Genomic DNA, 253,914 nt, shown 5'->3' on the forward strand with positions numbered 1-253,914 from the left:
GGTCAAGGCCTTCAGGGCACGTCCCCTGCTAGTGGGGAGAGGAGAAAAAAAATCTACCTAAGAGAACAGTTTTGGAGGTTCAGTGGAAGGACAGGTTGGAAGGACCTTGGCTTTTATTGTGGAAGGCCCAGAGATGGCACATTTGTGTTTCTCAACCAACAGAAAGTCAAAGGGACCCATGTCTTACCTGAAGGAGCCGAGGTGAGAGCAGATCCCTGAGACTCCTAACCAGAGCTCCTGTTAATTTTTTTTTTATCTCTAGTTTCTGTTTATTGGCAGAACAGCCTTGGGCAAACCTCTTCCCCTCTCAAGGACTCAGTTCCAGATCTGTAAAGTCTGGGTAAGTTGAATTATCTTTAAAGTAAGCAGCAGTGAGCTTTCTAATATCGCAACTAACAATACCAAGTTTAGGGGCGCCTGGGGGGCTCAGTCGGTTAAGGGTCTCACTTCGGCTCAGATCATGATCTCATGGTTTGTGGGTTTGGGCCCCGCATCGGGCTCTGCACTGGTGGTGTGGAGCCTGCTTGGGATTCTGTCTCCCTTTCCCTCTACCCCTCCCCCACTTGTGCTTGCTCGCGCGCGCTCTCTCTCTCTCTCTCTCTCTCAAAATAAATAAACTTAAAACAAAAATAATGCCAGGCTAAATACTGTATTAAATATGGGGGCATTGGTGACAGACAGTGATATCTACCCTGGACAAAGTGAGAAGTGGAAGGGTCAAGGCCCCGAGCGTAGATCATATGGTGCAGACCAGTGAGGGGCTGGAGACCTGGGCTATGCTGGCGGACATTGAGGTTCCTGGTTGAGGCCCTGAGTGAGGACTAGAAGAAGGCGGCTTGGTGTTGGGCAAAGGGGCTTTGGATCCATAGTCCTGGGTTTTCATCCTATGGTCGTTTACCTGTGTGAGCTCAGACAAGTTAGGGTACTGAACTACTTCAGACCTCGGTTTCCTTATCTGTAAAATGGAGCAGATGATGCCCATTATTCTACAGATTTCTAGAACGTTCATTCAAAGTGATTGCTCCAACCCCACTGGACAAGCTTTTGAGGAGACAGGGTCTCCCTTATTTCTATATCCCTGGTAACCAACTAGCCTAGCTCGTTTGGGCAGCTAGTTTGGAACGGGGGCTTATTTGCCAAATGGGACAGTAGCATCATGGAATTAGTGTGGGGGTTAAATATGTGACAGATGTTAAATTCTCACCACGACACCTATTACATGGCAGGTTCTCTGTAAAAAAACAAATATATAAATTCCTTCCCTTCTCTGTGCTACTACTGGCCAAGGGGCCCAGAGATTCTCGATCTGACAGTTGTCAAACAGTTTAACAACTGAATTCATCATAGATGCTCGATAAATGTTTGCTGGACAGAAGGCAAGATGTGCGTGGTGGGGAAGACCCAGGCCCTGTTTGGGACTTCTTGGTGGAAGTCCGGGGTCCTCATGAATGAGTCGATGTTTCAGAGGGAAGGGGCAGACTTTTCCTTTAGTCATTTGACTGACTGAGCCCCTGCAATGTGCCAGGCATGGTCTTAGCGGTGGGAAGTCCTTGCCTGCATAAAACTTACATCCTGGTGGGAAGCAGACAAGGATAATGCTATAAGGGAAAATAAAGAGGACCGGGGGACGAGAGTGACGAGGCACTGTGTTAGGTAGTGTGGCCAGGAAAGCTTCCATGCAGAGGGGGCATTTGGGCAGATACCTGACAGACTGGGCTGAGGGAACAGCAGGTAGAAAGGTCCTGAGACAGGAGTCGCAGGGCCAATGAGGAGGCCGGTGTGGCTGGCATGGGGTCCGTGAGGGGAAGAGAAAGATGGGATGAAGTCAGAGAGGTCACGGGGGTGGGGCCCACAGCCTTGTAAGTCCTTTCACCACAGAGTGAGATGGGAGCCAGTGGGGGGAGCTCCAGCAGAGCGCTGCAACTTGACTTTGGTTTCCGGTGCCTCTGTGAAGATTCTGGTCGCCAAACTGTAAGGGCTGGGAGGCTCCCCTCACTTGGAACATCATGAGTGGCTGGAAGGAAGAAGAGAGCAGGAGAAGTGAGAGAGGAAGCTAGTGCCCACTGGGCAGCCACAGACCCCAGGGCAGGGAAGCGTGGGAGGAGTGGATCCTAGGGCAAGAGAGGCTGCTGGGCTGGCAGCGGGAGGGCCTGGGGCTTCTCTTTGCCCATGGACCCAGTTAGCTGGCGCTATGATCTGGGGAGAAGTGGGAGGGAGGGGCGGTGTGGGGTTCTGGTTGGGATAGTAGGGCACCCGGCTGGAAGACTGACACCCTCTAGGAGGAAAGGGGACGAGAGGTGTGGAGAGCTCTGTGTCCGGCTTTAGCGTCCTCCTCTACTCCGGCAGAGCATGGCTTCTCCCCACACCTCCCGGGCAGGTCCTCACTGCTCTTGGGTACCTGACCTTGCTGTTACTGGTGGAGTTTCTTATCAAGGGAAGAGTTCAGGTGACCTTGAATGCAGCGTTCGCCCCCCCTACGCTTCTTAGTAAAAGAAGGGGTTTAACTAGATGGTCTCCAACCAAGCCCCTTCTAGCATTTCTATTAATGGATGGAATCAGACACTACATCTCTCCCACCTCCTTACTGCCATGTGGTTTCAGGTTTCTGCCATGCCCTCTATCTTTCCTTTTCTCTCCAGGGCTGCCATGTGTGGTGGTGGAGGGTGTTCACTGCACAAGGACACCCAGCCAAGGGAGTAAGTAGAGGCTTAGACCTGCCCATGCCCTGCTTAACAAGCCATGTGCCCTGTCTGGCTCAGGGTTTCATTTATCCAGAGTAAAGAACACATTTTTCTAGTCTGTCCCTGTCCCACGCAGAGTCCTTCCTCTGCTCTTCTGTGTCCCTGTTCTCCGACCATCACCAGTCTCCACCAGGGCAAATCTGAGGGCGGCATTTACACGAAGTGTACTGAGAGGGTGGACAGCAGCTGCCTCCCCTGTGAGGAACTCTGCCTCCTAAACCCCGTGGTGCTTTTCCTCTCCTTATCAATGCTGCGAGTTGCCTCTCGAAATTGCTCTGCCGTCATTAACACCGCGGATTAGGTCAGACGAGCGTGTGTGTGCAGTCTTAGATGGCAAAGGCAAAGCGCTGATGCTGATTATTCTAGATCTTCTGGGCATGGCCCATTCCGTGCTCACAGTTCTTAATCAGAGGGACGCGCGTTGGTTACGTGGCCGGGTGGGCCAGGGCCATGGCTGGTTCTGATGTGGCTGCCAGGCCCAGACAACACGTCTGCAGCACCTGCCGGCCTGCTGACATCGCAAGTGACCTCAGTAGAAGAAATGGCCCATCGGATGGCATGCCTGCTGGCTGCTTTTGAACCATCAGCAATTCATTTGAGCAAGGACTATGAGCATTTTGCCCTGGGCCTGAACACCAAGTTTTCTGTTCTGGGGCTCACTCTGTTGGCCATGTGGCTGAGGGGTATCTTCCAGACCACCACTCCTGAAGTGCTCCCTTCTGAAAAGCTTCTGGAGGAGGAGGAGGAGACCAAGACCGTGGCCTTGCATCATGGCCCCCCACCTCCTGGCCTCCTGTTCTACCTCCACCACCTTCACCCTAGGCTCCAGCCACACCGCGGTCTCCCTCCGGCCCTTGATCACGCTGGTTCCCTGCCAGGAGTGCCTGCTTAGCCTTGTCCTGCAGGCAGAAGCTCGTCATCTGTGGCAGCTGCTGTCCCGGCGATGCCCTGACCTTTACCACTTCAGTATGTTCCAGCCCCACATCCGGATGCCAGCACCTGCATTTCTTTGCCTGGAGCTTTCTCTGGCCTCTGGAACCTGCATGTGCCACTCTGTGCTGGGCAGGCCAGAAGTGCCAGGGAATTCCCCCTCTCCCCCCAAACAGGAACCCCCAGCCACTGACAAAAGTTGGTGTATACACACCCCTGCTCTCTCACCCCTGCAGCGGGCTAATTCCAAGGCGTATTCTGCCAGAGCTTTTCAGTGCGAATGAGCCCTAGCTGCCCAGTGATAACCGGCTTGAGAAACCACCCAGGATTGCCCACTTACCTGTCTTACTTCCGCGCTCCCCACAGCGTTTTCCTTCGTCTCCCAAATAAACTACTCACATTCAAATCTTTCTCTCTGGGTCTGCTTCTAGAGGAACCAAACAGACATCATCTTCAATGCCCTTCTCAAGATCACCTCCTTTTTGCAGTTTCCCCTGACCCTCCCTTGTTTCCACTTTTGAGGCAAAACTGTTGGCCATTCTTTGCTTTTAAAATGTTTATTTTTGGGGGGGGGGGGTGCCTGGGTGGCTCAGTCAGTTGAGCGTCTGACTTCAGCTCAGGTCATGATCTCGCGGTCTGTGAGTTCGAGCCCCACCTCAGTCTCTGTGCTGACAGCTCAGAGCCTGGAGCCTGCTTCGGATTCTGTGTCTCCCTCTTTCTCTGCCCCTCCCCTGCTCATGCTCTGTCTCTCTCTCTCTCTCTCTCTCTCTCTCTCTGTCAAAAATAAATAAATATTTTTTTAATGTTTATTTATTTTTGAGAGAGAGAGAAAGAGAGAGAGTGCGCACAAATGGGAGGGGCGGGGGGGGGGGTGGAGACACAGAATCTGTAGCAGGCTCCCATCTGTCAGCACAGGAACTGTGAGATCATGACCTGAGCCGAAGTCAGACGCTCAACCACTCAACGGCTTGAGCCATCCAGGCACTCCTGGCTACTCTTCTCTTCCAAGGGCCTTTATACCTACCTCAGCAGCATTCCTCAAGTCTCACTGTGGTTTGTCTGTACCATCTGTCTGCATGTCCTGGGGCCCCTATTAACCTGAGGATTCTGTGGGGACAAAGTCTTTTCTTTTCTTTTCTTTTTTTTAGTTTATTTATTTTTGAGAGAGAGTGTAGGAAGGGGCAGAGAGAGAGAATCCCAAGCCAGCTCTGCGCTGTCAGCACAGAGCCCCATGCAGGGCTTGATCTCACAAACCGTGAGATCATGACCTGAGCCAAGACCTGAGAGTCGAATGTTCAATAAACTGAACCGCGCAGGCGCCCCAGGGGGCGAATTCTGTAAACCTAGGACAGCATCTGGCACAGAACAGGTACCCAGTACAACTTTTTTGCTAAAGACCCAGCAGTGGAAATGCAATGACTAAGAGGGAATGGAAAGAAACAGACAGGTCCAGAATGTTTCTAGAAAGAGGTCCTGGGACTGTTATCGCAGATGCTGTCACATTACAAGGTAACATGGTAGAACCTTTAGTCTTACTACTTACCTGCTGAACAACCTGCAGTGGCTCCCTTTGTTGCCCTCCCGAACAGGGCCTAATTTCATAGATGGTTTTTGAGACCATCATCTGGCCCTACATCTGGCCTCCCTAAGAGGTAGTCAAACTTTGGTCCCAACAATCGGAGTTCAAATTTTCACTCTGCCAGTTCCCCCCTGGGTGTTCATGGGCAAGTTACTTAGCCTCTCTGGCCACTAGCTTCTTTATTTATTACATGTGGACAGGAATGCCACAACACCTATAATTATTTTGAGAATTTAAAATCATGTATGGTCCTTGTGAGATATACTAAAACCACAATTGTACACTTTAAAATGGTGAGTTTTATGGTATGGGTATAATATTTCAAAAAAAAAAAAAAAAAAAAGAATCATGGTGTCTTGCCCAGGGTAGGCTCTTTGAAAATAGAATGGTGGTTATCAAGAAGTTTCCCAAATGGCCCCAGCAGTGCGCCAGTCACACAGTAGGTACTCAGCAAATACTGGTGGAATGAATGGATAATGGTCCACAAGTAGGTTTGCAGCACTGTCTGGGAGAGGTATGGGGGGGATGGGAGGGTGGTGGGCAGAGAAATTTCAAGCCCAGTATTGCATCTCTCAGGAAAGGAGGCTGGGATTATTCTCTGGGGAGGTAGGGCTAAGAGTCAATCCAGGAGTGGGGCCCTCAGACCCGTGTGCCCCACTGCCATGGGAGTCCCAGCGCCTCTGCCCCTTGGTGTCAGTCCCAGGTGGCAGAAGGAGTCCAGCCGACCTGACCTGTGGGTAAACGAAAACACTTAACCTAGGCCAAGGAATGTGTTCTTATACTCATCTTTGACTTTGGCTGTATCTGATGTTCTGGGAATCGACTTCAAACAATCTCTGGACTAGCCAGTTAAGGCCCAACGGCATGCCCCCAGAGGGCGTGACTTTTCTGCGTCCAGCCTTCTTGGCCTCCCCCAGCCCTTCCCCCCCCCCCCCCGCCGCCCGCAGGGTATCCGGTGGTGGGCGTAGAAAAGTGGGCTCCATCTCTGCAAAGCTTGGACAGAGGCTGAGGAGGGCCTGCGGGGGATTTTCCGGAGTCTCAGTGCAGCAATCTATGCGGGCAGCCCTAGGGAGATGCCACAGCTCACAGCCCTGGCGACCCCTGGTCTGGAAGGGCCAGGCTGAGGCAGGGTGGGGCCCGTCCAGCCTTGAAGACATGAAGGGGTTGGTTCAGGAGGGGTGCCGCCTGAGAGGTGCCTCAACTGTCCCCACTCTCCCAGGACAGGGATCAGAACCCTGCACACAGCAGGCGCCTACTCAGCGCTGGCTGGATAGGAGCCCAGGGAGCCCCGGCCACCCTCGCAGTCTGGTGGAGGAAGCTTCTAGACCCCAGGGGCTGGCTCAGCTACGTGGTCACGACGGGCCGGGGATGGGGAGGGCGCTGGCGTGTGGCTTAGGTGGCTGACTCGGTGTGGCCAGAGGAGGATGGGGGAGCGCCCAAGCACCGACCCTGCCTGGTCCTAACGACCCTCCTTAGGAAACCCAGGAGGCCCCTCCGGGCACCGGGGTCGCCCCCACACACCTCCGCAAGAGATGTGATGCTGTTTATAGACTGACGCCCGGCCCCCGGTGGGGCGCACCCTCAGCAGAGAGCTCCCCCAGCCTTTTGCGGGAGGATGTCTCTTTTGCGCACGTCACTCCCACCCAGCCCAGCGTAGACCCTTCTCAAACAGACGCCCGGCGGTTCACAAAACCCTCTCCCTCTTCCAGTAGGAAACCCCTGAGGGGGGAGGGGGTGGGCGCAGAAGGAGACGCACACGGCCCCGACCGTCTCTGGCTCACCCCCCACGCCCCCCCCCCAGGCTGCCAGCATCTGGAGCCGCGTCCCCACGCTCGCCACGCGCGCACACACGCACACACACAGACTCACGCTCGCACGGACACACTCACACCCGCGCGCAGACCCCGCCCGCGGCCCCGCCCCGGCCCCTGCGGGCGCCCCCTCCGGCGCGCGCGGACCCGGCACGCAGCCCGCCCCGGCCGGCGGGAGGCGGCGGCTTCGGGCAGATTTGATTTTCCCGCAGCCCGGGCGCCCCGAAGCCCCAGCCGGAGCCGAGGAGGTGGCGCGCGCAGCCGGGTCCCCGGCCCCGCTGCCTCCCGCTCCGAGACCCAGCGAGGGGCGGCGCAGCCCAGGCGCTCCCGGCGTCCGGCCACCCCCGCGCCCGAGCCGGCCCCCCACGCCCCTCTCCCTCTCCCTCACCCCTTCTGTTCCCCACCCGAAGCCGCACGCTCCTCTCCCCAAACCCCTCTCCACGACTCCGCGCGTGCCTCCCGGTGCCCTCTCCCCGCGCCCCTCCGCCTCTCTCCGCTGCACCCCAGCTCCCTGGGCACCTCGCCCCTCTCCGCTGCCCCCGCCCCGGCCTCCTCGTCGCGTCACTTGCACCCCCTCCTCTACCCGCGGCCCCCGCTCCCTCCGCCCCCCTTCCCTCTCTCACTTCCCACGCCCCCTCTTCGCGCTCCTCTCTCCTCCCTTTGCCGCCCAGCGCCGGCTCCGGAGTTGGGGGAGAGCCCAGGGTTTCAGTCGCTTTGGAGGAGGCGTGAATCGCGCAGGGATTGACTAATTTGGGGTGGGGGGCGCGGTAGGCGATGGAGCAGCCTGAGGACATGGCGTCGCTGAGCGAGTTCGACTCCTTGGCGGGCAGCATCCCGGCCACCAAGGTGGAGATCACCGTGTCCTGCAGGTGAGCCGCCCGCTGGCCGGGTCCCCCTGCCCCGCCCCTGGACCCGGAGCCCCGCGGCTCCTGCCGCGCGGACCCTCTACCCTCGCGCGCCCCCTTTCAGAGTGTCCTTGCCTCCAGGATGCCCCCCCGTGCCTGTCCAGCAGGAGCCCCTGCCCAGCCACGGGTGATGACCGCGGAATGGGGGGAAGCCAGGCTTGGGGTCCTATCTCGGAAAGTTTGCACTCCAGGCTGTTGCTGAGAAGAGATGTGAAGACACAGGAACAGGGGTCCGGGCGCCCCAAGCAGGAGAGGGAGGTAATGAAAGGCTATCCCGGGGTCTTGGCACAGGTTATTGCCGATCAACTCTTGCCCAAATGATGAAGTGAGTGATTTTGCCCCATCCTCCCCAGGAATACCCAGCCTCCGCCTTCTCTGTTCTTCTTTTCTCTCTTCTCTCTGCTCCTTTGCCCCAATATCCTCCTCTCCACCCCACCCACCCACTACCCTAGACCCCAGGGTTTGAAGCTTTTCTTCATCTCCAACAACAGAACCGGCGGAAAAGGATCAGATTGATTCATTCAATCAATGGATAACTGAGCTATGGATAACTGATAACAACTTAAAGTGGCACCATTAAAATAAACAATAACTTAGGTACACAGAATCTTAAGCCAAAGGACTAGGACAGCGAGTGTGGAATTTTAGAGTCCAGCAGGGGAGGGGAGGTGTGTTTTTATGGGCTACCACCCCCAAATCCTCAGTCATGTCACACAGACTTTGGGGGTAACTTCTCCATCAGAGAGCTGGGTCTCTCCCAGTTTCTCCCAAGGAAGAGGCTGCCCCAGGCAGTATGAGGCACCAGTGGAGAAGGGGGATTCTTCTCTAATGCAGTCATCATCCTATGGCTGGCCTAGGGTCACTGCCTGGCTGGGCTGTGAGGGGTACTGTGGCCCCGGGCATAGCCCACCTTGACATTCCCCTGGATTTGCTGTTCCTCCGATCCTAGATGATGCTACCCAATAGCATTTCCGCGGTCCTGGCTGTGCCCTTGTTCCAAATCACCCACTCCGTTTTCATCCAGGCCCCTCTCTGGTCAGACCCTTCACTCACCCTCGTGGCCTCTCAACTCTCATTTCCACAGTTGTGGCCCTGGGGGCCCTGTAGCCAGACAGAGAGCTGGGCTGAGGTGCGGGAAGGGGAGGGACTGGGATTTGAGGGTGTGTAGGAGGGAGGGCCGGTGAGGTGGAGCATAGCCCCTCCCTCCCATGCCAGGCCCTTCCTGGGTCTCCTGTGATAACACCCACATGTCTCCCCCGTGGTCCCGCACATCGCTGTCAGAATTCTCTCCTGACGCCATTTGCATCTTGCCATCGCTCTGCTGGGAGATTCCTGATGGCCCATTAGCTCCAGTCTCACCTCCTCAGCCATCAATAGTTGCCACAGCCTGCCTTTCCTTCCCTGTGGAGCACACATCCCTGCGCCTGACGCTCCCTCCCAGCTTGTCAGGCTTGTGTCAGAGCTGTCTCCAGATCCTTGTCACCACCGGGCTCTGAGCAGCCTATTCCCCATCCTGAATTCACCCCTCTTTCATCTCTGCCAGTTCATGTCCCCCCATCCTGAAAAGCCTGTTCTCATGCCCCCCACTTGCAGCCCTCCTTTTCATCCATGAGACACCCAGTCCGAATCACAGTCTTCTGTGTCCCCTGGGTCCTGGGTACTCAGCCTGGCCCAGGGGTCACTCACATACCGAGCACTCCACCTCTGAAGCCATCTCAGGCGTGTAGGCTCCACCCCTCCTCCCCCAAAGCAACTGTCTGAGCATTTGAGGACGGGGATCCCCACCCTGGCTCAGACCTATGAACCCTCTACTCCAGTGGAGAGGAGAGGAGGCAGAGGGCACGTGGCACTGTGGCTCTGGAGTCAGACACCTTGAAACCGACTCAGCTCCACCCTTTGGGGCATGCTTTCCGCCTCCATCACCCCCGTTGGTCAAGTACAAACAACGAAACCTGTATTGGAGAAATCTTATTTGCTGAGGTAGCACCTCTGCTTAGAGGAGTGGTTGGCATGCATGTTGCACATACGAAACAAACGCGGTTGGAAGAATTACGGGAGTAGAGGATGGGGAGGCACCCAGCACCTACTTTGCACTTGCTTGGCACATAGTCGGTGCTCAATAAGTAGGTACGATGATTACTGTAAGGCAGCAGCACTTGGCCCCTCCTGTTTGCTCTTGGAAAGCGGAGGGGTCCAAAGGACTCAAGGTTTTTGCCTAAGAAATACCCGGGGATCCCCCTGAGTTCCTGGGGGATGTGATTTGGGATCGGCCCTGGCATCTCAAGGGATGTGATCCATCAGCCCGACTCAGGCCCTGCTCCTGGTCTGAAAGCCACCCAGAGGGTGGGGCCTGGTGTCGGTAGGAAGGATGAGGAGGCAGGAGTCACCTGGAACAGAGGGGAGGCCAAAAACCAGTCTGGGTGGGCTTGGAATTGTAAATCCATCTTTCCCTCCAGCAGGTCCAAATATCTAGGTTCTAGAAGAAGGAGAGAGAGAAGGGAAAAGGGGAGGTGGGAGAAGAGGAGCAGAGGGAGGAGGGAGAGCTGCACAGAATGGCTTTCTCCAGCATATTCAAGACTCCATAAGTCTTCCTCCCCAGTATCCCGTGGTCGGCACTGACTGGGTCCCAGGAGAGGAGGTTAAGGGATGGCCTGCGCTGAGCATCTAGGTGACCCCTTCTGGTGGGCAGGGACAGGAAGGCAGGCAGAGGGGTTGGTGGGGTGAGAACTTCAGGGGGCTTTTAGAATGGGCAGCTCAGGTTGAGGGGCCTGGTATTTCAGGGAACTGGAAACTAGCATCCCTGGGATCCAGTTCCCTTCCGGCTCCGCCCTGCTCCCTAGGAAGGTCCCAGCCAACCCTGCAGCCCCAGGAGCTCTCTGCTCTTGCCTGGGAAAGACCTGATGCCCTGCCACGCCTCTCCTAGGGCACTGCTAGCTGAGCAGAGCTGCCCGGTCCAGGGGCACATCTGACCCCCTGCACAAGACCACCGTGGAGGCCTAGCCAAGCCTCCACTGAAGGCACATGACACTGTGGGATGGACGTACTTGGGTCTCTCCGCTTTGGGTAGCGTATCCCTTGGGCTGGTCTATGGTCTACGCGCAAACACTTGTTTTCACTGACTTTAGTAAACTCAGGTTCAAATATTATAAAGCTTCTGGTCATTTGGCTCAATGGTTAGGAACAGGAACCGTGGGATCTGTCTGCCTGGGTTCAAATCCCAGCTCTATCCTTGTGACGTTGCGTAAACTACTTAACCTGTGCCTCTGTTTTCTCATCTGTAAAAGGTGTGCACTGATTGTTATCACAGTTGTGAGGGTGAGGTGGATCAGTCCATGAATAGTAGTTGATTTGCCTAGTATTTGACACATGAGAGTAAATAAACATTTGCCTTTCTAGTTGGATCCCAGGGTTTGTGTGGGTCCTGGAGATCTGATCCATGGAGAGATTTTTATTCACCCCTCCCCGCCTCAGCTTTACTGAGATAGATTTGACATACTGTGTACATTTAGAGATTCTGAAGGGTTGTTTTGGGGATAAGTAGAGTAGATGGTTTGTGGGACCAGATACCGGAAGACGTCGTAGAAAACGCGAGCCGCAAGCTTCTCCTTCCTCTGATGGTCTGTTGCAGACCTTTCCTGACGATTAGCCTCCCTGCAGACCCATTCCAAACTCAGCTATCTCATGTCCCATTCCCCAGGATCCTCACTATTTTTCAGGTCTCTCTGTGCAGGGATCCGGACCAGTGTGTGAGAAAGAGCGATTTGCATTTTTTATGTAACAGGAAACCTTTGCACTTCCACAGGGTCCTGCGGGAAGAAGGAATGCACAGTTTCACATGGTGGGGCTCTTGGCGCCCATAGGGAAGACAAGGAGGGGAGAGTCCAGAAGGCAGACAGTTTGCTTGGCCAGGCTGGAATCTCTCAAGCAGCGGCCGGGCCCCTGCCAGTGGGCGGGGTTGGAGGGCAGTTGCTGTCTCTGCCCCGAAGATGTTTTCTGCTGTCTGTTCAAGTTGGCGTTTTGCTGCCGAGCCCTGAGAGGCAGCCTAGCTCAGGAGCTGTGCCCCGGACCTCTCTCGGAAGGGGTGTGAATGGGCTCTGAATGCTTTCTTCTGACAGGCGCTGGGAGGGCAGCTCTGGGGAAGGAGGAGCCTGGGGGCAACGTGGCAGCTGTCAAGGCCAGTGTTAGGAAGAAGATTACTCCCAGGCGCTTGGTAGTGGAGCCAGGGGAATGAGTGGGAATTACTGAGTGCTTACTACGTGCTAGGCACTTCACATCTGTATTAGGCTGAACCGTATGCAGTGGTCTGTATTCAGCTGTTTTCGATCGACTCAAGCAGCCATTTGGTTCAAACTAAGATCATGATGTTAATTTTCGGTGGCTGCATGACGACTTACCGCGCGCCCCGTGGCTTACGACAACAGCCGTTTATTTTCTGGCAGTTTCTGTAGGTCAGAAGCTTAGGCATATAGCGCACCTGGCCCCTCTGCCCAGGGCCTCGCCACGCTGAAATCAAGGTGTCTGCAGGGGCTATGATCTCATCTGAGGCTCGGGGCCTGAGCCAAGCTCATTTAGATGGTTGGCAGAATCCCGTTCCTCGAAGCTGTGGGATTAAAGTCCTGTTTTCTTGCTGGCTGATGGATCAGGAGGGTTCTCAGCTCCTGGAGGCCGCCCTCAGGTCCTAGCTGTGTGGACCTGTCACAACATGGCGGGTCCCTTCTTGGGAGTCAGCGGGAAGGTCTGTTCCCCAGTCGGCCATGACAGAGTCTTATGTAAAGTAGCAGTGATCACCGGCATGAGTGTCGTCATATTTCCAGGTCCCACCCACACTCAAGGGGAGGGGATTATGCAGGCTTGTTCACCAGGGGGCAGGACTCTTGGGGACCATCTTCGATTTCTGCCATCCACAATTACTGCATCTTTTTAACCTTGCAACAACCCTATAAGGTACGTGGAAGTAGTTTCCCTTTTTGCCGATTAGGAAATCTAGAGCTCAGAGAGGTTAAGGGACCTGCCCAAAAGGTTTCAGTTAGCACATTTTGGAGAATGGGATCCAAATCCAGTTTCCTCAGACTTCAGAGCCTTGAGGGCTTCTTGAGGTTGGGGATTGGGGTCTCCATGAGGGTCATCGTAGGGGCCTGGGTGCCAACCACAGTAGATGTCACCAAGGAGTACGTGCTCTCTCTCCAAGGATGGGAAAGGCCTTCCTTACTCTAGAATGGCTCTGGCTCTGGGAGGCAAACCCAGAACGGGAGGAATCTCTAGGGAGCAGAGACCACAGAGAGTCATGGGATGGCAGTGAGCTTTCCATGGCATCCAGACCATATGGTGGTAGCTCCCATTCCTCCTCTCCCAGCCCACAGTTCTTGCTTGGACCCAAGGCCATTGCTGGAGATGACTTACCATGGGGAAGAGAGGGTGGGAGGAGGTAAGGGGAATAAGGCTGGAAAGCTTTGGGGCACAGAGGAGTCAGGTTCAGCTAGGAATGTTTCAGCTATAGATAACAGAAAATCTGGTAGTGGCTCAAACCCCAAATATATATATTTTTTGTCAGATCACAGTGAGTCTGGAGGTAGGTTATCTCAGTGCACGTTTGTCAGCTCACTTTGCTACCAAGAACCCAGCTATCTTTCTACTCTGCTGCCATCCAAATGGTGGACCTCCTTGTTACAAAATGGCTGCACCTGTTCCAGGCATCACACCCACATCCAAAGATAGGAAGCAAGGCATGGGGCCAAAGGCCTCTGTTTCACAAGTTCTTTTATCTGAAAAGCACAATCCTTCCCCAAATCTCACCAGACTTCCCCTTCTATTTCAGTGGCTAAAGCTAGGTCTCACGTCCTCCTCTAGAGGACTAGCATATTAGTTAGCATGGGCTGCCATAACCAAATACTATAGACTGGGTGGTTTAAACAACAGAAATTTATTTCCCACCATTGAGGATGTTAGTCTGAGATCAGCATAGTTGGGTTCTGGGGAGGACTCTCTTCCTGACTTCAGATGGCCACCTTCTCACTGTGTTCTCACGTGGCAGAGAAAGAGAGAGCAAGCTCTCTGGTATCTTTTCTCATAAGGACACTAATGCCATCACGAGCGCCCCACCCCCATAACCCTAATTACCATCCGAAGGCCAATCTCCAAATACCATCACATTGAGGATTAGTGTTTCAATATATACATTTTAGGAGGTACACAATTCAGTTGATAGCAACAAGGGATAAGAATCTACCTTCTAGGATTTCGGGTGTTTCTATCAGATACCTCAACCATTGTGGATTCTGTTAGCAGGAAGAGAGTGAGGAATGCTTGCTGGGTGGACAGCCATGACCTCTGCCACAGGAGGCTTTCCAAGTGATCCATATGTTACCTGAGCTCCCTGGGGGTACTTGGAGTTTGGTGTCTCTGAGGACTAGCTCCTTAGATTTTCCTGCAGTCAGTGGACAGCCTGTGTTAGGTGACTGGGGACTGATTCTCCAAGCACAGCTTGGCCAGACCCCTGACTATCTCTGTTCTTGACAGTTTCCTGGGCAAGAAAAAAAAAAAAACAAAAAACAAAAAAAAACACCCTGAAAACTTAGTGTGATAAGTTGGCAAACATTCCTGGGCAAAACATTGCAAGATGGCTCCGTCCTCTAATACTGCTCACTTCTGGTGGCCCAGCATAGTGCCTGCAGGTCCCAATAGGAGAGCTTTATGCCTTTGGATCTTGAAGAATCCTGGGCAGGACACTGAAAGTCAATGCGGTTCCTGGCTTACCCTCTCCACAATCTCAAGCCGGCTCAGTTAAGTTCTCTAGCCTCAGTCTTTCCATCTGTTAAATGGGGAGAAATATTGGTCCTGTCCACGTTCTATAAGATTGTTATAAAGACAAACGAGATTATATTTGTGAAGTTCCGTGTAAACTGGGATGTACTGGGCCGCCTGGGTGGCGCAGTCGGTTAAGCGTCCGACTTCAGCCAGGTCACGATCTCGCGGTCCGGGAGTTCGAGCCCCGCGTCAGGCTCTGGGCTGATGGCTCAGAGCCTGGAGCCTGTTTCCGATTCTGTGTCTCCCTCTCTCTCTGCCCCTCCCCCGTTCATGCTCTGTCTCTCTCTGTCCCAAAAATAAATAAACGTTGAAAAAAAAAATTAAAAAAAAAATAAACTGGGATGTACTAAATAAAATTAATAATGGTAATAGGTACCAATAACTGAACACTACTGAAACATTCATTTGTTCAACAATTGGTACTGATCCTCATTTGCTATTGAGTCTGAGTAGTTTTTATTTATTTTATTTTGAGAGAGAGAGAGAGAGGCCAGGGGGAGGGGCAGAGAGAGGGGGGAGAGAAAGAATCCCAAGCAAGCTCCGTGCTGTCAGCACAGAGCCCGATGCAGGGCTCGTGTCCACAAACCATGAGATCACGACCTGACCCAAAACCAGGAGTCAGACACTTAACCGACTGAGCCACCCAGGTACCTCGAGTCTTGAGTTTGAAGTGCTGAGGATATAGTGGTGAACAAGATAGACAAACTCTCTTGTTGAACTCACAGTGATCTGTGTGTGGGGGGGTGGGGAGGGGGATTATAACAAATATATACATTTTTTTATTAAGCCAGTAATGTCTGATAGAGATAGGTGTTCTGCAAATAAGTCTGTGGTTGTTGGGGACGCTACAGACAGGATGAGCGGGTAACATCGAGCTGAGAGCCAAAGGATGAGAAAGCCAACTGGGGAAGGAACCGTAGGGAAGGTGATTCAGAGGGGTAGAACGGCAAGTGCAAAGGCCAGGTGGCAGAAGAGACCTTGGTATGCTCTCAAAACTGCAGAGAGGCCAGTGTAGCTGGAGCGGTGTGGGAGATGGGGAGGGAAGAAAGCCGAGCTTAGAGGGGAAATGGGGGATGTGGGTCATGGCCTTGTGACCAGCTCGAAGGGGTTGGGTATTTTAACAGCACCTGGGGGGTGTCGGGTGGTTAACCGGGAGTAATGTGATCTGATACATTTTCTAAAAAAACTTTTCTCTGGTTGCTGTGACGACGGGGGCAGGGACTGAAGCACACTGCTAGGCAGGAAGCTACTGCCACATCCGAGCGAGCGAGCGAGAGACAATGCTGATGGTGGTGTGGGGTTTGGAGTGTGTTTTTGAAGTAGAAACCTTTAAGACGACGAATAGGACCGGAGGGGGCATAAGGGAGCGAGGAGTCAACGTGCTTCCTGCCTTCCTATTTTAAGCTATTGGTTTCACAACTGCAGAAGGCAGGTATGTGACCCCATACGCAGATGAGGAAACTGAGGGTCAGTAGCTTGTCCAGAGTCACAGAATTACCACGTGGCCGTGTGGAGATTCCAGCGTGGATGCCTCTGAGGCCAGAACTCAGGCTCTCTTCCTTTGGCCACACAGCATGGGAGGGACAATTATTGCAGTAATTAATAATAGTCATAATAATAATGCAAATAGCCCCAGGAAGGAGAGCTCTTTAAGCCGTGTGCAAATTGCTTTTTAGACCTTGGTGAGGTGGCTTGGCAGGGAAACAGTGCACGCGGGTGAGGAGCGGGATCTCAAAGGGGGAGATGGGCAAGTGCCAAGGGCTGGGTGCCAACGTCCCTTTCTTCCCCAGCTCCCTCCTCTTCTTTTCTTGGATTCCTTCTGTGTGTGTGGACGGAGAGCAGGGCAGGAGGAGACAGAAAGCCCTCCAGTTCTCTCCAGCCATTCCTTTGGAAGCAGCCCTGCTGAGAGCCAGGGCAGGACACAGGGGAGAGTAAGAAGGGGAGGGGGCACTGCTGGCCAGGATGGGGTTTGGGGTGGCCCTGGGTTTGGAAATGCAGACACTCCCCGTGGCACCTGTAGCTGGGTTTGGGCGTCAGACTTCAAGCTCAGCGTGTTCCCTGGCAAGTTGGGTGACACTGGGCACCTCTCTCATCCCCGGCACCCTGGCCTCTAGAAGGAGGCCACGTCCACTTCCTGGCATTTGATACGGAGGGTGAATAGGGTGTCATAGGTTAAGCACTCGGAGCAGACTGTCTCTGTGATTAATGTCTGCCAGCTCCCACCCTCTTCGCCTGCCTGGGGTATGGGCCAGATGTTTGGGGTCGAATTGCTCCGCAGAGAAATGGGGTGTTGCTGGGAGGCTCTTCGGGGCCAGGGATCTCTGTGGATCTTCTCGAGATTCCTGTTTCTCCCCGATGGTGGCTCATGTGTCCCCAGTCTGCTCTCCGTTAAGGAAGGCCGTGCAGCCGTATTGGGCAGTGGTGAGCATGCAGGGGCTCAAAGTCCTGCTGCAGCCCATTTAGGGGGGCAGAGCATGAGGCGTCCCTAGAGATCCTACTTCATTCTCCACAGGCCTTTAGCGAGCACCCATTGAATTCCAGGCACCGAATTGCAGCTTACTACAACGTTAGACACTCTTCTAACTGTTCTGCATCTGTGAGCTCTGTTAATTCTCAGAAAATCCCAAGGAGAGAGGGACTCTTGTTATCCCCACTTTACAGATGGGGATACTGAGGCACAGGGAGGTTAAGTGAGGTCATCCACCTAGTAAAGGGCAGAACTGAGTTTTGGACTGAGCAGTGAAGCTCCACATCTGCTCTCTGTGCTCCCCACCTCTTGCCAGACATTGGAAGGATGCTTAGGGAGAGTTGCTGGGGAAAAGATGAACCAAGTTTTTGTAACTCTTTTAGCCTCAGGAACCTCTTTGGGAATCTGATGACAGCTCTCCAAAAAGAACGCATCCAAATGTACCAATATGCCATGTTTTCCTTCCAGTTTCAGGGGGTCCGTGGGGACTCCTGGTCCAGGAAAAGCTGAGGGTGAGTGCTCTTAATGTGTTTCCCACTATGCTGTAGCTGGAGTCATTGCTCAGAGCATCTATACAGCATTTATGGGCTTCGCTTAGAGACAACGAGGGATGTGTGATGGTCAGTTTACCCAGCAACTCAGCTCAAGAGCAAATGTGTCTCCCTCTCAGACTGGGGCTCCCTGAGGGCAGGGCTGTGTCTCCCCCTCAGATTGGGGCTCCCTGAGACAGGGCTGTGTCTCCCCTCAGACTTGGACTCCCTAAGGCAAGGCTATGTCTCCCCATCAGACTGGGGTTCCTGAGAACAAGGCTGTGTCTCCCTCCCCTCAGACTGGGACCTCCTGAGGGCAGGTTGTATTTCCCCTCCTTGGCCTGGGGCGCTCTGAGGGCAGGACTATGTCTCCCCCCTCAGACTGGGGCTCCCCAAAGGCAGGGCTGTGTCTCCCCCCTCAAATTGGAGCTCCCCGAAGGCAGGACTATGTCTCCCCCCCCCCTCAAACTGGGGCTCCCTTAAGGCAGGGCTGTGTCTCCCCCCTCAGACTGGGTATCCCTGAGGACAGGGCTGTATCTCCTCCTCTCTCTGACTGGAGAGTCCCAGCCTATACTCCCTACTGTTTTAAGTCTCACAGATGGGAGGGTGGTACCCTCAGGCTCCCTTCTTTGGCACCAGGTAAGAGGTCCTATTTCCGCCTTCAGTGCTCTCTCCCTTTGCTGGGGCTTTGGAGACTTCTGACCTCACCACTCAGTGCATAGTTGTTTTTTCTGGCTGCCACCGAATCGAAAACGATTCCTTGGGGGAGAGGAGGGAGGAAAGGGGCCCTGGGCTCCTTCCCCAGCCTTGACTTCAGGAACAAAAGAAGCTAAGCTCCAGGCTGCTGTGCGGGCAGCTGAAGGGTTTTATGCTGTTTTGGGGAAAAAAACACCTTTTGCCTGTTGGAAAGAATTTCTCTTTGAGCTCTCCCAAGACGGAAGGTGGAGAAAAAGCACTTATGGTCTGGTGTGGCCGAGCCCTGTGGTCGGGGCCCTGCTTCAGGCCAGACCTGGTCTCCTTCCACCCTGCTTCTCACCGGCTGTGTCTGTGGGCAAGTCAGTCGCTGTCCCTCAGCCTGCGAGTCCTCGGTGCCTCGGGGTGAGGGTCACGTGACAGCTTTCAAGCACTGTGTCTGTGTACAGGGTTGCGGTGGGGGAAGCTGAGGCCCTAAAGACCCCAGTGTCCCAGCATGCAGTGTTTGGACTGCTGCCATCAGAAACATGGTGTGTGGGTGTGGGTGTGTGTGGTGGGGAAGATAGTTGAAACATGACTTCCAGGAGCCCATCCAGACCAGCAGAAACCGGGCTCTGGGCCTAGGGCCCAAGAATCTGCCTTTTTACAAGAGGGGGCAGGGGTGAGTCCCAGGAAGTGAGAGGCTCATGGCTCGTGTGGGGAAGCCACCATTTCAAGGCCATGAGAGTTGGCTCAGCGGGCCCTGAGGCTTCTGTTAGGACAGGCCCTTGGGGTCAGGTACAGATAGGGGCAATTGTGGATGATGTAAGGGATCAGAGAGGGGTGTAGGGTGCAGGGACTTAGGTAAAGGGGCAGAGGGGCCTTAAGCTGAGTGGGAGGGAAGGTGGGGAGGCCAAGAAGGGGCCTGAGGCTGGGGTGAGTGGGGCTGCTGTTAGCCAGTAGGAGATTCAACACATACAATGGGGTGCTGGGAGTATATGTGTTGGGGGTGGGCTTCCTTGGTCAGGTGAGGGTGGAGGTGGCTCGTGTCGCCCATCCTGTGTCTCTCTTTTTCGCCAAATGAACCTGAACACCCGCCAGGAGATTGGCCGCTCTGTTCAGCCCTGAGCCAATGATGACTGACCCTCTGAGCAGCCTCACTAGGCCCAGGTGCTCCAGAGCAGTCCTGAGGGAGGAACCAGTTTAGCCCTCCTTTATAAGTGGAGACATTGAGACACAAGGAAGGCAAGAAACTTGTCCAGAGCTGGAATGTGAACCCCGCTTGTCTGCCTGCCGCCCACGCACTTAACCACTAGGCCGTACAGTTAAAAGAGAGTCTAGGGGCCGGTCCTGACTGAGCAGACGCCATGCGGGTGGGGAGACAAGAGCCTTACCCATGTGGCCATTCCTCTTGGTCTTCCTTCATCCAAATTTGCCAGCACCCTGCTCTGAGTCACATGCTGGGCTGGTCTGCAGCAGAGGTGGGGTCCCTAGCATGGAGGAGCACCCAGCCAGTGTGGGAGATAGATGTGTCCCTCATTTTGCAGCCCAGGGTGTGCTGAGTATATGGGGCCCTACAAGTCAGGGGCTGCACACTACAGGCCCAAGAGAGCTCTGGGGAGGGGAGAGGAGATGGTTGTTGGTCAGTGCCTGTTCAGGGAAGGCAAAATCAAGGACAGATAGGAATTGGACAAGGGTTTTTGTCATCCTCGGGTGTCCGGGTCAGGCTAACCCAAGCCCCAGGGCTCCGTGAGAGTCCAGAGGTTACAGGGCAGGGAGCCACTAAAGCTACATGACTGGTTCTATTTCTCAGTCTAGGTGGGAACATGGGCAGAGCCACCTCTGTCTCTGTCTCTGTGTCCTTCCTTTTCTGTCTCTATCTCTCTGTATCTTTTTGTCTCTCTCTGTCTCTCCGTCTCTGTCTGTCTGTCACACACGCATGCACACACACACGCGCGCTGAAATCGAGCATCTTACTAGTCTAGATGTGACAAAACCTGAGTTCCAGACCCAAGTTTGGAGGAGACCCAGACCTTAGAGAAATGAGATGCCCTTTCTCAGAGTCTCATATTCCTGATTTATAAAGGAATTGGAAAAGGTGACCTCAGGTCTCTTCTAGCTTGAACATTCTAAGGTTTTGTGCAATTATAGAATTTCATTATGGAATTCAAAGATAAATTCCAGCACTCTCTTTAATAAAGTCCTGCCCCCCCCCCCCCACAACCCTCTTTATCACTCCTCACCATGCCTCATGTTCTGCCCACTGTAGAGTCTCATCTTTGGTGTGAAGGCATTTTGCCCTTTGCTGAAATCAAGATAGACCCTTCTGCCCCCAAACCTAGCACACTGCAGGAGGAGGTGGTCAGCCCACGTTGGTGTGGATGCATGTACTTAAAAGTGATGTCTTACCTGTACTCCCCCTGCCCCCTTCAGGGCTGCCTTTCATCATTTCATCTGGTGCTCACTGCGGTGGGCTGGGAGGTTTATCAGATGATGTCCAAAGTGACAGCTGTCCCGGAGCAGATCTGGTGCAGGAGTGGTGGAGACCAGCAGAGGGGGTGTGGGTGTGGGTGGGTGTTTGCAGCGGCCTTTAGGGAAGAGGCCCCTGAATGAAGGCTGGAACAGAGGGTGGGGATCTGGGGATCCCTCTCTCAAGGGCATCTCTGGGAGTCTTGGGGATTCATGAGCGTGATCTGGGGCCTCCCCAACAGCAGGGGTGCCATGTGCTGGCACCTGGTTGCCACTGCATCTGTCCATTCATCAGCTGGACTTTGGCTCCCACCTCCCACCTTTGGCATTGACTGTGGGGTCAAATTGCCCAGATAGACTGCCACTCCTGATGGCTTTGGTGACAGTGACCCAGGGTAAGGCCTTCTTCTAGATCTTTCTGGCTCTACCACTGCCTATTCCCTGCCGCTCCTTGGGTTTCATTCTCCCCTCCTAGGAGAAGACGGAACAGATGACCCAGAGGGCTCCATATTCTGACAGTTGGATTTGGGGGTCAGGAAGCCACACGGACCGGTGTCTATGGTTTCTCCTTTCTGAGAAAGGAGTTCATGGAAGGAGTGGAGGGACAGGGTGAGAAGACCCCTGGGGACATCTGGAAGGGAGGTGGGACAAGGCTAAGATGGCTGGCAAGGCCAGAGTTTACTTTATTTATTTTATAATGTTTTATTTATCGTCGAGACAGTGCAAGTGGGGGAGGGGTGGCGAGAGGGGGACAGAAGATCTGAGGCAGGCTTTGTGCTGACAGCAACGAGCCCGATGTGGGGCTTGAACTCAGGAATCACGAGATCATGACCTGAGCTGAAGTCAGACGTTCAACCGACTGAGCCACCCAGGCGCCCCGGGCAGGCTTACTTTAGGGTAGTGTAGGAAGGAACAGTAGCTTGCAGAGGCAGGAGGGCTCACAGAAGTCTTCCAGGGGTGGGGGTGGGGGCCCTTACACGAGTCAACAAGGTCTTTGATGAGGAGGTCGCCCACTGGGCTTCTGGGACTCGGTCCCCACTGCAGACTTGGGAGCACTCCTGGGATCTGCCTGGCATTGGGGGGTGGGGAGAGCAAAGAAGAACTGGGTATTTACCCCCAAGTCCTGCCCATCATTGGTTGAGGGCTGACCTGGGGAGCATACACTTCCTGGTAATTTGCAGCTGGCTTGCCAGAGAAGGCCCTTGGGAGAGAAGCAGATGCCGGAGGAAACCGTGGGTGTGTACAGGAGCTAGAAGGGCTGAGGAGATAGGGTAAGGCATCAGCAATCTTCAGGACTGGTTCTATTGTCTCCATTGTACAGGTGAGGAAACAGAGGCTCAGAGAAGCCGAGTCACATCCCAGCCAGAAACTGAGTTTCCAGTGGGCTGTGTTGCTTCCTGACAGCAGCAGGTCACTATAGAGTGAGGGACACAGATGTTCAGGACATACCCTTGCCTGATCCTTCTGTGCCTCCGCTTCCGCATCTGTCCAATGGGATGATGCCTACCCGGTACTGACCTCGCAGGGCAGCCGTGTGAATTGGGAGCGAATTTACAGGACACTTAGCATCCATCACTGGGGTTCAAGAGCGTGTGATAGCACGGAAGCGGGGCAGGAGGGGCTCGCCACCCGTTCAGGACCTCTCGGTCCCCAGATGTGTCCATCGTCCTGCTGTAGTGCCTTCAAGTCTGATTATCAGGGCCATGTGTTAGCTTCCGGGGACCCTGTTCAAATGAGTCTGTATCCCATGGCGCCAAGTATCATTAATCTATCGGCATAGATGAGAGGGTTGAATAAACTGGCTGTAACTAGAGCCCTCAGAGAATGGGACACAAGGTGGCTAAGTTTTGTTTGCTGGATTTTACTTTATTTATTTATTTGAGGTAGGTGACAGGAGAATTTCTGGAACAGGCTAAGACATTGGGCAGAGTGAGGTTTGGCTCAAGAGTGAGGTCCTGCGGGATCCAGGGTACCCAGAGTGTGTGTGGCTGGTTGGGGTGGGAGGTGGGGAGCCCCGCTCCTTAGGAAGCTGAGCTGAGGGACCTCCAGGGCCCGCCCGCCCTATGCCGGTTTTAATGAGCACCTAATGATCTTGTCCTGAAGGAGCCGTCTTCTCTTCCGGTTTTGCCTGCAGCGGGCCTGAGGCAGCCTCTGCGTCTCACATCGGCCTGAATCCCCTGAGAGCCTCCTCTCTGGCTGTGCTAACTCTTCTTCTCTCCCCGCTCTTTCAGGAACCTTTTGGACAAAGACATGTTTTCCAAGTCCGATCCACGTAAGTCCTGCTCTGACCATAATAACAGTAACAACAACAGCAACGACATTCCGACCGATTGCGGCGGCCGACCCTGGAGCCCTTCCTGCGTGTTATGTGCCAGGCACCACTCCGGGTGCATCCAGGCTGTTTAGTGTTTTACTGATACTGTCTGGAGGAGAGCTGGAGAGTCTGACCCTTCCCAGCCTGCAGGAACTGGTGAAGATTCCACACGACCAAGGGGGTTGGCAGGGATCGGGGTGTCTGAGGCCAGGAGTTCTTGGTCCCAGGGAGACCGGTATATTTTAGAGCCCCAACTGGCTGTGGTCTGGGGCGGGGAGGGGTGGGGATGAGCGCTGATTTTGCAGTCCAGGGAGCTAGCCCTGAGCAATGCCAGTCAACTGTATGATCTCAGACAGGTCATTGGCCGCCTCTGAGCCGCAGCGTGCCCATCAGTGAGGTGGGGCTGGTGATGGTACAAGGCCTCATGAGACTGCCTTGGGGTCTGAAAGGATGCAGATGTCCTCTCCCGTCTCTGCGACTCAGTCCTCCATGTGCCCTCCATCACGTTCTGGCCTAACCTCCTCCAAAAGGGTGCCTCTCCCAGACATGCTTATGTTCTAGGCCCCTTCTCCAAGCTGACCACCCCCACCCCGGCTCCAGACGTAAACGGTGCGACCCAGGTCAGAGTCTCCTGAGATGCCTCCCCCTCCAGAGCTGTCCCCATCTGGGGCCCCCACCTTCCTCTTGGCCTGGGGTCTTAACCCTGTTTTTCTCCTTTCCCCACAGTATGTGTCATGTATACTCAAGGGATGGAGAACAAGCAGTGGCGGGAGGTAGGTGGCCCCTTCCCCACCCTGGAAACATCGCCTGGCCCTCATTATGTGTCTGTTTGTCTAACTCTGGAGACATCCCACCTGATGTGTTTGGGAGCGCAGCATCTGAGCCCCTGGGAAGGATAGCAAGGCTTGAAGAGCATGGAGTTTTGTCCCTGCTATGGCAAGAAGAAACATGGTGGAGGGAAAAGTTCCTGCCCTCTGTGTGCCAGTCTGAGGGGGAGACAGCCCTGCCCTCAGGGAGCCCCAGTCTGAGGGGGGAGACATAGCCCTGCCCTCAGGGAGCCCCAGTCTGAGGGGGGAGATGCAGCCCTGCCCTCAGGGAGGCCCAGTCTGAGGGGGGAGACGCAGCCCTGCCCTCAGGGAGCCCCAGTCTGAGGGGGGAGACGCAGCCCTGCCCTCAGGGAGCCCCAGTCTGAGGGGGGAGATGCAGCCCTGTCCTCAGGGAGCCCCAGTCTGAGGGGGAGACAGAGGGAATCCAGGCCCAATAAGAAAGAAAGATCTCGTGTGGTGGCCTAAGACATGGACATAGCAGCTGGCGCCATGTCTCATCTACACCAGCCTTCCCTTGGTTTCTGACCAATGTGATCATTCAGTTAGGTGATGCCCTTGCTTGGAAACCTTCAGTGACTCTTCTCTGCTTTGAATCAAGTCCGAACTCTTTAGTCTGCCTTCCAAGCTCTGCCAAGAACCTGGGGAGTCCCTCCTGGACGACAGGGCCAGCGTGAGATTAGCCAGTAAAAGCCTCAGTAACTCAGACTTGATTAACAAACCTCCTTCCTTGTCGAGTTGGCCGGAGCGTCACCTGCCCTGCTTCCTACCCCTGCCCCCGTGTGGGGCAGGAGCAAGTGGCCGAAGGGGGTGAATTTTATCCATAAAATGTGTGGGAAGTATTTCCACAGGGGCTGGGCTAAACTTTACCTTTTTCGCCCTCTCTGAGACCCTAAGCCAATTACAGTGTAAACCAGATTGCTTGGGGGAACGTTTAGCCTACTTAAGTGAACTAATTACTTTTGAGGCCTTTTGGCCGAGCTTCACAGAAAGCAGCAATGTGTTAATGTCGTAGTGATTCATTCAGGAAAAGTCTGGACGGGCCTCTTCCTGAGGGCACTGCCCTGCTAGCGATTAATTACATTCAGTAATTGAGACTTGTCTCCATTTGGGTCAGGGTCCCTGACTGTCCACCTTGTAGCGTTATCCCCTCACCCTCAGGTGGAGCAGAGGAAAGGTGGGAGGCCTTGGTGTCAGGTACCCCTGTGCTTTGTTCCTGGCTCCAGCCCTTTCTGGAGGCGGGATCTGGAGCAAGTTGCTTACCCTTTCTGTGCCTCAGTTTCTACATCTGTAATATGGGGATAACACCTACCTGGTAAGCCTGTGGTGAGAGCGGGTGAAACAAGATGGGGATGTAATGTGCCTGGTGGGCAGTCATTGCTCAGTAAATACCCTTGTATGGCATCATCCAGAGCGTTCAGGGCCACCCGGTCCCTCCCCAGTCGGTTAATATTTGCAACGGTAAGCATTTATGTGTCCCAGGCAACCTATCAGGTGCAGCGGGGAAAGAGGGAGATAGTCAAAAAAATAGAGCCTCACCAAAAGCTGGAACTATGGAGTTTGCAGCCTGGAAGGGGAGATTCACATGTGTGAATAATCCCAACAGAGGAAACGGTGACAGAAAAAAGTATCAGTGGGAATAAAGTGGGAGTTCAGAGGAGAGAGAGAGTTACAGCCAGGACACCATGTTTAGCTACAGCACTTTTTTTTTTTTTTAAAGATTTATTTATTTTTTGAGAGAGACAGCACAAATGGGGAAGGGGCAGAGAGAGAGAGATGGACAGAAGATCCGAAGTGGGCTCCGTGCTGATAGCACAGAGCCTGATGCAGGGCTCAAACTCATGAACTGCGAGATCATGACCTGGGCGGAAGTTGGATGCTCAGCTGACTGAGCCACCCAGGCGCCCCTAGCGAAAGCACTTTGATGGCTCATTGGACTTTCATTTATTTATTTATTTAAAAAAATTATTTAAACGTTTGTTTATTTTTGAGAGAGTGCGAGCGGGGGAGGGGCAGAGAGCGAGGGAGACACAGAATCGGAAGCGGACTCCAAGCGCTGAGCTGTCAGCACAGAGCCTGATGTGGGGCTCAAACCCACGAACCGCGAGATCATGACCTGAGCCGAAGTCGGACGCCCAACCAGCTGAGCCACCCAGATTCCCCTAGCTAAAGCACTTTGCTAGCTCATTGGACTTTTAAAAATCCAGTGTGACTAAGCACAAGCCATCAGGCTAAGGGGTGCATGCCATAGAGCAGAGGAGAACATGGGTCAGAAGGAACTTCCAGATCATCCGCTCCACCCCCTCATTCTATAGAGAGGGGCAGGCCTGGCCTCAGGTGGTGGAGGCAGGGCGCTAGGCCCCAGTGCGGTGGGAGCACCCACCTGGAGGAGCAGGGTTTCACTCAAGCTGGGGGACACGGCACAAGGGCCCAGCAGCAAAGATGGTGGTAGAAGGGAAGGCACAGCGGGAGGCCGGAATGAGCAGGTCAGTCCAGGTCCTGGGCAGCTGGAGGAGCTAATAAGGGGCTGTTTATAAAGGAGTCCTCGGGGTTTAGGGAAACCAGCGAGGGGTGACGAATCATGAGGCTGGCAACAGCAGAAAGCTGTTACTACTAAAGGCCTGAGGAGGTGAGGGGACGCAGAACCCCAGGGGGACTTCCTAGGAGGAGTGGGGGCCCCGGGCAACCTCACTCTCTTTCCACCCTCTGCTCTCCTGCCAGTGCCTCCCCGCCCCGGCCCCCGGTATCACCCCACTGGAAGACCTAGGGTAGGGGACTGTTGACGCAGTCCACACAGGTCTGCCTCCCGGGCACAGAGCAGGGTGGCCAAGAGAGTGGATCCAGAGGGGCAAAGGGAGACAGTCCAGAATGGACAGCGAGCAGATGAGCGAGGCTGGCAAAGTACAGGAAGAGGCGACTCAGGGAGCTCATGGCGGTCAGGCTGGGGACAGCTGGGGTCACGGGGTCAGAATGTCAGAGCAGGAGGGCCCCTAGAGATCAAGGAGGCCGCCCCGTGGACAGTCAACGCCATACCCAGCCTTCAGGGGTGATGGCGGCAGAGTTCAGCCAGCTGGGTACCCCAGGACACAGGCTTCAAGCTATTGCTGGAGAAGGGGAGACATACTCAGACATATTGAGGCCCTATTTCTTTGCCTAATTCTCTCTGTGACCCACAGAGGAAAGTATCAGGAATGGGAAGTTTAAAGAAACATCCAGATCTATCTCTGGAGCTGCCCCCAGGATGGCAGACTGCTTTTGTTCATAACAGGAACCGATTCCCACCTGTTGGTTCACTGTAAAACGTCTGTTAGTGGAACCTTGGCCGAGAGGTAATCATCCAGTGACCGGGAGGAGTCAAGCGCAGGCACAGCAGTCTCTCCAGGCAGGGTCCAGACCCCAGGTTCCCACAAGGCTGCGGAAGGAGGAAAGCTGTGCTCTCAGCCCCTGGCTGCCGGGTTGCAGCTGATCCTAACCGTTTGGGTCATTTTAATGCCTTCTGAGAAAGCTCCATCTTCCAGAACCTAAATCTGTCAATGCATTTTATGAAAATTGACTCCAGATGTAATTTTAGCTGAGGAAATTGAGCACTACTTGCATCAGAGTTTGCCAGGGCCTTCTGGCTGTCCCAGGGAAGGCAGGATGACCAGGTAGGAAGGGTCCCAGAAACATTCTCACCGGGAGCAGGGACGTCATAGGGAGCGCCTCTTAGTTCCCCATTTAAAACGTGTGTGAGCAGGTGATCCCTGCCCCTCACTTGCCAGGCAGCTGTCCTGGCCAAGGGCCCCTTGGAGAGGAGGAGATGGTATTATAGAATCTTAGGGTGTCCCGCTGATCGAACCACACCGCCTGTGGGGCATGAGCTCTGGCGGCCACACCCACACATCCCTGCCAGAGCGCTATTTTTGAGCAACCTCAGTTCCTGGAACATTTCACACTGGCTGGGAATGACAGTTCATCTCTAAATGTCAACAAGCATGTGTGGATACCTACTGTGTGCCAGGGTAGATTGCTGGGGACACAAAGGGGCACGAGACAACTCTGTCTACAACCAGAGAAGCTCATTTTCTTATTTTTTTTTTTAACGTTTATTTATTTTTGAGACAGAGAGAGACAGAGCATGAACGGGGGAGGGTCAGAGAGAGAGGGAGACACAGAATCTGAAGCAGGCTCCAGGCTCTGAGCTGTCAGCACAGAGCCCGACGCAGGGCTCGAACTCACGGACCGTGAGATCATGACCTGAGCCGAAGTCGGATGCTTAACCGACTGAGCCACCCAGGCGCCCCTCTTAATTGTCTTATTTTTTTATTTTTCTTAACGTTTTTTATTCAGTTTTGAGAGACAGAGAGAGACAGAACACTAGCGGGGGAGGGACAGAGAGAGAGGGAGACACAGAATCCGAAGCAGGCTCCAGGCTCTGAGCGGTCAGCACAGAGCCTGACGTGGGGCTTGAACCCACAAACCGTGAGATCATGACCTGAACTGAAGTCAGATGCTCAACTGAATGAGCTACCCAGGCGCCCCTCTTAATTTTTTTTTTAATGTTTATTTCTGAGACAGAGAGAGACAGAGCATGAGTGGGGGAGGGGCAGAGAGAGAGAGGGAGACACAGAATCCAAAGCAGTCTCCAGGCTCCAAGCTGTCAGCACAGACCCCCGACATGGGGCTCGAACTCACAAACCGTGAGATCATGACCTGAGCCGAAGTCGGTCGCTCAACGGACTGAGCCACCCAGGCGCCCCTAGAAGCTCATTTTTGATTCAGGAAGGTATAGCGATAATGACAGTAACAGCAATAAGAATGCTAACAGCAAACACATCTATAACAGTGCTGCACGGGGCACGGTTCTAAGTAGTTAGCAACTAAATCCTCACAACAACCCCATGCAGAAGGTATTATTACTATTATTATTATTGGCCCATTTCACAGAGGAGGAAACTGAAGCACAGAGGTTAAATGCGAAAGTAACTTCTAGAACATGACGTGGTAAAAACTATAATAGTTATATATAAAGGGCAGAATTCCACTCATCCCAAATTCGACCCTCCTTAGGTGCACACAATAAGTTGATTTTCTCTTGCACGTGCTCTTTCTCTCAATATTTGAGGACAGCTCAATATTTTGGGCAGATTTAGAATGTGACTATTTCTATCCGTACTTCCTCTTTCTATCACTGTCTCATGTCCCTTTTCCAGTCTGGCCACACTCCCTGGAACACGTGTCCATTCATCAGTATTCTTCCCAGAGTGGGTGTCCTGCTGCACCCACTTAACTTATCTAGTCCAGAGCATCATGGGTGTGCTCCCTCCTCACTGGGGCTTGAACTAGACGGTCATGCTCCTGCTTCAGGTCCCTGATTCTGTGTCTGTTTCTGAGGGTCGTACATCTGTCGTGCCGTCTAGTATTTCACCAGCCTTTCTGGCCGGTGTTTCTGACTGATTTCATCTTGAGTGTGGGGCTTTTGTGTCTTTTTCACACGAACTGCTCTCCAGACAGGATTCCCCCGGCTCAGACTTCGCGATTGAATTTTTGAACCTCAGTGTGAGAGTTTACATTTATCTTCATTTATTCCGTAGATTTGTCATTTGATAGGTTCAGTCTGTTGTATGGCTGTGAAGATCATGTTGAATTACGATCGTGCATTCAGCATCTTGATTTGGTCAAGATCAAGGTCCTGGGTTGGCTGCCATTGCTGTCCACACGAACGATACGGGGTTGAACGGGATAGAGCGTTGTGGTCCTCCCCTGGAGACCTTTTCCCAGATTGACTTCGTTTCTCTAGTTGCTTTTTGAGGTAGGCTGTTCAGCCACCAAGGATCTGCATAATCTGGTTATAATCCATCCCGTGTTTATAGATCTGTTTTCTAAGTGCTTCGTGAATAACAGTCCAGTGCCTGGTCAGACGAGGCTCTGAACTTGACGTCTGGAACCCTGCATTCCCATCTCCGCTCTGAGATTTCTGACTATGTGACCTGGGCGAGATCTTTATCTTCTTAGTCTCAGCTTACTCATCTGTCAAATGGGGCCAGGAGTCTTTCTTCGAAGGACCAGCTAACATCACACTTGTGCAGATGCCTCGAAATATCAACTGCAGTGTGCCATTGCCCAACTTGAGCGCCCAGGCACTCTGTCATAGTGGAAACAGCTATATTTGGAGACCCTGTGGGCTAAGTCCCCTCCTCAGCCTAGAACCCCAGGACCCAGTTGGCTCCACGGAGTGAGGGCTTCCAGGAAGAGAAGGGCTTATAGGGAAACATCTCAACCTTGTATGGGAAGGGTCCTTCATCAGGAGGGGCTCTTCCAGGAAAGGGTGGACCCAGGGGTGCCTTCATCATGGTGTCGAGCCCAGACAGCATTGCAGCATCCTACACTGGCAACTCTCTGCCCCGCTGATGCCTTTGTTCCCTTGGTGTTTGTCCGGGGGTGTCTCCTCTTAGTCTGCCCACAAAACCCTGATTCTCTAAGTGGTGGCCTGTCTGGCTCCTGCCCCCTTGCACAGCCCCATGATCTTCTCTGGCTCTGGCCTTGAAGGTCATCCCCTTGCTCACCCCTGACAGCCAGCACTTTTTCTCTCCCCTTTAGCTCCTTCTGAACAGAAAGGGGCTTTTTTTCCTGGTTCCAATGGCTCTTAAAATCACAGTTCAGGAATTCACCTGTTTCCCAAGCCTCTGAAACAAAACATTAACCTTTTTTTTTTTTAACATAGTGTTTTTTTTAAGTTTATGTATTTATTTTGAGAGAGAGAGAGAGAGAGAGTGCCAGGGAGGGGCAGGGAGAGAGGAGGAGGAGAGAGAGAGAGAGAGAGAGAGAGAGAGAGAGAGAATCCCAAGCAGTCTCTGCACTGTCAGCACAGAGCCCGATGTGGGGCTCGAACTCACGAACTGTGAGATCATGACCTGAGCCGAAATCAGGAATCGGATGCCACCAACTGAGCCACCCGGGTGCCCCAAAGCATCATCAACTTCTTAGCCTGGAGTTAGAGCCTCTCCCACTCGGACTACCCTAAAAAATGGCTGTAAGAGAGGAACTGCCACCGAGGGAGCCCCTGCCGTGTGCTCTGCTGGCTCACCTCTAATGCTGCAACCACCCGTGAGGAGATCCTATCGGCCCACGTCCCTGATGGGAAACTGAGGCTGGAAAAGTTGAAGTGGCTCGTGCAAGGCCACTCTGTTAATCGGTGCAGGGTTGGGATTCAAATGTGCTGTGAAGCCACCTAACCCCGGATATCTGTCCACAGCTGTCAGGCCTTTGGGGCAGGTGCCAGCAGCCTCCCACAGTCAGAGGTGGGTGCAGGCACAGCTCTGCTTCCACACAACCTCGACACCGGAGCCTACGCAACCATGAAAGCAGGACTCAGGCTGATTTCTGCCACATGCACCAGCATGCTAAGGGGAACCATATGGATTTGCAGTTTGAAAATCTGAAAAGAAAAAAAAAAAAAAGTTGGCAATTTCATATAGTCTAATGGTTACGTGAGACTCTAATCTAATATTAGCATGCGGCCCCCTGTTCACCTGCTTGTCCTTATAAGCTCAGTGAGGTACCAGGACCTGCTTTTGCCTGAAAGGTTCACTGGAGGCAGGCGGAGAGGCGACGCTCCAGCACTGGTGAGGGTCGGGCTGCCTCAGCTGGCAGGAGAGCCCGGAGGGTGTCAGAAGCCCAGGCCCACCCCCAAGGCATGAGGTCCCGGCCATGTTCCTACAAGCGCTTATGAGCGCTTGTGCGGCACTGCAAACCATTCATGTCTCTCTCCACACCTTCCCGTTGGCTCTGAAAAATCACTGCCAACTTCCCTGTGTTAATAGGGTCCTCTGGTGCCTGGGAGATCCTGTATCTGAGGAGAGGCCTCCTAGTTAGGGCTTCTCAAATGTAACCTCCACTCCTGGGATGGATGAAACGCACTCAAAAAAATAATTTCACGGGCACCTGGGTGGCTCAGTCAGTTAAGCATCTGGCTTTGGCTCAGGCCATGATCTCATGGTTCGTGAGTTCGAGCCCCGCGTCGGGCTCTCTGCTGTCAGCACAGAGCCTGCTTGGGATCCTCTGTCCACCTGTCTCTGTCCCTCCTCTGCTCGCTTTCTCTCTCACTCTCTCTCAAAATAAATAAATTAATTTAAAAACTTAAAAAAAAAAATTTAGGGGCGCCTGGATGGCTCAGCCAGTTAAGCGTCCAACTCTTGGTTTTGGCTCAGGTCATAATCTCGTGGTCGTGAGATCCAGCCCCACGTTGGGCTCTGGGCTGGGCACAGAGCCTGTTTAATAAGTCTCTCTCCTTCTCCCTCTCCCCTCCCCTGCTTGGGGAGCACTCTCCCACAAAAAATAATAATAATTTTAAATAACATATTATTGACAGGAGAACAAAAGCCAAGCTGTTTGACTCCAAGCTTTTCCCACCCTACCTCACAGCATGTTACCCGCCTTCTTCCATAGCTCCGTCCCTCCTCTTGCATCCAGACATTCAGAGCACCCTCCCCACCCACCCCCACCCCCAGTCTGGCATACTTCCTACCCTCCTGCTGTTCCTCCAAAGGAAATCCTCCAGCCACGCCCATGCATGCCTTTATGCAGCTCTGGTCCACCTTTGGCTCTCTCTGAGCTCCCCAGGCACCCCTATCCCAGTAGCCAAGATTGCACCCCAACAACTCTGATTGTTTAAAGTACTCAAAGAATCAGCCAAGATGTATGGAAAATCTGCTATGTAACAGCAGGCCTCCTTTAAGAAGTGCCTGGCGTGTGCCCAGCATCACATCTTATACTTGTCCTTAATCCTTATAATGACTCTGCAGGCAGGTACAGATTATCTCCAGACTTCAAAGAGGTGACAGAACTTAGCCCAGGTGACGTGGCTAGGAAACCAGGGCGCTCTCCCTGCGGAACCACAGAGGAAGATGGTGTCATGGGCAGTTCTTGGGTTTGTGTCAGGACCTTGGTACTTAGAGCTGTGTGGCCTTGTACTAGACGCTTATTCTCTTTGGGCCTCAGTTTTCTTAACTGTGAGATGGACAATTTCCTCGTTGGATTATCTAAGGATTAGAGAGAACATAAAATAAGCTGGAGGAGTCACATGGGCCCTTGGTCAAAGGTAGCTCTTGTTAGAGTATCACTGATGGGCTCTGGGTGTCAGGCAATGTACCAGGCAGTTTAGGTGCTTTATCTCAGGTAACCCATTCTATAGATAGCAGTGGGGAGGCCAAGAGAAGGGAAATAACTTGAGTAAGGGACTGTGATACCATCCAGGGCGCAAAGCAGTAGCTAGCTGTGAGGTTCCTGCCCTCAGAGACCGTTTACGGAGCTGGGGAGACCAGACAGACGTGGAAGGACTTAAAAGCCTTGTGTTCTTCATCTCGATGGGAGCATTGGAGCAGATCCTCTCAGAGGCCCCAAGTTCCAGACCACAACTAGGCCAGGATCCACCCAAGTAGTTTGGACGTGAGTTCTCAGTGCTTCACAGCAGGGAGAGATCCAGGAGGGCTGGGAAGGCTTCTAGGTGGAGGTGGCACCAGACCTGGGACTTGAAAGATAGTGGGAAGAAGAAAGAGCATTCCAGGAAGGGGGTTTGCCTTTAGCAAAGCCTGGTGGTGGGAATGTCCCGTGTGTTTGTGAACTAGCCTCGGTCTGGCTGTGGCCCAGGCTGTGTTAGAGAGAGGTGAGAGATGAGCTGAGGAAGGGAGGGCAGTGCCCCATTGGGAGCCTTGTTGGGAGTACAAGGTCTGATCGGTTTCCAAAGAGTCAGCAGTCAGTGAACAACCATTTATTGATTGAGCACCTACTATATGCCACACACTGGTCCAGGCACATGGTGGAGAAGAAGACAGGCAGAGTCCTTACTCTGGAGAGGCTTAGTGTAATCAGCAAAGAAACTGGACAATTTCAGGTATTGATTGATAAGTGCTGTGAAAAAGATAAAACAGCATAATGAGAGAGTGACCAGGGAGGAGGGGACTGCTTTTGTTAGGGGGCCAAGGGAGTCCTTTCTGGTGACTTGAATCGAGTGCTAAGTGTTGCCATGCATAAGTCTGGGAGGGGGTGTTCTAGGTAGGGGGTACAGCAGGTGCAAAGGCCCTGAGGTAGGAACAAACTCACTGCACTCAAAGGACAAAAAGAAGGCCATTATAGTTTGAGTGCTGTGAACAATGAAGACAGTGGGCGGTATGGTTGCAGAGGTCTACAGGGGCAAGTCCTATAGGGCTTTATAGGCCATGTAGGAGTTCAGACACTGCTCTGAGTGTGAGGGGAAGCTCTTTGAGGGTTTTGAGCAGGATAGTGATGCAGCCCCATTTATGTTTCAGAAAGACCGCTCTGGCCACTGTGTGCAGAGCAGATTGTGGGGGAAAGGACAGAAACAGGAAGACAGTTTTCAGTCTTGTGGAGTACAGGGATGAGACGGGAGTGGGCAAGGGCAGTGGGGATCCAGTTTGTCCGATGGTCAAGAGTTTAAATGTAAAATGAAATGACCCTTTGCCACCATGCTGTGAGCCCAATTTGGGATGTCTGATGACCAGCGTAGGACCTGGTCCCAGTCACACGACATAGACCTTTATCAAAAGATTTAAAGTAATGAATGGTCATTATTACTGCTAAGCCCTAAAGCAGGAGACAAGCCTCTCCAGGAGCTGGACTCCAAGGCAAGCATGGGGTTGGCTTTCTGGACTCTCCCGTTTTTTGCTTTGTTTTTGTTTTGTTTTAATGTTTTTATTTATTTTTTAGTGCAAGCAAGGGAGGGGCAGAGAGAGAGGGAGACAGAGGATCTGTCTGCACTGACAGCAGAGAGCCCAATGTGGGGCTTGAACTCACGAACCATGAGATCATGACCTGAGCCAAAGTTGGACACTTAACTGAATGAGTCACCCAGGTGCCCCTGGACTCATTTTTGCAGAGAGGAGTCTGCCTCTGCAAAGAAAGGTCCCTCTTGAGCCTCAGGTCCCGTGGGCAACCTTTAATTTCCTTTGCTCCTGTCATGCAGCTGAATTTTCAGGGCCCTCACTTGCCATCAGCGGGAGCAGGCGGTCTGGGGCGAAAGCCTGCCTTTGGGGACTAAATGGGTCATGGGCACTGCTCACTGTCTCAGGGTTAGGGCTTTAGAACCTGCTTTGGCACAGCAAGGTACTGTCACAATGTCCCTTAAAATCCTGATTCTGTCACTTCCCTGAAAGTCTCTGAGCTTTAGTTTTTTCCATCAGTAAATGGGATCCTGATGCCTGCTCGTTGGGCTGTGGTGTGGACGTAATGACTGAATCGCTCATCACAGTCCCTGGCTGTGCTCAATACTTGTAAATATTATTATGCAATACTGTCAGACAAAGCTGGGTGGAGGGTCTGCCCCCTGTCCTGCTGCTCCCTCAGTAGGAGGTCGAATGACATTCCTGTGGCCTGTGCGGTTTCTACATCAGCAGCACCCCGTTATCCCCCTTGGCCCTCAGCACACCCCAGATGAGGGGGCAGAGGCACAGAGGGGTCCCCGTTTCGCCCAGTGACTCAGCCAGAGAGCGGTGGAGCTTAGGTGTGAGGTGGTCTTCTGAGTCCTCCCATCTGTCCAGGCCTCTGTCAGAGTGGGCTTTTCGAACTTCAGGGTTTGATGTGAATTTGTGCCTGGCTCCTGCCTCCCCTTCCCCTGCTCAGCCAGAGACGTTTTGTTAGTTCCGTGTAATACGGTAGACAGGAGCCCAAGATTTCACTGGAAGAGAGTTTGCTTTCTAACTCTGGGGGTTGCTAAACCCCGAGGTTCTAGTCCGGATCTTTTGGCGGCCGAGAAACCTATTTACTCTTCAGTGTCAGTGTCCCGGTGCATTTTACAGTTGTGGCGGAACTGTTGAGAGTGTGGGCTCCGAAGTCAGGGTGACTGGGTCCAAATCCGGGCCACCACCTTCCCAGCTGGGGCTCTTAGGCAAGTGCCTCGGTGCACAAGCCTACTGTGAGGATGAAAGGAGCTAATTCATGTAAAGCGCCTGGCAAGAGAAAATGCTCAATAACGGCTCCTTAGAAGTCCTGAAGGGAGGAACCCCTGCTTCACCTGGAGGAAAGAACCACTGATGGTATCATTTTAGACACCCTGATGCCATTTGGCAGGAGCTATAGGGTGCTCTAGGGGACAGGTGCCTTTAGGGCGGGGCTTGCTCAGGGCCCTCCCCCCACAGGCTGCTGCCAGACCCAGGGCTTCCTGCCCAGGCAAGACCAGGGCGCAGGCTGGTGGAGAGTGTTTTGCCAGCAGCTTGGCAGCTAGGCTCATTGGTAAAAGGGCCATTCCCTCCAGGAACTGGGACTTTTTAACAGATTATCTGGAACAGTGGCTAATTAGGAACTAAGCCTTTTGTCAGGAAGTCTTTCATTATGAGCTTGGCCGATGCTGGTGTCTGGGGCCAGAGAGGGAAACTTCTCCGTCCAGGCCTGGGCAACGGGGAAGGCCTTTGGAGCCTCGGGTCTCCTCACTCACCTCTGCCCTTCCACACCCAGAGGCCTTAACAGAACAGGAAGTGATCTGGAAGGCCATCAGGCCACAGAAGTTTCACTCTGTAGTTTAGGCAAGCTCCTTCCTCTCTTGGGGCCTGGTTTTCCTCAAGAGGGTGGCCACAGAATCCTGGACTCCTCCAGTGAGGGAACCTCAGAGAGCTTTCCAGACTGAAGATGATGTGGGCCTGGCATGGAACCAGGTCCTTTGTGCTCCTGCTGGAAACCCAGGCCCTCCTTCCTCGTGCCCAGACCTCAGGCCATTCTTTTCTCCAGCCCCGGGCACCCGCTCGGGCCCCATTCCCAGCACCGAGCACACCCCTTTTTCCGATTTCTATTTGAGTCAGAGAGCTTTCTGGCCTCTAATTTTAATCCCGGTGAACATGATTCATGAGGGGCCGGGGCTGGGCTCTGCCACAGGGCTTTTAGAATCCCCAATTAAGGAGCCATCAATTATATATGAAAATTATAGGGGAGCTCCGACTGGGAAAGGGTGGGCAGCTTCAAGGTGGAGAGCCGTCTGTCAGCTCTGGCCTCCTTCTGTCCCGGCCAGCACAGCCACTGGGGGCTTTGCAGCTGGGGGGAGGTCTCTGGAGCTCCATCCAGCTGTAATTTGTAAAAAGGCAAGGGCTGCTTAAATCCGGAGCTGTGAAGATTGTTCAGGCTTGCAGAACCACCCACTCATTACTGAGGCAGGGGACCGCGGTAAACACCATGGGACACAGTGGCTCCATCACTCCTGGGAGCCCTGGTCCTCCCTCTCCACCGCTGGGTGCCTCTGGGAGGTCCTTCTGGCCTCCTGGAGCCCCGTTCTCTCATCTGTAAAATGGGGGTGACAATCATAATGTCTCCATGGGGTCACTGGTGGGGGGGGAGTTAAATGAGATCACGGAAGTGATCTGAAGATGAGGAGTCACGATACAAAGCAAGAGGAGGAGGAGGATTTGATGGGAGGAAGACCTGAGAGAAACCTGAGAGAGGAGGCGTTGACAGGCTTCTGGGAGGACAGGGCACTGCTCCAGGCTGGAGCTGACCTGACCTGGGCTCTGGTCACAGCCTTTTGCCTCATTAGCTGTGTGACCTCTGTCAGAGCACACCGCCCGCTTCTCTGCCTGTCTTTTCTCATTGGTTGAGAGGATTTGGTTCCTTCCAGCTCTAAAATCTTCAGCTTCCAGGTCAACTTGTTTATCAGCAAATGTTTATGGAAATCATAGGAGGGACCAGGAGTATGTGGGTGGGGGGTGGAGTGTAGTCTGTGGGAGTTGGAAGTGTGGGTAGGAAGTGAGAAGAAGGATAGGTCGGGGACACTCACCTGGGCCATGTGGCCTAGAGCCCCCCAACCCACAGGAAGAGTCAACAAGGTGGAAGAGAGAGCAAGCATCAAAGGAGTCGAGAGGTTCTGCTGAAGGTAGGAAAATAACAGGAGCAAAGGCTGGATAGGACACAGTCCAAGCCCCATTCACAGTATTAACCTCTTATTGGTTAGTGACTATATCAATTCCTTATTGATTTGGAGCACAGACTGCCGGGGTTCGAATCCTGTGTCTTCTACCCACCAGTTGTATGACCTTGGGCATCTGTAAGATGGAGATAATAGTAAGGGAGACAAAATGTGGAAAACACCTAGCGCCTGACTGACTTTAGGGCTACGTGAGGGTTATTGTCAGTACTGAAGGTCAACTGTGCAGCAGACCTTCTAGGTAAGGCTTCATGCACATTCCTTTCTGTCCTTCCCTTGGAGAAGGAATGAGTTGCTGTCTTAGCAGTGGGGAAATGCACCCTCTGAGGGGCAATTCTAGGTAGTCTCCTGTAAATAATAAGAAGCAGAAGTCTGGCCAGTGGGGGTCCTAAACCCATGGCCTGGCTACCTCTGTACGCCACCGTGGCTCCATAGCCCTGGCCCCCAGTGCCCCCAACCATGGGCATTTGCGGGGGGTTGCAGGTGGTTTGTGAGGGAGGAGGGGACCAGACTTTAGAAATCTAGAAGCAACAGAGAAAAGAGCCTCTTCCCAGGCTGCCTTGCTTTGTACCTCCTAGCTTGGTAGTCCGTGTGTCTGAGCAGGGTTAGCGAGGGTCAAGAACTCTCCTCCCCTCCCCACCCTCACTAAGCAGCCTCCTAGCCCAAGGGGTCCTTCTGCCTTGCCTTCCCAGCCAGCGGCAGGAGAGCGAATTTTCTTCTCCAGGCTCGGGTCTCTAAGCAAACCTTCCTCGTTCTACTGCCTTTTTTTTCTAGCAAAGGCCTTGGCATTTAAGTTTGTGGGATGCCCCCGGGGAGGCCAGAGCCTAGAACTTAACAGAGTAGCTGCTGGGTAAGAGCAAAGGGGCAGCCCTGCATTTCTCCCTCAGCCTTGCCCGCGTGTGGAACATGTCTGGAGAGAAACCGCTCAGAGCCCGGGCCTCTCAGGCATGGAAGGTGAGGAGGCAGTGTTAGCAGTTAGGGCTGGCAACAGCTCAGAGAAGAGGCTGAGTTCGGAGACTCGGGAGGTGCACACTTCCTGGGTGACTGGGCCAGGCTTTGGGATTTAGGAAGGACCAGAGTGTGGAATCACTAATTTACAGAGCTCATTTTATGTCCCAGGCTGCCTTTCTAAGTACATAACATAAACCAAATCGTGTAAGCCTCCGACAGCCCTACAATGTGCGGCTAAGTTGTCATTTTGCAGAAGAGTAAACCAAAACACAGTGGGGCAAAGGGATTTCTTCTAGGTCACACAGCCACTGAGGAGCAAAGCCAGATTTGGACCCAGGAAGCCTGGCTCCAGACTCTGTTCTATTTACTTCGCTTATTTGCTGCCTCACTTCCTGCCATGTGTGGGAAACCCTAAGATCTGTCTTCAAAGGTAGAATCAGAGGTTCTTAAAGCTTTCTGAAGACATGCTTTCCCTTTAGGAAACTAATGAAAACCACAGCTCCTCTACCCAGAAAACGCAGACATGTACAGACAGACATTTGCTTTCAATTTCAGGGCGTCACAAACCCACTTAGAGCTGACTAAAAGCCTCAAACTGTGTCTCTAATCTGGTAGGTGTTCTTCCCCACCTGGGCCTCATTCTGGCAACTGTGCGGTTGGGGCCAGGATGGCCACTTTCTGCCAAGTGGAGGAGGCTGGGGGTGGCAGCCCTGATCCCCGAGAGTTCCCACGGGGGTCCTTAGGTGGGACCGCAGTGCTGAGACCCTGCATCCCAGAAGGCTGTCATCCCAGCTGCATGGGTGGGAGTCGCGTCCTTTGTTGGTGACATGAGTGTTAACACAGTGTTTCAGCAGAAGGAGTGGGGTGGGGACTTGGTTTATGTTCAGTTGAGTTGGAAATTGTATGTGTATGAAGGTGTTTGTGAGAGAGAAACTAGATCAGTCAGGGCAGCAGCAGGAGAGAGAGTTTACTCGGTTCGTTGAACTCAAGAGAGAGAGGTAATGGGTTTCTTTCAAAGGTATGGGTGAGGTTGAGGAAACCCATAAGGGTAGGGCAGCACCCAGGGCCCAGCCACAGCAGAGAGCTGTTCTCACCGCAGGCTTGAGGGGTAGTGAGAGGAGATTGAGAGGCAGAGCATGGTTGGGGGGGCGGGGGGGGTGAGGTGGGGAGCAGCCCCTCCCAGAACCGTGGTGCGGAGGCTGGGCCAGAGTGGGAAGAAATAACCCCATGTCTGTCTCCACCTATGTCCCATCTGCTAGGGCCTCCCATTGGCCAAACCCAACTGGAATCCACAGGGCAAGGGAACCCGGGCAATGGGCTTCAAAAGGGAAAGGATCCCCAGGAGTGTAGAGCAGGACAGAGAAGGAGCTGGGTGGGGTGGGGTGGGGTGGGGTGGGGTGGGGGCAGCAGAGAATAAGCCGCCAAATCAGTCCACGCCTAACTGCCAGCCCTATGCCCCCCTGGAGGTCAGGAGGCCCAGGTCTTGACAGAAGATCACTCCCTCCTGGCCTCATAGCTGGCTGTAGAACGAAAAGACCTTACTTGCCTGACCGGGGTTCCCAATCCCAGCCTTGCAGTGGCCCTTGCAGTTTGCTGGGACAGCTGCCCACCCGCCCCCGTAACTCTCAACTTCTGTGTGTAGCAGAGCCCCGGGGAGCCATTTAATTTAGTTCTCAAAGAAGGTTTAAGTCTGCCTTCCCTTTGAGGGTCTCACTGGAACTGATGATATGTAATTAATGCTGCTTAATTGATATTCTTGGGGCTTAGTCATAGAGGTTTTAGGAGCCCTCGGGAGCATCTTTTGTGGCATGTCAGGAGCTTTTCCCGCTGGGTTTTGTTGCCAGGGACAAGAAGTGAGCTTTTCAGAGGGCGAATACCCTAATTTCCAGGTTTCTTACTTGTTTGTACTTTCTCTTTCTTTCTCCCTTACTGGGAGACTGTTCCAGGCTTTGGGGCCCACGGAGGTCCCCCTCACCTTTCTTTCAGATCGCTCAGCCCCTTCCCCAGTTTCACACCGTGCCCTACCCAGTCCACACTTGCCCTTGTCTCATCGGGAACAGTTCTGCAAGACCCTCTGCGTGAGAATCACTTGGTAAAACCAAGATTTCGAGGTTTGCCTTCAGCTTTGTTCATCAGAGAAATCCCACGTCCACTGGTGTTTGGGGGCCTGTGCCCCAGGTTGTGAGCAATGTGAGATACTGCCTGCCATCTGCAGAGCCTGGAGTGTGGACAGAGGAGTTCAGAATGGACCGAGGGAGGGGCAGGGAGGTGGAAGAGTGTTCAGGGCTGGGTTGGCTCTGATTATGGTTGGCGAGGGGTTAACCCGTTCTCCCCTTCTCCCCCAAGCAGGATTTGCCATATGTCATTCAGACTGTATGCTTTGGGGCACCTGGGTGGCTTAGTCAGTTAAGCGTCCGACTTGGGTTCACGGTTCGTGGGTTCAAGCCCCATATCGGCCTCTGTGCTGACAGCTTGGAGCCTGGAGCCTGCTTTGGATTCTGTGTCTCCCTCTTTCTCTGCCCCTCCCCCACGCTTGCTCGCACTGTCTCTCTCTCTCTCTCTCTCTCTCTCTCTCTCTCTCTTTGTCTCTCTCTCTCAAAAATGAATAAACATTTTTAAAAAGTTAAAAAAAAAAAAAGACTATATGCTTTCATGTGGTTCCCACTGCTCGGTGCTAATACCTCATCTGTCCAAGTCCCTTGTGGCTTGGAAACAGTAATTCTGTGTGGAAGGAAATACAACCAAATTGAATTTTTTTTAAACATCAGTTAGGTTGTTTCCTAGCGTCATTAATAGGTGTGTAAATTGGGCCTGACGGAGACCTGGTTGCTTCTTGGATGTTCAAAACCCAAGTTTTCCCTTTATTCCCCCCTTTGTTATTAGCCAAAGTAATGAAGGCTATAAAACATCTTTAGTAAATCCCTGGGTTGTAGATTTCACAGTTGTTTGTGACTGGCATATGTTAATTACCCCTGTGAGCTGGAAATTCATCACTGCCCAGCCTGGCTCTCTTGCCCCCTCTCCTGTGCTAGGAAATCTCGGGGGTCCTTGGAGTCCTGCTCCAAGTCCTGTTTCCAGGGGAACTCCATTTTCTTCTCTGGCAGAGATCACTCTCTAGGGAATTCCCCTCGAGTGAAGCTTCAAGTGCCATTTTAAAAGCAGCGCTGTCATCTTCCCTAATGGGTGTTTTCCTTGCATCTCTGCGGAGAGTCGGGTGAGGCGAGAGACCGCACCAACGCTTGTGCCTTCTGGACTGGGGTTCGTCTAAAATTCAGCCAGAGGGATTTTTTTTTTTTTTTTTTTTACCTTGTTTGGGAGAGCAGTACATTGAGGAGGTGGCAGAGCCCTTTCTGAAAGGAGGATTCTCTCACACCTGGGTGTGAGAGAAATTTTCCTTTTGTCTGAAGACTAGAGGTATTAACAATTAGAAAGAGCACAAGAGGAAAATGTGGGGGCTTTGAGCTTTTTAAAAAAGCTCCTGTTAAAGGATACATTTTTTTAAAAGGTAAAAGCATGACTCCCATGCAAATATAAAATGAACACATGGTAAAGATTTATTTAACTTGTTAATTAAATGAGGGAACCAGTAAGATGTTACAACTGGTTCAGATGACTCAAACAACACACATACTGTTGACCCTGAACAACACGAGTTTGAACTTTGCTGATCCACTTATATGCAAATTTTTTCCAATAAATACAGCATAGTACTATAAATGTATTTTCTTTTCCTTATGACTTTCTTTTTTTTTGTTAAAATTTTTTTTAACGTTTATTTATTTTTGAGACAGAGAGAGACAGAACATGAATGGGGGAGGGTCAGAGAGAGGGAGACACAGAATCTGAAACAGGCTCCAGGCTCTGAGCTGTCAGCACAGAGCCCGATGCAGGGCTCGAACTCACGGACCGCGAGATCATGACCTGAGCCGAAGTCGGCCGCTTAACCGACTGAGCCACCCAGGCGCCCCTCCTTATGACTTTCTTAATAACATTTTTTTCCTCTAGCTTGCTTTATTGTAAGAATACAGTGTGTAATATATATAACATAACAAAATATGTGTTAATCAACTCTTTTTTGTTATCAGTAAGGCTTCTGGTCAATAGTAGGCTATTAAGTTTTGGGGGAGTCAAAAGTTATATGTGGATTTTTGACTGTGTGTGGAGGTCAGCTCCCCTAACTCCGTTGTTCAAGGGTCAGCTATATCCAGGCAATCAGGAATGCTGAAATTAATTTATAAACAGATGCAAAATTGGTCAGTATCCACAGGATAATAATCAAATAATTATATTCCACTGAAAAAAAATTATTTACATTTCTACACGTAAGAATCATTTGTAAAAGAAAAAAAAAAACCAAGCAGGGGTATGGGTGGCTCAGTCAGTTAAGCATCCAACTATTTTTTTTCTTTTCAAATTTTTATTTAAGTTCTAGTTAGTTAACATACAGTGCAATATTGGTTTAAGGAGTAGCATTCAGTGATTTATCACTTACAACACCCAGCACTCCTCACAAATGCCCTCCTTACTACCCATTACCCATATAAATTTTTTTTTAACGTTTTATTTATTTTTGAGACAGGGAGAGACAGCATGAACAGGGGAGGGTCAGAGAGAGGGAGACACAGAATCTGAAACAGGCTCCAGGCTCTGAGCTGTCAGCACAGAGCCCGACGCGGGGCTCGAGCTCACGGACCGCGAGATCATGACCTGAGCCGAAGTCGGCTGCTTAACCGACTGAGCCACCCAGGCGTCCCCCCCTCATTACCCATATAGCCCATCCCCCACTCACCTCCCTCCATCAATCCTTAGTTTGTTCTCTATCTTCGGGAGTCTCTCATGGTTTGTTTCCCTTTCTCTTTTCCCCCCTCCCATATGTTCATCTGTTTTGTTTCTTAAATTCCACATAGTAGTGAAATCATATGGTATTTGTCTTTCTCTGACTAATTTCGCTTAGCATAATACCCACTAGCTCCATCCACGTGGCTGCAAATGGCAAGATTTCATCCTTTTTGATGAATAATATTCCGTCATACATACACATATATACATATATATGCTTTCCTTATCTATTGGTAGATAGATATTCCATCCTTTATCTATGATATATGTGTGTGTATATATATATATATACACGTATACACACACACACACACATACATACCATACCTTCTTTGTCTATTCATCAGTCAGTGGACATTTGGGCTCTATCCCTAGTTTGGCTATTGTTGATATTGTTGCTATAAACATTGGGGTGCATGTACCCCTTCAAATCTGTTTTTCTTTTTATATCCTTTGGATAAATACTTAGTGGTGAAGTTGCTGGATGGTAGGGTAGTTCTATTTTTAACTTTTTGAGGAACCTCCATACTGTTGTCTCGAGTGGCCACACCAGTTTGCATTCCTGCCAAAAATGCAAGACGGTTCCTCTTTCTCTGCATCCTCGCCAACACCTGTTGTTTCTTGTGTTGTTAATATTAGTCATTCTGACTGATATGAGGTGGTATCTCCTAGTGGTTTTAGTTTGTATTTCCCTGATAATGAGTGATGTCGAACATCTTTTCATGTGTCTGTTTGCCATCTGGATGTCTTGGTTTTGGAAAAGTGTCTATTCATGTCTTCTGCCTATTTCTTAACTGGATTATTTGTTTTTTGGGTGTTGACTTTGATAGATTCCTTATAGATTTTGGATACTAACCCTTTATCAGCTATGTCATTTGCAAATATCTTCTCCTATTCTGTAGGCTGCCCCTTAGTTTTGTTGATTATTTCCTTTACTGTGCAGAAGTTTTTTTTATCTTGATGAGGTCCCAGTAGTTCATTTTTGCTTCTGTTTCCTTTGCCCCCGGAGACGTGTCTAGGAAGAAGTTGCTCCAGCCGAGGTCAAGGAGGTCGTTACCTGTGTTCTTCTGTAGGATTTTGATGGTTTCCTGTCATTTAGGTCTTTCATTCATTTTGAATTTATTTTTGTGTCTGGTGTAAGAAAGTGGTCCGGTCTCATTCTTTGGCATGTCGCTGTCCAGTTTTCCCAACACCATTTGTTGAAGAGACTCTCATTTTTCCATCAGATATTCTTTCTTGCTTTGTCAAAGATTAGTCGACCATAGAGTTGTGGGAAGCGTCCAACTCTTGATCTCAGCTCAGGTCTTGATCTCAGGGTCATGAGTTCATGGGCTTCACTCTGGGCTAGAAGCCTACTTGAAAAAGAAAAAAAAGAATCCTTTGCACTCTGCTTCCTTCCTGCAGTTTACAGAGTTGTGAAATAGCTCAACAATAATGAAAGGTGCACATCTCTATGAAGTCCGATACCTGGACTAGTATGTGAAGCAGGACACCCAGTAATCTGCTTTTTTGTAGATTTCACTATCCTTCACACCTCCATGGTGCTTCTGGTGTGCAGGCAGGGGACTGTCGTAGACGTTTGTATGTAGCTCTGTTAGCGCTGTTGTCACACTGTGTTGTAGTTGTCCCACCTGTGATAGAGAAGTCCTTAAGTGAAGGGTTCATGCTCCCTTAGTAGCTCAGCACCCAGCACACTGTCCAGCCTATGAAAACTGTCCGGCTTAAAAACCGTTGAGTCAGTAATTGACTTAGATGATACCCCCAAGAAGTAAGGAGACTGGAGCTTTGAAAAGCTCCGATCAAGTCCCACAATTAGCTTGTGATAAGGTTGGGACTGAAACCCGCTCATCCATTCCCTCACTCAACCTTCCTTCCTTCAACAATTCCTGAGTACCTACTGTGTACCAGTCGCTGGGAGCAGTTATGAGTCTTTGCCCTCCCGAGGGACTTTATGTGTAGCACAATGTGGCTTAGAGAGCATGGGATGGAATGCCTAGCTTGTGACTTGACCTCAGCGATGACTAGTTGTGAAACCCTGGACAAATGGCTTAGCTTTTCTGTGCTTGTGTTTTCCCATCTATAAAATGGGGAAGCCTACCATAAAAGGACTAAATAAGGTAAAACGGTGCAAAATATTTAACTCAGTTCCTGGGGCTATTAATCATCTGCGACTATGAGCCTGTGACTGTGTTAGACAATGTCAGGTCCTGGGCTGAAAGATGAGGAGAGCTTGGATCCTCCGCTGTTCGAGAAGCCCAATCTAGTAGGGTGGAAACGGCCTCAGTAGATCATTATCAGGGGACATGGTAAGTGCAGCAAGAGGGGTGTGAGGGGAATTATGGGAGCACAGGGGAGGGCTGGGGAGTTGGAGAACAGGACTTCCTGGGAGCTGAGTCTTCAAGCATTGGGAATGTTCCCACTTAGTGGACCCACTAGGTGGCTGCTGTGGAAGTTGAGGTAAGAAAATGGTAAGCCCAGACCAAGGCCACAACAGAGGAAACGAAGACAGAGGGATAGGAGAGAGACTTAGCAGGTGGACTTGACAGGGAATGAGGGCAAGAAGGTTCCAAATCTAGTGCTGTCAGCTGAACCCACACTGCCTTAGATGGGGGTTCTCTTTGCAGCTTTCTAACTTAATTCAGGGCAGAAGTGAGTGCTGGGGTAGATCCTACATAACTGGGCCTTGCCCACCTCATAGGACAGGGGCCTAGGTAGGTACTGGCATTATTCTGGATTGCAGAGCCCCATTAAGGAGGACTGGTATTCAGGATTAATTTTTCATTTTGGCAATTACTACCCAATTTGAAAAAACATGTTTATGTATTCAGAAATATTAGCGACTGGGGCACCTGGGTAGCTCAGACGGTTAAGTGTCCGACTTCGGCTCAGGTCGTGATCTCACGGTTCGTGAGTTCGAGCCCTAAGTCAGGCTTTGTGCTGACAGCTCAGAGCCTGGAGCCTGCTTCAGATTCTGTGTCTCCCTCTCTCTCTGCTCATCCCCCACCCTCACTCTGTCTCTCGCTCTCAAAAATAAACATTAAAAATTAAAAAAAAAAAAAGAAATATTAGCAACTTATTTAAAATATCTATTGTGCACCTGTCTGTCTTGTTCACTTTGTGGAATATCCTGCCTTCCCTTCAGGAAGGATATAGTACAGTGCTTTTATGCTTTATCTTTTAGTCCCGCGTCGCTTTTGTGAAACAAAATCTCACCAGAAATGTCCAGTGTGTTGAACAGACGTAAGAATGAGCTGTTTTAATGGAACAGATGACCTGGAACTATGTCCACACTGCCTTCCTCCATTCTGCAGGGAGACTCCAAGGAGCTCAGGGCCCTGTGTACAAAGGTCTAGCCCAGTGGTTGTCAAAGGGAGGTCCCCGCACCAGCAGTACAGTTTGAGAGATGCAAAGTCTCAGGCCTCACCCTAAATCTATTGAATCAAAACCTCTGGGAGTGAGACCTACAATCCATCCTTTAACAAACCCTCCAAGTGATCTGATGCCCAGAAATGGGAGTGACTTGCCTTATGTCATTTGGGGAGTTCAGGGGGATTCAATTGTTGAGTGACTAATGTGTGTAAAGTTGTAGAGTATATGCTGTAGGGGATACCAAGAGTTACATCAACGCATTAGTTATCTGTTGCCGTGTAACAAATTAGCCCAGAGTTTCACAACTTCAATAACAGGGTCATGAATCTGGGTGCAGCTTTGTGGGTTCCTTTACCTCAGGGTCTCTCACAAGGCTACAGTCAAGGTGTAGGCCAGGGCCTCGGTCATCTCAAGATTCTGCTGGGGCAGGGTCCACTTCTAAGTTCACTCAGTCGCTGTTGGTAAGATTCAGATCCTTACAGGTGGGTTGGCTGACAGCCTGGTTCCTCACTGGCTGTTGGCCTAAGGTTGCCCTCAATTCCTTGCCACATGGGCCTCTCCAAAGGGCAGCTGGCTTCCTCAAAGTGAGCAAGAGAGCGAGAGAGGGGGTGCCCAAGACAGAAGTCATAGTTGTTTGTAACATTTTGGGAGTGGCTTGTGCTCCGTTCTGTTCATGAAATGAGTCATGAAGTCTAGCCCACCCTGAAGAGGCGGGGATTATACAAGGGCAGGAGGTGGGGGATCTTCCAAGATACCACCATCCCTTCTTCTGCCCTTTCGTTTACAATTGTGGCATCAGATACGTACACGCCTAACTGTGGAAATCAGTCAGAGAAGGACCGTGGTCATAGGGGTGAGCACAAGTTCAGTGGTGGTTCAGAGAAAAGTAAAAGTCTCTGAGAGGAAGAATCAGGAAGGCTTCTTGGAGGACACAGCATTATCAAAGGACCTTGAAGAAATGGAGGATATGCCTCTGGCCCAAAGGGGAAGGCCAGGTGGAGGACAGAGCATAGGCAAAGGCAGTGAGGTGGGGAAGTGAAGGGCCCGCTCAGGTGTCCAGGTATCAAAACCTTACAACTTGGGTGGAGCCTGGATAGAGGTAGGGAGAAGAAAGCTGACAGTGGAGATTGGACCCATAGGGTGGATGGTTTCCATTGTTAGAGATGGAAGAGGTCTCACCCTTGCTGGGGGGTGGGGATGGGGGCCATGAGGTGGGATAGGCATGGCTTCCATTACTGCTGGGGCCAAGACTGAGGGGCTCTGAGCTCAGTGCTCTCCCCTGCCCCACCAGCCTGGCCCTGAGGTCCATGCCCCGTTTTCTCTTGCAGTTCGGACGCACTGAAGTCATTGACAACACACTCAATCCTGACTTTGTGCGCAAATTCATCGTGGATTACTTCTTTGAGGAGAAGCAGAACCTCCGTTTTGACTTGTAAGTGGAAGATGGTGCTGAGGCTGGGGCTTGGGGAGGAACCACCGAAGGGAGGTGGGACTGTAGGACAGGGGTTGGTAGTAGCTCCCCTTACCAGAGAAGGGGAGGGGCCAATGATAGTAGAGGGAGCTCAGGGTTGGCCTGGAATAAAAGTGACGATTAGCTGAAGTCTAGCCCCGCCTCCATCAGGAGATGGAAAAGAGGTGAGGAGAGAGAACAGAGGCTCCCCACCGTTTGTCTCAGCTACGCGGGGGACCCTGAACAAGCCCTGACTCTAGGGGCCAGTTGAGGAAAGCTCTCGGGGGCAAGCTCTAAATCCACCTCCAGGGAGCCTTTTTCTCCGCAGCTGCCAGGGCGGTCCCCATTGACTACTCCCTCTGTCAGAGCTTGTTTGAGGAGAGGGTACCCCCCAGTCTCCCCTCCTGCAGAGGTAACCTGGCTGATGGGGCTCAGAGCATGTGCATGTGTCTCGCAAAGGAGCCGAGTGCCCCTCTGCTGAGGTTAAAGATGATGACAGGAGGAACATTGTTTTGTTGTTTTTCCAAGGCGTGGGGTGGTTAGAAAGGACCATGTGGCAGAGAATTGTGGACAAGGTGGACAGAAAGGGGGTTGGGGGCTTGAAGGAGCAAAGGAAAAAAAATACAGTGGAAGGAAATGACTTTTCAGGGACTGATGGAGGGCTTGCAGCCCATTGTCGAGAAGTCACCATTTGGGGACATTTTGGAGAGAGAAGGTGCTCAGGGTAGGGGGAGAATGAGAACGAGTGCCCTCAGCAGAAGGCATCTGGGCCTGGATGGCCTGGTGACTGGAGAAGAGGGCTGCAGGTATGGCTCCGGATAAAGGGAGGTACCCAGCTGCAGGGGAGAGGTGAAGGTGTTGAGTGCATCCCTCGTTCTTGAGTGACAAGACCCAAGGTCAGGCTGGGCCCCCCTGAGCAAGGTGACGCAGTCGGGGAAGGTCAAAGGCCAGGTCCTGAGCTCGTTTCAAGGGCAGCCGAGCCTCAGCTGGGAAGATGGGGGAACAGGCAGCGAAGGGCAAGGTGGCCCAGCCACCTGTGAACCAGCCAGGGCTGCAGAGCAAGTTTGTTTTCCTTTTTCAGTCTTTAAGGAGGTATGACGTGTATATAAGGGTCCATTCCGTGATGCACTTTTAGATGTTCACACTCATGTAACCACCACCCAGATCAAGAGACAGAACACGTCCAGCACCCCACGGGGCTCCCACGTGTGCCTCCCAGCCATTACTCCCAGGGGTAACCACTGTGTCAGAGACTGGTTTTTGGAGTACAGGGGTCCTGGCTTGGCTCAGGGGCCCCAGCAGTTCTGGGCAGGATGCCCCAGCTATCTTCACCATCTCTGTGTGTCCCATGCAGATACGACGTCGACTCGAAGAGCCCTGATTTATCCAAACACGTGAGTTTTGCCAGCGACTGCCCAGAGATTCTGAACATCTCTTAAATGCCAAGGTCTGGGTCGGCCTCGGACTTCACCGTGACACTGTGTGTCTGATGCTGCCACCTGTCATTTCAGAGCCCTCGTACTTCTAGGGATGGGGTGATGGAGGAGGTGGGGTGGCTGTGGGCAGGGTGGGCGACACTGTTTTTTTTCTGCTCCCCGGGTATGCAGGATTTTCTGGGCCAAGCCTTCTGCACCCTCGGAGAGATTGTGGGGTCCCCTGGGAGCCGCCTGGAGAAGCCCCTCACGTAAGTGTAAAGGGGTGGGGGGCCTGCCTGGGTTGCTTCCCCAGCGATGGGCCAACTTTCCAACCTCCCTTGGCTCAGGGTAGGGGCAAAGCAGTCAGCCAGTCATGCAGGCTGAGGAGGAGTAAGGAGACCAGGTTTGGGGGGCTCTGAAGTTTTTGGAATTTGGGGCCCCAGAGTGAGGTATGTGTCTGTCCCTCCCAGCCCCCAACTGCCTGGGTCTAATTCCCATTTGTCATTCGGGTCAGTTTCCTCCCTCCTGTCACCCAGCCCACCTTTGGAGAGGCGTGCCCTCTGCGGGGATTGAGGAGGACCTCAGCGGGAGATGGCTGGGGAGGCCAGCCATGAGGGCAGGCAGGATCCTGGAGACGATGGGTTGGTGAAGGAGGGGCACCCGTTTCCCCCACTGAAGGTTTCAAATGCTTCATTCTCCCCAGTGAGACCCACGCACAGCTCCCCTTCACTGGGCATCTCCTCTGGGCCAGACCATGATCAGCTTCTCTGATCTCACAAGATTCACTCAGCAGGTCTCCCCATTTCACAGTTCACACACTGAGGCTCAAAGAAGTGGAGCAGTGGTCCTCACACGGTGGCAGGCTTATCGTCAGGAGGGCTTGTTAAAGCACAGATTGCTGGGCTCCACCCCCCACCCCCACCCCCAGGTTCCCATCGAGCAAGTCTGGGGTGGAGCCTGAGAATTTACATCTCTAACACATTCCGGGGGGGGGGGGGGGGGGGATGCTGATGGTGCTCGGAGACCACACTTTGAGAACCCCTGAGGGGCGGTCGCCCAGGACTTCACAACAGGGCTTGGGAGGAAGACCTCTCCTTCCTCTGGCCCATGGCTTTTGGTCCTGTTTTGACGTTTGATCCAGAATAGAAACCTGTCTCCAAGAATTCCGATGCCAAGTTCTGTGGCCTCTCAGGACGAGGGTACTTGGCTCATGGCATGCTCTCTCTTCCTCTCTCTCCACAGGATAGGAGCATTCAGCCTGAATTCCAGGACAGGCAAACCCATGCCAGCTGTGTCCAATGGGTAGGTCAGCAGACATCTTTGGTCCTGGAGTCCTCAGACATCCAGCCAGCTCTGCAGAGGGAACCTCAGAGTCCAGGCCCAGTCCCTGCTCCCACCACCGTGCACGCAGCCCCGGCCAAGGGGAGAGAGGAGCCTGGGTCCCTCCTGCAGGATGTGGGTGCTTTGGGCCACTCTGCAGCCAGCCCCTCCCCCATCCAGACCTGAGCTCCAGCATCCCCAGGCCCAGTGGCCCATGGGACTTCAGGGAGTAGGGTGGGGATCAGAGGTAGGGGCTGCTTCCAGTGGCCACCAGGGACTGGACACATTCTCTTCCTCTCTCCCTGGCCTGGTTTCTTCGGCCTCTCACCTCTTGCCCTTCTCCCCTTCCTCTTTCCCTGCCTTCTCTTTATCTCCTTACTCCACTTCCCCTCCATGCTCCCACTGCTGGATGTCTGCCTCTTCATGGAGAAGATCCTCACTTTTTCTATTTGCTCACCAGCTGTGGTGGGCCAGCCCCATTCCCCTGGCCTCCACCCTGACCATCCGCTTTTGGCCGGCTTCCTGCAACTGTGTGCAACAAAGACCCTCCCTCCCCACTCTTTGCCTGTCCCCTCTCCTGGTTGGAGGGAAGGTCCTCACCTGAGGGTGTTGGGGGGCAGGATAGGGGATATCTGCCTGCGGGAGCAGCCTTGGAGGTGCCTCAGACACCTGAGCATTTTGGCCCAGTCAGCAGAGCTCCATTGGCCTTGCTGAGAGCTCCCAGGAGCTGGGGTCCCAGCAGCTGCACCGGCCACCAGAGCAGCTGGGTATGGGACAGGGGTTCTAGGGGGCCCAGGGTGCTCACGGCCCAGGAAGGGTGTGGATGCTAATTTACCAGGAGAGTATGGAAGCAGCAGTTGGAGAGGGAACAGGAGTCAGGGAGAAGAGCAGAGAGGGAGGGCCAGAAAGGCAGAGAGAGAGAAAGGAAGGCCAAGCAGGTGGGAGTGGGTTGGGTCTGGAGGGGAGGGAAGGGAAGGTGGGAAATAGGAGAGGGGCCCAGAGGCAGAGGGAGAAACACTGGCGGAAGAGGCTGGTGTGAGGACTCTGTCTCCCTGGGCAGACACATATCAGTCCCGGGGAGGGCCAGACCGGGGCTGGGGAGGTGCTTTGGGGGCACTCCCCACGTCTAGGGGGACAGGCTGGCAGGCCCTGCCACCCATCTGTGATGGGAGCCTCCAGATGTGGCCCCTGCTCTGCTCACCTGATTTGGAGAGCTCTGGGCTGTCCCCACCTCTGGGGCCAGCTCCCCTGCTCCTCTCTACTTGAGAGCCCCTCCCTCCGAAAGCTGGCAGTGGGGAGAGTTCCATCAGTGGTTCTCAAAGTGGGTTCTGCCGACAGCGTGCTGCTGCTCCCGAGGCTGGCCTGAGGGGTGGGGCCGGATTTTCTCAGCTTTGCAACTTTGTAAAGGAAAGGGGGCAGGGAGGGAAATGATACGCACTGTGTGTGCATGTTGGTCATAATGGAGGCTACAAACACACTCATTTTTAGGGGCTAGGAAACGGAGGCTCAGAGAGGTGCAGGCATGAGTCCAAAGTCACACAGCTGCTGGACAACGTAACATTTTTTTCTCCCTCCCAGTGGCCCCTGGCTACACCGGGGGCCCCCACCCCCAGGTTCATCCCAAACACTGGAGTGGGATGGGCTGGTGCCTGGGGGAGGGGACCTTCCTGACCTAGGGAAGAGGTGGTACAGGTCCCCTGGGTGAAGGCCCACCCTGGGAACTCGCCCTCCCGGAAGGGATTCTTCGGGTGGGCCGACTTCAGGTCCTGGTTGCCCCCCTCACTGAGTTGCTGCATGAATGGCCAGGAGCTCTCTTCTCTGGAGAGACCCCAGCCGAGGAGTTCAAGGGGAGGTAGCCGTGGGAGAGAGCCTGGACAAGCTGTCCTAAGAGCATTCCAGCCCTTCTGCTTAACTCCCCCTTGCTGCTCTCCCTCCCATGATAAATCGGAGTGGCTCAGAGCTGAAATGTCCCGGGACTCTGGGGGTCAGCTGGGTGCAGGGTGGGGTGGCTGGCCCACGAGGTCTTTTGCCCACAGAAGTGGTCTTTGGATGGAAAGTTTGAGAACCACTGGTCTGGAAGCCTCCGGGTGAGTCTGGATGCTTTTCCACTTCTAGGACTTTCATTGCAGACACTACCCTTGGTGGGGCTCTGGGCTCTCGGGGAGCAGGGGGCGGGGCAGCTCCAGGTCTGGGGGCCTGGCCCAGGAAGCAGTGCACTAGGCCACACTGCCACATGGATTTCAGGAGACTCTGTCTCCCCAGGGGCTTTGGGCAGGTCTGCTGGGGTGGGGGGGAGGAGGGAGGGTGAGGAGGGCTGATTCGGGGAGTGTTCAGGCTTGTGTGTCTGTCTTTGTCTGGCTCTCCATTCTTTCATCTTCTCCTCTCCCAGTGGTGTCCCAGGGAAGAAATGTGGCACCATCATCCTGTCCGCTGAGGAGCTGAGCAACTGTAGGGTGAGTGGCAGAGGGGCTCCAGGATGGGACCTGGTGGGGGCACGGGTGGAGCAGTGACAGAAGGTAGGCTGCTCTCCCTGTGACCCCCGGGGCCACGCGTGTCTTTGGAAGGTATCCGGGGGAAGGCAGGGCTCCTCAGTTTGACCTGGCGGTCACAGAATTCTGTAACATCAGAGCTAGCCCGTGAGCTGTGAGATCGTGACCTGAGCCAAAACCAAGAGTCGGACGCTTAACCGACTGAACCACCCAGGCGCCCCGGTGCCTTCTCCTTTATAGCGGAGCGCACTGAGGCCCAGAGGGGGAAGGAACTCGTCCACAGTTAGCAGCAGAGCCAGACTGGCCCTGGCCCCTGCCCTCCACGCCGGGGCTCCTCCATTCCCCGTCATGGTCACCTCTCACATGTCTTTGAACCAAGACTGCTTTGGCTCCAGGACTGGCAGAGAGGGGCTTTTTCCGTCGTGGAGCCTGGGGGCTTGGCATGTCGTTGTCATATTGCGCTTTTAGCTCTGGAGTAGGGTGACGCCCTGCACGGGGTCGAGGGGGTGAGGGTGTGTGGTTGGGGTGTGTGTGTTGCGAAGCTAGAGTCTGCCATCGCAGGCGGCCCTTGGTTTTGCTCCTTCTGTGGGACCGTGGAGAAGCAGGAGGTGGGGACAGCTGAAGGGGTAGCTGAGCACACCAACAAGGGGCTCAGGGGACTCGATGGCTAAAAATAATGGCGAAACAGAGTGATGATGATAGTTATTACTTGTCAGGGGAGGGGCATTTTTGCCTAAGTTATCACTGCTCCTGACAACAATCCGAAGAGGTGGGTACTGTTCTTGTTCCCAATTTACAAATGAAGAAATTGAGGCTCAGGGAAACGGAGTCATCTGTTCAAGGACAGGAAATGGTAGAGTCAAGGTTCTAACCCAGGTTAACCTGATTCTAAAACCTGGGCTCGTTCCCAGGCTTGCATGCCTCTTAGGTTCATTAGAAGCCACAGGTGGGAATGGGGGTGGGTCCCGGGGAGAGAAGAAAGAGGTGGCGACGGAGTGTGAACACAGGACCAAGCCTAGGGTAACCTGGGAACCCGAGTTCACATAGGGCTCAGGTTAGAGGGTGTGGGAGGGAGGGGGACAAACAGGATTTTCTGACCTTCCTGGGAAATCAGTGCAACTATGATATTTGTTAGCTGTAAATATTTGCCTTTTTAGAAAATAAGTTGAGCAATTAAGAAGCTGTATGTTAATTCACTTAACAATGGCAACATAAATAACAACTTTTCTGAAAAATAACTACCTTTTCCAAAAGGAGAGTCATTTAGTGAGAAGAGCGGCCTTGTTTTGCATTTTTGTAAATATCTTGAATGTCAGGCTGAACAGAAGAGAGTTAGAGTCTCATATTTGCTTCTGCAGTCAATCTGTTGTGTATCACTGCTAGGTAAATTCTAGAAAACTCCATGTCTTATTAGCATTTTTATGAAAAGAGTTTTGGGTCCTGGACCACCTCCTGAGGGTTCCTGGTCCATTCTTTGAGACTGCTGCTGTGGGGGTGTAAATTGTTAGCCAAGATTAATTGAGCAATTATACTGAGCCACACCCTGTGCTAAGTGGTTTACATGTATCGACTTCTGAATGTGTATTAGTGTGATGTGCGATGCGATGTAATACTGTAAGTAGTGTGATGTATTACATAATATCTGCTGTATTACAGTTTTTCTTTTCCAGAGAGGTTAAATGACCTGCCCAGGGTCACAGAGCCACTGGGTAGGAGAGATTGGAACCCAGGCAGTCTGGTTCTAGAGCCAGGGTCTTTAAACACCAGGCTGTGGGCTTCCAAACTCTGCTTTCAGGGGCCTCCCGTTGGAGAATAAGACACAGAAATGATAGGCCAGGGCAGTGTAGTGATGACCAAATCGACTTCTAGGCCACTGCTCGTTCTGGCTCGTCTAAGCGTCTGTTAACCTCAGTGGGTCTGGAGGAATTTAGCAGCAGGACCACACCCCCTCTGGTGTACCGCCCCAGCAGAGGGCCTGGTGTGCGGTGGCCAGTCCTGCAGGATCGATCAGGAGGAATCTGTAACCGAATAAAAGCGCAGACCAAATGTTTAGCAGCGGACCTCGATGAAAACTACAAATGTGTATGCTGACCATCCGGAAGTCACCGGCGTTCAGGCAAGGGAGAGAGAACACAGCCGACATTACAGGAGAGCTGTCGAAGCTCCTCGAGCCTCAGCTTCTCCATCTGTATGTCGGGGCTGATAGAGGTGTCTCGAGGATTAAAGGGGCTCATGGAGGCGCCTCTGCCTAACCGGTGCCTGGGAAGGATGGAATCTGAATTCCTTGAAGCCTAAATTCCGTTTGCCACCAAGCCTCCAGCTCAGCTGGTGATTTCCTCCCTAGCTTATAATTAAATAAGGTAATACGAGTGAAAGTGCTTTGGAAATTCTAAAGCCCTAGACAATGCTGGGTGCTGTCATTGGTCTAGTGTTCCGGGATTGGCAAACAATCTGCCTTTGAGTATCCATTAGGCGCCTCCCTGTTCCTTGCTCCTTCCCCACCTTCCCTCCAGGGGTGGCCACAGTTTCCTTGATTTAAGCTGTTCCCAAGGCAAGGAGGTGGGGGGTGGGTTCCCTCCCTTCCTCTTGAGATTGTCAGCTCCTTTTCTTTCGGGGCATCTTTGGCTGAGTTTTGTCTTTCCCTAGAATACTTACAAGGAAAAGAGACTAATTCCCAGCATCTGGCTGAATGAAAATAATTACATCTGAGCTGCTTTGCTTCTGTGGCTCCAGCTCGGCATTCAGTAGGAGGATCAAAGGAAGAGGGTGGAGTCTGAGAGGTTTTTTTTTTTTTCCAACCAGAGCAGGGCTTTCTGCTCAAGTGAATGTGTTCTGCTAAGTAGTCGGATGGTGTGGACGGGTGGGGAGTAGCAAAGGACTCCAGTGGGTCACCAGCGTGCTTTGATAGGTTACGGAAAAGCTTTCCTTATCTAGAATTTAAACAAGAAAGTTGCAACAATTGGAATTTGATCCCAAATACTATTCAGTCATACTGGATGTTGACAACGATGAGCTTAAGCTCCTGAAGGGCCTCTGAATCACCAAAGATTTAATTATGTTCAGCAGTAAAACTATTATTATTCTGTGTAATACTGACCAACATTTGCATAGCCCTCACAATTGACCAAGATCCTCATGATTATAGTCTATTTGGTCCTCACCACAGGGCTGGGAGGTGGGTAGGAGTGAGTGCCTCCAGTTCACAGGTGCAGAGAGGTTGAAGTGACAGCTTAAGATTGCTAGGCGGAGAGGGGTTCCTGGGTGGCTCAGTCGGTTAAGCGTCCGACTTAGGTTCAGGTCATGATCTCACCACTTGTGAGTTCGAGTTCCGCGTCAGGTTCTGTGCTGACAGCTCAGAGCCTGGAGCTTGCTTTTAGATTCAGTCTCCCTCTCTGCCTGTCCCTGGCTCGCACTCTGTCTCTCAAAAATAAATAAACATTGAAAAGTTTTTTTTTTTAAAAAAAGATTGCTCGGCTGCGGACCCCTAGTCCTCAGGGAGTATTTCCCTCATCCACAGTGCAGCCATGAGCTTTGTGGTACATGAAACAGGGGTGGGCTTTGTGATCTTTGTGGAGCCAGTAGCTTTCAGCAGGCATGGTGAGTGGCTGGGCTTCTAAAGAGAGCTGGGGGGGTGTTGTGGACGCACAGGTTGGACAGCTCCTGGCCCTCCCCTTCCCAGATCCTCAGCTACCCTTACGCCTGCCAGACACCCAGACCTGCTTTGCCATGGAGGCTGGAGGTCCTGGCCAGATAGCACGTCTTCACTGCCTCCCTGTCAGGTTCCTGTACACACTGGAGAGAGTGTGGCTCCCCTCTCACAAGCCTGGGGAGTCAAAGCTTCTCACTGCAGCTGCCCCACGAGGTCCCCCACCCCTTAGGTATCACTAGCCCGCTCACGTGTTCATTCATTTTTTTCAGCAAACATGCTTTGGCTCAGTCCTTGCCACCACCCCAGAGTTTCCAGTTTAGTGCGAGAGACAGAAATGTCAACCAGCAATCACAGTACAGCAGTAGTCCTTAATTCATCAGACCCATTGCCTCTTTTTTATTTAAAAAAAAAAAAATTTTTTTTAACGTTTATTTATTTTTGAGACAGGGAGAGACAGCATGAACAGGGGAGGGTCAGAGAGAGAGGGAGACACAGAGTCTGAAACAGGCTCCAGGCTCTGAGCTGTCAGCACAGAGCCTGACACGGGGCTTGAACTCACAGACTGCGAGATCATGACCTGAGCCGAAGTCGGACGCCCAACCGACTGAGCCACCCAGGCGCCCCCCCCCCCATTGCCTCTTTTTTAATAGAAAGCATTTTACAGCACTCTTTACTATCCTGAAGAAAAATCCACGGATAATACCATATAATATGCCAAAATACACACAGGTGAAGGAATAAGCCTTACAGCTACCTTGAAGAAGATGGCAAGGAGAGCAGCTTGTGCAAAGGCCCTGGGGCAAGGAGACAGTGATGAGTGATGTCAGAGAGGTGAGGGTGTAGGTAGGAGTGGGTGGGAAGTGGGGCGGGGGGGGGGGAGGACCTTGTAGCAGAGCCCTTTAGCAGTTTTGAATCTTGATAAAGTCAGAACTCTCACTGTTCTGAGGACAGATACCAGGGAGAGCCCAGTGTCTCCATGTGGGAGCCTAGGGGAGAGTCCTGGGAGGAGGGAAGAGAGATAAGAAGAAGGAGGTTAGGTGAAGTGGGGGGAAGTGGTGAAGCTTTTCTGAGACTCAGAAGTATGCAGGTTGGTATTTAGGAAAGATGCATGTTATGGGTAGCACGGATATAAGTGTCCTGCAGTCTCCAGGTTCCACGCTGTGAGCACGGAGCCCAACGTGGAGCTCAAACCCATGAACCATGAGATCATGACCTGAGCTGAAGTTGGAGGCTTAACCCACTGAGCCACCCAGGCACCCCTTTTATAATTAGTAGAATATGGTATTCAGATTTATTTTCCCATATCAGTAGATATTTTTTGAAAACATGGATTTAATAGCTATATATTGTTCCTCTATTATATGGATGAGCCATAATTTATTAAATCTATTCTCTTCTAGGAAAAAATGTAATTAATACTGCCCTGAACATCCTCCTAGCCAAATAATCCCATTTTTCTTTTGAGCTTTTGTTGATGGATTTTGGTTAGTATCCCAGGCACATAGTCTCCATGAGTGGGAGGGAAAACAGTCAATCTGGGGTTTTCAGCTTCTGAATGACCAAATCAACAGATGTACAACTGATTAGATTGTTTGGGAAGTCAGCTATTAAGCCAGCAGAGAAAAAACAGCTTGACCCCCATGTGGTTGTTACAGTCAACGTGTAAAGACAGACCCAATCTCTTAGACCAACGTCTACACCCACCATCTATATTCCAATCAATTCTAGCCTATGTGGTCTTCGCGGACATCCCAGAACACCTGTGCCCTGGGGCCCTGCTTCTGTAGTCTTATATCGGCAGCCTGGGGTTCCGGGCCCTTCTGTGAATGTGGAAGCCCTCTCAGAGGTCACTGCGCACAGAATGACTCTTGACTCTGAGTTGTGTTCCCTCCTGCTGGAGTGCTGAATTTCAGAGTTGCAGCTAATGATTCGTTTTCCTTTTAATTGATGTCTTCTCTTTTTTGGACTAAAAAAGACAATGTACAAGTTCCAGGAAATTTGTAAAACCCAGCCAACTTTGAGGAGAAAACAATAAATATCACCATGGTTCCACCATCCATTTAAAAGTACTTTTTTTGGGGGGGGGGGCACCTGGGTGACTCAATCAGTTAAGCATTCGACTCTTGATTTCAGCTCAGTCATGATCTTAGTTCGTGGGATCAAGCCCCACATCAGGCTCTGGGCTGACAGTGCAGAACCTGCTTGGGATTCTCTCTCTCCCTCTCCCTCTTCCCCTTCCCCACTCACACACACTCTCTCAAAATAAATAAATAAGTAAACTTTTAAAAAAACTATAAAACTACTTTTTAGGGTGTAGTATGTGAGCAAAGTGGCTAAGAACTTGGGCTTTGGATCTAGACCAAATGCCACTGCTTACTAGCTGTGTGACTGTGGGTAAGTTACTTGACTTTTCTGTGCCTCCGTTTATTCATTTGTAAAATGGCTTTATTTAAATCGTTGGTGTTTTATTATGGATTTTTGCACTGATGCTGATTTTTAAAGGTGTCACATTATATCTTTATTTTGATTACTGAGATTCGGGGCGCCTTTTAAATTTTGTACTCGCCTTACTCTCTTGTTCTGATCCTGGAGCATGCCAGCAAGACCCGGTTTTCTTTTCTCCTCTCCAGGGTGTTGCTACCCTCTCCCAGCCTTCAGCCCACCTGCTGACCTCTGGGCCTGACCTCTGACCTGCAAGGCCTCTTTGGGTCCGAGGGCTAGTGCTAGAGTGGGCCAGGCCACCTTGGAGAGAAAGGCTGTTTGCTGTAGTCTCCCAAGCAGCCTGATTAACATGCAGAAAGATGCAAATTGAGGCAATCCTGCTGTTTTAGAAGAACTTAATATGTTTTTTAAAAAGATAGGGCGAAAAGGCAGAAATTGCAGGAAATTATATATTGCAGGAGTTGTTTATCTTCTGCACAGTTGATTCCAGAGATGCTTCTGGTTTGGGAACAGCATTTCTTGTGCTCAGAGAGCCCCACCCTCCAGCTGAAGCTATCAAACAGAGGGACCTCTGACCATGGCCGGAATTCGTTGCTTCCTACTCCTGCTGGCTCAGTCCCAACTGTTGCCACTTCCCAGCCTCTTCCTGGGGTCCATTCACTAACCCACATTTAAGGGGAGCAGTCAAAGCCTTGTTCATATGATATGACTGTTGACATAACTCAGAGCCGCCTTCCGAAGTAGGGTCCCCAGACCAGGACAGTTCCTTGTCTCCAGGACTCCCTGGGGCAGGCTCACCCGTGAGGGAAGAAGCTTGCTTTCGTTACAGCCTAGAAATCTCACTGAAGGTCTGTTGTATCCCTGTGGATTCGACAATGGCACAGCAGTACCCATAATCTTAATGGGCTTTTGGTGATTGTTTCTGGGTCTAGATTGTGTTAGGGATGGCAGGGCAGGTTGAGCGACAAAATAAGCTGCCAGCAAAACCTGTATTTGCCATCAGCGGGGGAATGAAGTGTGGCTGCTGGAAGCTTTTTCCAGTTAGCTGATTTTTAGAGCCAGTCCTTTCCTTTCCTTTCCTTTCCTTTCCTTTCCTTTCCTTTCCTTTCCTTTCCTTTCCTTTCCTTTCCTTTCCTTTCCTTTCCTTTCCTTTCCTTTCCTTTCCTTTCCTTTCCTTTCCTTTCCTTTCCTTTCCTTTCCTTTCCTTTCCTTTCCTTTCCTTTCCTTTCCTTTCCTTTCCTTTCCTTTCCTTTCCTTTCCTTTCCTTTCCTTTCCTTTCCTTTCCTTTCCTTTCCTTTCCTTTCCTTTCCTTTCCTTTCCTTTCCTTTCCTTTCCTTTCCTTTCCTTTCCTTTCCTTTCCTTTCCTTTCCTTTCCTTTCCTTTCCTTTCCTTTCCTTTCCTTTCCTTTCCTTTCCTTTCCGTTCTTTTCTTTAATTTTAACTAGTTTTCACGGAGGAGGCCTTTCTAAAATGGATTTCACACTTTTCTGAGTCCTCAAACTGAGGCTACAGAACACAAATTCAACTTATCTTGATGATTTGGGGGGGGGGTCATCATTTGGAATCTCAGTTATTAATCTTTGGAGCCAGACTGTTGTGTTCCAATCCCAACTTCTCCTGTTAGTAGCTGTGTGGCTTCCGGCGAGGGTGTTAACCTCTCTGGGCCTCAGTTTCCTCATCTTTAAAATGGGACTGATAATGGCATCTACCTCATTGGGGCGGTTGAGAGGATTCAACGAATTAAAATGAATTAGTCACCGTAAAAACAGTGCTTGGCACGCCCACCTGAGGTCGACCCATGTGGTATTGCCATTTTCGTAGGTAGGCAGTTTCATAGGGTCTGGCCCAGTGGGGGATGGCATTCCACAAGTGTTGGCCCCTGTTCTTGCAGCTGCTCCGTGCTAGGCACTGTGGGCTGGTATTTGACATATGCCATTTGCCTCAGTCTTCCTGACAGGCTCACAGGGGGCGTGATTACTCTGTTTTTCCAGAGGAGAACACCAAGGCTTAGGTTAAGTTGCTTGTCAGAAGCTGCTGAGCTGATAGGTCGCAGAAGTGGTTTCCAGCCAGGTGGCCTTGACTCCCCTGTACTATTCTGTGTCAGGTGTTGTGCCGGGGCCAGGGGCCCTCCCAGGGGAGCACTGAATGGTCCTGGAAGTTACGATAATTAAGTTCTGCATTGATTTTGTCCTCATATTCCTGCCCCCCTTCCTGATCTTGCAGGGCCTTGAAGGTTCTCCTAGGAAGCAAAAGGAAGAGCTCTTTCTCCTGGATTTTTTGGTTTTGGCTGTTGCCAGTATATGTGTGTATTTTAGAGTCAACCGGGGCAGGTTGCTGTGTGTGGCTTGCCTGTGTTCATTCAGGTGCAGGTGTCCTATAGGTGACCTCTGATTGTGTGGAATCACATCTGGAGATACGACTAAACCGTATCCCGGGGAAGCTGGTGGAGGGGTTTTGGATTCCCAGACTGTCCCCTGGGTGCCAGCCTTCCCCACTGCCACCCCTGTCCCAGTGCGCTCCCTGTAGCATTCACACGGAAGCCTAAATTGCCCTGCATTAAAGGACGGTGTAGTCATCCTGTCCAGCATGTCACTTTACAGATGGGGAAACTGAGGCTTAGACACCAGAACTATGGGCGCCTTGCTGGGCTGTCTCCACTCTGTCCTCAGCAGAATCTGAGAGGTCAGTGTTTTCTTCTTCTTCTTTTTTTTTTTTTTTTTTAATTTATTTACTTAGAGAGAGTGAGAGTGTGCTAGCTGGGGAGGGGCAGAGAGAGGGAGAGAGAGAGCATCCCAAGCAGGCTCCACACTGCCAGTGCAGAGCCCGATGTAGGGCTGGAACTCATGAGCCATGAGATCGTGACCTGAGCTGAAATCTAGAGTCAGAAGCTTAACCGACTGAGCCACCCAGGTGCCCCAAGAGGTCAGTATTTTCTGATGCCACTGCCTGCTGCCTCCGTGGGGAGGAGCCAGCGCTGGCTTCATGGGCCTATGATCTGTGCAGTCACACAGGGCCTAAGTTCGGTTTAATGCCCTGCTGTCACATTTTCCCTTTCCACTGGGCCCCACAGATTATATAGCCAGTGCTGGGAGAAGCCCACCTGGTCCTAAGCCGCCTCCTTTTTCTAGGCCATGGGATAGAACTCCCCAGGGAGGCATTTAAAATGCTTCCTCTGGGGCGCCTGGGTGGCGCAGTCGGTTAAGCGTCCGACTTCAGCCAGGTCACGATCTTGCGGTCCGTGAGTTCGAGCCCCGCGTCGGGCTCTGGGCTGATGGCTCAGAGCCTGGAGCCTGTTTCCGATTCTGTGTCTCCCTCTCTCTCTGCCCCTCCCCCATTCATGCTCTGTCTCTCTCTGTCCCAAAAATACGTAAACGTTGAAAAAAATAAAAATAAAAAAAAATAAAATAAAATGCTTCCTCCATCCAGCATGGGGTGGGATTGAAACTTTCTCCTACAGTGACTATAGGGGACAGACTTAGAAGGCTAGAGATCTTTTTGGGAGGCTGAGAGGGAATGCCCTGAAGTCTATATGCCTCGGTTACCCTCTGTGTGACTGTGGGCCTATGACAGCCTTTAAAAGCCTCAGTGTCCTCATCTGTAACATGGGGAGAATAGTGGAGTTACTTCATATGGTCTTTATGAGGATTCAGTACAATAACGTATGTAAAGAGAAGGCTTAACACAGTGACTTGCGTACAGTAAGTGCTCAATAAGTCAGCCATTCTCTTATTCCAGGTCTGAAGTCCTAGGTTTCTCTGGAGGCTCTAGGATTCCTGGGGGTGCTAGGCCTTGCAAGCCCCCAGTCCAGCTCTTTCTTCCTCTCGGGTCAGTCTTGAAGAGGGACACGATGAAAGCCGTCCTTACCCATGCACCTCTGTGCTCTGGCTGCTGTGTGCCTCAGCACTGGCCCTCCTCAGAGCCTCCCTTTAGTGGGTACTTCCGTCCCAGATTAACCAGAGGCCAGCCCCTCCCTGCCCCTTCCCCCAACCCCGACCCCAGAGTCCAAAGAAACCAGGGAAGAGGGCCTCACAGCTGGAACGCGCTCCCTCTCAGCGGAGTGGTATGCCGGAAGAGGCCTGACTTTGCAGCCAGTTCATACGTGCTGAATTACACTCTGCTGGTTGCCAGCTGGTGATCTTGGGCAGGTCAGCTTCTTCTGCCCCAGCTTCCTCATTTATAAAAAAGCAACAGAGGATTACTTCTCGGGCTAAAGTGATAAGGAACTCAGTAACTTGGCTACACGTATGGTATCTAATAAATGTTTGTTGAATGAATGAATCAGTGAGTGAGTGAGTGAGTGAACAGATGCTCTGTGTTTGCTGTTGTCAGCTGTCCTTGAAGGGAGGCATTTGGGGTGGGGTGGGGCAGGGACAGAGGCCACATATGTTGTGTGTGCAAGGAGGGCAAGTGTCCAAATAGCCCTAAGAGCTTACACGTACATGGCATCTAGTGTGCACCGTATCCTGTTTTCAGCAGTACACTCGTATTAACTCACTTCAGCCTCACAGCAAGCCTATGAGGTAGGCATTGCCAGTACCCTATTTTACAGATGAGGAACTGAGTGCAGAGAGGGTGATTAACTTGCCCTAGGTCACACAGCTAGAAAGGGTTGGAACTGAAGCAGGAGGTCTGGCTCCAGTGACCGTATTCTTTTTATTTTTTTTTCAACGTTTATTTATTTTTTGGGGGACAGAGAGAGACAGAGGATGAATGGGGGAGGGGCAGAGAGAGAGGGAGACACAGAATCGGAAACAGGCTCCAGGCTCTGAGCCATCAGCCCAGAGCCTGACGCGGGGCTCGAACTCACGGACCGCGAGATGGTGACCTGGCTGAAGTCAGACGCTCAACCGACTGCGCCACCCAGGCGCCCCTCCAGTGACCATATTCTTAACCATTATACCACCACCTTCTCCCTACCAAACCTTTTGACCACGCCCTTCAAACTTGCGGGAGGTTGCCTTTTCAGCTCTGCTACCATTTTGGTCCTCGCGGGGCTGTGGGGCTGAGCTCAAGAGACCCTCTTCCCCACTGAGAGGAAGGGGGCAGCGTGAGAGTTAGGTGACTTCCCCACAGGCCCTAGCCCTTGAGGGCAGGCCAGGCCCAAAGGACTAGAAGACAAAGCTCCGAGCTCTGGCCAGTTGGCAGGAGATTTGTCGGGATGCAGAGATTTCAGGTTGAAGAGGCCACAGGGGGATGGGTGGAGAGAAGGACATGGGGGCATTTCTGCCCAGTGCCCTGTCAGCCACGGCAGACTGAGGGGCTTGGGGTCACGTGAGGGGAGGGATCCAGCGGTCCTCAGCAGGGCCTGGATACCTTCTTTGTGCTCTTGGGCTGAGTATTGGGTCAGCCAGGGCCATGAACGACCCGGGGAGTCAGAAACCCAGGGCTCTGCCTGGTGAACTTGGGGGAGTCGCTCCCTGCTCTGAGCCTTAGACTCCTCGGCTGTAAAATGGGCCATATCTACCTTCGAGAGTTGGGTGGACCTCTCCTGGGTTAGTGGGTGTGAAAGCAGTGCCTCATCTGGGCTGTCCTCCAGGAGCCACACAGGGTGTGAGAGAATGAGGCAGTGTGGACAGAGTGAGGGCTTCGAGGTTGGCAGACCAAGTTCAGAGTAGTCTTGAGGCTGGCCGTTTCACCTCTCTGAGCCCCGTGGTAAAATAGTAATAAAGCGACGTGCGCGTTAACATGGACGTGCCTGCTCCTCTGCTGAGTGCTTTGCAATTTGGCCCTCACGACGGTGCTTTGAGGTCTGTACTGCCGTCAGCCCTGTGTTACAGAGGGGAAGCTGAGGCTCTGAGAGCTTGCCTCCCTTGTTTGAGGGCACACAGCTAGAAAGTGGCAGAGCCAGAATTCAGACCGGGGCAGCTGGCTCCAGAATGCACCTGCTTCACACACCACCCCCCCCCCCCCGGCTGCTCCATTAGACCTGCCCGGTGGGGTTTGAGGATGAAATGAGACCGTCCAAAGTGTTAGCCCAGGGCCTGGCCCTTGGTTGGTGCAGGGCAAATGTAACATGCTGTCCTTTCTAACCAGCCTGGTGCTCAAATCCTCCTATTTTCCAGGGCCCTGGGGCTGTGTTTCCACAGGGATTGGGGCACCTTCCAGCCTACTCCTGCCTCACACCCCTGTTCTCTCTCCCTCTCACCAGGATGTAGCCACCATGCAGTTCTGTGCCAACAAGCTGGACAAGAAAGATTTCTTTGGGAAGTCCGACCCCTTCTTGGTGTTTTACAGAAGCAACGAGGATGGAACGTAAGCTCTCTAACAGCACTTCACCCCCTTTTGGGAATCAGGGATGGAGGGGTGTGGTGACCCGCCAGGCAAGAGGGCTTGGGCCCGCCTCTTCCCAGGGCTGCCCTGGGGCTCCTGCTCAGGGTGGAAGTCTGGGGCTCCTGGGTGGTGCCCTGACACGTGGTAGGGACTGGTGTGTGTGTAGGGGTAAGGGGTGGGGACAGCTTCCAGGCCAGCAGTGCCCTCCTGAGGGGCTCAGCAATGGTGGGTGGTAGGTACGTTGGAGGGGAGGCGAGCGGGCAAAAACAGGGCTAAGCTGGGAATAAGGAGCTCCTGTAACAACCCCTTCTTCTTCCACACAGATCAGTGCCTATCTCTAGCCCACCCCGTCTCCACCCGCAGCCGTCTTGACACCCCACTACCACCTGTGCCCCCCACCCAATTACCAGACGCTCAGCCTGGCAAATCTGAACCCTTTTACCTGCCCAGCCCCACACCTTGCCACAGGCTTCATTCAAAACCTCACACGTCTTCAAAGCCCCCCTTTCCTCCTCTCCTCTCCCTAATCTAGAAGCCACCCACAATATGACAGAAACACACACAACACACTGGCAAATGTAGGTCAGCCATGCACACAGATGCACAGATTCTAGGTTGAGGGTCTGGGGACCTCGGTGCCCCCCACCAACTCGCTGTGTGACCTGGGGCAAGTTATGCCCCCTCTCTGGGCCTATATTCTCATCAGTAAAATGAACCAGTTGGATTGGGAGGTCTCCATGGTCTCTTTAAGCAGTCCAGCTCTGGGAGGCTGTGGCCACTCACAGCTGGGATTCTGCAGAACCAGGAAGCGATGGGGCCAGGGAGGTTAATTAGAGAAACGCTGCTGGAGAAGGGGAACTTGGAAGCAGGTTTGAAAGGAGGGGAAGAAAATGGGTCCTTGGGGGAGGAGCAGGGAAGAATAATAGGGTAGGGAAAATGCAAGTACGTGCAAAGCAGGTTATGCTCTGAGCAGGGGACAGAGAGGCATCCACCAAGTTCCCCTAGATTCTGAAACTCTGGGTGTGTGTGTGCGCGCGCGCGCGCGCATGCGCGCGCTGGGGGGGCAGGGAGTAGCAGGAGGAGGTGTGTTTCAGTTCGAGGGGAAAACTGATTTTAAAACCTGAAGGAACAAAACAAGGGAAATTAGGTGTGATCATTTGCATAACAAAAGGAGTCTTTGTCTCACCGAAGGACTCCCAGCAGGATTTCTTTAAATAATTCTTGTTGACTTTGACTTGACTTGAGGGAGGGAGGAAAAGGGCCCAGTGATGCTCTGGGCGCCCACGGAAAGAAAATGTCCCCACAGGTCCCCTCCAGAGAGGCGATGCCTGGCCAGGCCGGGTCTGTCTCTGAGGTGAAGGCCAGCCGGCCGGGAGAGAGGGATTTTGGTTTGGGAGCAGGAGAGGGGTGTGTTGCAAAGTGTTTGCCAGTGATTGTTCTAGAAGAGGCTGTGTAGGATGGGTGGGGAGGGGGCAGGGAAGAGGGAGAGACTCGTGACTGACACCGCGAACAGGTGGGAGGTGCTGAGCGCAGGCGAGCCTTGCTGTGGAAATGCAGGGAGGAAGCGGGGAGGGGAGGACCTCGCTAGGCAGGACTCGGGTGGCCACTGACAGCAGAGCCCCCCTCCTCCCCAGTAGTGGAGCTGTGGGGAACCCAGAGTGTTAAAGATGGCAAAGGAGCTGGTCAGATGGGGGAGGCGATGGGAGTTTATCTGGGGGCGACTTTTGCTCGAAGCATGGGGGCTGGAGCTGTCTTGGAGGGGACGCTCAGGGCAGCTCAGGAAACCCACCCAGAAGCCCCTGAAGGGTGGGCCAGCCTGCGGGCACAGGTTGAGGCTGAACTGGTGCAAGCCGGGTTTGAGGAGAGAGGAGTAGAAGACGGCCCCAGTTAGGAAGAGGACAGGAGGAAGGTCAGTGAGGGACCCCAGGGGAAGGAGGCACCCACAGAGCACCCCCTGTGCTCTGGCCCTGTGCAGCCTGTCCTGCCTCGTTCAGTCCCAGTCTCTCCTCTGGGATCAAGAACGTGATGGAGAGCCGGGCTGTGCCAGCCCGCCTGCTGTGTAACTTTAGGCAAGTCTCTTAACCCACGGAACTTTCTGGGAGGGTGGATATGTTCTGTGTCTGGCTATCCAGTACAGTCTCCAGCAGCTACATGTAGCTGTTGAGTATGTCAAACGGGGCTAGTGTGACTGAGGAACTGGGTTTTTAATTGAACGGAGGTTAATTTAAAGGTCAATAGCCCCATGGGGCTACCACGTTGGACTGTGCAACTATAACGTCCACAGCTCAGTTTCTCAGTATGCGCAGTGGGGATAATCATAACACCTCCCTCACAGGGTTACTTTGAGGACCAAATGAGTTAATGTAACTAGGACAGGGCCTGGCAGTGGTAGCTACTGTTTTCTCCCCATTTTACAATGAAGGGGAAGCTCAGAGAGACAAAGTCACTTGCCCTGGGCTGCACAGCTGGTTGAAGTGGCCCTGAGACTGGAGCCTCGCCTGTCTGGCCCCGTGGCTCCTGCTCTCCCACACCACGTCCTGAGTGTATGCCTATCTGTCAGAGCGAATGGAGTTGAGTCATGACAGGATGGCAGGGACCGTGGCCACACCGAGACCTGGCCCTCCGGGGCAAGTGCAGCGGGGAGTCGAGGGGTCTGTGGATTTGGTGGTGAGGGGCCCCGGGGGACCTTAGAGAAAGCGGTTTCAGACAAGAGTCTGAAGCAGAAAACAGGACTACACAGGGCTCAGGGAGAAGCATGTAGGGAGGAAATCGGGCTCATGCTCAGAAGACTGGGGCAAGAAACTGGCTGGCAGGGGATAGGAGACAGAGAAGTCAGCGGGTCCAGAAAGATGGAGGGGCTGGGAGGCTCCACAGCAGGGCAGCAGGCCGGTGTCACTGCTCCAGGTAGGAGGCCTCTGGAGCCCGGCCAGGGCTTCTGCACCCTGGAACCTCCCTCCCTTCACCGCCCAGCTGCTGCACCTGATTCTCCCCCAACCCTTTCCTCTTCCTGCCTTACCTCCCTGCCCCAGCTTGGGCAGCCACGGTCCCTCCTGTCCCCGTCGCTCCTGTTCCTGTCCTCGTCACCAGCTCCGGGGTGTGTGGGGAGGTCTCCCACATGTATCTCTACTCTCCAGTGGGCGGGCGAGAAGGAGCAGAGAAACGCTGAGCCGCGGTGACAGGAATGACATTTTGACTTGAAAATTGCCAGAGAAGAAATGGCACAGGCTGTGTGGGCATGGGTGGGGCCCAGGCACTTTCCGGGGTGACCTTTCCAGGCTGGGAGGGGGCTGGAGTGGATGCTGGGAGGTGTCAGGGGGACAGCCTCTGCCCCCAGCTCCACCCTGGCTCCTGGCTGCCCCTCCAGGTGGTGGGGCAGGCTTCTGGGATAGGGCCAGCAGGCGTGGCATGGGGAGTGGGCAGGGATGCTGGATTGGAGCCCAGCGGGATAAGCCAATTCAACACTTTTAGTTTGCAAAGCAGGCAGGCTCATGGATTCAGACTGGAAGAGCCTAAAGTGTCTTAGAGATTGTCTAAGCCAGGGGCCTTACTTTCACTGCCTTGAATGCCAGTGAAATCTGTGGAAACTCTCCTCTGAGACATACAGATATTCGTTAGTTCGTTCCAAAAAAAATATTTAGTGAACACTTACTAAGTGCCAGGCACTGTTCTGAGCCCTGGAGATACACCAGTGATCAAAGAAGACAAAACGCTTGCCTTTACAGGACTTACATTTTCGTGATAGACCGTACAATAAATAAGGAGATACACAGACTATGTCAAATGTCAAACAGTAACAAGTGAAAAAGAAAAAAAAAAAGCATGGAAGGGGTCTAGGGGATGTCGGAGTCAGGGGACCAGGAGCTGTCAATTTGATATATGGTGCTCAGGGCAAGTGCTCGTGTCAGAGGGGTGACATTTGAGTAAAGACCTAAAGGAAGTGAGGAGGCAAGCCATGAACATGGAGATCTGGGACAGTGTTCCAGGAGGGGGACAGCAAGCAGATGAGAGTCACCCACCCAATTTCCCCCAATTCCAAGGGTTCACAAACCCTGAAATCCCATCCACAGGTCCTTCCATGGGTCTCAGATGAAGAACGGCTGATAGCAGCCAACTCCCTGAGTTCACAGGGGAGGGTTCTGCTAGCTCAAAGTCACACAGGGTGGGGGGAGGGGGGAGGAAGGGCAGAACCCATATCTCCTGATGCTCTGCACCTGCTCCCTCAAACATCACCAAGAGGGGCACCTGGGTGGCTCAGTGGGTTAAGCATCTGACTCACGATCTCAGCTCAGGTCTTGATCTCAGGATCGTGAGGTCAAGCCCCACTTTGGGCTCTGTACTGGACATAAATCCTACCTAAACAACCAAACCAAAAAACATCACCAAGAACTGGCCATTTAGTTGGGGGGCCTGGGGGGCTCAGTTGGTTAAGTGTCAGACTTCGGCTCAGGTCATGATTTCGCAGTTCGTGAGTTGTAGCCCCCCCGTCGGACTCTGTGCTGACAGCTCGGAGCCTGTGGAACCCGCTTCAGAGTCTGTGTCTCCCTTTCTCTGTGCCCCTCCCCAGCCCATACTCGCGCACTCTCTCTCTCGAAAGTAAAAGAAACGTTAGAAAGAATAAAATAAAAAAAGAAAGAAGTGGCCATCTAGTTCCTGGCTGGATGCTGCTAGTGACAGGTGGCTCATCACCTCATGCAGCTGTAGTTTCCACTGTGTGGCATCCGCAGAGCCTCTTGGGTTGTGGCCCCTCTGTTGACCTGGATTCTGCCTCCCTCGATTCGGGCCTGACACCTTCCCTCTCTTCTTCACCAGCTTCACCATCTGCCACAAGACCGAGGTCATGAAGAACACCCTAAACCCAGTCTGGCAAACTTTCTCCATTCCTGTGAGAGCACTCTGCAACGGGGACTATGACCGGTGAGATGAGAAAATGTCCCTCCCCAGCGCAGGTGCACGTGCAGGCTGCCCAGGCAGTATGGGCGGAGCCTCCTGGAGCTGCTGCACTGTCGCTGCCTCTCACCTCCCTGGGCAGTGTCTGCCTTTATCTCCTCCCAGGCCTCCCTCCCCACCCTCCCCCACCGCTGTCTGCCCTCCCCTCCCCCGCATTGGTGAAGACCTCCCCAGGCTGGGGGATTGGGATTCCCCAGGGGAGCCCTTGTGGGTGTTGGGGGTCCTGGCCTGGAGCTCTGCAGCCTGTGTCTCCATGATTTCCAGTGGAGGGGCAAGTGGGAGCAGGTTGGGGCTCTAGATGCAGGCTGAGGTGGCCGGGGCCCCCACCAGCCCCAACTCCTTGCAGATGGAATCTGGGGAATCAGCATCCCAAGATAAATGGGGGGTGGGGGGTGGGGCGGAGTACGGAGAACTCGTGAAACTTTTTTGATGTGACAGCTTACTCTTATGACACGTCCACTATCGCCATCACCCGTTAGAGTGTAGACTGTTGGGCGTAGGTCCCGGGTACCCGGCTTCTAATCCTGGCTCTGTGACTTAAAAGCCCTGGCACCCTGGGCAAACTTTGACCTGTCTGAGCTTCAGTTTCCTTATCTGTAAAATGGGTTTTAAATAGCTACCTACCTGCCTTAAAGGGCTGCTCAGAAGCCCCACAAGCAGGCTCTGGTGTGCATAAAATACCAAACCTGGCATTTTGTCCACAAGCGTTTATAGACTTCCTACCAGGCACCAGGCACTGTGCGCTAGATGCTGGGAAATCCGCAGGGAACAAAACACATAGTCTTCACCCTTTGCCCAACCTTGTGGAGTTTACATTCTCGCGGGGGAGGCAGACATTAATCCAATAATCACACAGAGAAACATGTAATTACAAACTGTGGTAAGTGCCGGGGAGTGGGGGGGGGGGGGGGGTGTAGAAGCTGGAAGCTGGAAGGTGGTATCGGTCTGTGTTAAGTCACGAGAACCCAGCCTGGTTTCCTGGTGATTGCTGTTGCTGGGGGATGAGCTGGCAGGGGGTTCACAGGCAGGGCTGCCTGGGCAGCCTTGAGGAGGCCGGGCCTCTGCTGGCCACTTCGACAGGAATACTGGGGTGTCAGATACCTTCGGGGCATCCTGGCCGATGGCATTGGCGTGGGCTCTCTGGGACCCTGCTCGCAGTGGCTTCCGACTGGGTATGTGTGGTGGGATGGAGAGTGAATGACAAGGTGGATGGCCTTCAGACACCCCTGTCTTCCTCCAGGAAGCCCTCAAGATTGCCTTGCTAGGTTGCTGATCCAGGAGATGAAGTGGCTCCTTTTCCTGCCTCTTTGTTGGGAACAGAACAGCCACAATCTCTCCAAAGGCTGTCACTGAGCACCTCCAGCGGCAGTCACAGAGGCTGGCTCCACTACGCCAGCCGCTGTGTGGCACTCAGGGGAATATAAATGTAGCCACGTTTCCATCTTGAGGGAACTTGAAGTCTGACCACAGGGAGTTCAGATGTGTGCACATCTGCATTTTAGGTAGCTAAATAATTGTGCAAAGTAAGACTGGAGACAAAAATAGGCATTCCAGCCAAATGAACCCCTGGTATGTGTCTGACCGGGTCCTGAGGCTTCTGGGGTGCTGGGGGCTGGGAGGACGGTCTGGTTGGAGCAGCAGGGTGAAAAGGAGGCTTGGGGAAGGCTGGGAGGAGCTGGGGGTATTGGTTCCTGGAAGAATGGTTGAGATGACAGGAAAAGGGAGGGGAAATTCAAGGCTGAGGGATGGCAGAGCCTGGCAGGTCAAGTTGCACAGGGTGGGAGGAATTGAGATCTCTGGCTCCTCTGCCCAGAGGCTGTTGGGGGTCCAGCTGACCCCCCACAGCCCTGCACGCTCAGAACCCAACCTCGTCGGGGACAGTGAGGAGGGCAGCCGGGCTCAGAGGCCTGGGGTCACTGTGCAGCCACTGGAGGAGGTGAGGGTGTGGTGGAGGGTGCAGATGGTGGGGAACACCCCCACAGGCCCCCATTTCCCCCTCCCAGGCTGAGCCCCAGACCAGTCTCCCTGCAGAATGGCCAGGCAGCTGGGTCCTTCTCCACAGCCAGGAACAGATTGACCGTGAAGTGAAATGACTGATGGTAGTGCTAATGGAGGGGCCAGGCATGTCACGCTGGCCTGGAAAACGAGCAGGCCTGTCTGCTGCTGTGCTCCAGGGTGACCTATGTGCCCAACAGCCACTTGGGAGGTGCAAATGTCTGGGAGGCCCTCTCAGGGGAGGAAGGGGAGGGGTTTGTGCAAGAAAACAAAGCCACTTTTCCTCTTCCGTCTGAGGTGCCTCTTGAAGCCTCACAAGAACACATTCAACTTGATCTAACAGCCTTGTTTTCCAAGCCAGCCAGCACTGGGCACCAGGTTGCGTGCCGTGGGCATTCTGAGCGTCAGACCCAAGTCTCCCTGTTAGGTTGCTCCCAGGCCAGAATGGGAGGCAGACAGGTAATAATAATAATAATAATAATAATAATAATAATAGCAGCAAAGGCTCCTGTAGCACCTCCGTGGTAATTTATGTCTATGAACTAATTTAATTCTCCCAACGATTAGTATTTCCCCTGAAAAAGGTGCTCATACTATCCACCTTTTACAGGTAAAGGAACGGAGGCCAGAGAGGTGAAGTAGCTTCCCCGGTGTCTTACTGCCAGTCGGTGGTGGAATTAGGGTTTGGAACCAGGCAGGCTGGCTAGAGAATCCGTGTTCTTGACCTTCAGTCTGCTGCCAGGTGGCTGAGACGGGTGTGAGCGGGGTACGTTTGGAGGAGGGCTCGCCCAGGGCCTTGGGGCAGATCTGCTTTGAGCCTGGAGGTGGAAGAAAGACTCAAAAGCCTTGACATCTGCCCAGATCAGGGGGTGAAAGGGAAGTCAAGGTCATTAGTGTTTGGAGCTGGGGTCAAGAGACCGAAATGGAAGTGTGACAGGGAGCCAGGGTGAGGGGCTGTGGGACAGGCACAGCGATGCTCTGCCAAGGGGACAGGGGGGACAGAGAGCTGGCAGAGGTGGGGTGCCCAAGCCTCCGTACAGGTTGGAAGCAGGAGAGAGAAGTGGAGATGGTCAGAGAGCTAGCAGGGTACGCGGGGAGGGCGGCTGTGAGCAGGGCGCTGAGAGGGGAGAATCCAAACAGGAGTTATCAACTCCTATCATGAAAAAGAGGCCAGGAGGATGAGAACCAGGGATCTGTGAGAAAGGATTGTTTTCCTGCCACGATGGGAGTCGGGGGTGGGGGGTGGAAATGAGTTAAGATTGCTGAGTCTTTCAGACATGGGCCAAATTGTGTCCTAGTTGGTTTGAATGCATTCTCTTATTTTGTGCATTTAAATCGCACTAGTAACCCAGAAGTTGGGTACTAGTGACATGCCCATTTCACAGATGGGGAAACGGAGGCCTGGGGCTTCTGAATCTTGCCAAAACAAGGAGAAGGGACATTTCTCTTCTCCACAGGTCGCCTCTGGCTTGGCCCTCCGGTTTGGGGTCCCCCTGCCTTTGCTGTGTCTCCGGGCCAAACCCACGCCAGCCAGCTGAGCACAGTTGGAATCAGGGGAGCTGGCCTCCAGATCAGAGCAAGTCCAGCCCTCCAGTGGAGTGAAGTGGGTGATGACAAGAAGCACTTCCCCTGGCTTTCCTGAAGCCCCCCTTCTCTCTCCTTGAACCTTCTGTGATTTGAGGATTTAGTCCCCTTAAGCCAGATTGCCCTGGTTGGGATGCTGTCACTCACTCACTCACTCACACCTTAATGTTGAATGAGTGGATTTGTAAGAGGGTCAGTTGTCCTGGGTCCTCATCTGGGGAGAGGATTCCCCAGAATTGGGGGCTCGCACCTCATAGAAGCTTCATGTGCTTCTGCCAGCCTGCTGGAGAAGGGAAGTGCTTCTCCTCTGAACCCAGCCACTACATGTGCCCTGGGTTGGGAGAGTTCTGTCCTCCCCAGCTCGCACGTGCAGAAACTGAACTGCGACAGAAGAGGTTAGGCCCCTGCCGTACGGCTGGGGTTGCATGGAGCGCTGCCATCCGGTCTCGCTGCCTGCTCAGTGAGGCCTGACACCCCCTCTTCTTGGCCTAGAAGCCTCTAGGACTGTTGACTGGGGGGCTGACTCAATCAGGCGAGGGGACCTGTCAGCCCAGTTCCTCTTCCTGCCCCGGGAGACGCTCATTAGGAGGCAGACCTGCACCTCTGCCGGGGCAGGGGGGGCAGACTATGCTGCCCGTGTGCCAGTGGCGTGTCAAGAGGGGGGCCTGCGGCCTTTGCCAGCGTCCCTCATGCCTGCTGCCCTGCTGAGGCTCACACACACCCAGCTCTGCAGAGCCGCCTTGTGACCTGGGGAAAGCCACACACCCTGGGCTTCCCTTTGTGATTTTGTGGAAGGAGGGGATTGTTACTGGGTGGTAACTTCTCGGAGTTGTTAGATCGTAGTCAGGCAACGGGCATTGAATAATACTTATGTTCCCTACCACATGCTAGGCACTGTTCTAGAAGCTGAAGATACGTCGGTGAACAAAACACACAAAAATCCCTAGTGTCGTGGGGCTGATATTTTCATGGTGAATAGGGGATTGTTTGGGAGACAGGGTCTTGGACAAAAGGCTGGAGTGTTCTGGATGGAACAGAACAACACGTGTCCAGTGCTGGGGTGAATGATGCAGGAATGACATAGTTGACTCCTCACAGCACTCCAAAGTGGGTACGATGATCCCATTTGACAGAGGGGTAAACAGAGTCCCTGAGGGGTAGGCCAGTTGCACAGGGCTACACAGCTGGTACCTGGAGGAACTGGGACTGCCCCAGAGCCTGCAGCCTTCTCTGGCCACCTCACTGCCTCTCAGATTAGGGGCTCCGTGTTCTGAGCCTTCAGTGTGAAATAAGACGTTCATTCTGTGGGTAACAGAGGCCCATTTCACTGTCCTGTACCCAGGAGCCCCTTCTCTATTGTGCGGTCCCCAGAAATCACAGTTGGTCTGATATGAGCCTTTATTAGGCCTGTGCTAAGGGGTTGGAGCCAAGGCCCGCAGCCCACAAGTGGCACACGAGGTGACCCAGGGCAGCCCAGCCAGGGCTGGACAGTGACAGAACTGTCCAGAGTAGTCAGAGCCGTGTCTGGCTTCTGCCTAACCCTGTCTTGGGTGCCGTTTCTCTCACCTCCTTCTCCCCCAGCGCTGGAGGCTGCAGTCTCTGAGCTAATCTGACCCCCTAAACTGCAGCCATCCCTAGAGCCTCAGCTGAGACCGGGGTGGGTTTACACAGGAATCCACACTCCAAGTGGTCTTTACCTCGGCTGCAATGTCACATTCCCCAAGGAGCTTTTAACAATCCGCCTGCCCAGGCCGTACCCCAGACCAACTGATTCTGAACCTCTGGGGTGAGGCATTGGCCTCAGGATTGCTAATGCTCGCCAGGGATCCAGTATGCAACCAGGTTGGAAAATCAGTGCTCTCATCTGGAGAAGGTCAGTGGTTCTGGAGCACATTCCAGTCAACCAGGGGACTGACCAAAGCTACCTGTGCCCAAGTACTATCCAGACCAATTGAATCAGGCCCTGTGGCCCTGGGAGTTTTAAAGAAAAGCTCCCCAATGATTTTTTTTGGGTATCCAAGGCTGTGGCTGTAACTGAGGTCCTCCTACAGCCTCTGAGCATGTGGCTGTCACTGATCGAGTCGCCTGAGAGGCTGGTGTTGGTGACCAGCACTCCTCCCTGGGGTTCCTGAATGTCCCCTACAGAGCTGCATGGCTCTGGGAAGGACTGGGGGACTTTGGCATTGTGAGGCAGGGTCCTGGCTCTGACCCTCACCCGCTCTGTGACCCTGGGCACATCACTGGGAGCTCTTAGGGCTCAGTTTCCCCATCCGAATATGAGGGGGCTGGAGGTTGTCACTCCGGAACATGCACAGCAGAGGCGCTAGGGAAACCTTTAAACTAGATCCCGGGGCACTGCCCAGAGCTGCCAAGAACTGGACCTGGGGCTGTGTGTGTCTGGTGATCTGCCATGTGGCCCGGCTTGGATGCCACGAAGGTCATGTCCAGCCTTGTCGTGCTAGGAGTTGGAAGTGGCAGAGCCCAGGTACCCAGGCATGGGTGTCCCTGATTTAAATAAATTTCATATGAAAAACTATCCAAGTGTGGCCAAATGCCCAAGTGAGGAGGACGAGGCATTTTTTCCTTTTTTTTTTTTTTTTTTAATGTTTATCTATTTTTGAGAGAGAGAGAGAACACACGGGGAGGGCAGAGGCAGGGAGAAAGAATCCCAAGCAGGCTCTGTGCTGTCAGCGCAGAGCCCGATACCCCAGCTCCGTCTCACAAACCGTGAAATCGTGACCCAAGCCCAAACCAAGAGTCGGGTGCTTAACCGACTGAGCCACCCAGGCGCCCCAGGAAGAGGCATGTTTATAGAGACCCATCTGTGTGCCAGGCGGGGTTTGCCGACTTGCTTTGCAGCTGTTCTGCAAGGCTGCTGTTGTCCCTCCTTGAAGATGATGGTCTGTGGCTCAGAGAGGTTCAGTGACATCCCCAGGTCCCACAGCATCTGAGTCTGCACCCCAGCCTCTTTCCTCTCTTTCCAGCTCATCAGCTACCTTCAGGAGCCTAGATTTTTTTTTTTCTTTCCACACAATTCACCTCAGAGAGACATAGTATTTTTGTTTTTCACAAGAATTTAGAGGGTTCCTTTAAATGGTGGGCTTCTGTGCCTGCCCCATTTTACATTTTGGTAACAAAAATCCGGTTGGTGCACAACCTACAAGACGTTCCCTCATTGGGAACAGTTATGTGCCCTGTTGCAGGCGGATCGGCACCCCGCCCCGGGGGCCGTGAAGGCGCATCTGAAGGGGGACAGCGCCTCCTGCTGGGCGCTGCGCAGTCCCGAGGCCTACTCCTCGCAGACCCGAGGAGATGGGCTGCGGCCATGGGCGAGATGATGAGATGTTAATAGAAGACGGGCCCAGGCACGGGTCTGTGCGAGCCCCATTTAGGACTGAAGGCTGGAGACCCCGGCTCCCCACGCCTCTCCCGCCTCCCCGGACCCTGACCCTGCAGTGGGACCCTGGCAGCTCCCCCCCTCGTCCCTGCCTGGGCGTCCCTGGAGGACCACTGGCACCAAGGGTTAACCCGCAGCCCTCCACCTCCCTCCTCCCACCTCTGGTCTGCTAGCCTGTTGCCATGGAAACGAGCTAAAAATAAAATAGGCTCCCAAAGCCCAGCCCCATGCACAGGAGTCAAAACAAACTAATTAAAGCAGCCAGGCTAAAATGTGAAGATAATTACACCCTCACTCAGGAGCCAGTCGTGGCAATGGAAAAGCTCAGCAGGCCATCCCCCAGTCAGGGGCTCTGGGTCCTTCCCTGCTGGGCTGGCTCCCCGCCACTCAGACTCCTCAGACCCGGGGGTCCCACCACACACACCTGCAGTCTTGTCGCCCCCTCCCCAGGAGAGCCCAGACTGGTTAGGCCTGAGATCTGGGGAGCGCCTTGCTCCGCCACAACAGCTCCGCCCCTGATAAATTCACAATATGGCTTCATCCTGGGACCTGTGTCCCTTCTGGGGTGGCCAAGGAGAAGGTGGGGTGAACTGAAGTCTGCAGCTGTTTTTCCACATTCTCCCTGAAACTTGGGGGAGTCCCTACACAGCTTTCGGGCTGCCACTGTCCCTAAGACCTTAGCCAAAAGGCCTCAAGATAGTTCCTTTGTCTCTTGGGCTGCTGCGTCTCCAGTAAGGGCAGCTGGAGCCTAGTGGGGGGCCCTGTATCCCCTTTTGGCCCAGGAGCAGGGGAAGGGTCCTGTTCAGGCCCCACAGATGCTAGGTCAAGTTCATCCCACCACGGGCCCCTTTGCCTTGCAGGACCATCAAGGTGGAGGTGTACGACTGGGATCGCGATGGCAGGTAAGCAGGCAGGAGGACAAAAGGTGAGCAGGGATGGGGACAGCTCTGGGGGCGAGAGGGTCTTCCTGTGGGAGGTCCCCTGCTCCAGTGGCTTATCCCTGCCCAGCTCCACTGAAGCACCAGAGGCTCTGTGACCTGCATGACAGGTTCCAGGGGCATAAGAGGCCTCTTTTCCCGAAATAGCTGCCTAGTGGCTGGCCAGTGACTAAAATCTCCTTACATTTGGGAGAATTAGGATTTTCTGAAATGTGCATATGCTAATGTACAGAAACTAGCAACCCCCGAGCGACCCCCCCAAGCATTCATGGATGTGTTCTCTGTGTGAGGCTAAGCACACAGAGGCCCGGGTGACCGGGCACAGAAGACAAGCTCAGCCCTCAGAGACTCCCCCGAATCTAGTGGGGAGGCCCTTGGTGCATCAGAGGATCTGTTTGCAGGGAGCAGGCCCTGAGGGAGTCGGCTTTGGGAAGTGTAAGCTTTTTATTTTTTTTTAAGTTTATTTATTTTGAGACACAGAGCAGGGGAGGGGCAGAGAGAGCAGGAGAGAGAGAATCCCAAGCAGGCTCCGCATTGTCAGCAGACAGCCCGACTCATGAACCGGGAGATCATGACCTGAGCCGAAACCACGAAGTATGCTTACTAAGACTGAGCCACCCGGGCGCCCCGGGAAATGCAAGCTTTGACACACTTGAATGGTCTCCAGAGCCACGAAGCAGTACCTGAGTAGGGCCAAGCCTGGCCAGTAGGGTGGCACTTTCCAGGCGGGTTTGGGGAGGTCAGTGCCCTCCCTGTCTGTGAATGTGCTCCCAGGGAGCAGCCTCACTGGGAATTCACAGATGAAGACCAGAAGGGGCCTCCTGTGGCTGTAGTCCAGAAACCTCACTGGCTCCTACTTGTCTGTTGGACCAAAGCCAAATACGCCCTGACGTTTGTGACCTCCTCCATTCTGTGGGACTGCCAGGGGCGTTGCAGAGGCCCGGACTCCTTATCGATGCCTCTCAAGTCTGCGACGTGGATAGGAGGTACTGTAAAGGGCTGTGCAGACAGCTCTAAGTTAGGCCCTGGCAGGGCCAAGAAGCTCACCTTACCCCAAGGCCTTCCAAGAGAGGACACCAGTGCCCCAGCACCTGTAAACTCGCTCTGTCCCCCTGTCCTCCCCTCTTCAACCACATCACAGGCACGTCAGCTCCATGTTTCCACCCATGATTTACTTCATCTTACCCGGGAGCTCCCCATATTTCTCCTTCACTGGGGAAAACTGGGGACAGCCACCAGATGCCGTGGAGGCCTGCCATCGAGGAGCTTATGGTCTGAATGCAGAGAGCTAGAAATACGTAGTCCAAATACAGTGTGGACTCAAGGCAGAGCCAGGCCCCGGGGACACGCCTTGGGCATCACTCCCCGGAAGGCACTCCAGGTTCCCTCTACCAGGGACAGTGACAGTGGGGGCAGTCCCAGGAGGTGTGGCCGCCGCAGAAAACACCTCCAGCTGCCTGGGTGGACATAGCGTAAATGGCCTTTTCAAAAAGTGTTATTGGGAAAATGTCCAAATACGCAGAAAGACAGGCGAGTTTAATGAATGCTTTTAAGCCTATCATCTGAATTTTACAAGTGTTACATGTTGCCACATTTGCTTTATCTGTGTTTTGCTGATGTAGTTTAAATTACAGACATCAAGGCGTTTTTACCCCTAAATATCTCATTGAGAACGTCTAAAAAATAAGGACCTTTTTCTACATAACTGCGAATGCCATTATCACACCTGACGCACGGAACAATCATTCTTGAATACCACCGAATATTCGTTTCATATTTAAATTTCTCCAGTTGTCCTCAAAATCCCTTGCACGGCTGGTTTGTTCCGACAAGAACCCGAGTACCAAGCGGGTCCTGTCGTCCGAGGCCCCGCACTTTGCTAGCTGACCACTGGGTTTCCCGCCCCATGGGTGACCCTGGACACTTCCCCAGGGACCCAGCTTCTCTGTTGGCATGCGCCCCTGCAGCAGGGGCCCTAAGCAGAATGGGGAGCCAGGGGAAGGGATGTGGGAGGCGGGGAGGTGGGCAGAGGCAAGGCGCGGCCTGGGCCGCTTGGTCTCAGCAGCAGCCCTTCCCTTGCAGCCACGACTTCATCGGGGAGTTCACCACCAGCTACCGGGAGCTGGCCCGTGGGCAGAGCCAGTTCAACATCTATGAGGTGAGGTGGGCACCCTGGGGGCTGGGGTCTGCTCTGATAATACATGACTCCCAGACATTGAGGACTCCAGGGGGCCATGTGTGGGGCTGGGGTATTTGCACGCTCTCCCGGGAGGTGGGTGTTATTGTCCCATTTTACAGTTAAGGAGCCTGAGTCTCGGAGAAGTTGGGGAATTTGCCCAAAGATATGCGGTTCAGTAAGTGGAAAATCAAAAGGCAAACAGTGTTGACGTGTCTGGCTCCAAATCACTGAGTGGCAGTTGGAGCCTGCTGGCCAGGGAGAGGGGACAGCTGTGGAGAGGCCTCCACAGAGTACTTCCAACAAGGTGGGGGGTAGGGGTGCGGGGGGTGCGGGGGGGGGACATTATCAGAAGGCTCTGAGGCCTGAGACCCAAGGTCCTGAGTTCAAGGTGGCCCTCTGCCTTCAATCAGACCAGTCTCAGGGCCTGCTGAATATCTTAACTTTTCTGGAAGGAAAGAGTCAGAGGAACGGGAGTCAGGATCCCTCCACCGGGACCTGGAGAACCTGGAGAACCTGGGACAAGGCCCCCAGTCTTTCGGGAGATGATAGTGTTTGCCCTTAAAGGACACTTTCTGCTGCTGAGCCTTTGTGTGTGGATGTGCTCGCCCTCCCGGGATGCCCTCCCACCTTCCAAATCTGGCCGAGTTCCACCTCCTCTGGTGGCCTTCCCAGCCACTCCGGCCTCATGCTTCCTCCCTGAGAACTTCATGCTTCCTCCCTGGGAACTTCATGCACGGTTCATGCTAGACCAGCTTAACTGCAGATACTTATAACCCTAATAACCACTTGGGTCCCTACCCTGACGCTACCACATCCTAGCTATGTGACCTGGGCTAAGTTCCTGAACCACTCTGCGCCATGCATACTGAGAAATAAGTCACTAGACCAGTGCCTGGCCCCTAGTGAGCATTGTTATTATTACATCACTGCTGTCTTCCAGCATCATCTGTTGAGCGTCTGTGTGCCAAGAGATTTACATTTCACCACGGCCCTACAGTTGGGCTCTCTCCTCACATTAGCAGCCACTCAGCTAGTGAAGTTGAAGAACAGGCCTTGACTTCCGTCGCTGAGTCTGAATCGCTCCACACTTTCTTCGCTCCCTCCCCCTGTGTCTGGGTTCTGAGTGGGCAGGTCTCGTGTTCCGGTTAGACAGAAGCTCCCTAAGGGCAGGCCAGGTGACAGCCCTTTCTGTGGCCTCCTGTCGTGTTGGCCCCGGGCAGCGCTGGGCACCCAGCAGGTGCTGATGATCCGTGCACACACTGAACTCGCTTGAACGAGGCCATTGTGAAGATAGAGCGTGGGTGAATTTCTTTGAAAGGGCTCTGATCCTCACAGTTAATTGCTTTGTTTTCTGCATCAGCCAAGGGAAGGGCTGTCTTTGTTCCCCCACCAGGCAGAGAGAAGCAGGCCCCATCCTTTCCTTCTCTGGCTTCCTTTAAGGAGATTTTTAGGGAAGTGAAGCGAAGGGATTACATCTTTGGGAGTTTGGCTTTTAAGGGTGCTTGACAGGCTCTGAAGAGGCCATGATCTCTCAAGGTCAAAGCAGACAAGGTTGGGTTGACCTGTTTTCCCCATCAGAAACACGATCAGGTAGAAAAGGAATTCAACTCTGGCAGGGCTTGCAGTATGGGGCGGGGGTCACTGAAAGGCCTTTCTAGAGTCCAAATTGCCTGAAGGGAAAACAAGGCTTCTGTCAGGAAAGACCCTTCTCCTGGGCCCCGGCATCCCCCTGGGTGTCTGACTCCTATGTCCAGCTGTCTGCTGGCTTCTCCTCAGACTCAGCCTTCCCAAACTGAAGGCCTCTCCACAGCTGTCCCCTCTCCCTGGCCAGCAGGCTCCAACTCCCGGGCGGTCATCATGGGGGGCACCTCGGGAGTCACCCTTGACACCTCTTGCCCCTCACCCCACATGCAGTCCACAACTGAATCCTACCACCTACACATTCTGACATTTGTTCCCTCCATTCCCATTCACCTCCACCGCCATGATCTCCCCCGTGTGGGGGGCTTTGCAACGGCCCCTAACGGCCTTTCCACCTCCTACCGTCCTCCACTCAGTAATCCAAGGGCTCCTCCAAAATGGCAGTCTGACCACCTCGCTGCCCTCCTTAACCCTTGGCCGTGCATCCCCCCTACTGCGTCAGCCCGGTTCATGCAGAGGAGTGGGGAGGAGGTTCCGAAAGACGCCCTCACCCCAGCTGAGAGTCTGCAGGGCCCTTTACCCACAAGCTCCTCCACACCCCAGCAACCTGCAATCTGCAACCAGTGGGCGTGCATAAGTAAACTCACATATACCCCTAGGAGGCTCTGGGGTCTTGCCCCTTCCCTCCCTGCCTACCGCCACTGTCAGCCCCATTAATGCTGTCCAAGGCTCTCTGAACCGCCCTGCTGGCTCAGTCTCTGTGCTTCACTCCATAGTGCCTCCCCTGGGGCTCCCTTAGCTTTTCTTCACTTGGTTGGGTCTGTGGATCTTTGGAGACTCCCTTTGGGTCTTATTCCTCCTCCAGGAAGCCTTCTCTGCCTGCACACGCACTCCACCCCCAAAGTCTGAAGTAAATACCTCTCCTCGGTGCTCCTATGCACCCCCCACCCCCTGGCTATTACCTGTTTGTCAAGCTTTCTGTCCCCTCAAGGACCATGACGTCCTCAAGGGTGGGGGCAGTGTCTCACTCCCTATTCCCAAAGCCAGCACAGCTCCTGGCCCCTGAGAGCCATTCAGGGACTTGCCTGCACAGGAGGGCCCACCCCAGACTTGCCCTGGGGGGCCATGGGGACCCTGGGGGTGTGAAGAGAGGGAGAGGAGAAGGCGGAGAATTCCAGCCTGGGAGTTGGGAGATTCCCTGGCTGGCCCCCAGGGGGCGATGGTCCCCCACGTGGAACTTCAGGGTGCAGCCATTTAGGGCCGGAGAGGTTGGTACCGTCGGGTGAGGGTGGGGTGCTGGGAGGGCACGAAACCTCAGAATAAACAGGGCGTTTCTTCAGTGCCCACTTCACATGAGGATCTGAGAACAAAACATTGCTTTAATATTAAAACAGTTATAATTAGAGAGTGGAAATGTGGAATACAGGCTAATTTAAAGGTAACCCAGAAGACTTCAAAGAAATGTGCTTGTGGCCAGGTCCTTGGGCGACACCCAGCCCCCCAGGAGTCCATGTTTATTCTCCTCAGCTGGGAGGAGACTTTGGAATAAAAGTTTGAGGTGTATTCAGTTCTAAAAGTTCCACACCCTTATGGGACAGATTGAGAAACTGAGGCACAGTGCAGGGTTGCAGCTGGCCTACTACATGGTTTTCCCGTGAACGTGTCTGTGACCAACACATCATCCGAGTGGCCTTCGTACCTGTGGAGGCTCTGAGGTTGTCATGGGCTCTCTCCCCAGGCTCGCAAATTTCCACCTGCAGAGCTGTGGCCAGCCTTCCCACCTGAACTTCCCACCTGGGACCAGCTCTTCCTTCCTTCTGTGTCTACCTGGTCAACCCTGACCCCTTTCCTGCTCCCGCAGCCATGCCCCGGGCCCAAGACCTGTGTTGACTTCTTGACAATGCTGTTTTGCCATAGCTCACTACCTGTTCCAGCAACCCGCTCATGACCTCTCACGTGGACTAGTGGGGGCGGTAGGGGTCATAGTAATAAAAATTAATAGCAGCTAACACTTATATAGTATTTGCTACATTGTGGACCATGTCCTAAACACTTTGCTTGTATTGACCTATTTAATCGTCATACCTTTCTATAAGGTAGGTACTTTTTATTCCCTGAAACCCAGGGACGTTAAGTAACTTGCCTACGGTCACACAGCCAGTAGGTGGCAGAACCAAGAGGGTAAACATACCCCTGATGTCTCTCCTTCTCCCCTCCCCTCCCCTTCCAGCATCCTAGAACCTGTGATCTTGCCCCTACTAGTTTAGAAGTCATCAGACATTTAGCTTGGCCCCTCTAGGCTCTCTGCCAGCCAGCCCAGTTTACTCTTCCACTCTGTGGCCCTGCAGTCAAACTGGACCCCAGTTCTGTGCCCGCCCCCTGCCTCCCCCCACCCCCTGCAACTATCTCCTCTGACTGGAATGCCCTCCCTCCGTCTCCCCGTGCCCCAAACCCTTCCTGTCCTCAGCACCTGCCTTCAACACCACCTGTCCCAGGGAGCCTTACTGATGCTGGGCCTAGAACAGTCCTTCCTTCCTCCAACTCCCTTCACATTTCTGGCTCCCCTTTTTGGTGTCTCTTGTCCTGTATCTCCCTAGGACATATCTTTCTCCAACTGGAGTGAAGGTTCTAGAAGAGAAACTGGTATCCCCCCCCCCCCCCAGAAGTATTTGTGAAGGAATGTGTTTGTATTTGTTATCAAGGTGACACCCAGGTAGGCAGGAAGGCGGGCTGAGGGCTGGAACCTAGTTTCCAGTTTGATCACTACCCAGAGCAGCTGTGTGACCTTAGGCAAGTCACTGTCCCTGTCCCTTCATTTCCTTATCTCCAGAAGTGGATAGCAACTCTCATTCTGACAGAAGAGGCCTCTGCTAAAGACAGAACTGGCCACCCCTGGGGAGATGGTGGCGGGGGTTGGGGGGGTGGGGGATGAATTCACCAGGCACCTGTAGAGAACCTAGGGTGTGAAAATCAAACCACCTTGCTTCCTTTGATGGGAGATTAGGGAAAGGCTGGGCCTGAGCTTCCCAGGTGAAAACAAAAGAGCTGGTGAGGCTCAAGCCCAGTACGGATGTGGCAGGTGTGAAATCCCCCTGGAGGGTTCTGGTCCTCCTCATTCACCCAGGGCTTCTCAGCCGTGGTTCTGCCCGCATCTTGGACTCGATGATTTCCTGTGATGGGGGCTGCCCTGTGCACTCCAGGATGTTTCACAGCATCCCTTGCCTCTACCTTCTCCCCCAGTGTGACAACCAAAATATCTCAAAACATTGCCAAATGCCTGGGAGGGGGGAGGTGGCGGGCAGTTGAGACCACTGAGTTAAGCCCAGCAACAAGTGATTTTTTTTTTTTTTTTTTTTTAGCATCTACTAAATATGCCCCTAGGTCTGTGATATATTCTCTGATGACAGGTCTGGTTTGGAATGAGAGCTTTCACATGAAGAACAGTTAAGGAAATTCTAACTGCAGTGTTGGGGGGAGGGGGGAGCCTCAAAGGCCTCTGGGCAGCAGTAGGGCTGGATCTCAGGGAGGGGGAATTGGTGGAGGAAGGAGGGGGAAGGCATTTGGGGTGAGGGGAGCAGCCTGAGCCAACACACAAGGGCAGGCGCAGACAGGGCCCCTTTGCAACATCGAACCTCCTTTGGCTGCTTTGGGTGGAGGGCGTGTTTGGGGGAGCAGTGGGGAAGAAGATTAGATAAATATTACTCCTGTTGTGTTTGGTCGTGGAACACTGGGTCTAATCAGGAAGCCCGCGTGTATAAATCTAAATGCCGATCTCTCATAAAACCTCCCGGGACCCTCCCCTCCCCTGGACCCCACATTCTGCTGGCTGGGCCTGGGGCCATACTCAGGGGTCGTTAGAAGCTCTGGGGGCCCAGCCCTGACTGCTTGGAAACACTCCTTCTTATCCTGTGACTGTTTTTTCTTGCAGGTGGTAAACCCCAAAAAGAAAATGAAGAAAAAGAAATACGTGAATTCTGGCACAGTGAGTGGCACCCGCCGCCCCCCCACCCTCACCCCCGCCGCCCCCTGCAGCCAGGCATAGACATCCTGAGGTCCAAGCTAGGTCTGGTGTCAGGAGTTGTGCATGTCTGCGTGGTGGGCTTGTGCCGAGTGTGGGAACTAGACGTGGGGCGTTGGGGGTGGGGAGGGGTGGGGCCGATGGAGCCTCCCCCTGGGGGGAGATAGTAGATGTCGATGTAGATGGTGTAGGCCATACCTGTGACACAGAATGAGAAATTCCCATGGGGACTTCCTGTAGAAAGGAAGCAGAAAAGGAGTAGAGGCCCTTGCTGTGGGAAATTCCCCACCCCGGTGCTTTTTCATAGGTTGTTTCCTTGAGAGGCAGACATTACCATCCCTTTGTCATGAAAGAGGAAACCAAGGCTGCAGGCAGGGAAGTGACTCGCCCAAGGTCACAGAGGCAGAAAGTCACAACCAAGGTCGTAGCTAGAGATGGCAGTGAGCACAATAGTTAAACTGAGCGCTGGCAGCCGGCACTGCCCCTGTTTACCACGAGCATCCTAGGATCACACTAGCCCCGTGGCTTCCGGGGGCTGATCTTCAGGACATTCATGCATTTATCCAACAAATGTTTACTGAGCACTGTCATGTTCTAGGCATGAGGGACACAGCTGGGAACAAGACAGACTCAAATCTTTGCCCTTCTGTTACTTATATTTTAGTGGGGGAGACAGAAAACAAATATATATATATATATATATACATATATATATATATATATATATACACACACACATACATATACCTGTATTTGTCGTGTGGTTAGGAGTGCTGTAGAAAAAAGTATACAAAAGGTAAAGTGTTGGGGAATGCCAGAGACAAAATAACTATTTGATGTCAAGTAATTAAAGAAAGCTTTTCTCTGAGAAGGTGATATTAGAGCAGAGATTCAAAGAAGGGGAGGGAGCAAGTATTGAGGATATTGGGGAAAGAGAATTCTAGCTGTAGGGATCAGCATGTACAAAGGCCCTGAGACGGAGCCCACAGTGCACTTCTAGAACAAGCCAGCATCTTTGCCCTGCAAATACATTCAAGATTTGTACCCTTCGTGTCCCTCTGTGCTGTAGATGTCCACAGCCCCATCTGCAAATGCAGCCACACTTACTCATTAGAGTTAAGCAAACTGCACCTCCAGACCCAGAAGAGGTCCTAGTCAGGGAGCTCCAGGGTTCCTCTGAGGAACCTTATTTTCTCCATCTGTAAAATGGGCGAATAAATCATCCCTGCCCGGCTTACTGCGGTGGGTGGCTGACAGACAGATGGAGACGCAGGCCTGCAAACTGCAAATTACTCTGCTCATTCAAAGGGGACTGATTGTAACTGTTTCTCAGTCAGGAGAATGTTGGAGTAATATTTCCTTTGTCCAAAGCTGCAGTGTGTCTGCTGCGTGCTGTCAGCATTGGGGGCAGGATCATTCTTCATGTCCCAGGACCTCCCTGTGCGTCGTGGGGCGCTTAGCACCCCTGGTCTCAGCCATGGCTACCAGTAGAGCCCCAGGCATTGGCAGAGCCCCAGAACTTTCCTACACATTCCCATGCCCCTAGGGGAGGCAGCACCTTCCCCAGCTGAGAAATCTCAGATGTACTGCTAAAAAAAAAAAAAGTTTGAAAACCATCGATCTCGTTCCATTTTCTCAGAGATAAGGAAACTGAGGCCCAGAGAGGGGACATGATTTGTTTCAGGTCAGTCTTCACCGTAACAAATCAGTCAGGGTCCAGGATGCTTATTAAAATGCCTGTGCCCTGTCCAGTTCTCTGGGGTTCCATATCAGGAGGCTCGGGAACCCGTGTATAGAGCTTCTCATACTTAATTTCCTGTGTGCAGAATCTTCGGGGGATCTTGTTAATGTGCCACGAATCTGCATGTCTGCATTCTAAGCAGCATCAAGGTGCTACTGCTGCTGCTACTGGTCCAGGGACCACACTCTGAGCAACAAAGTCCCTGGGTGAATCCATATGGTCAGGCAGGTTAGGGAGCTGCCTCAGCCCAGAGCCTTGTGGGGGGCAGTGGGGTTCAACCCCGGCTGTCGGTTAGACTCATGTGAGGAGCTAAAAAAAGATCCAGGGCAAGAGCCCTACCCCCAAAACGGAAACGGATGTAATTGGTTTGGGGGTCCCCTGGTCCTTGGGAGACCAGGCTGCAAGATGATCATTGGTCATCTGGTGACCGCTGGCCAGGGTAGAGGCCACTGCCATGGTCCACTGCTAGTGAAAGGAGGCTTTGTCCGTCCGGGTGCCTGACACCATAACCACAGCAGGTAGGGGTCTCCGAGGCCCAGCTCAGCACCCACAGACCTTCCCATTATTTGGGCTGATGTCAAGCAGAGGCCCTCCCTGGCCTACCCAGAGAGTTGGTAACGATAGCAGAATCTGCACCAGTAGGGGCTTCCCCAAATTCTGGGGTAGAGTTCTCTGGCACAGGTACTAGGTCCCCTGCCCCAGTCTTGCCTCATTTAATTGGTTTTGGCAGCCAGGCTTTCACTTGTCTCCATGATCCTAAATCATTATTGCAGCGAGGTGCCAGGTAGCTGCCTGTCTTGGCCGAGCTGATGCCAAAGCCGCCAGGAGGCATAGGTCGAAAGGCATCTGCTCTGAAGGGGGGCCCCCCGTCAGGTACCTCCAGGGAAAGAACAGGCTGCTTATGAGGGTCTCAGGGCTGAGAAGGCAGGGATCACGAGACACCAGAGGGATGAGTCGGGACAAGTAAGGTTTAAGATAAGCGCAGACCAAAGAGGGGTGCTTTAGGTCGACAGTTAGCAGGACATGGAAGGGTGGAGCTAGTCAGCTTTGGCAGGTTTTCAGGCCTGTGTCAGGAAGACCCCCTTGCCCTCCACACTCCACATCGGTGTCCACTTAGGGGAAACTCGTGCTCTTGGCTTGACCCCTGTGCCCCAGTGACAGAGGCAGGGCCCTCCTAGGATGCAGTTTGGCATCAAGGTCAAGAGTGCAGGCTCTGGAGTCAGACCGACCAGGGTTCCAGTCTCACTCAGCCGTGTCCCGGGCAGATGGCATGACCTGTTTGAAGCCAGTTTCCTTGGCTATAAAATGGGACCACAGCTGCACTTCTAGGGTCGTTGTGGGTACTGTATGCAGTGGGGTCTGCAGAAGTGGCCTGCTGTGTGCCCCCTGACTCTCAGCGAACCATTTCCCCCCAACCCTGGGCTCCCCGCTGACCAAGCTGCCTTTTGTTTTCAAGGTCACGCTGCTTTCCTTTGCGGTGGAGTCCGAGTGCACATTTCTTGACTACATCAAAGGAGGGTGAGAAGAGATCCAGCCCGGTTTCTTTGGCTTCAGGGAGAGGAAGGGGGCCCCACCCATCGACATGAGGAGCTCTAGCCCCACGCTGGCCTCTTTGAAGCCCCAGACGTAGCCTGTGAGCCCTGAGCAAACGCCCATTTCTGGCCTCAAACAACTCGCCCGGAGTCGTGCATGTCCCTGGATCCTGAGTGGCCGGAGAGGAGGCTCCTGAGCTGTGGAGGCTCCAGCCTGGGTCACATCAGGTTCCCTTGCAGGGATGGGATCTGGAGGTGGTAGGGACTCCGTGGCAAAGACAACTAAGGGCTTAGGGAGGTGGTGGAAAGAGCCCTGGACTAGGAGTTAGGAGGCCCAGGCTCTCAGCCCTTCTTAGCCACTTGCTAATTTAGCCCCATTACTTTGGGCAGGTCGCTTTCCCTTCCTTCGTATCAGTTTCCTCCTTTACACACATAGAAGTTGGAGTCAAGTGAATTCTAATGGTCCTTCCTTCTCTGAGCTGCTGATACCTGGTCTTTCGGGGAGGCTGGGGGCGGGGGGTGGGCAATGATTAACCTGCCCAGTGTCATCAAGGACATACAAGGGACAGGAGGCATTGGGGGCTGAGCCATCAGATGGTCCCAGGCGGTCAGACACGAGTGTAAGAAGCAGAAAGAGCCAGAGGGGTTGGCATCCAGGCCGAGGCAGGCAGGGAAGCCTGGAGGCTCCAGCCAACAGCTTGCGGAAAGAGAGTCTGACTCCAAGGTGAGGTTAGTGTGCTCCCTGCCAGAACAGGTGCCAGGTCAGGGTGTGGGAAGCCGAGAGCCCACAGGTGCTGGCAGGTGAGTGACTACACCTGTCTGGAAAGAAGACAGGGCAGGTGCCAAAGGCTCATCCCAGCCAAGTGGGCACTTGGCTGCCGGGCTCTCCAGGGCAGAGGGAAAAGTCAGGCCCTGGGAAGCCACACTTACTCTCCCATGACACCACTCCCTGTCGCCTTGAAACTGGTTTCAAGGTTGCGAGCTCTCCTACCCACTGAGCACACACCTGCCTGCGGTCACCCAGAGGCCCGCCACCCCCCCGCTGCCCCCCGCCCCCGCCTCTCCTCTGAGCCTACTCCAGACCCTGTCCTTGCTCCCATCCCCCATCAAAACTGCCCTGTTCTCTATCCCATCAAGCATTCCATGGCACCTGCTAATTCTCAAGCAGTCCACATCCTGTTTCTCCTCATTTGCATAGTGCCCCCAATTTACAGAGCACAGTGGCAGGGTGAGGATGATTATCTCCCATTTTACATAACTTGCCCGTGGCCACACGCCCAGCCAGCAGCAGGGTTCCTCTGTCGCCACATGCTGCATTTCTTCCACAGTAATGAATAATCGTGGCCCTGCCTGCCTCACAGCTACCAGGTGGGGTGTGATGCAGGCGGAGACAGTGGAGTTAAAGGGTTGGGTGCCGCGATGTCTCATGGAGGAGCCCTCAGAGGCTGCTGGCGCCTCCCTGGCCCTCCCCCACACCTCCCTCCGCCCTCCCCAGAGACTTGAGCCAGAGAGCTGGCTCCCGGGAGCGAGAGCTCCACGTACGTGTCCAGGCAGGCAGCCGATGGATGCTCTTGTCCCGGGATCCTCTCTGGACCTGGAGAGAGGGATTGGCCACCTCTGCCCGGTGTCAGAGGGAGCAGCTTGCTCAGCAGCCTGCCTTCTGCCCTTAGGCGGGAGAGGCGAGCCTGCAGGGAGCAGCTGTCCCCTAAATGTACCTGCTTTCCAGCCCCTTCCTTCCCTGAGTTGTTTCAGAACCCAGAGCAGGGGAAGACCAGTTAAGGAATGAGGCTTGCCTCTCCCCTCACCCTTATTTGGAAGAGCCGGGCAGGTGGGTGTCCCTCAGCTGTGGTCCCATAGACGAGAACCACCCTCCCAATAGTGGCCCTGGGAGCAGAGCTCTTACCCTCCAAGTGTCTCCCTTCCTCTAACAAAGACACGATCTGTCTATTCCCCAGTGAGACATGACCACAAAGAGATGAATAGGGTAGGTCAACTGCTATAACAGATAATCCTGTGACCTCAAGGCTTAATACAAACAACGGTTTATTTTTCATTCATGGGATGGCAGGGATGGGTGAGACGCTCTACACAGTCAGTGAGGGACCCAGGCTCTTGCCTCCTGGTGGCTGCATCTCTCGCAGATGTTGGAGTCCACTGGATGCTGTGCCTCCAGGCAGCAGGCGAGGGGAAAGCGCGTGGGCTGGACTGTCTCTGGCCAGCAGACCCTGGCTTGGGTCTCCTGCTAACTGTGTCCTTCATCCTTCCTAGGGGACGATGGTCCCGTGAGCAGCAGCTCATCTGTGGTCAGGTGGGGAGAGGGCTTTGGCTTCTGAGAGGTGCCGTCTGCTAAATGCAGATGAAGTGAGCCCAGCCCCATCTTACATCACCCCAACTGGGACCCACCAGAAGGGTGTTCCCAGGTGTGATCCCAGAACCCTGTCTTCAGAATCCATCCCTGGATGAGGGCAGGGAATGTCTGTTGAGGGAATGTCTGTTGAAGAAGCAGATTCTGGGGCCCCATCTCAGACCCAACTGAACTGGCATCCTTTGGAGTGGGGCCCTGGGACCTTCTTAAACAAATTCCCCTGGTGACTCTGTGGTCACTAGAACCACGAGACTAGACGTTATCAGGGGTGCACGTCGTGTCGGCTTTGTTCTTTAATTTTTTTTTAATGTTTATTTATTATTGAGAGGCAGACACAGAGTGTGAGCAGGGGAGGGGCAGAGAGAGAGGGAGACACAGAATCTGAAGCAGGCTCCAGGCTCCGAGCTGTCAGCACAGAGCCTGATGCGGGGCTCGAACTCAAAAACTGTGAGATCGTGACCTGAGCTGAAGCCGGACGCTTAACCAACTGAGCCACCCAGATGCCCCTTGTTGGCTTTGTTCTGTCAGCATCTAGCACAGAACCTAGAACAGCCAAACCCTCAGAAAGCTTCCACCCTGAATCTGAAGCCTCAAAACCAAACCTTTTATTACAGAAAAATTCCAAATACATGCAAAAGTAGAGAGAAGGCGTAATGAGACCCCAAATACCCTTCACCCAGATTCAACAGTTACCAACTGCTGGCCAGCCTTGTTCCATGCATGCATGCTTCCTTTCACCCAGTTAGTTTAATCTAAATGTTTATTTTTGAGGGAGAGAGAGAGAGAGAGAGCAAGCAGGGGAAGGGCAGAGAGAGAGGGGGACAGAGGATCTGAAGCGGCTCTACACCAACAGCAGTGAGCCTGATGTGGGGCTCCAGCTCACAAACTGGCAGATTATGACCCGAGCTGAAGTCAGACCGTCAACCAACTGAGCCATCCAGGCCCCCCACATCCAATTATTTTGAAGCACATCTCAGACATCATATTTCATTCCCCCAAATACTTCAGGATATAGCTCTAAAATATAAGGACTTTTTTTTTTTTTTTTTTTTTTTTTTTTTTTTTTTTTTGGAGACAGAGACAGAGCAGGGGCAGGGGAGGGGCAGAGAGACAGGGAAACAGAATCCGAAGCAGGTTCCAGGTTCTGAGCTGTCAGCACAGAGCCTGATGCGGGGCTCGAACCCACGGACGGTGAGATCATGACCTGAGCTGAAGTCGGACGCTTAACAGACTGAGCCACCCAGGCGCCCCTAAAATTTAAGGACTTTTCTTTTTTTTAATAAAAGAAATTAGATTGTATTTATTTATATTTACTTTTTAATGTTTATTTTTGAGAGAGAGAGAAGGAGAGAGATCACAAGTGGAGGAGGGGTAGAGACAGAGAGGGAGACAGAATCTGAAGCAGGCTCCAAGCGGTCAGTGGAGAGCCCAATGTGGGGTTCAAACCCACGAATCTGTGAGATCATGACCTGAGCTGAAGTCGGATGCTTAACCGACTGAGCCACCCAGGCGCCCCTATTTTATTTTTTTAAAATATTTCATTTTTAAGCAATCTCTACACCCAACGTGGGGCTCGAACTTACAACCCCAACATCAAGAGTTGCATGCTCTACCAACTGAGCCAGGGGCCCCAAGGACTTTCTCTTTGTAAAATGTACCCATAATACCATAATTACACCTACAAATCAGTTCCTTAATACCAAAGACCTTTTCAGTGTTCGAATTTCCCCCGTTGTGTTACTTAATCGGCTTGTTTGAATCAGAAATCCAGGTAAGATCAATATATTGCGATTGGTCCATTTGCCCCTTAATTCTCTTTTTATCTGTTGATTCCCCCAAGTACCTGAGGCTTTGCTGAAACAGATTCCTGCTCCCCGCCAAGGGATTCTGATTCACGAGGTCTGCAGGGGGCCTGGACTCCTCACTGCTGCCCCCAGACTGGCTTTTCTGGCTGCATCCCCCTGCTGTCATTTAACATGTTCTTCTGTCCCTTATATTTCCTGTAAACAACTGGGAGATCTTGAAGTTAGTAGGATTCACGTTCCAGCTTTTGGCAAGGCAGCATCATAAGTGGGGTGTTGCGTGGGGCTGGGGTGGAAGCCAGATTGCCGCCTGTCCAGCTAACTCCCCTGCTCCTCTTCCTCTTTTAGGACCCAGATCAACTTCACGGTGGCCATCGATTTCACGGCCTCCAATGGTGAGTGGGGGATGGGCAGAGGAGCTGGCATGGGGCTAGGGCTGGAAAGGGATGGGGGGTACTTTTCAGAGCTGTCGTAGTTGGTCCTAGCTGGGAGCCAGATCTCCCATATTCTCTGGCCTCATCCTCACCAAAAAGAAGGTACTTACGCCTGGAGAGCCAAAGTATAATCAAGATGGCGAAGGCATCCCCAGACTGGACCATGGTCTCTGGGCTCTGGACCTATGTGCCCTGAGGCACAGCCTTGCCCTTGAGGGCACCCAGTCTTCCTGCAAGGATAGGGCAGTGCTGCTCTGGGCCCACAAACAGCACATGGAGAGAAAAAGTGTTTCCTCATGGGATTAAACCTCACATCCTTTGTGCAGGCCAACTTTCAGGCCGACCAGAGCTCTGTGGTCCTCAGCGAGGGCAGGAGCCCCAAGTTCCCACCCTCGCTGGGGCTGTCCCAGCTCCCTTCCCTCCTCTGACTCTCTCCAGGGTTGGGCTATGACCGAGTCACCAGGAATAATCAGTGCCCCACTTTACACTGTTAGAAACTTCACAACCTTCCTTGGAGTCTGGACCTCCATTAGCGGTGCTCAGTGCCCATTTCCGTGTCTATCAGAAGGAGCCCAGGTTTTGGACTCCTCAGGTGGGCCCTAGCATCCTAGAGTGGGAGGAAGTCAGAGCTGGAAGGGGCCTTGTCATTACAATGAGGGGAGTTCCAGTAACACATCACGACTCCTCACAACAATCCCAGGAGGTGAGACTATTATCCCCACTCTAAGCACGAGGAACTGAGGCTGAGAGGTTAAGGAACCATCCACGAGCACACAGATAGAGACAGGATCTGTACCTTGGCAGTCTGTGCCAGAGTGCCCCTCATTAATAAACAAATAAGTAAAATGCGGGCATTATCAGTGGTGACAAGGGCTATGGAGAAAATGTAAGCAGGAAGAGGGACAGGGAGCGTTGGGGGAGGCTGTAATTTTCAGGAGTCTGCTCAGGAAGACCACACACCATGTACACATTTATAGAAAAGTGTCCCAGAGGGAACCACCATTGCAGAGGCCCTGAGGTGGGGCTGGTAAGGGGCCAGGCCTGAGTGGGTGATAGGAGGGGATGGCAGGAGGCCAGGAGGGAGGTAAGCAGAGGCCAGACCCCATGGGGCCTGTGGGCACCCCCCGGTTGGGACTGGGTGGGATAGGAGCATGGGAGCATTTGGAGGAGAGAAGAGGCATGATCTAGCTGCCTGGGGTTTGACAGGCTCGTCTGGCTGGACGGCAGGCCCCAGGGCAGAGGCCGAGAGCTGGGCTGGGTGGCTGGTGGTGTCACAGAGCTGGGGACAGCAGATGGGATTCTGCATATATTTTGAAGGTTTAGCAACCAGGAGTTACTAAAGGATTGAAGGTGTGGCAAGAGAGAAAGGAGTCAAGGATAAATAAATCAAATTAGGGGTGCCTTGGGCACCCCCCACTGCATTCTGAGCCCGGGGTGCTTGGAGTATCGACACCAGCAAATGTTCCCGTGTCCCGTGTTGCAGGGAACCCCTCGCAGTCCACGTCCCTGCACTACATGAGCCCCTACCAGCTGAACGCCTATGCACTGGCGCTGACTGCCGTCGGGGAGATCATCCAGCACTATGACAGCGACAAGATGTTCCCTGCCCTTGGCTTCGGGGCCAAGCTACCCCCTGATGGAAGGGTGTCCCACGAGTTCCCGCTGGTAGGAGGTCCTGGGAGGACAGGCTGAGGGCCCACCGGGCTCGGGGCGTGGTGACGAGCCTGGGGCAAGGGGACATCCGTGCAGCCCTTGGGCGGGGGGGTGGGGGGGCGGTAAGCTGCCTGCTGTGTGTAGGGGGGCTTGTAGCAGGGCCTCCAGAAGCCCACTCCCCAGCTGGCTCACCAGCATCTCCCCTCCATGTCTGATGCCACCCGCAGTGGGGTCTGCCCTCTTTTTTCTGACAAGACCCGAGTAGAGGTGGAGTAGAGACGTGGCTGAACTACCCCCACCAAAACCCCAGAAATCAGGGTAAAAGGGGTGTGCGTTGGGTATGGGCAACTACAGGTGATTCCAGCAACTCCCCGAGTTAGTGCTGCGCTGGGGGACCTGAGGGATGCTTTCTCAGGCCACCTCCTCTCCCTCCCTCCCACGAGCTGGGGACGCTCAATTGTGCCAGGCACAGGACACGGGAGGACAGGTTAGTTGGCTGGCCCTTCCAGAGCCACTCAGACCCTGCAGTCATTTTAGGACCGAGTGGTTTGCCCGGGGGGCCCCCGAGGGAAGCAGCCAGGGCTCTCGTGGAGGGGGTGCCACCTGAGCAGGTACAAAGAGTGGTGCAAGGGGCAGGTCGGGACCCTGCTCACCCAGAGCACGTGTTGCCCTGAGGCTCCCTCCTCTTCCCCTACCCCCCACCAGAGAAGAGTCTAGGAGATCCCAGACCTGCTGGCCTCCCCCTCCCTGGCTGTATGCCCCCCCACCGCCAGCAGAGCACCTGGCTGCCCTCCTTCCCACTCCTCCCTCCTTCCTGAGCTCAACCTCCCCATCCCCGGTGCCCCCAGAACGGCAACCAGGAGAACCCCTCCTGTTGCGGCATCGATGGCATCCTGGAGGCCTACCACCACAGCCTGCGCACGGTGCAGCTCTACGGCCCAACCAACTTCGCCCCTGTGGTCACCCACGTGGCCAGGTGAGTGCCGGGGCCACTCGACGCCCATCCCCACGTCTTCACACGGCCTTCGTGTCCACCCCTGTCCTCTTGGGAAGGTGGGAGGAGGTGTCTCTTCCCGTCGACCCGCCTTTCAGAGAGCTCTGACCCTAAAGAGACTCCCCTCCGGCTAAAGGCTTGTCCCCACCAAAGTGTGGGGGGCGGGGAGGGACACCGAGCGGGCCAGACAGATAGCAGCCCCCACCCCACCCCAGGACCGCGGCCGCAGTGCAGGATGGCTCTCAGTACTCGGTGCTGCTGATCATCACGGACGGGGTCATCTCGGACATGGCACAGACTAAGGAGGCTATCGTCAATGTGAGCTGGGGGAGTGGGGAAGGGGGAGGAAAATGGGGGTGGGGGGGCATGCCTTCCCGCTGCTTTAGAGGAACCCTTGGGACGAGGCTTTCCACGCAGTGGGGTTTGGGGGGCGGAGGGGGCACCGGCTGATGAAGGGTCCTACCGATGACCTCTGCACCCACCCTAGATGGTCCACTCCCTCTAGATGCCTATGATTCCCTTATTAGCCCATCTCTAGGACTGCTGCCCCAGACCCCAGCCCAGCCTGGCCAGGTCCAGCGGGAGCCCAGAGTGGGGGAGGCCCAGGAACATGGCTGCCCCTACTGGGTGTTCTCCCTGTATAAGGGACTCCCACCCCAGCTGGCACTCCTAGTTGCCCACATAAAAGATGTCCCACTTGGTGGCCCAGGGACAGAAGCGGGGATGGGGGTGTCTCCTAGAAGCAGACCTGTGACCCATTTCACCCTCTCGACCCTCTCTTCCTCTCTGGGGCCTCACCTTGGGTTTCCCTTTGTCTGTGTCCTTCCGCCTCCCCCCTTTTCTGTGTTTCTGCGTGTCTCCATCCTTCTGTTCCATTTCTTCTCTTTTCCTTCTGTCTTCTGTTGACCCACCCCTTTGTGCCCCTACCCATGATCTCCCAGGCTGCCAAACTGCCCATGTCCATCATCATCATTGGCGTGGGCCAGGCGGAGTTCGACGGTAAGTCCCCATCCCCCCAGGTATTCCCCCAGAGGCTTCAGGCCCTTGGGAATGACCCTTCCCCAAAGAGTGAGAGCTCATGGGTGGGTGTGACTGTCTGGGTGAGCACAGGGTGTAAGGGTGTGTTTGTTTGCACAGGGAAGGGTGTGTCGGGCTGTGTACCCATCCCAAGGCTGTGGGGAGGAGGCCCAGTCACTCCTCCCTCCTCCAACCCTGGGAGCTTGGGGAGGGTGGGGGAGCTGGAACGCTGGGCTAGAAGCCAGAGGTTCCCCTGGTTGGGCTCCTCCTGTCTCCTGGCCTCAGTTTCCTCATCTCTAACATGGGGATCTGGTCTGATGGTCTCTGCCTTGGATTGGCCTGGGATTGGAGGACAAGTCCCACTGGTGTGCCAGGCCCAGGTGCCCCCCATTAATTCACCCCACCCCCAATGCCTCTCCTCACGCAGCCATGGTGGAGCTGGATGGTGACGATGTGCGGATCTCCTCCCGGGGGAAGCTGGCAGAACGGGACATTGTCCAGGTGAAACCCAAATCCTGCCTGCTCCAAGGAAGATGCAAGAGCCCCTCTAGCCAGGCTGGCCTTATACACCCCCCTCTTAGAGACTTCTCTAGAAAGGGGCCCTGGAGAGAGCCCCAGAGTGGCCTGGCCACCGGAGAAGGGAGCGGGAGTCAGTGCTTGGGTCAGACTTCTCCCCCAGCTGGACCCCTCTCTCCTATGTCTGAGACTCACCCCTAATGTTGTTACCCCAACCAGAATGCTCTGCCAGTGCTCTCTGAGCCCCCAGGTCTCCTTGGCCTCCTGCGTGCAGAGCACCCACACTTGATATTTGCACCTTCCATTGTCTTCTGCTGGGCCGCCTTCCCAGTGGGAGGGCAAACCCTTGAAGGTGGGGGGGAGGTGTCTATAGTGTTGCTGCGGCCCTCTCCGCCCTCTCCGAGAACGGGCAGTGCTTGCTTAATTGAAGCCCTGTCTGAACATCCCATGTAGGATGGCAGATGTAATGAGCAGACAGGCCTTTGTCCTCAGGGTGTCCCTGCCCAGTCAAGCCTCAGAATGCACCTTAGTAAGCACTTCTGTCTGTGAATCTCCTGCAGACTGAGTCCCTAGTGTTTAGGAGATTGGGAATGAAAACTGACATTCCCCAGAACCCCTGGATTAAAAAGAAAAGAAAAAAAAAAAAAGAAAGAAAAAGAAAAAAGGAGGGGATGGAGGAGGGTGCATTCCAGGGGTAGAGAGCAAAGAGAGGAGGCTAGACCTCAGAGCAGGGGCAATCTGGGAGGGGGGACCCTTGCATAGAAAGGCCTAGAGCCAGGAATGTGCTGAGGCATTCAAGGGGTGGTGAGGGGCTCAAGGGGCCTGGGAGGAAGCCAGAGGGGCCTGACTTTAGGTGTCAGCGCGAGAGAGAAGAGGAGAAGCAGAGCCAAAGAGAGAGAGGTGGGGGGAGATGGGAAGGCCTGCTCTTACAAGCCAGGGGGCTCAGTCAGCGTTTCCTGAGCACCGGCTAAGTCCCTGTGTTGGTGCCAGGACTTCAGAGATTAAGTGCTCTTGTTTGGTGATGTATCCTGGCATGACGTAGATGCTCAGTACGAATCTGTTGAGTGAATGAGAGAACAGGGGCTATGAGAATTCACCACCATGGGGAGGGGGTGAGTGCAGAGGGCCGCGGCTGAGGAGGAATAGGACAGGAACCCAGGCCTGGAGATGTGGGGGCTGTGGTCCAGCCGGAGACCCTGCCTGACCCTGCCTTTCCTCTGGCCAGTTCGTGCCCTTCAGGGACTACGTGGACCGCACTGGCAACCACGTGCTGAGCATGGCCCGCCTGGCCCGCGATGTGCTGGCCGAGATCCCTGACCAGCTGGTGTCCTACATGAAGTCACAGGGCATCCGCCCGCGCCCCCCGCCTGCGGCCCCAGAGCCCTCGCCCCCACAGTCCCCAGCCCGCACGCCCCCTGCTTCCCCCCTGCACACACACATCTGAGCGCTCTTCCCGAAGTCCCCTGGCCTGTGGCGGGCGGCTGGGGCCCGGGGAGGCCAGTGGAAGTGTAGGCGGGGTCTCCAATTTGCCCCGGCCAGCGGGGGGGAAGTATAGGCGGGGTCTCTTGCAATTTGCCCCGCCCAGCCTTTGTAACATGTGTGCCTGGGAGGCCAGCAGGAGGCGGGGCCTCTGAAGACTCCTCTCTAATTTCCTAGCCTTATGGCCCAACCCAGGGAATTGGGAGGGTACAGGTGGTGGAGGTGAGGTTCTGGGCCCCTGCGCTTCTCATTTCCCCCTGATACCTGGTTCTGGCCCAGCCAGGAAGGTGTTAACAGTGAGGAGAATTGAGGTCCCCCTCGGCCCACCTGGCAATCCCGTCTGCTCCTATGTGGCCGTGAAGCCTGGGCTGGGCCTCCCTCCTCCTGTGGTGTCTATTTCTATACCTGGCCCCTGCCCTCCTACCCCAGTATCTATCCCATCCCTATTTCCAGTGAACCCTGTGAGGCTGCTGGGTTTGCAGGGATGCCTGAACATGTGACCCTTCCCAGGGACACTTGCATGCTCTGGGAGCCCTGCGGACCCATGCAGGGGAGGCTGTGAGGGGAGGCCGTAGGCCACATGGTGGGCTGGGAATGGAGGCCTTTTGGGCACAGGGTCCTTTCTGGTGCCTCTCAAGCCCAGAAGGACATGGTTTTAGATACACAGATCCACAGGCCTTTTCTTGGTGTAGACCCACAGGCATCTCTACAGCTGACTTCTGATTCCAGGCATCCCCTCCTCTTGCCAGAGCTGCCCGGGGCCCCTGGGGCCCAGGCCTCTGCTACCCCCCTGGAGGCCTTGGAAGGAGCAGTCCAGCCCCAGCACTCCTACACTGCCCCTCTGACCCACGGGGATAAGAGATAGAGGTCCTGGGTTCAAGCCCTGCCTCTAGCTGCCGCCCGTGGGAACCCAAGCAAGGCCCTCCTGCCTTCTGGGTCTCAGTTTCCACATCTGTAAGTCAAGAGGGTTGACCAGATGGTCCCGGATTTACCTTCAGCTCTGATGTCCTGAGAGTCCATTCATGCCATGCCCAGCTCCCCCCGTCCCACTCCTTAGCAGTGCGACCCCTTACCCCAGGCCGTCTTGGCCCTTGGGGTCACCTTGTTCCATCCTGTCACCCCAAATCCACCTGAGTCCTTCGGCCTTGGGCTCCGGTGTCTGAGCCCAAGCTCCTGCCCCTGCTGTGGGGAAGGTGAGACAGGTGATCTCACCCCTGGGCCCAACCAGCTGCCCAGCCTTGGTCATGCATGCCAGCCCCTCCTGCAGCATGAGGCTCCGAGGCCCACTGCACATCCCATGCCTGGGCGCCACCCCCCTCCCCCCCGCGCCCGTCTGCTGCCCAATGCCGCTTCCCTCCCTGTCATGCATGATGGTGGTGTTTCTATGCTGTCTGGTCCTGTGCCCGTCTCTGAGACAGTCTCTGTGTGGAATTTGCCTTAAACTGGAGTAAATTTGGTTCTTTTACTAAAGTTTCTTGTTTTCCTTTCCCTGTGAAAAATAGAAAATATATTGCTGTTCGACAGAGTCCAGGTTCTCCTCTCCATCTTTCTTCCATTCTTTTGTTTAATGAAGATTTACTGAGCAACTACTATGTGCCAGGGTCTGTGCTGGGCACTCAGGATGCGGCAATGAACAAAACACAGGCCCCGTCTCCACATGGAGCTTACAACAAACACGTAAATAAGACAGGAAAACCCAGTAAGCACTTAAATAGGTAGATAACTTAATTTCAGGTGGTGGTAAGAGTCACAAAGACAAATAACAGAAAATAAGGGGCTAGAGAGGGACAGGGTGATATTTTAATGAGGTGGTTAGGGAGAGCCTGTCTGAGGAAGTGAAGGTTGAAATGAGCCCTAAGGAAATGAGAGAAGGAGGCACGATGGTATCCAAGGCCAAGTAGAAGGAACAGCAAGTGCAAAGGCCCTGAGGCAGGAGCATACTTCATGTGAAGGACAGCAGGGAGGCTTGTGTGATTGGAACTGTATTAAGTGGGGAGATAGTTCAGGAGGTGAGATCAGGGGGGTGAAGAATCCAGAGTGCATAGGGCCTTGTGGGCCGTGGTTAGGGCTTTAGCATTACTCTTGAGTGAAATGGAGTCAGGAGGTGAGAGAGGTGAATAACATGATCAGATTATTCTCAAAAACAGGTGGGTCAGTTTATTACATTTGATCACCCACTGACTCATCCCTCAACAAGTATTTACCTAGCACTCACGCCAGGCCCTGCTCAAGTTTGGAAACACTGATTCACACACAGTTGTACCCTCAGAGGGCAGCCCCTGCCCTCCGTGTCCCTCTTCATCTATCAACCCCTGTGGCCATCAGAGCCCAGGATCGCAGGGAAAGGGGACTTCTCCCCTCCTCTGGGCAGGCTCGCTCTCGGATTAGCCCTCCAGCCAGCCATTCCCAATCTGCACATCACAAGAAATTTGGGACTAATTATACCAAAGTTGGGGACTTACTTACTTCTTATGATTTTATAGTAAATTAGAGCTGATTCATGGCTGTCCCTATAATTAGATCACCCTCTGACTTGCATTCCGATGTGCTTGGAGTGGGTACCGGGTGGGGTCATAGCTTGGGAAGAGGGAAGTTCCCATAACCAGTGACCCATTTTGCCTCACCTTGGACGTCTGCGGGAAAGCGTCAAGCAGAGATGCCCACCTGGCAGGGGAATCAAGTCTCAGAGCCACCGCCCAAGAGGGGCCAAGTGCATCTTTACTGAGCTTGACACTGTAGCTTCTCTCCTGGGTTATTTCTCAAGGTATGGCCCATGAAACATTGTTTTTTTGGCATGGATTTTCGGGAACTGCCTACTCTGAGCCCCCCTCAGAGAATCCCAGTGGCCTTTGGAGCATTCAAGGCTCTGATAAGTCCTGCAGCAAAGAGACCAGATTAACTTGGTTCAATCCGGTGTTTCCAAAGCTTTTTGACCATGGAGTCAGAGAGAGAGAGAGAGAGAGAGTGTGTGTGTGTGTTTAGCTGTAACACTGTTACCAAGCAGAAAACGTTGAACATTCTGTCTTAGGACTTTAAGTAGAGATCACCTCCCTGGTTCCACCACTAACACAGAAGACTGAGGCCTGCTACCAGGAGGCCAGAGGCAGGGCATGGAGTTCGGGAGCTTCTCAGAGGAGGTTGGGTAGGAGAGGTGGGGACCTTTCATTTCTCTGGAGAGCGGAAGGAAACCACAGAGAAGAAAGGAGGGCGTTCAGAAAGTCACGGCACAAAGGTTGACTTTGTGTTCCCTCGTGGGGCTGAGAGGTGTGTGTGACTGAGCTAGGAGAGGGCAGGCAGAGGAGGGAGAGGCAGCTGAAAGGCTCTCCTGGACTCTGGGCTCCCACCCCGGGTGCAGCTGTCTTCCCTCCTCACCCCTATTTGCTCCACAGGCCCTCAGGATTAAGGACCCTGGACCGTCCTTCCCCAGGTCATTCCCCTCCACACTTCTGCCTTTGGAAGTCCCTTTACCGATCTCTTGTCCACTCCCCTCAAGTGCCCCTGAATTAATAAAAATAAAATGATGATGATAATAATCGCGATGACCAACACTCATATGCACTTATGAAGCAGCAGGTGTTCTGAGCGCTCTATGTGTGTTACGAGTATCTTTATAACAACCCTGTGAAGAAGGTGCTACCATTATCCCACTTTCCAGATGAGAAGACGGAGCCATGGAGAGGTTAAGGGACTTGTTCAGGGTCACACCACTAGAAAGTAGTAGAGCCTACAGGTATCTGAGTCCCAAGGTGGAATGGGAGCATCAACCTAGTTGCCATTTTGGTTGCTGTCTCACCTTTGCTGGGCCACCTGCCCTCTCTGGATCTCAGGGTCCCACTGGTAAAATGGAGGGGACCGGCTCTAACGTCGCTAAGGGTCTTCCCATCTCTCTTGACTCTCAGCCCTCCCGTCAGCCTATCTTCTCAGACCCTCGCCAGACCCCAGAGGCCTCCCGGGACCTGGGTGGAGGCCAGGCTGGATGCTCTCCATCACCATACCGGCCCCGCCCACACCCCCAGGGTGCCTGGCTGCCCTTGGCCTGCAGAAGAGGTCCCTGAGCCCTGCCCGGAAGGGACGGGAGAGGTAGAAGCAGAGGATGGGGCTGACGGCACAGTTGGAATAGGCCAGGATGGTGCAGAGGCTGGACGCCACGAAAGCCACCGGCGTGGCAGGCAGGCCGCCCACGGCTGCCACGTAGCCCAGCACAGAGCAGGGCCCCCACATCAGCACGAAGACCACCAGCACCACAAGGATGAGCCCTGCATTCTCCTGGTGCTCCCGGACGCTCTCCCCGCTGGGGCCACGGGGCCGTGTCCGCAGGAGCCAGCCCACGTGGCCGAAAGAGCAGCCCAGCCCCAGCGTACAAGGCAGGAAGGCCAGGGCTCCCAGCAGGCTGAAGTAGCAGGAGGCCTGGGCAGGGCTCAGGAGCAAGAGGCAGGCCGGGGCCCCCACGGCCCCCCCCTCCACGACCACCCTCTGGAACAGCCAGGTAGGCAATGATGCAGTGAGGCCCAGGACCCACGCGGCCCCACAGAGCAGCAGGCGGGCGCCCCAGCCAGACGGGAGGGCCACGTCGGGCCAGGCCACGGCCACGTGGCGCAGAAGAGCCGTGGCCACCATGCTGTAGAAGGTACAGAACATGGTGGCGTTGTTGGTGGCCTGGCTGGCAGTGCAGAGGACGGGGCCCAGCCACCAGTGGGGCCGCAGGAAGCTGAGCAGCAGCACGGGCACCACGCAGGCCAGGAAGAGCAGGTCGGACAGCGTGATGTTCACCATGAGGCTGTTGGTCAGGGCGAGGAGCGGACGGGGGGCGCCTGAGGCCCGGCCCACCACCACCAGCATGAGCCCATTGGCCACCAGCCCCACCAGCAGGATGAGGCCGCAGACTCCGGCAAAGATGAGACGGAGCAGTTGCTCAGGTGTGGCTGTGAGCCCGGAGGTGAACGTGGCGTTGGGTTCCGGCCTAGGCTCCATCCTCCTGCTCCACACACACAAGGACAGTGTAGAAACCGGCCTCTTCCCCTGCTGAGCGCCCCTCCTTTCCCAGAGCCCTGCATCCAGGGGGCCCCCTTGGCATGCATCGGCCCCCTGAGACCTCACAACAGCCTGATGGGACGGGCTCGGTCTACACCGTGGGCTCAAGTCCCGACTCTGCTACGCTGTAGCTCCGTGACTTTGGGAAGTTACCTAATGTTTCCCTACCTCAGTTTCCTCAACTGTAGAGAAGGAAATAAGATAAAACCGATGTCAACAGTAACTGTTACAAAAGGGTAATTTTCATGCTCCTCTTTTTAACTTCTTTATTTCTAAAACTTCTGCAGGGATGGGGCACCTGGGTGGCTCAGTCGGTTAAGCATCCGACTCTCGGTTTCGGCTGAGGTCGTGATCTCACAGTTCATGAGTTCAAGCCCCACACCGGGCTCTGCGCTGACAGCATGGAGCCTGCTTGGGATTCTCTCTCTCTCTCTCTCTCTCTCCCCCTCCCCCCACCACCCCCACCCCACCCCGCTCTCTCTGCCTCTCTCCTGCTCAGGCTCTCTCTCTTTCTTTCTCAAAATAAATAAATAAACTTTAAAAATATGAATAAATAAAATTTCTGCAGGGAGTGCAAAACGAATTTGGGGGGTGTGTGTGTGTCTATGTATATGCACGTGCATGCGTGCGTGCACGCACGCGCATATATATTTGTAAACAAAACCTTGCCTGCCTGTGAAACAGATTTTAATTCGAGGTTCAAGTAAGAAAGTGCATATGGAAGGGCTTAGAGAAGGTGTGAAGTCCCTGCCAGCGGTTCCCAAGCTTGTCTGTGCATGGGGATCACCTGAGGAGTTTCAAAAATACTAATGCGTGGGTCCCAGTGACAAGATTTCATTGATGTGGGCTTTTTTGAAAGATTCCAGATGACTCTACGGGGCGGACCAGCTTGGGAACGACCGCCTTTCTATGGCTGTGCTGGGCACCCGGTGGGGGTGGGGGGAGGCACTGCTCCCCAGGTGTCGGATCTTCTCCCCCTCACTGCGTCCTACATGCTGAGAACATGGGGGGCCCCCGGAACCAGGCTGGGAAACGGAGTCTAGACATCCCAGAGTCAGCCCAGGGGGACTCCTGTCTGCACCTGCCACCGTGCGGATCAGGCCGGGATCCCTAGCTTTCTTGGGAAGAGACTTGCCCATTAACCCAATAAATATGTCCTGAGTCTATGCCCTGAACCAGCTTCTAGGGATCCAGCAGCAAACGTGACAGCTCCGTGGGGTCCTGATTCTACTTTCCTTCCCCTTTTCTCCTACACTGGAGGCAGGGGGAGTCTGGAGAGACCCCTCTCTGGCTCGGAGCCGGGGGTCCCCTGAACCCCTGCAGCAGAGCCCTGCCTGGGGGACTTGCTTGGCCTCTGGGGCCCGAGGGCAGCCGAGAGGAGACCTCAGGGGGGCCTGTGTGCATTCTGCCTCCAATACCACGCCACTGCAAGGTCTCAGGCTCCTTCCAGGAACTGTGGGTGAGGGAGGAACCGAGGGACCAGCCTCAGTCCCTAACTGCCCTGTCTTCCCTTTCTTCATTCCCCCGGCCCAGGCCTGCTGCCAATGACAGAAGTGGAGACGAGGGGAGGGAAAGAAAGGGTCCAGGGCCCCAGCCCCGGCTCCACCTAAGCGTCCGTACCTTCCTAGGAGAAGCTCCGTAACTTCATGGCGACGCTTGTGGCCGCCAGAGCCCGGGTTCAAACGCCCCCTGCACCACCTGCTAGCCGTGTGGCTGCGGAAAGCGACTCATCCTCTGTGCCGCATTTTCCTTAGCTGTGAAGTGGGGATAATCACAAGCCTCATCTCACAGGGCTGATGTGAGGGTTGAATGGGGTGATACAAGCTAAGTGCTCGGAACAGTGCCTGGCGCGAAGTAGGAGCTTTGCAAATGATGCCTGTTCTGTTCCTGCCCACCCACCGTTCCAAAAATCTCTTCCCTGACACCTCTGTCCACACTCCAGTTTGTCCCCCTGCCCTCCCCTTCTCCCTCCACCACCTGAGCCCCATCAGCCCAGTCCCACCCTCCTTTTCTTTTTTAAAAAAATTGTTTAAATATTTATTTTTGAGAGAGAGAGAAAGAGCGAGGGAGGGGCAGAGAGAGGAGATAGAGAATCCGAAGCAGGCTCCAGGCTCTGAGCTGTCACAGAGCCTGACGCGGGGCTCGAACCATGAACCGCAAGATCATGACCTGAGCTGAAGCCTGACGCTTCCCGGACTGAGTCACCCCAGGCGCCCTCACCCTCCTTTTCCTAACCAGCCTCAAGCTAAGTTGTGACCAGCGCCTGCTTGGCGGACGTGCCCTGGGAACTCACCACTTGCCTGGATGCTCCCTCTGAAATCTACCTTGAGCCCCTCCTCCTGCTCTCCTTACCTGCCTCGTGCTGCTCTGAGGTTCCTGGGCCCTGCTTGCTGACCCGGAGCCCTCTGACACCAGGAAAGGCTGGCAGCCCCTCCACAGCCCTGCTCGGCACAGAAGCTGGACCTAGCCAGAGAAAGCCAAGAGAAGGTTCTGGGCAGGTGTGTGGTCCCTTCTGGCACCCCACCTCTAGGGAACCTGAGCTGGCTGCCTCTAGCGGGCGCAGAGCTGAGATGAAAGGGGCAGGCCTGGGGGCTATTTCTGTACGGGGTCCCCCAGAGGACAGGGGCTCTATCCGCTCTCCTGGCTCCCCCAGGAATCACACCCTGCTTACCTGCCTCATTAACTCGCTGGCCTACCGGACAGAGACGTTGGTGCCTGCCAGGTCCCCAGGCCCCAGAGAGAGCCATTAGCAACAGCAAGACCTGCCTCCCACCCTCATCCATGGGCACACATCACTCTCTCCAGCCCACCTCTCCCTGTCTGTCTGTCTGTCTTGGAACCTACTACAATCTAGAAACTTCTCAGAGCAGGGAGACACTTGTGGGCTGACGGAGAGGATCCAGGAAGGGAGAAGAGATCGGGGATAAAAAAGAATCCATAAGAGGGGCCAGGGAGAGAACGGCCTAGATCACAAAGTCATCCTGCATGTTGTCTAGAGGTTGAATGGGGTCCGTTAAAGGCATTGGATCCAACCTTTGGTGGCTTCGGATGCCTGAACCTTTTCCATCTTGCCTCTTGTCAAGGGTCACCCAACTGCCACTTGTATGCCTCTATTGACAGAGAGCTCACTGCTGTGGAGGCATCCCTTTCAGAACCGAGCAGAGGGATGGGGGCCAAGATCAGAGACTGATTCGACCTGTAGGCAAGCTCTGTCTTCCACCTCCCACCCTCCCTTCCTCTCCTGCAGTCTCTTGCTCTGTACCTCTTTCTCTTGGAACTGTCTCTGCTTGTCTCCCCCACGGAACCGGGGTTTCCTTGGATTCAGCTGGGGAATTCACCAGGATTGAAGGATCACGAAGTTATCATTACGCACCTTGCATCCTGCACACGCTGGCCTGCAGGACATGGTGGGTGTCGTTGCGGTTAGCGGCAAGATGACGGGGACAACAATCACGACAAACCTACGTGACGGGAGATAGTCCAACACTGAGGGGCCGTCTCCCTAAGATTCTCGAAACAAGCTCCTTAAGGGCACGGGAGACCGCAGCCCGGCAGGGGGGGCTGTACCTTTCAGGAGGCAAATGTTGTGCAGTTCTGGGAATCCCTGCAAAAGCTCCAAAGAGGAGCCCACGAGTGACCCGCGGCCAGTGTCTCTGCTGCTCCCCAGGCCCCACCAGCCACACCCCAGCTGGACCTCGAGAGCACCCGGAGACTGACGACTGAGGGCAGAGAGCTGCACCAGGGCACATCTTGGCATTAGAGCAGGTGACCTTTGAATGCGACCCCTTAGAGTCAGGTCTGGGGCAAAGGAAGTGGGGGAGGGGGGGACAGGAGACAGGAGGAACAGGGCTTGTCAGGGGCCATCAGAACATTGCTCTTTCCCCAGACTCAGATTCTGCTCGGAAGGAACTCCATGCTTGCAAACAGGGGTGAATGGGACAAGGTTCACCAGCTTTGTCAGGCACGAAACAGGGGGACTGCTTGAATAAAGAGTATTTTGTCATTAACAGGCTGTATCCGTTAGCAATCAGCCCCGAAGCAAGCTCCCAGGGAAGTTTCTCTCCCTCTCCTTAGCGTTTATTTTTCATTTTGATTATATCAAGAACACCGAATCATTGCAGAAGATCTGGAAATACAAATACATATAAAAAGGGAAATGACACCTCCGCACATTCACCCTGCAATATTACCACCCAGAGATGTGTGCCCAAGAATGTGGTGTGCTTTCCTTCATTCATTTTTCTAGATTTTTCCTTTCTTTAAAGAGTTTTCACCACCATCACCTCAGCAAAGTCCTTCTTCAGAGTGCAAAGGGCAGCGTTAGTACAGCCCTACCCTGGGATCCGAGTCCTGACCGGAGGAGGGGTTTTCCTGAACATCCGAGCTGGCCGTCTCTGTCATTGCTGTGTCCAGGCAGGTGGGACAGGAGCCGAGGAACAGGAAACCCGAGGGGTGCCGTCCTGTCCTGGCTGGGCCAGATGGTCAGAAGCAGCAGACAGAGCTCTTGGATGGCCTCTTGGGGGCCACCTCCACCAGGGAGTCCTTCAGATGGTCTTCCTGCATCTTGAGTGACCTGTGTGACGACGCCAGACATCAGTCCTCTGTCTCACCTTGCCGGGGCAGTAGGGAGGGACCTGCGGGTGCAGCTGTGGGGCTGGGGGATTGCATCCCCTGAGCTACCTCTCTTCCCCCCCTGCTCTGTTCCTGTCCTGCATTCCACACGGCACCGGAAAAATGGGGCTATGGAGACTTTTGCCCTCTCTTTCCTGGCATCCTTTCCAGACTACTGTGTGCCAGGCTTGGTGCAAGGGACTCTGAATGGGACAGTGAAGCCGGCATGTCCTTGCCTTGAGTGGTAAGGGAGACAGAGAGGAGAAGGGGCTGTCAGAACCCAGGAATGGGGAAGCACGCCGAGGGACCTCACACCAGGTTCTCCAGGGATTTACGGAGGAAGGAGGCAGCGTCAGAGCTGAGACCCAGCAGAGTACAAGGGTTCACTAGCAGAAAAGCAGGGTGCATTCCAGGCAGGGGGCAAAGGCTCAGTGTCAAAAGATAGCTGGGGATTGGGGAAATAAAAGAAGCTCGTTGGTTCATTCACTTGCTCAGATTATATTTATTGTGTGGGGACCACTGTGCTAACTCCCAAAGCCTAAAGACTGACCGGCCCAGAAAGAAGCCTTGTAGGCAACAGGGGGTCAGGGCCCCCAGGGGCCTGGAAACCACATTCAGGAACCCGGGCTTCTGTTCTACAGCGGAGGGAATCTGTTGAGCAGTTTTGGATCAGAGACCATCACAGTGTGATCGGGTGCGTGGTTTGGCAAGCTCGCCCTGGTTGCTTTGTCAGAGAAGGGCCTTCCAGATCATCTGGCCTAGTACCCCGTCTGCCTTACCCATTTCATTCATTTCTTGGGCACCTAGTATGTGCTGGGCCCTGGGTGTGGAGGGAGGGGCTGAACAAAACAGACGCGGCCCTGCCCTCCTGGAGCTACAGTCTGGTGCAGGAGGCCGACAGCAACAAGGAAGCAGACAAATGCACCTGTGATTACGATTTGTCAAGAAGGGGTTTTGTTTGGTTTTGTTTGTTTTTTCAAAAAAAATTTTAATGTTTATTTATTTTTGAGACAGAGAGAGACAGAGCATGAACGGAGGAGGGTCAGAGAGAGAGGGAGACACAGAATCTGAAACAGGCTCCAGGCTCTGAGCGGTCAGCACAGAGCCCGATGCGGGGCTCGAACTCACGGACTGTGAGATTGTGACCTGAGCTGAAGTTGGCCGCTTAACCGACTGAGCCACCCAGGCTCCCCAGGAAGGTTTTTTTTTTTTTAAAGTTTGTTTGAGAGAGACGAGAGCACAAGCCAGGGAGGAGGAGGGGCAGAGAGAAGGGGAGAGAAAGAGAACCCCAAGCAGGCTCCCCGCTGTCAGTGCAGAGCCCGACGCGGGGCCCGAACTCCCAAACCGTGAGATCACCACCTGAGCCAAAATCAAGAGTTGGATGCTTCACTGACTGAGTCACCCAGGCGCCCCAAGAAGGGCTTTGAAAGACACAAACAGAGGACAGGGATCCAGAATAGTGGTGGGATGGGGAGTGGTCAGGGAGGGTCCCCCCCTAAACAGCTGGAGCTGAGTGAGTGTGCACGTACACACGCACGCAGGGACAGGGGAGATGAGGAAGGCCACTGCAAGGCATTGGGATTTTATTCTAAATCTAGTGGGAGTTACTAGAAGGCTGGGAGCAGGAAAGTGACTCTCTCTGTCCCACCACACTGCACAGAGGAGAAAGCCGAGGCTCAGACAGGGCACGTGAGACTTTTAGGAGGTGATGCAGTCAACGGCGTTGGTAGAACTGGCTTCGGACTCTCTGCACAGTGCTCTCTGTCCTTCCCCAGAGTGTGAGCCCTGTGTTGTCGCAGTGCTTCCTCAGAGTGGGCCTTCCCTCCCTCAGGAGGGGTCTGGAGGCTGCCCAGGAGGCTCTCGGGGTGGGGAGGGGCGGGGTGGCACTCACCGGGCCAGGTTCATCATGGACTCCTGGATGTTGTGACCTAGGGCGGCGCTGCACTCCCCAAAGGAAACTCCCAGCTCCTGCAGACAGACAGGGGTATGGGTGCCCTCGGGGAGCACACTGAGCATCCTGGTGGCCGCCCCCACCGCCAAAGCCCTGGCCATCAGACAGAGTCCCACCCAGTACGTCCCTAGGCCAACCATAACAAGCGAGGCAGCCCCTTCTCCGTGCGGCCACTGGTCCCAGCCCTGGTCCTGCCCACTGGCCCTCTCCACCCTGGCCAGCCACCATGCTAAAGATGCCACCCCGGAAACATTCCAGAGCCCACAGAGCAATGGTGGAAAGCCCGTGTCCCAACTTGGAGAAATGTCCCTGGGGATATATTTTTTTTTTTAATTTTTTTTTTAACGTTTATTTATTCTTGAGACAGAGAGAGACACAGCACGAGCAGGGAAGGGGCAGAGAGAGAGGGAGACACAGAATGTGAAGCAGGCTCCAGGCTCTGAGCTGTCAGTGCAGGGGCCCAAACCCAGGAACAGCGAAGCCACGACCTGAGCTGAAGTCAGACGGTCAACCAACTGAGCCACCCCAGTGCCCCCCTCCGGGGGCATTTGAAACCATTAGTTGTGTGGGGTTTTTTATTTCAAAAATATTCAACTGGGGGAAATACTGGAAAATACAGCATTCAAAAAGTGTAAGTGCAGGGGCGCCTGGGTGGCTCAGTCGGTCGGGCGTCTGACTTTGGCTCAGGTCATGATCATGGTTCGTGAGCTCAAGCCCCACATCGGGCTCCCTGCCGCTCGCACAGAGCCCACTTGGGATCCTCTGTCCCACTCCCTCTCTGCCCTTCCCCTGCTCACACTCTCTCTCTCAAAAATGAATAAACGTTTCTAAAAATGTATAGGTGCAAAATATAAACCACTCCTGTTAGTGTTTGATATATATCTTTTTGTTCTGTTTTATTTTTTATTTTTTTATTGTTTATTTTTGAGACAGAGAGAGACGGAGCATGAACAGGGGAGGGGCAGAGAGAGAGGGAGACACAGAATCCGAAGCAGGCTCCAGGCTCTGAGCCGTCAGCCCAGAGCCCGACGCGGGGCTCGAACTCACGGAGCGCGAGATCATGACCTGAGCCGAAGTCAGACGCTTAACCGACTGCGCCACCCAGGCGCCCCTCGCTCTGTTTTATATAACCCTTTGGGGTAGGGTGGGCTCAAGGTCATTGTACTGTCGGATTAAAGCATATGCAATGGCTAGTTTGACGGGGCCCTGGTCAAATATCAGCAACCTCGCAGGATTCAGACGACCAGCTGTTCTTTTGACTTCTCGTTACATTGTAAGCATTTCCTCCACACCCTCAAATATTTTTTCTGGGACGGGATTCTTAATGGCAAATGCTAGCCTCTCCCATGAACCTCCACAATTTGACCACCACCCCCTGCCAAATGTCTGTTCTTATAAATAATACTGTAAATAACATCCTCACGTAAACATTCTTGATTATACATTACACGCGGGTATCCATTACTCTATTCTCTTAGGGATTATTATTTCTGATTCTTTCCTCAGGATGAATTGCCAGAGGAGGAATTACCACGTCAAAGAGATGAGCCACTACATTTAAGAGGGAAACATTCCCGCCAACCAGGAGCCACAGTGATGACCTCATGATTACGAGAAAAGAGAAGGGGAAGGAAATACAATATGGAAATGCCAAGAGGGGTTGTAGCAGAGGTGGGGCAAGGGGTGGGCTCTTTTTTCCGTCTCTATTATTCTCCAGAGTTTCTGGAATGTGGCCAAATTCTATTCGTAAATAAATAGTATCCACTGCCTGGTGGTGGGGCTTTTGATGCGCTCTCGCCAGAGAAGAATTTGAGTCGTAAGATAGAATAAATTAGAAGGAATGCTATGTTAATTAGAGACCAGAGAGAAAAGTAAGATTTGATTGGGAATTTTAAGTGAAGCTTTTAAAACCTTTCTTTGCTCGGAAGATAATTTTGTGGGGGTCAGAATGCTGTGTGGGGAAGTGCTAGTTCAACGTGAGGGTCAATGTCACGCCCACCATCACAGCTTCGCGTTTGGGCCCAAGAACAGGGTAGGTCAGAAATAGAGGGGGCCAGGCCGCTGTCCGCTGTGACCCGGCCTTTGGCAGGGCAGGGGCAGGGGCAGGAACGGGCAACGGGTCCTTCTCGGTTAGCCAGGCCGGGGTGACCCGTCCACTAACCTCCAGGGAGGGGTCTGCCCAGTCCAGGCTGGGTGAGGGCCTGATGCCCGGGTGCTCACCTGGGCCAGCTGCTGCCCGGCCTCGGTGGGCACCTGCCGTTTCTCCTCACAGTCCATCTTGTTTCCCAGGAGAAGCACGACCACCCCATCGGACCCTGAGTCCTGCACACGGAACACATTCCCTCAGCCACACGTGCTGGGTGTCTGCTATGCTGTGCCAGGCCCTGGGTGGACGCGGCCCCGCCCTCCAGGGAGCTGACTAAGCACACCCTGCCCCCCCCCCCCCATGACCGCCTTTCTGGGTCACACCCACTCCACACCCTTCGGTCGACAGTGAGTCAGCCCCTCCTCTCTGCCTACCAACTTGTCAGCCATTTTCCGAGGCCAGCCTCAAAAGTGCCTCCCATAGCAGGTCTTCCAGGATTGTTCCCGCCCATGCCCTTCTCTTCCTGCCTGTGCTGAACAGCCCGGTGCTTGATTACACAGGCCGGCTTGGCTCATTTCCTAGTGGTTTCATGACTACTACTACTGCTGCTAAGCTTCTGTTTACTGAGTGCTTACTATATACCCAGCATTGTGCTAAAGGCAATGATGTCAGTTAATCCTAACAACTGTCTGAGAGAAGCTGGAAAATCGAAGTTCGGAGAAGCTGAGTCACGTGTCCAAGGTCACAGAGTTGGGGCAGGGTAGTTGGGATTCACACCTAGGTCCTGTCAGACCCAGAGCCCAGCCTCCTTCATATATCACCTTATCCTGCTTCGTTGGCTTCTCTTCAACTAGACTAGAAACTCCCACAGAGAAGACAACACGTCTTCCTTCACACCCCTCTGCGGTGCTAGCCCATGCTGCAGAATTTCAGTATGTACCTGTCAACTAAGCGCACGGGGCGAGAACTAGAGACGGGTGGACGGACGACTTATCACTTAGAGTGTCGCTACACTTGCATTATTCCCAGGTGTTAAGAAGACACCCCCAAGCTACTGCATATAGGAAAGAAACGTTCATAAGATAAAGGAAGTAGTTTGTTTTGGAGGCGGTACTATGTGGTTGTGGTTTCTTTGTGTGACGATGCCCCCGGCCCATCCAGCCACCTGCCCTCAGTGGGTCACATCACCCACGAGTCTGCTGTGTCATTTGTAATCCTGGGAGAAAGGGGGGGTGTGGGCAGGGTGCAAGTTCCCTCTTGGTTCCCCAAACTGGGGCCAACCCCAGCAGCCATCGGCTCACCTGGAGACAGTCCAGCCAGTGGCGCACGTGGGCAAAGCTCTCCTGGGAGGTGACGTCGTACATGAGTACCACTCCATCAGCCTTTCGGAGTAGCTGCCGAGTCACGCTGTGGTACCTGCCCAGACGGTCTGCGTGAGGCCAGGCCTGGGGGGCTGACCCCATGCCCTGGCCTCTCCAGGCCTTAGCTACTTCGTCTGCAAAGTGGGGCAAGGAGCCTCACCTGCTTCTAATTGCTTCCCAAACAGAGTTTTCCTTCTCACAGGGTAGTTCTCGTTGAATAGGTAACGGTTCTCATGGCTCAGACTTCAAAAGGTACCAGCCAGCACCCAGTGAAAAGTCTGACACCGCACCCCCCCCCCCCCCGCCACCACCCCCATCCTGCCTCCACTCAGTCTCCCTCCCCGGGGGCAGCCAGGGTTAGCAGTTTCCAGAGGGATTTTATGAACACACACAACTGTATATGTGCATACACGCACACACATGGTAAACACAGTGTAAAGTCCTCACTGTATTCGTTAATGCTCAGTAATCTGAGCTTTGCTTTTTGAATTCGTAAAACGTCTTGGAGGTGTCTCCCCACGGGTGCACGGGGAGAACGCTCAATCTCTTTTGTGGCTTCATGCTATTCTACATATTGGGTAGAATCAGCTGGGCCACCATTCCGGACGTTTTGGTCATTCCCGGTGTTTCACAACATAAGTGATGTTGTTTTGAACGTGTCGAGACTACAGTCATGTATGAGTTGATCAGCAGAGTAAGTTTCTGGAAGCAGAGCTGCTGGGTCAAAGAAGATGTGGCTTTTTTTTTTTTTTTTTTTTTAAAGAGAGAGAGAGAAATAGCATGAGCGGGGGAGGGGGACAGAGTGGGGGAAAGAGAGAGGACGTGGGCTTTGATCCCACGACCCTGGGATCATGGCCTGAGCCGAAACCAAGAGTTAGACGCTCAGCCGAGGCGCCCAGGCTCCCCAGAAAATATGCCTTTTAAGTTTCGATCGCTACTGCCTAACTGCAAAGGGGCAGGCTGGCGTTTTCAGAACAGGCGATGGGCAGCCGTCCCTGCAGGCCATGCGGGGATGGCCCTGCCAGCTGCCCTGTCAGGCCGAGGGGCCCTTGGGTCACCTACCCCACCGGGGCTTGACTCACCTCTCCTTCCCCAGCCTCCTAAATCCTTAGGGGCTGGATACCTTTCATGCACGTGGTTGCCTCTTGCCTACGTTAGACTCTTCGGGGTCAGGGCTGCCCTCCACCCCGCTGTACCTCAGCGGCCCTGACACCACGATTACAGACAGGGCCGGTTACCTCTCCTGGCCAGCCGTGTCCCAGAGCTGCAGCGCGAAGCGCTTGTTGTCCACCAGCAGAGTTTTGACCCGAAAATCCACACCTAGGACACACAGAGGGCATCAGGTCCGCTTTTAAGTTACCATCCAGGGCTTCCAGCCAAGACCTGTCCCCGGTACCAGCACCTCAGGCTGCCGGGCTTCCCCTCAGCTCTCCAGATCCCATCCGTACTCAAGGGCCCACGTCTGCCAAGAAGCCTCTCCTGACCACCTAGCCTGTGGGCTTCACTGCCCCCACCGCACTCCCACACCCTGGTGGTCAGTGCCAGTTCGAGGCACCTTGCGTTGTTTCGACCTCTGTGAACATATCTGTCTTCCCACCTGTACAGCAATGTTTATTCCTCAGGTCCCTCAAGAAAACCAGTTTCATTATTTTATTTTTAGAATACTCCCTGTTTCGTTCCTAATTATGGAACAGACAGCAGGGTAGAAACAGACAGCCTAGGAGGGCGGAAGGAGCAATGATCAGGGATGCCTGACTGTGAGCTGCCCGCCCTCAGCTGCTAGCTTTGTGACCCCAGGCAGGTCACTGTACCTCTCTGAGCCTCCCTTTCTCATCTGCAAGATGACAATTCATTTTTAAAAAAATTTTTTTAACGTTTATTTATTTTTGAGACAGAGAGAGAGAGCATGAACAGGGGAGGGTCAGAGAAAGAGGGAGACACAGAATCTGAAACAGGCTCCAGGCTCTGAGCTGTCAGAACAGAGCCCGATGCGGGGCTTGAACTCACGGACCGCGAGATCATGACCTGAGCTGAAGTCAGACGCTTAACCAACTGAGCCACCCAGGCGCCCCATGCAAGATGACAATTTAAAATGACCCGCACCGGGGTGCCTGGCTGGCTCAGTTGGGAGAGCACGCCGCTCTTGATCTCAGGGTCTTGAGTTCAAGCCCCACGTTGGGTGTAGAGCTCACTTAAGTAAATAAATATCTGTTAAAAAAAAAAAAAGGTTTTAAAATAAAACAAAAGGACGCACATCGCAGAGTGGTTGGGAGAATTAAATGACTTATGTTTGAGGTTCAGCCCAGTTTCCGGAGGGGGTTCTTGGGAGGTGATCATTTTCACCATTATTCTTTTTATTTTTAATGTTTGTTTATTTATTTTGAGAGAGAGCACGCATGAGCAGGGGAGGGTCAGAGAGAGTGGGAGAGAGAGAATCCCAAAAAGGCTCTGCACTGTCAGCGTAGAACCTGACGCGGGGCTCGAACACACGAACTGTGAGATCATGACCTGAGCTGAAGTCGGACGCTTAACTGAGCCACCCAGGCACCCCTCATCACTATTCTCATCTCCCTGAACCCTAGCCCTTCAAATTTCCCAGGTCCACCCCTGCCGTGGTCATGCTTTCAGATCCTCTCTGTCCCTGGAGATATGAAGGTAAGAGTGAAATCCCGGGGAAGTGTAGAAAGTTTGGGGTGCACCTTCCTGCCAATCCCCACTTCCCAAGGAAATCCGGCCGAGTAGGGGGTGAGTGAGAGGGGCTTCTTTGTCCCTTTCCTACAGGGCCCACTGTAGGCCCCAGGCCAGCTCAGGAAAGGGGTGCCTCCTCATATCAGCCCTGAGCTAGTAGAGACTTTCCTCCGTCTCTTATGGTGACCTCCGTGAACACCTGCTGCTCTCCCCGGAGGCAGTCAAAACCACGGACCACCTCCCTCCCCCTACTGCCCATGCTCTCCACAGGAAGTGACCACCTGGGAGACCTGACTGCAGAATGGTGATGCAGAAGTCTGTAGCATTTACTTCTCTTTACTGCCCTCTTTCCTGAATGTCTTAGGAAGCCCAGGGTCTACAGGAACCTCCGAGATTGTCTAATCCAACCCCCGGTGATAATATCCAGCTTCGGCTTAAATACCCACCATGTAACCTACAAACGACTCTTTCATAACCCCCCCCCCATTACCCCCGCTGTTCTACCTCCCTGTCCACCCCCTCTTCAGTCCACCCATACGGCCCCCATACTGTCCCCCAAACATGCCGTTAAGAATAGAAGTGATCTCCTTCCCAAGGAATCTGCTATTTACATTAAGAGTATAACAATGACCTCTTTCCGAAGGAATCTCCCCAGGGAGAGAGTAATGCTGAACCCAGGAGAGGGTAAGACCCAGAAGAGGGTAGGGCGTGTGCTTTGAAGGCAGGAGACTATGGCTATGAACTTTGGGCCCCAGCGAGGGCAGGAAAGTTAACCAGGTCTTCAATGATCTGTTTCCCTCATCTGTAAAATGGGGCTATGGAAAATGCACATTCAGATATAACCCATTTGGCTCTGGCTCTGGGACTCCACCTAGCCCTGTTCTTCTGAGAGGGGGTGAGAATGGAAGAGGTGACGCTGAGTGGGGAAATGTTCAAGACTGGGGAAGCCAGAATCGTCCCCATGGATAATGAAGCCAGATGGATGGCAGCCACCAGGGGGCACCAAACCGCAGCTGGCCCTGGGACAGATTTGTCTCACCCACCTGGATCTCAGACACTCCCAAGCTGCCTAGCAGTGAGCGCAGGCTCGACCTGTCTTTTTACAATTTTGCAACCTGTGTTTTTCTTGATTGAATTCTGTGGGACCTTCTTATCACATAATAACGGAGGCAGATCATTTAATACAGGGAGGGCTTCTGTAAGGAATAAGGCATGTAAGACAGGCTTGGGCACCAATAACTTAGTGATTAATAACAGTGGCCTTGCAGACCCTGTGACCCCGCTCAACATCAGACCAGGCCTGCTATGAGTTCCCTACTCCCAAGGACGCTGCACTCTTAACTGGTTCCCCAGGTTAGGATTCTTAGAAAAAAGTTTGAGAACTTGTCTTAGAGCCTCTTGTGCATGAAGGCTGTCATTTACTCACTGGCCTGGCACTGGTCCCCAGACAGCCTGCACCCTGACTGACACGAACACACGGATCTCCCCCGTCTTTGTGCCTAAGTGGGTCTCCTCTTCATTCCTGAGCTTGCATTTCTGTGGCTCTATACGATGACAAGTGGTCATATATCCTGACGTTTTTAGGTAGAGGAGTCTTTGTGGTTGGGGACATTTCATTTGCAGGGGCCACTGAATTAGACATTATCAAATATTTACTTACAATAATAACAATAAAAACAGGGGTGCCTGGGTGGTTCAGTCAGTTAAGCGCCAGACTTTGGCTCACGTCATGATCTCGCAGTTGGTGGGTTCGAGCCCCGCGTCGGGCTCTGTGCTGACAGCTCGGAGCCTGGAGCCTGCTTCGGATTCTGTCTCCCTCTCTCTCTGCCCCTCCCCCCCTCAAAAATAAAGAAAAAACATTTAAAAAACTTAATAATAATAAAAAAAACTATTTATTGAGCACTTATGACATGCCAGATATTATTCTAAGACTTGACATGTACGGACCGAAGTAACCCTTACAACCATTCTAGGAAGTTAGCACTCTTGTCCCCATTATATGCAGATGAGGGTTTGGGAGCTCAGAGGGGTTAAATAACTTGCCCAAGTTCATACTGCTAGCCAGTGGCAGAGAGGGGATTTGAACTCAGGTACTAACTGACCCTACTCTAGAAATACATTCTGTGTAAAGTGTTCAACTTGCCCAAGACAACTTCCTGCCAGAGCTTGGCTAACTGGCCGGGGCGGAGGGGGGGGGGGGGGTTGATCCTGAACAAATGTGAGCGCAGGGACCCCCCGCAGTGGCCTGCCCACGGCCCATGTGGGCGGAGACTTGCTTGTTTTCACCATCAACCAGCATTGGCCCCTAAATTGCAGGGTGCTTTGTTGATGTGGCACATTATAAGCTAATCAGATCAATGCAGCAAAGCAAATTACCTATAATTAGAGATAATTAGTAAAATAGTAAGATTATGCCCACATAAAATAAAGTCTAATGCAGGGCCCGTGGCCAGGAGAACCTGCAGCTTCCCCGGAGACGGCTCTCTCTGGCCTTGCTCCAGCCCCTTGGCCCCCCGGGGCCCTGGGTTTCCCCTCCCACCCAGCCTCCTCCCTCCTCTCCCCCGCACCCCCGGCCCAGGTGGGCTCTTACCCACAGTAGCTGCCAGCCCAGGGGTGAAGGTGTTTTTGTGCAGCAGGTGTAGGAAGGATGTTTTGCCCACGTTTGAGTCTCCCAGGAAGACGATGTGAAAGAGGTAATCAGGGTTGGCTGGAGGCTCGTTGGCAATGAGGGACCCTGAGGATGGGGTCAGCTCAGCCTCCTTGGAGTCACTTCCTGGGTCTTCAGGCCTGTTCTCTGCCCTTGGCTCCCTGGGTCGTAGGGAGCCTTGTTCTTCTGTATGAGCAGCTGTAGGTGAGGGCATGGGGTGGGTTTCCAGCTCAACCATGGTGGGGAGGTTCTGTGTGGGCTCCCGGGGCCCTGCTCCATCCCCACGCTGAGCCCCCTCATGGGGAGAGTCCAGTGGAGGTGACTGTTTTCTAGAAGCAGGGGCCCCTGCTTCAGCCTGAGCCTGCGGTACATCATGCGGGCGAGGGGCAGGCAGACCGTCTTGCTGGGGGTGTTCTGAATGCCCCGTTTTCAGGCCATGAGCCTCAGTGGACTGCCCTGAACTGAGGTCTAGGCTTCCTTGATCCACCTGTTTCCTTTCCTCGACCTTGGGCTCTTCTTCTAGACTCTTGCGGGAAAGGGTGGGCAGGCCTTCTGGCCCGAGGACCTGGCTGTGAGCTTCTCTTGGCCCTCCAGGATGGCCCTCCTGCGCACCAGGGCCCAGCTGGCCCTGCTCCAATCCCTCTGTGGGAGCCCGACCCACAGGCTCTGGATCCTGGGAGGGCTCAGCCAGCCCCGGTGTGGGGGTTCCGGCTCCTGGGGACCCCAGTCCTGGCTCAGAGCCAGCGGCGTGTGGGTCCTGATGCAGGAGGGCCTCTCTCTGCCTGGGCGGCTTGACTGGGACAGGCCCGGGCTCTGGGCTCTTGTTGTCATCTGAGTATGAGGCCTGGAGCTGTTCGCTGGGCCCAGCTGGGGCCTGGGGAGGAGAGGAGGTCACCGGAGGAGGGGGTGCATCCTCCAAAGGAATGAGCATTTTGAGTGCAGCTGCCACTAGGCTCCCTGACTCCTCACTCGGGGCCCCTGGGGAACTCCCGTGGAAGATGGCCTCGGGGCCGGGCCCTGACGCTTCCTTAGGTTCCAGGCTGTGAGGCTGGACAGGCTGCTCTGGACTGATGTCCTGCCCACCCACGTCCACTCCTTTCCCCTCCGTGGCCCTGGAGGGCGCCCCCGTGGGGCTCCTTGGAGCCCCATCCAGATCTGAAGGTGGCCCCTGACCGAACGGCAAAGAATGCAGCTCCGAGATGGAGATCTGCCTGACTACTCGGGGCGTCTGGGGGCCTGCCGGGGCTCTCGGGGTGGAGGGTGGGCTCCAGGAAAGCTGCAGGGCTCTGCGCGAGGAGGTGTTGAAGCTGTTCAGGAGCTGGTCCCAGTCATCCTCATCCCCAAACAGTCCAGGCAGGGTGGCCTCCTCTGAGGAGACTGCCTTGGTGTCTGGAGCTTTCTCCTCACCTGCCCTGGGGACACCAGAAAGGGTTTAGGAAGCTAAGGTCAGGAGAGGGGCAGATAGATGTCATACCAACCCCGCTTACATGTCTCCCCATCGGTAACGCCTCACAGCTGGCCCCCCTCCCGGTCTCTCTCTGCTCGGGCAGTCCTTCTCACCCTGCACACACCCCCTTCCTCCCCCCCAACCAATCCTGCCCATCCTTTGGGGCCTATATGAAACCTCACCTCCTCCAGGAAGCCTCCCCTGACCATCCTGGCCCATCTCACTCCTCTGGGCTGTAACAGGTAGAGTGAGTACCTGCCTGGGGTCCATTACCACACTAGACCGTGTGTGTGTGTGTGTGTGTGTGTGTGAATCCCAGTTGTGTGACCTTGACACATGACTTTCCCCTCTCTGTGCCTTACTTTCCTTGTCTGAGAAGCGGGCATGAGACTGTCAGCCTGGCATGGTTGTTGTAAAGCTTAAGGAGGGAGATTCTGGGGGTGTTCTGGGTGCTGACCAGAGCCTCAGAGAACTCCCTCACCTCTCTCAGGAAGCCCCAGGTCCCCACCTCAGCCCAGGGATGGCAGCTACTTGCCTTGGTTCCTCCTCCGTCTGCCAGGACACGTGGCCCCTGGCGGCATTCAGACGCCCCCTGGTCACCTGCAGTCGCTCCTGCGCCTCCTCCAGCTGCCCAGCCAGGTCACGCTCGGCCTCCCGAAGCTGCCGGTTCTCCGCGTTGGCCTCCTGATGTGTGCTGCTGAGGAACTGGACCTGGGCCTCCAGCTGCAGGAGGCAGGGTGTGAGAAGGGGAGAAGCCCAGCTGCCTTCCAGGGCGACAAACAGCCTCCAAAGGCCACCGTGGGGTACAGACCCCAGGCTTCTGGGTACAGACCCCAGGCTTCTGGAGACCGAGCTTCAACATAACATTGGGGGGGGGGGGCGCCTGGGTGGCTCAGGTGGTTGAGCGGCCGACTCTTGATTTTGGCTCAGGTCATAATCTCAGGGTTCGTGAGTTCGAGCCCCACGTCGGGCTCTGTGCTGACAGTGCGGAGCCTGCTTGGGATTCTCTGTCTCCCTCTCATTCTGCTCCCTCCCCTGCGCGCTCTCTCTCTCCCTCAAAATAAATGAACTTTAAACACACACACACACACACACACACACACACACACACACACACACACAGGATTGGGGGGGGGTTACCCCTTATTGGCCTAACAAGCTCCATTACCTCCCACCCAGGAGAGACATTTGAATTGCTGGGGTAGGGAGGAGAGAGGGAATTGTATAAGGAACACACACTGCAGCACCACAAGGGCCTGCCACGTGAATGGGATCACACCCTCCTCTGCTCAAAGCTCTGTGATGGTTGCTCATCCCCGAACCCCATCTGGTCCGCTGGGAGCTCCCGAGCCAACAGCAAATCACATGACTCGGAGATGGCACACAGCTGGAACACTCAGAGGGGAAGGTGAAACCTGCACCGGGGCATCCTGGGCCTTGCAGAGTCCCTCCCACCCCACTGGGTCTCGGGCCTCCCCCTTCACTACTCCCCCCTCCCTCTGTCTGCTCCAGCCACAGGTCTCCTGGCTGCTCCTGGAACATTCATAGCACGTGTCTACCTCAGGACCTTTGCCCTCGCTGTTCTCTCTGCCTGGACTGCACTTCCCCAGATGTCACACGGCCCACCCCTCATCTCCTTCAGGTCTTCGCTCCAATGTCATCAACTCAGTGAGGTCTTCCTGGACTCCCCTGTCAAAACCTTTCTATCCCCCCAGCCTGCTTCTCTTCTTCTCCTTAGCATTATCTCACATGTTATAGATTTTACCTGCTAATTTTGTTGGTCATCTATCTTCCTGACTAAGGCTATAACTCCATGGGCAGGGGTTTGTGTCTGTCATGTCCTCCAGAACCTAGAACAGTACCAGGCACTGGTAGGTGCACCATAAATAATCATTAGGTGAAGGAATGAATGACCTCGGGGGAGACCCTTCACGTTGGCAGGGGATGGGACAAAATGGCCCCATGTGGAAAGTCCAATCTCCTCCCTTGGCCGAAGGGGTCTGCCTCCATTTCCAAGGAGCAGCTGTTGTGGAGGCACCTGGAAATCAGCCCCTTGGGAAGGTGAGACCAGGTGACAGGGCCAGTCAAGGCAACGGTGGGAAAGGCTCTGGGAACCTCGTCCATTGCTGAAGGACAGCTGGTTGTCCTGGCGAGTTTACTAACGATGGTGGTCTGGGAGTTGAGAAAGGAAGGGATGGTAGGGCAGGGTCTCAGACCCAAAGACTTAGTCACAATGCCAACTGGAAGTGACCACAGGCCATGAGCCCTGGGGCATCAGGGCAGCAAGGAGCTAGGTCAGACTCAGAGACAGTAACAACTGTGATGTGTAAAGCACCTACTATGTGCCAGGCACCACGCCAGGCCCTCAGATATGGCATCTGTTATCATCCCAGCAGCCTTTTATTTATTTATTTTTAAATTTTTTTTAACGTTTTTATTTATTTTTGAGACCGAGAGAGACAGAACATGAACAGGGGAGGGGCAGGGAGAGAGGGAGACACAGAATCTGAAGCAGGCTCCAGGCTCTGAGCGGTCAGCACAGAGCCCGACGCGGGGCTCGAACTCACGGACCGCGAGATCATGACCTGAGCCGAAGTCGGACGCTTAGCTGACAGAGCCACCCAGGCGCCCCTCAGCGGCCTTTTAGAGCAAGAGTTCTGATCTCCATTTCTGATGAGGAAACCAAGGCTCAGAGAGGTTAAAAACCTGCCCAAGGTCACTCAGCGGACAGTGGAGACAAAAGCCGAATACCACCCTGCCACTGAGCCTCTCCAACGTTGAGCTCTCACATTTGCCCAGTGCTTTCCTGTTTCAAAGTGCTTTCCCATTTATTACCTCATTTGACAAAACTAGCCTGGGAGATGCAGTAGATGTGGCTATTCCCATTTTACAGATGGGGAAACTAAGGCCAAGACAAGCAAAGTTGTTGCCTCAGATTTGCATGGCTCTTAATTGCAATGGCAGGGATTTGAACCTGGACCTTCCCAGCGGTCCCTCGGCACTGCCTGGCCTCATCTCAGCAAAGGGGGCCGCTCTTATACGGGAGCCCAGCCAGCCCCATGAATTCTCAGGAGATGGGTGTCAGAGCCTGTGCTCAGAAATCGGGCTCCCGGGGAAGCGCTGTCACTCACCTCCCTCTGGCCCTCAGTCAGCCGCTGAAATTCACGCTCCTTGGCCTCCAGGACCTCCTGCATCTGGGAGCTGAAGGCCAGGCTCCGGGAGTCGCTCTGCAGAGCAGACAGGTTTCAGCCCCAGCGCTGTACACTCTAAGCCCCAGCAGGGCCGGGCCTCCCCACACTCCACCTCATCCAGGCCCGGGGCCTGGGTCCAGGACGCCCCAGCAGGGAGGGATCTCAGGACAACTTCCCTGATGCAGGCCTAGATGGTGGCCACAAGGAGACAGGCCCGGAGAGCGAGGCCTGGCAGAGACGGGCAGGGGGCTCAGGCACAGCTCTCCCCACCCCCTCTCTCGGGAATGCCAGCCGGTTGGAGGGGGGGAGGGCAGTGACAGGACCTACTCCCAGCAGCCTCCCCGCTGCCCCCACTGGCCGGTCTCTGGCCCCGCTACTCGCCCCCGCAGCAAGTCCAGGGCAGGGGGGGAAGGGGCAGGCTGCCAGGGGAGGCCACCTCGGCCTGCAGCTGCTGCTTCTCCCGGAGGATCTGCTGTTCCATTTCCTCATAGAGCTGTTGCACCTCTCGATGGTGATCAGAGTCCCGCCTGGCAGGGGTGAGAGGCGGGCGGCACGTCAGCACCCCGGGACCCTGCTGCTGGCAGGGGTGGACTGGGCCTGGGTTTAGGGTCCATCCCACTGCTCACCTCAGGAGCCACTGACCCCTGCCACCCTGAGAGCAGTCATCCCAGTAATAGCCCCTGACCCACTCACCCCTGCCACCCCGAGAATAGTCGTGCCAGTAACAGCCCCTGACCCGTATGCCCTTGACATCGGTCATCATGCTGACTCCTGTAACCATCACCAAGATGTTGGTTCCCCTGGACCTGCCCCATGGTCCCTGTTGCCCCCTCACTCCATCGCCGCTTCCCGTGTCACCATCCCCACCCCCAAACTCAGACTCCACGCCAAACCCAGGGTTGCCACATGCGTCATAATCTACAAGAGCGATGTCCCTGGAGGTGGGTGCCACGGTGGCCCTGCACTGAGACACGCTTGCCATCCCCATCACTGCTGAGGCAGTGTCCTCCTCACCAGGACCCCCAAGCCATCCCTTCTTCCAGCTCAGCTCTGCCCCCCACCAGCTCCCGGGCCCTGAGGTGAACCCCAGGCCTCTATGCTTCTGGAGCAGAAGGAACCCAATTCGCATTCAGCCAAATGGCAGAGAGCACGTACTCCACACCAGCCCCACTCACTTTCGCAGGGTCAGCTCCAAAGCCTCTTTGTCAGCCTGTGCCTCCTGCAGGCGGCTGGTCATCCTGGCCAGAAAGCCCTCCAGGTTGCCTGCCAGCTGGGGCTCCTCCTGCCGCAGCTTCCCCCACAGCTGCCAGATCTCTGCCTGCCTGGGGAAGGGGGGTAGCCAGAGATTAGATATGAGGTGGGACCAGGAGGCAGGGGGCGCACTTTTCCATTTTAATGGCAACACTCCAGGAGACCCGGGCACCTGGGCCGCGTAAACCTCTTTACACCCTACCAGGTACAATTCAAGTTCCCACCTCCTCCAGGAACCTTGGCCAGAACCTCTCCCTTCGTGAACCCCCACAGCCCTTCATCTCTCCACGGTTTGGTGATGGATTATGGCGTGGTGGGGGGGGGGGGTGGGCCTCGGGGGCCTAACGGCCCAGGGTTTCCATTGCCTTCTCTCCTGTCCCGCTCTGTAGCTGTGTGACTTTGGTAACTCCCATCCCTCTCTGGGCTTGTTTGTAAAGTGGGGAGGCTGATACCTGCCCAGTAAGGTCGCTGGAGAATGAGACTTGCCGAGTGAAAGCATCAGTTTGGAGCCTGGCCCATGGCTGGCACTCGACAAATGCTGCTTTCACACAGATTTAATTAAGTCATGAAGCCAGATGCCGGAGGGCTGAGCCCAGGCCAAGCTGCCAAGTGGGCAGATGGCTCCCCACCACACCTGCCCTGCCAGCCTATACCCTAAGTCCCACGCTGCATGCCCCACCACTCCTGGCCCCACCTTCTGAGCGCCTGTCCTCACAGAGCCCCCTGAGGTAGGTAAACAGGCAACAGTGATTCCCTTGTCGGCCCTAAGAGACCCAGTGGGACCTGGGAGACGTGAGAGAGGCAGGGTCCCCCTTCTCTGAGCATGACTGAACCCCATGAGCCCAGGGGCTGAGACAGTTTGGAGAAAATCCCTCCCCATCTCCAAACCTGTCCAGCCCAGGGCCTCACCGTACCTGAAACCGCTCCAATCGGGGGATCCTCTTTGTGGGTCAAGAAAGGCACCCTCAGTGAGTCGTGTTTTTAAGAATGTGAGTACCCTGGGGAGCCTGATACCCCCAACCCACCAATCCTGGGGAGCAGTCATATAGGGCAGGACAGGGGGAGCGAGTGGTGGTGGGAGGGACTCCTCAAGAGCAGACACCCTCCACACGGGCTTCATTTAATCCCACAACTGCTCTTAAACTCACTGCAGCTGGGAAACAGAGGTCAAAGGTTAGGCCACTGGCCCACAGTCACACAGCTAACAAGTGGCCGCACCAGGATTTGCACCCAGCTCTATCTGGTGGCCTCCCACCTTGACACCGAGTCCGGGTGAGTCCTCACCCCCACAGACTGGCAGGGCCCCCCCCCCCACACAGCGCCAGCCAGCCTTACTCGGGAAGTAAGTGGCCTGCCCCCAGCTGCTGTATGAATGCGAAGAACGCCTCCTTCTCCTCAGGGTCAGCCTCCTCCAGCACTGGGAGGCTGACGGCTGCAGATTCCCTCTCGGAGGGCACTGGCCTCTTTCTGCGGACCCCGTGGGTGCTGGAGCCGAAGACATTCTCTGTGGGACAGAGGGGACAAAAGGCAGCAGAGTGGGGCTGGGCTCACCCCCCACCCCCCATCTCCCATCTTACCCTGCTTCAGCCCTTGGGGAGATAACTGTATCTGCGTTGGTCACATTTATACAGGGCCATGTTCATACATTCGTCCTATCGACCTTGGGAATCTACTTAAGTTATACTCCGCCCATTTTACAACGTGTAAATGCAGATTCCTGGCCTCCCTCTCTGTTGTCCCCCAAACTTTTGGAGACTCAGCAGACCTGAGAACTCTGGATGGCTTTGCTGACATTTAAGGCCGAGCTGTGCTTTGCAGGGCCTCTGCAAGGACATCACACGTTCCATTCCCTGGGCTGGAAGGTATACCCCTATTGAGAAGATCAGTGGAAATAATGTACCCTGCCAGCCTTGGTCTCCTTAGGTCCTTTTGGGACTGTCTTGAGAATCAGGTGTTGGAGTAGCCCTGCCCAACGGGGACAAAGGGTCAGGGAAGTCCTCAACCACTAAATATCACCCTCTGCTGCTCCCTGGGGCCTGAAATTCCCTTAACCAAAGCTTTCCTCAGGCAGAAACGAGGCTTGTGGTCCCAAGAATGGGGGTGTTTAACTTCTTGCTCAAGGGAAGCCTTTTTTGGGGGAGAACACAAGTGAGGCATCAGAAAGTAAGCCTGGAGGCCTCCCTGGAGGAGGGGGGTTGCTAAGGGGAGCCCCCAGCCAATGAACTGCTTTCGCTGGTGGTAAAAGAAGTGAACAGGCCTCCTGGGTTAGAGTTTTAAGACGGAGCTCTGTCTTAAACCAGCTGCCTGCCCACACAGGCTTAGTATCCTCATCTCCAGAATAATCCATATTGTCATCCACACCCTGAATTGCTCTCAGGTGTGTGGTGAGGTCCTCTATTGCCTTTCCTGTCTGGCCAGCCTCCCCGTACTGGGCACACTGCATGGGACTCCTGGCTGTGCAGCAAGTCCCCAGAGGCCCTCCCAGGACAGACATACTGAGCCCAGAGCTGAATTCTTCAAGGGAGAGGCGTCCCTTCTGCTCCACATCCACCCAGTCAAAGATCATCTCCAGCTCGTCCTCACCACTCAGGAAGCTGAACTTGGCCACCTGCAAGGAAGAGGTAAATTGGGCGCTGTTCCCACTGGGCAAGACTCTGGGCCACCCTCAAGAAGAAGAGGTGTTTGGGGACGTCTGTTCGGCTCAGTCGGTTGAGCATCCAACCGACTTCGTCTCAGGTCATGATCTCACGGTCGGTGGGTTCGAGCCCCGAACTGGGCTCTGTGCTGACTGCTCAGAGTCTGGAGCCTGCTTCGGAGTCTGTGTCTCCCTCTCTCTCTGCCCCTCCCCACTCAGGCGTGCTCTCTCTCTCTCTCTCTCTCAAAAATGAATAAACATTAAAAAAAGTTTTTTTAATTAAAAAAAGAGGTGTTTGCCTTCAGCCACTCCTATCTCCCCTCTCCCCAACTTTGGAGTCCCAGCCCCAACCTGTCCCATGGCCTACCCTTGAGGCTCCAGGACCCCACCCAAGACAGCACCCCCCTCAGCACGGCCTTGACCTTTCTCCACACTTTTTCCCTTTCTCCATCCAACATCAAAACTTATCTGTTCTGAGTCTCACCCTTTAGGATCCTAATAAAGGAGAGTAGCTAATCCTCCCCAGAATGTGTTTATCAGTATCCAAAAGAATTATCTGGAATTTGAAAATAAGTCCGAAAGGTTGACGGCACGTTCTTTCAGCATTCCACAGGGGCAAAGGCCACCCAAGCATCTTCTAGACTATAGGAATGTACTTCATTTCCTCCCCCGGCACAGACTGGAGGTCCCAGACTAAATGAAGTCACACATTAACCTGTAGATTTTGTCCAGGAGAGATGTAAACAATTTTCATCTGCTGGAACAGATAACCTCAAAGATTCATGGCCTGTTGTACATTAACCAGCTTTTAAAAATCGAACTCAGCCATCTCATTGTAACACTTCTTTGTTATTCAGCTTTTTAAATGCTCTTTCAACCATTCATAATATCTCTCATTAATTAATGAGCTAAATAGAGTCTTTGAGATGGCTTTATTTTATTTTTGCCCAAGGGTAATAATTTTATCTTTTTGAAAATTATATTTTAAGAGTTTGGGAGGTTTCATGGAGATGCCCCAGTAAACTCAGATGTCAGAACCAAGCAACCTACGGTACTGGAGAGGTGCCTTTCATGGTCTCTGTGAACCCAAGCACTTTCTCTCTTGGCTCTTGGAGGGAATCCCATGTGTGACAGAACTTTAGGTTTGCTGACTCTGTTTCTAAAAAAATTTTTAATGTTTGTTTGTTTGTTTGTTTGTTTGTTTATTTTGAGAGAGAGAGCACGAGAGGGGGATGAGCAGACAGGGAGGGAGACACAGAATCTGAAGCAGGCTCCAGGCTCCGAGCCATCAGCACGGAGCCTGATGCAGGGCTCAAACCCATGAACCGTGAGATTATGACCTGAGCCGAAGTCAGATGTTTAACCAACTGAGCCACCCAGGCGCCCCATTGCTGTTTCTTATGTTGTTGTTGTCTTTTTTTTTTTTTTCCTCGCTGATTTTGTGTTTTCATTTTTGGTGGCCGCCATGATGGGGAATTCAATTTTACGGACCGGCCATTGCTGATCTCTGTGGGACGCATGATAGAGACCTAGTGTCCAGTGTCTATTGATTGAGAGGCAACAGAAAACCTGATTTGCTGATCTTTGGTGGTGGTGGTGATGGTGGTTTTTCTACGTGTGCTCCAAAGTGGCGAAGCACTTTGTACCCACTGGGAAGGAGAACAACTCTTTGAGATCTGGACAGGTGAGTTTCGTGTGCCTGTGTTTACTTTTGACCTGTGGCCTGTGAGTTGTGGATATGAAGCCACTGTGTCTGTGTATCTATGTGTCTACATGTCTGTAATTCAGAAATACCTTTAACTCTTCTGTGAGTATGAAATATTTTTCTGCATCTGGAGGGTATTAATGACTTAGAGTACTATGTCTCTTACAGGAGTTCTGTGTTGATTGGTTTATAGAGACAAATAAGTGTTTATATAAATCTAATTTACCCCCAAATCACAGAAAATAAAGAAACTGAGCTTCTAATGCTTTAAATGTGCTAGATTAAAAAAAATTTTTTTTTAATGTTTATTTTTGAGAGAGAGAGACAGAGCATGAGTGGGGGAGGGGCAGAGAGAGAGGGAGACACAGAATCTGAAGCAGGTTCCAGGCTCTGAGCTGTCAGCACAGAGCCGGACACGGGGCTTGAAATCACCAACCTGAGATTATGACCTGAGTCAAAGTCGGATGCTCAACCAACTGAGCCAGTCAGGTGCCCCTGTGCTAGATTTTTTTTTTTTTTTAATCCGTCTTAAAAGAAATTGCTAGCTCAGAAAGCTTTTAAGGAACCAAGTTAATGTAATTAATGTGGATCTTTGGCTAAATTAAATTGGCTTAATAATTTTGCTTATAAAATATAAATAATATCTGTGTTTTCTCTGCTTTATATTATCGTACAATTATACTTTCTACTTTTTATAAGATCTGGATTTCTTTTTTGATTTTGTTTTTTTTTTATTGATTTTTTTAACGTTTATTTATTTTTGAGACAGAGAGAGACAGAGCATGAATGGGGGAGGGTCAGAGAGAGGGAGACACAGAATCTGAAACAGGCTCCAGGCTCTGAGCTGTCAGCACAGAGCCTGACGCGGGACTCGAACTCACGGACCACGAGATCATGACCTGAGCCGAAGTCGGCCGCTTAACCGAATGAGCCACCCAGGCGCCCCTGGATTTCTTTTTTGTGAAGAAACTAGTTAATCTGAATTTTCCACACTTCTGATTTTGTCTCACTAATCAAATAATCCAACATAATCCTCACATAATGTTTAAGATTATAAAAATGTAAATTTGGGTTCAACTAAATTGATTCATTACACAATTCCAAGATCCTTAGGTAACTTTAAAAACATGAATTAATATTAATTAATAAAGAATTTTAGGGGGTGCCTGAGTGGCTCAGTCTGTTAAGCATCCAACTCTTGATTTCAGCTCATGTCATGATCTCACAGATGGTGAGTTCGGGCTCAGTTCATTATTTCAAGCACTGCTTTGGGCTCTGCACTGACAATGCAGAGACTGCTTGGGATTCTCTCTCTTTCTTCCTCTCTCTCTCTGCCCCTCCCCCATCTCTTTCTCTCTCAAAGTAAAGAAATAAACTTTAAGAAAGAAAAGAAAAGAAAAGAAAAGAAAAGAAAAGAAAAGAAAAGAAAAGAAAAGAAAAAGAATTTTTGGCTACTTGGACAGTTTCTGAGAAAAACTGAAACATTGGGGCACCTGGGTGACTCAGTTTGGCTAAATGTCTTACTTTGGATTTTGGCTCAGGTCCTGCTGCCACGGTCATGGGACTGAGCCCTATGTTGGGCTCTGTGCTGGGTGTGCAGCCTATTTAAGATTCTCTCCCCTCTCCCTCTTGCCCCTCCCCCCCCACTCTCTCTCTTTCTTTTTCTCTCAAAAAAAAAAAAAGAGAGAGAGAAAGAAAAAGAAAAGCTAAAACTTTGCTAAGCATGATTTTAAGTTTATATCCTTTTACTTCTTATTTTTATCTGCAAGAGAGCAGCTAGACCTTTGAGTCATGTTAATGAGTCAATTCATTCCTGCCACTTTAAATAGTTGTGCAAGGCAAAGCAGAGATTCAAGTAGATATTTGTACACCCAAGTTCACAGTAGCACTATTCACAATAGCCCAAAGATGGAAACAACACACGTGTCCATTGAGGGATGAACAGAAAGACGAAATGTGGTCTAAACATACAGTGGAATATTACTCAGCCTTAAAAAGGAAGGAAATTGTGACACATGCTATATATAACATGAATGAACGTTAAAGACATCATGCTAAGTGAAAGAAGCCAGTCACAAAAAGACAAATATTGTATTTTTCCAGTTATACAAGGGACCCAGAGTGGTCCAATTCATGGAGACAGAAAGTAGAATGGGGCCTTCTAGAGGATGGGGAGAAAGGAGAATGGGAATTAGAGTTTAATTGGGGCAGAGTTTCAGGGCACCTAGGTGGCTCAGTCAGTTAAACATCCAACTTTGACTTGGGTCATGATCTCACAGTTCATGGGTTCGAGCCCCACATCAGGCTCTGCGCTGACAGCTCAGACCCTGAAGCCTGCTTCGGAGTCTGTGTCTCCCTCTCTATCTGCCTCTTCCCCTTGCGCTCTGTCTGTCTGTCTCTCTCTTTCAAAAATAAATAAATATTTTTAAAAATTAAAAAAAAGAAATCTTGCAATATTTGTTGCATGTAGATGAAAATCAAAACTGAGGGTATAAACTGTAACAAAATCTGACATCAAATATGGCTTGGGTTAGGAGGGTGAAGGTTAAATTTAAAAACAATATTTATCCGGGGCGCCTGGGTGGCTCGGTTGGGCTTCCGACTTCGGCTCAGGTCATGATCTCGCGTTCCGTGAGTTCGAGCCCCGCGTCAGGCCATGTGCTGACCGCTGGGAGCCTGGAACCTGTTTCGGATTCTGTGTCTTCCTCTCTCTCTGACTCTCCCCCGTTCATGCTCTGTCTCTCTCTCTCTCAAAAATAAATAGACGTTAGAAAAAAAAAAAAAAACCAATATTTATTTATTTATTTATCTATCTATCTATTTATTTATTTATTTATGGTTTGGGTTAAAAAAAGAGCATCATCAGAAGAACTACCAAATTAGAAGAGATGTTCAAGCTTTATGTAGGTAAAATGTCATTAATACACTATTTCAGAAATTTCATGCTTTATGGGAAGGCCCTGGAGATTTCTCAATGCCTTTGCAAGTGCTTGTTTTCAGGGGGAGCACTGATCAAACCCTTATGAAATCATTATGTGCAGTATCCCAACAAAGAACTTTACTCTCTTCTACTCTGATAATATTAGTTACTGTAATAAATAATTACAGCTTTTCAGTCTCGTTACCAAATAAGTTTCTGCTTTCCTATTTTGTCCTGAAGTCTCCAGTAAAATCTGCGGGCCACAAAAGACTGACCCAAAGACTTGTGGGAAAGAACTGCACCAGGTTCTATGCTTCTGATACCTCTGTTTCTGTTGTTTCACTTGGGTACAAGGATTCTGAGCTGACATTAGCCAACCCTCAGACTGAACTGGTGGACTGACAATTTCTAGGACACTTGAGTCCAGAAGCAGCCAGCTCACCCAAGATCCAGCAGGACAAGAATTAATTACATAGAACGGAGTGAATTGTTCAACTGAGGTTAGACATTTTGATGTTTGTTTATTTTTGAGACAGAGAGAAACGGAGTGTAAGCAGGGGAGGGGCAGAGAGAGAGACATACACACAGAATCCAAAGCAGGCTCCAGGCTTTAAGCTGTCAGCACAGAGCCCAACGTGGGGCTGGAACTCACGGACCGTGAGACCATGACCTGAGTCAAAGTTGGATGCTTAACTGACTGAGCCACCCAGGCTCCCCTGAAGTTAAACATTTTAAATGCTGTCTGAATCTCACTGACTGACCCCCTCCTATACCAGAAACCAACAATTTTACTGAACCTCCTTAGTTTCCATGTTAACATAGTTATTTACACGGGTTCAATAAGAATCTGTCCTCCTTTCTGTTGGGATATAGCTGGATGAATCAATTGTGTAACTGATGAGTCATGTAGGAGAATGATTCTCATATAATCAGACATGACGAGTCCATTGTAAAGAACAGCCATGGAACCAATGTCTGCAAAACCCTTCCAGAAACCTGGCCTGGAGCCAGTTGATAAAGAAAACCACTTTCGGGCAGGAGAGGGACCTTAGTAAAATTGGGAACCCCAAGGAGAAAGGAAACCCTTTGCATTTATAGGGGCTGCAGGTAAAAGGTGGTGGAGAGAGAGTCTTGGGTTTAGTTTCCTGGCCTGAGGATAGAAAATAGGGTGGCCAGCTTGACCCAGTCTGCCCCAGACTTTCCCAGTGTTAACACTGGAAGTCTCTCATCCCGGGTACCCCTCCAGTCCCAAGCAAACTGGGACAAATATTCACTCTACATAGAAGAGCAAATAACAGAAGTTTTAAATCTAAGGTTCTGCATGAAAATGTTTAGACAGAAGCTAAAATGGCTTAATGCCTTCGAAGTCTGGATTTGCAGAGCAAACTCAAGGATGCACATGTTTCACTTATGGAAACCTAATGAGAATTGGCTTTTTTATATCGAGAATAAGCTTGGGAGAGTATTTATCATCACAGAAAATCACCTGAATACTTGGAAACTTGGAAACAGGGCCGAAAGGTAGAGAGCATGTCGCTTCAAGCATTGTCTAGACTAGAGGAATGCACTCAGTCCATCTCATTGTTTATCTTTAATTAAAAGTCCCAGACGTGCTGAAGTTACTGGTTAACTTGTGGAGTTTTGCCCAGGAGAGATGAAAATAATTTTTGTCTAGTAGAACAGATAACCCCAAAGATTTACAGCCTGTGGGACATCAGCCATGTTAAAAATTGAACTCAGCAATCTTATCCTAACACTGTCCTGTCAGATTGCCTTTAAATACTATATCCTAGCTTCTTACATACTTTTTGAGCCAGTCGTAACATCTTCCTGGCTCCTTCATTAATCAACAATAATAATTCATTAGATAAGAACTTTGATAAGTGTTGATTTTATATTTACTTGAAAGTCTATTTTTTACCTTTTTGAAAATTATATATACGTATATATATATAATTTATGTATAGATTATATATATATACGTATATATATAATTTATGTATAGATTATATATATGTATATATATAATTTATGTATAGATTATATATATGTATATATATTATTTATGTATAAATTATATATACGTATATATATAATTTATGTATATATATACATATATACATATATATACATATACATACATATATACATGTATATAATTTATGTATATATATACGTATATATATAATTTATGTATATATATACATATATATATAAATTATATACATGTATATATAATTTATACATAAATTATATATATATGTATATATATAATTTATGTATAAATTATATATGTGTGTATATATAATTTGTGTATAAATTATATATGTGTGTATATATAATTTATGTATAAATTATATATATATTTTTTTTTAACTGCATTATTCTAGGGAGTTGGCAGAGGCTCCCCTGAAAAAGTCTTATTAATTAATTAATTAATAAGTCATCTCTGCACCCAACGTGGGGCTTGAACTCACAACCCTCGAGATCAAGAATCACATGCTCTACCGACTGAGCCAGCCAGGCTCCCCTGAAAATTATATTTTAACGTCAGCCATTTGTACCTTGTGGCCCTGAGGCTAGAACACAAGAAAGGTCAGTTTTGATGGGGGAAGGACAGAGTCTGGAGCATGGAACAGTGTCCGGAGGAGACGGGCAGGCCCAGTGTGACTCCAGCAACCCACATGGGCCCCTTTGCAGAGAATGAGGAAAAACCAAAGAAGAATTGGTCAATGTTGGTCTAGGCCAGAGCCTCAGACTTGTTATTCGAACACACAACCATGGCCGATCTTATGTTTCATTGATGTTTACGGTCATCGACATGGTTTGACTTCCAGGACTCTGACTGCTCCCCAGGATAAACTTCCCTGCTCAATGGGCCCGAAATTCTATCACTTGCAAGTTCCTTCTTTGGCTTGAAGTCCCTTCCTTTGTTAAAATGCAAATGTTTCTGGAAGAGTGGCACACATAACGTCTTGTCAGTCATTTAGTTACACATTAATATAAACAAATTCCTCACTTTTTCTGAGAGCAATTTTTATTTATTTATTTACTTGCCTCAGAAAACATGTGTATTTGTCAATTAACCCAGAGAACATTTTGGGAGGCAAACCATAAAAGACTCTTAAATACAGGGGCACCTGGGTGGCTCAGTCGGTTAGGCGTCCAACTTCGGCTCGGGTCATGATCTTGCAGTCCATGAGTTCGAGCCCCACATCGGGCTCTGTGCTGACAGTTCAGAGCCTGGAGCCTGCTTTGGATTCTGTGTCTCCCTCTCTCTCTACCCCTCCCCTGCTCACACTCTGTCTCTCTCTCTCAAAAATAAATTAACATTAAAAAAAGAGAGAGAGAGATTCTCTTAAATACAGAGAAGGAACTGAGGGTTGCTGGAGGGGTGTTGGGTGGGGGAATGGGCTACATGGGTGATGGGCCTTAAGGACGGCACTTGTTGGGATGAGCACTGGGTGTTGTGTAAGTGATAAATTGCTAAATTCTACTCCTAAAACCAATACTACACTGTGTATTAACTAACTTGAATCTAAAAAAAAAAAAAGGTAATAATTTGTGCCAGACACAAAAACATTAATGTTATCGTGTAACAAATGTGTTTTGCAGGCAACCAGCTCAAATGAAACCAACAAAACGGAGAACATTTCTTTGCATACAAACATAAATACCTGATATGTACATTGTGCTTTTTGCCCACTGGTCTTTATATTTTAATTAATTAATTAATTAATTAATTAATTTTTAATGGAAGCATCGTTGACACACAGTGTTATATTACTTTCAGGTACACAACATAGTGATTTGGCAAGTCTCCATGTATATTGTGCTCACCAGAAGTGTAGACACCACCATTCAACACTATTACAATACCTTTTTTTTTTGAGACAGAGAGAGAGAGAGAGAGAGGGCATGAGCTGGGGAGAGGCAGAGAAAGAGAAGGAGAGAGAGAATCCCAAGCAGGCTCTGCACTGTCAGTGCAGAGCCTGATGTAGGGCTCGAGCCCACAAACTGGGAGATCATCAGAACCTGAGCTGAAAGCAAGAGTTGGACACTCAACCAACTGAGCCACCCAGATGCGCCTATGATACTCTTAAGTGTATTCCCAATGCCGTATCTTTCATCCCCATGGCCTCCATAATTGGAAGCCTCTGTTCCCCACTTCCCATCAGTCTGTCCTTTTTTTTTCAGTGTTTGTTTATTTTGGGGAGACAGAGAGACAGTCAGTGCCAGCTGGGGAGGGACAGAGAGAGAGGGAGGCACAGAATCCGAAGCAGGCTCCAGGCTCTGAGCTGTCAGCACAGAGCCCGACACAGGTCTGGAACCCACAAACCGTGATTTCATGACCTGAGCCAAAGTCGGACACTTAACCAACTGAGCCACCCAGGTGCCCCTCGCCGGTCTTCTACTCACCTCCCCTCTGGCAATCAGTTCATTCTATTTATGAGGCTATTTCTGCTTTTTGGTTGTTTGTTCATTTCTTTTGATTTTAATTCTACATACAAGTGAAATCATAGACTATTTGTCCTTCTCTGACTTATTTCACTTACTACAAAACCTTCTAGTCCATCCATGTGGTCACAAATGAGAAGATCATTTTGTATGACTGAGTAATATTCCTTTATATGTATATGCCACATCTTCCTTATCCATTCATCTGTCAATGGACACTTAGGTTGCTTCTATATCTTGACTAATAATGCAGCAATGAACACAGGGGTGCATATATCTTTCTAAACTGGTGTTTCTGTTTTCTTTGGGCAAATACTCAGTGGTTGAATTATTGGATTGTACGGGTTTTTCTATTTCAAAATACTTGAGGAACCCCCATCCTGTTTGCCACAGTGGCTGCACCAATTTACATTCCCACCAACAGTGCACAAGAGTTCCTCTTTGAAAGCAAATTTTGGATGAGAGAAAGGACAAAGAACAGGCATGCCCTGTCTTCCTGGGATGGAAAGTCTCAGACGGCTACAGAAAAGGGTTTCAGGGGGCACCTGGGTGGCTTAGTCAGTTAAGCATCTGACTTTGGCTTGGATCATGATATTGTGGTTCATGGGTTCAAGCCCTGCATCAGGCTCTGTGCTGTCAGTGAGGAGCCCACTCTGGATCCTCTCCACCCCCCTCAGAAATAAATAAACATTCTTTAAAAGGAAAGAAAGAAAGGGGATTCAGGGGATGAGCTAGGGACATGGACTCACCGCCAGGTCCTCGCGAGTGACAAAGCCCCTCTCCTTGGCACCACAGTCCTGGAAGAAGGCTTGCAATTCGGCAGCCGCCTGGGAGGACCAGGACTCTGGCTCTGGGGCCGCAGCAGCATCCAGGCTATCGGCTGCTTCTCTCATTTGCCGGCGGCGGCTGGAGCCCAGCTTGCGGCCTTTTCGGGAAACTCTCTGTTCACTCTCCATACTGCTTCAGCCTGGGGACAGAAGAATGGTGAGGGGGTACCGGGCTGCCGAACACAGTCACTCTGCTGAAAACCCTCTGGTGGCTCCTGGAGAAAAGACACCATGGCTGATGAAGCTGATTGGACCCCAGCTGGCCTCCCCAACTTCATGCCCCATCCCCAACCTCATGGCCTCCAGCATGAGGCCTTTGCCCTTTCTGTTCCTTCTGCCTGGAATGTTCTTCCCCCAAGCTATCTATGTGCCCTCATCTCTTTCAGATGTTTGCTCCTGGAAAGTCTTCTCTAAGGCACCTGGGTGGCTCAGTCGGTTGGAAGTCTGACTCTTGATCTCAGCTCAGGTCTTGGTCTCAGAGTCATGGGTTCAAGCCCCACACTGGGTTCCTTGCTAGGCATGAAGCCTACTTTTAAAAAGAAAGAGGGGTGCCTGGGTGGCTCAGTCAGTTAAGCGTCCGACTTCAGCTCAGGTCATGATCTCACAGTCCGGGAGTTCGAGCCCCGCGTCAGGCTCTGTGCTGACAGCTCAGAGCCTGGAGCCTGCTTCAGATTCTGTGTCTCCCTCTCTGTCTGCCCCTCCCCTGCTCGCTCATGTGCTCTTTCTCTCTCTGTCAAAAATAAACATAAAAAAAATAAAAGCGTGGTCCAATTCATTAATTGGGGACCTCCCCACTGTCGCTGAAGGTCTGAGGTCAGTTGATGAGGATTTTGTCTAGGTGAGACCCCAAGGACAGAAGAGAGGGAGGCTGGAGTCTGAAAGGGGTGTAGTCTGAGCCTGCCCTGGGTGGGGAATAAGTCTGGGGCACATGAAACTGTGTGGGGTGGGAGGAGCTTGATGTTCAGAGGCACGCTGCTTTCTGCCGGGCATGGGACTTGGGCCAAGCTCTAAAGGAGGCAGGTGGGATTTAGAAGCCGTGAACAGCATGTGCAAAGGAACTGAATAGCAGGAACAAGAAGGCCCCTCTGGGCTTTCTCTGCTGGGGTAAAAGGTCACAGACAGGCTGAGTGGAGGGGTCAGGGGACTCTGTTTCAGGGATGGGGGGCTTATTCCAGGGGTCCGGAGCCACTGGTCCAGCCTCCCTTTGGGCGTGTTCCCTCGCACGGGTTGCATAGGACTTGAATGAAGCAATTCCCCAGGCTGTGGAGCCCCCCAGACTTTAAAGGAAGTAGAGTCTGTCCCTCAATCTCTCTCCACCCACCCACCCCAGTCTTTCTCTTTCTTCCTGTGTGTTTTGTGTCTCCATCTGTTTCTCTCCAGCTTACTATCTTTGCCTCTCTCGGGGCCTTCCAAATCTGTTTCAGATGCAGTTTTAAGATCATAGATGAAAATCGCAGAGTCAGATCTGAGGCCCTTGCAAAAGCCAATTGTGCACGTCTCTTTCTAGCACAGTGGCTTGGGCTCAGCCACCGGGGGAGTATTTAAACCATGTGAACCAGCAAATGCTACAAGTCAGGGCTCCCCACCCCACAGGACGGTTAGCAGTCTTCTCTGCCAAGAAGACTTCCTTCTGCCCAGACCCTTCCCAAAATCTAGCATGCGCTTGAGTGACAAGCATTTACTGAGAACTGACTGAATGCCAGCGCAAGGTAGCAGTCTTGCCACGATGCAGTGTTCCATTCGGTGAATTAGGAAGAGGTGCCCCTCCTCCTGACAGTCCATCCCACCCTCTTGAATCATAGACATGGAAAAGGAGGCCCAAGAGAGGAAGTGACCTCCAGTCACAGTGCTTTGGAGTCAGACAGACCTCTGCGTCTCCCAGTCCTGCCGCTTGCTAGCAGTGTGACCTAGGGCAAATCGCTTAACATTCCCACGTCTGTTTCCTTCTCCCCGCCCCCCCCCCCCCCCCCGCCGTGTCTGTTTCCTTATTGGAACAAGGGACTGCTGTCTACCCCACAGGGTTGCAGTGAGGATTAGATATGATAATGCAAGTTGAAACACCACCTCCCATTCCCTGGCACAGCCCCCCTCCCTTTCTGGCTTTTTTTTTCTCTTAACACTTGTCACCTTCTCAGAATAGTCTTTTATTCACTTACTCTGTAAATTCTCCATCTCCTCTTACTGAAATGCAAGCCTCCCATGAGTTGAAAGTATGCGCTTTTGCTTACTGCTGTAACCTAATTACCCAGGGCCTCAAACAGTGCCTTGCATACAGTTGGCGCTCAGCAAATACTTGTTGACTACATAGCCCACAATGAAGCACTCACAGCTGTGCCCAGCACACAGTGACTGCTGGGTGAAGGCGGCATTGACAATAGTGGTGATGATGCAGACGGGGGCAGAATTCCGTTTGAGCCTCATAAAAGCCGAGTACCGTGCAGATACGATTTATTCCCATTTGACATGTGAGGAAACCGAGGGAGGGGCGCTCTGAGAAGCAAGAGACCTGCCCAAGCCGTGACGCCAGTAGTGGAACTGGCACAGGATCTACTGTGCTGGTTTGTGTGGGATGGGCTTCCCCCAAGGCCACTTCCTAGAAAGGTCCCTCCTTGGTGGGCCGAAGGGCCCCCTGGGGACCACGGATGCCTGACACACATGCGTGAGACAAGGGCTTTGGAACAGGGCCGAGTGGGCAGGCTTTGCCTGTAGGTGTGAGACTTGGAAACTCAAGCTGCACGTGGACTTCCGCTGATGGAGATAACACACAGGAGGCAGCAAGATAAGACTCTCAGTGGGGAAGCTTCTAGAACCAAAGCCCTGGGGGAAGAGTTTATAACGATACGGGTGCCACATCACTGAGTCTGTCAGGCTCCCGCAAGTAAAGGAAATGAGAATCCTAAAACAAATTCCCTGTGGCCATATCCCAGGATATGGGATGCTCTTGACATCCCTTTCTGGGAGTTCCTGGTCGAACTGCGTCACCGCAGCCCATTTCCAACAGTTCCCTGGCATTTGGTAAGAAGGCAGCACCTTCTGGACACCTCACCGGCTGCCACTTGGCCACAGCCCCAGCACTCAGTCCTTTCCCCGGAGGGCCTTTCCGAGGTACCACCCCCTGCCTGTCAGGAGGTCCCGGGATAGAAGCACAGCAGGTGCCCGACCACCAGCACCGCCTCAAAGTACGAACACCATCAGTCGCGGATGGCCAACTCTCCATGGCCTTGTAGCAACCCTAAAAACAGTCCGCGCCCCCTTCGCGGCCAGGAACGACCCCTCAGAGATAGTGGGGTCACACGCACACACACTACCTCCTCAGCCAGCTCCCACTCAGCCACCGCCGACCCCTCCCTCACGGGTCTCACAGGACATTCCTCACAGGTCTTTGGCGTGGACGAAGGTCCCTGGCCACTCGGAGTCACTCGGGTCAACACCCCTCAGAGTCAGCCAGCGGGGACACCCCTCCATCCTCTGCCACATCCCCACCGCCATTATCGCTACCTCACACCCGTGACAGTCAGAAGCCCCTCACGACCAGGAACATACACACACACCCTCAGCCCTACCCCCTTTCCCCACATTCCTCGCCCAAGCAATCATACAAACGTGAAAGCCAAACTTGAGAGCAAAGGGATCTCGCTCCCAGGCATCTATAGGAACCAGCTCTCCCCGCTGGGGGACTGGGTTAGGGGAGCAGGCACCACGAGCTTTGGGTCAGGGAGCAGAGAGCCACATAAGAAAAATGGGGCGGGGGGGCAGGCACCTGAGTGGCTCAGTTGGTTAAGTGTCCGGCTTTGGCTCAGGTCATGATCTCAGGGTCCGTGGGTTCAAGCCCCGCATCGGGCTCTGTGCTGATGGCTCAGAGCCTGGAGCCTGCTTCCGATTCTGTGTCTCCCTCTCTCTCTGTCCGTCCCCTGCTCATGCTCCGTCTCTCTTTCAAAAATAAAGAACCATTAAAAAAAAAAAAAAGTAAAAAGAGAAATGGGATAAGCGACAGCTATCCTAGGGCTTCCCCAATTCCATCATTCTCTCACCAAAGGGGCAAGGAACTGGTTCTGCCCTTCACCCCACTTCAATAACTGAAAATAATAGTGAACCCAAATGTCCAGGTTGGTGGGTCTGAGAGACCACTGAACGCCTTGCTGTGGTCTACTCCCCCTCTCTCTTCCCCTCACTGACTTGTAGAGAAACCAAGGCTCTGAGAAGCCAGGTAACTTGCCCAAGGTCACACAGCCATCTAAGGTAGGCAATCTATCCCAGTCCCCTGCTCAAGGGCCCTCATTAGACCATGCAGAGAGTTCCCAATTCTTGAGAAAAGAAGGCTCAGATCTCTGCACCCTTGTCATAGGAGCCAGATGGGGACCACTGCTCCCTCTCCCCCCCACCACCCCTCCAAAAGAAAAGAAGCATTGCAACTCCAGTGGCTCCCACCTCTTAAAGGCTCCCAGTCGGGCACCCAGTGCTGGCCTCCTGGACCTGGTGACGAGGCAACCGCTGCCCCCCAGGAGCCCACGAGCTCTGGAACTGTTAACAGTCTTGTCTCTTGCTTAATCGTCCTTTCCGTTCCCCAGCAAGCCAATCTCCTGTGTTATCTACAGGACTTCCTGTAGAAGCGAGTACTGGCTGTCCTTTCATAATCTGGCTTGATACTCCCCAGGCCCCTCTCTCTAGAAGCTTAGAACTGTAGACCGCTGGAACTAGAGGGGAGGTCCTTCTAAGCAGAGGCTCTGAAGGGTAAGGTGGGCTGTTCAGGGTCACCCAGCTCTCAGTGGCAAAGCCAGGACTCGGACCCAAGTCTCTGGTTGCCAGGGTGATGCTATGCCTTAGAGTGTTGACGGGGCACATTATGGCTAAAGCTGGTATACAGACTGCCCCGGGGTAACTGTACACCGTGACTCAGTGTCTGCAAATACCGGGGGAGGCTTACATTCAAATCATCTTTTAGAGAATAGTCTAACTTAGCACCGAAATGTATTGTAGAACTACAACCATCAGAAGAGAGGGGTACTGGAGCATGAATATACAGGGATGAATCAATGGAACAGAATAGACAGGAATAGACTCAAATGCATATGGGAATTTCATGTATGTTACAAGTGGCATTTCAAATCAGTGGATAAGGGCAGTTTATTCAAGGGGTGCCGGGGCGGCTCAGCCAGTTGAGCGTCTGATTTTGGCTCAGGTGGTGATCTCACAGTTCCTGAGTTTGAGCCCTACATTGAGCTCACTGCTGTCAGCACAGAGCCTGCTTCAGATCCTCTGTCCCTGTCTCTCTCTCTGTCCCTCCCCCACTCACACACTCGCTCTCAAAAATAAATAAACATTTTTTTAAAAAGATTTTTAAAAAGATGCTTTACTCAAAAAACCACTCAGAGAATGGACTGGCTATCTGCAAAAAGCAAAGTTGGGGCTCCAAGATAATTCCAGATGGGGACACCCGGCTGGTTCAGTCGGTAGAGCATGCAACTCCTGATCTTGGGGTTCAGTTCAAGCCCCAAGTTGGGTGTAGAGATTGCTTAAAATTAAATAAAATCTAGGAGCGCCTGGGTGGCTAAGTTAAGCGCCTGACTCTTGATATCGACTCAAGTCCTGATCTCACAGTTTGTGAGTTCGAGCCCTGCATTGGGCTTTGCACTGTCAGTCTCTCCCTCTCTCTGCCCCTCCCCTGCTCATGCTCTCTCTCTCTCTCTCTCTCTCTCTCAAAATAAATAAATAAATGTTTAAAAATAAAGAAATAAATTAAATCCTTTAAAAAGAATAAAATAAAATAGTTCCAGATGGTATAAGTTCAAGCATTAAAAACCCATAAAATTATATGTTTGGGATAGGTTTCAAAGTAATGGAGGGGTGGAAGGATGGGTGGGGCACAGATGAACTAAGGCCCTGGCCCTGTTCTGATTACTGTTGAAGCTGGAGAGGGCACGACTGATTCATTCTATTCTCTCTACTCTTGTGTATGTTTCAACAGACGCTGTAAGAAATCATGGGATGGGTTTTTAAATAATCCTGGAGCAGGTAAGGCCATTCCAGGTTTATCACAAAGTGTTTGAAGCCATAAAAGATTGACACATATGATGAAATAGAAATTTTAGAATAAAAAATAAACGTCTGAATGGCAAAAAGAAATAATAATAATTAGCCACTGACAAGTCAAAAAGCAGACTGTGAAGAAATAGTCACATGTCACAGAAAATAAGCTCATTTCCTTCTTAGATCATGAGTTCCTATAGAGAAATTGGGACCATCAATAAATAGACAGTTCATGGGGGATAAAAAAATACCAATGGCTTTTCAACATGTGAAAAATATTTATTTTCACTTGTAACAAAAGAAATACAGGGGCGCCTGTGTGGCTGTCGGTTAAGCATCCAACTTCGGGTCTGGTCATGATCTCACAGTTCATGAGTTTAAGCTCCTAGTCAGGCTCTGTGCTGACAGCTCAGAGCCTGGAGCCTGCTTCGGATTTTGTGTCTCCCTCTCTGCACTTCCTCTCTATCTCTCTCTCAAAAATAAGTAAACATTTTTAAAAATTAAAAAGTAAAATAAAATAAGCACAAAATAAAACTGCAACATAATATTTTAAGTTCTCCAATTGGCAAAGCAAAAAAAAAAAAAAAATTTGAGGGGCGCCTGGGTGGCTCAGTCTGTTGGGCGTCCAACTTCACCACAGGTCATGATCTCAGTTCACGGGTTCGAGCCTCATATCAGTTTGTACTGACGGCTCAGAGCGTGGAGCCTGCTTCAGATTCTTCTCCCTCTGTCTCTGCCCCTCCCCTGCTCACACTCTGTCTGTCTCCCTCAAAAATGAGTAAATATTAAAAAATTTTTTTTAATTGATAGCGTGCTGTGTTATAAAGGACGCAGGAAAACATTTTCACACGTTGTAAGGAAGAACTGAATGAATAAACTGACACAGCTTTCCTGAAAAGCCATGTGGTGATATCTGTCAACATTAAAAAGGAAAGAGCTTTTTACTTGGCAATTTCACTTCTAGTCATTTGTCCTATAGGTGATGCGCAAAATGACGATGTAGAAAGATCTCACTACCACATCGTCTATAGCAGCAAAGGACTGGAAACAACCTAAGTTTCCATCAACAGGGAACGGATGAAAGCTCAAATATGTCCATGTAGGGCCTCTAGGCAGCTGTGAAGAAAATGAAAAGGATACAGGTGGGCCAGCGTGAAGACCTTCAAAATATATTGTTGAATAAAACCAGCAAGGTGCAGAGTGGTGAGTCTAGTACGCTTTGCATGAAGAACAAGTGTGTGGATGAAATGTGTGCCCTGTAAATACACACGCATTCCTATACGGTTGTAAATATGCCAAATATTTCTGATAGAATATACAAGAAACTGGTGGCAGTTGGGCTGGAGAAAAGTGTTGGGATGGAGAAGGAGGGAAATTTATGTTTCACTGGTTATTTTGTACCATCTTGATATGTTACCCACTCAAAAATAAATTTAAGGGGTGCCTGGGTGGCTCAGTTGGTTAAGTGTCCTACTCTTGATTTCGGCTCAGGTCACGATCTCATAGTTGGTGGAATCGAGCCCCGTGTTGGGCTCTGCACTGATAACACGGAGCCTACTTGAGATTCTCTCTCTCCCTCTCTTTCAAAATAAGTAAATAAACATTAAAAAAAGAAAAGAAAAGAAAAAGAATAATTTGTACATATTCAGAGAGAGAGTGACGTGGGAAACGTGGAAAAACGTTAAAATTTAGGAACTGTGGGTGAAAAGTATTACTTTACTATTTTTGCAATTTTTCTGTGTCCGAAATTATTTCAAAACAAAAAGTTTTGAAATTTAATAAATGTAATTTCTAAATAAACTGATATTCTCACAATGAACCATCCTTTTTATCCCATTTTTTTTTTAAAGGCAGCATTTTAATTTTTTTTTTCAACGTTTATTTATTTTGGGGACAGAGAGAGACAGAGCATGAACGGGCGAGGGGCAGAGAGAGAGGGAGACACAGAATCAGAAACAGGCTCCAGGCTCTGAGCCATCAGCCCAGAGCCCGACGCGGGGCTCGAACTCACGGACCGCGAGATCGTGACCTGGCTGAAGTCGGACGCTTAACCGACTGCGCCACCCAGGCGCTCCCTTTTTATCCCATTTTTACAGCTGAGGAAATTGGTACCCAGAGAGTTTCTATAGCTTTATTGAACTAAATGAGGCATTCATTTTTTTAATTCAAAAATATTTATTGAGCATCTAATATGTGCCAGACACTGTCCTAGGCACTGAGGACACAAAACTGAAAGGAAAAAAAAAACATATGTAATAAGTGCTTACAAAGAAAAGTAAAGCAAAGTGAATGGTGGGAAGTGAATTTTAGATGGGGTGGCTGGGGAGGCCTGGATGAAGAGGTGATGTTGCAATAGAGCTTACAAATAAGAAGATATGGAAAAAGAGTGTTCAGGAGAGGGAACAGTGAGTGCAAAGGCCCTGAGGCAGGAACATGCTTTGTGTACATGAGGAACAGTGATAGAGGGAAGGTAATAGAGGGAAGAGTGGAGAAGACGAGGTCGGAAGGAACAGACAAGAGGACCTGTAGGCCACATGAAGACCTGGGTTCTAACCGTAAGTGAGGTGGAAGCCGTTTGGAGGTTTTACAATGATCCCTCTGGCTGCCTTCATTGTGGATAATAGACTGTGCTACTTAAGGGCAGAAGCAGGGAGACCAGTGAGGAGGCTGTTAGGATAATTCACACAAGAAGTAATGATTTGGACCAGGAGAGCAGCCGTGGAGGTGATGGCAAGAGGATTCTGGATGTATTTTTTAAAATATTCTCTTAAGTTTATTTATTTATTTTGAGAGCGAGAGCAAGCGGGGGAGGGGCAGGGAGAGAGAGAGACAGGGAGAATCCCAAGCAGGCTCTGCACTGTCAGTGTGGAGCCCCATGCACGGCTGAAACTCACAAACCGTGAGATCATGACCTGAGCTGAAACCAAGGGTTGGACGCTTAACAGACTGAGACACCCAGGCGCCCCTGATGTATTTTGAAAGTAGGGCTAACATCGTTTGCTGCTGGTAGTGCAACTGTAACAAATCCAGGACTTTTCAGCAGTGAGGGCTCTCTCCACTTCCCTGGGAACAGAGTGAGGTTCGATTTTTAAGACCCAGCCCCCAGGATGTCAAAGCATCCTCAGTTCATTTGCCCCCCATCCCCACGACCCACCTCCCAAGCATGGAAATTAAAGGGGCACGGAGGAGGCAGGGGTGGTCCCAATCCTCCCCGATGGAGCCGGAGTGGTCAGAGCTCAGCCTGGCTGCCCTCTGCTGCAGCCCCAGGGGAGAATCTGCCGTGAGCCAGCTGGCAGGAGGCCGGAGCCAAGTGCTCAGAAAAAAAAAGTTAGATCCAGGCCTTTTTGGAAGCAGTGGAGTTAATTTTAAAATATGGTGTCCCTGGACTTAAAAACACTGAGCTCAGAAACTGAATTTTACAGAAACTGAATGAATGAACAAGGATCCCAGACAGTGAGACCGTTTTATCAATGGGAAAGTTTCACACTCACTCTTTTTCAATTCCCCGGAGATGCTTGCATTCACTTGACAGTTTAGGAAACCCTGAGGCAAAAGACTCTCTGTCCTGAGGTACAGTGTCCAGACCTGGCTGTAGCTGCTGGCTCCAAGTTGTCTCTAGATGGAGCTCAGGCCGGCTGGTGGGAAACCAGGGCCAGGGAGCTTGGTTCAAATTTGCATTTACATAGCACGCCTTGCGTATGACTGAGAAACCTGAGTTACTTCAGAGACAGAGTCGGGACCCGGGGGAGACAGGTGCCCGCAAGCCTCCTCAGCGTCTCCATGATGGTAGTGGCCCTGGGCGAGGCACTTCCCCTTGCTCGTTTATGGAACAAGCAGGCAATGTGACCTGGGTCATCAGCATGAATATCCTGGCTCCCCACCTCTTCCTAGAGGGGTGGCCTCAGGCAAGTGGCTTAAGGGCTTATTGCCTCAGTTTCTCATCTGTAAAACAGAGGTAATAATAGCACCCCGTTCATAGGTTGTTGCAAGGATTAAATGCTATAAACCGCATAAAGCATTTAGAACCACGGCAGGCAGATCATCATCAATGCTGGCCGTTGTTATATTTGTGACTTAAAAGGAGACTGGGACGCCAGGGTGGCTCAGTCGGTTGGGCGTCCAACTTTGGCTCAGGTCGTGATCTCACTGCCCCTGAGTTCCAGCCCCATGCTGGGCTCTGTGCTGACAGCTCGGAGCCTGAAGCCTGCTTCTGATTCTGTCTGTCTGTCTCTCTCTCTCTCTCTGCTCCTCCCCTGCTCATGCTGTCTCTCTCTCTCTCTCTCTCTCAAATATAAATAAATAAATAAAAAAGGAGACTGAGTTAGAGAATCTCCAACTTCTCTATCCTGTCAATTAGCAGATGGCCATGTTCAAATGCCAGACTGATTGTCAAGTGATGAGGGCAGCCACCTGGGAGTGGGGTAGGCGGAGAACTGGGTGTGAGAGATGAACGCTGGGGTCAGGAAGGAAATTCAAGCCACAGTGAATAATTCATTCATTCAACGAATATTTATTGAGCACCTACTGTGTGCTGGGCACTCCTTCGGTGCTGAGACATGGCAGCAAATGAAACAGGCAAAGACCTGCCCTCACGGAGCTCACATTTCTGTGGGCTGGTGGGACAGGGTAAAGCCGCAGTGACTTTTGCCAGCATGTTTATCTGGGCACTAGGCTGGCTGAAGGGAAGTTACGGAAGCCAAAGCTGATGCCCCCCCCCCGCCCCCACCCCTGTCCCACAGGCCCACACCTCTGTTCGCCTGAAACACGGGTTCCTGGTGGTGATGCAGCTTCTCACTTCAAATGTTCCCATCCTTCCGGTTTCCTCCGGCATCATGGGAAGTTGTTCCACCCATGAGAGGAGGAACCCAAACTTGCCCCCCAGAAGGAAGCCCTCAATCAGCGACAGGCGTGGATACATTTAGCAGTTGGCAGAACGTGCACTGATTAGTTTCCTTATCTATGGAATAAGAGCCATTAATGGAAAGAAGGACTGAATGGAAGTCTCTTAAGTTATCTCCCTAGTCAAGACAGTGAATCGGAAGCAACGCTGCTTGCCAGGGGCAGTGCAGAGATCGGTGCTCCTTTCAAAGGCCTGCAGGAAGCAAGGTGGTTCCCATCCATCATATCCCCATTCCATCCACCCCATACTGCTCCTATAATAACCAAACGAAGCATGGCAGTTGATGGTGATCCACGTCGTTGCCCTAATTGCAGGCATCATATCAGATATGGTATCTTTGCTAGAATAGTCTACACAGCCTCTGACTGTAAGAAGCTAACAATATGGCCAGCGCATTCTCTCTGATCCGTTTCAGGAAAAGGGAGAAGAAATGGGGCATATTCACGTTCTTTACAAGAATTCAGAGACCTGTCATGTTCTGTTTTAAGTGGTCAAATGAACTGGGACGTGCTGGGACGTTCCCTCTATAGGAAAAGACAAGTACTGAGGACATGCTCCCCCTCAAAAGAGAAATAGCTTTAGCGAGCCAAGGTGGACTTCGGAGGCCATATACTAATGCTCTGGCCCTTGGGGCGCCTGGGTGGTTCAGTCGGTTAAGCAGCCGACTTCGGCTCAGGTCATGATCTCGCGGTCTGTGAGTTCGAGCCTCGCGTCGGGCTCTGTGCTGACAGCTCAGAGCCTGGAGCCTGTTTCAGATTCTGTGTCGCCCTCTCTCTGACCCTCCCTTGTTCATGCTCTGTCTCTCCCTGTCTCAAAAATAAATAAAACGTTAAAAAAAATTAAAAAAAAAAAAAAACTAATGCTCTGGCCCATTTACCAGATGGCATGGGGAGCTGCCACGTTTGAGTGGAGTCCAGAACCAAAGAGGGCTCTGTGACGGGTCCATGCTATAGGACAAGCACTTGGGACATACGACCTTGTGTGTCCCATGGTACTAGAAATATCCGTGGCAGATAAGTAGACAGTGTGAAGTCTCTGAAAAGTCCCAGTGGGAGAGCCCTACCTCAGATCCCTAGGGTTCTAGAGCAAAGCCATGTCCCATACAGCAGAGAATTATCCCGTATCTGAAAAGTGGTTTTTGGCTAAATTGCAGAATCAGGAGCAAATAAAGGTCATCGTTTTAAGCCACTAAGTCTTGGAGTGGTTAGCTATGAACAGATCATCAGAAACGTGCACATAAAGTACTTTGTTCTTTTTAACGTTGCATAATACTCCACTCTAGAAAGATACCACAATTTACACATCCGTTCTTGTTGTGGACATATGGGTTGTTCCCAGCTTGGGTCTGTCAAGAATAACGCTGCCATGAACGTGCCTTCTGGTGGAAATACGTACTGATTCCTCATGAGAACAAACAGGAAGGGGAGTCTCGAGTCATGGGGTGGGCACGAGGGGAGCCATTTTTAGAAGGGATTGCCTGTTTTCTAAAGTAGTTGAAATATTTCATACTTCTGCCAGCCAGGTTTGCCTTCCGGTTGTTCCTAATCCTTGCCCTCGCTTGGCATTGTCTTTTTCACGTTAGTCATTCTGGTCGATGCACAGTGTTATCTTGTTGTGGTTTTAATGTGCATTTCCGCCATGAGTAATGAGGTGCAGTTCTGTGGTGAGTTACTAAAAAAGACCACACAAGGAACCAAAACATTGACTGTGGCGATCTTTGCAGAGGTGTGATGTTTACCGTGGTTGTTTTGTTGTCGTCTTTTTTGGCTCATGGTCTGTTTGTTAAGCCTCTGCGTTTTTTTAACTTTAAATGCTTAATTGTTAAAATTGTGGAAACAACCGAAAGAACTTCTGCCTACTCATTCTTACAAATGACAAGGCGTATGGGCCACAATGGTAATATCACAAGTAAAATCACCAAGAAACATTTATTGAGCACCTGCTGTATACCCAGCACTGAGGAAGGGGCAATGAAGGGCACAGAGCAGTATAGGACTTGTTCCCTGCCCTTCAGAGGCTTACAGTCTAGGTGGAGACAGGAGGAGCCAGGAGAAAACAGTCCAGGCCAGCATGTTACAGGAACGTAAGATGTTTGGGGTCAGACCCACTAAGTGCTTCGATGCCTCCAGGGGCTCAATGCTCAGTGCTGGGAAAGACAATAACTCCCAACTCCCAGGGCCGCATTAGCCCACTTAGCATACCCTATCCACAGCCTCTACCCTACCATCTTAAAACATCTGACTCCTTGTTCAGCTGCTATCAAAGTGCAATGAAATGGGGGAGGGTGGGGCAGTGGGGAAGGTCCTTGGAGGGGTTCCAGGGGCTGGTGTCACGCTCTTCCTCCTCGAAAACTCTGCTCCCCGAGACATACCCCTGACAGAGGGATCCCCGCTCAAGAAGGCCTGTCCAACCACCAGAACCTCTGCCCCAGAAGGTAAGAGGAGGAGGCGGCCACTGCTTGAGCTGCCTGAGGTAGAACTGGGGACCCCTACTTCTAGCATACCCCTTCCCTCCCAGTCCACTAAGCTGGGGGGACAGGCACCCCAGAGCTGCCACCTAGGGCCGAGAGGGTACTAGAGGGAAAGGGTATGGGGGAGGGGAGCGGAGCAGAGAGGGACTTGAAAGCCCAGCTGGAAAAGAGGGGCGTCTGGGGCTCCTAGAAAAGTGCAGGGGAGGCCAAACATTGAGACTGGCTTCCCTGTGGGTGGCAGAGGGGGTGAGAGGAGGTGGGGTGGTTTGCTACAGGACCCTACCTTTGCCCGTGCCTTCACAGAGCAGGGCGGGGCATCAGGGGCCAGGAAAGTGCCACGTTCCCAGCTGTGTTCCAGGCTGTGCCCACTTCAAGGTCACACTGCCCGACCTCAGAGAAGGGGAGGGGCCTCCAAAGTGTTGATGATGCCCCCACCCTGCTGGGCCCCCTTCAAAGTGCTATCTGTGTACTTCTCAAATGATAAAGAATCCGGGTTTGAGAATGCAGGAAAGGGGCAGAAATTTCATAACCCCCATGAGGTGGTGAGCTGAAGGAGCCAGGCCCCTCCAGGGAGCACCACCCAGAAGGTGAGGGTCACGCCAGCCCCACCTTACCTCTGGGAGAGCAGAAATGGGGAGCACAGGATGAAGACGTCTTAAATAATAGTTCGCATAATAAAAATACCTAGCGCTCTAATAAACCTATCATTCTGCTGTCTAATGGTTTTTTAAATAATTGGAAATGCCAAAAGCTGGGGCGGGGGGAGCGGGCGGAAGGGTGGTGGCAAGCAGGATATGTACATGAGGAGGAGTTTAAATTAAAACACAAATAATAATTAAGACGCACAAACTGAAGGACTAAAGGCAAAGGTGTAGAAGAGGCCTGTGGGGGCAGTGGGGGGGTGGGGTGGGGCGGTGGGCCTCATTTCTAGGAGCTTGAGGCTTCCAGGGGGCAGATTAGGGCTTCCTCTTGGAGAAGATCAGCCGGCGTTTGGAGTGATAGAAATCTGGGAAGAGAGAAGAGAAGTCAGCCAGGCCAGGAGGAAGAGGGCCCAACAGAGCCATCCATCCAAAACCCACAGCAGAGGGGGCAGGCCCTCCTCCCTAGGGCCAAAGGGACACATCGCCAAGTACAGGGTAAAACTCTGGCAACTCCCACTCCGTCTCCCACGGCACCGTTATACCAGGCATCCCACCACGCTTCCCAGACATGACTGATTATAACCAGACCAGCATCCGTGGGCCTGCTCCAAGCCAAGCTGCCCACCACTACTGTGGTGGCCCTGTGTAGTTAAATGAACTAGAATCGAATAAAATGCAAAATTCGGTTCCTCAGTCACACCAGCCACATGTCAAATGCTCAATGGCTACATTGCGCCTAGTGGCACTGGACATTTGCATCACTGCACAGTTCTATTGAACCACACTGCTACAGGAATGCAATTAGAGAACCCATGAGAAGTGTTCTGCCCCCGATGGGGCCATATACATGTAAGACACTATCTTCAGTATTGTTAGTTCTGCACCAGCTGTAAATTTCCCGTGGCATTCTTGACTGCATCGCTCTGAACCTCGGTTTCCTCACATATAAAATGAAGTTGACCATTTGTGTAGTGCTCTGAGGACTGAATGGAAGTGTGTGTGTGTGTGTGTGTGTGTGTGTGTGTGTGATGGGGAAGGTGAGTTAGATCTGGATAGGGCAGCCGGGAAATTACTGTCATTAGTTTTCTCTCCACTGCAAATTCACTGTGGGACCATAGGCAAACCACCCTACCTCTCTGAGCCTTATTTCCACTCCTATAAAAGAGTGGCAACAATGTTATATGGAACAGGACTGCTTTAAGGACTAAATGAAACCTACCTTAGAAATTCACCTTAGCAAAGGGCCTGACATACAATAAATGTTCCCAGTAGATGTTAGTGAGTTGGTCATGGCTGTATACCTGCCATGGGACCTCAGGAAAGTTGCTCTGTCTCTCTGGGCTTGCTTTCCCTACGGCCTAATGAGCAAACTGGACCAGACAGGTCCCTTGCAGGACCAGACACAGTCCCTCGCACCACAGATTCTGAGAGTCTTGATTCCTTCTAGTGTCCTTCCCTGCGTCTATCCTCACCTGTCATGCTGGTCTGCCGCCGTTTTCGGCCCTGAGAGGTGCCAGGTGCACCTGGAGACGCCTCGGGCCGCTCAGGGGAGTGAGGCATGAGAGTGCAGGACAGGGACAGGTCCAGGTGGTCCTCCCGAGCTGTCCCCGACAGCAGGGTAGACGAGGTGCTGGGCCGCTTGCCCCCTCCCAGGTCATCCCGGCCCCCCCGGGGCCCTGCAGGCAGGTAGAGCTTGGGCAGGCCCAGGCCCCACACACGCTCCCAGGCAAAGTCGCCCTCCAGCGGTGTCTCGGTGACAAAGTCGAAGTTCCATCGCTCCCGGGCCTCCTGCACGCAGCCTGCCATTAACGCGTCACAGTCTCGGCGCAGCTGCTCGCTGTCCACTGGGCCGAAGAGGCGGCGGCAGGCCTTGCTGCCATGTGGGATCTGGTGGGCATCCCTGGATGGCTCCGACATGGCACCTGCAGCCGAGACACAAGTAAGGCCCTGGTCACTCGGGAAATTGGTCCCTACCTTACCAGGCTGTGCTTGGCTCAGATGAAGTCTTCCTCCTAGAACATGGGGTCTCTCTGGCTCCTTCCAGCTGGTTTGTCACCATCGCCTTCCCACAGGCCATCCCCAGTCCTCAACCAACAGCCACCGGGTGGGGGCAGAGCTGGGTTAACCTGGTACCCCAAGGTCACTGGAGGAGGGAGCAGCTGAAGGACAAACTTGTGTTGACAAAGACAAGTTTATTGCAGTAGCAGGGATCAGAGTCCTGTTTACCGCCAGGCTTTATCAACTAAAATCAATTTGTTGTCCCCCCAAGGTGTCCCTCATGGGTGCGAATGCCCCAAGTACGTGTGAATTGCCAGAGTCCAGTAGTTTCCCAACCCCAGCCCTGGCCAAGAGGTCAGGTAGCAAATGAAAGGGCCGTGATCGTATAGCGGTTAGAACTCTGTGTTGTGAAAGGACGGGCTGACAGCTTCTCTGGCCTCCTGAACCCCTTTACCCAGATGCCCATGTGGGATAACCCTGTTCTGAAACAAAAGTACCCTGGCCCCTGGGATAAAAAACACCTAGGATCCAGTCCTAGCTTTGTTGCCTACTACCTAAATTTTAAAGTAACTTAAAGCGGTGCCCGGGTGGCTCGGTCGGTTAGGTGTCTGACTCTCGGTTTCGGTTCAGGTCATGATCTTGCGGTTTTGTGAGTTTGAGCCCCACATCGGGCTCTGTGCTGGCAGTGAGGAGCCTGCTTTGGATGCTCTCTCTCCCTCTCTCTGCCCCCCCCCCCCCACTCATGCTGTCTCTGTCTCTCTCAAAAATAAACTTTAAGTAAATAAATAAATAAATAGTCACTGAAAATTTTTTTTAATTTAAAAATCGTAAAAAGGGGCACCTCGGTAGCTCAGTCTGTTAAGCATCCGACTTTAGCTCAGGTCATGACCTCGCGATTTGTGAACTCGAGCCTCGAGTCGGGCTCTGTGCTGACAGCTCAGAGCCTGGAACCTGCTTCGGATTCTGTATCTCCCTCTCTCTCTCTGCCCCTCCCCCGCACGTGTTGTGTGTCTCTCTCTCTCTCTCTCTCTCTCTCAAAAATAAATAAACATTAACAAAAATTTTTTAATTAAAAATTTTTTTTTAATTGTAAAAATAAAATGTCACTTAATATCTCTGGGCCTCAGTTTTCTCATCTATAAAATGGAACTGTGGAAGCATCCTCAAGCAATAATAGGTCAGGGAGTCCCTTCAGGCAAGGCAGATGGAACAGAGTTGAGAGGCTGGCTCTTGTGGTTAAGAGTGTGGGCTCTGGAGCCAGACTGCCTGGGTTGGAATCCAGGCTCTGCTGGGTGACCCTAGACAAATGGCTTAACTTCTCTGGGCTCTATTTTTTCTCATCTGTAAAATGGAGACGGTATTAGTGAATGTCTCAGAGGATAGATGTGAGGATTAACTGAGTTAATGTAGGTAACATGCTGGGAAAAGCACCTGGTAGACAGAAGTGCTTGGAAAACAGAAGTGTTATTATTTTGCTCTCTGTGTTCAGTTCTGGCTGAGCCTTCTCCACATCACTCCCGGGGCCACCACCTCCTTCAGACAGCAGCTGACAGGTGCTGTGTGCTGAGGGCCTTTCCCAAGGATGTCATCAAGCTGGAGGCCTGGGGGTGAGGAGGGGCTGGGCAGGGCAGGACAATGATTGCTCCCAGGCTGAGCCACATCCTGCCAGGCACATCAGGTGATCTGGAGTCTAGACAGCCTGGAAGCCCCTGCCCCATGTTGGCTACATCCAAGGAACTCGTTTTGCAGGCAAGAAAAATTAGAGGTGGCCGGTCTACCCGGTTCCTCTCCTCCCACTTCAGAAGAGGGAAAACCAAGGTTGAGTTTGCTCATGACGAAGAGCTGGCATCCACCTGCCCTGCTCTGGCCTGACTCCAGGGCTGAGTGGCTGTGCAACCTTGGCAGGGACTGGGTTTTCCCGAGGACAAGTCCTGCTTTGCAGGCTCTGAGTGACCTCCTCGGGCAAGAAGACCTGGACCCCTGCCACACCTACCCCTCCCCACCCCACCTCTCAGAGCTGATGGGGGAGGAGAGGCACCAGGTGACCTCAGACCAAATTTAAAGAGCAAAAGTTTGAAGAGATATGAGGCTTGCCCCCAAACCAGAAAACTGAAAAGGCCAAGAGCCACTGCCCCATAGAGGGGTTACCCAGTGCAGTATGTTTGCTCTCTCTCTCTCTCTCTCTCTCTCTTTTTTTTAACAGAATAAGTAACGAAGGCTCAGAGAAATTAAGTAACTTGCCCAAGACCACACAACTCACAAGTGGCAGAGCCAGGATTTGAACCCAAGCCTGTTTGCCCTGCGTTCTGCGCTCTGGTGTTCATCCCTACTCTTCTAGTTTTGTATTATTAACTACAGTCCCAGCAGAATCATTTGGGGAACTTTTTTAAAAATATTTTTTTTAGGTTTGAGAAAGAGAAAGAGCACATGTGAGGGAAGGGCAAAGAGAGAGGGAGACGCAGAATCCAGACACAGAATCCAAAGCAGGCTCCAGGCTTTGAGCTGTCAGCACAGACCGACGCAGGGCTGGAGCCCATCGACTGTGAGATCATGACCTGACCCGAAGTTGGGCGCTTAATTGAGCCAACCAGGCATCCCACTTGGGGAGCTTTTTACAAATACAGATCCAGGGGCACCTGGGTGGCTCAGCCAGCTGAGCACTGCACTCTTGATTTTTGGCTCAGGTCATGATCTCACAGTCATGAGATGGATCCCCACTGGGGCCTCTGCAATGGGTATGGACCCTGCTTAAGATTCTCTCCCTCTGGCCCTCCCCCACTCACTCTCTCTCTCTCTCTCTCTCTCTCTCTCTCTCTCTCAAGGAAAAAAAAAAAGAATAAAAAAATACAGGGTTGTTTGGGTGGCTCGGTCAAAACAGCCACTGACTCTTGATTTTGGCTCAGGTCGTGATCCCAGGGTGGGGATAGAGCCCCTGCTTCAGGCTCTGCCCTTAGTGTGGAGCCTGCTTGGTTAGGATTCCCTCTTTACTCTGCCCCTCCCCTGCTTGCGCGCGCCCCGCTCTCTCTCTCTCTCTCTCTCAAAAAACAAAACAACAACAAAAACAAAAAAAAAAAAACCATATTGATAGGTCTCTCTCTTCCCAGATTAATTAACTCAAATTAAGGGGGATATAAGCAGGTGTTTGGCAGTTCCCCAGATGGGCACTCTTGGGGTGCCATTCAAGAGGGGATACACAGGATGGCCGAAATGGACATTCTGGGTCTCAGTGCCTCATTGGCACAAGGAGGAGGCGCCTGCCTAGGATTTCATCAGGACGCTGGGTATTCCCTGGCTTCCAGGATCTGGGACCAGAATCCTTTCTCCTAACACCCCAGCCCATATGGCTCTCATAGGCTCCGCATCAAAATCTGATCTCACTACCATTATCATAACTCCCAGCTCAGGGAAAGCTGAGAAACACAAACCCTTGTTTTACAAACAAGTAACTGAGAAGAGCTTCCTTTGTTGGCCTTCGTGCCTTAGATATCAACCAATTTTAATTCCGAAGTAAACAGTAAGGACTCATTACACACTGTTGAACCAATGGGGTACTGTTTTTAAGGGGCGTTGGCAGAAGCGGCGAGCGATCTCTGCGCAGGCGAAGCGAGCGGGAAGGAAAGGCGGGTGAAACCGCATTCCGCGGGAAGGCGTGTTTGCTATTCGCGCCGGGGCCGGAAGGGGGCGCTGGTCGCCAGGAAATCAGGCGCAGGGTCGGAGGTGCGTGGGCAGAGCCTTGGACAGCAGCAGGGAGTTGTGATGAGTCAGTTTCCTGCAAAGCTCTCCCCACCCGCCAAAACTTCGCTTCCACTCCGGCTGCGCGTCACCCTCTGGAGGTGGCGGGGGGTGAGGACTAGGAGGAGAACCAGGGGCCGCAAACACGTCACGCTGAGCCAGCCAGGCTTCCGAAAGCCCCGCCACTGTTGGGAAACCGCGCGCTCCTCTGTGACACACACACACACACACACACACACACACACACACACACAGCACGCACAGGCGCGCAGAGGTTTGGGCCCTCCACCTTATCTCCACGCCCAAAGCACGGGATGAGTCAGATCCCTGGAAAATAAAAATAGACGAAAGCAAGGAAAACAAAACCGCTCGAAAGTCCTCCTCGAAACGCGACGTGGAGGGAGGGGAGGGGAGAGCTGCCTTGGCGCCCTCAAGTGCCAAACCCTAGTAAATCCAAGATTCTTGTCCGAACTAGAAGGGCACCAGTGTCCCCAGAGGGCCCCCGACAGGACGGATGCACTGTGGCCCGCGCAGGGTGGCGGCGTTCGAAGGACGACTCGTAGTCCCCCGGCTCCGCTCAGACCTGTCGTCCTTGGAGAGGGCAGTTTGGTGGGGGGCGCCGGGAGCCCCTGGATGCTGCTGACAGAGTCCCGGAGCAGCGTCGCGCCCTCCCCCCAAGTCCCACCCTCCGATTGTGACCCCTCCTCGTCCCCCCCTTCCCGGACGAGGGCTGCACGCCCCGCCGCCCCGCTGCGCAGGGCTGCGCTCCCTCCGCGGAGTCCGGCACCCCGAGTCGCGGGCAAGCTGGGCCGAGGTTCGGCGGGCGCGATGGAACAGAGGTGTGTCCGACTCCTGCTCTTCTCAAACCGACTGGCTGGCGTGGGCCCACCCCACGCGGGGCCACCGCTCCGCGTCCTCGAGGGCGCGCTGCGAGGCGGGGACCGCACAACCAGTCCTGGACCTCCTGGCGTCCCCGGCTTCCCTGAGAACACTTGGTGCCAGCCAAATAGGTCACTGTGCTGATGGAGGGGGGGGTGGGGGGTCAGAGACCGCCGAGGGCCGGGAAGCTGACTTCTGGGGCGCCACTGTCCCCCACCAGCCCGGGCGGGGCTCTGACCTCACCCGGTTCGTTTCCCGGGGTCTCCTTGTCACCATGAGTCACCTCCTCGATTGCCCTGAAGGGACGTGTACCAACACGTTCCCAAGGACCAGGGACACAGCCCGCGCTGACCTCAGCGCCCAGCGGTGGCGGACACGGAGGCGTCGGGAACCTAGACCTCGAGGCGGGGAGACGGCACCTAGTGGATCCGGGAGCTGCCCCGGAGCGGATCGCTGATGAACCTGCTCGGCTCCGCGTTCCCCGCCCCTCCCGGAGCTTGGCGCTCAGGGGCTCCAGCCGCTCGCCGCTAGCGCTAACGGCGCCAGGGGTCCGCGGCGCCCGGGTGCCCGCCTCTCCTCCACCCTGCTTTGTTTCAAAGGGACGGGAGCGCGGCAGGGATCGATCCCTCCAACTCCTGCCCTCCCTCCGCCCGGAGTCTCCGCCAAACTCGGCCTCCGTCACACGGGCACTTACGGAGACACCCGTGGGAGCAAACCCCAGACCCGCGCACCGACCCACTCACGCCATTCACCTGTGAAGACAGCACACACACACACACCCGCGAGGACACACTCGCGGACGCGAACGGACGCACAGGCAGACACTTCTCGGCTCAGAGCTGCCGGTCCAGGGTCGGCTCCTGCCTGCCACGACTCCCTCACCTCTTCTGAGGGTCTCGGTGGCTCCGTGAATCCGCGCCCGGCTCCGGGTCTCCAGGTCACAGACTGGAGCAGTGGCTCACACCTCTGCTGGCACCGCCCGGCGCTGCTCTTATAAAGGATGGCTTCGGAGGCGGGACCCGCTGCTCCGCCCGCTGAAGGCCTGGGACCGCCCTTCCAGGGCCGCGGGACGCTCGTAGCTCCCGGCCGCGCTCTAGAACCTCAGAACTCAGATGCCAATGTTATCAGCTGCTGGAGGGCGTTTCCCTCCCCCCCCCCCCCCAACGCCTGGGCGTGTGTGCTCTACACAGTTGGTGGGGAAACTAACTGAGCTACAAACTGGGTGCTTTTCATTGGGGTGTGAGTTGGCACTCCCCAGGAAGGGATGGCATTCTTAGCATAAGCCCTCTTTCTGGCCCCGAAAAGAGCATGAGGGGTGACCCATTAATAAATAAAACTCCATAAATAATAAAAAAGATGTCCCTCACTTTGGAATTCCCAGAAAAGCCCACTAGAGCATCACTATTCCTAGGCTCTCTCCCTAGACCACCTCTCCCAAAGCACCGCCTGAAACACCCAGACACCTCAACAAAACATCTGGGAGGCCAGAAAGGGATCCAGTCCCTTTTATTGCACAGATGAAGAAATCAAGGCCCATAGAACTAAAGGTAACTGAGGTTCAGAGAAGTTCAGTGATCTGACTCAGGTCACACAGCAAGCAAATAAATAGCTGCGGTTGGAGCACGAGCCCATTTTATTCTTAGTGTTTATTTCTGAGAGAGAACACGCACAGCAGGGGAAGGGCAGAGAGAAAGGGGGACAGAGGATATGAAGTGGGCTCTGCGCGGACAGCAGCAAGCCAGATGTGGGACTCAAACCTGAGATCATGACCTGAGATGAAGTCAGATGCTTAAGCAACCGAACTACCCAGGCATCCCTAGGGCATAGGCCTATTGCCTCCCACCCAGAGCCCTCTGCCCCTTGCCCTCTCTTACACAGTGGCTCTAGAAAGAGGGAAACACCCAGCACCCTTCATTTTCAGGTGACATTGATGAAAGACAATTCTGGAAATATCCACTAGTGCTTCTCCCAGATACAGAAGCAAGCGAGGTGCCCACTTCCTCCCACCCAGTTCCCACCCCCAGCCCCTCTTGCACTCCATTTTTGCCTCCTTTAACCTAAAACATTTGCAGTTTTAGCTTTTAAAAAATTGCGGAGAACAGGGGCGCCTGGGTGGCCCAGTCAGTTAAGGGCCCGACTTGGGCTCAGGTCATGATCTCATGGCTGGTGAGTTCAAGCCCTGCGTGGGGCTCTGTGCTGACAGCTCAGAGCCTGGAGCCTGCTTTGGATTCTGTGTCTCCCTCTCTCTCTGACCCTCTCCCACTCACACTCTGTCTCTCCGTCAAGAATCAATAAACATTGGGGCGCCTGGGTGGTTCAGTCGGTTGGGCGACCGACTTCGGCTCAGGTCATGATCTCACAGTCCGTGAGTTCGAGCCCCGCATCGGGCTCTGTGCTGACAGCTCAGAGCCTGGAGCCTGTTTCAGATTCTGTGTCTCCCTCTCTCTCTGACCCTCCCCCATTCATGCTCTGTCTCTCTATGTCTCAAAAATAAATAAACGTCAAATAAAAAAAAAATAAAAAAGAATAAATAAACATTAAAAAAATTTTTTTTAATTGCAGAGAACAGAGGTACCTGGCTGGCTCAGTGATTTGGGAGTCTGAGTTCTAGTCCTATGTTGGGCATAGAGCTTACTTCAAAAAAATAAACTGAAATAGTAAAATAAAATAAATGTTTAAATCCTTAAAAAAAATTGCAGAGAACAGAATGTTAATTTGAACAGAAATCCCACTAAAAATTAGAACTCAGGCTTAGAACAGCTACAATTACTGACATCTAGGACTCTTCAGTGTCTAGAAATCTCTGTCCAGACATGCCCAGTTTTCTTCCTCTAATGCAGCTGACCTCAGGGAGGACAGGTCTTCTCTGCTGCTGGCATAGGAGCCCAGTTAGGAGTGGGAGGGCACAGAACAGAGTCTCTTGCCTACCTGATCTTGGATTTGGGCCAGGACTGCCGATGGACCTCAGGAGGGCCTCAAAAAGGCCAAGACTCCAGGACCAGTCCCCTCCTCCCTTTCTCCATGCAGCCCCCACCCCCAACATACACATACCAAAGACTGCGTTGTCAAATGTCCAGAAGAGGACAGGCATATCCTCCTACTGCCTTGACTCCCCTTGGCTTTCAGGCATTTCAAATAGACTTGACATTGTCTGTCTGTTTACTTTGGGGGAAAAAAAAGTTAATGAAGGCCTGTATTGAATTATTTAAAGTTTTGTGATACTGAACTTCACAGGATGATTCTTTTTGATGTTGTTGTTGGGGAGTGAGTTCTGTTTTTTTTTTTTTCTATAACTTTTAGCTCACCACCACCACAACAGAATTCAACAAGTATTAAGCACCTACTAAGTGTCTAATACTGTTCAGTACTTAAAAAAAAAAAAAAGAGTTTCCAACCATACACTTGAGTGTGTAGCCAGGTGTGCCTTTAAAGGACTTCTGCCCTGAAGAGGGCAAAAGAGCAGGTTGTTGGAAGTCACATGCAAGATCTGATGCAAAAAATGCACACACACACACACACACACACACACACACACACACCCCAGATCCCAGGCCAATCCCAAGAGATCTGCTGCAAAGCACATATTGCTGTTCAGAGAAATTCAGACCAAGGTCTCCTTGAGGTCTCGGGGGGTCTCCTGTATCCTACCACCCCCCTCTCTTTGCCCCAAAGCAGGCAGCTCAAAGGATAAACAGCCGCGAATCAGTGCTCAACATGTTGGGACATGTTCCTGACGGCCAGAAGGCCAGTCAGGGCTACAGCCTGCTGCCTGGGCATGCTCTCCAGGAAGGAGGCAGCTTAGGGATGGAGAGAGGATCAGCCTGGGAGACAAGAAATTTCAGATCGGCTCCCACCAGGAAGGAGGTGATGACAGAAAGGAAAGGTGGAAAGCCCAAGCCTGAAGAGGGAGGATATAAGTAGCTACAGGAGCTGCTCAGGAAGGGAGAGGAAGTACGAGGAACAATGTCACCATTTCTCAGAAAATGTCTGGGGAGTCCCAAACAGGGGCACTTGGCTTTCAGAGGAATTCACCTCCACACAGGCTCCCAAGAAGCGAGACCCCCCCCCCCAAAAAATAGACAGAACAGAAATATTATTGCACCACTGAGAAGAGCAGAAGTCCTTCTTCTTTGCTTCTTCTTCTTCTTTTTTTTTTTTAAGGAAGAATGAGTTTGGGAGCCTTATCCCTGACTTGCTGGGGGCTTTACCCAGCCAATACAAAAGATTAGGACTACTAAACAGCAAGACAGAGAAAAAAGTCTGTGACAGAATATGTGCCACACAAACACTTCCAGACTCCTTAAGCTGACAATCGCACCTTCCCAGAGTCTGAAATTTCACCGTTAGAAATTCATTTCTTTGGCATTAGCTCATTCCGTTCTTTATTAAATAAACTCACATAGGCAAAGTGCTTAGCATAGTGCCTAGCTCAGAAATCACTCTGTGAATATTAGTTAATATTGTTGCTATAGAAGCGCCTCTAGGAAGGGGGTTTTCATCCCTGATTAAGTAATCACTTACTTAATTACTTACTTAGTGGGTACCTTAGATAGGTTTCCTAGAAAACGCACCTGAAGTGGAGATACTCTTTTTTAAGTTCATTTATTTAAAGCGAGCTCAAGTGGGGGAGGGGCAGAGAGAGAGACAGAGAGACAGAGAGAATCTCAAGCAGGCTCTGCACTGTCAGCACAGAACCCAAGACAGGGCTTGAACTCATGAACCGTGAGACCATAATCCACACCAGTCAGACACTTAACCCACTGAGCCACCCAGGTGCCCTGAAGTGAAGATACTCTTGAATGAGGTTTCTTGGGGAGTGCATTCACAATCAACACCTGTGGGGGGGGGGGGGTCAAAAGGAACAGGATCTAGCAGAGAGATGAGTTGGACTATAATGGAGACTGGAGACTCCAGACAGACCCTAGCTGATCCCACAGGGAGCTCTGGAGCTGGGATGCCCTGCTGAGCTCCCTGAATTGAAGTAAGGGAGCTAGACCTTTATATTCCTGCTTTGACCAGTCATTTGAATGTGTCTGCCCCTGGAGTAGGGAGGGGGTGCATGACCTTGGACAAGAGAGCTCCCTTATATGGGGCCGATTCCTGAAGAAAGACTCATCAGCAACCCATGCTCCCAACAGCCAGTAGGGAGAATGTGTGCCTGGGTCCTTCAGAGGGTTCTGGGGGGTACAGCACAGGTGAAAGGGCTGATCAGATCATTCAGGGACTAGAAGGTGGCGAGGAAACCCTGCGAACACAGGCAGCTGAGGAATGAAGGGCTCTCTGTACCTTGAACGTATTGTTCACTGTTCCTAGAATGAGTTTTCCTGACCAACCTACCCCACCCACCTCCACTCCTTTCGCTACCTGTTGAACTCCTACTGATCCTGCATGACCCAACCCTCATGACCCTTCTGAAGGAGGCCTTCACAGGGCTTCCTCTGGCTCCCAGAACCGGTGAGCAATCCATTTCCCTGTGCCTTGCTGGCTTGCTTGGTTTGTGGGCCTAGTGCATTGCCTGAGCTGGGAACCTGAAGGGGATGAGCCCATATTTTATTCATCTTTGTACTTTGAGGTCTAGCGGCCTCAGCCAGAGCTCATGGAATATTTATGAAAGGGCCATTTTTGGCCTGCCCTCTGAGATTAGGCTTCAGTGTCACTGCTTCTGAGTCCCTTCTTCTATTTATTCATTCATCTATTCACTCATCCATTCATTTATAGATATATAAAATTAACACTCATTGCTCAACCCAAGAACCAGAACATTACAAATCACTGACACCTTCCTGTGAGTTCCTCCCTTATCCTGCAGTAAACACGATCTTGAATTTTATGTTGAACTTTCCTTTGTTTTCAGTAGTTTCATCCCATGTGGCCAAGACCTTAACGCTCACCCACTTTTCTATGCGTTCCCAGCCCCTCCTTGTACTTACACAGGGTCACGTGACTAGTTCTGGCCAATGAAATGTGAGCATAAGTGGCATTTGCCTCTTCAGGGCTGAAGCCAAGTGAAACTCTCCAGGCTTTCTGCCTCCCATGGCTGTGGCAAAAGTGGGGGTTCGTGTCCCAGATGCTGCCACCTCAACATGGTGGAGCTTCCATCAGCCTGGGTTCCTGGCAGATTGTGTGGAACAGAGTACCCCACCGCTTTGTATGGGATCTGTGAGAAAGCAGTAACCCTTTATTGTGTAAAGTCACTGAGATGTGGGGATTATTTGTTCCTGCACCATAACCTACCTAAGATTTATCCGCGTGGCCATGGGTGGTTGCCATCTGTAGAAGGCCGTGGCACCCAATGAACTACACCTCTGGTTCTTCACACTCTCTCCTAGTTTCTTCCCCTTAAATCTGTCTAGGTTGTAACTCTTTGGGCCAATAGAATGGGACAGAAATAAGCTGGTACCTGCTCCAGGTTTAAGCCTTAAGAAGGTCTAGCATCTTTCTGGGGCACCTGGGTGCCTCAGTCGGTTAAGCATTCAACTCTCGATTTCAGCTCGGGTCATGATCTAGAAGTTCGTGAGTTCAAGTCCCGTGTAGGGCTCTGTGCTGACAGCTCAGGGCCTGAAGCCTGCCTCGGATTCTGTGTCTCCCTCTCTCTCTGCCCCTCCCTCACTCACGCTTTGTCTCTCTCTCTCAAAAATAAATAAACATTAAAAAGAAAAGAAAAGAAAGAAAGTCTAGCAACTTTCTGCTTTTGCATTCTTGGGGGCCTTGAAACATGTGTGAGACTTTGGTTACTCTGAGACCACCATGCTGTGAGAAATCATGTGGAGAGGCCACGTGCAAGATAACTGAACCCCTCCCCGACACACACCAAATAGCCCCAGCTGACCTCCTAGCTCATGGCCAGCATTAATGTGCCAGCCATGTGAGCAGCACCATCTTGAAAGTTGATTTCCCAGGCGAGCCTTCCCAGTCGAAGCCACATGGAGTAGACAAGCCATCCCCAATGTGCACCTGCCTGAATTACAGAATTGTGAGCAAATAAAGATTGTGCTTGTCACCATGTTCTAACGTGGTTTCTTGTTAATTAAAACAGGGCTCAATCATCGTCACTGTTATTTAACATCCAGTGGTCCCCATCTCCTGTCAGGGAGCACTTGGGTTATTTCCAATATTGTGTTATTCTATGCCGACTATTCTTATCCAATTCTCTAGGGCACACATGCCAGAATTTGTCTTGGATATACATACACCTAGGAGGAGAACAGCCCACCATCTTCCTGTCAGGAAAAGTGATTGAGAAACACCACACCCAGTGTCTGGGCCCGTCTATCTCTTTCAGGATTATTGGAACAAGCGTAAAGCATTGAACGAATATTAGGGATTATCATTGTTTACATTTTTGTGGAGGAACAAACAGGAATCCAAAACAATGAAGCAGTAATGTTGGAATTACAGATATCAGACACCTGAGAGCAGACATGTGGTGGCAAAGGAAACTACCCACAGACACTGGGTTCACTGGCCTTCAAAGCTCCAAGACACCCTTCTCCCAGCCCCATTAGCTTAGAACAGCCTTCTGGATGATCCCCCAAAGAGTAGGAATTATGTGATCTTTCATTGTTTTCTTCTCTCATATTATCTTTTTTTTTTTTTCAACGTTTATTTATTTTTGGGACAGAGAGAGACAGAGCATGAACGGGGGAGGGGCAGAGAGAGAGGGAGACACAATATCAGAAACAGGCTCCAGGCTCTGAGCCATCAGCCCAGAGCCTGACGCGGGGCTCGAACTCACGGACCGCAAGATCGTGACCTGGCTGAAGTCGGACGCTTAACCGACTGCGCCACCCAGGCGCCCCTCTCATATTATCTTTAAGTACCTCCCAAAGAATAGCCCCGGCCTACACATCAAAGTCCTGAGGGTGTTGGGTTTGGATCTTTTGATTGCACAGAAGTGTGGAGTCTTAGGAAGTGAATTTCAGATTTATTATCTCACCCCTCACATCTTTTCCTCCCTGCCTCCCCATCCATGACAGGTGCTGTGTGTGTGTGCGCGCGCGCATGTGTGTGTGTTTTAAGTAGACTCTACACCCAACATGGAGCCTGAACTCCCGACCCAGAGATCAAGAGTCGCCTGCTCTACCGGCTGAGCCAGCCAGGCACCCCCACGACACGTGTTTTAGACTCATATTACAGATGGGGAAATGGAGGCCCCAGGAGGCACTGACTTTGGCTGAGGTGACACAGGCAGAGAGTCTGGGCAGACCCAGGCCTCTGGCTGTGGCCCCACCCTCCCATCAGCTGCTTGTCCTTGTCTTTGCTTCCCTAGGATGGCTCTGAGCGTCACCCATGGTCATAATACCGCCAGGGCCATTGCCGAATGCCAACAGCTGCAACCACCAAGCCCCAAATGCTGGTGGCCCCAATCTCAGAGCGAGTGGGGAGACAATATCTCCCGTTCCGCACATTCAGTTTGCTGTAAGGAATAATTGAACGGTTGTCCACGTCTCCTTTTGGGTACATGTAAGCAGCTCAAGGCTGGACTTAGGAAGAAAAGTGGGGGGTGCGTGTGCGGATGCTACTACCCACTGTAACAAATAAACTCTCCAACTGATTTTCAAGACAACCCAAAGAAGTGTATTTCTCACACACGTATGAATACAACTAAGGTGTTGTGGCTGGCGAGTAGCTGACCTCCACGTGGTGATTCAGGGATTCAGGTTCTTTCCACCCTGTAGTTCCCCATCCCCTAGGACATCAGGGTCTCTGCTTCCAGCAGGCCTATGCCTTTCTTCACATCTGGCTCAGAAGTCACGTGTATCATTTCCCACCCCCATTTCATTGATAAGAACTTGTCATGCGTCCCCACCTAGATGCAAGGGTCAATGTAGTCCCTGGATAGGGGCACAGATTTGTGATGAGCTGCTAGTCATCTGTGCCACAGCAGGAGAGAGAGGCAAATGAAAGCCTCTTCCTGCCTTCTACCCCCGCCCCCCACCTTCCTATAAGAGAGTCTTTTCCTTTTTTTTTTTTTTTTTATGAGAGTCTTTTTTTTTAAATGTTTATTCATTTCTGAGAGAGAGAGAGAGAGAGAGAGAGAGCGAGCGAGTGAGCACAAACGGGGGAGGAGCAGAGACAGAGACACACACACACACAGAATCCGAAGCAGGCTCCAGGCTCTGAGCTGTCAGCACAGAGCCCCACATGGGGCTCGAACTCACAAACCGCGAGATCATGACCTGAGCCGAAGTCAGAAGCTTAACCGACTGAGCCACCCAGGCGCCCCAAGAGAGTCTTTTCCTGCTGAGTTTCTGGACCTTGCCACAAGAAGAACAGTGCCACCTCTGAGCCGCGTGAACTTAGACCTCAATATCTTCATCTATAAGATGGGTACTTTCATATCCACGGTCTAACAACCTCCCTGAGAGGATGGAAAAACATGAAATAGGCCTGATACTCCTCAGTTCCCAAAGGAGGAAACCAGCACACAAAGAGACAGTGTGACTTGTCTAAAGTCACACAGCGGGATCCAATTTCCTCTCTCTGGTACACAGGTTTGTTTTGTTTTGTTTTGTTTTTACTAGTCAACATCAAAGTCTGCTGAGAACACTGAAATGCATGGAAAACCCCTTACTCAGCAAATCCATCTGAAAACTGCCTGGGGGCCTTGGAGGATTGTTAAGAAGGGGCCTTTTATTGCCTGAAATGCAGGTACAGAGACCCTGACAGGTTCTTGATGGGGTTTGTGGGAGCCAGCCTGGCAGGTGGGGCCGGGGGTGAGGCTTCAGGGAGGGCCCCATCCTCTATCACCGTGTAGAGGCCTGAACTCTCTCCATCAGACCTCGCTCCCTCTAGTTCACTGCCTCTCAACAGAGTGGGAGGAAAGGAAAACCCCTTTGGAAAAATGTTCAGATCCTGCAAACATATGGGCTCTCTCTGGAAGAAGACACAAGAAATAATGACTGTGTCACCCACGTCCGGGGCACCGAGCACCATCCAACTGCGTGGACAGTGCCCCCTGGAGTTGTGCTGTGTACAGCCTGCTTGGCCCAGGGTACGAGGTAGGCTTATTCCTCATAATGTATCTTTGTAATCATTAATATCATTTTGTTTTTTTTTTAATGTTTAGTTATTTATTTTGAGAGAGAGAGAGAGAGAGAGAGAGAGAAAGAATCCCAAGTGGGCTCCACACTCAATGCAGAACCCAATGTGGGAATCAATGTCACGAATCATGAGATCATGATCTGAGCCAAAATCAAGAGTCGGACACTTAATCGACTGAGCCACCCAGGCGCCCCTCATTTTATTTTTTTATGTTTATTTACTTAGTCTTGAGAGAGAGAGAGAGCGTGTGGGAGCTAGGTGGGGGCAGAGAGAGGGAGAGAGAATATTCCAAGCAGGCTCTGTGCTGTCAGCACGATTTCTGGCCCTCTCCAAACCTACTGAATGAAAATTGGGTGAGGGTCAGCCAGCTACACAAGTTCACAGGTCATTTGAAAAATCTCCCTGGTGCCTGAGACATCCACATCCTCCACCCTCACAGCTTTGGGGACCCTGATGTAGTCTATCCAGGCTCAAGACCCCTTCCTCAGCTCAAGAAGTTCTCAGCAGATCCTTCTACCCTGGTGAGAATGAGAGAAGTAGGGATGGGGGTGCAGGAGGGGTGCTCCAGGCTGAGTGAGCAGAAGGCTGGCTTTTCCTCCTGGGCAGTCGGCACCCCCCACCCTGCAGCCCTGAAGCCCCCACTCCTTTCCCCCTCCCGCCCGCAGAACGCCAAGTCAGCCTCTCTGGAGGCACAGCTCAGGCTTGGCCTTGCCCGGGCTAGTCTTTTGTTACATCATCCTCTGGCCTTGCGGGTGCTAGGGGAGCCAGCCGCCCACTCACCGCTGGATACAACCAGCTAATTATATCACCCAGAGACCCAGGGCGGGAGCGTGTGGGCATTTTTCAGCTGACCCAGCCTGTTTCTACTTGCTCTGCATGATCGTTCTTGATTTTTCAAAATAATAATAACCACTACCAGCCAGGAAAAAAAAAAAAAAAAAATCGCCCGGGGCTGTGGAGCAGGCTGCTGGAGCAGGAGCCCCGGGCCACCTGCTGCTCCAGAGAGACCTCCTCAGCATTCTTGGTTTACAAAATGAAAAGCAAGTCTCCGGACTCCCAAATCAGGGCTCGGTAGGCAAAGCAGCTCTCAGGACAGGATACGCTGGAATCAGCAGAATCAAAAAGACAAATATTGTTTTGAGGGCATCAACAACAGTAGCACAGTAATGTAGTTTTTCCAAATCTTTCAAGTTCCATTTATAGTTTAGTCAAAAGTGCAGGGAGTTCTGCTTCTCCATAATTTCCTGTATTTATTTTTTTTTGAGGAGACAATGCACTCACGTGTTTCGTAGTCAAAAGATGCAAAAGAAAATGCAGTGAAAATGTTGTATCCTATCCCTGCCCTCCAGCCACCCATTTCCTTCCCAGAGGCTGTGGCTGGTTGCTGCGTCTCTTGCCAGAGGTAGACCCGTGAACATCCAGGTCCCCAGTCCTTCCTCCAAACCCCAGGGGACAGACTGGTTTCAGAATCTAGAACTTTTCAGAGTTCAGACATGTAATAAGGTGCAAATGCACGTATTCAGTAACACCCCCCACCCGATTAGGTTGTATATTAGGATGACTCACCTTTGGGGTTTCCGTACCCTCAGCTCCGTGCCCAGGGAACCCTGTCGGGCCCAGGCAAACAGGATGATTGGTCACCCGAGGTCTGGGGTGTAAGATATTCACACTAATAGGGGTAAGTAACACTGCAAAATGTCTTCACATCCTTTTAGCTCTGGTATTGCTACCGTACAAATTTGACACAAACCAAAGATTGTGTATATATATGAATATATAGATATTCATATATTCCCATCACCTGGCCCCATGGAAGCATAGTGTGGGGCACGTTGCTTTTTTCCACTCAATTTGTCCGACAGCTGTTCCACGTCGGTACAAGGAGCCCCATTCCCTTTGCCATCGCATGGCACTCCATCATGTGGACAAACATTTTGGCCGCCCCTAGTCTTTCATTATTACAAACACACATGGTTTTAGATGTAGCTGCCTGCATGGCAGGTAGCAAAGGAAGAATTGATCTTCATTTCTAATGCTTATTTGTGACTGAAAGTTTAAGTCCAAGCCTGATCAAGAGCCCGGCAAGGGGCGCTTGGGTGCCTCACAGTCAGTTAAGCAACCAACTCTTGATTTCAGCTCAGGTCATGATCTCACGATTTGTGAGTTCGAGCCCCACGGTGGGCTCTGTACCGACAGCGGAGAGCCTTCTTGGGATTCTCTCTCTGTCCCTCTGTGTCTGCCCCTCCCCTGCATGCTCTCTCTCTCTCCGTCTCTCAAAATAAATAAGTAAACTTAAAAAAAAAAAAAAGAGGCAAGATACAAGAAGTCCTGCTGACCTCTCCCAGACCTCCTGCACCTGTCCAAGCATTTAACATCATGAAAAGGCATCAAGAATGATTTTTTTTTTCCAAGTAAGAAAGCCACATGCTGTACTAGGGTTCTCTAGAGAAACAGAACCAAATTTTATATACACACTAAATATATATACAGGTATCCCTCGCTTTGCAAAAGTTTGCATTACCACACTCTGTTTTTATGCAAGACTACGTTTGTACCTGGTTTTGCTAACCAAAAGAAATCTGAAGAGGACTGTCACTTTTACAAAAAAAAAAAGGGGGGGGGTGCTGAGAGTGAAAATAGCGTTCAGTGTTTGTTCTGCACCCAGCTGTCATAGACACAGCGCACTGGGGCAGGGAGAGTGGTGCCACCAACTGTAGCTCCCGCCCCCAGAACTGCCTTCAGCATCTCAGCACCAAGCGGCCACAGCTTTGAACTGTGTCTGTGAACATCCGTGCTTTATCTCAATTTATTTCATGCATCCATTAGCAAGATGTGTCCTAACAGATCTGAAAAGCCTAAGTAAGAGAAGTTTATTTCGGGTCTGAGAACACTCAAAAAAATTCCATGGAAGTTGACAGCAATTGCTTCTTCGCTTTCACCGTATGGGCTTACGAAAGTTTTTGTAGAACACTCTACTTTCTGTGTATGTATCCAGAGACAGACAGACAAATAGGTTTACTGTGAGGTACTGGGGTTTGTGCTTTTGGGGGAGGGCTGTTATGTCCCTCATGTAGGGGCAGGGTGGCAATTTCAGCAAGAGTTGATGTTGCGACCTTGGAAGACCCTCCAGAGGCAGAATTCCTTCGTTTCTTAGAGTGCGGGTGGGAGCCTCGGTGGTCTTTTCTTGTAGGCCTTCAGCTGACTGGATGAGGCCCAACCACATTAAGGAGGGTAATTACCTCAATAGACTCAAAGTCTATTGATTTAAATGTTAATCACATCTAAAAGATACCCTCTCAGTGGAGCCCCTGGATGGCTCAGTAGGTTAAAGCGATTGAGTTCGGCTCAGGTCATGATCACTCAGTTTGTGAGTTCGAGCCCTGCACTGGGCTCTGTGATGACAGACAGCTCAGAGCCTGGAGCCTGCTTCCTATTCTTTGTCTCCCCTCTCTCTGCCCCTCCCCCGCTCTCTCTCTCAAAAATAAATAAACGTTAAAACAAAAAAAAGATACCTTCTCAGCAACAGCTAGACTGGTGTTTGACCAAACAACTGGGTACTAAGTTAATACAAAATTAATCATCATACCTATTTAATGCTGGGGTATTTAATACTTCAGCTTTGAGCGTTTGTCAGGGACGGGATGTGAAAGTCCCCACCTTTCCAGAATTAACAGTCACAGAGGAGATAAAGCTGGGACACATAAAATAATCACAAAGAGTATGAAGCAGCTAGTATGGGATAAACGGCAAGGTTCTGAGCATGGCCTGAAAAAGTCCCCTCAAGTATAGTCCAGAAATCCAGAGATACACTGGAGTTCATGCCTAACACTGGGACGAGCCAGCTTCCCCTCTTGATTTTGCCCATTTTTAAATAAAAACATAAATCTTTAATAAAGAACAGCAGAGGGGCTCCTGGGTGGCTCAGTCGTTAAGCATATGACTTCAGATCAGGTCATAATCTCATGGTTTGTGAGCCGGGACCCAGTGTCAGGCTCTGTGCTGACAGTGCGGAGCCTGCTTCAGATTCTCTGTCTCCTTCTCTCTCTGCCCTTTCCCCCTCTCTCAAAAACAAATAAATAAACATTAAAAAAAAAGAAGAACACCAGAGCAGCCTTAAGAAAGCTAGAGAACACCAGCTGTCAATAAAGAACACAGGTATGACAGGGATCCTCCCTCCCTGACCTGTGACTGTTCATCAATTTCAGCTTCTGGTTGAGTTTCCAGACTTAACATATTTTCCCAAGTAGACCTGCAGTCAAGTTCCTAAGCTGCCAACACTCCAAGATTTCAGAGGCTTCTTGGTCCACATAGATTCAAAAGGCCTTCCAGCTTCTCCTGTCTGCCAAGAGCTTTGCTCCAAGAACTAAGCCATTTTTCTGCTGGTTTACCTTGAGAACAAAACAGACCCAGAGTGTATTCATTAATTCATTCATTCATTCATTCATTCATTCAGGTAGAGGCTATGGCTGCAAGAAGAGACATAAAGTACTATGCACCAGTAACAAAGGAAAACAGATTCACATGTGCAAAAATCCCACCCGGGTAGGTCTCAGTGACCAGGCCCAGTTAAAGAAAGAAGCTGTTTTGGGGTGCCTGGGTGGCTCGGTCGGTAGGCGTCCAACTTCAGCTCGGGTCATGATCTTGCGGATCATGAGTTTGAGCCCCGCATCGGGCTCTGTGCTGACAGCTCAGAGCCCGGAGCCTGCTTCGGATTCTGTGTCTCCCCGCTCTCTCTGCTTCTCCCCCACTCACACTCTGTCTCTCTCTCAAAAGTAAACAAACATTAAAAAATAATTTAAAAATAATTTTAAAAATTAAAAAGAAGAAAGGAGCTGGATTTCATCAGAAGTCTGAATTAGGAGTCTCCTTCCCCAAATTAAAGGAGGATCCAGGTGGGGCTGAAATTTATGTAATGATGGAAAGAAGAAGAACACAATTATAAATGTAATATTGCCAGGCACTCCCCATGCAAATAAGTCCTGGAAGCCTCCCTTCATCAGCTTTACCATAAATCTACCCTGTTTATGGCTAAATAAAGATCAGGGAGGCGGTGGTGTACATGCAAGGAGTGGCACCTTAGGGGCCACAGTTTTAAAACTTAAAGGCCTAGACTAACCTGGGCTGGAGGAGAATACGAGAGAGGCGAGAGGGGATGGGGCCATCTTGCAGGGCCCAGCTTAGCCCCATCTCGTGCATCCTGTACCCCCGGCTGCCCCTACATGGGGTGCTCTGCTGGGTGGTGTCCAATCCCTGCCTCCCCCAATAGCAATGATAACAGCAGCAACAACAATTAGTATTATAGCAGCTGACATTTAATGAGCACTTTCTATGTGCCAGGCACTGTTCTAAGTACTTTCTCCATAGCTACTCGGTGAATATTCATAACAACTCTATGAAGCACCATTATTGTCATCCCCATTTTAAAGATTAGGAAACTGAGGTAGAAACAGATATTAAACTATTTGCCCAAGCCAGACAGAGACAGAACAAGGATTTGAACCCAGACAGGCTGGCTCCAGAGGCAAAGCTCTTACCCACTAATAACAATAACAGCTAACACTGAGGTGGGGATTACAACCAAAGCACAGAAAGGTCCAGGCACTCGCCCGAGTCGCACAGCTAGGAAGCTACAGAAGAGGGACTTGAACCAGGCAGTCTGGTTCCCGAGGCCACATTTTTGCGCACGGACCTGAACCCCTGTGCCATGACTGGATTTAAGGGTAATCTGAGAGCAGTGGTCACGGCTTCCATTTCTCTTCATTATGTGTGGTGCCTACACTGTAGAATTTAATAAGCACCCGATAAATACTCAGTGAATCTTCATCTAAAAGAACTCTTTCCGATATATACAGAATGTTCCAAGTTCATCGTAGAAAATCTGGAAAATACAGAAAGCGTCCAAGATGAAATGCAAACCATCCTCCCTACAGCAGGGATAACCACAGCTGACATTTTGGTGGCTTTCCAGCCAGTGTTACAAAATAGGGATCCCATTCTATGTCCTGTTTTGAAACCTTTTTTCTCACTTATCAATACATCGCAAACATTTCCCATGACCTTACATTTTCTTCTGCAACTTTTACAGAGGAATAATCGATGATTGCTCAAGTGTCCTGACCAGGGTGCTGCCAGCAAGGAGCCACAGTGTCCCCCACAAACAGCTCTCTCCCACCAACCTCTCCATCCCCCCCTTATGCTCACCATATACATTTGACCCTCTTCTACTTCCTGGTCTCTCTGGAAAGCTCATGGCATTCCCTCTGCCTTTCTCTTAGACTCAGGGTCTCCTCCACTCCTACTAAGGGCATGTCCCCATCTTTCTCAATCCTGTCCCCATACCTGTACAATCCTGTTTTCCCATCTCCAAGCCACACTGCACCCTTCTCACACCTTCCCTCGGCCACGATCAAACTTTCCCAGCCTGTGCCCCTTTCCCGCAGGACTTGCTAGAAACAATCCAATTCCATCAGCAGGCTGGCATTAGGCAATGTGTGTTGCAATGCACGGAGCGGCAGGGAAGACAACACCAGCTTCGAGGTGCTGGAGGCTGCCGTGGGGGAGGCTGTCCCAGGGACACAGGTGCATTTCCAGCAGGGGCCTTCGAAGCACAATGTCTTTTACCGAAAAGAGATCTCTTGTGGTGTGATTTCAAGCTACCAGACAGGGCCTGTGAGAGCTATTTTGGTGCAGGGAGCTCTTTTGATGTGCCTTAAACCCCAACAGGGAGGCGAGGCCTAATCCACCCTAAGGGTGGGGCGGCCTGGGCGCCTTGCCCCATTAGGACGGAATGAAAGGCTTTTGAAGGTGGTGGCTCAAGACAGGTGGCATCTTGATTGCAGCCACACTGTCTCAGCCAGGCTGGAGGAAAGAGGGGGGCTGTGCAGACAGCTGGCAGGAGGAGGAAGCCTGGGTGGGGTGATCCGGGAGACAGATGGGACTTCTTCCAGACTTGCTCCGCCTGACCTGTGCTCTGTGACTTCAGGCAGGTGCCTGCGCCTCTCCAGCATCATTGTCATGATAGCACCTATACTACCTACCTCACAGGTTTTTCTAAGATGAGATAACTTCAGTCAAAGTGTTTTGCCAGGGGTAAAACCTCAAAGTCAGGTGTGGTTAGACTTCTTTGACTCTTTCTTCTCCTTTCTCTTTTTTTCCTTTTTTTTTTTTTTTTGGAAGGTGCAGTGAGCAACTTTATTTTTAAGGCATTTTTTTCCCTAACTGCATTTCCCCCTACAGACAAGTCAGAGGATGGAACTTACTGCTCAGAGAGCCACACCTGAGTCCCCTTAGCTCTGGCCTTCTGCAGCCCCCTATCTCTCTGCTCCCAGAGCAGCTCAGATTTTATCACTGGTACTTATTGGGGGACCAGCCTAATTCATTGGAACAGTGTTGGGGGGGGGACCATCTTCCCAGATTGCCCAGGATTGAAGGCTTTCTCAGCATGTAGGATTTTCGGTGCTAAAACCAGGCCGGTTCTGGGTACATAAAGGATGGCTGGTCACCATAAGGGTACCTAGAAGTTATGTGGTTCAGTTGCTGAGTGTGTGAAGATGTGCTATGTGCATTTGTTTGTAAGATGCATGCATATGTGTAGGGCTTGTATAATGTGTTGTATTTAGTGTGGTGTGGGTCATGTATGCATGTCGTTTGTGTGCAGTGTGATGGGTTTTTTTAAATCCGAGGTTTAAGTATATATTTTGTGTTCGGTGTAGTGTGGAATGTATGCCTGTCATCGGCATGAGGAGGGAGCGGTGCGTTGTGGTGTGTGGATGTGAGTGACTCACGTAGTCTGCAAAATACATGGTGTTTATAGTGCGTGCTTGTATAGGTGGTGCGCTAGTGTGTGCTGTGTGTGAGGTATTGAGGGACTTCTGCCTTTGGTGAGCAGAGTGAACGCTGTGATCGATGTCGGAACTGACAAGTACCCGTGGCGGGCAGGTACGCGGCGTTGCGGTTTGCGCATGCTCCGAGTGCCGTGGTGCGTGGATTTTGTGTGGCGTGGGGGAGACGTGGATCATTTGTGAGCCAAAAGCAGAGTGTAGCCGTGTGTGGAGGTGTGTGCTAGTGTTATCTGTGCAGGGAGTGTTATCTGTGCAGGTGTCACCACGTTTGTGCTGCTCTTGGGGGCTGCCTGGTAGGAGGCTCGGATCTCCGCGGTGGGGAGGGGGCCGGAGGACGAGAAGGGGCGGGGCCGGGGCGGAGGGGGCGGGGCTGGGGCGGGGTCGGGGGCCCTCGGGCCAGGCTCGCTCATGCTGCGGGCCTGGGGGCCCGCTTGAGGGGCATTCTGGAAAGCGGGGCCGCGCCCACCGCAGGGGCCGCCGGGAAGCGGCGGAGGCGGGAGCGCTGAATTTGCACGTGGTGCCCGGCGTGTGTCTGCTCACTTGATGCGGTCTGGGCTTTGTGACAGCCCCTCGGTGTCTACATTGTCTAACTTAAGGGCTCTTGGCAGCCGAGCGCCTTGCCTCCTACCTGTATTTCCCCCGTTAGTACTCCGGGCCAGCTCTTGAGGTGAGTTCTTATCCCCACCAGACAGGTGAATGACCTCAACCTCGCAGAGGTGAAGGAACCCGCTGCCCTCTGCCCTCGGCTCCCTGACGCGCCAACTTGCTGCAAGTGAGTTTACGGAGGAGAAAAACGCCATAGGGAAATGGAACTCTGGGTAGCGTGACCCTGAGTGTTCTCAAACACCTGTCGCAAGGTGCTTGCAACCTGTCGCAAATCTCTCCTAAGACCTTTCTGAATTTCTAGCCCATGATGGAACTAGGTTTAGTGCCATAAAAGCAAAGTTGGAAGAATGAAGTTGTTGGATATGCTTATAGGGTAAAATATGATACTTCCCAGAGGGTGTATAGTTGAATAATAAAGAAACTAATTGTCCGTAATTATGTTTAATACCCACTGTGGAGTAAAGGATTAACATCTTTTTAAACTCCACTTGGTCATAGTCCAGATTTGCTTCTGGTGGGATCGACGTCCTCCTCCACTTCCTCCTCCTCCTCCTTCCTTCCATCTGTCCTCATTCCTTACTCTTTCTGCTACCATTTTTCCTGTGCATTTGATCTGTTAAGTTGGATCATATGAAAGCGACCCTTTCTTTATGTAGATCAAAACGAGTTAAATGTTGGCAATTCTGTATGTTCAACCTAACACGTTTAGGAAAGCTCCTTTATGTTTTACAACATGCAGGGAAACTGTGTTGGATTAGAGTTGCAGAAATTCTGAGATTCTCACAGATGAGAGCAGCTTGGGATTTATGCATTATAGCTAGAGGAGTGGCATGTGAGGTGTTGGAGCTGGCGAGTACTGGCTCCCCGGGTGATTATTAAATATTCAAGAATGTTGGAAGCCAATTGTTAAAAACCACTGATAGCTCGAAATTGGCTAAGTAGTATTTACACCGTGGAAATTGCCTTCCCTCCCCACCCTCCTTGGATCCAGTTTACCAACACACTACTAGCTATTAGGTTCATGTTGGGCCAAGTGAAGTCAGAGTAAAATAGCTTTCTCAGAACCAGATAGATCCTCAAATAGAAATCAGTACTGTGGGAAGAGTGGAATGGATGCTGGGGAGGAAACATTGAAAACTTGGGGATGAGCTAGCTATTATAGTTCACTTCAGTTAATATTTATCAAGCATTTACCATGTGCCAAACACTGTTTGAAGTACTCTATATATGTTAACTCATTTGGTCCGCACAGTGGCCTTATGAAGTGGATATGATTAATATCCCTATTTTACAAATGGAGAAACTGAGGCTCAGAGAGGCTAAGCACCTTGGTCAAGGTTATACAGATAGCCGTAGAGCTTGGCTGTTTAGCTCCAGGATGTATGCTCTTAACTGCTATGTCACGCTCACTGCCTGTGTTAATATCTGTTGAGTTCTGCAGTGAAAACCCCAAATCTCATGGTCTTCCAATAAAGGTTTATTCTTGCTCATGTTACATGCTGGCTTTGTGTCAGCTGTAGCTCTTCACATGGCTTGTTCTGGGACCCAGGCTGAGGGAGCAAACCCTGTGTTGGCCTTTCCCCCAGAGAAAAAAGCAATTCTAGTAACAGTGTGATGATTCTTAAGATTCAAGTAATGTGTAGCGTACAATGCCTGTTCCCTCCCCCCTCCCCAGGCATTGCAAGTCACATGGCAACCTGCTTGGCAATGAATAATTAGGAGCTATTTTAGGTTAGGTTCCCCAGAAGTAGACTCTGAGTCAAGGATTTGTGGGTAAGTGATTTACTAAGGAAGTGTTCCTAGGAGAATCCAGAAAAGGAGTAAGGGGAACAGAACAGGGAAGGGGACAAAGCTAAGTATTATCAGGCAAAGTCCTGGGATGAACCTCACCCTGCAGGGCATTCTGGAGTGTAAATTACACCTCAGAGTCTGTCCCACCTCCAGGCAGGGGAGTTAGGCCCTCCTATTTCCACAGCTGTCCGTCATTCGCTAAGGACTGCTCCATGGGAACATAGGCAACTGCGCAGTTTGGGCTTTCGGAATGCGGGTGAAGCAGCTCCAGTAGCCCCGGAACAGCCTTTAAAAAGAGTCACAGGTGCATGGCTCTTAGAAACAAAGGCACACAGAAATCGGGAGAAGGATCAGAACCTGAAAAGAGGTCTGAAAAGATCTGAGCAGAGAACCAGTAATGTCTGCTAAAGAAACATTAATGCCATCTTCCACACGGCCTTTACTTTACACTCTTATTGCTACATCAAAGGCATGACAGTGTTTCTCCTGTGGTTAATGGTGTGTCTTTGATGCCAGGCGGAGGAGCCACAGTTTACTGTGATTGGAACAATAGGCAATGGGAAGTCGTTACTGGTTGTTCATAATCTGGTGTAGTATTTGATGACCACAGATTTCTAACGTTCAAATCTCTCCAGAGTGAATAAAGATGTGTGCAATACTGCGGAGCTATTCTGACAGTAATAGCCCAGAGTTAGCACAGCCTCCGCAGGTTAAGAGCACAGTGTCCAAATAAGATGTCTCTACTCAGACCCCAGCTGCCAATTCAAGGGGTCCCAGGCCATCCTCACTTCTAACCAATGGGCTACAAATTCAGAGGCTCCCATGACCCCTTCAAGTTCCATAGTTTGCTGGGATGATTTATAGAATTCAGGAAAGGGCTATACTTAATAACAGTTTTAGAGGATGTAAGTCAGAACTAGCCAAATGAAGAGACACATAGGTGAGGTCTGGGAGGGTCCCAAACATAGACTTTCCCTGCCCCCTTCCCTGTGGAATCAGGATGTGCCACCTTCCCAGCACATTGATGGATTTACTAGCCAGGAGGCTCCCCCAAGCTTTGGGTGTCCACAGTTTTTGTTGGGATTTCATTATATACACGATTGATTGAACTGACTCTCCAGCCCCCTCCTTTCCCAAGAGGAAGTTAGGCTGATACCATGTGGCTCAAATCCCCAACCCTCTAATCACATGGTTAGTCTTTCTGGTGTGACCAGCCCCATCCTGAGTTACTCATTAACATAAACTCAGATGTGGTCTAAGGGTCCCATCGTAATTAACAACAGTAGTCTATTTGGCAAATTAGGAAGGGTTTAGAATCTTCCCTACAGGAACCCGGGACAAAGACCAAATTTTTTATATATAACATGTATCATCAGATTAAAGAATCATTGAGGGGCGCCTGGGTGGCTCAGTCAGTTGAGCATTTGACTCTTGATTTCAGTTCAGGTCCTAATCTCACAGTTCATGGGATCAAGCCCTCCATAGGGGTCTGTGCTGACAGCAGGGGTCTGCTTGGGGTTCTCTTGCTCTTTCTCAAAATAAATAAACTTGGAAAAAAAGGATCATATTGAACCCTAGCAGAATTTTCTTTTTAGGTTTATTTATTCCTTTTTAATAATCGCTACACCCAATGTGGGGCTCAAACATGCAACTCGGAGATCAAGAGTCACATGTTCTTGACTGAGCCCACCAGGTGCCCCGAGCAGAATTTTTAAAAATTCCCCCGGTCGACATATATGTAAGAGCAAATGCAGTACACCAAAGACAAAGAAAAAAAAATCTTAAATGCAGCCAGGGAAATAAGACAGTTTATAAAGAAACTAAGATTAACAGCGGACTACCTTCAGCAGCAATAGAGGCTAGAAGATAACGGAATGATATCTCCAAGAGAATTCTAAGGTAGGTTGCTCCAATTGAAAGGTAGAACATAAAATAAGTGTAAGATACCATAGTAAGATTTTTATATCATCATGAGGGAAAGCTAATGTGTTACTGAAGTCATCATCCATTTAAAAACCAAAACTGGGGCACCTGGGTGTCTCAGTCGTTAAGCATCTGAGCCTTGACCTCAGCCCAGGTCTTCATCTCAGCGTCATGAGTTTAAGTACATACATATATATACATACACTACTTATTTTTTTTTAACTTTATTTATTTTTGAGAGACAGAGAGAGACAGAGCATGAGCAGGGAAGGGGCAGAGAGAGAGGGAGACACAGAATCTGAAGCAGGTTCCAGGCTCTGAGCTGTCAGCACAGAGCCCGATGAGGGGCTCGAACTCACAAACTGTGAGATCATGACCTGAGCCGAAGTCGGATGCTCAACTGACAGCCACCCAGGCACCCCTACATACATTCAATCTTAAATAAAACCCAAACCATTGTTTTAATGATTTCTGATGTAACTCATTCCAGAGTATATCACCCCATCCTTTGCTTCTTAACAGAAGGTTCAAATTCAACATTGGTGTGCTCTTAGATAGTGAGACTCCCGGAAATTACTGAGGTCTGCTAGGCCGTTTGCACCTGCATTAAATAGTCCCACACTGCTGTGCTTTCTACTTCTCTCTGCTTTCATAATTCGGTCTCAGTGTAGTGGTTTTATTGAGCCTTTTAATCTGTTGCTGCATCTAATATGCAATTGTTTGAATATGGGCCAGGGGCTTTCACTGTCTTCCTAATGTCTATAGCTCACTATATGGCACTATGTGGCAGATTATTCCAAAAATGGGCACCACAACATATCATATCCAACATGTTCTTACAATGTAATGTTGACATTCTACCCACCACGTATGCTTTCTCCCCTTGAATCTGAGTGGGTTCATGATGCTATGTGACTCATAAGGTCATAAAAGATGATGCCGGTTCCACTCAGTCCTCTAGAAATGCTGGTTCTTGGCACCTAATCACCATGCCACAGGAAAGGGGCAAACCCACGTGGAGAGGCCACATATGGGTGTGTGTGGCAGACAGCTGAGGCCCCACTCACCAGCCTCTACCCATCTGAATGAGTGAGTCTTCAGGTGATTCTAGTCCCAGCCTTCAAGCCACCCTAACTGATGCCAAGTGGAGCAGAAACAAGTCGTCCCCGAGGAGCCCTGCCCAAATTACGGGTTTATGAGCAAAATAAATAATGGTTGTTTTCAGCCTCTAAGTTAGGGGTGGTATTCACGGCAATAGATAACTGGAAAACCGTGTGACTCCTTTTTCTTCACTGCTTAAAAGCTGCTCCAAGTGTTGGTTTGGAGCTCTTTGGGAGCCTTAACCCAAAGGTGTCCCTTGCCAATTGTAAGGAAGTTCAAACGTAAGTTACTTCGTTTCCTCCTGCTCTAGACAAAGCTTCTTTGGTTTCAAGAAAAAGAAGCCCATTCAGTTTACCTCAGGAAAAGTTATCATGAAGGATCCAGCAGGCTCGTGGGAATCCAAGCACAGGAACTGCGGCCGCCATGCATGGGTATGTGTGGTCTTTCTGCCCCTCTGCACACATACCCTACTCTTTTCTCATTACATATGTCTGGTTTATGTACTCATCAATCCAGAAGTGGCTCATGATACCTTTTCCCACTTCTGTCTATATCACAACCGTTGTAATTCAAGTGCCATGACTGATTCGACGGCCATTCTTGGATTTCCCAATTCCCAGTTCTTGAAAAGGCATCTGACTGAAACAGCTCCTCTTTACTAAGCCAAGTCCCACAAAGCACGAGCAGTGGGGCTCTCACAGCCCAACGGACCTTGCTCAGTTGTCTGCCTTGGAACAATCGGCTGGGACCCTGAGGGCAGGTTTTCAGGTAACGGTCCTCCAGGAGGAATGGGGGTGGGGCACGCAGTGACTGCGTCTCTAGGACACCTTCTCAGTAAGGCTGTGAACTGGTCAGAAAAATGAAAGCTAAGTGAGCATAAGCATGAGCTCCCGATGAGAGCAGCACATCATTAGGAACTGCCAGTCCAGTGGAGGATCAGGAACAGGGGAGGAGGAAGAGGAGCCATGGCTGGGAGCAGATGGTGGGATCTCCAAGCCTTAGTAAAGCTTGCAGGTGGCATTTCACCCTTGAAAGCTCCGTGGCATCCACAGAGTCTCTGGAGTCTAGCAGACTTCGTTCAAACTCCAGGTCAGCTAATTTAAAACCTGTGAGACTTCGGGCCAATTATTCTCACCCTCTCTAACCCTTGATTTCTTCATCTATAAAATGGGGATAACAGTACCAGCCTTGCAGGGTGAGGGTGGGAATGAAACAACTCTGTTAAGTATTTAACACACAGTCTGGCTCATCGCAGCTGCTCACTAACCGTGGACTCCCTTTCTTCCTACCCTTTGGAGTTGGGAGTTCGCCCTTCCAGATTGTGAAATGTGCTGGGACAAAGATCCTATGACTGGAGCTCAGAAGGCTTCTCACCCATTACTCACCACCTCAAAGGAGTTCTCTGCCTCAGGGCTTTGCACCTTGCAAAAGTGAAACTAGCGTTGAGTGGGTCCAGAAACCCCCTGATGGACCCTGGAGCTACCACCCTCACCCTTTTGGCTCCCCCAAATCTGCAAAACAATTAGGCTGCAATTAGGTTTGGAGTCATAACCAAAAAAACACACATATTAAAAATCAGTGACTAGGGGCACCTACTTGGCTCAGTCTGCTCAGCCCGTTGAGTTTCTGACTTCAGCTCAGGTCATGATCTCACAGTTCTTGAGTTCGAGCCATGCATCGGGCTCAGTGCAGAGCCAGCCTCAGATCCTCTGTGCCCATCTCTCTCTCAAAAATAAAAATTAAAAACATAAAAAAAAAAAAAAACAAATCAATGAATAGAGGACCTCCTGGCTGACTCAGTTGGTGGAACGGTGGAGTGTGTGACTCTTGATCAGGGGGTCATAAGTTTGAGCCCCATGTTGGGTAAAGACTTTACTTTTAAAAAACAATTTTAAGAGAAGACGTCAATGAATAGAAATTTATGGTGCAACAACACTGAAGCAGTGCTTTTGGATGGGTCCTCTCATTTTAAGAACTCAGTGAAATTCTGAAACCATGGGGTAGATCTCACTCCTCTGAAGACTCTCTGTCCTTAGGCAGTTCAAGAGCAGTTACCCAATGGCAAACATCACACATCAAATGCCAGCGCTGAGGCTGAGCACTGGATCAGGCTTGGGGTCCATTCCCAGCCCTGCTGTTGACTAGTTGTGTGTCCTGGGCAAGTCACTCATTCTCCAAGTCTGGGTCTCCACACCTGTAACAGAGAGGTTGGGGGCGCCTGGTGGCTCAGTAATTGAGCATCCAACTCTTGATTTTGGCTCAGGTCATGATCCCAGGGTCATGGGATGGAGCCCTGCATCAGGACCCACGCAGAGCATGGAGCCTGCTTGAGGTTTTCTCTCTCCCTCTCTCTCTCTCTCTCTCTCTCAATCTCTCTCTTCCCCTCTCCCTGTCTCTCCCCGGTTATGTGCACTCTTTCTCTAAAAAAAAAAAAAAAAAAAAAAGTTGGACTAGATGATTTCCAAGAGGCCTCAAACTCAGGGAAGGGGTATCTTAGCAGTTAAAAGAACCCTTAGTTGGTGTGCCTGTGTGGCTCAGTCAATTAAGCGTCTGACTTTGGTTCAGGTCTCATATGATCTCACGGTTCATGTGTTCAAGCCCTACGTCAGGCTCTGTGCTGACAGATCAGAGCTGGAGCCTGCTTCAGATTCTGTGTCTCCCCCTTTCTTTGCCCCTCCCCTGCTCACTCTCTCTCTCTCTCTCTCTCTCTCTCTCAAAGATAAACATTAAATATTTTTTTTCTTAAAGTTTATTTTTGAGAGAGAGCGCTAGTGAGGGAGGGGCAGAGAGAAAGGGAGACAGAAAATCCCAAGCTGGCTCCATGTTGCGAGCACAGAGCTCAACACAGGGCTTGAACTCATGAAACCACGAGATCATGACCTGAGCCAAAACCAAGAATTAGAACCTTAACTGACTGAACAACCCAGGCACCCCAGAATGGGCATTTTATTTATTTATTTACATTTATTTATTTATTTATTTATTTATTTATTTATTTAGGGGGAAAGAATCAGAAAGGGTATTTTAAACCAGTGCCCAAGTTACTGGTTCTTGTCAGGGAAGCTTAGGAACCCCTGGCAGAGAGGGTGTGTCGGCCCTTCATGGCCTGGTGCATTGTGGGGAGGAGAGGGAAAGATGCAGGGGAAGCACGAGGTTCCCTGTGTGCCAACGGACCCTTCCCCAAGGTGGCATGGGGGCAGGGAGTGGCAGGGAAGGGAGATGTGCCTCTATGAAGTGACTGAATATTTATCTGTTAGATGCAGTTTATTTTTATTTTATTTTATTTTATTTTATTTTATTTTATTTAATTTTATTTTATTTTATTTTATTTAAGTAGGCTTCATGCCCAGCCCAGAGCTCAGTTGCGGGACTTGAACTCCCAACCCTGAGATCAAGATCTGAGCTGAGATCAAAAGTTGGACGGTCAACCATCTGAGCCACCCAGGAGCCCCTAGTGAATGGAGTTTAATGGGAACAGAGTTGTCCCCTCCCTTGCTGGCTCCTACTCCCTGAGGTGGGGCTCAAGAGACAGATTGTATCAGTAATGGAGAAAGAGAAACTATCTTCTTTACACGTCTGAGTGTCCTGCAAGTGAATTGTTTCTCTTGTTACATCACATCAGCATCAAAGTGGCACATCATTGTCATCGAGAACTCTTCATAGGACAGTCTTTCAGGCTTTAAAGGCTGTGGGCCCAGGGTCACTCAGGAACAAAGCCAGGTTTGGGCCCTTTTATGTCCTGGAGGCTGCCATTCGTTCTCAGGGCAGGAGCCAGGAAGGACTCTTCCAGTCTGGCTGGGAAACAATTTGGGGGGCAGGAGGCTGGGGATTAAATCTTCCCCAAGGGATTTCACAGCCACCAAATTAAAGGGTAAGCCCACGCAGATGGATTTTGAAATTCCCAGATCATTGCTTCCCTGGCCTTGGCATTCTGGGTTTCCCCTCTGGTCATACTGCTTCTGGGCTGAATGGTTCGAATCCCTAGGGCTCTGCACACTTTGAGGGGGATTTCCTTTCTCTCTTTTTGCTTTTTCTAGGCACTTCTCACTCTGCCCTGGTACAGATGCAAAATTCGGAAATTCTGAACGTCAAATCTGTTTGATTATTAATCATGGAAATATTAATTATAAACTCAGATTTGAATCATCATGTATACTGTTTATAAGTTTTAAAAAATTGGGGTAAAATAAATATAACCTAAAATTTACCGTTTTAAGCACTTGAGTGTACAATTCATGGCATTTAGTACATTCATGGTGTTGTGCAACCGTCACCTCTGTCTAGTACCGGAACATTTCCATCACCTTAAAAGGAAACCCCATACCCATTAATCAGCTACTTTCCGTTTCTCCTCCCCCAGCCACTGGCAACCACTAATCTCTCTTTCTTTGTATATTTGCCTGTTGTGGATATTTTATATAAATGAAATTATGTGTCTGGCTTCTTTTGCTAAGCATAATGTTTTCAAGGTTCATCCATGTTGTCACGTATCAATACTTTGTTCCTTTTTAAGATCGAATAGTATTCCATTGTATTGGTATGCCACATTTTGTGTATCCGTTTGTCAGCAGACGTCCTTTATACTTTTTTTTTTTTTTAGTGTTTGTTTATTTTTGAGAGAGCTCGAGCGCGTGTGTGTGCACGCAAGTGGGGGAGGGGCAAAGGGAGAGGGAGACCAAGGATCTGAAGCAGCTCTGAGCTGATAGTGGAGATCCTGATGCAGGGCTCAAATCCAGGAATCATAAGATCATGACCTGAGCCAAAGTCGGGCGCTTAACCGACTGAGCCACCCAGGTGCTCCCATCCTTTATGCTTTTAAAATGCTTTTATATACATTATGCTAGCTGATCCTCACAGAAAGTCTGGGAGATAGGGAGGGACTATTCATTATTATAATGATTTTCCCCATTGTGTAGATAAGGAGACTGAGGCTCATAAAGGTGAAATTACTTGTCCAAGATCTCATAGCTGGTTAATGGTAAAGCCAGATTCAGAGTCCAGGTCTCTCCAATTCGGATGACCCAAATCTTTGCTGGGCAGTTTGGTTTATAATCACTAGTTAGTGTCCTTCCACTGAGGACATTCTGAGGGGACATGTGCTCCCTATAGCAAGGCAGTTTAGGACCAGTGAGAGCCCAACCCTTGAACAGGCCTAATTTTAGGCCTGATTTTGTCCACCGTCAGAGTCCCTCACTGCCTACAAGGCCTGATCTTGCCAGGCCTCTGCTCAGACCTTCTTGAGGACCCCTGTTCTCTCTCTGCATGAAACCTCTTGGCCTTGGGATGCCATAGGAGCCTAGAGCCCAGCAAGGGCAGGGACTGGATTTTGGTACCCTGTAGTCCCAGCACCAGGCCTGGAGGTCAGGATTCCCTAAATGTTTGCCAACTTAGAAGGGCCCAAAGGTGCTCTGATTTGGGCTATTTTTCTCCCCAGCAACATGTCACCGGTAGAAATCTCCCACCACCATCCAGGGCAACTCCTTGGGCTTTGTGACTTGGAATGAATAACAGGGAGCTCAGGTCCTTGGCACAAATCAGCAGCACTTCAGGGATCCCACTCTACAGCAGTGAGGGTTCCATTCCTGCTAAAATAACAATGAAACCACATAATGAAAAGTTTGGAAAACTGAACAAAACAACAAAAATGACTCATTATCTTACTTCCCTAACACAACTGTTGTTTTGAAGAACTCCCTTCCACTAGATTCCCTCCCTCCCTTCCTTCCTTCCAGGTGTCATGAAAATAATACAAAATATTGTAATGTTTTAAAAATTATCAGGGCATCTGGGTGGCTCAGTCGGTTAAGTGCCCGACTTTGACTCAGGTCATTATCTCGCGGTCCATGAATTCGAGCCCCACGTCCAGCTCTGTGCTGACAGCTCAGAACCTGGAGCCTGCTTTGCATTCTGTGTCTCCCTCTCTCTCTCTCAATCTCTGCCCCTCCCCCACTCATATTCTGTCTGTCTCTCTCTCTCAAAAAAAAAAAAACACTAAAAAAATAAAAATTATCTAATATCTCATGACAACCACTGTGAACATTTTGCATATTTCCTTCTAGTCTTTTTCAACCTTGTTTCCATAATTCAAATAATACAGAATATACAATTTGCTTAGTATATATGTATTTTCTTATGTCACAGGTTTGTTTCTAATAATAAAATTGGGTGCCTGGGCATGCTGACAGCACAAAGCCTGCTTGGGATTCTCTCCCTCTCTCTCTGCCCATCCTCCACTCATTCTCTCTTTCAAAAATAAATAAAACATTAAAAAATAAGTAGTATGTGCTTATTATAGAAATTTGGGGGGAAAAATTACAAAAAAGAAAGGAAATAAAAATTACCCAGACTATCCCTTCCACAAGATAGAAATTTTTAACATGCATTTATTTTACATGTTTATAATTCTGAATACAGATTTTTAAAAATCTTTTTTCTCACCTATCTTATAAACATTTTTCCATGCTGCCTCATACTCTTTATAGTTAACTTTATTTTATTTTTATTTTTAACAGGTTACATATTTACATGATACAATATTCAAAAGATTCGCAGGCTCTTCAGTGGAAAGATCTCTTCCTACCTTGTTCCCCATTTGCCCATTTTCCCTCTCATGATGCTCACTGTTACCCATTTCCTGAGACTTTCCCTAAAGACTCTTCTACACATATGGAAACAAATAGGTATATATTTAAATACATTCCTTCCCCATTACTCCAGTTTTTACACTACATGAACTACTACACTCTTTGTCAACTTCTGTTTTAATGCAACAATATGTCTTAGAGGTTTTCCTATTTATATCCAAAGAGAGCTTCTTCCGGCGCCTGGCTGGCTCAGTAGGTAGAGCATGTGACTCTTGATCTCAGGGTCATGAGTTCAAACCCCACTCTGGGCACAGAGTTTACTTAAAAATAAAAACAAGACAACAAAGACAACTTCTTTTTTTTCATACTGCATAGGATTCTGCTCCATATAGGTGTAGCATAATGTATTAAATAGACCCCATAGGCGCCTGGGTGGCTCAGTCAGTTGAGTGTCCAACTTCGGTTCAGGTCATGATCTCACCGTTTGTGGGTTCATGCCCCACATCAGGCTCTGTGCTGACCTCGGAGCCTGGAGCCTGCTTCGGATTCTGTGTCTCCTTCTCTCTCTGTCCTTCCCCGTTCATGCTCTTTCTCTCAAAGATAAATAAACATTAAAAAAAAATTTTTAGGGGCACCTGGGTGGCTCCGTCGGTGGAGCGTCCGACTTCAGCTCAGGTCATGATCTCACCGTTCGTGAGTTTGAGCCCCGTGTCGGGCTCTGTGCTGACAGCTCAGAGCCTGGAGCCTGCTTCGGATTCTGTGTCTCCCTTTCTCTCTGCTCCTACCCTGCTTATACTCTGTCTCTCTCTCTATCTGTCAATAAATAAACATTAAAAAAATTTTTTTAAGTAAAAAAATAGTCCCCATAGATGAACATTTAAGTCGTTGCCAATCTGTTGCAAACAATACTACAGTGACACCATACCTGTATCATTTCACATGTGTGAGCATCCATCTGTCCAATAAACTCAGAGAAGTGAAACTACTGGGTCCAAAAGTGAATGCATTTATCATGTTGAGAGCTGTGGCCAAACTGCACCCTGCAGGCAGCAGTAACATATGATTTAACCCAATGTCTAGCCTTAATTACTCTCCCTATCATCTGTTATCCCTAAATAACAGAGTTAGGACCAACTTCAGGCATAAACCAATTTCCCTTCGTGGGCACACAAATGTAGTCTGCAATATACTGGAGCCCTGTTAGATGACGGGCACTTGCTGGGTGCTGAGCTACAAAGATGTGTATGACAGGGTGCTGTCCTGGGGAGCTGGTCTAGGAGGGAGTGGGGGCCGGAAAGGTGGGGGCAAGGAGGAAGGGATATGTAAGAAGAGCCCCTGTCCAGCGGGCCCTAAACTCCCATAGAGGCAGAGCTGGGTCTGTTTTTCACTCTCATCCCAGCACCCAGCGGAGCACAGGGTAGGTAGCCAGCACTCAATATATGCTGATTAAATAATTGAATGTCTGGTGTGGAGGAAGTGGGGACAGGCGCCGGAACTGGGACAGTGGTCAGGTCAGGTTTCACAAAGGAGGAAGAACGTTCGAGGGCTACCTTTTTTGAGGATTAATTTCACCAAGTGAAATTCCAAGCCAGAGGGATGAATATCTGTTGGTCTCCTGACTCACAAAGCACAACTGGGCAGGTGCGATGACAGGGCGTTGCGGGGTGGGAATGGGGTGATGGGTGATAGCAATGATCTGGGGGCAGATCTGAATGGGTATAGTTTGGGGGTCCTTCTGATCAGCCCTGGACAAGGGGCATTCCCGAAATAAGGCTGAGGGTCTCTGCGCTGAGACACAGGAAGGGAAGGGAGTACAGCATGTGAAGACTGCCAGAGAGAAGTTCCCCATTTCCCCACTCTGGTGCAGAATGCAGCTGTGTAGGGAACAACCATTCTCTCTGCCCCGCCCCAGACTTAAGTACACCCTGTGCAGTCCAGAGGCCACACCCTGCCGGTGTGGGCTGCAGAAAGGATGCCCAGCCCCTGTCCCACCAAAGATTCCAAACCCTGGAGGCTGGTCTGATAGTTCACAAGCTCTGGCTCTATCCCCAGGAACGCAGGTGCCCGTTTTTCTCCTTAGGGAGGAAACCAGCATGATGTCAACTCCTCTAGTCCATTTCCTAGAATTTTAGAAAGAACAGTTAAAGATCTGACTCTTACAGAAAATCCAGCACTAACCCTTGTCCTATCAGCCTGCCCATTTTACAGGTGAGGAAACTGAGGTCTGGAGATGTGAGGTGGCCTGCCTGAGGTCATGGAGAGAGTTAGAGTTAGAGTTTCTAGCTGGAGCTAGAAACCGAGCTCCTGGCTCTGCATCCAGGACTGTCTGCTCTGGACCAGGGGACGGAGGCCAGGACGGTGACCTAGATGTGGGGCCAGGGAAGGGAGACCAGCGGAGAGCTGGAGGCAGGGTCAGAGCTGGGGTAGGGTTGGGGTCAGCTACCCACACCTGTCCCAGTTGCTGGGTTATAAATCCTCCAGGAATTCCAGATATTCCACTCATGTCCAAGTTTTCTGCTTGGAAACAGATTTGCCAACGTGGGTTTCAGAGAGGTGTCGGCCCAGAGAAGACAGGTGTGCTGAGAAGCAGCCTGGCTGAGGCAGGGGGTTCCCAGGGCAGGCCATGGGATTCATGGGACCACCTTGGCGGGGAGCTGTCTCAGCTCTGCACTCCCGGGAGCCCAGAATGGCCTCTAGCAGTGACAAGACTTGCAGGCAATGTTCTGGGAACCCAGCCAGAGGGGGAAGGGGTGGCAGCAGGCCCGGACCCCTCTGTTTCCTGGACAAAGGGTGGGAAGCTACCCCTTCTCCTGGCCTCTGGGGACATTGACTCACCTTTGGAAACTGCTTGAGAGTTTGCCAGAATTGACGTTATCTGCATAAAATCCTTAAGAAGAGAGTCTCCCCTGGGGATTTAGACTCTGAAATACCTTTCTGGATATCCCTGTGTCCCTGGCCTACCCCCAGCCAGGGATCCCCGAGGGGTGAGGGGTATGTGCATTCCTTTGTCCTGAGATGGTAGAGAAACAATTCACGTACTAGAGTAGACAGACCTGAATGAAATGATGAAATAATAAAACCATCTCTTACCGCATTGAGTGTGTGCCTTCAGGTGCTTTGGTTTCTAGTAATCTTCATAGCACATCTGCGAGTGGGTTTGGGAGATAGGGAAACTGAGGCCCAGGCCGGTCATGTCACTTGTTCCAGGACACAGAGAGGAAAGAACCCAAAGTCAGGGCTCCATGGCTATGGCCTGGACAAAGTGACTCTGCCCATTCAGGTCCTCCCCTGAGGGTCCTTTCCCCACCCCCCCCCATCCCCACCCCCATCCCACCGCACCACCCACCCCAAGCCTCCTCTGGATGGTTGACTGGCTTTTCAACCATCAACTTACTCAGAGGAAAATTGAAAATCACTGGTAGATCAGTGTTTTTATTTTTTTTCCAGACTTTGTGGATTGTAAGTCACAGTAAGAAATGCATTTAATACCACAATGCAGTAACCAGACACACAAACATAATTCATAGCGTTTAGAATAATTTGTAGTTACTTCATTTGTTTATTTACAAATATGTAAAACCAAATTCAAGTTTCAAGAAATAATGTTTCCCTTCCTGCCTGAGATGCACTCTGGCATTCTCTAATCTCTGCTATTCAGTGTCATTATTTTTGAAAAGTGCTCATGTGACTCACTGCATTGATTCCATGGCCTGGCATTTGGGTTTTGAAGATTTCTTTTCCTTTTCAAATTTTTCTTTAAATTCTGGTTAGTTAACATACAATATTGCAATATTGGTTTCAGGGGGTAGAATTCGGTGATTCATCGCTTACATACAGCACCCAGTGCTCATCCCAACAAGTGCCCTACTTAGTACCCATCACCCATCTAGCCCATCTCCCACTCACCTCCCTCTTCAATCCTCAGTTTGTTCTCTATTAAGAGTCTCTTATGGTTTCTTTCACTCTCTCCACGCCCCCCAACTTGTTCATCTGTTTTGTTTCTTAAATTCCACCTAGGAGTGAAATCATATGGTGTTTGTCCTTCTCCGACTGACTTATTTTGCTTAGCGTAATGCACTCTAGTTCCATCCACGTCATTGCAAATGGCAAGATTTCATTCTTTTTGATGGCTGAGTAATTCCATTCCATCGTATATGTATATACCACATCTTCTTTATCCATTAATCAGTTGGTGGACATTTGGGCTCTTTCCATAACTTGGCTATTGTTGATAGTGCTGCTATAAACATCGGGGTATGTGTGTCCCTTTGAATCAGTATTTTTGTGCCCTTTGGGTAAGTAGTAATGCAATTGCTGGGTTATAGGATAGCTCTATTTTTAACTTTTAAAAAATTGTCTTAAAGTTTATTTATTTTTGGGAGACAGGCAGAGCACAAGCAGGGGAGGGGCAGAGAGAGAGGGAGACAGAATGTGAAGCAGGCTCTAGGCTCTGAGCTGTCAGCACAGAGCCCGACACGGGGTTCGAACTTACAGACCGTGAGGTCATGACCTGAGCCGAAGTCGGACACTTAGCCGACTGAGCCACCAGGACTCCCTATTTTTAACTTTTTGAGGAAACTCCGTACTGTTCTCCAGAGTGGCTGCACCAGTTTGCATTCCCACCAACAGTGCAAGAGGGTTCGTCTTTCTCTGCATCCTCTCCAACACCTGTTGTTTCTTGTGTTGTTAAGTTTAGCTACTCTGACAGCTGTGAGGTGGTATCTCATCGTGGTTTTGATTTACGTTTCCCTGACGATGAGTGATGTTGAGCATCTTTTCATGTGTCAGTTGGCCATCAGAATGTCTTCTTTGGAAAAATGTCCGTTCATGTCTTCTGCCCATTTCTTAACTGGATTATTTGTTTGTTGGGTGCTGAGTTTGATAAGTTCTTTATAGATTTTGGATATTAACCCTTTATCAGATATGTCATTTGCAAATACCTTCTCCCATTCCGTAGGCTGCCTTTTAGTTTTGTTGTTTCCTTCGCTGTGCAGAGGCTTCTTATCTTGATGAAGTCCCAATAGTTCATTTTTGCTTTTATTTCCCTTGCCTGCGGCAACACGTCTAGTAAGAAGTTGCTCTAGCTGAGGTCATAGAGGTTACTGCCTGTGTTCCCCTCTAGGATTTTGATGGTTTCCTGTCTCACATTTAGATCTTTCATCCATTTTGAGTTTATTTTTGTGTATGGTGTAAGAAAGTGGTCCAGGTTCATGCTTCTGCACGTCGCTGTCCAGTTTTCCCAACACTGTTTGTTGAAGAGACTGCCTTGTTTCCATTGGATATTCTTTCCTGCTTTGTCCGTGACCTGAAGTTTGAACAGTATCGTGGTGGTTGGCAACTGGTTCCCCCTTCCCTTGCCTGCAGGTGGGCAAGGCAGGCAGTGAGGACAGAGGCCCAAGCGTATATATTTTGTGTGTGGCATTGAAGACCCTGAAGACACAGGAAAGATACATCTGCCTGGATCTCACCTCCAGTTATTTATAAGCAGAGAAACAAAGTCCTCGCACATAACACAAGGCTGACACAAATTAATGTCAGAAAGAATCAGTACCTCTTAAAGACTGCATTAAAGTATTCTACAGCTGCCATAACAAAATACCACAGGCCACGATTTAAACAAGTGTACTTGCTCATAGTTCTGGAGGCTGGAAGGCCAAGATCAGGGTTGCCAGAAGGCTTGATTTCTCTGGAAGCCTCTCCTTGGCCTGCAGACAGTTGCCCTGTTGCTGCCTCCTAACATGGTCGTCCCTCTGAGCATTCATGCCCCTAGCGTCTCTCTGTGCCTCCTCATCTCTTTTTATGAGGACACCAGTTAGACTGGATTAGGGCCCACCCTAACGGCCCCATTTTAACTTAATTACCTGTGTAAGAGCCCTCTCTCCAAATACAGCCACATTTAAGGAACTGGGGTTTTAAGGCTCTTCAACATATGAATGGGGAACGGGGTGGGCACAATTCTGGCCTAACAAGGAGCAACACTGCGTTCAGCACATCAGCTCATGTAATTTCACCCCAGCCTGGGCCCTGCAGGCCTCGTTCCCGTGTGAAAGATGGGGGAGCTGGTGCTGGGACAGGGGTCCACCAGCTGACAAGTAATGGCAGAACGTTTGAGTTCGCACCCCGCCGTCTCACGTGTGGCCTTTTGTGGGAGAAGCAGAGGGAGCCAGGCTAAGCTCTCCAAGACCCTCCTGCAGGCGGAGGGGAGGTGAGCGAGGCCCCAGGAGTGGCAGGTGGCCGTGCCTGGACAGGATGGACCTGGCAGGTTTGTCCACATGGAGGAAGAGGAGCTGGCTTTCCAGGCAAGGACGCTGAGAGCTGGAAGGCCCTCCTGAGAACTCGAGCTCTTCTCCCATCTGATGGTGAGGAGACTGGCGAGGGAAGTTTCCACAGCGTGGTCTGCCTGTGAGCATCCCGTGTCCTCCCTCTCCTCAGACCCGGCCTCGCTAGGTATTTCTCGGTGCTCCCTGTGGAACCGAGATTCAGGTATTTACAGAACACTCTAGATATGGACACTGGGAGGAAATGGGACAGTGCAGAGGTCTCAGCCTCTAAGGGTGGCTGAAAATGTGCACAACACCTGAGGGGAAAGCAAGCAGTTGCTAATCACAAACATTCCTGGAGCATGAGGGTGTGGATTACGCACACACACACACACTCACTCACATATACACACTTTTTCCCCCTTTTTAAACTTTTCACACAGAGGCACTCTGTAGTTGAGTATGGAGTCAGCATCAGAGGGTCGTTTCTGTCTCCTGGCTTCTCTCCCTCTTCTCCCCGCATTCACTGGACTTTTCCAGGTCCTCCCATGCTTCTTCAAGTGAGGCTTTTGCTAGACAAACTGATCTTTCTGTGACAACAATCAGTCACCTCTCAAAGTATTTGTTCTTTTGCTAAAAGACCTGACCAATGGTGTGCTGGTAAATGTTGAACCATCAGCTCTCCAGGGGGCAAAAAAAAAAAAAAAAAAATATATATAATATATATATATATATATATATATAATATATATATATCAATATATCAATCTATCTATCTATCTATCTATATATCAATGATAAAAAAAATTAGGGGTGCCTGGGTGACTCAGTCGGTTGAGCGCCCAACTCGTGGTTTCAGCTCAGGTCACCATCTTATGGTTTGTGAGTTCAAGTCCCATATCGAACTCTGCATGGAGCTTGCTTGGGATTCTCTCTCTCTCCCTCTCCCTCTGCCCTACCCCCCTCAAAATAAATAAACTTTTAAAAATATATAGTAAAATAACTAGAAAGTGATGTGTTCTCAGTATACATTACTTTTATTTTTAATATAATATATTTGTGAGTTTATAGCCTCCATTTTCAACAGGGGTGAAAATGCGTTCTTGTTGGGGACAAAAACAATCTTATTCTTTTTATGTATAAAGATAGGCTTTCGGTACATAAACAGACATATAGCATGTCTTGTGACATTAAATTTTCATGGGGAGGGTGGTAGGAAATTAGGGGGAAAAATGTCTGAAAAGGCTGTTTAGTAGGCAATAGTGAGCAAAAGGATGAGAAACACTGGTTTGTATAATTTAATTTTTTAAATTTTTTAACATTTATTTGTTTTTGAGAGACAGAGAGAAACAGAGTGTGAACAGGGGAGGGGCAGAGAGAGAGGGAGACACAGAATCCTAAGCAGGCTGCAGGCTCTGAGCTGCCAGCACAGAGCCCGAGGCGGGGCTGGAACCCACAAACTGTGAGATCATGACCTGAGCTGAAGTCGGACTGTTAACTGACTGAGCCACCCAAGCGCCCCTAATTTTTTTTTTTTTTTGGTTTTTTAAAATGTTTATTTATTTTTTATAAAGATTTTTTAATGTTTACTTATTTATTTTGAGAGAGAGAGTAGGGGCATAGAAGGAGAGAGACAGAATCCCAAGCAGGGTCCACAATCACCATGGAGCCCGACATGGGGCTTGATCCCATGACTGCGGGCGAGATCATGACCTGAGCTGGAATCAAGAGTCAGATGCTTAACCGACTAAACCACTCAGGCACCCCAATGTTTATTTAGTTTTGAGAGAGAAATAGAGAGAGAGAGAGAATGAGCAGGTGAGGGGCAGAGAGAAGGAGACAGAGAATCCAAAGCAAGCTCTGTGCTGTCAGCACAGAGCCCCACATGGGGCTCGAACCCACGAACCACGAGATCCTGACCTGAGCTGAAGTCAGCTGCTCAACCAACTGAGCCACCCAGGCACGCCTATAGAATTTAATTTTCAGCGATGGCTGTGTTTAACAATCAGCTCACAAAATTCCTGAATCTTTAACAATTGATTTTTGCAAGTCTGTATGAACTGGCTCCAGCACACCCCGCTTAGAGTGAGGCAGGTGGGCGCAAAGTAGAGGAGGGGGAAAGAAACCCCTCCTGCGGTATGGCAGGCTGGTGGGAAAGATGGTGTCAGGTGTTCTGAAGACACAGAGTCTCTGGACCACCACAAATCAATGGGGGCCGCCCCTCTGTCAGCCACTGAGTGTCTGTCCAAGACCCTGGGTCCTGGCCTGTGCCATCCCATCAGGTGACTCCCCTGTCCTGGCAGGTGGGTGGCGGCATCCTGCAGGGCCCCCCAACCCAACGGGGCACAACAGGGATTTGTGCACAGGCCCTCACCCTGGCGCTGAAGGGAGGCTCAGAGAATTCAAATCGTCTTTGTTCAGTGCCTCTGGTCGGGTGGTTCTGCTGAAAGACCTACCTCAGGCAGCAAGGGGAGTCAGGAAGGGAGGGGCCCGTATTCCCATGGGGAGCCAGAGGGGCCCATTCAGTGATGTGCCTTCTCATGAGATACTCCCGGGCGATGAGGATGACACAGCCCTCAATTAGTCTCGATTAGGTTGGGCCCGTGGAAACTTGGACGGCTTTGGGCACCTTTCAGTGCTGTCTGGGGTGGGCGAAGAGGGTCAGGGCCCCAGGCATGCAGATCCCAACTGACGCCAGCATGGGGCCCCCAGCTGGGCTGACAGCTCGGTGGCTGATGGGAGGGGGTGGAGAAGGGTGACAGTGGTTGCTCTAATTGCTTCAGGGCAACCAGTTCAGAGTCAGCCAAAGGCACTTTGTTTTCTGTAAACAGGGCAGAGAGAGGAGAGGGCGCCGGAGACAGGAAGTGGGGGCTCCCTCTCCTCTAGTCTGTCTGTCCCCCTTTCTGACCCATTAGGAGGCTAAGGTCTTGCCCGCTCATCCCAGAGCCTCTGGACCCTGCATAAATCCTCTGCAAGGCTTTCAGAGTCTCATGTGCCGAAGGCCCAGCTGCCTCTCAAAAGGGTCAGGCTGAGAAGTGGCCCCAAGCTCCAACTTTCCTCTGTAGCCTTGCCTTTCCCTTTCCCTGTCCTGTAAAATGGGCTTAATCATTGCCTCCCCACCCGCTCAAGGCGTGGGAGGTAATTGGTATGAGTTGAGTGCTCTGACTCCCAGTGGAGGCTCCGGTGGTTCCGGGAGGGGGCGATCATTGCCTATTTGAGCCCCCAGCTGCCTGAGGCTTCTTTTTACAAAGGTCATTTATATGGTGCCCCCATTCACTCACTCTTCAAAAACTCACTGAGGACTTGCCCCACTCCCTATCCAACAAGACTGTCCCTGTTAGTCCCTTGACCAGCTTCTAGGAGCTTTTTCAGGCCTCCCTCCAGAGGCCCCTGAGGCCAGCCTGTTACTTGAAGCTCAGGGAGGTTGGTACCCACACTACTAGGTGATGGCCAGCCTCCAGCATGATCCAGGAAGGGTTGGCCCTGGGGCTCCGACCTGGACTGGTGGGCTACGTGCCTGGGAGGGCTGCCAAGGCCAGCCGGCCAGAGTTCAGGGGCAGGACTTACAGTTCTTACACTCATACCCACCCCCCCCCCATCCCCCGCACACACACACACATCTCAGCGCCTTTGCAAATGCTGTTCCCTCTGCCTGGAACATTCTTTCTTCTTTCTGTTCTACATCTGATTAACTTCCGCTTATCTTTTATGCCCCAGCCCAGCCATCACATCCTCCAGGAAGCAGCCTTCTCATTTTCACATTTATACCAAATAACAAATGTCTGTGGTTACAGTTTTCATAGCAAAGGGAACCTGTTTATTGGAGCTGACTTTTTTCGGTGTGGAAATTTGGTTAATGTCTGTGTGTCTACTAGAGGCTTTTCCCAAAAGCAGGTGAAATGTCTGTTTTTGCTCATCATCACACCCCAGTCTAAAGATTTATTGGATGAATGGATGACACGAGTTGCCACCTCTGCGAGGCCCTCCCTATGTGGCGTTCACTACCTGTGCCGCCATCAGCTGTTCACGTGTCTGGTCTCTGGACAATGAGGTGACTCGGTGAGGAATGTGGGGAGCGAAGTCACACTAATTGGGTTCATATGGCCTCTGCCACTCACTAGCTAAATAATAACCCTAAGCGAGTTACTAAATGGCTCTGTGCCTCAGTTTCCCCATCTGTAAAATGAGGGTAACTAGTAAATGAGTTAATGTACGTGAGATGCTTACAGCAAGGTCAGGCAGGTAAGTGTTCCAATGAACGTGGGTGCTGTTACTATTTTTGTAGCTTAGGTCCCCAGTCCCCAGAACCGGGGGGCATAATAGGTGCTCAATAAAGGTTTCTTTTTTTTTTTTTTCAATGTTTATTTATTTTTGAGAGAAAGAGAGAGAGAGAGAGAGAGAGCCAGGGAGGTACGGAGAGGGGGACAGAGGATCTGGAGCGGGCTCCACGTTGACAGCAGAGAGCGCAGAGAGCCTGATGCAGGGCTCGAGATCATGACCTGAGCTGAAGTCAGGCACTTAACCAACTGATCCACCCAGGCACCCTCAATAAAGGTTTCTTGATTGAACCAGCAACGTTTGGGATTGGTCCTGGAGAGAAGTAAACTGAGAGAGGAGACAGGGAGCCTGAGGTGAGGTAGAGAGAAGATAGATAACACAGCTGCCCCACATCCCCTGACAGGGGCAAGGCTTTTTCCGCCTGACAGCACCTGTTCACTCCAAGAGGGGCAATTGATTCCAGTTTGCTTTTCCCCTGATACTTGTAGAACCTGCCTCATGGTTTCAAGGGACACCAGCACCACCAGCTGGCATCTGCTCCCCAAACATCTGGGTTTTGGCTCTGCAACCTTTCTCTGACTTTCTAGATTTGATATATTTTTTTAGTGTTTATTTTTTATTTTTAGAGAGAGAGAGACAGAGCACAAGCGGGAAAGGGGCAGAGAGAGAGGGGAGACACAGAATCCGAAGCAGGCTCCAGGCTCTGAGCTGTCAGCACGGAGCCTGATGCCAGGCCCGAACCCACAGACCGTGAGATCATGACCTGAGCCAAAGTCAGACGCTTAACTGACTGCGCCATTCAGGCACCCCTTCTAGATTTGAACCATTGCAAACTTTTCTCTGTGTTCCTCTGACCCTAGGGAAACCCTACTGCCCCTTGCACTTGGGACCCTGGGATTCTCTGGCATTCTCTCTTTGCCTTTTCAATTCTTCAGTACCTAATTAACAATTCTTCATATTAGGTTCTCTCTGTGAAAATGACTGGTGTGGTTTCTGTCTCCTGAATGGACCCTGACTGATGAACTCATGTATCCTTGAACTGGAAGCTCAGAGTGATACAGTCAGAAGCTGGAGACTGCCCCGCTCCCCTTGCGCCTTGCTTCAGCCCTAAGGGGTAACAGCGGCTTCGGCCCCTTTGCGGGAATCCTGTGGACCACGGAGGGATGGATATACTGCTCTCAGGGATATCTAATCGGCTCTGGAAAAACTGGGCCAACAGTTAAACCACACAAACAAAAGAGCTGCAACTCCACACAGAACTGCCTGCTTGGGCAAATGCCAAGACAAACAGTTGCAGAGCTCTGGGCCCCAGCAGGGCTGCAGGCTTCCTGGGCGGGCATGGAGTCATCTCAAGGAGGGGCTGGGCCCCCAGAGTCTCTCCTTCCTGGACTCCGAGTCTTCCGTCATTCGCTCCAGGATTCTCTGGTACAGGCTGCCCTGTTCTTCTATTCTAGAACCTTCTGGTAAAATGTGGATCCCTGCAGGGCTTACCTTCCTGGTGCATGTCAAAGGCAGAGAAGTGCACAAAGGGAGCCTCTAAAAATACTGATGCCTGGGCCCCACCCCAGAGATTCTTCTGGTCTGGCCCAGCATTGGTATTTATCAAAGCTCCCAAGTGATTCTACTGTGCAGTCAGAATTGAAATCCAGAGTTAAAAGAATGTATTAGCATGGCAGTTCTCAAATGTGAGAGTGCATCAGAATTACCCGGGGGGCCAGGTCAAACCGTAGCCTGCTGGGCCTCCCCCCGCCCCCAGGTTTTAAGAGGTCTGGGGCAGAACCTGAGAATGTGCATTTCTTACAAGATCCTGGTCCGGGGACCACATTTTGGGAAGCCCTGGCGCTGGAGTTAGCTCAGGTTCAAATCCCACTTCTGCCGGAGGTAGTTAACTATCCACCTGAGACGGTTTTGTGAGGCCTGAAAGACACAACTTTCATAACACAAGACGAAGAGCCTTACATGTAATAATGTTGAATGAACATTGTTACGCTACGGTTAATGATGTTTGGCAGGTGAGGCTACAGAAATCTTGAGTGATAGCATGTTAGTTTGAACCGTCATTTTAATCAGAGCCTCGGCTTCCCCATCTGTAAAATGGGGCTAATGATATCCTGGCACAGCCCACTTTTAAGGTAGTGGAAGGATCAAAGGAGTTCCCTGACATGAATGCGTTTGGGATACTATAAAGCTGGTAAGAGAGTTTTATTAGAAATGGGTCAGGCAGGCACAGCCTCAAACTGGAGCTCAGTGAAGAGATCTGAAACACATTCACACGCTGGTGAAAGAGGAATTCTAGTGCTTTCCTCCAGCTTGCCTGTCACCCTCAGGCGTTTGACACGCCTGAGTTGGGGAGTGGCTGGTTAGCTCTTCAAACATCTAAGGGGAAGAGATAGGGGGCTGGGGCACAGCCACCCCCACCTCACCAGAATTTCTGTTAAGAAAAGGAATGTGCTGGAAGAGCCCAAAGCTGTGCAATGAAATATTCCCTCCCTAGACCCTCACCACACGCCACACGGTGGCCACCCAGGTGTCTTTCCTCCTTGATCCTTCCCCCTCCATCCCGTCTGCCGGCCCACCCACATCTGACCTCCGCCCACCAGCTCCAGGCTGCCCTCCCAGGAAAGCCGAGGGGCAGGCAGAAAACCTATTCTCGGTGGTTCAGGAACCCGTTTACTTGGTTTCATCCCTTTTCAGTTCACCTCAGACACATACTGCATGTCTGTTGGCGTAAGTCTTTTTAAAAGGCTTGTTCACATCAGTGCTTTCTGAATTAAAAAAAAAAAAAAAAAAGACGGCTGCCTGGGTGTCTCAGTTGGTTAAACATCCGACTCTTGATTTCGGCTCAGCTCGTGATCTCACTGTTGGTGAGTTCGAGTCCCAATTTGGGCTCTGCGCCAACAGCGCGGAGCCTGCTTGGGATTCTCTGTCTCTCTCTCTCTCTCTCTCTCTCTCTCTCAAAAATAAATAAATAAACACTGTTTTAAAAGACAAATGTGGGAGGAATGGCCTCCCAGGGGCTGGGCTGGAAAAAGCCGGTAGCCCTTGGAAGTTGAGGACAGGAGAAGTGAGTGGTCCCCACACTGGTGGTTGGGAGGAGTACTTGGACCTGACTTTACTCAGGGGCAGTTTGGCAGAAAGGTCAAAAGCCTGAAGATGTGCATTCTCTGACCTGGGATTCTGGTTGAGGAACCCTCCCAAAGAAATATCACAAAATGGTCAGCCTGGTTTGAGTCTTGGCTCCAATGGTGGATGACTCTGGACAAGTTATGGCTTCATCTCTAAAATAGGGCTTAATAATTGGATTCCATCACCCAGGGTTGAGGAAGAAATGAGACAATGCTTCACAGGTAGTAAGGTGCTCAGAGATGATAGTGTCTTGGTTGGAGTCCCCACAGATGCAGATCCCAAAACAGGGATTTGGAAGGGGAGCCCAGGAGGCTCATGGGGCCATGTAGACATGACACAAGGAGGGAAGGAAGCCCACACAGGGTGCATTTACGCATTTATCAAGCTCCACACAGAATGAGCTGCCTGCTTGGGAAAATGCTTGGACTTAGAGTTGGGAAGAGGAGGGGTACCTGGGTATTTATTCCTTTAAGTCTTAACATGCTCAGGGGGCGTCTGGGTGGCTCATTTGGTTACTCATCCAACTCTTGGTTTCAGCTCAGGTCATGATCTCACAGTTGGTGAGTTTGAGCCTCGCATTGGGCTCCGTACTGATAGCGTAGAGCCTGCTCCGGATTCTGTCTCCCTCTTTCTCTGCCCCTCCCCCACTCGCACCGGCGCACCAGCGTGCTCTCTCTCAAAAATAAATAAACAAACATTTAAAAAACTACTTTAAACGGGGCACCTGGATGGCTCCATCGGTTAAGCGTCCAACTTCGTCTCAGGTCATGATTTCAGTTTGTGAGTTCGAGCCCCGCGTCGGGCCCTACGGTGACAGCTCAGAGTCTGGACCCTGCTTCAGATTCTGTGCCTCCCTGTGTCTCTCTGCCCATCCCCTGCTTGTGCCTTGTCTCTCTAAACTAAATAAATAAACATTTTTTAAAAATACTTTGAAATGCTCAGGACTCTCTGCCTCCACAATTCATTTACGTGAGTGGAAAATAAAGCTTTTTCTGATTTAAGCCACTTATTTGGTTTCCTGTTACACGCAGCTGGGTTTAATCCTCACCTAAAAGCTGGAGGCCAGTGGCTGTCCCATCAGGAAGTTGTCCAACTGACCCATGGAGACCCCATGGCACAGGCAGGTGCCAGGGAAATCACACCACACCAGGGAAATGATCTCACCAAGGGACCCTACTGGCCCTACCTCACCCTCTTGAAGCCTAATGATGCAGTGAAAAAAGTCCTCCAAGGTCAGGGTTCTCCCGTTTTGCCCAAATCCCTGGCTATCAGGCACCTCCTTGCTGCTCAAAGGTGCCATGGCATCTCCCTAAGCTTGTGCCCCGCGCCCCCACGCTCCCCCACTCTCCTTCACAGCTTATGCGTTCTGCGGCCCCTCTCCTCGGCCTCTCCTCTGTTAGGCAGCAGCTAGCACATCCGACAAGTGGATTGGTGTTACTGGGTTAATGTGTCACCCTCCCAATGAGCAGATGTGCATTTTTGATAGGGCCAGAGGAAGACAAGGCCTCGCGTGCCCAGAGCCGAATGACGAATGACGAGAAAATCACCAGAACAAGAGGCCGCCCTGGGGCTGGTCTCACTTCCCTGTTCCCCTCCGGTGCCCTCCTTCATCCCCTCCCTTGGCACAGCTGGTCGTGGCCACAGCTCCGCCTCACCAGGGGCCGGGGCCCCCACCCTCCACCGCCATTTGGCCTCACTGCCGTACTGAAAGCGAAAGGAGGAGTTTGGAACAGAAAGAAAAATAATAAAACCACTGAAAGAGCAGACACAGCTGGCAGAATATTGGAAAAATTCCCAGGCGGGAATTCCCAGCCCTCCAGGGCGCTGCCAGGCTGGGGACATTCTTAAAGGGCAATCCTAAAGTTCGCTCTCGGCACCTGAGCCCCGGCCCCTCCCTCTCCCCCACCAGAGGGGGTATCGGTGTGAGTCGGTGGGTGGCGCTGTTTTGCGGTGGGAGCAGAGCTAGGGTGGGAGGGAGAGGGTAGGGCTAAGGGGGACACCGAGAGGCTGGGACCCTGGTCGCTAGGCTAGGCAGCGCCTGAGGGTCAAGCCCTTCTGGGGTCTCCGGGGCCGGGGCCTTTCCCTGGGGCAGAAGGCGGCGAGCAGAAGGCTTGGCAAAGCCCCGTGGCGCGGAGGGGCGCCTGCAGGTGTGGGAAGGGGCGCTGGAAAGAGGCGGCCCTGGCAGCAGCTGGGCGGGGGCAGCCAGAAAATTAAACTGGCTGCTCTTACTGAAGCCGCAGGGAGATGGTGCATCCGCTCAGGAAACGTGGATGAGAACTGGACGAGATTGAAACGGGGAGCTGGCTTGGGCTTCTGGGAGCCTGGAGTGGGCACGGCGGTGGTGGGCAGGCCGCCCAAGACAAGGGTAGGGGTACCGCCGCCCCCGGCAGCGCGGCCCCGGCCCACACAGGGGCCGGAGCTGGGACTTCCAGAAGGGAATGCAGGGGGCTCTGCAGCCGGGAGGGGGCCGCGGGAGCGGGGGCGGCGGCGCACCTGAACACCGGGCTTGCGGATTGGCTGATGGAATTCGCAGAGGAGGCGGAGTCTGGCCACTGTGCAAATCATCACGTCTTCTGGCCTCGCCTGGAGGCCTTTGGAGCTCCTGATTGCATGCTCAGGGCTCGACCCACCGGAAAGGCGCTCTCACCGCTCATGAATTGCAATGAATACTAATACAAGTAATCCACACTGAACTGTCAGTCCTATGATCTGCCAAGTTCATTAATTCCAGGCAAGGTAAGCCCAATCTACGGATACCTCTCCCCCTCTTCAGTGAGGCCAGGGGACTGCACTGCCCCCACCCCCCGCACCCCCCCCCCCCCCGCCCCGAACCTCCAAGTCCGCCTGGCCAGCTGCCCCCCAGTTGATTCCACACACACCCGCAGATAAATCTTCTGAAAGCGCTGGATCCCCACTCCCCTCCCTGGTCTTTGCCACCCTCCAGACCGGTCCACATTACCTGCCAAGCTGACCTCACCCCTTCTTACTGCGGGTACTGGAGTAGTGAGGAAACACGGTCAGAGCACAGGCTCTGGGTTTGAATCCTGCCTCCACCACTCCATGCCTAAGCTTTCTCGTCCGTGAACCAGAGACAAGACCCATGCTTCCTTTAGGTGGGCATTTTGAGGGTTAAATGAGTAAATATATATAAAGTACTTGAAACAGGGCAGGGCATGTAGTAAGCTCTCAATAAATGGGAGCTATCATTCATTATGTGTAGTGTTCTGATTTCTATTTATTATTTACATGGCTTATTAGGATAAATGACATTTGTTATTTATATCTGTTATTATGCTAGAATGTCTACAGAGGAGGCAGTCTGGTTTACCAACTTCATCCTGGTAATTGAGCAGTGTTTAGCACCCAGAAGACACTCAGTGGGGTGTGTTGGATTTATTTATTGTTGTAAACTCTGTTCCAACCAAACTCTTCCTCACGTATACGTTCCCACCTCCATGACTTTGCTCATGCTGTTCCCACCTCTTGAAGGGCCTTACCCCATCCAGCATAATTCTTCCTCCTACTTCGAATTTCCAGCTCCCTGCCTCCTCTCCCCTCAGAGGACCTCCCTGGGCTCAGAACCTGCACGGAACAAGCATTCACTCAAGGCTCAGTGGTTTGTGGCTGGGGGTTTTTTATGCTTTGGCCCCAAAACAGAGTTTCCTCACTGACCTGGCACTTAGCGCTCACCGCCTCCTGCGGTGGCCCCTAAGAAGAAGAAGCACCCCAGCTCCCATTTGTGTCCTTTATCTTGTAGCTTTGACATTCAGAGAGGGCTCCCCAGGTGAAGCCCCCCTGAATAACGAGACATAACTAGACGTGTGGTCTCCAAACCACAGTTTCTGGGCTTCCTGTTTGGTGAGTTGAGAGACATGGCATCTGTTTGCCTAAGAAATATGAGCCAGGCAGCTCCACATCAACAGGCGTCTTTCCACCCCGGACGGGGCAACAGCTGCCTGTAACTTGGCTGTTTACGCACTAAAAAAAGAAATTCCATGGTGACCAGTTGACTCAAGCCAGCTCCCAATGTGAGGCGGTAGTTTCAAAGTGATCCCAATGACACCAGATGCTCTCCACCCAGTCCTTAATAAAGAGAAAAAAGAAAACAAGGGCAAAACTTCAACAGGAGTATGCCTGAGTCAGTACTCGAAGCCGCCTGGAGGGGGCAGCGTCTGAGCTGAAGTTGGATCTGGAAGGTGTTGGCCTAACAGCCCCTCCAGGCAGGCTGGTCCCCTGAAAACTCCCCTTCCCCAGAGACGGGACACTTACCACTTTGCAGCAAGACCCATTCCACCATTAGAAAGGTCCTGTCTGGAAAAAAAAAGAAAAAGAAAGAAAGCGAGACAAAGAAAGAAAGAAAGACAGAAAGAGAAAGAAAGAAAAGAAAGAAAGAAAGAGGAAGGAAGGAAGGAAGGAAGGAAGGAAGGAAGGAAGGAAGGAAGGAAGGAAGGAAAAGGAAACGGAAATGAAAAAAAGAAAGATCCTGTCTGGAAGGCTGGAGAAGGGCAGAGGACAGGAGACTGACCTTACAAGTGGCAGGTGTGGTCCAGGCTACACAAGGGCCTTCTTGGGGCGCCTGGGTGGCTCAGTCAGTTGAGCGTCCCACTTCAGCTCAGGTCATGATCTCACGGTCCCTGAGTTCGAGCCCTGCATCGGGCTCTGTGCTGGCAGCTCGGAGCCTGGAGCCTGAATCCGATGCTGTGTCTCCCTCTCTCTCTGCCCCTCCCCTGCTCACACTCTCTCTCTCTAAAAAAGTAAACATTAAAAAAAAAGGGGGGGGCCTTCTTGAATAGCGTGATTTCATGTTTTCTCCACAAGCAACAGACACACACTCACCACACACTAGGCCTCCTAAGTGCATGGCATATCTCTGAATCCTCACACGCAGCCAGGAAGGCAGGACTGATTATTTCTGCCATTTTACAGGTGGAGAAAAGGAAGTCCAGGAAGCACCTGCCCCACTTGAAAATAGCTGAGCTGGTTCGAACCTGGCTCTGCTGGGCCCAGAGTCCATTCATTTTTTTTTTTTTAAGTTATTTGTTTATGAGAGAGAGTGTGTGCATGGGAGGGGCAGAGGGAGAGAGAGAGAGAGAGAGAGGGAGACTGAGTGAGTGAGAGAGCGAGGATCCCAAGCAGCCTCCACACTGTCAGCACAGAGCCTGACATGGGGACTTGAACCCACGAACCGTGAGATCATGACTGAGCTGAGATCAAGACGCTTAACGACTGAGCCACCCAGGTGCCCCCAGAATCCATTCTTAACCCTGGGGCTAAGTGGAACTTAGTGTCCTCGGCCCTGCCTGTCCCACTGGAGAGCCACCCCGACTCTCCAGCACCAGCGTCATGCTTCGCTCCTCCCAGTGGCTACTATCTATGTGAACTTTGCACTCTGCCCTTCTTAACCCAGGTGAAGGGCTTGCTGATAAAGGTTTATGGTTTCCTCCCAGCCTTGCTGGCGACAGACACCTGAGCCTGCTGCTTCCCCCTTCCCCCATCCCCACACTCACGTATACAAAGTCACCAGCCACCCTCACACACACAACACACATACATACCCACACATTCACATATAGACACATAGACACTCGTACATTCACACACACACACACACACACACACACACACACACACGCACCCCTCTGTGGTGGTTGATGGCTAAGGACTGACAGGCTTAGAGATTTACTTTCTAGAAAGTCATACCTGCCTCTCCTTGCTGCCCTTCCCCAGCTATCGGGCTTACAAGCTTCTGCCTCATTTCATGTTTAATAATGAGCCACTCTGGAAGGACCACGGTGGACACTTCTCTTGCCCACAGGCCAGCCTGGGCGTCCTCAGCAGGGAGTTGGGAACCAGCTTTCTTCCCCCATGCTGCCACCTTGTGGCCTGAGCTCGGAACTGCAGGTTCCCTGCTGGGGGTATAACCACTTCCCAGGGAGGTTCCAGTAGCCAAGTGGGCTGCTAAGGGAGGTCTACATCCAACTGTCCCCAGTCCACAGATGCACAAGCTAAGTAATGAAGATGCCCTCTTCCTTCACCCGATCCTTACAGGCACGCTCCGTTGGCGGGAGTGACGGGAGACGGATGTATGAACCTCTTGGACCAGGACCTCATGGCAACCAAGCCCACAATCATTATACAATCACGGGACTCTTGGCTTATATCCATGTCTTCTTGACATCCTTAAAATCAACCCAATAGTGGATTTGGCTAAACCACCTGTGACAGCAGGTGACTGTGTGACCTCTGACACTAACCCAGGAGCTACTCTTCCCTCCTTCCCTAGGGTTCTGGAGGGTCTGCCTTTGGCTTCTCACCTGGAGCTTGAGCTCAGAGGTAGCTGTGACAGACTGACCCCCTGACCTCACTTGTTGCGTCCAACGACACTCTTCCAGGCCTCTGTCTTTGTGAGGCAATCCAGGATATGTCCCCACCTTTCCTTCTTGAGCCCAGGGCCAATGTGTTTCAGGCAAAGTGATTTCATCCAGTCTCTTAGTTTTACTCAGTTTTATTTTTGGCCCTTTGCTGCCGTGGGATGAGTTAATTCTATTCCCTAGGTGATAGCTCACGGTCATCATTAGTCCTGGCTAGTCCCCTCTCGTTTTATGTATTCCCCTTTACTCTATGAGTCCCTCCCATTTCCCTGCCCCAGAGGCAGCCATCCTAGTATATCTTTTTATTTGTATGCATTCTGCAGTGCAGGGTTTTGTAGGCGCGTATTGCCACCAAGCATGGAGCATCGCATAGTGCCTTGTTCTTTTATTACCCTCTTTAGGTGCATGTTATTTAATGTGTCTGGGGACAGGATCAATGGATACAACATGTCAGAGAGTGGTAGTGCCTTAAGAGTTCACTGAGACTCTCTGCGCTGATGATAATGGAAGTGACTGCACCGAGTCATGTTTCCTAGAACAGACCCTCAGGATTGTGAGCCATGGCACCCTGATGAGGCACGGCTGCCCGCAGGCCTGGGTCCTCACCTCAGCTCTGCGGGACTTACCAAGAGCTCTGGCAGGTCTTTCGCCCTCTGACCGTGTCCTCATCCAGTAAATAACAGGTTAACTCAGGGCCCTTCGATGGTTTCTTCTACCTTAAACAGTCTTTGAAAGCTGTTGTCTAGGATTCACCAGCCCTAGAATGTATTTAGTCTCTGAGATTCCGACTGAACACCCACTGCGAAGCCAGGCCGTCTAGGTTCCAATTCCAGCTTCCCCGCTTGCTACGGGACATTAGACAAATTACTTTTCATTCTTAAAATGGAGGTGGTGGGGTGCCTGGCTGGCCCAGTAAGCAGAGCGTGTGACTCTTGATCTCGGGGTTGTGAGTTCGAGCCCCGTGTTGGGCCCTGCACTGACAGTGTGGAGCCTGCTTGAGATTCTCTCTCTCCTCTCTCTCCCTGCCCACCCCCCCATGCTTTCTCTTTCAAAATAAATAAACTAAAAAAATTTTTTTTAATAAAAATGGAGATAGCCATAGCACCTACTGTCTGAGGGGGAGATTAAGTGAGTTAATACAGGTGAACAGTGCCTGGCATCTACTAAGCGTTCAGTAAGGTTATTGCTGTTTTTATTTAAACCCTATAATAACCCTATGAAGTAGTGTAATTAGTTTCATTTTACAGACGACAAGACCAAGGTTCAAGGAGCAAAGCAATTTGCCCAGGCTTGCGTAGTAGTATTGCTGGGAGCCAATTCCAGGTCTCCAGACTCTGAATGCTGTGCCCTTCCCCCCGCAGACAGACACAAGACCTCAATCCCCAGTGTGCAACCTGAAGTTGTTGCGCAAAACCTTCTCGCTGCTGATCTGATGCGAGGTGACCCAGGGGCCATTGTGGAGACAGCCGCTGGCCCTGGTGGTCTTTTCGGTCTTCATCGGCATCCTTCTCCCATACCGTGACCCCTTCTAAGGAAGAACCTGCTTCCTCCGGGGGGTTCGTGGGTGTTCATGTTCGCCAGGCAGCCTCTGAGCCGCCCCGAATCCCAAGGTCAGGCCTGTTGGTAGCATATACATTCAGCCGGGATGTGCCAGAAGAGAGCGGGCCCGACGAGTCAGACCTTGGGTTCTAGTCCCGGCTGTGCCATTTCCTCTGGGCTAAGTTTGCTTTAGTTTCCACATCTGTACAATGGGCAGTAACGCTGAACAAAGTTGCACGAGCACTAAGTTTTAAGAGACTCTTCCAATCTTGACCAAATGCTAGCAGTTGCCCGATCCCTGTAGAACAAAATGCCTGTTATATAGCCTGATGTGGCCTGAAATGACTTGTCCCCCACTGTGTGCATTTAACATTTTTCCTTTCCCCTCCGGGAAGAGGACTGTCTGGACCTCTGCTATCGTTCCAAAGAAACCACCTCATTCTTTTGGGGGAGTTGCCAAATCCTAGAATGTCATTGCTGGAAAGGACCTTGTGGGCCTTCTGGTCCCAGCGTGGCAAACTTGTCTCTCAAGGGCCACCCCCGCCTGAAGCGGTAAGGGAGGCCGGGTCGGAGCTCCAACGGAAGGAAGAGCACCGTGGTCCTTCTGCTCCAGGTACAGCCCGGAGGGGATGCAGGCCGCCACGTGAGCTCCGTGCCACCTCCAGCTCTGCTGCCTCCCACAGAGGTGCAAGCCGAGTACATGAAGGTCTCTTGTCATCTTTCACCTGACCCTCAGGGCTACCAGATCTGCCAGCCACGTTTGACACAGGAGGTAGGTTTGTGCACCACTCGGACCAGCATAGGGCGGGGCCTACATCACACACGACTACTTACGATCATCACACAACTAGGGTTCCCGGGCTGATGGCTCTATCTTTTTCGTCGTTCTTTAGAATTATCATAGTAGATTTCAGGAAACAACTTGACCTCCACCTCCATGCACAATTTCAACCATGGAAACAATGCACCTTTGTTACTATAGCCATTAAAACAGCGCAGGCTTCTTTCTTTTAGGAAAACAATGGAAATATTTGCTGGGAACCCCCAGACAGCCAGCTAGAAGAAAAGGCCAGAAAAGAGCAAACACAGGGTATAGAGCACCCTTTAAAGTGAGGGAAAAGCTCCGAAGGACAGCACTTATGTGCTGGCAGGCCTAAGGACAGCACAAAACATGGGAAAGAAAAAGGAGGGGCCTAAAAACCCCACCTAACTGCGGTGTTTTTCCACGACCTGCCCACTCCCGGGACTCTAGGATTGGGCAGGCCACGAACAGGAGCTCGTCTTCAGTGGGGAGTGTGAAATCTTGGGCACAGGCTCCCTGCGAGGGACAGGTGGCTGAGACCCACCTCTGAGGCCCCTCCTGGTCCTGACACAAGTGCTGGGCTTGGGCTCAGAAGCTGGGGAGTTTTAAAAAACCGACTTAACCTTCCTACTATCTTTGTGACCTTGGGGAAGGCACTTCCTCTTTCTAGAATTCAGTTTCCTCATTTGTAAAGTGGGGCCATGATATCACCTCTCTCACACCCTGTAAACACCAATGAAGAAACTTCCTACTCCAAACACACAAAATAAAACGGGATTTTTTTTTTTTATGTTTTTATTTATTTTTGAGAGAGCCGGGGGGGGGGGGGGAGGGGCGGAGAGAGGGGGAGACAGAGGATCCAAGGCAGGCTCTGCGCTGACAGCAGAGAGCCAGACGCAGGGCTTGAACTCACAAACTGAACCCTGAGATCATGACCTGAGCTGGACACTTCAAACCGACAGCCACCCCGGTCCGGTGCCCCAAGAAAACAGGATTCAAAACAAAACAAAACAAAACAAAACCTACTTATAAAAACTAGAAGCTATTGGATCACTTTATTCTTTTTGTTAGGTGTTCTATAATTTTTCTACCATGATCATGGATTACCTTTGAATTAAATGTGCGTAATTAAAGGGGATGGAATAGAGCTGATGTGAGGGGAAAATGCTGAGCTCGGCAACTCTCGGGGCCTCCTCTGCACCTCTTGTGGATGCTTTACACGCTGTTGCCTCAGGTTTCTGTCTCAACAAGCCTGGAATGGAAGCAGTGGGGCTCCCCCTTCTCGACTGCAAAGACTGAGTTCCCAGAGCCGCCAAAGGCCTTGCCATCACGAGGCCAAGGCCCCGGTGATGCGCCAGGAGCGAGTATTCAAATGCACCGCACTTTTATCAAGGTCAGACTTCCACCTCTGGGAAAAGCAGAACCTTCTTCCTTTCCTGCAACCTGACCACAGAGCCTCTGAGAAAAGCCTTCCCCATCCGAGCAACACTCTGGGAACCTGCTTCCTCCACTTCAGGTCAGGTTCATTTATTATTAAAGAACAGTCTTGTGTCCGGCCAAAGGTTTCTGTGTATGAACTTACTTTTTTTTTACGTTTATTTCTTTATTTTTGAGAGAGAGAGAGCAGAGGAGGAGGAGGACAGAGAGAGGAGAGAGAGAGGTGCCCCAGAAACAAATATTTTAAAAGTAAGTTCAAGGGCGCCTGGGTGGCTCAATTGGTTAAGTGTCCATTCTTGGTTTTGGCTCAGGTCATGATCTCGTGGTTGTGCGTTCAAGTCCTGCATTGGGCTCCACGCTGGCAGCGCGGAGCCTGCTTGGGATTCTCTCTGCCTCTCTCCTGCTCGTGCTCTCTCTCTCTGTCTCTCAAATAAACTTAAAAAGAAAACTTAAAAAAAGTATTTCTGTGTAAAAGCATTGTTTGCATGTGTTATTCTCCTTCTCTTCAGTAGCAACACAGTGCATTCTCTAAACCAAATCTCTAATTATACTGTGATAAGAAACATCTAGTGACGATTTAATATAAATGCTTTTCTGAAAAAAGAAAAAAAAAAGCAAGTTAAATCTCGAAATGTCCTGCCATGTGTATGCAGACTGCTTCTTTCAAAGGGCAAATACTGATCAATGGGGCTTTTGAAATCCCGTGGAGGGGCGGGGGTAGGCAGCCCACCTGTTCTCCCAAGCTCCAGAGTCACACACACACACACACACACACACACACACACACACACACACGTCTGCACCCTGGCAACAGAGCGCCCCACCCAAGACGCTGCCCCACCCTGATACTGAAACCGAGGCTGATGGGGCAATGTCTGAGCCGCCCAGGGGAATGGGGCAGATGAGGCCCTCTGCGGCCCGGAAAACCCTCCTGAAAAGAGCCGGTACCGTTCTTCCACCCACAGGTGTCCGCCTGTTTGTTGCTCAAGAGTTCCAACCTGGCCACAGTAAGGAAGTGATACAGTGGAGCAGAGGATCGGGGGACCGCCTCGAAGCTGGGAGGGACACAAACCACCGCCTGAATCTGACCTGCACCGACTCCTGGAGCCGTGGACTGTTTGCTCTCTGTCTGAGGCTTTATCTGCCAGGGAGATGGGCAAGCGGCCAGGGCCCTCTCAGGTGAGGGGTTGAACAGCCAGGCGGCGGCACGCTGCCATACCAGATGTCATGGCTGGTCACTCAGAGGAGCTCTGGGCCAGGAGTCAGGAGGCCGAGGGCCGGGAGATGGCTCCAGCTGGGCTCCATGCATCTGAGCGACTCTCTCCCCCACAACCCTTCACTTCAGGCCCTCCAAGTGTGGAGTAAAGGGCTGGGCAGCAGAAGGATTTCTCATCCGTGCTGCACGAGTCTCGCAGACATTTGTGTTTAAAATATATACACATAGGTCGAACGATTTTCTTAAAGTATTTTTTTAAAGATAAAACCTATTCAACCATATGCATATTAACATGCTGAAGTTAATCTGCTTTTAGGTTGTTTTGGGGTAGACTTCCCTGTCACTTCTGGAATTGCAACATGTTAAAAAATGTAATCATTTGCATTTACTTCTCTCTATGACCAAAATACGGGAAAAAATGGGTTCTAAGGTCAATCTAAGACCGCATTCATCAAAACATTACTTTTCTTGTCTTTATAAGCCAGTATTATCCAGCAGAATTCACACTTTTTATAGCAATATCATCTAAACTGTTTTATGCAATTTATATTTCTTATAGAAGATTTCTTTCCAAAAATACACTGGGCTAGTTTTCACCTTTGAAAATCACCATCCCCAATAACCTCTAATTCCTCCTCTGGCTCGGACTTTCCACTCCTCTCCAATTCTAATCCCTGGACAAATTCATAGGGTCTTAAACTTAGTCCACAGAGAACCTTGAAACCTCTTGCCTTTACTTTGACACATGAGGCTTTTTTCTTCATATAACTAGCTTTGTACCCAAATCCCATTCTTCAGCACTCAGCTCAAGTACAACCTCTTCTATACAAAACACTTAACATGGTCTTGGACCTAAGCCTCTGTTTCTTCATCTGCAAAACATGATAGCAGAACCTCCCTCAAGTGGTGAGGTTTAAGTGAACTGGTGGAAGGTGTATCTAAAATACCAAAACATCGACACATGAGTGCAAGGAGCGCTCACCATTCTATTGTCTCTATTACTGTCTCTCGTGTTATCGTCACAGTGGAAAAGACTTTGGAGTCAATGAAGTCTCAGTTCTACCATGCAATAAATGTGTGACCTCAGGCAAAGAATTTGGCCCAGTATTCTCAATAGGGTAGTAATGCCTCCTAGTGGGTGGTTGGGGAATTGATGTGGTGTTTTTAGGACTGTCCCATTGGTCACGGAGCATAACCGGCTTTAGGAGAAGGGGACAGAGATACTAGATGTCTGGCACACAAAGGATTGCCCATGTCGTGGGACTGGGCCAATATGGGTCAGGTACATAGTATGAAAGGTGCCTGGATAAGGCCATTATTAAAGAGAATGAGAAAATGGACAAAAGACATTGTCTAGAAATAATTGAATTGCCCTGTACATTCAGACTACTCAATTCTTCCTAATTCCTAATTTCCTAATTCCTAATTCCAGTTATTCCTCTTCTTCTATCAAGGGATATGTGCTATTTAATACACAATATTTTGGTGCCAGGAACTGTTCTGAGCGTGTATCAATTCACTTAAAAACCTCCTAAACCCAGGGGACAGGTACTCATCATTTACTCCCCTCCCCCTACTCCATGTGATAAGGAAGTTATTTTTGACATTACAGTGTTAAGGCCCAGCACATCCGTGAGAACACTGTGTGTACTTCATTTCTCCAATTCGTCAGTGTGTTGTCTTGGCATGTTATCCCTACCCCCACGTCTTATCACATTCAAGTAAGTCTGAACGAATCTCTCATGACTTCCTGGCTCTAGTTTTTATTCTGGTGTCTACATGTGCCTTCACTTTCATTTTCCTGTAAGGCAAGTATGGAATGGTTTCAAGCAGGTTCAAGCATCTGACTTATGTCTTCTGGCAGTTACACCTGACTTTCATAAAGAAATGCATACCTTTAATAAAATGCTTTCCTTTTTTTATCTTAGTTAAGGCTTCATCTTGATTTTTTTTTATAATGAACATAGAAAATGGACTTCACTTTCAAAGAGTCAAGGATCTTTTACAATTTTTTTTATTTGTATTTTTTTATTTTTTACTGTCCCTATCTGAGCTTCTTGAGTAATGGGAAATAATAACCCCAATATCATGGAGTTGGTAATGAGAAAAAGCACCACACGTGTGCTCAGCATACAATAATTTGAGTTCCCTTCCCGTCTGATTGTCTACCTTTTCTCTCCACACCTTGCTCAAGGGGGATATCCCCAACACCAACACTGTGAATGTGCTGAAAGAAGGCTCAAGCCAAGTGCCATTTTCTGGTGACAACAATCTCATCCAGCTGTTAGGTGACACCAGAGCAGGTGCCTAAGGGACGCTGGATTTTCAGTCCAGCCCCACAGCCTCTCTACAGAAGCTGCCTCTCCCTGCAAGATTAAGAGGCAAGAACAGGGATGGGCACAGGGTATGGCCAGTGGGCAGGATCCCAGGCCAAGGGCATGGATAGGCTTTGTTCCATATACAAGGGAGGCCTGGGGTAAGGAAAAGACAAATAGACCAATAGGACGACTGTGGGATCAGAAGTAGATCTTAATCCTTACTGCTCTTTAGAATCACCTGAGGAACTTTTAAAGTGTACAGACATCAAGTTCCCACCTCAGATAAAATGTATCAGGACCTCTGGGGACCAGGGTCCAGGTGTTAGTGATTTTTCAGAGGTTTTCCAGGTGATTCCAATATGTAGGCAAAGAGTAGAAAGTCACTGACCTACAGACTCATCAATGATACCATGTTAGGTCTGTTTTGTTATCCCCAACTTTACAAGAAAGAAATTAAGGAAAATAAGTGACTTGCCCCAGGCACACAGCCAAAAGATGGAAATCTGAATCCAGACTGGACTAATTTGAAAACCCATTTTTATTTTTCCCAAGTCTATTTATTTTGAGAGAAAGAGAGAGAACATGCATGTGTTTGCAAGTGGGGGAACGGCAGAGAGAAAATCCCAAGCAGGGATCCATCCCGATGTATGAGGTATGGCTTGATCTCACAAACCCATATGAGACCATGACCTGAGCGGAAATCAAGACACTCACCCGACTGAGCCACCCAGGCGTCCCTGAAAACCCATATTTTTTTCTTAGCTGATGCCAGAGATGAACCTTTTTTTTTTAAGGTTTATTTATTTTGAGAGGAATAGTGAATGGGGACGGGGCAGAGAGAGGGAGAGAGAATCTCAAGCAGGCTCTGCACTGCCAGTGCAGTTCAAACCCATGAAACTGTGAGATCATGACCTGAGCCAAAGCCAAGAGCCAGATGCTTAACCGAGCCACCCAGGTGCCCTGAAAATCCATTTTTTAAAGAGCCATCTAACACTCCTCTAACCCTTCATCCTATCTTTCCCACCCACCTCCCTATATCCCTAGGACTTCAGAAGCTCCTTTCTTGAAATCTGCCTAGATCCTTTTAACCACAGAGGTCTCTCTTAACCTTGGACCCCTGAAGTCAATCCCTTCAAACTGTACAGACTCCAAAGTTGGTAAAGGACCAGGGTCAGTGGAAACACACTGTCAGTATGTACTGGGGAATGTGAAGAACGAACTGGGGGCACTCTTGCCTACCCAGCACCATAAAGGAGTCAGTTTCACTAAAAAGTCATTCCTTGGGTACTTACTGCATACAAGTGTGAGGCTATTACTAACTAAGCAGTATATCATCACATGGTGAGTGACACATATATGTCACATTACTACGTTCTCAAGATAGTAACAGGAAGCAGTTGTTTTCTATTTCTGTCCTTCGGATGAGAAAATGAAACCCTAGAGATTATGCAGCTGGTCCAAAGTCATGAGCTAGAAACAAGGAAGCCAGAATTCCAATCCTGACTACTGGCTTCAAAGCCTGAAGGCCTTAACATTATGATGCTCCCTGAAACTAGCACTGGATTAGCTGTTGGGGCAGTCCTTGTCCCAGCTCTGCCAAGGTATCCTTGTTGTCACCTTGGGCAAATTCAGCTTCTCACCTCTAACCATAACACTGGGACTATGGATTCTAAGACCCCTTCCAGTTAACCCAGACCTGGTCCTGCAACCTGGGCTACACCCTTCCAACTCAATCACTACTGGACTGCAACCTTGGACAACTTGCCCAGCCATCTCTGTACTTCAATCTCAATAAAGTGGGATGATCACATCTGCCTTATAACTAATCATCTCTCTTAATCATTTTCTTCCTGTCAACTGCCATCAAATCCAAAAAGTTGGCCCTGGTTTAGGAACCAGTCTTGGATGAGGCACATGGTAAGTACTTAACCTTTCCTTTCATCCATCTGTTGAGAATTAATCATAATCATCTAAAGAATGGAGCATTCTTCTGGGTCAGTAGACTGCAGCTGCTTGTGGACAATGAAGTAGGTTTAATCAGGGTTCCTGGGTGGCTCAGTTAAGCATCCGACTTGATTTTGGCTCAGGTCATGATCTCAGGGTGATGAGATAGAACCCCATGGCAGGCTCCATGCTGGGTTATTAAGTCTCTCCCTCTCCCTGCCACACTCTCAAAAAATTTTAAATACCTTTAATTAACAAGTCCACTGTCAAAATGTAAGCAATCATTGAGATGTGCCTGCTTTTTCTCCCAAGCCAATAAGAAATGTTGCACAATAGACTCCTAACTTGAACCACCTGGTTTTGAAGCCAGAGAAGGTGCTCTCTTGAATCTGCAATAGCCTTGTCCAGCCAAGGAATTCTTCTGCAGTGTTTTCCCCAAAGAGTCCAGGAGGAGAGGAGAGGGAGAGGAGAGGGAGAGGAGAGGAGAGGAACCTGGGTGGTTCAGTCAGTTAAGCAACCGACTTCGGCTCAGGTCATGATCTCACAGCTCATGTGTTCAAGCCCTGTGTTGGGCTCTGTGCGGACAGCTCAGAGCCTGGAGCCTGCTTCAGATTCTGCATCTCCCACTCTCTGCCCCTCCCCCACTTGCAGTCTCAAAAATAAACATTAAAAATAAATTGTACATTTTTCTCTATTAGGTTGATGGTTAACGGGGCACCTGGGTGGCTCAGTTAGGCGTGCAACTTCAGCTCAGATCATGATTTCATGGTTCATACATTGCAGTCCTGCATCAGGCTCTGCAATGACAAGTGTGGAGCTGGCCTGGGATTCTTTTCCTCTTTGCCACTACTTGCACTTTCTCAAAAATAAGCTTTTAAAGTTAAAAGGCCCCAAAATTTACCGGTCCTTGCCTATAAGATGCCACATGCACCAATGTTGCTCACATTCCGGAGTTAAAACTAGGGTGATGTCGAGACTAGGAGACCAGAGTAGCCACAGCAACTACCCATAGCTTCAAACCACTCACAAGGTGAATAACGAACTTAAGACACATCAGTGTCAACCTATTCACGATGTACAGCTTTGTCTTCCACAGACAAGGGCAACATGGACATTCAGTGGTCCTTTGCAAGAAATCTTAGCTTACTGCTTTTGGTACCTGCCCAGATGGCAGCATGTACTGCATTTAGTATATACACCTCAAATATGCAGGCTTCAGGTGTGTAAAAAAGAAAAACCTGGACACATGGTTAGCATTTCTTACTGTATTAATACTTGCTCATCATGGGGCACCTGTGTGACTCAGTTGAGTATCTGACTTTAGATTTTGGCTCGGGTCATTATCTCCTGGCTCCTGAGGTCAAGCTGCACATCCAGCTCTGCGCTGATGCATGATACTCTGTCCCTCTCAAAATAAGTACTTGGTTCATCACATGTATCTAAATTTCTAGGTTGGGGGGCGGGGCGACACCTTTTACCAAGTTACTTCTAAAAAAAACACGGAGGTCACGTACAATTTACACTTTTTGCCATGAATATGTTTGCAATTAAAAGGAGAGCCCCCAGAGGCACCTGGGTGGCTCAGTTAAGCATCCAACTCTTGAGACTCGGGCCACGATCTCACAGTTCGTGAGTTTGAGCCCCACTTCGGGCTCCATGCTAACAGTGCAGCGCCTGCTTGGGATTCTCTGCCCCTCCCCTGTGCTCTCAAGATTAAAAAGAGAAGCCCCAAATCCTGACAATCAACTAAATGACAAATTGCAGCTTATGAATGGGTTGAGAAAGCTAAAGGGTAGAACGGAATACAAGGGCTTTCGAGTCAAGGCTGGCCTGGGTTATAAATACACTACTTGTTTAGTAGGATGAGGAATGTGTGAGACCTTCTTTCTTCCCTGTTATTCACCTCTCAAGTGGTTCAACATCACGTAAGAAAAAAGGCCCCACACGATGTTCAGCAGAGTGGTACTCAAAACACTTTTTCCTGACCACTGCCAAGAGTCCTTACCAAAGCATCCAGCACTCTAAAGCATGGGTTCCTAGCCCCTCCAAATGATAGGTGTGTTCATCCACTCCTTACTATCCACAAAGAACGCAGCTTCTGCTCCCAACCTCACTCCTGGGGAGTCAATTTCATGTCAGGTGGACAGTTACATACATTGCCAACTGAAGTGCGACCACAACTGCCAGTTCAATTTCTTGTCCCCATTGAATCAGCTGGAATGTAGGAGCCAGCCATTAATGCAATCTGATACATCAACTTCTCAGCGTCCAGCCAGGACGATGAACAAGTTATCCCACACCCATTTATTTGGTAGTACAACCGAAAGGAAGTCAAAAATCCTGACTTGGAACTACTTCCAATTCATGGTTATAGAATCCTTTACCTCCAAACCCTAGTGCAGTTTGCACACTCAATTGCTTACACCCTCAACTCCTACTTTATGATTAAGGTACTCATTTCTTCACCTGATTCCTTATGGCTTACCTATGAGCTCCACTTTTAGTCCCAACACCTTGCCATCTGATCCAATTTTTTCCTCTGTTGCTAAGGGACTTTTCAAAGATCCCTCAACTAAAGATTTGCACCTCGTGCCATGTCCAAAAACCTTTCTTGTAGGCCACGTGAAGCCCTACAACCAATAGCTCAAGTCATCCTAAAATGGATGAAACACTAAGAAATTAGTGAAGCTTAGGGCTCACTCTTGAACTCAGGTCAAACAACTACTTGCTAGATACTGAGCTACTATGTGCATCCTTGAATCCCACTCCACAAAGTCCCTGGGTCTTGGACTACCATAGAAGAAAAGTAGGACACAAAAACAATTGAATGACAAATTTACATTCCAATTTATAATTATTTGTAAAGCACTCTTGTTGAATCTTTTTGTTGCTGTTGAAAGTTTTTTTTTTATCTATAAAGAAATTCTGGAGGCAGAGAGCCAGCTGGAATGGGCTATTAGCATTAAGCAACCTTCCCCCTTGGCTTTAATTTGCAGTTTGGATGGTAAAAAAACAAAAACAAAAACCCACCCCTGAAAGGACAGTAACTTGCCCCATATGAAATCTCAATGAGATACATACTGAAACAAAGGTGCCATTTACAGGTGAAGCAGAGTTAAGGGTACTTGGCTGGCTCAGTGGGTAGAGAGGGCAGGACTTGACTTTGAGCCCCTTATCAGTAGTAGAGATTAAAGAATAAAAATAAAAGCAGGAATAATCGCCTATGTACTATTTTTCTGAAGAGCTCAACTGTGCTCTGCAAAGAATATTCTCCATAGAAGAACCTATCCAAATTACTAGGAAGCAAGTAACAATGTTTCCAGAAAGTTTCACTTTCTCAAAACCAAGTATATACCTGCACCAAAAGTTGTAGTAAAGGCACTAAATGACCCCATTCTAAGACTTTAGAACAATCCTTAATATACAATGTTATGTATGTCACATAGAATGGAAGAAAAAGTATAGTAGTATTATACACATGTATTTCAGGTTGTTAGTTTGGGAAACTTTTTGGCTGTTACATGTTCTGAAGGATTAACAAGAACTGAGATACTGAAGGAGTCTAAAAACTGTATCATGAATTTCTGCAATCCCAATTAAAAAAAATCAAGCAGGTGATGTATTAGGTTTGTCAAGACAAATTTGCAATGACGTTTTCTCAGAACCTCCCAAGTGTGCTGTACAACTGAATTTTTTTTGAGGTATCCAAGGAATATTTAATAGGATGAAGAAAATTTGTGAGGACACAGAAAACTGAATTGAACACTATCAGTTGTTTTGATAAAAATATACTCCAACCCAGTTTTTCTTCAGCTACTTTAATCAGAAATCTTTTGTTCTCAAAAAAAAAAAAAAAAAAAAAAAAGAAAAACCAGAAGTCTAGTACAAAAATATACAACTGAAAGACATTACCACCAACTAGATCTGTCAACTAAATCGTGTTGAGGATTCTGAAAATAAAAAGTACTAAATCAGGGACATTTATCACCTAACTCTTCCAAGTAACACAGTGCTTACTCTTAAAAAAGTAAATGAGCCTGGCAACAGGCTGTGTATATTTTAAAAAACTTCTATGATCAACACCATTCCTGATAAAGAATTGTAATAATATGAACCATATTAACTAATAAAAAAGCAGGACTTCTCATCCAAATATAGGTGAGTCCAACTAAAAGAGATGCCATCTAATGACCACACCTTTGTAAGGAAATATTAAAAGTATATAAACAGTAGATAAGAGGTATCTACAATCTGATAAAATTCAAATTTCTCTGGCTAATTTATCTTCACCTTTCTGCTTAAGACATGAAGGTCAGAAGTAACCCACAATTAAGTGAGAACTACAGATAATTATTTTGAAAAAGCATAAAACTAACAATCCTTCTGTTTCCTTCAATTACCACCCAGGATTAACAGTGACCTCTAGGGAACACCTGCAGTCACTACACTAAGAGGTCAGTTTTTGTGACTGACCTCTTGCAGTATTATACTCCTCCATTCAGGACACAGTACACAGTTGGCTAATGAAACTTAATTTTTGAAATTAGAGTAGCCAGAACTTTTAATGGCCACAGCTAAGTGTGCAATAAGGTTTTTAAGTTTCTATCCTCCATTATTTTTTGTCACAAGCCATAAAATTGCTGGGGCTTCTGGTTAAAGTGACTGCAAATTTGGCCTAGAAGTCAGGATAACTCCCTGAGATCAACTTTATCTTAAGTTCTGTATAAGCCACATTATAACCATGACCTATCTCCTTTTTACAGAAATCCAATTTAGGACTTTGCAAGTTGTATGTTGCAAAAACATCCCTATCAATGTCCAATGTAATTAGTGATGTACCATATTACTTCCATGACCTTTAGTATCTTGCCTTGTTCTGAACAAGTTTTAAAACGCTAGGAGGAAATGCCAAAAGACAAAAGGCCCAAAGCCAGAGCTCCCAGTACATCAACAGTCTTAAGTATCTTCTATAAGAAGGCTCATCCCAAATCTGAATTCTACCTTGTGACACCAATCTTCCTTTGTTGGTATCTGCATGAAAGGTTAGTAAGGACCACTGGAAATTTATTTAGGCCCTCCCTACACCTTATAAAGTATCTTTACAGACTAAACTCAATGCAGTGACTTCTTTCAAATTAAAGAAAGTCAGTATAGCATATTCCAAAACTATCTTTAAGTAGCACATTTAAGGAAACTAAGCCACAAGGTAGTTGCATTATGATTTAATCTAATCGCACAAAAATTTGAAATTACAACTCCTCTGGGTTTCTAAGAGGAAGGTTATGCATGCCTCCATATTCAATTCTGCACCGTTACATTTGAACCATATAGTGAAATTTACATCATAATGGATCAATTTAGAATTTCCATGCAACACCTCTGATTATATAAAATGGAAGCAATTTTTAAAGCTTTGTGGAAGGTCTCATGCTAATGATAAAGCCTTTTCTATGGGCCACTTTGGGTTATAATGTACCAGGTTGCTATACTTTAAGATGTTGGTCACGGAGTATCACGGTCTTTGAACTGGCTCCTACTCCTAAAAAATGGTTAAGTACGATCACTTAGGTGACACCAAGAATTCCCTTCAGCCTCAATTGTGTTTAAGATTTGTGTAACCAACGGATTTCCATGGGACAAGAAGAACTATGGTAATAGTGGGTTCGACTATTACACAATTATGCTAATATTTTATTAATTCAAAAGCACTTTACAAGAAAATATAAGTATGGCTTCCAATAGGAATGTTATACCTGGACTTGATACCAAGCTCACAGATTTTAGTTTTGCAAGGAAAAACAGGCTTTCAGGTTAAACAACAATTTGTAACCAAAACTTTAATCCCAAGGATTCTCACAAACATATTACAAATGACAGCATGAAAAAAAATCTTGCACAGTAACTCAAAGTTCAGCTCTACAATGTACCCTTAAACTGGCAGGACATTGGTATCTTGAATAGTTTCAAATTTCCAAAGAGAGAATGTTACATAGAGCTGTGTGTTCATATACAGCAATCCTGTTAAAATGAACTTATGACCTAAAGCAAAAGTAAACTTTCTTGAAACTTCCAATTCTACACCAACTGGACCACCTCTGCCCAGTACGAAGACAACTAGGATTCATTTTATTTTAAACCTCTAACCTAGTTTAACAGTGCAGCTTAATTTTTAGCTGCTGACTTGGGTTCACAGCAGCTTTTAAAGACTGTTCAATTACAGCTGCATGCACACTATCTCAGCTATGGAAAAACTCTGTTCAATTTTTGCCAGTTTTGTCTTCATAATGTGAAATGTCAAGCTTTAAGTGGGCAGGAGTTAATAGGTTTATTATCAGTCTATGTAAGACTAAACTTCAAAGCAAATTCAATTTTGCTTAAGGGAACATTGTAAAGTAACAACTCTTAATATTACATGCCTCATATGATCCATTCAAATCATAGAGAATTACATCTTTATGTGTCACTGTTCCAAGAGACAAACAAATGTGAACAGCTAAAACATCTTAAAAATGCACCAAGCTTATGAAGTCTCAAACAAAACTTGAATTTTCTGTACATACTCCTGTCAAATGAAGTTATTTCCTGTACACCACTCCTCTTGCAAACTGGCCTTCTATTTCCTTTCATTTGACCTAGATCGGCTAAAAGACAGAAAACCAAAAAAAAGTTACATACATAACTCAGTGACATAACCAGGGAAGAAAGTTTTTATGGGAAAAATAAAAATCAAAACAGCCTAAGAAGATCACCTTCTCTTTTTAACAAGTTATTTATAAATGATTAAGTCATCAAAAATCTTACCTACGAGACCTAGAAAAGGATCGGGACGGCTTGTGATTTCTCTCACGAGACAGTGATCTCTCTCTCCTCCTATCTCTAGAAAGGGACCTAAAACCAGAGGAAAAAGAAAAATAGGGCCATTCAGAATTATACACAACAAATATCCTAAGGAGTCTTCAAAAACTAAAAGCTGGTTCACTGGTGCAACTTATTAACCCTGGCTCTCTATGCTACTTTTTCATTACCAAAGCCAGTCTTTTACCATTAACCACATCATTTGGAACACAGCTCAGGAACAGAAGAAACATGACTTTCTGAAGGTGGCCAAAAAAGGTAGTTATTTACCTGCTCCGGCTGCGGGAGAAGCTTCTCCGTCTTGGAGATCTAAAAGCAGAAACAGGAAAATTAGGCTAATTGTCAATTAGTATTTATGGCGTGAGGCATTTCCCAACTTTTCAATTTCACTGTTGGGCCCAGTGAATGTGCCGAAGAACTGGCACCCATCGTCCAAAAACAAAACAAAACCAAAAAAACAAAACCAAAAACAAAACAAAACAAAAAACAAAAAAAACCAAAACAGAAAAAAAACAGAAAAGAAAAAAAGGCACAGAAGGATTAAGGAACCAAAAGCTCAAGTGAAAAGCAGGTATTCCAACCATGGATTCACTTTAACAAAGAATGCTTCACAGCAGATCTGTCCAATGCAAAACTTCATGTCAAACTAACTTCACTACCCAAACACCACACCAAAATATAGTCCCACAAGTAGTTCCAAAAACAGTACCATAAACCAGTATTTGGAACCCATGCAAACCTATAAGTCCATGACAAGACTTAGGTACCAGGTGGATAGTGTAATTTTGTGAAAACGCGCTAGGTGTAAATACTGATGCCATTAAGTGCTACATTAGAACTGCATTTGTGATCGTCACATTAAAGAGTGTGTTTAGGCTTATAAAAATTACCTTAGCTTGGCCCATTTTACCCCCAAAATTTAAAACTTGAAAACTGTTAGTAAAACCATTTAAAGGTGATAGGATTCAACAAATTTTTGCTAGAAAAGAAAGCTAAATCTGTTAGGAGTTATTAAAATTTTTAGTTTGGCATCTCACACATGCAAATAAGTTTCACCTGAAGGTCTAGTTACATTATGAGTTCCCTATCACCCTTAAAAGTTTTATTCAAGCAATATATATGTACGTTACCATTCAATTATGCACAGCCAGCCTTTGATCCAGAAAAAAGAATTACTTTAAGCCGCTTACTCCTTATTTTAACCAGCAGTAAACTGTATAAGCAGGAAAAACTTACTAGTTTTGGGTTTCAACAAGCTAGAAATGGTGAGGTGAGGCTGCCGGACTGACGGCCAGGAAGAATTTGCTGAAAAGGTTTTGCCAGATGTTGCGTTGGATTTAGTTGGTTGGCGAAGGGGGTGTTGTGGATTTTTCCTGCTTTTTTGTTAGCCGAAGGCTGCTGCTGTAGTTGTTGTGAAGACATTTGGTAAATAAACAGCTGAGCTGATTGGCCAGGAATGTGTGGGCGGTCGAGGTGGCTGCTGCCGATTTGGTTAAGGTTGGAGAGAAGGCTGAGAGAAAACAGCATGCTCGGGAACCAAAGGGCGGTGCAACCTGACGACTGGCCATGCCTGGGTCATGTGAAACGACACCAGCCAAGCTGAATGGGGCGCGCTGGTCACATGACGCTGAAAGGGCTAGTTGACTGGCTAATGCAGACTCAGAGGGTGGTGAGAAGAGACATGATGGTGACTCTGTAACGGGGTTCATTTTTATTAATAGATGGACCAAAAAGCACAAAAAAAAAATGAAAAACAAGCCATCAGTACAACCATCTATTTAGCTAACAAATACTCTTTATTATGATGGGCAACAGTGTGTTGTTTTGTTTTTCAAAATAGCAAAAGGGGCAAGATTTTGAACTCCTATCTCCTAGAAGGACTTCACTCACCTGTAAGAGGTAAATTAAGTCCTATAGAAACTATTTTGGAGGAGATGTGGAGTTAGCATCCAGACAATACTGCCTGGTCCAAGAATGATGCCATTTTCAATTATAAAAAAACTGAAATCTCTCCTATTTGGTTTTGAAGAACAGATGACTGGGATTACTTTTTTAGCCCCCTTTATCGGTCAGTGACTTAAGTTAGTTTCAGAATGATTTCTACTTTACCAGTTTTAACATTACAACAGCTGCCTGTTTGATAAATACTACAATCGTGCTAATAGTAGAAAACACATTTTTGTGAAGAGCTAGAGTTGAATGTAATGTTTGTCATTATGGAGTCAAGAAATGGAAAAAGGCCTAAATTGAAGTATAAGGGAAGACTTGGAAAGATGCAACTAGAAGATGAACTAGAAGATAGATCCAAGATAGAAGTTACTGACTACCAACATGAACAGTGACCTAAAGACAAAAGCCAACACTCAGCACAACTCACATACCCCAAACTACACCCAGCAAATGTTTCATAAAAACCTCCGATTCTTCAAAGTTTAAAACCCACCAACAAACTTTGAGAGAAATACCTGCTCCTATTAGCTACTCCGTTACACCAATACCTCTAAACACGCTCTCAAGTACCTGCGACGAGGTGGAGGACTCCTTCTCCGATAATCATCTCGAGGGCGACGACCCCAAGAAGGAGGTGGGCCACGATTTCTACTTCTCTTTTCACCATTCGAGAGTTCCACTCTTACTCGGCAGCCACACAGTGTTCTAAGGAAAGAAACATTACTAAATTTAAAAGAGCAAACACGTGTATACTAAAGCAAAAAGAAAGCACTCCCACTTAGCCTTTTCTGTAAACTACACACCTGAAACATCTGTAGAATCCTTAATAGCAAAACAAGTTTTTCTAATAAAGAAAACCAACTTCCTTATGCTTTAATGCCTTGTTAGAGCCAGTCTAAATCATTGGGCTCAATGTTAATTTGTTAAGTTACAAGTGTGAAAAAACCTTGGATTCTTCCTCAAAGAACCAGTTCATCTGTACATCCTGCTGGGACTTCAAGATCCCAGAACTTGTTTACTGATCTTGATGTTACTAGACTGTTGGTCTTTCTCTTCCCCAGATAACCCCAATTCTCCATGCCAACAGCAGTGAACAAAAGCATTTTGGCCATTTTCCGTCACCATCTCCCCTCAATCATCACACAATAGCTGACCCGTTAGGAAACTGAAGCTGAGGAAAGTCGGAAAAAAGTTATCCTCCACCTCTTGTTTCACATCCATTCAGATGAACCACCACCTTTATTGGGCCAGCGATTAAGAGGTGGGAACCTGGAAAAATGTGTTTCTACCATCTGCTTGGATAAATGACCTTCTCTACAGCTTTACAGCCAACCCTCAGATCCCTTAACTTTTGGATCTTAAAGATTAACCATTTCCCCTGGTTTCCTGAAATCCAATGGTTTTCCAACAAGCAGGAAGGAGAGAAGGGCAGCACCTGGTCATTCTTAAAACTCAGGTGTTACTTACCAGCCATTAATGGGACACTAAACACACACACAACACAGCTACATATTCCACACTTCCTAAGTATTTCAAACACATAAAAGATAATGGTACAATAAAGCCCATGCAACCATTATCCAACTACGAGAATTACCAGTTTGTGGCCATTCTTACTTGAAAAGATCTGATTTCACAATTGTTTCAGAAACAATTCAAAGGTGACACCACAAGTGACAACTTTGTGGAAGGTTTCGATTAAAATGCTTCAACCACATTTTGGATGCAAACATCCACCCACCAAGAATCGACCATTAAACATTTTCTTCAATGGCCACTTGAGTAAAAAGTTACTTCCTATTGATCTTCAGTAAAACACTTTTTCTTTGCAGAAAAGGCATATGTTAAGTCTCCAGTAACATTAACTTCAGATAGCCAAGAAGCTATCTAAAAGTCACATAACCTAGGAATTTTAAACATTAAAAAACACAAGCAACGTATTTGTCATCAACATTAGTCATTAAATTACCTCCCATCTAGCTCTCGAACAGCATCAGCTGCATCTCGGGGATCTTCAAATTCAACAAAAGCGAAGCCGGGAGGGTTTCTAGCAACCCACACACTTCGGAGTGGTCCATAATAGCCAAAAGCTCGTTCCAATTCAGTCTTGTTACCATTGTTTCCAAGATTACCTACATAAACTTTACAGTCCAGTGGACAGGAATCACGATGCATTTCTGTAATTAAAAAAAATTACCCGAAATGTTAATCATTTATCCAATAAACCTACACAGTGAAAAAAGATCCTTAGAAAAGAATGCTGAAACACTAAAAACCAAACAATTACTACCCTTGAAACACCCATTTCTCTCTAATCTGTACTTCTAACTACCAGGAAGCCAGCACAAAATGCATTAAGAAGAAAAATGCCTCCTGGAAAAATTGGTGGGGGAGTGGAAAGCACTGAAGAAGCATTTACAATCTGGGCAGTTAGTAACTTTACCAATTATTATAACTAATATCAAAGATAAAGCACTTAAGGTAGAGTAACTTGTGCAGAACCAAATCCTAGAGACGTAATAACCAAACCTAATAACCGAAGGGATACTAATGTGTCTTCGTGTAATTAAAACCTTAACCAGCTTCATTCCTAAAGTGTTAGGAATCCAGACACAAGCGCACATATTCCAATTCTATGTATATAAAATATCCAACAGGTAAATGCAGAGACAGATTCATGGTTACCAGAGGCTGGGTGAGAGGGCAGAGGGAATGAGACCAGCTGCTTAATGGGAATAGGTCTCCTTAGGGGGTAACAAAAATGTTTTGGAACTAGACAGATATGACAGTTGCACAGCACTGAGAATGTACTAAATACTACTTAACCGCACACTTTAAAAAGAAGCTTATGTTAATTTCAGGTGGGGATTTGTTAGTGCAAAAATTTACTGCACTTTGGGGGTTTATATTTGCTAGAACTTCACTACAAGTCACTTCCAAAACGAATCTAATCAACTTGTAGGACAGATTCAATTGCAAAGAGTAACGAACCCAATAACTCAGCTTAAGGGCTTCTCATAAACACCACATTCTGCTCACTCTGGACTTATCCAATTAAAAAAACTAGTCCAGACACATCCTATTTGCATGACCCCACCCTGTACCCAGGAGTCTTGAGACCAAACCATTGCTGGAGATTTTTTTTTTAACTTCGCTGTGAGCACTTTTAGGAGTTAAGTATCAAAGATAAGCTGCTACAAGTACAGTGTGGCTCAAGGAAGACCGATCAGTTTAAAAAAAAAAAAGTGATTAAGACTGTAAAAAGTCAAATTAAGATGAAAATACAGGCGACTACACAAACCACGTAACATGGATTGAAAGGCCCAGCCTTGATTAGTGACTGTGGAAAAAAATCCTGAGCTTCCGAAGAAAACGTGGGGGTGGTGGAAAAAAGGCGCCATAAATTGAAAGGCCGCGGCCCGAGGTACAATTCGGTTAGCGGCCCTCTTTCCCGCCTCAACTTTCGGGTTATCCCACTTCTCAGTTCACCACCACCACCTCTCCCCCACCCCCCCGGATAGGGGAAGATTAAAAACACCTCCACTTCGAGACCGAGGTACGTTCTCTGATGGGCCAGGAGCCCCCGCCACCGCCCCATGCTGAACGTCACAAAATGGCGGCGGCGTCTCTTTGTCTCAACCTGGCGCCATTGGGCCTGGCCCCACCGCGGTCCTGTTAAGTGCCATTTCCCACTGCACTCCTTTAGTCGCTGGTCTCTTACCGAAATCTTGGGTTACAAAGCAGACGCTCAAAACCACACACCCTCGGATGGGTCTTCCCGCTTCCCGCTCCCCTCCGGCCCGGCTCCCGCAGATGCTCTCGCTGACCTGGCGTCCACGAAATGGCGGACCACCGCCTTCTCCTCGCCCTTATTTATATGCCATGCTGAAGTCACATGATTGGACGGGCTCGCCCAATGAGAGGCGGAGGAGGCTGTGACGTAGCGGCCATCAAATCAACGAGAATCGCGGTTGCTGGGAGCGCGCTCTGGCGGTGCCGCTTGGTCCGTGAAGACGTACGCTGCCGCGCTCCAGTCGCCTTAGGCCTGGGGCTTCCTCGGGTGTTTCCGGGTGGCCGACCTCCAAGTTACCCTCGATCCCCTCTCCCTCATCTCCAGATACACTAGGGTTTCATAACACCACTGCTGTTACTCCCAAACGCTGATAGAGCCGTTTGCCCCAAATAAGATTTAGATCGTAAACTCATTACTTAATCCTCGAGAACGGTTAGACTGGAACTAAAGCATCGTGTTTACAGACGAGCTTCAGAGTTGCTCCCAAGGTCACTGAGCTGTGGGTGACCAAACTGCCACCAGATTGTACCCGCCCACGTCTCACACTACGGAAAAGCCCGATCCTGGAAAGTCGGCCCAACTCTGGCTGGTTTCCCGCCTCTCACCCAAACTGCAGGATTTGGCAGAGAAGGGTGGCGTCATCATCCCGGACCCTTGAAAGGTTTATTAGAAACTCAAACGCAAATGAGACCGGCCAGGCCATCTGGACGCTGACCTTTACCAAATAACAGTAAAAAGAAATTTCTGAAAAGAATTAGTTTAAATTCTGGGCCCCCAAACAAATGCCAGGAAGGGTATGTCTGGCCTCTCTCCAGGAAAAGCCTGCCTGCGTATTGACGACTTCGGGGTGGGGCTGGGGTTCTTGGACCACTCACACCTTCCTCTGTTTTCCACTTCCCCCTAGGAAAACAGAGCCTCAAGAATAATTCACTACTGGGAGAGAAATACCTCAATCGTGCTCGAAAAACCCCTCCCTCTCTGGAACAGTGAGTCAGGCTACGAAGTTCGTCTGGTGTCGTGAAACCTACGCCCCTACCCCCCCCCCTTCAGTTTTGTCTGACTTATTGTTAAAATTTAAATTTGCTTTCAAGAAAAAGAAAACTAATAATATTTTCAGTCACAAAAATGAAAAAGATAAGCCAGTATTTACTTATCACTCCCGGATATTTTCTTTTGAATCCTTATCTCGTGGCTCTAAAAGGTTGGGGGGTGGGGGGGTGGAATGCAAAGATTTAATCGCTCTGAGCCTTAGTTTTCTCATGGTAGAATAGGAATTTCATACTGCAGGGAAAGAGGAGGGACAGGAACTACAGTCGAAGAGCCAGGACCTGTGCTGGCCTTACCTGGGGTGTTTCCTAGGTGAAGGGGGATTCTAGCATACCCTTTCTCTTTCTCTTCTTGCTTTTCTTCCCTTCTCTAAATATTTCTCTCCTCTGGCTCACTTCTGTTGTCTCGATTTGATCCCCTCCTCTGGGTAAGCTTTTCTCCTGGTTTGAATTTTATTTTCTTCTGCCAAAGCAAAGGCTTTGAAGTGAGACAGTCCTGGATCTGGACTATCAAAGTCCCACTACTACATACTGCTAAAGTGTCTTGAAAAGAATCCCCAGGGCGCCTGGGTGGCTCAGTTGATTGAGCGTCTGACTTTCACTCGGGTCATGATCTCATAATTCCGTGGGTTTGAGCCCTATGTCTGGCTCTGTGCTGACAGCTCAGAGCCTGGAGCCTGTTTCAGATTCTGTGTCTCCTCTCTCTGCCCCTCTCCTCGTGCTCTGTCTCTCAAAAATAAATAAATGTAAAAAAAAAACAAAAAGAAAACCACAACAAACCAACAAAGAATCTCTTACCCTGTCTCAGGATTATTTCCTTCTGTAAAATGGGATAATAATACCAGCCTTTCAGGGTTGTTATGTGCTGTCTCCTCTCACAGGAACTTCAGCTTTTGTCTGTGGTGGTCACTCCTGCATTCCTAGGGCCTAGGAACAAATCTGGCACACAGCACATAAACATATTTAATTGTTTAATTACTTAGAAGAAAGTACGAAAATCACCTGACAATCTCTATTCAAAAAAATGCTGACTCTTCAAAGAATATCCTATCCATTCCCACCATTTTTCCTGTCTTTGGGTTTGTGAGTGTAATGCTAGTCTAGCATGCATCTTTCAATGGAGCACTCTTAATCCCTCCAGCTGTATTCCAGAATACATTTTGAACCTCCTTTGGCCATCCACACACGCTTTCCACCTTCTGGTAACTGCAGCCAAGTGAATTATCCATTTAAATTATGGATTATTTTTGGGGTGCCTGGGTGGCTCAGTCGGTTGAGCGTCCGACTTTGGCTCAGGTCATGATCTCACAGTCTGTGAGTTCAAGCCCCACATCGGGCTCTGTGCTGATGGCTCAGAGCCTGGAGCCTGCTTCCGATTCTGTGTCTCCCTCTCTCTCTGCCCCTTCCCTGCTCATGCTCTGTCTCTCTCTGTCTCAAAAATAAATAAAAACATTAAGAAAAAAATTTTTAAAAAAATAAATTATGGATTATTTTTAATGTTGCTTTAAATATATTCAATCATCAACCACTCTTGTCCAGATTCTAGAACCACATGAAGCTGTCAGAGGGACATGTCAATATTTCTTGGTAGGGACAAGGAATGGAGATCATACGTTGTGGTAAACATCCCTTGATTTCATTTGGAGAACTACCTTCCTCGTAGTAGACCATGGCATTGATTCAGGTGTGGTTGGGTTCATGAAAGCATTCTAGTTCTTAGCACCCCCTCCCTACACCAATTAGTTCAGGAATGGATGAGTAATACAATCAGACCAGTCAACTGCTAATTCTAGTCCTGCTGTTAGGCCAACCAGAGAGGTGCTCATTTCCTCCGACTAGTGGCTTACCTGAGCCAGGGAAGCCATCCTCTTTCTAGAGGGAAGAGGCAGCCCTTAGAGGATCCAACCTACAGGGAGGGAGAGAGCTGAGAGATGGGAAATAAAGAGCCCTGGAACTCTAGTTAAAGAAGCCCTGAACCCAGTTCTATTTTTGGAATTCCCTAGTAGCATACATTCCTAACACTTCACCCAGTTTGCCTAAGCCACTTGAGTTAGGTTTTTTGTTTTTTGTTTTTTGTTTTTTTCCTGACATTTGCAAACAGAAATACTCAAGGGGGACTGGGTGGCTCAGTTGGTTAAGCATCCGACTTCAGCTCAGGTCATGATCTCACAGTTTATGAGTTCCAGCCCATCATCCGGCTCTGTGCTGACGGCTCAGGCCCTGGAGCCTGCTTCAGATTCTGTCCTCTCTCTCTGCCCCTCCCCAGCTTGTGTGCTCTGTGGGGCTCAAATTCATAAGCCACGAGATCATGACCTGAGCTGAAGCTGGTCACTTAACAGACTGAGGCACCCAGGCGCCCCTAAAGTATTAATTCTTATACATATATATTCGTGCCTGGCCATAAGTAATATTTTTTCCTTAAAAAAAAAAAGTACTTAGTGAATAGTTAATGGGTGCATTTGAGTATCAGAAGAAAACTCAGGGCCATGGTTCTCAATTTGAGGTACTGAGAAAGTCGGTGTTAGAGTAATTTTTGTGTTTGGAGTTTTTCTTTTTTTTTTAATTTTTTTTTACCATTTATTTTTGAGAGACAAAGCAAGTATCTGTCTGTCTCTCTCTCTCAAAAAAAAAAAAAAAAAGAAAAAAGAAAAATTCCCAGCCGACTTCAGCTCAGGTCATGATCTCGCGGTCCATGAGTTCGAGCCCCACATCAGGCTCTGTCTGACAGTTCAGAGCCTGGAGCCTGCTTCAGATTCTATGTCCCCCCTTTCCCCCACTCATGCTCTGTCTTGCTCTGTCTCTCAAAAATAAATGTTAAAAAAATTTTTTAAAAAAAGAAAAACTCCAAACACAAAAATAACACCGACTTTCTCAGTACCTCAAATTGAGAACCATGGCCCTGAGTTTTCTTCTGATTCTCAAATGCACCCATTAACTATTCACTAAGTACTTGTTTTTTAAGGAAAAAATATTACTTATGGCCAGGCATGAATATATATGTATAAGAATTAAACTTTAGGGGCGCCTGGGTGCCTCAGTTGGTTAAGTGACCAGCTTCAGCTCAGGTCATGATCTCGTGGCTTGTGAGTTTGAGCCCCACATTGGGTTCTGCACCGGTGGTGCACAGCCTGCTTGGGATTCCCCCCCCCGCCCCCTTTCCCTCTCTCTCTCTGTCCCTTCCCCACTTGTGCTTCCCCACTTGAGTCTATCAAAATAAATAAACTTTAAAAAAAAAAAGAATTGACACTTTAAATATTGTGATTGACTTCAAGTATCCAAAGGAAAATCTAATAAGAGCCTGGGCTATAGCAATAGTCCATTAACTACTTGGCTCAGTGACTGTGTTGGCAGCAAGCAGATGGCACATTCAACAAAGAGTTAACTGAAGACGTAATTATTTACAGAGCCTCGGGCAGGGCTAAGGAGTGGGAAGGGGATGGTTAGAGGTGGAATAACTAACTGGACTAATCTCTCTTCCCACAGTCCCATCTTACAGTGGTGCCTTCCGTTGCCCAAAGCCCCTGGGAAACCTGAGGACAAGAGAGCTGAGTGATGCAAGCTTAGAATCAGCCTCACAGCAACAGAACAGGGCAGAGAAGACCAGAAAACTGATTCAGGGCTGTGTTATCCAATAAAGCAGCCACTGGACAAACACAACTATTTGAGTCCAAAAAAAAATTTTTTAAGCAGGAAGTCTATGTTGTTGTTGTTTTTTTAATGTTTATTTATTTTTGAGAGAGAGAGAGAGAGAGAGGGAGAGAGACACAGAATCCAAAACAGGCTCCAGGCTCTGAACTGTCAGCACAGAGCCCCACGTAGGGCTCCAACTCATGAGCCATGAGCTCATGACCTGAGCCGAAGCCCGATGCTTAACTGACTGAGCTACCCAGGCGCCCCATTTGAGTCCAAATTAGCATGTGTTGTAAATGTGAAATACATGCTGGATTCCCAACACTTAGTATATATATTTTTTTAATTTTATTTTTTTGTATATATTTTTATATTTATTTTAAATTAAATTTAAATTTATTTTACTATATGTTAATTTACATCTAAATTAACATATGGTGCAACAATGATTTCAGGAGTATATTCCTTGATGCCCCTTACCCATTTAGCCCATCCCCCCTCCCACAAGCCCTCCAGTAACTCTGTTTGTTCTCCATCTATAAGAGTTTCTTATGTTTTGTCCCCTTCCTTGTTTTTATATTATTTTTGCTTCCCTTCCCCTATGTTCATCTGTTCTGTGTCTTAAAGTCCTCATATGAGTGAAGTCATATGGTATTTGTATTTCTCTGACTAATTTCACGTAACATAATACCCTCTAGTTCCATTCGTGTAGTTGCAAATGGCAAGATTTCATTCTTTTTCTTTCTTTCTTTTAATCTTTATTTATTTTTGAGAGAGAGAGACAGAGTGCAAGCTGGAGAGGAACACAGAGAGAGAGACACAGAATTTGAAGCAGGCTCCAGGTTCTGAGCTGTCAGCACAGAGCCTGACACAGGGCTCGAACTCATGAACCGCGAGATCATGACCCAAGCTGAAGTCGGACACCCAACCGACTGAGCCACCCAGGCACCCCAAGATTTCATTCTTTTTGATTGCCGAGTAATACTCCATTGTATGTACATACCACATCTTCTTTATCCATTCATCCATTGATGGACATTTGGGCTCTTTCCATACTTTGGCTATTGTTGATAGTACTGATGTAAACATTGGGGTGCGTGCCAACGCTTAGTATATTAGAAAATGTAAAAATCTCATTTTTATATTGATTATATGTTGAAATGATACTTTTGTGATGTATTAAGTTAAATATATTATTAAAATTAACTTAGGGGTGCCTGGCTGGCTCAGTCCACAGAGCATCTAGCTCTTGATCTCTGATCATGAGTTCAAACCCCACATTAGGTGCAGAGATTACTTTAAAAAAAAAAGGGGGAATAATTATAAAAGGCCTTCCATTTTGGATGCCTGACTGGCTCAGTTGGTAGAGTATGTGACTCGTGACCTTGGGATTGTGAGTTCAAGCTCATGCTGGGTGTACAGATTACTTAAAAAAATAATAATAAATAAATAAAAATAAATAAATAAATGGGGGTGCCTGGGTGGCTCAGTCAGTTAAGCATCTGACTCTGGATTTCAGCTCTTCCACGTCATGATCTCGCGGTTTTTGAGTTCAAGCCCTGTGTCTGGCTTTGCACTGACAGTGTAGTCTGCTTGGGATTCTCTCTCTCTCTCCTTCTCTCTCTGCCCCTCTCCTGCTTATTCTCTCTCTCTCTCGAAATAAATAAATAAACTTTGAAATAAATACAAATAAATAAGTAAAATTAACTTCATCTCTTTCTTTATACTTTTTAACTGTGCCTACAAGTACTTTTAAAATAATATGGTTCACATTATATTTCTATTAGGCAGTGTTGATTTACAGGGACAAATGAAAAATAACCACACATGATTATGATAAACATTTAAGAACTCATTTTAGTGGGGCATCTGGGTGGCTCAGTCAGTTAAGCATCCAACTCTTGATTTCCACTCAGGTCATGATCTCACGGTTGGAGGGTTTAAGCCCCACGTCAGGCTCTGCACTGACAGCTGGAGCCTGCTTGGAATTCCCTGTATCCTTCTCTTTCTGCCTGTCCCCTATTCACATTCACACTTACTCTCTTTCTCTGTCTCTTTCTCCCAAAAATAAATAGACATTTTTTTAAATAAAAAAATAAAAACTCATTTTATTTCCATATCCTTGACAAGTATTTGAAAATAGTGTTTCTGGTACTTATATTATTTCAGCTTCTTTTTTTAAACCTAATTGCTTTGATAGCTCAATAGCTTTTCTATGCTTTTTTAAATATAATTCCCTGAAACAGTTTTTTGGATCGTATTACATACTTAACAGTCATTTATTCATTCAGAAAGCATTTATTAGGTACCTTCTATTTTCCAAACACTGAGATGGATTTAGAGGACAAAATAGCCCAAACAGAGCCTTAGGCTGCTGCCACCATGGAGCTAAGTTCTAATATAGGGGGGAGTTAGAGAAAGAATCACACAAGCAGTCGTGAAATTATTTATGTGGAAAATTATCTGGAGAAGAAAATGTTGCCCTAAGAATATATTATAGGAGGGGCGCCTGGATGGCTCAGTCGGTTAAGAGTCCGACTTCGGCTCAGGTCACAATCTCGCAGTTTGTGAGCTCGAGCCCCGCGTCCGGTTCTGTGCCGACAGCTCGGAGCCTGGAGCCTGCTTCCGACTCTGTGTCTCCTTCTTTCTCTGCCCCTCCCCCACTTGTGCTCTGTCTATCAAAAATAAATAAACGTAAAAAAAAACTTTAAAAAAAGAGTATATTATAGGAGAGAGTGGCCTGATTAAGTAAACCAAAGAAGGCTTCCCAAAGAAGATACAATTGAGCAAAAGCAGCAGGGCAAAATTTGTGAGAGGCATGAGAGAATGTTCCTGGAAGACGAATGTGTAAAGTTCCTGCAGTAATTTAGAGGAATTAAAAAAAAAGTGAGGAATAGATTGGAGATTTTATTAATGTGTAGGATGTTCATTTTATATATGTATTTATTCATATATCAACAAGTACTTACCGAGTGCCTACTAAGTGCTTTCCAAGAAGCAAGGTGAATCAGTCACAAATATTACACAGCCATTAAAAAGGATGAGTTTGCACCATTTGTGACAACATGGATGGACCTCCAGGGTATTATGCTAAGTGAAATAAATCAAACTAAAAGAGACAAATAGCATATGATTTCACTCAGGTGGATCTTAAAAAAAAAAAAAGTGAATAAAAAGCAAAATCAAAGCTGTAAATACAGAGAATGAACCAGTGGTTGCCAGAAGAGAAGGGGTGAGGGAAGTGTAAACTGGGTGAGGGGAGTGGGAGATACAGACTTCCAGTTATGGAATGAATAAGTCCCGGGAATAAAGGGTACGGTATAAGGAATATAGTCAAAGATACTGTGATTGTGTATGGTGACAGAAGGTAGTTACACTTGGGGTGAGCATAGCTTACTAGATTAGCTTTTGGAATCACTATGTTGTATTCCTGAAACTAATGTGACCTCGTGGGTCAACTATACTCAAAGATTTTTTTGGCTTTGGATTCTCTCTCTCCCTCCCTCTCTCTGCCCCTCCTTTGCTCTTTCTCTCTCTCTCCCTTTCTCTCTCCCTCTCTCTCTCTCTCTCAAAAAAATAAACTTAAAAAACATGAGTGCTTACTATGTTTCTCTGTAGCAGGCTCAGATACCTGCTACAGTGCTATGTTAGAAGTATGAATACCGTGGAGACTTTCCCCTCCTCCACATAGAAGATTATATGTGGCAACCGGACTTTTTATTTTCAAGGGGGGGGGGGGGGCTCTTGTGCCTGAAAAGGAATAATTGATTAACTCTGGTGTTTTGATTTATGTTAAATTAATCAGTTTCAAATTCTTGAATCCAGTTTTTTGGTATGTTTAAGCTAAACTTCTAACCATTGTTATTTTATTTTCTAAGAATCTACTGTTTCTTAGTAAGATCAATAATTCTCACTGTCCTTAGATAAGTCTTAACTAGAATCAGAAATCTGGGGTGCCTGCCTGGCTCAGACAGTAGAGCAACTTCTGAGCTTGGGGTTGTGAGTTCGAGCCCCACGTTCTGAGCTGACAGCAGAGAGCCAGGTGTGGGGCTTGAACCCATGAACCATGAGATCACGACCCAAGCTGAAGTTGGACGCTCAACCAACTGAGCCACCGAGGAGCCCCAATACATTTAATTTTCTGAAACATTGCAAAAGTCTATTACAGCAGACTGAAAATTCTAACAAGCAAGATCTCCAGTGTTCATGGATTGAAAGGCTTTACTATTGCTAAGATGGCAATACTACCTAAAGCAATCTATGGATTCAATGTAATCCCTATCAAAATTCCAAAGGCCTTTTTTGCAGAAATGGAAAAGCCAATCCTCAAATTCATATGAATTTGCAAGAGGCCCCAAGTAAACAAAAATAGTATTAAAAAATAAGAACAAAGTTGGAGGACTCACACTAATTCCAAAACTTACTACAAAGCTTTGGTACTCAACTGATTGTAGTATTAGCACAAGAATAGACATATAGACCAATGGATAGCATTAAAAGTCTGGAAATAAAGCCATGCATTTATAGGCAATCGATTTTTGTCAAGGGCCAAGACTATTCAGTGAGGAAAGAGTAGTCTTTTCTACAAATGATGTTGTGACAACTGGATATCCGCAAGCCAAAAAAAAAAAGAAAAAGAAAAAGAAAAATGACATTGAAATCCTACCTTATACTGTATAAAAAAAATTAACTGTAAATGTATCAATGACCTAAGTATTAGATCTAAAACCACAAAACTCTCTTATGAAAGCATAGGGATAAATCTTCATGATCTTGGATTTGGCAACGGATTCCTATATATGACACCAAAAGTACTAGCAACAAAAGAAAAAATAGTTGAATTGAACTTCATCAAAATTAACAATACTTGTTCACTAAAGGGCATTATTTAAAAAGTGAAAAGGCAGCTGCTGTGTAATGAAGAATTTGTCTGGTCAGTGTTCCAGGTTCCTGACACTGAGCTTCTAAAACCCTTGGAATTTCCTGAGCAACCACATGATTGGAAGGTTGGGACATTGAGCCAGGCCCCACCCACTGCTGGGAAGAGAAGGATGGGGGTGGGAGCTGGTGATTGAGTCCTGTAGCCAGTGGTTTAATCAATTAAATCTATGTAAACCAATTCTCATTAAAAACTCTACACAAGCTCAGTGGAGCTTCCTAATTGGTAAATACATTGATGTGCTTGAAGAGTGATGCACTCTGATTCTATGAGAAGAGAATACAGAAGCTCTGTGTTGCGGACCCTCCCAGACCTTCCCTTATGCATCTCCCTAGTTTGTTCCTCCTGACATACATATATATATCCGTTGTTTTATTTGCTTATTTATTTTAAATAATCTCTACACCCAACATGGGGCTCAAACTCAGGGCCTCAAGATCAAGAGTCACGTGGCCTATATTCTTTATAATAAAAACGGAACAGCAAATATAGTGGTTTCTTGAGTTCTGTGGATCAGTCTTGTGAATTACCAAACCCAGGGTGTCGTGGAAACACCTACATTTGTAGCCACGTGTTCAAGGATGCAGGTAGCCTGGAGACATCCAGATACTGAGGCTGGTGTCTGAAGTGGAGTCAGTCTTGTTGACTGAGTGCCAGTCTATGCTGACTTTGAGTGTCTAATATCAGACTGAACTGTAGTACACCAGTTGGTGGTGCGACAGGTTGGGGTTGAAATGGAATAACAACCTACAGAGTGGGAGAAACTATTTGCAAATCATATATCTGATTTAAAAAAAATCATATATCTGTTAAGTGTCTAATATCCAGAACCAGTATAGGGCACTCTTACAACTCAACAACAACAAAAGAAGCAACTCGATTTAAAATGGCCCCTCCCCTGCTCATGCTCTGTTTTCGCTCTCTCAGAAATAAACATTGAAAAAACAAAAATAAAAAATGGCACAAGAAGAGAAGCTCAATATCATTAGTCATTAGGAAAATGCAAAATAAAACCACAATGAGTTACAACTTCACACCCATTCAGATGGCCATGATAATAATTTTTTTTAAACAAATTTCTTCTTTTTTAAGTTTATTTATTTATTGTTGAGAGAGACAGAGATAGCATGAGCGAGGGAGGGGCAGAGAGAGAGGGAGAGAGAGAATCCCAAGCAGGCTCTGCACTATCAGCACAGAACCAGAGGCCAGGATGGAACTCACAAAACTGAGATCATGACCCAAGCCAGCACCAAGAGTCAGATGCTTAACTGACCGATCCACCCAGGCACCCTATAATAATAATTTTTTTAAAGGAAAATAAATATTGGTGAGGATGTGGGGAAATTAGAACCCTCATATAGAGCCAGTGGGAATGGAAAATAGTACAGCTACTACGGAAAAGTTTTGCCATTCCTCACAAAATTGAACATAGAATTACCTTAAGACCTAATAATTCCACTTTCAGGTATATACCCCAAAGAATTGAAAATTGGTACTCAAACAAGAACATGCACATGCATATTAGCACCGATATTCGCAATTGCCAAGAGGTAGGAATGTTCCAAGTGTCCATCAATGGATAAACAAATTGTAGCGTTACGTATATGTAGGTATAAAAGTGAAATATGATTCAGCTACAAAAAAAAGTACTGATATATGCTACAAAATGATAAACTTTGAAGACATGCCGCTGAGTGAAAGAAGCCGTCACAAAAGGTTACGTATTGTATGATCCCATTGATAGGAAATATTCAGAAGGAGTAAATTCAGAGATAGAATGCAGGTTGGCGTTGTCAGGGATGAGTGGTGAGCAGATTCATAGTGGATGCTGAGGTTTCTTTTGGGATGACAAAGTATTTTGGAACTAGGTAGAGATGGTGGTGGTACTATATTGTGCAACTGAATTGTTTACCTTAACATGGTTAATTTTGCATTATGTGAATTTCACCTCATGATTTTGCGGTTCATGAGTTCGGAACCTGCGTCGGGCTCTCTACCGTCAGCACAGAGCCTGCTTCAGATCCTCTGTCTCTCTCTCTCTCTCTCTCTCCCCCTTCCCTACTCACTCTCCCTCTCTCAAATAATTAAATCTTTAAAAAAATTTTTTTAAGGGAAAAGAAGAAAGAAAATTGTAACAAGCAAAAGTATCCTAAGCCTCTAAGCAAATCTTATAAATCCAATATAACAGACTAAATATTTGTGTCCCCCCAAAATTCACATATTAAAACACTAATCCCAACATGATTGCATTTAGAGGTGGTCCCAGTGTGGTTACATGTAGAGGTGGGCCTCCAAGAAGTAAATAGCTCATGAGGGTGGAGTCCTCATGAATGGGATCAGTGACCTTGTAAGAAGAGGCCAGAGGACTATCTAGCCCTCTTTTAACCACGTGAAGACACTTGGAGAAGCAGGCTGGTTGCAACCCAATAGAGGGCCTTCACCAGAACCTGACCGTGCTGGCACCCTGATCTTAGACTTCCAGCCTCCAGAAATGTAAGATATAAGTTTATGTTGTTTGTTTTTCCTTTTAAATTTTTTTTAACGTTTATTCATTTTTGAGAGACAGAGTGAGCTGGGGAGGGGCAGAGAGAGGGAGACAGTATCCAAAGCAGGCTCTAGGCTCTGAGCTGTCAGCACAGAGCCCGATGTGGAGCTCGAACTCACTGACCACAAGACCATGAACTGAGCCAAAGTCGGATGCTTAACCGACTGAGCCACCCAGGCACGCCAAATTTATGTTGCTTATAAGCCACGCAGTCTACCGTACTTTGTTAGAGCAACTCAAGCTGAGACATTTATCAAATCTATAGATATGATACATCAGAGTTTTGACCCTCGACGAGAATGTGGGATCTGAACACTGACTAAATATTTGATAACATTAAGGAATTATGATTAATCTTTAAAGAACTATGCTAATGATTTTAAAATCCCTATCTTTTGTTTTAATTCCTTTTAAAAAATGTTTATTTTGAGAGAAAGAGAGCACCAGCGGGGGAGGGGCAGAGAGCAAGAGAGAGGGAGAGAGCATCCAAAGTATGCTCTGTGCTGTCAGAATTTGAGCCGAAATCAAGAGTCTGAGGCACAGCTGACTGAGCCACCCAGTCGCCCCACTCCCGTCCACTTTTCGTTATATGTTTGAAATTTTCCACAATAAAGTAAAAGGAAAGGGAGAGAATCCATAAGAGGAGAGCAGGAAGAAAAGGAGAAAGGGAAGAGTTATCCTGTAGCTAATGTCATAAAAATGTAGCATTTTATAGATTACGGCACATTTTCAGGCAGTTATTTAGAAGGGACAGGTGAGCTCCCAGCTTCTTCGTTTAAAGGCCAGCCTGCACAAAGACAACACTAAATGTTCATCAGAAATGACTATGAAAGATCTCATTCCCAGCCCTGTCCACACTTGCCTACAGGCTCTGCAGCAGTCAGTTCTCTCAGGCTTGGCCTTAGAGCAAAAACAAACTGTGAGGTAGGGACCCCTAGCAATAGTACCCCTTGCTTCTGGCGTCTTCCAGCCTACCCGAGCAGAACTGGATTGCTTCCAACTGCTTGCAACATATTTTAGAATTTAAATTACAAGTATACCTAGACAAAGCTTTATTCTCCAGATAAAAACCTGTAGCTTGTTTCATGAGTTTTTGTTCGTATTTTTTTCCTTATTTTTGAGAGAGAGAGAGAGAGAGAGAGAGAGAGAGAGAGAGTGAGCATGGAAGGGGCAGAGAGAAGGGGAGAGAAAAAAATCCCAAGCAGGTTCCACACTGTCAGCACAGAGCCCAATGCGGGGCTTGAACCCACGAACTGTGAGATTACAACCTGAAACCAAGAGTAGGAGGCTTAATCGACTGAGCTACCCAGGCGCAACCCTGTATTTGTTCTAAAGTTTAAGGGGTAGGGCCAGCAAATGAGGGCTTGTCATCCCAGGTTATAGTTGATAGTTCTGTTCAAGTTACGCTTCCTCCCTCTCAATCACCATGTTGCATCTAGGGAAAGTTAAGTCCTCTCAAAATGTGGCACAGAATCAAAAAGTTTGGGAAACGCTGAGTTTCAGGTTTTCAAACTTTTTTTTTTCTTTTTTTTTTTTTTTTAATGGTGGGGAGAGGGGCAGAGGGAGAGAGAATCTTAAGCAGGCTCCACACCCAGCATGGAGTCTGTCCAAGGTCTTCATCCCACGACCCTGGGATCACGACCTGAGCCGAAATCAGGAGTCAGAGATGTTCAACCCCTTGAGCCACCCAGGCGCCCCTCAAACTTTCATTTTCAGTTGGTGATCCAATTTCTCCTAGACTGGAATGTCACATGACCACTGAAGTTTGGGAGTGAGCTGAGGGTTAATTTGAGTAGTTGCCTGTTCCTGACACTGCCTACCCCCCCAAATACCTTTCTCCACATGGGGGGCCCCTCCTCCCCCCAACCCAGCACACCCACTAATCTTTCACCCTGGGGTTTTCTCTAGAATTTATCCGACTTATAAAATGTAACTTTACGCTTGAAACAAGTGGAAACTGGGATACGGAAAGGTTAAGTAACTTGTCCAAGGTCACACAACTTGTAAGGAACGGAGGTGGGGATTCGATGCAGGTGACTCTGGAGCCTGATGATTATTTGAAGAGTGCAGCGTAGCCATGCTCAGAAATCGTGGCCGTTTGGAAAGGCTGCCTTTGACATCTCTGGGTGTGTGTGTGTTTGTTTTTTCAGCTCCAAGGAACAACATGTTACAGGAACACATGTCCTTCCTTGCTGGGCCAGCCCCCTCTGGCAGCTCTCTGTTCCTGAGCCTTTTTCTGATTTCAGCACCACCCTCTTCCCCCCAGGGTGGGGCCTGAAAGGCAATGCCTGCCTCAGTGTATTACCTTATTTGGTTCTCAGACCCACAAAGAGGTCTGGAAAAGGATCCAGGCCTGAGTAAAAGGATTGCTTGTGCAACTAGGGGATGAGAAATCTTTATTTCACTGACCGTGGTTGGTGCTCTGGAAATCACATATACAGGGAAATGAGTTTGCTGAGAAGAAAGTACAAGAGGCAGCTGAAGAGGGGCTGGTAGAGGCATCAAGATGTCATAATTTCTAGTGTGAGCTTAATCCTGTGTTTGGAAAGAGATTTGTCTTTCTTCAGCTTCCCCCATGGCTATCTTTCTTTTTTTCCCCTTCTTTTCTGAATTTCTAGGGTCTACACATCAATCTGTAATTTATAGCCAGGGAAACTCAGTCCTAGAAAGTGTAAAAAAATTAGGTAGCGCGTCCCATAGCTGTCATAAGTTAGCATATGGCTTACAGGTAGCACTTAACAGCCTTTTTTTAAATTTATTTTGGGGCGCCTGGGTGGCTCAGTCGGTTGGGCGTTCGACTGCGGCTCAGGTCACGATCTCGCGGTCCGTGAGTTTGAGCCCCGCGTTGGGCTCTGGGCTGATGGATCAGAACCTGGAGCCTGCTTCCGATTCTGTATCTCCCTCTCTCTCTGCCCCTCCCCATTCATGCTCTGTCTCTTTCTGTCTCAAAAATGAATAAACATTAAAAAAAATTTTTTTAAATAAAATGTATTTTTATTAATATGGCTTTTTGTTTTAAGTTTATTTATTTATTTTGAGAGCGAGAGAGAGAAAGCATGAGTGGGGGAAGGGCAGAGAGGGAGGAGAGAGTGAGAATCCCAAGCAGGTTCCACACTGTCAGTGTAGAGCCCCATGGGGGGGGGGCCAGGTGCCCCTCTCCCTCCCAATGCTCTTATTTATTCCATGAAATTCTCTGAGGTAGATGTTCTCATTATCTCCCTTTTATGGATGAAAAAACTGAGGCACAAAAAGTTAAGTCACTTACCCAGCGTCCCAGAGCTCAGAATTACCAGAGCCAGGTTTGATCCCTGTAGTCAGGATATTAACCACAGGCCCACACTCTCCTAGTGAGCGCTGCCCCCCACACCACAAGTATCTGGAATCCTAGTCTACTTAACCCTTCACATGTTGGTTCCTTTTCTCTTGCATCTCGGTCCTCTCCCTCCCAGTTTTTTATTTCATTTCATTTCACTTCATATCATTTTATTTTATTTCATTTCATTTATTTTAAAATTTTTTTTAATGTTTTATTTATTTTTAAGACAGAGAGAGACAGAATGTGAGCAGGGGAGGGGCAGAGAGAGAGCGAGACACAGAATCCGAAGCAGGCTCCAGGCTCTGAGCTGTCAGCACAGAGCCTGACACGGGGCTCGAACTCACAAACCGCGAGATCATGACCTGAGCCAAAGTGGGACGCTCAACTGACTGAGCCACCCAGGCGCCCCTATTTATTTATTTTTTTACTTATGTAAGTAATCTCTTCACCCAGCTTGGGGCTTGAAGTCACAACCCCAAGATCAAGAGTCGCGTGCTCTACCAACTGAGCCAGCCAGGTGTCCCTCTCCCTCCCCATTTTGGAAGTTCCCAACTCTGTGGCTCTTCATTCTCAGTGCCCTTCAGGGTGCTTCTTCCTCTACTGCCTGCTAATGCAGGGAGCCTTCATGGTTTCCTCTTGGTCTCCGTGGGGCATTCTGATTGAATGGGGGGCCACCAAACGTGGAGTGTCCCAGTTGGGTATGGGCTGGCGGCATATGCAGTGAAAGAATTCACCCAAGGCAGAACGAGAGAGAGAGAAGTTTATTGACTGCACTGCAAGGGAGCCATGGGCAGGACAGAAACTGTGATGAGGGGCTACACTTTTAGGGCAGAGTGAGGGAGTGTGGGGATGTATGGAATTTGCCCTTTTTTGGTAATCTAAGGGACTGCGCCTGGTTGTAATTGGTCAGTTAGGGCCTATGGCTGTTTCACGGTGGGTCACCTAAAGAGCCTGTCTGCATTCAGTCCACTGGTCACTGTGGGTCTTTTGAGCTTACTCAGGTTTCCATTGAGCAAATTTGTTGACTAAAAGTGGCCTCTACAGTCTCCTCCTGGCTCCCTGTATGTCTCTCTCCATAAGGAGCTTGGCTACTTTCAGGACTTAAGTTCTTTGCTTTCTCTTTGGTGGGGTGCTTAGTCCTTCATGCTTAAAACATATATCCAGGAGCACCTGGCCAGCTTAGTTGGTGGAGCACGCGACTCTTGATCTCGGGGTCTTGGGTTGGAGCCCCACGTTGGGCGTAGAGTTTACTTAAAAATAAAATAAAATTTAAAGAACGCATACATCCAAATATGACACATGCCCTTCGGTTCCCAACGTTCTTCAGACCCCCAATTCACTCTATCCTATGCCCCACATTTGGGTCTCACTGCTTTCAGGCTACTCTTGACTGACCATGGGCCTCATGGCCTTCATACCTGGCCCTGCTTACTTCCTAGTCATCTTGTCTTTCCTTTCCAGAAACAAGCTGCATACCTCTGTATTTGGTCCCCTTTGCCAAGAATCCCTGGGTTTTTCAAACTTTTGATCCCAACAGTAACAAGTACATGTGACCACACAAGCCACCTACTACCCACAAGTTCATGACCCAACGGTGGGCAGCGTCTCGACAGTGTTTGACAACACAGTGTTCATGTTCAGCTTAGAATATAGGTGCCAGGTCATACCAGTCAGAATTCCAGTCCAGTCTGTGTCCACACCCAGGGGAGTTATTCAAAATATTTAACCCTGGTTCAGCCTGGACCCTAGCTAATGAAAACAGTCATGAGAGGGTGGTGAGAGAAGAGATTGGGGTTCAAGCTGGGCAGGAGACAGGCACTGGGGTACGGATGGGCGTTCTCAGGGTAGCAGCTATTTAGCAACAAACACAGAAGTAGTTGAATATTTTAACAGCTGTTACCTCCGTTCCAGAGCCTTCCAGCTGAAAAACCAGCCCTGTCTACCTACTCCTTAGCTTCCGTGTCCCTTACTGACTCTGCCATCTAAACCTGCTTTCAGATTCCTGGCTTTTCTGCTTCTTGGTACTTTCTGCCCCATCCTGGCTTGGAAATTAGCCCAGTAGGTCACCCCTAATTAATTCTAATTTCTGAGAGAAAACAGTCAGCTCAGAGAGAAGTCAATGAAGGGGGCTTTCATGGCAAAAGAATGCATTCCAGGCCTGTCGGGCCACAGAGTTTGGCTTCTGCGCCACACCGCAGGTGCTGGAAGGGGCAGCACAACAGACTGTGAGACACTTGGTAATGGTCCTGCTGCAAATGAGGGAGTTAACAGCTGGGAGGTGAAATGGTTCTCCATAGAGTATGACCACGTTGCTAGGAAGCAGACGCCCAGCCCGGGCATACGTGACAAGCCTTCAGAGTTCCTTGGCAACCGAGACGTTTAATTAACTCTAGAAGCAAACTCCTATCAGGATTCTTGGCTGTTGGCTGAGACTGGGACCTTGAGCAACTTTTCAGTATCAAGCTCTTTTGAGTCTCACTATCATGTTTCATATTGCAAAATGGGAAAGGGAGAATGGCCTTCCTGAATCAGAATGGGGTGTAAGGATTAAAACAACTCTGTTTTGAAAATGGGCAACTGAAGGGAGAGAATTAAACATTTTAGTTCTGTTCTAGTGGGAACTATATTTAGGGTAACTACGTAACCTCAGTTGATGAGCGAAAGCTCTATTTTGCTAAGAACGCCAGCTAATCAATGTAGAGGTGATGTTAGAAGTATAAAATCAGGGGCGCCTGGGGGACTCGGTTGGTTGAACGTCCGACTCTTGATTTCGGCTCAGGTCATGATCTAACGGTTTGTGGGCTCAAGCCCCGCATCAGGCTCTGTGCTGGCAGCGAGGAGCCTGCTTGGGATTCTCTCTCTCTCTGCCCCTCCCCCACTCAAGATCTCCCTCCCTCTCTCACTGTCTCTCAAAATAAATAAACAAGCATTAACAAATTATTTAAAATAAAAGAAATATAAGGGGCGTCTGGGTGGCTCAGTCAGTTGAGTGTCTACTTCGGCTCAGGTCATGATCTCATGGTTTGTGGGTTCGAACCCCACATCGGGCTCTGTGTTGACATCTCTGAGCCTGTAGCTCGCTTTAGATTCTGTCACCCTCTCTCTCCCCCTCTCCCGCTCACACTCCATCTCTCTCTTTCTCTCTTTCTCTCAAAAATAAATAAACATTAAAAAATTAAAAAATAAATAAATGTAAAATCAGCATGTTTAAAAACATTTATTTATTTATTTTATTTTATTTTTGTTTTGTTTTGTTTTAAATGTTTATTTATTTTTGAGACAGAGAGAGAGACAGAGTATGAATGGGGGAAGGTCAGAGAGAGAGAGAGACACAGAATCCGAAGCAGGCTCCAGGCTCCAAGCTGTCAGCACAGAGCCCGACGTAGGGCTTGAACTCACGGACCGTGAGATCATGACCTGAGCCGAAGTCCGACGCTTAACCGACTGAGCCACCCAGGCGCCCCTAAAAACATTTTTTTAATGTTTACTTATTTTTGAGAGAGTGAGAGACAGAGCATGGGCAGGGGAGGGGCAGAGAGAGACACAGAATCCGAAGCAGGCTTTAGGCTCTGAGCCATCAGCACAGAGCCCGGCACCAGGCTCAAACTCATGAATTGTGAGACTGTGACCACAGCTGAAATCTGACACTTAACCAACTGAGCCACCCAGGCGCCCCATAAAAATCAGCATCTTGCAAGCTCTAATAAAATTGACTCAAGCAAGGATTGTCAACTGGTGTTAAAAGCATTAGGTACTCTACCCATTACAGTGGCTAAAATTAAGAACCCTGACCATACTAAATGCTGGTGAGGATATGGCGGAATTGGAGCTCTCATGCAGTGCTGGTGGGAATGTAAAATGTACAACCACTTTGGAAAACAGTTTGGCAGTTTTTTCAAAAGTTAAATATGCATCATACAACTCAGCCATTCCACTTCTAGGTATTTACCCAAGAGAAATGGGAGCATATGTCCACACAAAGACTTATACATGGATGTTTGCATCAGATTTCTTTGGAACCACCAAAAAAACTCTTGGAAGAGACTCAGGGTATGACTCATAGATCCCCTCAGCCATCTCAATAAAAGAAAAAACTAGAGGTGGGATTATCTAGAAAAGATAAGTGGAAGAATCTCTTATCTACCGCAGTGAATCCCCATGACAGGCACAGGAGACCCACAAGGCTATTGAGAAGGTTATACTCAGTAGAGCTGCTTGGACTGAAGGGCGCCAAGTAGAGAAAATGAAAAAAGGCTGTCAGACCCCACAAAGTCTACGGACAGGAAGCAGGCTGATAAAACTCCTCAGCTGTGAACACATATACCTTTCCTGAAAAAGGAAGGATGACAGGATGAAGCCTCAAACCCAGAGAACAGAGCTGAGAGCCAAAGGATTATTCCCAAGCCTTGAAACCTGATGGAGTTTACCTGTCTGAATTTTGGAATACTTGGGACCAGAGATTTCCTTTTTTCATTCTAGAATAGGAATGTCTATAACTGTTATTCTACACCAGTCCCATCATTGTCTTTTGGAAGCAGAAAACTTTCTAGTTTCACAGATCCACAGATGGAGAGGAACTTTGCCCCAGGATGGTCTATATCCAGAGTCTCACTCATATCTAATTTAAGTGATTTCAATGATGAGATTTTAGGCTTTGGGTTCATGCTCTATTGTGTTCAGATTTGGGGGATCTTGGAATGGGTGAATATATTTAGCATAAGAGATGGACTTAAATCTTTGGGGATCACAGAGCAGATTGTGGTAGGCAGAATAATGGTTCCCCAAACATGTCTGCATCCTAATCCCTAAAACCTATGAATGTGTATGTTATATGGCAAAATGGAGTTCAGGTAGAATATGGAATTAAATTTAATCAGATGACCTTAAAATATATTATCCTGGATTATCTGGGTAGGCCCTATATAATCAAGAAGGTTCTTAAAAGTGGAAGGGGGGACATGTGAGTGGCTTAGTTGGTTAAGCATCCGACTCTTGGTTTTGGCTCAGATTGTGATCTTGTGGGTTTGTGGGTTTGAGCCTGCATCAGGCTCCGCGATGACAGCATGGAGCCTGCTTGGGATTCTCTCTCTTTCTCTCTCTCTCTGACCCTCCCTCGCTCATTCTCTCTGTCTCTCTCTATCAAAATAAAATAAATAAAAACTTTTTTTTTTTTTAAATGGAAGAGAGGGTGCCTGGCTGGCTCAGTTGGTGGGGTCTCTTGATCTCAGAGTTGTGAGTTTGAGCCCTGCGTTGGGTGTAGAGATTACATAAAAATAAAATCTTTACATGGGGTGCCTGGGTGGCTCAGTCGGTTAAGCATCCGACTTCAGCTCAGGTCACGATCTCACAGTCCGTGAGTTCGAGCCCCGCGTCGGGCTCTGGGCTGATGGCTCAGAGCCTGGAGCCTGCTTCCGATTCTGTGTCTCCCTCTCTCTCTCTGCCCCTTCCCCATTCATGCTCTGTCTCTCTCTGTCTCAAAAATAAATAAAAACATTAAAAAAATAAAAATAAAAAAAATAAAATCTTTACAAAAAAATAGAAGTGGAGAGAAAGAGAGGAGTATGAACAATGGTCAAAGAGATGAAATGTTGCTGGCTTTTCAGGTGGACCAAGGGGACCACCTGCCAAAGCAGTGGGCAACTTTTAGGAGCTGGAAAAGGCAGGGAAATGGATTCTCCCCTCAAGCGTGTACAAAGGAATGTAGTCCTGTTGAGATCTTGACTTAAACCCAGTGAGACCCATGTTGAACTTCTAACCTACAGAACTGTAAGATAATAAATTTTGTGTTGTTTTAACCTACTTTGTGCTAATTTGTCGCAGCAGCAATAGAAAATCAACACAGGGGGCACCTGGGTGGCTCAGTCGGTTGAGCGTCCGACTTTGGCTCGGGTCGTGATCTCATGGTCTGTGAGTTTGAGCCCTGCGTCGGGCTCTGTGCTGACAGCTCAGAGCCTGGAGCCTGCTTCAGATTCTGTGTCTCCCTCTCTGTCTGCCCCTCCCCCGCTCATGCTCTGTGTCTCTCTCTCTCTCTCTCTGTCAAAAATAAACATTAAAAAAAAATCAACACAGTACTCTTTAAAAATGTGCCATTTATTGCTTGCTATACCTAAATAATTCAATGAATGGTTGACAGAGAACTGGATGCACAAATAGTCTCAGTTAATACCATATTGGTTCATTTTTAGTGTCAAATTGGAGGAGTAGATGTAATTATATTGTGGGAGAATCAGGCTATCATTCCCCTTAAGACTGGTGAATTTCAGCATCAGTAATGGGTCTAGACATTAGGTGTCTTCTGATGATGTAATATGAATACATAACACTACTAAAACTATAGTCTAGCCAAAATGTCTAAATTAAGTCTGTCGCACATTTATTTATTTATTTATTTATGTCACACCTTTAGATACAACTTTTATTTTTTATTTATTTATTAAAAAAATTTTTTTAACATTTATTTATTTTTGAGACAGAGAGAGACAGAGCATGAACGGGGGAGGGGCAGAGAGAGGGAAACACAGAATCTGAAACAGGCTCCAGGCTCTGAGCTGTGGGCACAGAGCCCGACGCGGGGCTCCAACTCACAGACTGTGAGATCATGACCTGAGCCGAAGTCGGACGCTCAACCGACTGAGTCACCCAGGCGCGCCTAGATACAACTTTTAATTTACAGTAAATGCAAAGTGCAAGATAAACACTGGTGCAAAGAAGTAAACAGAGAAATCAGAAACTGAAACATTCTGCAGGACACTTGGCCTGGGCTCTCTGAAAGTCAATGTCATGACAAAAGGATCAGAAGACACTAAGGGTCATAACCAGATCAAGGAATATA

The 253,914-nt window shown here is 50.1% G+C and overlaps 5 protein-coding genes and 3 long non-coding RNA genes across 12 annotated transcripts; 3 read left to right on the top strand and 5 right to left on the bottom strand.

The window, feature by feature from the left end:
* Positions 1 to 7,447: 7,447 nt before the first annotated feature.
* CPNE5 (copine 5) lies at positions 7,448 to 101,841 on the top strand. Of its 4 annotated transcripts, none has more exons than XM_027057868.2 (22): positions 7,448 to 7,930; positions 23,140 to 23,180; positions 23,949 to 23,995; positions 48,434 to 48,537; positions 49,910 to 49,949; positions 50,163 to 50,239; positions 51,213 to 51,272; positions 53,330 to 53,377; positions 53,680 to 53,743; positions 66,018 to 66,121; positions 70,949 to 71,053; positions 78,923 to 78,964; positions 81,083 to 81,158; positions 86,749 to 86,802; positions 90,036 to 90,097; positions 94,627 to 94,673; positions 96,196 to 96,377; positions 97,214 to 97,341; positions 97,575 to 97,677; positions 98,301 to 98,358; positions 98,804 to 98,877; positions 100,118 to 101,841. In XM_027057868.2, exons 1-22 carry the CDS (start codon positions 7,836 to 7,838, stop codon positions 100,334 to 100,336), a joined length of 1,830 nt encoding a protein of 609 aa, XP_026913669.1. In that variant the 5' UTR covers positions 7,448 to 7,835; the 3' UTR covers positions 100,337 to 101,841. The 4 variants fall into 4 exon arrangements, with proteins under 4 accessions (XP_026913669.1, XP_026913668.1, XP_026913670.1 ...); XM_027057867.2 differs by having other exon boundaries at positions 7,449 to 7,930; positions 53,327 to 53,377; XM_027057869.2 differs by lacking the exon at positions 53,330 to 53,377 and having other exon boundaries at positions 7,449 to 7,930.
* Positions 101,842 to 104,283: 2,442 nt separating this feature from the next.
* On the bottom strand, positions 104,284 to 105,654 carry LOC106972755 (galanin receptor type 1-like). Its single transcript, XM_015069761.3, has one exon. The coding sequence runs from the start codon at positions 105,340 to 105,342 to the stop codon at positions 104,284 to 104,286; it is 1,059 nt and encodes a 352-aa protein (XP_014925247.3). The 5' UTR covers positions 105,343 to 105,654.
* A 4,093-nt stretch (positions 105,655 to 109,747) lies between these two features.
* On the bottom strand, positions 109,748 to 142,907 carry RAB44 (RAB44, member RAS oncogene family). Its single transcript, XM_053222878.1, has 14 exons — positions 139,103 to 142,907; positions 129,132 to 129,243; positions 127,971 to 128,139; positions 126,560 to 126,706; positions 125,821 to 125,911; positions 125,325 to 125,420; positions 122,729 to 122,916; positions 122,371 to 122,389; positions 120,690 to 122,145; positions 116,650 to 116,731; positions 115,352 to 115,466; positions 114,185 to 114,286; positions 111,905 to 111,981; positions 109,748 to 109,975 (listed from the first exon to the last, which is right to left on the bottom strand). The coding sequence occupies exons 1-14, from the start codon at positions 139,307 to 139,309 to the stop codon at positions 109,885 to 109,887; spliced, it is 2,952 nt and encodes a 983-aa protein (XP_053078853.1). The 5' UTR covers positions 139,310 to 142,907; the 3' UTR covers positions 109,748 to 109,884.
* A 9,109-nt stretch (positions 142,908 to 152,016) lies between these two features.
* CDKN1A (cyclin dependent kinase inhibitor 1A) lies at positions 152,017 to 160,864 on the bottom strand. 2 transcript variants are annotated; one of them, XM_015069806.3, is made up of 3 exons: positions 160,710 to 160,864; positions 154,691 to 155,140; positions 152,017 to 153,583 (listed from the first exon to the last, which is right to left on the bottom strand). In XM_015069806.3, the coding sequence occupies exons 2-3, from the start codon at positions 155,133 to 155,135 to the stop codon at positions 153,534 to 153,536; spliced, it is 495 nt and encodes a 164-aa protein (XP_014925292.1). In that variant the 5' UTR covers positions 155,136 to 155,140; positions 160,710 to 160,864; the 3' UTR covers positions 152,017 to 153,533. The 2 variants fall into 2 exon arrangements, with proteins under 2 accessions (XP_014925292.1, XP_026913676.1); XM_027057875.2 differs by having other exon boundaries at positions 160,580 to 160,713.
* A 44,529-nt stretch (positions 160,865 to 205,393) lies between these two features.
* On the top strand, positions 205,394 to 217,592 carry LOC113598887 (uncharacterized). Its single transcript, XR_008298637.1, has 3 exons — positions 205,394 to 206,117; positions 209,430 to 212,063; positions 214,496 to 217,592. It is a non-coding gene; the product is annotated as an uncharacterized LOC113598887 (long non-coding RNA).
* On the bottom strand, positions 206,770 to 209,434 carry LOC128315649 (uncharacterized). Its single transcript, XR_008298638.1, has 3 exons — positions 207,907 to 209,434; positions 207,651 to 207,692; positions 206,770 to 207,464 (listed from the first exon to the last, which is right to left on the bottom strand). It is a non-coding gene; the product is annotated as an uncharacterized LOC128315649 (long non-coding RNA).
* A 7,086-nt stretch (positions 217,593 to 224,678) lies between the features above and the next one.
* On the bottom strand, positions 224,679 to 231,686 carry SRSF3 (serine and arginine rich splicing factor 3). Its single transcript, XM_015069807.3, has 6 exons — positions 231,535 to 231,686; positions 229,783 to 229,990; positions 228,384 to 228,518; positions 226,134 to 226,172; positions 225,810 to 225,896; positions 224,679 to 225,649 (listed from the first exon to the last, which is right to left on the bottom strand). The coding sequence occupies exons 2-6, from the start codon at positions 229,986 to 229,988 to the stop codon at positions 225,622 to 225,624; spliced, it is 495 nt and encodes a 164-aa protein (XP_014925293.1). The 5' UTR covers positions 229,989 to 229,990; positions 231,535 to 231,686; the 3' UTR covers positions 224,679 to 225,621.
* A 131-nt stretch (positions 231,687 to 231,817) lies between these two features.
* Positions 231,818 to 236,567, top strand: LOC113598888 (uncharacterized). Its single transcript, XR_003419645.2, has 4 exons — positions 231,818 to 232,400; positions 232,511 to 232,592; positions 234,192 to 234,271; positions 236,136 to 236,567. It is a non-coding gene; the product is annotated as an uncharacterized LOC113598888 (long non-coding RNA).
* The last annotated feature ends 17,347 nt before the right edge of the window (positions 236,568 to 253,914 follow it).

Source organism: Acinonyx jubatus, chromosome B2, assembly GCF_027475565.1.
Source record: "Acinonyx jubatus isolate Ajub_Pintada_27869175 chromosome B2, VMU_Ajub_asm_v1.0, whole genome shotgun sequence".
Taxonomy (NCBI): Eukaryota; Metazoa; Chordata; class Mammalia; order Carnivora; family Felidae; genus Acinonyx; species Acinonyx jubatus.

Coding starts and splice junctions, on each gene's coding strand:
- CPNE5 (XM_027057867.2), top strand. CDS start 7,836: ATGGAGCAGCCTGAGGACATGGCGTCGCTGAGCGAGTTCGACTCCTTG. Junction 7,931..23,139: donor GAGATCACCGTGTCCTGCAG/GTGAGCCGCCCG, acceptor CCGCTCTTTCAG/GAACCTTTTGGACAAAGACA. Junction 23,996..48,433: donor AGAACAAGCAGTGGCGGGAG/GTAGGTGGCCCC, acceptor TTTCTCTTGCAG/TTCGGACGCACTGAAGTCAT.
- LOC106972755 (XM_015069761.3), bottom strand. CDS start 105,342: ATGGAGCCTAGGCCGGAACCCAACGCCACGTTCACCTCCGGGCTCACA.
- RAB44 (XM_053222878.1), bottom strand. CDS start 139,309: ATGGAGAGTGAACAGAGAGTTTCCCGAAAAGGCCGCAAGCTGGGCTCC. Junction 125,421..125,820: donor AGCAGCAGCTGCAGGCCGAG/GTGGCCTCCCCT, acceptor TCTGCTCTGCAG/AGCGACTCCCGGAGCCTGGC. Junction 116,732..120,689: donor TGGGCTGGCAGCTACTGTGG/GTAAGAGCCCAC, acceptor TGTGTGTCCTAG/GTGTGGATTTTCGGGTCAAA.
- CDKN1A (XM_015069806.3), bottom strand. CDS start 155,135: ATGTCGGAGCCATCCAGGGATGCCCACCAGATCCCACATGGCAGCAAG. Junction 153,584..154,690: donor GCGGCAGACCAGCATGACAG/GTGAGGATAGAC, acceptor CTCTCTTCCCAG/ATTTCTATCACTCCAAACGC.
- SRSF3 (XM_015069807.3), bottom strand. CDS start 229,988: ATGCATCGTGATTCCTGTCCACTGGACTGTAAAGTTTATGTAGGTAAT. Junction 226,173..228,383: donor AGTCCTCCACCTCGTCGCAG/GTACTTGAGAGC, acceptor TTCTGCTTTTAG/ATCTCCAAGACGGAGAAGCT. Junction 225,897..226,133: donor TTCTCCCGCAGCCGGAGCAG/GTAAATAACTAC, acceptor CTCTGGTTTTAG/GTCCCTTTCTAGAGATAGGA.